Source organism: Camelus dromedarius, chromosome 10 (genome assembly GCF_036321535.1).
Source record: "Camelus dromedarius isolate mCamDro1 chromosome 10, mCamDro1.pat, whole genome shotgun sequence".
NCBI classification, from domain to species: Eukaryota; Metazoa; Chordata; class Mammalia; order Artiodactyla; family Camelidae; genus Camelus; species Camelus dromedarius.
Genome location: NC_087445.1, coordinates 48,919,132 through 49,158,189, shown reverse-complemented (window position 1 = coordinate 49,158,189; position 239,058 = coordinate 48,919,132). Strand labels below are relative to the sequence as shown.

Below are 239,058 nucleotides of genomic sequence, written 5' to 3'. Positions count from 1 at the left end.
CTTTGAACTGTGTCTGTGAGCATCTGTGCTTTATCTCGATTTATTTTGTGCATTAGCAAGGTGTGTCATAAGGTGATGGCTTCTTCACTTTATGCCATTTTAGCTTACAAAAGGTTTTTTAGGAATGTTCTACTTTTGGATGGTGGGGGGGATGTGTATGACTTGCAAATATTTTCTCTCATTCTGGGAGTTGTCTTTTCACTTTCTTGATAGCGTCCTTTGATGCACAAAAGTTTTTAAATTTTGATGAAGTTTTTTCTTTTGCTGTGCATGCTTTTGATGTCATACAGAATTAGAGATTTTATCACCTGGACAATATCAATGGGTAGCAAGTGAGAGGGATCTGAGGGGAAAGGGAGTAGGAATGGCTTGAGGTCTCTGTCTCCAGTTCAGCCAGAAGATCTCAGCACTTAACTGCTTTATACACATATAATTGTTAGATTAGAACCACTAGGTAGTGCTTCTCAAACTTTAACCATTGAATATTAGTAGGAAACCTCAGTGTGCTAGTTTATCCTAAAAACTAGTCCTAAATGGTTTATGTAGTAATTAGAACTTAAATGTTTTCTGGCTTCAATTATTTGTAATAAAGAAAATGCATATTTTTGGAAAAGCATACAATGTTTCTTTTGCTCCATCTACCACACTTTTTGGGAAGTCAGAATTTGGCCCAAGACCAAATTTGTTGTCTACCTGGTGGCAGGTCACCCACATTGAAGAAATATTTCATGGAAAAGAAAGCCAAGCTCATGCATACCAGACTTAGTACGGGGCGCTGCATCTGCCTGATGTCACATAGCAAGTGAGACTTTAAACCCAGGTATTCTCATTTCAAATCTTAAGACTCTGTCCCCTAGGCCAGGCGTTCAAAGTAGTGTCGGACCAATCAATCATCTACTGATCTCTCTTGATTGGCACTATTGTTACTACTAGTCACCGTCATTTTTGGAAGCATTTTCTGTGCCAAGCATTGTGCTGAAAGGTTACATCTAATCCTCCCAACAACTGTGTACGTGGTTCTGTAATTATCCTCACTTTACTACTGAAGAAACTGAACTCAGGTTAAGTAACTTCCTAACAGTCACGCAAATGTTAAATGTCAGAGCTAGGATTTAACCCAAGTCTGACCACAAAGCCTACATTCTGAACCACAAAATTAAATTATTATTTTAAAGATGACCAGTTCCTGAACACTGATCTCTGCATCAGCCCTTCCCCTGGATTACAAGCCGGCAGGTACTCCCCGCCCCAACGCATGCGCAGATTTCGCCCACTGCTCCTCCCTCCCGCACGTGCTTCTCAAATTGCGCAGGCGCGCTCTCTGTCAGCTACTGCGCTTTGGAGCCGGCACGGAGGCGGTGTTCGTGCCTTCGGGACGCTTAAGTGCGCCAATGCGCGTGCGCGGGGCTAGGTCGACAGCTCTCTGAGGAGGATGGAGATGGCGGAGGCTGAGGGTGCTTCGTCTGAGCCGGCGGCTTCAGGACAACCGGCGGAGCTACCTGCCTCCGTGCGGGCGAGCATCGAGCGGAAGCGGCAGCGGGCGCTGATGCTGCGCCAGGCCCGGCTGGCAGCCCGGCCTTACCCGGCGACGACGGCTGCGGCTACCGGAGGTTTGGGCCTTGGCGGCGCCTGCCCCTTCTCTCTCCTGGCGGACCGGGTGCCGCGTCCTGGGTGTGGCGTCCACTGCCCTCGCGTCTGCGCGCAGACCCTCCTGCAGTCCCGGGAGGGAATTCGCGCAGCTGACCTTGTCACAGCGGGCAGCCCAAGACGCTGAGCGACTCCTGACTCCCAGCCCTGGCCTTTCCTCACCGCACCTGGGCTGTGCAGCTGCCGTCTTTAGTTTGAGAATGCAGCCGCCCTCGCGGGCCAGCGCCTCAGCTCTCCCTTTCTGCTCTCTAACCGCAGCTTCCACCCGTCCCAGGGGTGGTCCTTGTATAAAGCTGTTAGGCCTGCAACCATTTCAGTAATAATCCTGTACCTGCTCCCTCATTCACCCATTCTACAAAGGGTGATTGGGTGCGCATTCCGTACCGGGCCATTGCTTGCCAAGTGCTGGGCCCTGAGCAGAGCAAACAGACATTAACTACTGCCTTCGTGGGGCTAACGGAGTGGCACCTGTTGTGCTTCACATATTTCCTTTTAGCTGATTTGATTCTCACAGCTAACCTGGAAAATAATTAGGGCAGGGTTTGGTATCCGTATTCGACTGAGGTGATAATTGAAAACCAGAGAGGGAAAGGGGGTTAGCTCCGGTCCATTCCCGCAAGGGCAAAGGCTAATCAGGACTGGAACTCAGGTCACCTGACCATGGGTTCAGGGCCTTTCTTTGCTCACCAGCTACCTCTGCCATACTAGGCCTCTCTCTCACCCTTAGGAAGAAAGGCTGTTACTCTTGTCTGGATTTCACCTTCCCCCTTTCTTAGGGCAGCCCTTGACCAGCGCCTCAGCTCTCCCTTTCTGCTTGCTTTATTGTCTATTTGTCTGTTTGCTTATTGTGTATGTTTTTATCCATCATATAATTCTCCACTGGGGTCAACTAATAATCTTCCCCAAGGTACCTAAAATACAGTTTGGTTGACATGAAGTCCTTCAGGACTATCTCTGCAACATGAGGCACGTGTGTTCCTAAACCTGTATCCATACTGTGAGAGTAATTGAGCAGTCACAGCTGGGTCATCTGCTATGCCTTTTCATCAGCCAAAAGTAAGGAAGAGTGAAAAGAGTCTGAGGTTGGCTGCGTGTCTTGATATTCATACTGGTATTGAATCTGCAAATTCCAGCCACTTTTAATAGTTCTGGTCTCATCCTTCCTGCTTTCTAGTGGTTTTCTTTTACTCCGTTCCCAACTTGAAGCATTCTAGGGTCAGGAGCATAAATTGTTCATTTGCATTAATTCATACTCAGGATTCCAGAAAGGTTTCTAGATCTGTACTAAATGGCTGTGGAACAGGGGTGCAAAATAGAACATAAACTGGTATTAAGTTAAACTTCTGATGATGGAAAGCAAGGTAGCATGAATATTTTGTGAGATTTCCTAGGCATTTACCAAAGACCTGAGCTGTGTTGTAGCATTGTGTACACCCTGCCATGCTTCAAGACTTAGGTAGGTGCTGAGATTTTATCTTTGTAGTACTTTTATTTCAATGTATGGTACAATTTTCATTTTCTGTGTGCTGTGATACATGCCATTAAAAAGACTGAGAGGAACTTGCTTAGAATGTGTTACTTAGAGTAGTGCTAAGGGCCTGGGAAAATAGCAAAGCATAGAAGTAGAAATTGGGCTTTGTTTTTGGTGTGATTTAGCACTGTTCAGGATCCTGCTCAAATTATGGTCTTGATTATTCCAGCTTCCCTTCTTAATTCTCATTGCATTGGTGGTCATTTGCTACACTGTTCATGAAATCAAAATCATATTCTGGTACATTCATCTATTTCTGTCCATTCAGTAAGTATTCATGGAATGCTTATCTATTGTTCAGAATTACAGAGATAAAAGCACTCAGTGTAATGGAGGGATATGGAGAGATGAGAGAATTGCTGTTAACAGTAGAAACAGGCCTCTTATACTCTAATCACTGTATTTAACAGAGGAAGAAATTGAGGCCAGAGAAGAGGAGTGACTTAATATATATTAAGTGTATCTTTTAAAAATTAGTTATAACAAATATATTCATGTAAAATTCATCTCAATTTTACCTATGTAAATGCTCCTGTAAACACTACAGGAATCAGTATAGTGTACAGACACTTCTAGAACCTTAGAAGCTTCCTTAATGCCACTTCCTAGTCAACCACTCACCCCTAGAAGTAACTACTTTTCTGACCATTTGATTAGTATTATCTATTTTTGAACTTCATTTACATGGATTCATACAATGTCTGGCTTCTTTTGCTCAACATAATACCTGAGAAATTCATCCATGTTGTTGCACGTATTGGTAGTTTGTTCGTTTATATGTGGTCTAGTACTCTTTTATGTTGTTATACTTTAGTTTTTCCATTTTCCTTTTGATGGAAATTTGGGTAGTTTCCAGTTTGGGGCTATTACGAAGACAACATTTACGAGCTTTTTAAAAAAATTTAGGTCTTGGATATGAGCCTTTTTGTATCTGTTTTATGGTGGACATATGCACTCATTTCTGTTGCGTGTATGCCTAGAGATGGAATTCTGGGTCATTGGGGAGATGTATATTTAGCATTAGTAGGTGTTGCCAAACAGTGATTATATCAGTTTAAAATCTTGCCAACAATGTATGACAGTTCCAGTTGCTCTATGTCCTCATCATTTGCTTTTGTCAGTCTTTTTCATTTTGGGTATTCTGGTGGGAGTGTAGTGTTTCATTATGGTTTTAATTTGTATTTTCTTAATAACTGATGGTGATAAGAACTTTTTCATCACTTGCCTTTTTTTTTTTTTAAGTTATTTGTCTTTTACTGCTGGACAGGATTTCATTGTGTAATCTGGATATGAGTCCTTTGTCAGAGATACATATTGCAGATAGCCTCTCCCCTTTTGCATCTTGTCTTTTCACTCTCATAATGGTGTCTTTTGATGAATAGAAGTTCTTAATTTTAATCAAGTCCAATTAAGCAGTTTTTTCCTCTTATGGTTAATACTTTCATGTTTTCGTGTTTTATGTTTAAGAAATTTTTGGCTACCTCAAACTTGTGAAGTTATTCTGTTTTCTTCTAGAAGCTTTATTGTTTTACCTTTTACGTTCAAGACTATGATCCATTTAAAAATTGTTTTGTGTATATTGTATGAGGTAGAGCCATAGATCATTTATTGAAAAGACCATCTTTTACTCATTGTTTTGTAGTAATACCTTTGTCATAAATATTAATGCCATTTTTCTCACTGAATTGCTTTGGAGCCTTTGCTGTAAATCAAGTGACCAGTGTAGGTTTCTTTCAGGACTCTCTCTTCTGTTACATTGGTCTCTTTGTCTTTGTTTCAGTACCATTCTGTCTTAATTACTGAAGCTTTATGGTAAATCTTTAAATCTGGTGGTGTAAATCCTCCAGGTTTGTTCAAGATTATCTTGGCTATTCTAGGTTGTTTGTATTTACTTAGAGATGTTAGATCAGCTTGTCAGCTCCCATTACACACACATACACACAGACATACTCACAGATATACACACATACACACACAGCTGCTGGGGTTTTGACTAGGGTCACATTGAATCTTTAGATAAATTTAGGGAGCACTGACATCTTTACAATATTGAGGCTTCCAATCTGTACATAGTGTATTTCTCCATTTATTTAGGTCTTTGATTTCTCTTAGTGCTGTAGTGGTTTTATACATCTCTTCCTAGATACTACTTTGAAATTCTAATTGTAGATTCTTGTGGATATTCTACATACATAATCCCATCATCTGTGAATAAATACTGTTTTACTTCTTTCCAACCTTCATGCCTGTTTTGTTTTCTTGCCATGTTATAGTAGCTGGGACCTTCAGTGTAATGTTGAATAGAAGTGATAATAATGGACATTCTTGTCTTGTTTGATATATATTAAATTTTTAAAAGTTCCTGTTTATGCATAAGGGAACATGAGGACTTACTTAGTTCATTTGTTGACCACTTTTACTTACTTTTTGTAGGCATGGCGAATGTAAAAGCAGCTCCAAAGATAATTGACACAGGAGGAGGCTTCATTCTGGAAGAGGAAGAAGAAGAAGAACATACAATTGGAAAAGTTGTTCATCAACCAGGTAAAGTGTGTTTTCAGAAAATGGGTACCTAGACTGGTCATTTTGAGTAACATGCATAATTCTTTGCAAATTGATGTTAAAAAATGCTACATTTGTGCTCACACAGTTGGCTTTGTAAGAGAGATGCAATTTGGCAGTTTTGCTAGTAGATTAAAAATTAAACAGATCTGTCAATGATTCATTTAATTTGTGGCTTGTGTACTTAGGGTCGATGCTCTCTGTTTTATAATAGGCAAGCTGATAGAATAAATTCTCAAAATTATCTTGATAGGCTGAAATGAGGGGCTTGAACCCAAGAGATAAGATTTAGAACATTTATTTATGTTTGGAGGGAAAAAGTGGTTTGTAAAGTATAAGATAGGGAAACCTGTCATAAAAAAATAATAATACAACTATTATCTAAGATTAAAGTTTTGATAAATCACAAATCTATATATATCTATATCTATCTCTGTATAGCCACCTATCCTCTGGAAGAGGGTACTTTGACACTGTTTGAACAAGATAGTTTTATTTGATCATAAGTTTGAAGCCATCGTGTAGTGTAACAGCTTAAAAACCTTCCAGTTTTAGCTGCAGCAGCAGAAGTGTTGTGTATTCATCAGTGCAGGTAATAGTCCTGTTTTATGTATGTCTAAACTATTGTTTTCAGAGGCTGAGACTTGAAGGATTATATTTATTTTCAATTTGGGTGCCATATTTTAAGATGGCTGTTAACATGTGTATGTATGTGTCCGAAACAAAATGGAAGTACTGAAATTGACATGTGAGGAACAGTTGTCAAAACTGGTTACAATGAACTAGAGAACACTTCAGCTGCCAGCAAATACAAGAAGTACTCCTCTGTGAAAGAGAGATATGTGCTGTGATTTGCTTTGGAGGGCAGATCTTGGACAGTGAGTGACAATTACAGGGAGGGAGATGCCAGCCCAGTGTAATGAATGTGTTCCTTACATATATTTAGCACTTTGCACTTACAGAGTGTCAACACATGTACCATGAGCCTCACAGTGACTCTCTGAAATGGAAAAACTTCCTAACCATGTGGAGTGATGCCCTAAATAGCAAAGCACTGAAGGAGTTTAGAGATTGAGAGACCACCCTGTATTAGGAGGGAAGGCATTGAATTCAATTACCTGTTAAGTCCTTATGATTTTATGGATATGAAGACTCATTGTGACTGTTTTTCTGTAGATTCCTGAATCTACCATGGGCATATAAAGCCCTGTTCATTTAACAGGTCATGCAATAGATATTTATTGGGAACCTCTGTAGTGCCTTTCTGCTTGACTGAGGTGTGCATGTGGCCTGTGTCATTACTGTTATTCATGCATTGATGGTAGGGCTGCTACTTGCAAATAGAATTCTGGTAGTGAATTTGTGCAAATTAGAAAAAGTGTCTTTTGGTTCACGAACTGGCCCATACACAGAGTACAGGGAGAGACCGAAATAAGAGGCACTCCAGATTGGTAGGTGGCAGTTTTAGTAAATAGTAGAACTTATTTATGAGGCTTGAATTATATACCATTGAAAAAATAGGAATCTATGAGTCTACGTCGATAATAAATAGATGTGTTAGTAAACGAATGAATAGGGGAGAGAGGGAGGGTTCTTGCTTACAGTTGACTGGCAGTTTCCAGATGGTAAATGTAAATGGAGTGATGGAGTTAAAAATCATCATTATGTATATTTAAAGTTTTCTATTATAAAGAATTTTTAAAATTAGGACAATTATGCCTCCTAATGGGTATTTCTGACGGCAGTTTCTTTCCAGTTCTAACACATTCTGGTAACCAGTTTTTTGAAGATACCACTTTGACTGTGTTTTCAGTTTTTCCCTTTGTATCTATGCCCCTCCAATATTTTACAAAGAAGAGTGATTTTTTGTTAATGTTTGGAGATTAGTGGGATTGAGGAGTGTTAGAATATTGACTGACTTTATGTTGGAATTCGGTAAGGGAAGGCAGTGATTAGAATATGTTGAACAAACCATGAATAAATGACAACTCTGTTTTTCCTCCCACTGGGAGTTGTGGCAGTTCTCAGAGTTGGGGCTTGGCAGTAGCAGTCATCCTAAAGACTTACTAGAAGAGCTTTCAGATTCACTGAAAGAAACAGTTCTGTAGGATAAAGAGCCTTAGCTATGTATTTGAAGTCTCTAAAAAAAAAAAAAAAATCCTGCTTTACTCTACCTAGGATAGTTCCTGTGCTGGGTTTTGAGGATTATAGGTAAACAATCTCTGCCTCAAGAGATTTACAATCTACCCAGTGGTTGAGACAGATGAAGAGAAAGCTGTTTGCCCTGCTGGTAGGGGGTGGAATGGAGGGAGGGAAAGTTGCCCATTTGAAAGTGAATTCGTATTGTCTCTCTTCTACTGTTGTCTTGCTCTTTGCAGCTCTTTTCTGTGTTAAGTGTTAGTGCCCATCTCCCTTATTTGTAAGCAGCTCCTCCACCCCCCTCCTCCTGCCTTGGGACTAATTTTCATACTCTCAACAGTGCTGTGGGAGGCCGAATAAAGGCCCCCAAGGACGTCCACATCCTAATCACCCTGGAACCTGTGAATTTATTACCTTACAGAGGGAAAGGGGCTTTGCAGATATGATTAAGGTTAAAGACCTTGAGACAGAGGATTGTTCTGAGTTATCTAGGTGGGCTCAATGTAATCACAAGGATCCTTAAAAGTGGAAGACAGGCAGAAGAGGGTCGGGGGAGGTGTGAACAGCGTGATGTAAGAAGCTGTTTTTGCTGGCTTTGAAGATGAAGGAAGGGAGTCTTGAGTTAGGGAACATAGGCGGCCCCTAGAAGCTGGAAGTGGCAGGGTGATAGATTGTCCCCCAAAACCTCCAGAAAGGAGTGCAGCCTGCCAACACCTTGACTTTAACCCACTGAGACCTGGGTCAGACCTTTAAACTACAGATCTGTAAGAAAATAAATTTGTATTATTTTAGCCACTAAATTTGTGGTAATTTGTTATAGCAGCAATACAAAAGTAATGCGAGTACCTTACATGTGGTTTGGGTTCAAAAGTGCCTGATGAATTGATAATTTTTTCCTTTGTAGTCTTTCCTTTTTCTTTTTTCCTTAAAAATTTTTTTTAGATAAATGTAAGATTACTTAATGTTTTATATTGTCTTTTATGGAAATATATTTGTATCAGGCATAAAATACCTGCTAGTAAGCTAATAAAATAGAGGAAAATGTATTCTAGTTACAAAAAAAGGAAATTTAATGAATTAATCTTTCTTTCTTTAGGACCTGTTATGGAGTTTGATTATGTAATATGTGAAGAATGTGGTAAAGAATTTATGGATTCTTATCTTATGAACCACTTTGATTTGGCCACTTGTGATAACTGCAGGTACTTTTTAATTTCAGACAGTGTTTTAAATGACTAAAGTTTAATGTTTGCATGTAAGTTTAGATGCAAAATGATAGTTAGGTCTATTTGGATTTAATATTTTCTTAATAATCATGTTTTTTGTTTTGAGAGTCTCCTAAAATTTCTTTTTTCCATTTTACCAAGGAAAGATAGGAAGCCCTTGCTTATCAAAATTAATGCCACATAAATAGGAAGGATGCCCCTGATTCTGCCATAGACAGGTCCTTTTCCTGTCTGCTTGAGGGAGGGGTGTTGACTGTCTCTCAGTAGCAGGTTCCTAACCCTTCTCTTCCCCCAGCCCCTAAGGATCCCTTTGTTTCTATCTTATTTTCTGAGCAGGGTGTGTTGACATCTTGGTCAGAGGACTGGCACCTTCAGTGAGAGAAGGAAGTATAATCCAGCCACTGCCCTGGTACCCTCAGAACACCTTTCTATTCACTTTTCACTCTCCTGAATAGGCAGGGAAGAGAATAGATGAGGAAGAATCACATACTCTGTCATTCTTTTTTTCCTCCTAACCTTTTTGTATCACTGCAGAATAATCCTCCTCACTCCACGTGGTTCCTCTGTCCCTACTGAATTCCTCAGCCAAGTCCTGCGGTTGGGGTCTGTCACACCTACGGATCCCATCTTGGCTCCTTACTTAGCCTTCCTATCTGTTCCCTGTTCCCACTTCTTGTATGTACAGCCCCAGATCAACTCCCCACCGGCCTGGAGGGCCTGCCCTTTCAGAGTCCCTGCCCTTTCAGAGTCCCTGCCCTTTCAGAGTCCCTGCCCTTTCAGAGTCCCTGCCCTTTCAGAGTCCCTGCTGCAGACATTGAGAGCTCTCACCGTTGACTTGTTGCTGAGTAGAATCCTTAGAAGGTAAAGAGGATGGGAGATGTTTCTGGTCTCATGGTCAGATCTGTGACAGGAAATGTTCTGGCAGCCACTGGAATTATAAATTACAAACTGTATTTCTAGTGACGTAACAGTGTCATTGATGTGCCCAGTGGTTAAGGTTCACAGTGTTGCCACTCTCCTTCAAGTACAGACAGCGTTCGGGGACTGAATTACCCCATATAACCTTAGTTCCATGAGAAAATGGAAGGAACTTATGTATCAATTTAAAGAAAGTTGTGTAGTAATTTGGAAAAAATATGCTTTTAAACGTAAACATAATTAGGAACACGGCGCTCCATTCTATTTTCTTCAGCATTTTTGACAATTTTAAGATAAGTACAGAGTGGTTTACCTGTCCCCTCCTTTAGCTTATACTTCCACATTAGTTAACATTCTTAAAGTTATTCCCATTTACAGCTTCCTCCCCCCTTGTCATGTGCCTCCTCTTCAGTGTACACCATTTCAGTCAAGGCCAACTTCATTCATTAGCTCTTTCTCCACTATCCCATGTTTAATTTCCAGATCCATTGGTTTCTCTGTGTAAACTGTGTCCTGAATTCATCCGTGTCCCATCCTCCTCCCGTTACTGCCTTAGGCTGGGCCTCCGTCTGCTCTTGCCTGGACCATCGCGGTAGTAGTCTTCTAACTGGCCACGTCGCCCACTTTTGCACCATTAGTCTCTTCTCCATGTAGCATTTTACTCAAAGCTCTTTAGAGGTTTCCAATCCATTTAGAATAAAATTGTCTTCACCATTGCTTACAAGGCCCCTGCCTACCCCTGACTTTATCTCCCATCACCCCTCACCTTCACTTACTTGAAGCATTTCTAGTCACTGCCCGCTTGCTGTGAACTCCATTTGCAAAGCACATGCCTGTCCTGGAGGCTTTGCATTTGCTCTTCTCTCTGCTAGGAATGTTCTTTCTCTGGCGATTCTGCGTATTCTCCGACTTCTTAAGGGCCCTACTCAAATGTCCCCTCATCAGTGGCCTTCTCTGATTACCCACCCAATCTGTCTGAAAATTGCTGTTTCTTTACCATGCTTTATATTCCTTTACAGCACTTTTATCTGTCATTATGTTTGCTTATTAATTCTTCTCCTAACTAGAATGTAAACTGCATGAAAACAAAGCTTTATTTTATTCTTTCTGTATTCCTAGTGCCTCGAACATACCTGGCATGTAGATGGAGAACAAATGAATGAGAAGAGCTATGTAATTGACTATATTTCCATTTTTACCTGGGCTTTGAAAAACAGCTGTGCTTGGGGCAGTTGGACCTTGTATATTTATATTCCTTACACCCTGCCCATCCTGACTTTGAGCTTTAACTTATATTTTTTAACTCATTGAGTCTTTTTTTTTTTTTTAAGGTTTTCTCTTTGGGGGGGGGTAGGTAATTGGGTTTGTTTATTTATTTATTTATTTAGGTACTGGGGATTGAACCCAGGACCTCCCGCATGCTAAGCACGTGCTCTACCACTGAGCTATACCCTCCCGCATCCCCCGTTGAGTCTCAGTTTCCATTTATATTTACTGAACTTATGGAAGTCATTTCAGATCCTTTGTGGAAAAGAGGGACTTAAAATAAGTAAAAAAGAAATTCTTAAAATGTTGAATGATATGGATCTATCTGCTGCTAGTATAGCTTCTCACAATTAGTAAAAGGAAGTATTTTTCTCTTAGAATTCTTATGCTGCCAATTTGACCATAAGACATTACTTTCTTATTTCAGTTATTTTCGAAGGGGTAACTAGGTTTATTTATTAATTCTTTTTTTTAATGGAGGCACTGGGGATTGAACCCAGGACCTTGTGCATGCTAAGCATGCGCTCTACCACTGAGCTACACCCTCTCCCTAATTTGACCATAAGAGTTTCAGGAAACAGTATTTTATATGTTTCTTTTGGCATATATGCCCCTAGGTTTTTGGGCAATTTGAAAATTTAATTTATTTAAAATAACTAACTTATATAAATGGACTTAATCTGTTTTCAGAGATGCTGATGATAAACACAAGCTTATAACTAAAACAGAAGCAAAACAGGAATACCTTCTGAAAGATTGTGATTTAGAAAAAAGAGAACCAGCTCTTAAATGTATTGTGAAGAAGAATCCTCATCATTCGCAGTGGGGTGATATGAAGCTCTACTTAAAGTTGCAGGTCTCTGATAAGTTACATTCAGTCATTTTAAATGCTGGGTCTGGTGAAGTTTAACAATGAACTAGTTATAATTCATTTAATTTTTTCTTGCAGAGAGTTAAAAAGATCCTTTTCATTTTATTGCTTTGCATGAGTCCTAGTCATACATAATGACATTTAATAGTATGTTCCCTTACTTTGCTTTTTGATGTGGCACTTTGGAGCAAATATATTACTATTGGGTGATGTTAGGAGTATAACTTGGAAACTAAGAAAGCTTGGAATAGGGGTCAGACCATGTTTCTCATGCCCACCCCCCCCCAAATAAAATCATAAAAAAAAAATTGGGGAATTTCACCAATGCCTAGAACTTTTACGCCACTTGGGAAGTGCTCACCTGGAACCCTGTCAGCTGACCCCGTTTGTCTAGTATGTCTCAGAGCAGATTTCTCAGCTCCTCTTGCTGCAGTTGTATTACAGGTGTGCCAGGATACTTAGCCACCCGGCACCAGGGGCTGCTAGAGTGCACAGGCTGGTGGGTACCTTGTGTCTGGCCCCAGGGTGGTAAAAAAGTCATGAGACTCTATTTGTGCCATTATATTTAAAATATTGGGGGGCATTGCTTTAGAGCACAGTTTGATTGGGATATATCAGAAAATCCTAGAATAAGCTACATTATAAAACTAAACTTGTACAGTGAATGTTCATGAAACACGAGACTGTTGATTAGAAGATCCACAATTATTTTATGTACCATTAAAAATGAAAAAAATGATTTTCATTTTAAGCAATTAGAGAGGTTTGCTGGTGGAAATCTGTTTTTTTTTATAACCCCGTGGGTCATAGTTAAGATTGAATTGATGCCAGTGCTGTGTTGTCACTTGGAGCTGTTACTTTATACTTAGTGAAATAGTGCCATTAGACTTCCTGTAGGTTTTTTTGCTGTATGTCATGCTTGTGTGTATACGAAAAGGAAAAGGCAGATTTATTCAGGTGTTCTTAAACTTCTTCATATTCAGAGTCCAATTCTTCTGAACCACTTTTTGACTCAGGGTTGTTAAAGTACCATTAATTACTTTGGTGATGCAGCATCTTCAAGGATGTCAGATTGTGGAAAATGTGATGTTTTGAATTTATGAAGTAACAGTGTATCACTTTATGTTAAGAAATTTTAGTTTGGCTAAATTGATTGATATTTTGGTCCCCTTAACATTTTGTGAGAGATATCCCAAGCATAATTCTCTGTGTGTATATTATTTCCCTAAATGTAAATAAATATTATAAAGAGTATAGATTTACAATCCAAGGTTTTTAAACTAGAATAAAGATTTTTTAGGCCATTCAGCTACAAAAGTTTTTTGTTTTTTTTTTAAACTCATATTCCTGAAGATCAGAAGTAGTCAAGTGGATAGAAACTCGTATTGATTCTGGAGAAGAGTGTTAGTGATTGATTTTCTGTGGTGGGAGATTTTTGGAGAGGACGTCATATTTAGATCTGATACGGCTAATTGGTCAGCAGATTTTTTTTTTGGTGGGGGTGATACTGCCAAAACTCATGTAATTCATTGACTACATGTACTTCCCTTGATTGAGGTGAAAACAAATCAGAAACAGTTGTAGTCAGAGGACAGCTTTTCTATTTATACAGGTACACCCTGTTTTATTGTGCTTTTCACATATGTAATCTAATTCAGTATACATTTACTAAGGGCTTCATAGGTTTAGAGGGAGGTAATATTAGAGCTGCTTAGATCAACATTTAAAATCTTTTAAATTTCAAATATTTATAAGCTTGTACTTGAGTTAGATCATTCTTTGGCCACCTGTGAATTTAATAATTATAAATATTTTACAGCAACTAATTGCAACTAATTTAAATATGGATTCTGTATTGTAGATTGTGAAGAGGTCTCTTGAAGTTTGGGGTAGTCAGGAAGCACTAGAAGAAGCAAAGGAAGTTCGGCAGAAAAACAGAGAAAAAATGAAACAGAAGAAGTTTGATAAAAAAGTAAAAGGTAAGTGGCTACATTTACATCATGAAGGACTGAATTTTACTACTTTGTAAAAAGCCTTTAGTTAAGTTGTTCCAGTTTAATGATACAATGTCACCAGTAGATTGAAATGTGTTTCTTTCCATAGACTGAAGGAAAAAAGACTTAGTTTGCCCTCAGTAGGTTGGTGTTTGAAACTTGCAGTCCATACCTCACAGTACTGCAGTTCTGAAAAAGCATGCAAGCCCTCATCTTAAAGTGAATCACATTTTTATGAGGAATGATGGCAGGATCAGGGAGGATCAGGGATGTATCCCTGGTTAAGGATTTGGCATAAATTCTATCTTAAATATGATCCATGGAGTTATAAAAGACAAAGATTTCCACCAACAAACCTCTCTAATTGCTTAAAATGAAAAAATAATGCCCAAGTCTTAGTCACCTTCTAAGCCTAATTACTTTTATATATGAACAAAAGACTTAGAAAGGTGGAGTGACTTGTTACATAGTTGCTAGAGATTTGGGTCTGGAGCCGGGCTTCCACGACTGAAAGCCTGCATTGGCACATTCATCCTCTGTCCATACATCTGTCCATTCATTCCTCTGTTCATCTGTCTCTGTACTTACTTGTGCACGCATGCATCCATGTGTGCATATGTGCAGAAGTCTGTCTGTCCACCTGTGCATGAATGCATCCAACAGTTACTAAATGTCAGCTATGTTCCAGGCACTGTGCTAACATAAATGCTGGAGTCACAGTTTGTCAGAAGAGAAAGACTGGGAAACTTAAAATCGTGAGTGTGACAAGTACTGGCATAGTGATGAACATAAGGTGCTGCAAGGGCACAAAGAGCACTTTCTGCTGTATCACAGGATCCTTAAAAAGAGCCTCAAAAAGTAGGCATAAAAGTTCTTCCTGCAGTGACTGTGCATCCCAGTATGGTGTAAAGTGTACATAGATAGCACATATTCTGTGTATATACAGGGTTATACATACACTAAGTTGAGTATCTTAGCCAGAATAAATAATGTGTTTTTAGGATTTAGAAGAGGTTTTGGAAGGTGAATGAATATAGTTCAGATGTCTTAAACAAAAAAGAAAAATAATTGAATGTAAGCCTGCCTTGTTTCTTCTTATTGTGGGGCACTTCTTTCCCCCTTTTCAGTACAAGAGTAATTCATGTGCAGTGCAGAAAAGTTAGGAAACTACAAAGAACTTCTATCCCATAATTCGACTACCCAGACGATCATTAATAACATTTTAAAGTCTATTCTTGCATTCATTTTCTATGCATAGGCCCTTAAATTTTTTTTTATAAAAATGGAAGCACTGTTGGACATTTATGAATTTTATCAAAATTTTTTCAATCTTAATCTCAGTGTCTCAGCTTCTTCAACTATAAAATGATGATAAAACTGTAAGGAATCGATGAGACATTACATATAAGTTGCTTAGCTGTGAAATGGGGCAGAGCAACAGCCCCAAGTCATAGTATTTCAGTGGAACATTATGTACCTGTTACAATACGGCAGCTCTGCATGTGTGACTGTAGAAGGACACTGTTTAGAGAACAGTTTTGTTTTCCCCTGTAGACATTGTATAATGGAGGCAGGTTAAAGGACCCATTTACATAGCCTTGGACCTGGGTGTAAATGTTCAAGTGTTTGTCAATTATTACTTTATTGTCTAATTACATGAAGAGAACAGTAGTTGAGCTTATTTCAAGTTTTTAATTCAACTTCCTTAATTTTGATTACAAATAAAAATTTTATTATACAAAATGGATCAACTTAATATTTAAGAATAAAAATCAAAGTTTAATTAAAAAAAAGTTTATCAAGACAGATAACCCTATGATAAATATCCTTATATACATCTTTATATAAATTATAGTTAATCAAAATGTCATTTTCTGAATCAGAGGGCAAGCACACTTTATGGCTTTGTAGAGAGGCTTCCCACAGCAAACTGCGCCGTATAAGAGCATTTCATTGAAGAATCTTCCCCAGATTAGCTGCTGCTGTACCACAGTCTTCAGAAACACCTGCAAGGGACCAACTGAGAGGAATTGGAAAGACTCCTTTTGAATTTGGTCCTTTAATCTCTTCCATGTTCTAGTGCAACCTTTCCTCCCTTCCAACATTGAGGAGAGCCTTGAAGGTTAAGGTAACAGAAGGCACTAACTGAGGGGTGTAAAAGAGGAGGGCATATTTATAGATTAATCACGGATCAGTCCAGGGTTTTTCCAACTCCAGCTCCCTGAATCACCTCAACTCTTCCCTTTGTGCTGCCTCATTAAACAAACTTTCCAAGATGGTATTTTGGGGTAGACAGTAATACGTGGATAAAGGAATTAGAAACTTGTACCTGCAAAGTGATGAAATATTTTTAAAAGGGGGTCTGTAATTTTTCTTAGATACTGTTTCTGTAGTTTGGTCAAAATGTCATCTAAAGGTGACTAAATTCCTATAATTTGACTAACAATAAAAGATTATGGCATCTGTTTAATTTCTTTGTTTTTTTCTGTAACAATTCTATCAAGATAGTCATGTCTATTAAGTATTAGTATGAATAGAATGTTTCTTTTAAGATTTACATGATTCACAAAGGTGTTTTTTAAAGGAGATGTAAGCTCAAACGTAATTGGCTGTCTTTCTCACTATGTCACATTACTGCTGTTAACCACCAGATAAATCACTGTGGATTTTCCTCATCCTTGAAGAGTTTGAATTTGCCCTGAATTTTTTCTTAGACCTCTTAAGACTAAGGTTTCTTTAGTTTATTTCTTATTTGGATGAAGCATGTCTTGTTACAAGAGTGGTATGTTTTCAAAGACCCTACAAATCTAAGAATGTTTCTCTGTTTCACTTGCATATGAAAACATGAGTTCTCTCTTTTGTATAAACATTACGTCATTGTGTCATCTAATGTGCAGAGGTCAATGCCATGCCTTCTTTAATTATGGCTTCTTCTTACTTTAGAGGTTGGTGGATATGTTCCTGTCCTCCTCCTGACTAGTGGAGTAGACACTGTAGAGATTAGGAACAAGGAGCTCACAATGCAGTTTGCTCAGAAGGCTCAGAACAGAGAGGAATAAAAGCAAGTCTAAAAATTTTAGTTGAAAAGAAATTGGAACCTGGTTCCTCTTGGTCTTCTGATTTTGACCCACAAAGAAGCTGTCACAAAGTTTACTTCTTTATGGAAAGGTAAGAGATTACATTTACCTGCTTTTAGAATATGACCTACTTTTACAGTTGAGACAAAATTGATCTTACTACAGAAGAACATTGAAGTATAGATAATATAAGGTATATATGTATAAATATTGACAAGGTGAAAGACGAAGAATTTTCTTGTCAGCAAGTTCAAATTGTTACAGATCTCTTAGATCCAGGAACGCAGAAGTAGGGATGATGGTATCACTGCTGAGTAGTTCATTAGATTTTTTAAAATGCAGTATGCCTTGGTCTTGATATCAGACAGGAACTTAAACTGGTGCAAATACACAGAACGTTTTGGGTTTGCGTGGCTCCTTTCCACTGATAAGGTGGAGGTGAGGCTTTTCTTTAAAGTTATACTCAGCTTTCTCTTAATCCTAGTAGAGGTTAGCCTCCTAAAAAAAGGAAAAATTAATCTTCATTGTTTGTTACTGTGCACTTTTTTCCCCAGAAGAGGTGGGTAAGAAAATCCTATTTTGGCGCCTCTTCTAAGTTTGTGAACATTTTACATCCTGGGCCTGTGGTCATATTTATGACTGTTTGAGATTCCTCTCAAGAGAGTTTGAAGGACACAGTTTCTTGTGACTCTGCTTCGGTTTACGGAGGACAAAATTCATATGTCATTTTGTCATTTTCTTGTGATCTTCCCCTCTAGTTAACAATGTGCACCTTATGTCAAAACTTCGTGCCCTCCCATCAGGTGTTTAGAAGTCTCTGGTCTCCCTGAGCTAATTCTCTTACAAGTTTACCTCATAAACTGCATTGGGCTTCTTTGAATACAGGCTGCCTCTTTTGCAAAATTAAGATATTAAGCTGAATAAAATATAGTTTTAGAGTGGTATAAAATACATTTTTCATTGAAACAAACATTCAGGGGAAAACTCTGGGTAAACAGTAGCAGCAGTTCCTGAAGGTAATTGTCAGCAAGACTGATGTTACCGTGAACGTTTTTATAACCTTCCAAGAGAAGCAGCCGACACCTTTTCGTGCTGTGGAGTTCTAGGCCAGTGGGGCCAGCACGCTGGAACATGGTGAGTTGCTGTTCTGTTCTCCAGCCTCAGTTAGGCTTTCAGGGCTGCTTGGCACGTCCTCTCTCCATCCCATGGTTTCCTGAGCTCCCCCAAGACCTAGCAGGCCTTTTCTCAGTCTTATAAAGTCTCTGACCTTTCTCCCTCCCCTTCTCATTCTCAGCAGTGGGTCATTGACCTCTACTTTCTAAAGTTTTAAGTTGCTTAAATGAAGTAATGGGAAAAACTTACTGGTCTTTAAACATATTTTTTATTTCACCAGATATTGACATTTTGTCACTCTGGCTTCTCTCCTATTCTCTCTCACACACACAACTTCGCTGAACCATGTAAGAGTTACTTGTAGGCATTGTGATTCTTACCAGTACTTCAGCATTTATCTGCTCTGAACAAGGACATTCTTCTACAAAACTAAAAAATAATCACGCACAGTAAACTTAACACTAATATAATGCTGTTATCTAGTATACGATCTGCATCATTTGTCTTTTCCCCAGTTGTTGCAGTGTCTGTTACAGCTTTTTAGTTGTTGGGTCCAGGGGCCAGTCGAGGATGATGCGTGTCCAGTCTCTCTTAGTACCCCAGCCTTTTTCTTTCATGGCATTTTGAAGAGTCCAGGCCACTTGTTTTGCAGAATGTCCCTCTATTTGGATTTATTAGCAGTGTACTTCCTCACAGTTAAGATTCAGGCCGGTGGTGTGTCTGAGCGCATTACCTTAGGAGACACGTGGTATCAGTTCTCCTCTAAGAGAGTGAGTTTGTTGCTTTGTTAAGGCAGGATCTGCCAGATTTTTCTGTTGTAAAGGTACGCTTTTCTCTTTGTAATGAATAAGAAATCTGTGGGGTGACTGACACTGTGTGAACATCTCATTCCTTAAGTCTCACTCAATGGTTTAAGCACACAGGGATGAATCTTGCCTGAGTCAGTTATTATTAGGGTAGATATAAATGGTGACTTTCTCTTTTTGTTATTTCTACAATTATTATTTGGCTTCTTTTGGAAAGAAGAGTTTTATTTAGAACCAGATTGAACCATGGATTCTTACTCTCTCATCAGTGTTAGAATCTGTCCAGTCCTGTCATTATTATGCTCAGTTTTGATGCTCAGATTGTCCAGATTTGGCCAACGGAAGGCCCTTCAGTCTAGCTCCTTTTTTTTTTCCTCAATGTTTTTATTCGGAAGTCCTTTCAGGCTGGCTTAAAATTGAAGGGTAAGAGCAGCACAGGGACACTCACATGTTCTTACCCAGATGTGCCTGTTAGCACTTGTATCATCTGCATTCTCTACACACTCAGGTTTTTTTCTGAACCATTGAAGAGTAGATTGTTTACATCACCACCCTTTATGCCTAAATACTACAGTGTATTTCCTAAGAATAGGAATACTCTCTTACAGAATGAAATTATAGTATTGATTTTTTAATCTCATCTGTCATCCCTGTTCCAGTTAAGTTGACCCAGTTATGTCCTGTGTGGTTTTTAATTCCAGTACAGGATCCAGTCTACAAGCAGGTACTAGCTTTAGGTACTGAGTCTTTCTAAATTTATTCTGGAATATTCCCACAGCCTTTTTCATTTATGACATTGACATTTTGGAAGAAGTCTCTTCCTTTTTCCTGCCTGCCTTTTTAGAAGCAATGTTTTACATTTGGGGTTTTTCTGATGTTTCCTGATGGTTAAACACAGGTTATTCATTTCAGGCTGGGGATAGTACATAAATGATATGCCTCTTCCCAGGATCACGTCTGGAGACATGTGCCCTCAGTGGTGATGTTAATATGCATTTTTGATTTGATAAGCAAAAAACCCCTGTAAGACCAGGCACATGTCCTGCTTTTCCTCAACGCTTCCCCTTAGATTTAGTAACCATCCGTGGATGGTTCTTCCCCAAACCAGTCTTTGGTATGCTGGTTGTTAAAATTGTTTGCTAACATCAGTGCTCCCTCCACATTTAACCAGTTGGAAGCCAGCATTCTGTCCCATCCCTTCCCCCCTTTATTACTGTTATGGATTCATTCACTCCTATTATTCTCAATGGCTTTTGGTTCATTTCTGTCCTTAATTATTTTGGTGCTCAAATTAGTTGTCTCAGATTTGGGCCACTAGGAGTGTCTTCAGGCTAGCTCTTGCATCCTTTTGACATATCTTCATCATTCTTTGAGCACTTCTGCTTTCTAGCTCAAAACACATGTAAATCTGTATCTATAATTAAAACCTTGAGTTCACATTGAGAGACTCAGTTCTAATCTAGAATTCTAGTGCTCCTTTTGGTTCTCTCCCTTTCTGTACTTGTAACTCCCTTCTCTGACAGTGAGAAACCTGACTTAATTGTCCTTTATAATATGTATAGTTATCTGATGAATGACCCTGAAGGTAACAAATTTCTCTTCACTGTTGCTGCCGCCGGTGTAGGAGACCCTCCTTACCATTTTCTTGGGGCTCCCCCACCCTCCTACAGATGCCTGCTTTACTCGCTCCACTTCATGGCTTTTTAGAACTAGATTGTTCAGGCGGGGAAAGAAGGGCAAGAAAATGACAGATGTACCAGTATTTTAGTACTTCCTTACTTTCTAGCACCAAGTTTTTCCAGGAATATCTAGTAAATACTAAAGATATGGCTTTATTGTTGTCATTATGTATCTTGATAGATTAGCTGAAGAATGGGGGGGGGGACATAAAATCAGTATAAAACCTTCTGTTCAGTTGTGACCAGTTATGGCTAGTAAGCTAGATTTTTAAGTATTCTTTTAGTGTTAATAATTTTCTTCTGTCTCTTCCTAAGTTCACGTAATGCTCAAATTAGGCAGAATTTGGGTTAGCTTAACAGTGACTGGGATGCAGTCAGATGTTGAGAGATTTTCTTAGTGGGGTAGTAAAGGAAAAGTGGCCAGGGTACCTTGCATCAGAACAAAGCAAAAGGGGGAGGTATTGGAATTCAAATGGGAGACATTGCCCTGTCATTGTCTGGTCAGCATATCACTTATTTTTATTCAGAAAATATTCTAAGGTAAAATAAAAAATTTAAAGATAATGGGTAGTTCAGATTATGTCTAGAAAAATTAGGCTCTTCAGAATGAGAGGATACAGAAACAAAGAGGTGGATGAATGTGATTTTCTCCCTAGTCTAGAAACTATCCAGAGCTGTACACATTGAAGCTTGAAAAGAATAGTCTCAGATGAAGTGCTTCATACTGAAGGGATGAAAAGGTGGCCCAGCTCAGTGGTTAAAAACGTGGACTGAGCTGGACTGTGCCTGTTTGACCTTAGGCAAAACTTACTTGCTTTTCTGTGCCTTAGTTTACTCATGTAAAATTGGAATGACAGTTGTACTTATATCAAAGGATTGTGAGGATTAAATGTGTTCATATAAAATGCTTAGAACAGTGCCTGATACATAGCCCTATTTGCTTGCTTATCCTCATGATATAATAAAGGCTGAAAATACAAAGATTCAAGTAATATTTTGATAATTTCTTACCATAGATCTAAAATGGATTAAAGAAAGTGGAATTGGTGTACATTGATTTTTGTGGTTGAGATTTGGAAGATAATGATCATACTCTCCCTTAGGTAGTGCTGCTGTCAAAGACAGTGCTGGGCTTGATGGATCCTTGGTCAGAGTAGGAAAATGTGAAGTTATTGTTGCTTTTTATTCATTAAACTAGAAACTGAAGTTTTTAGCTTGTTAATTTCTAGTTAACACGAAGCCCTGGATTTCTTCAGGTAACATGCCATGTGAACTTTAGAATGTCATCAACTAAGTTGCTTTTCAAAGCATCCAACATAATTCTTTTCTTTGTAAGAATGACATTTTAATAAATGTAGTGGGAAAAATTGTGAACAGTGGAATGAATGACCTGGGTTCCCATGCTATCTTTGCTCAGTTTCCCTACTTGCAAAATAAAATGAAGTAAAAGAAAAACTCTGGTTCTTCCCAGCTCTTAGTAGTGATTCTTTTATTTAGGTTGTACTTTGCAGTAATTATTAGCAATATGTCTCCTAAAATATTGCTCTTATTTTATAGGAAAAAGAATTTAATAGCCACAGGGTCAGTTACACAAGCAGGTTTTCTAAGATGAAACATCACCCAAATTCTTGGCTTTCTAGTTTTCTTGCAAGAAAAGCCTGACTTGCCTCTCAAGAGACTTACAAGGAACTTAAAATGTTCCTTATCCTCACTCATCCCGGCTGACTCCCCTTTCCTGCCATGGCATCCTGTTTTTCATAGTCACCTGCTTGAAAAAACCCTATTCTTTCACTTGTCTTCTGAATCTGGTCTTTTGCTGTCCCTCTAGCCCACATACCCCATTTCTGAATCTCTCATCTCACGCTACTCCAACGACCACATGAATGATTTTGCAGGCCAAGCTAGTTAGTGAAGTAAGAAATTAAGTTTCCCAAGTTTGTATAATCAGTTTTGATTTGTTTAAATTTAAGGTAAACCATGTTTGATTTAAACACATACACGTGTATAGACACGGCTGAAAGCCTGACATTTTTGGATTCAGTTGAACAGCACCACTGAAAAACTGGCTTTCATTTTTTTTCTTAGAATTACGGCGAGCAGTAAGAAGCAGTCTGTGGAAAAGGGAAACAGCTGCTCATCAACATGAGTACGGACCAGAAGAAAACCTAGAGGATGACACGTACCGGAAGACTTGTATGGTGTGTGGCCATGAACTGACGTACGAGAAAATGTGATTTTTAGTTAAGTGATCTGTTTTACATTTAGATAAATTTAGATAATCCTGTTCAAAATTCACCAAAATATAAAGTCTTCATAGATGAGAGAAACACTTGTATAAATAATGCTTCAATAATTATAAATGTTAGGGCTTAAGAGCAAGTTTCAGTTAAGGTCCAGCAGGTCTGGTTGTGGGCAAAATACTGGGTCTGTGACCATTTTTCTACAATAGGGGTGGGAGCTGAGCAGTAGAAAGTGGGTTCAGAAGTGTGAGGTTAGAGCTAAAACTGAGAAATAAGCAACCAAGGTAAACCCTAAATTGGGGTAGCAGGAAGTTTTTTAGTAAAGGCAAAAGCTGACTGATGTGGATTCTTATTCCAAGAAACAGCCCAGACGGTGGTAGACCACCGCGCAGCAGAGGTCCTGCCAGGTCTTCCAGACTATTCCTGTCTCCACGTCAGGGAGTGGGGAGCTATTGCTGGGACAAGTCCTGACTGGTAGCAACATACAGTGAGTTGTGGGAGTCTGATCGTGTCTTCCGTATCCTTAGGGTTTACTACTGTAGAGACCTTAATATTGAAATATGGATTAAAATGATTAAACAGCTATACTGTTTGTTGATTAAAGAAAGTAGTGATAATAAGTTGATCACAACTTGCTAACATTTACCGAGCATTACTGTGTGCCAAGTGAGCACCATGCTAATTAAGTGCCTTACTACAGGTGCATCTAACCCTGGAGGGAAGGAGGCTTGCTCTTGCAACCTGACTTCACCCCAGACCCCTGGACTAAGTTTAGTCAGATATCCCCCATCTTGCCAAAAGGATTACAAGGCAGTTATATCTACTCAGGATTTGATCCCATATGTTGATTACAGGGTCTATGCATTCTTTGATAAAAACAAATTCAGATTAAGTAGATATTTTCAAGTTGTTCTTTGATGTGACTTTTTATCCTACTGCTACAAATAGGAAATTTTTATACATTTTCATTTTTCTGTCTAGATCAGTTCTTGGAGTTGTGCTTGAAGGAAGGCAAAAATCAAAACAAGTCAAGCCCAAATATAGTACTAATTGTTCTCTATATAAGTGTTCAGTACACTAATGTTTAATATATATATATTGAGTGTTGACTTTTTTGTGTTATGCTAAATATTACAGCTCAGTAAAAACTGATTCTTAATGGGCAGCAAGACATTCTTGGGACAAAAAAAGGTACCAGCTTGGTGACAGAGTAACTAAGGGTTCAGATTCCACTTACTACCTTAGGTAAGTTACTCCATGGGCCTATTTGACCTGTCAGGTGGACATAATAATCTGTCTAAAGACTGTTGTGAGGGTTAAATACGGTGAATCTATAGCACTTGGCACATAACGGTCACTTGTTAACGAGCACTTATTATCAAGACCGGTTTAGTTATAGATTTATTTAGGTAAGGTATGTCTATTCACTCTTCATCAAATTAAGACAGTCCTGGTACCCAGATAGCCAACTCTGTTTTACTCTGGTTGCCAAGTTCTGTCCTCATCTTTCATTTTCAGGTATGATTGTAGATTAGTAACTTACACAAATTGTTGCTCAGTACTTTCCAGGAAAAGCAAACTTATCTTCACATGAATTGCTTTCTGCATAGTTCCTGGAAGGGAGATTTAGAATCAAGGAAAACAAAGATGTTCACTTTGATAAAAGCATGTTAAATGGCATCAGTACAGTTTAACAGAATATTGATTTATTGCAAGGTACAGTGTACGGTGACATGCCGTTCTTTTGGAAGAGCAACTGTTGAATGTTTGCTCTTGTACCTTTATTTCTTCAAAATCCAATCTCTAGTTCAGTTTTTCTGTATACCTAGCAGCCAGGCTGGGACAGAGCAGGGTCACATCAGTGAGCTGCTGTAAGAAGCAACCATTACACATGAAGAGAGGATCCAAGAGAAAGGAGGTGAAAATCTAGAAATTCTTCTAGGATCTGGATCAAGTAAGTGTAACTAGCCAAACTCTCATAATGTAGTGCAAAGGATTACAAAGCAGCTTAGGGTCAAAGTTACCAAAGCCTTACAATGCTTATCCTTTAGCTTCTTGAGGACAGGAGCCATTTCTAATTAATGACATAGTTTGTGGGAAGGAGGAACAGTATAAACAGAAGAACATTCAGCTAAGAACCTGTATTTTAGTCCCCTTTCTGCCAGTAATTTGCCATGCTGCCTTAAACTTGTGAGTACTTCTTGTTCTTACATGGCATGGTGTTTAAAAATCCTAGGAATTCCCATCTGTTGTGAAGATTATAGTCTGTAGCCACTGAATGTAAACCAAAGAGACCCATGTATCAATATGGAAAATGCTTAATGTATCATTATATACTTACGATACACTAAATTAAAAAAAAGATACCTATATTGTACAAATGCACAGAAATACTACTAGTTGTGGAATTATTGGTAAATTTTTTCAAAGGTTTAATGAAAAATTCTAAAAATGCTAGAAATTCGGAATGTCAGATAATCCCTTGTGTATTATTTTACAGTGTACTTTTATTGTCTTAGTTAAGTCTCAACACCAGATAGGAAACAGGCTCAGAAATTAGTAGTTACGCGGACCAGATTGCATAGAAATAAAATCCACCCCTAAACTGAATGCCAAGTAAGTATAGTTTTAGTCAATCTAGCTACTTCTAACATCACTTTAGTATGTAACTCACTATATGACCTTGGACGGTACACACTGCAATTACCTGGGAGCCTTAGCTACCAGTGATGTCTGTGTTCCACTCCCAGAGACTGTGGTTTAATTTAAAAAATTACTTGAGAGATTCCCTGGTGATGTATATCCAAATTTGGAACTGCTACTCCAGGTAGTAACACTTTTTAATAACAGTAGTGTCTTAAAATACTATACTTATGAAAAATATCTTGAAGAGAAAATTTCAGATGGAAGTAAGTATACTTTCAGTAAGAAACCACCAATTTTAAAGTTGACTGAGATGATAAATCATTGAGATACCAAAGTTTAAAAAACATATTTTTAGTTTTATTTCAGCCATGTTAGGTTATCCATGAGCTGTGAGAAGCTATGCTACTTGATAATAAACCCATCAGTTCTATGTACTACTTTGTAAGCTTGACACCTGGTGTTCCACATACCTCAAATCAGTTATCTTTTGTGCCTTAAGGAAAAAATATATCAGAGAAAAGCTGTATCTGTCACATATATAATACACCTATGGTCATCATCACATTACTGTTATTTTAGGGGCAGTTAAAGGTAAGGTAATACCATTTTCACTGTCCTTCAACTCCTGTTTCCTTTAGTAAGTGAAAGGATGCTACAAGAAAGCAAGCATTCAAACCATCAGAACTAAGACAAGTTATTTTGAGATTTAAAAAAAAAATCTTGACATTAAGGGGGAAAAATGACTGTTAGGCCTGCAGGGCACAGAACTGCTGGAACACAGCCAGGATATGTGGGTCTAATTCAGCAGTGAAGAGCAGGTTCTCCAGGGTGACCATGTATTGCTGGATTATTTGGTGATGCTGTGGACACAGGAAAAAGGGTAAATGTTTAGGCCAAGAAAAAGAGCACTAAGCCATCTCGCAGAACATTCCCCTCAGCAGCTCCCCGCACTGTGGAATGACAGGACCGAGCAGGAAAAAAGAGTGTGCCGACTGGAATTACGGCCCCTAAAAACCCCCAACATTAATAAAATGTAGGGGGAAATAAGAAAAAAGGATATTCAATAACTTAAATCCAGCCTGGCCTGCTTCTGCGTAATGCAATTCATGCGTCAAGGTAATGTCAACAGCACGTGCTGCTACTACTGTTACAGACTAGGTCCAGCCGTGTCTCTCCTAATTAGGACAAAATACAGTATGACGTTTAAAAGTTACCCGGACAGGGACTAGGAAGATTAAAAAAGACAGGGAAGGTGGTGTACATTACAAAATAGGAATGGCACAATGTTATTTGTTAATTAACCATACTTAAACATCATGGTCTCTGAAACGTAAGAAAAATTTTGGAAGCATTTCCTTTTCTTTGCTTTTTTTGGATTGGAACATTATTAAACATTTTTTCTTTTCAAAAGAGAGATTTTGACAATTAACCAATGGTCTGTTATTCTACAACAACCCATGCCTCATTTATCTTACTGAAAATCAGTGACTTGTTGAGCCTAAGTGGAAAAAAGTGTCAGAAAATGAAATACTCTCTTCTGTGCACACATATATAATCTTTAATATACTCAGAGATTCCTATAGGACTAGAGGCTGTTAAAAGTTCTTTTTAATTTGACAGTATCTAAAGATCTAGAGTGAAGTTCTGTTTGGAGGCCTAAACTTTTTTTCCCCTTTGTCTTCTGCTTTAATCACTCTTCTCGAGATCAAACAAATAAGGAGTTGGGATGTTTAGTGCCCAAAGATACCAAGGATTAGTCCCCTAGCAGAGAGCAGGTGTTGCATTTTGCTTTCTATGAGGACCTCAGGGGACTTAAATAGTACCCCTAGAAGCAAGGACATCATTTGAACATTAGATTTTAAGGAATTCTATAAATCCAATTACTGTTCCCTTAGCATTTTCCCCCCTACATTTTGTATCACAGCTAGGATTTCCAGCAAAGATGGCAATTTGGAGTCTGAGTGAGATAGAGCCAATTTAAGCCTAAATATTCTGATGAGCAGCACTAGGAGCAAATGGATATGAACTAAAGGGATTACAGGTACGACATAACCTCCTGACAGATTTGATGAAAATGGAAAACCCTTGTGGCTAAGAATAGTGATATTAATATTATCTAATCAAAGTTTTACACAAACCTGTAAGAAGATCTGCTGGAGCCTCTCTATACAGTTCTTATACCACGGCGTTAATACACTGGTCCCATCAGTTTCACATCGTACTAAGTGCTCGGTCAAGATCATGATAAAACGCTGGAAATGGGGTACAAATTTCCAGAGGTGTTTGTTAGAGGGAGAATTTTATACTTCAGAAACAATCACATTTTGACCAAGAGACCTCAAAGGTACTGCTTGTTCCACTATCTTTGTGGCATGTATCCCTAGCCGTCACAAAATTAATACTGTCTGTGTAGAAAGGCAGACCAGTGACAACATGAATTAGTACATCCTTTCTGGCAATACATGAAGACCTTTAATGTCCAGATTACATATGCTAGTAATCTTTCTTAGCACCTATTCTAAAGACATAATCAGAAATGTTAACAGGAATGTGTACACAAAAATATTCATCAGGAAGGAAAACAGTCATCTAACTAGATCAACAATTGGAAATAAATATGAAAGAGGTATTTAACAAAGAATCCCCAAGGTTTTTTTTGTTTGTTTTTTTAAAGCATGGAGAAATGCTCATGCAAGAACGCTAAGTAAACAACAGAATTTAGAGGTAAACATGGTTATCTCCAAATAGTGAACTCTATTTCCCTTGTAAACTTTTATGGTCTTATAAAAGAGCATGTATTACTTTTATGATTAAAAACTATTTTTTTTAAAAACTAAAGAAATGTAATTTTCTTTGTACTTATCAATGTCCCAAGCCAAGATACCTGAAATATGACAAGGAAGAGATTCTTTTGTTCACTCTGAGCAGATTCCACTTTTTCCTGCAGTCTTTCTATTTGTTCCTCAAGAGCCCCATCTTTCCTGTCACTGCTTCTGTCGTCATCATCACTTCGCTACAGAAATGCAAAGGAACAAAAGGAAACCACCATTTAGAATTCCAGTGTATTAAATCCCATCAAGTAAACAGAAGAGTTTTACTGTCTCTGGTCAAATGCTATTTGAAGACTTGTATGCTACAGTAAAAGTACTCCTGTCCCAGACACACAGGCGTACACCCAAAGTCCTGTGGGTGCTTATCTAGGTCAGGGAAATTTAGTGGTACTTATCTTGGGTGACGGCGGTAGGAGTGTTTGCAGAAGTCAGTTATGCCTTTTACAAGATAGCCCATTCAAGGAGGAAACGTGTCATGTTTTCCCTCCATTCAAAATGAAAACAGCTTTGAGCTCCATGGAAAACATACAGTTGATTGTTACTCACCATAGTTATGTTTTATGAAATTGCCATGAACCCTGAGTTAGTGAATGCTGAGCCCCTGCTCCTAGAGAAAATACAGGGTTAGGTTCTTGGGAGCCTCTTATCACAACATGTTCACCAACTGATACACAAACCTTGTCTGCTGTGTGTTTCTGTTTTAAAGATACATATGTCTAATAAATAATTATATACAGTAATTTCTTTATACCAAAACACTAGCTGAGGGGGATTTAACATTTTTCTGACCTTGAGTAACGTAGCCATAAATTTCCTTGGCTTTCAGCCCCACAAGAATGTTGTCCACTATGCTTTTTTAAAAAATTGGTCGTCATCTCATGAATCCACAAATGTAGTAGCAGCTTCTCCATCTTTTCTGTCACTTCATCACAGACTAGATGTTACTTTAGTACTTGGGAAGCAGCCTCATGTACAGACTGGTGAATCTCCTCTTCCCTCTTCTGGATGTATGTGTGACACTGCTGATTCATGAACACTGAACTCACGGCCAACAGCACAGTAACTCATGCCTGAAGGAAGCTTACCTAGTATGTACTTTTCACATCAAGCACATCATAGCCTTCCTGTGCTTAGAAACACTAGACAGCCCGCAGCCCTAGGCTTAAGGGTCATTTTAAACAGTGAAATCAACAAAAAGCCCAGCACAAACATGAAAAATGTAGCACTAATATACCACAAAAAGGACACTCTTAACAGTATGAGAAGTGAAACAGAGAAGGCAGTGTTGTCTTGTTCTTGTTTGACCTCGGCTGGGAACAAGCCCACTGGGCAGCTCAAATTTTTTTTTGCTGCTCAACAAATGACTGGGAAAGCACTTCATTTTGTATTGGGTTAACTAATAAATTTTAGACAGAAGGTAATTTAAAAAACAAAAAAAGAACCTGCAAATAATGAGGATAGATAATATATTCTTACAACTGTTTTTCTTAGTTGACCACTGGAAAAACCAACAGCATTGGTTTTCAGTCACTAATACATCACTATGTGAGCAGCACCAACAGGGGCACCCTGCTGATCTTTCATCCCCAAATGGGCCATACAGCAAAGCTGGGCAGGCCCTCGTGCAGCTGAAGAGGCTGCACATCCCTGAAATAATTCAGAAATGGCTGTGACTGACATAATAAATCAAAGCAGACTGTTCCAGACCCTCTGCTGGCAACGATGGACTCAGGACACCTCTGTTAAGCTTAAACAATTCCCTACCAGCTTACCCTGAAGAACTTCACAGCATGTGCTTAGGTGTGGGGTTTTTTGGTAAGGCACAAGAGACAGGCATGATTTTACAGATAAAGAAACAAGCTGAGAGGTTAGATAACTGGTGTCACACAGCCAGCAAGTGGCAGAGCCAGACCCTGACTCCAGGTGTGTTATGTACTGAGGTCCTTTTAGCAAGAAGGTAGGCATCATCAAACCTAGAAAGCTTATTAGTTCCTTCTAGAGAACACTACTGGTAGGGCCCCAGCTACGCCAGCCTCTTCCATGCTGCAAGCAAAATGTTTCTGTTTTTCATTTCTGCTTTTATCTTTAGCACAGCATCTGTTACAGAGTCTAGGCAATGGGGTACACGTTTGTCTTTTCCTAACACTACACTAAGGCAAGGCTCTAGAGTACCACTGCTGATACACCTCCTGTGATGAGGGAAACGTTACGTAAATCTGCGCCGCCCTCACAACCACCACTAGCTACACAGAACTACTGAGCACTTGAAATGTGGTTGGTGTGACTAAGGAACTGAATTTTAAACTGCATTTAAATTTAATTAGCTTCAAGTTACACATTGCTAGTTGTTACCATACTGGATGGACACCACATACCTAGAGAACAGTGCAGCCTGAGGGAAAGCCCCTGCAGTTTGTAGATGTATAAAATGAGGATGACACTGTCTACCCTGCAGTATTTTAGATCTGTACACACGTATGTCTATGTGGAGAGCAGCCTTCGAACCTGCTACAGGTTCATGTAAGTCATTAAACTTGCTTTCATCCTCTAGTAAGCGCGTATAACACTGGACAATACTGTCCTGACAAATACCTGCACAGTTTTGCTAAATCACAGCACACAGCAAGCTCACTGCTTCCACCCAAATGGCTACAATACTAAACCTATTAACATGAGAAGTACTCTGCAGGCCTGGGAATGACTACCCCACACGCCTCACAGTACTGGGGACTCGGTGAACACCGAAGGTCTTCTCCCTCTTCCCCTCCTGCATCAGAAACTCAGAAATACGAGTGTCCTCCTTCCTTCTCTTCCCTTTTGGGAAGGCAAACATGAGACTGACCCAGAGACAGTGAAGTATGGAAAAGGAAGGTTTGCGGCTTCCTAGGCAGGTTCACCACGCAGGGTAACAGCAGACCCCCAGGACCTTCCTCTTCCCCCTCTTCTACAGACAGCTCTGCAGTGATGCGGTCTCAGAAAAAATAAGTTCCCATCAAGGTAATGAATATTCTCAAGAGTTTCTGGTATACTGTCTTTGACCATTCACAGTGGACACAAGACTTACCCGTTTGTGTTGTCTTGCAAGTTTTTCTTTAGCTTCTTCCAGCTCTTTCTGGATCTTCAGAACATGTTTGTTCATCTTACGAATTGTGGAGTGCAAGATTTCCCAAACAAACAATCTTAAGGTAATAAGACATTTGGTTACTATTTGTCACACTACACTTGTAGAAAACGAGATCTCTCAACTTTCATAACCTACTCATTCTTAAGGTCTGACAGAGTCTTCTACTCTTTAGGCAGAATAAGTCACATTTCTCCAGCAGCACGAGTGATTTTACTTGTACTGTCAACTGTGCAAGCTTCTAGTGCCACTCATTAGAATCAGGTGACCTTCCCGAAGGTAGTACTGGGTTCTTGTCATTTTTCTTATTTCCATCTCCTACTAGACACACATAGAAGGTATGTGTACATACTCAACAAAATGGAAACCAGAAAAAATACTAACATTAGGAACAAAAATATATTTTTCCCTTCTAAATTTAAACACTAAGTATTGGAAATTTCTTGAAATGGAAACCTAACCTAAGGCTCATTTCACATGCTTTATACTATTTAGCACAAACTCAGCCAGTTCTCTTAGAACATTTAAGAACCTCATCAGTTGATAACTGTCAACTGTTGGGCTTTAAAGAATGAGCTATTTATGTCATCTACTTTCTCAGCAAATTGTAGGTGCTTTAAAATGTCTGTGGCATAATTTTTTTTTAAAGTAGCTTCTTTACTACTTTTCTGTCCATAAATTAGATCTCATAATCCCCTAGGATATACAGCACAGAAGACTGCTTCCTTCTACAGATTTTGATCTGGATCATGAAAGTTTAAGTGGAAGATAATAAAACAACCTGTTCATAAAACTCAAAGTCTACGATGTTAGCAGACAGGATAAAAAAGCAGAGTACTTTAATTCTGGAGAGGGTGGTCAGGGAAGGCTTTGCAGAGTTAAGAGCTGCAAATGTAAACCACTCAGGATAATGGCTAATACATACTTGGGTGATCAGTTTTTTTGAGATTTTATAAATCTGAGAATGTCTCTGCTGCCTTCATTTGTGAATGCCACCTTCGCTGTTATGATTATCTTAGATCATACCTTTTTGCTATAACGATTCAGTTTATTTCAGACTAGTGTCCCCTGCCAATAATAGATATAATGAAGACGACAAAGGTTTTGATGGGTATTTGTCTTGTCTTTTGTTTCCTGTTTTGTGGCAACTCTTGCTGTCCCAGTCCCGATCAGTTACAAAGCCTATGGACTCAACTTCATGTGTACGATCAAGCTTAACAAAAAATCTCTTTCCTTTAGGGGGAAATGAATCTACAATGAATCTTCTGTGTATTAAATCTAGGATTTTTATGACTGAGGTGAGACCTCTCTCCCTCACAGGCATCCAGGTGCCCACTAGGCTTTCCTCAATGCTTCCTTGATGGTCACTTAATCTACGGTGATGTTATATGATTTCTTCCCGTTCCTGGTGTGCATTTCAGGTGCTCAACGGAGCTGGAACTCTTGCCCGTGTCCCACTGACATACAGCCTGATCTTCTCCCTCAATAGTTTGGATCTTTTATAAGCATTTCTACTTGACTGGTTGAGTCCTAATTCAAGTTACTCGTGTGTCCCTAAGAGACACTGCAACCTAACTGGCTGAATGTCTACTGCGCAGGAATCTTTGCCAAGTGCAATCCTATCAGATTGGATCATTACAAGATTAACATCAACCTGGTTTGCACCAGAATTTGGAGCTCGTGTCTGAAAGACCACATATAAACCAATTCTTAGAAAATACAAAATCTGTAAAATAATCCATATTACCTAGTAAAGTCACGAGATAGTTCTGAAGAGAAGATCCAGTTTGCTACTGCAGCGCAGTCAACAATCTGTGTACGAATCATCTTATCTACTAGCACAGCGATCATCTACAGTGAGGAAAGAAGAGTTACTAAGGCAAATCACACTTACATGTAAACCACAATAATCCCACTGCGACAAAAGTAAAATAGGAGGGCTGTGAAATTCATTATGAGTGGTTATTGAACTGATCAATTTGACCATTAGATCCTAAGATTTATTTTGGCTTCTGCTTGGCTCCGGTACTTACTCTAAGAATACAATTAACACCAATAAAGATGGACTGAGCAAAAAGACACAGTGAATGGGAACACTTAAATTGTTTTTTAATTTTAGATGATATACACAAAAATATATAATTTCCATTGAATCTTAAAATTAAAAAATACGTTTCATTATGAAAGTCTTAAATATACTCTGAAATTTGAATTCCTCTTTATAATAATACATGGTATGAAAAAATATATTGAAGTTTGAGAAATCTGGAGCTTATCTGTAGAAACTGGATAGACTAGATAATTATTTCCTATCCAATTGGACAATCTTCCAAGAAATAAACATTCTTACTGTTTAAAATGTGTTGAGGTATTATAATCCCAAAACCAATTATAACACTTGCTTTTTAGAGTGACTCAAACATTAGTACTTCCACAACACTAAAATCACAGATTTTATTATGCAAATTTTTTAAGCCCCCTCCTTAATAGAGGCACTGGGGATTGAACCCAGGATCTTGTGTATGCCAAGCACACGCTCTACCACTGAGCTATACCTCCAACTCCCTATAGATTTTGAAACTATTGTATGGTCAAATTTCATGTTTTACAAACTAAAACAATGATATTAATTGCCTTATTATTATACCTGTACAATCAGTACCTCAACATGTGTAGTCAGTTTTTACCTGTGGATGGTTCCGCCAGACCTCAAACATGACTCTTAGAACATGTAATTTTCCTTCATCACTTTCAGCTAGGGTTTTGAAGACTTCATGAAACCTTTTGATAGTGGGGGAAAAATACCACATATAACCTTATTCAATAAGCAATTTAATGTTTTTAATGCCCATACAATGTTATTCAATTTACAGTGCAATATATAAATGCAAAATAACCAAACATTAACCATTAAGGATATAAAAGGTATGATTAGGAATTTGTAGTTTGTATGCAATTTGTCACAAAATCTTAGAATTACAATATACTATCACTAGCCTAGGATTATAGTTTATTGTGTATCTAAAAATAAGTGATGGCTAAGGAACTATCTTCAAACACGAATGCAGTATTCTGACTGCACCTTCTCTGGGAATCTTGCAAGTCATACAGTAACGTGGAAGCTGAGATGGGGTGAGGAGTCCAGTTTCTTTGCGTGGCAGGAGGAATACCTATACGTTCTTTCTTCTTTTAGACTGACGAGTTAGAAAGTTCTGTCTTTAGATGCCAACCTCTGGGTGGCTCCCCAAAATGTAGCCAGCTCTCGCTTCTGCTTACCTTCTTTTAGGAAGACACTTAGACAGGGTTCTTGACTTCTTACTGTATATATGACTGTCCTATGGACCCAGGTTTTCCACTCATTTCTCTAAAGGTCTATACAAAAAAATGTACATTCCACACATATTTGCAAACTGTACATACAGACCGACAGGAGCTGCAGGATGGCGGTTTTAGCTACCACAAATCAAAACCCATTATGTCAAATTATATGACAATACTATTCATATCTTCATATTCAACAATTTTAAGTAAAAATTACTATACCACTGGTATTTACCAAGCAAAGTTCCAAACCCTCAAGAAAAGGTGCATGTTCTGATTGCACTTACTTTGCAAGAGCACTGAAGGAGTGGCTGAACGACTTGGCTGCTAAGTGTAGCAGAGTCTGTACAAACACCTCTATTTTCAGTGGGTTAAAACTGAACCCTTCATCTGAAAAATAATCCACAGTTAAGAGAGTCAGAAAAATGTTAAGTAATGTAATTCTTTGGTCCTTCACCTGAATAACTAAACAGATGGCACACTCACATCCAAATACTAAGTCAGATAGCAATGTCTTTGAGTACTAATAAAAAACAAAAGGCCATTACTGATATCAAATATTCAAAATATAAAACTAAGTATAATCTTAATTCTTAGTTTTTGGGGATTGTTTCCCTAATTCTTCCATATGATCCATTTCTTTTACAAATACCACATAGATTTCCTTCTTCATATCTCTCCACGTGGTGGTAAGATAGTAACAAAATCCCAGCAATAAACAATGCAAATACCAATAATGTTTTATTTTTGATTAAGCCATTTTCTATGCTTATGTACAAATCTAAAAAAATTTCCCCGCAAATGGTTACCCAGTTGTCTCCGCAGACTCTTCCTCTGTTTTACTGATTAGTCTTTGTTTTAGTTACCGTAGTTTTAAAAAATATTTTAATATGTGATAAAGCAAGTCCTTCTCATCACTTTTGGTCTTATCTATTTATTGACGATAAACTTAGAAATTATTTTACAATTTTCCCATTCTTGCCCAGAAAAAAATCTACAGATTTTGGTTGGAATCACACGGTAAATACTCAGTAAATGTTAAACATTATTATTATAACAGCTTAATTTGGACAGAGCATCCAACTTTATAATACATCAAGCCTTCCTGTGCAAGAACCTCTCTAAAGTGAGGAAGCAAGGAATGTTTAAGGGAGAAAATACCTGGGTTCTAAGGAAAACTGACAGGCTGGACAGGCCAAACAAATACATTGCTTTATGAGAATTCTATGAGATTTAAGAGGAACTCATGTTCCAGAATTACGTTTATACTTTAACCTGACCCATACATAGTTCCATTCAAGAAATATTTAATTCTGTTACCATCATCATCATCCTGGTTAGGATTTGGTACATCTTTCAGAATGCTGAAGATTTCATCATTCGTTGCTTTACTTTTAAAGGCAACAGCTAAACAGAGGGCAACTGAATGTCCAGGAAGAGAGTCTAAACACAGAAGGGGGAGGAGGGCAGAGAGGAGAATTAGATCAGGTTTTAAGACGATTCTCACAAATAGTTTAGTAATTGTGAAACTTAAAAAAAAAATTCTTTTTTTAAAAAAATAGGATATTCTTTATCCCAAGATCAGTATTTAATCTATATAAAGATAACCATATGTGAAAGTTTCATTTAATAGGCCAATGGTTTTTCACTTAAAATACAGCATAAGAGAGAACTCTCACCTCAATACTTCCTTAAGAACAATTAGCTAATTGTAGTTCAGAGTATAAAGGGTACTGATCTTCCTCAGGAATGAGGGGTGAGGGGAAATGTGGATATAGTTGCAATTGTTCTTTGACAGTCCTCAAATCCCTAGGCCTCTGTAAGCTGAAAAGCCGAGAATCAACTGTATTTCTTTCATTTTTGTCAATGTACCCTTCCTCCTCCTTCTTCTTCCTAAGACAGTGGAAACTAAGTTTGAGTTTGAACAAGTAAAGGCTGCTAACTTAAGACAGATTTTTTGCTTTTCTCTTTTGCTGAATCCACATCCTTGAATCTACGCTAGCCAGATGCTCATGGGCTGTGACTCCACGAATTTACCATTGGTTACTATCTGTCGAGTCCTTGTATGAAACTTGTGCCAGTATATACTGTAGGGCATCACCAGAGCAACTGGAAATCTACATTTAATGTAACGTGGACAAAGAGGTAACATAAAGGCAATCCTGACATAGAATATGAGTGAGTAAAGTCAATTACAACAGGTCACATGTGCTGTGTGCTTTTCCTTGAAAGTGAGAGAGAAAGTAAGTGGGAGAAAAAAAAAAAAAAAGAATCCCCTGCTGTTAAGGAGTCTACATTCTACATGGGGAACCAAGATATTCACATAAATAGTAGCCGGAGAGCAACACAAAACTGGCTTGCTAAAGGCTTAAAAAACATTGATACGAGTGGAGCTTGGGCTAGACCCTGAAGAGAGAACATGGATTAGAGACAAGAAGGGCTTCCCAGGACCGGGTAATGGCACAAACAAAGGCAAAACCATGAACAAGCAGCACGGAAAAAATAAAAAGGAAGTGGGCCTGGCTGGAGTAGAGGTCCATCTGGGAAGAAGTGACATACACATATAACAAAGTAGAAACAACTGTTAGGAAGGCCTTAAATGTTAGGCTGAGTTATTTCTATGGGAAAAAAGAAAGCTCAATGTTTAACAAAAGTCTGAACTCTCTGATGTCAAAGACTGTATCTTACCGTCCTCTGAGGCAGTACAAAGCAGAAATCAAAACTTGGCACTTACAAGTGTCACACCAAGCTTTGCTCTTTCAGGAAAACACAGTGGCTGAGAGCAGGACTGCTCAGCTAGTAAGCCTGGATTTGAGTCTGGGCTCTACTGCTCAAACAATCTCACTCTGGCTTCATCTCTTTGAAGCCATTTCTTCATTATAAAATTGTTATAATAACCATACCTATTTTTCAGAGTTGTTTTAAGGATTAAGTGACATAATAACATAGGAAATGTACTTAACATTAGGATCAACTGAGTTTATTTCAAGGAAAGCAGGTATAGTCTGAGGTGCAGGTGGAGAACCAGGAATGCAGTATGAGAAAGCAAGGGAGTGCGGTGAGTATCAAGATGCAAAGACATGAAATGGGAAGCTCACGGAGGAGCCTGTTCAGTGCCATCTGAAAAGACTAACTTGGAAAAACTCCATACTTAACTCTCTACTAGTGATCACCAATGTACACCCTTACCTTCATTAAGTGGCATATCAAATTATAGTCCCCCTGATTTACAGTGCAAAAAATGATGTGAGCGAAAAGTAGGAAAAGCATATTTAAGAATTTACTTCTAGAGACACACTGCTGGTCAAAAGATAGTTATGTGCACCTATGTTCCCACACCTGAACTGTTATCAGATGAAAATCAATTCAAGGAATCTCCGCTGCCATGAAAACCATACATTTCATTTTGATAAGTTATGGTTCTAAATTCATCCTGCTATACTTAGTAGCACATTTAAAATGTTATAGATATAAAACTAAAAACAATATTAAGAAAAAAGAAAAAAGTTTAAAGAAATAAATAACTAAGTATATCACAGTGAATCTTCAAAATGAGTATCAGGGGAAATAAAACAACAGTGGCTGGTGAGCAATCACTTTTCAAACAAAATATAAACCTAGTAAAAGGAAAAGTTCACTTTCTCCACCTTAAATAACTGGCTTCAGAGAATACTTCCATCAGTACTTTCTAAAAAGGGATGGATTTGTTTTATTTTATTACTTACTGCTACTTTCATCTCCATACTTGTAAATGCAGGTTGGATTTGCAGGACATAGAGCTGAGAAGGTAGGAGGGACAATATCTAATATCCGCTGATGGTAAGACAACCTACAATACAAATAAGAGCCTCAGAAAATGTCATTCATCAGTTCCATTCTTCAGCAACATTCAACTTACCCAGAAAGTTACAATCTCCAACACCCTGGACTCAGCTGACAACCAAGAAGTAAAAAGGGAAAACAAGTTCTTTAAACTTTTGTCTAGGCCAGCACTTCAGAACTCAAGTCTTCTTCAAAACTTACTGGTTTGCACTGAGATGTGGGCCAGTGGGTCCATGAGCCTGGTGGCCAGGAATACGGGGTGGTGATGATGGTGGGGTGAGGTGAGGTGAAGGAGACAGTTTGCATAGTTGGGAGGCTGGTTATACTGCAGCAAATACTTATTGAGGCTAATGAAAGCCAAGTTCCTTAATGCCGAAAAGGTATCTAGAAATCATGGCAAAGGGGAAGGCTAAAAAAAATGAGATGCTCGGTTGGAACTAGAGGGATACACACACCTCAGTAGACATGAAAGTTATAGACATGCCTATATGCATGTGTTTATGTGTGCAGAAGTATATGCACTACCCTTGTCCATCCAGAGGGCCTAGACCAATGATACTCCAATAGCAATAAGCACATCAAATGTCCAGATCTTGGTTCCTAAATATCATACTCTACTACTAGAAACTCAGACTCGAGTAAATAGATGACCCCAGGGAAGGGGCAAGGAAACACAAGATGAGCCCGGAACATCGTGTGCTAGAAATAAGGAAATGCTCAATGAATGGAGGGGGGACATTAAAAAAAAAAAAAAAAAAAAAAAAAAAGACACAGGAGCCACAAGGGACTCCCAATGGCCAAATAAGGGACAATTTGAGCATCAAAATAAATAATGACAGTAATGAATTATAACCCACTGAATGAAACACATCCACTAGTCCCTACTGATATATAGACCGAGGAATTAATAAATGGGTGAAAAAGGTAAGCTCTTTCTTACAATAGAATAATAACTAATAAAAGCAGAAAAAATAATGTAAAAAGAGACTCATCACAGTGTTGGCAGATAAAGGTAGGAGTTGTCGGTGGAGGTTTGATGAAGAATAGGATATGAGTGTAACCTCAGAATATCTCCTTCAAAATATTAATCAACTATAAAGGGAAAGCTGGTGAATTTAAGGTAGAGAAGCATGGCAAACACTGATATGGCCATGTGATCATTTCCAGTGGTGGGATAATGCAAGACTTTGAGTCATGAGGACACATCAAGGAGACACAACAAAATAAGGCCTACATTCTTTAAAACTGACAATGACACGAAGATAGAAAAAGAATAATAGCTATTGAAGATTGAGGAATCTGAAGAAAATGACAACTAAATGCTACACATGTTTCTGGATAGCATTCTGGACCAGAAAGGAAAAAGACATTTTTGGGATGGCTGGCAAAATTTTGGCAGCCGCCGAGTATTGTATAGTAGTATCACTGTATGCTGGTCATGTAGAAGAGTGTTTTTGTTTTGGAGGAATATACAATGGCCTGATAAAGGATGACAGGACATCATATTTGCAGCTTGTTTTCAACGGATTCAGAAAAAGACTGATATAAAGAGTACATACATACAAGGACTAATCATTAAAAAAAATGTAAAATGTTAACACTAGAGTATCTAGACGAACATGATACAGCATTCTTTGAACTATTTTTGGCAACTTTCCTGAAATTTAAAATTATTTCAAAGTATGTTTGACAAAAACAAAAACAAAACCAAAACTTTTTGGCTTAATTCACACAGAATCCAGACAGCATGGTTGCCTAGGTTTTTCTGCCTAAATCTTGATTAAAAACTGAAAAGGAAGAGAGGCAAGTACTTGGATTTTAAAAATGATATTCTGGACACACATCACAAATGCAGAGAAAAGAAAAATTCCTTCACAGAAGTTAGAAGACCTAAGCTAAGGAGAAAACGCAAAGAGCTTACCTCATACATTTTTCTAGAACTTCTCTTACAAACTTTGGTTTGGGACTTTCAGGATCTTGAGTAAGACAATCTGACCTAAGGAGGAAATATAGTTTAAGTTTTTATACATCTCACTATACCTAACTTGTACATAGCTACAAATAGTTCCCTTCCATCTAAATTTCATTTATCTATATAAACATCAAAAATAAACTAAATCTTTCAGACTGTGAAGAAGATTGCTTTTATGCTACAGTTTTAATTAACAGTTTTTTAAAAAACTACGGTAGACTGTAGAGAAAAGAAAGATGCAATGTAACCACTTACCAATCTTCCCAGCTCCAACGGAACTGGAAGTTACTTAGATGATGGGAAAACCAATTAATAAACCTATACAGAGAAGTAGGGTGAGGACAAAAAAGGATGAATGGTTGCAATTTACAACAGGTTACATAATCCTTCAGGCAAATAAAACCATATTTTATAGTTAAATAAAAAGCACACCTCTCTAGTTACAGCTGTGTCTTCTCCTGCTACTTGCCCTTTTTTGTACAAATTCTGTAACTCATCTTCTACTTCAAAAAAATAAGTCTATCTCACTCCTCCCAACAGTGCTATCCTTTTTAAGTGAATAAGAGATATGATTTGAGTGCCTGTTTTGTATCAAGTACCTTATATATGTTTATATAATTTAATTCTCACAACAACTTCTGAGGAATGTATTACTTTCCTTATTTAATTGACAATAAAACAAACATAGGGTGGGGAAAAAGAGGTTAAGAATATTTTATAAATGGAGGAGCCAAAGCAGTCTCTCATCACCACACCATGCCCTTTTCACCACAAACAAAAAAATACACCATTGAAGTTCCTTTTTCCATTAAAAATATTTATCTGATCTCTCTAACTAAAAAGGGATCACCTTAGTATTCTGCATAATGTTATGAAATTTGTAAGAGCCCGATGCTTGAATGAATGGCATAATTGGGATACTCAATACAACTGGAGGTTTATTAATTAGACTGGAGAAAAAACTCAGCACTTTCTTAAAGTAAATCCCTCATGCATCTATAATTTCAATCACTGAAATTACTCAAGATAACAGGTCAACAAAATAGGATAGCCCTTACTGATAATTTTCAAATATTCCATTTGAACAATGGACATGATAGATTATAGAAAATGTTCAGTATCTGCCCTGATCTAATTTGGGAAACTGACAGAAAACTCAATATGGTCTTTTGTACAAACTGAGTCTTGAAGCTATAGTTATACAGAAGCTAGCTATTTCAGAAGCAGATACTAACTATAAACAAAAATACACGTTATATATATACATATAAAATAAAAGTACAGTATTAGACTCTGCTTTTACATATGGGTTAGAATAAAGCCTATTTTAAAAGCTTACCTACCCAATTACAGAGGGAAAAGTATAACCACACCAAGGCATCAAACTAGTAAACAATGAAGGAAATTAAAGAAAACCTCAGCGTGGGCATCATTTCATACTGGAAGTCAGACGAGAAAGTGTAATGTTATATTACAACTATGAGTTTTATATTTATATAAAAGATTATATTGAGGAGGCAGGAAAGAAAAACTAACTTGGAAAGTATTAAAGAAGGCAAATGTTTTGCTGATCAAAATCTTTTATAAAGCATAGGGAGCAGAAGCTGCTAACACTCAGTATAGAAATAAGGCAAGTACTATACCTGTCTACGCATGTAGTATTCATTGTGTCCAAACGCATATATAACATTTCAGTTGCCTGTGCAAGCTGTGAATTTCGGGATAAGGAAAACTATTCTCTACTCTCCTTGAAAATAAGTTGTAATAGAAAAATAAGTAACATTTCCTAGAAGTCTGTATAACAACTAATAATATTGAGCATCTTTTCAAGTGATTGATCTTTGAGGATCAATGATGTACATTTGACCTGAACACATCCATGAAATTAAGATAATGAACATTTAGATCACCTCCAAAATCTCTCCATGCTCCTTTGTAATCCATTCTCTCTTCTTCCCCTCCTCATTTATGCCCCCAAGCAAATACTGGTCTGCTGTCACTAGATTACTTTGCATTTTCTAGGATTTTGTATAAATGGTATCATTAGCATGAATTCATATTTGTTTGGCATCTTTTACTTAACATAATTATTTTTTAATTCATTCATGTTGTTGCCTGCATCAAAAGTTTATTGTTTTATTACTGAGTAGTATTCCATTGTATAAATACAACAAAATTTGTTTGTCTACTGATGTATTGATGGATATTTAATTGTTTCCAGTTTCAGGTTACTACAAATAAAGTTATGAACATTAATTCTCCTGGATAAATACTCAAGAGTAGAATGGCTGGATTGTATGGTACATGTAACTTTTAAAGAAATGCTAAACTGTTTTCATGAAGTGATTTAAACCTACAAGCAAAAATATTTAATAGTCTCTTAAAGCAAGGCCAAAGAGAGTATGTTTAAAAACAAAGGAAAGGATACAACTTGGGGTAGAGAGCCAGGCTGAAGTTTGCACAGTTCAATGAGAAGTGTTGTGTACATCACATCAATGTGAGGGGGTGCTGGAAGTTGAAAGAGTTCTGCAAAGATCACCTACAAAGGAAACATGAGTCAGAACAATTCAACAGCTATCTATGCACTTCTACTATGAGAAAGACCTCAATGTTCTAAACGTCAACTCTAACTCTATGGCATCCATAATGAAAAAAAATTAATTTTTCATCTTTAAAAGTATGTTTTTTAAACACAAAGATCTCTAACTAAACACTGTAATGAAGATTCCTATTTCTATAACTCAAATAGGACTATGCAAAAATTAATGCTTATTTGATACTCTCCGAAAACTGCAATTAAATTCCAAGTTTGGAAGTATCATTGTTAGTTCAGGGAGGTACAGTTTACTGGGGGCTCAAAGACCCATCAGTTTCATTCCTATAAGATATAAAGCCCTTTTTAGACTCTAAGCATGGGAACAGAAGACAGTCTAGTCATTCTACACTGCTACTTGAAATCTTTTTGGTAGTCCAAAACTTCTTTGCCATGCTCTTGTTCTGAAAGCTGTTTCCATTCTTTCTATAATTATGGATCACCTACCTAGAATCCTAAAGCCTGGTCTGCATTCCTTCCTCTCACTCCCATCCCCCACACTTCTGTACTTCATTCTGATGAATTTCTAAACATTTTGAAGATTTAAAAATATAACTTATGTTTTGCATTTCAATTTTCATGTCAATGAGTCAAGTTCAAAGCCTAAGCACAGTCTCAAGTTTTATAAAGACAGAACAGGTGCAGTACTTTCAAGAAAGCACACAGGCTCAGTGTGAATAAAAAGTGAATCAAATAATGCATAGTAACTGCTCACGTTGAGTATTTTTAACATAAAGGAATAATGCAACTGACAGTTTGACCCATCTGTCAAGTGAAAACACTGTTTTTTTCGCTCTTTTGATTTCTAAGAATAAATAAGGATTCACACCTACCTCTACCATACAGTACAGGAAATAATATACTGGTCAGGTATATGTTAGTAATAAGAGGCCAGATAAACACAGTTAAAGATAGGTTATCTAGGGAGGTAGGGGTGAGTACAGCTTAGTGGTAGAGCACATGCTTAGTATGTATGAGGTCCTGAGTTCAATCCTCAGTACCTCCATTAAAAAAAAAAAAAAAAAATATATATATATATATACATATACACACACACATACATACCCACACAGGTATTTGCCTAAAAATACAATATTTTAAAGTATTTAAGCCACTTATACATCTGTTAAGTGGGCAATGTACTGACAGTTAGAAGTAACTTACATTATCCATGGTAACTACTCATGAAGATAATACTAAATAAATGAACTGCAGGCAACTCAAAATTCTACTTGGCTACTGTTCTCAACCTCCTCTTTTCTCTTAGCCGCTAACATGGCTAACAGAGCACCAAAACTGAAAGCAATTTCCTCTTTGCTCTGATAATTTTCAGTACCTGGTAAGTACCAAGAACAACAAAATAGACTAGGAGTAGATAATACTTTAAAGTCAACAGAAAGATTCGGAGGCTTAGAAACAAGCTCCATGTGAAATGCTTACCTCAACTATGTGGTAGTTCAAGGGGATCTTGTTCTTCCCAGGATAGCTCACTAGCTGTGCAGCACTAGAAAAAGTGTAATTGAAGTTTAGTGAGTTTAACAGATACACAAAAAATAAAATAAGCAGCTTCAAAAGCAGTGAGTTTAGCTACAAGGAAAGGAAATCTTTTCTGAAATGTTCTAGATTTCAGTTACTTCACTTAACTACAGCACAAATTATTTTGTCTACCACAAGGAAACTCTTTAGTGCATACAAAACTCCTTAAAAGATCAAAAGGAGTGTATGTAATAATACTAGGAAGCATATTCAGATCTACTAACTTAAAAAGTTTTATAAGGTAGACCACTCTCCAAATACTACCTTCTTTTCCACCTTAAAAATCTAAACCCAAACTTTCCAAGGGTTTAGAAAATATTTAAAATCAACCTTTCCAAAGCTTGATGTCTAACTATTAGAAAACAGAGCAAAACCATTAGTATTCATTTATTCCCGCAACATTCATACTGAAAATAGCTTGCCATTCAAGTTAATTTGTCCACAGCATATGGCAAATATCCACAGAAGACAGCAGGCATCATACGCATATTGCTATAAAGCACTACCGTCTGACACAGAACCCAGAAAAGTACTATTTGAGGGTGAAGTGCCTCCAGAAAGCAAGTGCTTGTTTTAGAGATTGGTCTTAGCAAGACAGGCATCAGGAGGACAGGAAGATTTTCTTACTCTTAACATACACTTGTCTCTTATTAAATCATCAAAGTCACTACTTCTTCACTCTAATAAAAGCACCATGAAAAGACTCTTACCAAGTCTTCCTTTCCTTCCAGTGGGACTTAATGATGCAGTGAAGATTCTCTTCTATTACAAATCTTTCCACTGAATGACTCCCTGGCATTACAGGTCCCTAGAAAGAAAACCAAATGTACCTACAACAGACCTACACAAAATATTCTTTTTTCATTTATTCAACAAATATTAAGAGCTTATTATGTTCCAGACACCGTATTGGATGCTGGGGATAAAAGTTCCTAAATGTGAAAGCAAATTTCATTGCTGTGTTCACTTATATCTACAATAGAATTAGAATGTCAGCTACAGTGTTTCTTTTACTACACTTGACACTGTACTCTCATTGCCCACTTCCATTCTTAAATGAAGCAAATAATTTTTGTATATTATTAGCCTTATACAGTTTATTTTTTTTAAACCATGGAAGTGGATTACTTCCGTAATAAACATGGAGGGAAATTTTTATTTCAAACACTATGTAGACAAAAAACTCCTGTATGCATTGGGAAAGATATCCATACTATGTTGTTTTAAAAAAGGTTAAAGAACATTATCTATATGATATTGTTTACTTAAAAAAATATGCATAGCAAACAGGTTCAAAGAATTTACTGATATTATTATTATTTATTACTGTAGACTCTTAATGGTGGTGATTTTTACTTTAATCTTCTTTATAATTCCTAATTAAAAAACTTTTTTTGGAAAGGCCAGAACAAAAGAACTAAATCCTCTTCAAACATATGTTTTGTATATTTATGCTCTTCCTACAAAGGATGACAGGCACATTACAGAGGCAATATCAATTAAGTACAAATAGTAGAGGAGAAACAAATTTTGAGGTCCCGTTCTAATGTTTCCCTTGCACAAATAAATACCTAATCACAAAGATTCTATCAGTCTTATTGTAAATTAGACTTTCAATTATATATACCTAATTAGATCATTACATAATGTTGACTAAAAGCTTTTTATTATACATGGAATATGGCAAGTGGGTAACAAGTTATAATTTCGTATATATAACCGATTATCCAACAACTTTTTACTTTGGGATAGAGTCTACATACACTGAAATTTCACTGGTCATACGTAATTTTCCATAGGACAAAAGAGAGAAGATAGGGAAAGAAAACTCAAATTTGACCTTAGGTGGTGATATTAGTTCTTAGGCCAGTGGTTTTCAACAGGGGGCAATTTTGCCCCTAAGGGGACAGAGACATTTCTGATTGTCACAACTGACATTTAGCCTCTAGATGCCATTGGCATCTATAGAGTTAGAGGCCAGGGAAGCTGCTAAGCATCCTACAATTCACAGGACAGCACCTAACACAAAGGATTATCCAGCTCCAAACATTAATTTTGCTGAGGCTGAGAAATTCCACCATATGCTGAGTAGGATGCGCTAAGCAACAGGTATGGGACTTCAGCCAGGCAAGCTTCTATTCAGAACAAGTCCAGTGATCAAGTGCTTGCTGCTTGGCTATTAAAGTTAAGACAGTCATTCAAATGCAAAGGTATAAAATAATTAAGGCATAATTAAAATGTAAGTTTTTATACCAAATGTTAATATCATAATTATACATTTTAATTGCTGAAGTATAATGGCTATCAACAACTTGATCTCATAATAAAGCACATATTTAAGAATTATAAAGTCTGCTTATACTGATCTTTGGGGTTTTTTAATTAAAATACTTCATACTATTTAAAAAATATAATTATATAATATAAATAAGACAAACTGTTGAGGGTTAGCGAGATGAACAACGTCTAAAACTGGGTATTATTCTTAGAAAAACAGCCTTATTAAGAGTAATAGCTAATATTATTGAGCACTCATCATTTCACATACTGTTCTATGCATATATGTGTATTAATAATTGAAACCTCATTACAGTTTAATGAGATACATACTATTATTATTCTATTAGGAAACTAGGGTAGAGAGGTAAATAGCTTACCCAAAATTACACAGCTAAGATCTGACTAAACCAGGATTAAAACCCAAGCCAATCTGGCTCTCAAACCTATGCTCTAAAATTGTACACTGTGCTCTTAATTCATACAGGCTAAATAACTTCTTGCATGATGAGGTGATACTATTCACTGAGTTAAACCGTTAACTTCACTGCCACTGACCTTAGATAATAAACAACTCAAAATTAAAATGTCTCACAGGCACAATTCAAACAAGATTAAACCACAAGTACAATACAACATAGGCCCTTTGAAGGACACTTCTGTTGGTCACGCATGTACCTCGGGATCATCCGTGTAATCAAACATTCTGAAGATGACCCTTGGCATCGGGTACATGGAATCTTCAGTGTGAGGAGGTGGTGTGAAAGGAGGCAGATTGTGCTGCAGTGCTTCACACAGGATACTGTCAAAGGCAAGATAAGGTCTTAGGATGTGCCGCTCCTGCCAGCGATCCTTTTTCAATTTCTGAATCTGGGCCCACAGGCAATCTAAATACTAAAGACAGATTAATTTTTAATAATTAATAGATTTGGGAGGCTAGACCAAATAACATTTTGACTAGGTAAAACCAAAAATCACTACCTTCTAAAATACAGGATACAAAAGTAAGCTAACTTATAATTAAACACAGTGCAACAGAATAGTGCTAAGTTTCTGTTTTTGTTTTAATTACTTTATAAAGTCTGTCTAGGGCTATTCCCTCTTACATTTTTCAAATTAGGCATTTAAAAAAAAAAAAAAAAACCACATCAACTCTACAATATCAGCAACCCCACAGAGTAGGGAATGTTTCAATGACATTCTTTTTTTTTTTTTTTAATTGAAGTGTAGTCAGTTACAATGCTTCAATTTCTGGTGTACAGTATAGTATAATGTCCTAGTCATGCATATATATACACATACTCATTTTCATATCCTTTTTTAAAGGTTATTCTAAGATATTGAATATAGTTTCCTATACTACACAGAATAAATTTTCTAATCTTATTTTTATATATAGTGGCTAACATTTGTAAATCTCAAACTCCCAAATTTATCCCTTCTCACCCCATTTCCTCCAGTAACCATGACTGTTTACTCTGTCTGCAAGTCTGTTTCTGTTTTGTAGATGAGTTCATTAGTGCCCTCTTTTTCCTTCCCTTTTTTTTTTTTAAGATTCCACATATGAGTGATATCTTACGGTATTTCAATGACATTCTAACATTTATTAAAAATCCACTATATGCCTAGAGCTATGAGGAGCTGAACTCCTGATACGAAATGTAGAAACCTAGCTAAGGTATACAAATGGAACAATGTGCCAGTATCTCAGAGAAGAGAATCTACTGAAGAGCCAATTGTGCTTGTTATCACAAGAAACTAAAATCCTTTTACCTCTTCCTGTGGATGCGGTTTCTCAGCAGTCCATACTTGTAGCATGGGCACATGAGTCTTTTGGCGTCTTCTAAAGATAAAAATGAAAATCTACATTTAAGTTTTTAAAGACAAGAAAATATGTTCAGTTGCTTTCATTATTAATAAAATGCAAATTAAAGCAGTGAAACAACATTTTAACCTATCAGGTTGGCAGATACCAGAATTTTTGATAATGTTACCAAAATTACCAAAACGTGGGCAGTTTCAAACATCACTGGCAGAGGGCTAATTGATATAATCTCTTGAGAAGAGATTTGGAAGAGTGTAATCCTTTGGAAAACAATTTGACTAAATTTATCAAAAGTAAAATTGTTAACACACTTCAACCCAGCAATGCCATTTCTAAAAATTCACGTCCCCCACAAACACATTTGCACATGTACACAAAAACACTATGTACAAGGATATTCACTGAGACACCGTTTACAAGAGCAAAAGACTTACCAAAGCCTCAATGTCTACCACCAGGAGACTAGTTAAAGAAATTATGGTACATTAAGAGTAGAATACTGTACAGCTATTAAAAAAAATGAGATAGAGCTATAAAAGCAGGTGAAGAACTCTGTGTATACTGGACTATCATTTGGATTAAACTGGGAGAAGAACATATTCAAATGTTAGGGTATTCATACTCATACTGTCATTCTTTTGCAAATATCTATATATTATTTAAAAACTACAACTTTTGAAAAATATAAAACATTAAAAAAATCTATCATTTAAAGGTAGCTTAACATAATGAGAAAGTAGATTTTTATCTTTAGACTTTTACTTTGATTTGTAACTTAGTAGATATTAACAATATCCAAAGAAGTACCTATTAATGGATAGAAAATGAAAGTTATAACAAAATTATTCTGGAAAAACTTAAGGGGACACAAAACCATTACCATGCTGCTGTGCTCTTACTTAAGATAGCTTTCAGTGTTGGCAAAGATGCGGTCCATCTCAGCATCTTTCTTTTCATACAACTCCTTTCCAACCCAGGGCAAAGACGACAGAAATGTATACACATACCAATCCCTCCGCACCTAAAGAATTTTTAAGAAGGTATGTTTAAAATAAGTACTAGTGAATTTTCATTCATATTATATTTATCCTTGAATGAAATCCTCTGGACACTATTTCATAGGACGTAAGGAAGACACCTGGCTCATTCAGAGCATTTTTAGATGTATTAGCTTTAATCTTACTAGACAGAATCATCTGAACTAACATACAGATGTCAAGAGAACCCACAAGTATGCCAGCTGACTTAACTTTTAGATATTAAGAATTTATAACATGATAATCTGCTGTTGATCTTTTGTCTTTTACTACTAAAGGGTTACTAGTGAAAAATTCCTCGTAGTATATGGACAAGATTTAGCACAAGGGGTTTTCTTACCTGAGGCACATCTTCTTCCTGAGTTACACTTACAAAATTTTCAAACATAGCAACCATTGATGGGGCAGCAATGACATGACAGTTTACAAGATCAGATAAAAAACGGACCTATTGGGGAAGACAATTTCTATTAAATCTCAATGTCCTTTATAATAATTATAAAATAAGCAATCTTGTAATGGTTGAAACCACAGGTCTGAAAACCTATAGCCCAAGGGCCAAATCTAGCCCACTGCCTGTTTTTCACACAGCCTGCAAACTAAGAATGGATTTTAGATATTCACATGCTTGGAAAAAACCCCAAAGAATATTTTGATTCATACAGTTTATATGAAGTTAAATTTCAGTGTTCACAAATCAACTTTTACTGGAACACAGCCACGCTTACCTGTTTACATATTGTCTATGGCTGCTTTTATGCTATAACAGCAGAGCAGAGTAGTTGTGACAGAAATTGTAGGAAGGACAGGAATCCGTGAATTTATGGCTTTGCATTTATACTAGACTAAGAACCTAAACAGTAATATTCTAGCTACTGTAACCAATAATCTTTTCTGTTTGGCTGTGAAAAAATTTTCACTGGACCAAGGAAATGGAAATTTCTGAACAGATACTTATTGGGTGTCTTTTGTGTGCCACTGCTGTCCCTGTCGTATGGGAGCTCATAGTCTAGTGGGACAAGAACAATTTCAACCCAAAGGAATGACTCCTATGCTAAAAGATAAATAAAAAAGTGCTCTAGGAACAGGAGCAAAGGGAGTAGGGGAAACATCATAAAGAAGGTAACAACAGGGCTAGGTCATAAAGAAGAGTAAAGTAGTGCTCAAGTGGAGAACAAGAAGAGGCTTCTAGGCAGAGGGGTTTAACAACAAAGTGTGTCCAGGTACCTGCAAGTAATTTTGATATAGTTGGAGGGTATGGGGGAGGCAAGGACAGAGAAACATTAAACCACGAAGGGTCAGGTTTAATGAAGAATCTGGACTTAGAGCCTGATGGGTGTCCAAACTCTCGATTTTGTACTCAGTAGAAATGAATTTGATCACATACCTTCAAGACATAGATATTTATTTATAATATATATTATATATAAAAAACTTATGTTTATATATTTAGTTTTACACGTATATATTTATAATATATATTAATATTATATATCAATCCATGTGTTACATATTAGTAGGGCTTAATTCCATTTCCATTTGAGATAAATAAGAATTCTTATATTTCCTTCCTGCATCATCTTGTGCACCAGGCTGTGAAGACAATGGGAAGGAACTGAGGTTTTTCACATGTAATCAACATGAACAGAGCCCAGTTACAGAACGACCACTCTGGTGCCACTGTAGAAGGTAAAGTGAAAGGCAGAGAATCCGAACACAAAAAGATCAGTGAAGAGGCTGTTAAGACAGGAGGAGGAAGGCACAAACTACACTAGAGGCCCTGGAGACAAAGGAGAAGGGACATACTGGAGAGAAATTTAGGAGGTACAACTGACAGGGCTTGGGGAGTGCTTACAGTAAGAGGGGGCAAAGGGAAGACAAAAATGAATGCTCAGGTTTCTAGATGGGCTATCCAGTAAACAGCAGCCACTGGGCGTGGGGTGGGGTGAGGGCAGAGGAAAGGAGGTATGAATAATTCATTGATTTAGGCAAGACACCTTAGGGCGATCCAGGTAGTATTTGGAACACAGGTCTGGAGCTCAGGAGAAACAGATTATAGATTTGGGGCAGGGGGCAAGAGGGTCATCTAAATAAAGGTAGTTTATCAAGCTATGAGAGAGAATGAGAATGCTTCAGGAGAGCATGTTTGAAGAAAAGTGAAGTGAGGACAGAATCCTGGGAAACAAAACTGTAAGGTGCAAAGGAAGCTGACTCAGTAAAAGGAGACTGAGGAATAGAAGGTAGGAATAGAAGCAGGAGGTCCTGAAAAAACTGGTACTGCAGAAACCAAGAGATAAGAAACTAGTGTAAAGCATTACATGCTGCAGGGAGGTCAACTAGGATTAAGGGTGAAAAGAAGCCACTGGTAACGGACTTGGTAATGAGCAAGAGCAGCTGTTGTGGTGAGCGGGGAACCGTTTTTCAAGAGAAAAGATAAGTTACTGGATTGTAGCTCACCTCTCCCCTCCAGCCCAAAACTAAGTCATAATATACTGGAAAAATTAAAAAACAAAACAAAACAAAAAAAAAACCCAAAAGTCCACAAAAACCAAAAAGCAAAAAAAAAACTTACCAAATACACAGCTTCACTATAATTGTTTGCTTTCAATGATTCTTTAAGCTGACGAATCATAGCTTCTACAAATTCTCCACCAAAGTTGTAATTTCTGGCATTCAGCAGTCCAACTAAAGTTGTATAAATTGTCAGCTTCTCAGGTAACAGACGTGCACTGATTTGGGATCCAGTACAACAAGAAGATCCCAAAACAACATTATGTTAAGTTACTGAATTTTACATTATGTAAATCTTTTATCATTTTAGTAACTTTATAAAGAACAGTATTACATTTAGCTTTGTTTTAAAAACTATTTCAGAAAAGGTATAAATGTTGAGAAGAGTTGCAGACATCACCCTCTCAATTTTTTCATTTTAATTCTAGTTAGTTAATCGAAGAGTTAAGAAAGTAAAACACTCCAGTTGTGAAGTCATCAAACTAAAATAGATATAACTAATGCTAAACCAGTTTTTCTTCCAATGTGCTTAGTGGAATCAAACAGTAGTTCTACAGAAAATGATTTCCATGGTAAAATATCTGGGAAATGCTGGGTGAAACAAGTTTCTTTAATACAGAATCATAAAGGGGGAGATAGAACATTCAATATTTCGAAACTTAGCTGAACAAATTCTGTCATGAGATCAGAATTCCACTTTGAATATTTCAACACTATTCTAGTTGCTTAGAAAAAATTCAGAACTAAAATCAGTTCCTATCAGTTAAATCGCTGATTTCTTTCCATCCCAGTTTGCTTACTCCAAGTGTGTTAATTTTCATTAAAGTTATTTCAAAAGTAGGGAAGAGGAGGGGGAGGCTATAGCTAGGTGGCAGCATGCACACTTAGCATGCACGAGGTCCTGGGTTCACTCTCCAGTTCATCTGTTAAAAAAATAAATAAATCTAATTACCACCCCCCCCAAAACACCTAAAAAATAAAATAAAATAAATTGTAAAAAGGCATCCTGCAGGGAAGATGATTACAGTAAGCTTTGGAAAAAGCAAATGTTGATCCCTAATTTAGGCAGCCTTTAGAAATGAGCTCAAAAAGAAAAGCAAGTAAGAACTCATGATCATTCAGATTCTCTTATACTTTTTGTCTTTTCCCAAGGTTCCTAGCAAGGGTGTTAGTGACAATTTAGATTTTTAAAAAATATTTGCATTGATAGTAACCATTCCCCTTCTACCTTCCCTTCCTCTCAAAGTCATGGCTTTCACCAGAGTTTAAACATAAATTTACTCCATTCTAATAAATGTTTGTTTATTAGAACAGAAGGCATCTATAGACAACTACAGCAAAATAATTTTTCTTAGTCATTTCTTAGTCTAAGGACATGTCTTCCTGGATATTAACTGGGTTCCTTTAAAAAACTGTATTCCAAATTATTTGTACTTTATGAGATGTTAAAGTGAAATCCACTGATAGTTTCAATTGGTGCATACATTTTAAAATTTCAAAATTGAGCTGTAAGCAATAAAAATAGTATTTTAAAATAATTGAAATGACAACTTAAAAGTCACCTTCATAATGAAGACTCCTTTATCCAGATGTCATAGCTACTTCTTCTCAAGGCATACAGTTTAGAGTGATCAATGTCTACCTGAGCAGCGAGGAAGTCTGTATTGCTAATTCCACTACTGGGAGACTGTTTCATGATTTCATGTGACACTTTTCCCGCTTTAATTTTGTCACAAACTAAATGCTGAAACTTGTTCTAGCTAACCTAACTCAGACAAAGATTACGCCTATTATTCCATAGCTTCAAAAGCTTCTTCAGCAGTCCAAGAAGGGCTGTAACTCAAGTGACTGGTTCTCAAACTTGTTTGATAGTACTGATTAAAAATACAAATTAAACTAATATATTTAAATGTATATGCTTAAAAGAAATCACTAAATGTGAAAGTGTCTACTTTCTCACTTAAAAGTAGTCAACTCAAATGATTCTAAGGTTCTAAGAAACAAAGAAAATGCTCAATTTTAGTCCTATTGAACTCTAAGAGTTCACCAAAGGTCATTTCATTGGACAAATTTCCTGATAGAAGGAAAGCAGATGGCATATGGAACATACACACGTCTTTTGAACATTCTCAAAGCATTTAAGAGTAGATAATACATTATTATCTGAATTCATAAATGTTTTGTATACATACACTGTACAAAGAAGCCTTAAGATCTTGCTCTTGTAGTTAGGAAGATCAGCTTCTAAAACACCAGCCAAGCCTTCTAGGTTGCTCTCCAAAGAGCAGGCACTCTGTAGAGGACAGCATATTAAGTATCTGTCAAGTACTCAGCAATCACTGCACTGAAATTTTCTAGGTGATAATAAAAAGTTAGTTTTATATACATTAAGGCACTGTGACAGTTTAGTATAAATCAATTCAGATTGCCATTGTTTAGAAATCCATGAAAAAGAGAATGAATGAAATTTAAAAAGCAATCTAAGATAGCATAAGTATTAGGAATGGGAGGACATCATGGGCTCTATCTGACTTCTCTAATTCTCTCACTATATGACTCTGGGCAAATTACCTCAAGTATCCAGGACTTGTTTGGTTCTTCATTTTTAAATTAAGTGGACTATTCCCTAAGGTCTCTTTTAAGAATCACAGTCCAAGAAAACTACTAAAAACAGTCAATTCTCAATTATCTTCATTTCAAGGGTTTTAATACACATTTACTTTGGGATATAGATGCATGGAAATACAATCTTTGCCTAAAACTTAGATCATCAAGTTTTTAGATGCAGAAATTAACCAAGTACAGTCAACTACAACCCCATGCCCATCGCATTCTGCGCCTCTTTTCGTGCATACCTTTTCTCCTACTTTGCATATTAAAGATTCCAAATGATCTTCGGTTTCATTTGCATCAGATGTCTTTCTCCTTTTGTGAGGCTGTCCCCCTGTTTCAACAATGTATTAAAGTAAACATTATACAATGAATCTGTTGTCAAAAATTTTATTTAACTGTTTTGATGCTATGATCTCTTTTCTACCAGAAGCCCTACTATTTACACATGGCAGAAGCTCTTAACTGATCCTCCACTTCTCAGACTAGGCTAGAGGAACCAACAGTCTCCATACCCAGGGACACTATAATAACTCCAGGAGGCATTATTTACGTTAAATTTTGTGGGAATGGTGCCCCATGGAGCTATGCAATGCAGCAGCCCTGTCTGTTTCTGTGGACAGGTAGGAAAGGTGCCCACAACACACTCAACACCAGCAGTCAGAGGACTCCTGTCACACTCAGGTACGGCTACACCCATTCTTTAAACCTGAGTTATTTATTTATCCTCAGTTGCTTGCTCCTAAAACCTGCAAGTGCCAGTAGTACTCATTTTTCTAATAATGAAAATTATTATGTGAACTGATGAAATATGGGTACAAAACCAAGTTGAATGCTTTGAAAAGATTTGACTGAGGGGAGCTTTTGTTAAAAAAAAGAAAGGTGTGAAGAGGAAAATATCAAAAGATGGGAAAGGAAGCATAAAACATGAGGATTCCCCACTAGTTTTATGAGTGTCTGAGCTCTTGGCTCTTCAGTTAATAGTTTTGGTTCCATAGACAATGCAGCACTAGAGTCTAGTTTACCCCAAACAGTGGGAATTACAATCAGCAGGCAGACTCAAAGAAAAGCCCCACTCACTATATCAAATAATTGGTGGGGGAAAGTATATGTTTTACAGTTCCCTGCTTTAACTGGCTCTTGATTCTGTACTTTACAGATCCTATTATGTTCAAAAACTATCATTCAAAGAATCGTACAAACAAAAACTATCATTCTGAAATCATTACCAATCATCTGTCTTTTTGGTTGCTAAAGAATTCAAGTTGAATGAAGCTGTGCTACAAATCAACTTTAAGCACTGAACTGTGTACTGTTCAGTCTTACTCTTACTATTTTGTTTAAAACCTTAATACAACCACCTTACATCCGTTTGTGTAATAACATAAGGCTGAAAAAAAATCAACTAGTAACATGATTTTGTGGCTACACACAATGTTGGCTAGTCTCCCAACATAAATCAATTTTTGACTTCCACCAATTAGATTTTTAGGACAACATGTGGTCAAAGAAACAATCATCTGTAACTGTGCTGGGGCTCTGTATTAATAATGAACATTTGCAGATATAGGGTTACCCAGGAACAAGTTATATATATTTTCAATCTTCTCCAGACTTGTATACCCAAAGGAACTGAACCATTTTTCATAGTTCATAATCACTTGCCACTGGAACATTTGGCTTGAAAAATACAAAGATTTTCATAAAACACAGCACTTGGCTATTCTAATCTTGGGGTGTCAAGTTTTTCCAATGTCTGAAAGGATCTTCAGGTTCCTACCACCTGAACGTAAGCTGAATAAAACTATTACTATCCAGACAGGATCAGACAAAGTATTACAAAAGGCTACAGGGCAAAGCACTGTGCACTTTAACTTCCCAACCCCTTAGTCATCATTAAGATCTAGTTTAAATAACCACCAAATACAGTTTTGAAGGGATAATGACATAAAAAATATAACACGCATACAGCACGACAGCTGAGATGTATTCCTGGAGATATCTGTCTGTGTAAAATATGGACATGTGTGGTATAGTGGATCAGTGACCTTGATTCTCAAGTATACATTAAATCTGTTACAAGATTTCTTATAAAGTTTCCACTATCGGAAGAGCCAAATTCAACACAAAGGACTTGAAAAAATTGCACGTTTGATGAAATGTTTACATAAGCTGTCAGCCAGCATATTAAAATAGCCTTCTCCAAGAGCAATGCTTCTCAAAACTGGGTGGGATTCTGCCCCTCAGCAGACACTTGGCAATCTCCGGAGACATTTTCAGTTGTCACCACTGGGAGAGTGTCAATGGCATCCAGTGGGCAGAGACCAGGGATTCTGCTAAACATACTACACTACACAGAACAACTCCCAACAACAAACAATAATCCAGCGCAAAATGGCAGTAGTGTTGATGCTGAAACTCTGTTCTAGGAAGCAGAACATATTAAATGTTCTTCAAAACCAGATTCCAGGAAGGTTGGGAAAATGCAGATGCTAAAAAACTAGAATGAGGACAGCTTTTTGTTTTGTTTTGTTTTAAATCCTTAACCAGTGCCCCCTTTTTTCTGGCACATCTTCTTTGCCAACCATTTATCCCACATCCCACCTCCACAGCCTCCCTAAATTAACTATCCAGCTGGCTTGTTCCCAGATCAGTTTGGAATCATACCCAATCTTAAAAGCAACCCTCACTAGGCCTTCTGTATGCATGGTAAGAAGAAAATAATGCTATGGGGAGAGAAGGTAGGATTTCTGCAGAAAACCTAGAAAATACAAGTTTATAGTCCTATCTTTCAACAGCAACCCCCCCCCCCCCCGACCCCTTCTCTTTTCTTCCTAGTTGACTACATGTCTGGAGAACTGGAAGAGACAGAAAGCATTAAGGAGTAATTGATGCCCCATTCTCACTTAACAGTTTAGAGAATATAAAGGAGGGGGGTGGCTACAGACACAATGTGAACTCATGCACAGTAACAGGATACTGAACTCAAGAGAAGGTGGCGAAAAACATGGGAAAATAGAATAAAATACTTTAATTATGAATAAAATTTTGAGAACTAGCTGCTTTCACCTACCCTCAAGAAAACATATCTATGGTAGCTCTCAAAACAAGAACAGATTTTATACTAAGATGTAACTATGTATAAGTCTTTCAATATAAATTAAAGTTATACATTGCCACTTCATTCTAAAATTCTTGGCTAGTATAGAAGAAAGAAGTAAATCTCTATTAAAACCCATCTGAAAGGATCTTAATACACCAAATAATTCTTTCCCCTATAAAGTGATCCTAATTCTATACGGACACATTGTACTAAATCTTACATCTTTATATAGAATTAGATGTACAATTAGACCCACAAAGTGGAAACAAAACCCAACTCTGAAAAAGAGAACGTAACAACAAAAAAACAACTACAACAAGGTAAAAGAGGAAAGTACAGTGATTCTGCAGATATAAAGAAGGAAACATCACTTCTGAAATAAGCTATATTCTTGTCAAAGTAACAAATCCCTTCACTTCTATACATTTTATGTTTTCTATAGTTAAGTAAGAAAACAGTCACATTACCTAAAAAAGGTAAGGACCTAATTCTAACTAGCTTAAAAGAGACTAACATGGGGTTTTGACTAAATTATGGACAATCTAAATAATTTCTTAAAAGGACAAAACAATGTTTTGAACAGCTATTGCATGCATATCCAAAATAACTGAAAAACTTCAGAGACATTCTTAAAAAGATTCTAAGAAATGAGTTAAAGTCAACACTGGACCAGTATCCACACACATTCATTTCCATTTAGGACTCTGCTGTCCTTGTCTATAAACTAACCTCTAGGTGAACTGCATTGGTACAGTCTCCTAACGTGTTTCCATGGATTCTGGATATTCTAGTTTCAACAGAGATACAATTTTAAAATCTCCCTCATGGGCTGATCCTCTGCTACCTCGCTGATCTTATCTCCTACAACTCTCCCCCTTACTTACTTCACTATAGCAACATTTGCTGTTCTGTGAAGATGGCAGGGATATTATAGCCTTAAAGCCTTTGGTTCCCATTGCTTACACTACTGCTTTCCCTCACGTAGCCATCTGGTTTACTTCCTCACCTGCAGGTCTTTGATTAGATGCCCTTCTCAGTCACGCCTTCCCTGACTAACCAATATAAAACAGCAACTTCTCCCCCACAGAAGCCTCAACCCTCTTTGCCCAATTTTTCTCCATATAGCACTTATCACCATATGATAAACTATATTTACTTGATTTTTTTTCTGCCTGTAAAAGGAAGTTTGCAACTTTATATTATCCACTGCTATATTGCCAGTAGTTAGAACTATGCCTGGCATGGTTAAAAATCTCGAATAAATTATTACATCTAGTCAAGCATATGAAAAGTCATGGCAGCCAGTGACTGATAAGAGCTGACAATAATCCAGAAATGCTCAGATGCATCTATTTCATTACAACAATAATAATTCAGCCTATTTTAAGAGTCTTCTATAGTATTTATCACCTTTTAGGCATCAACAGGTCATAAAATACACATCATCAGGAGCATTAGTTACACGTGTTACCTCACTTAACCCTCACAAAACAAAGAGTTACCTATTGTTACTTCTACATTACAGATTAAGGTTTAAATAAGTGATATAACCTGGGCAAGATCACAAAGTAAATGGCAGAGTCTAGCTTTGAACTTAAGCCCTCTGATTCCAAAATTTGACCTCTTAACCACTACACTCTTACCAAAGAATAAAACACTTAAATATTAATAACAGAATTACTCTTAGTTTTTCTTTTTTCGAATGTGTGTTCTTGACTGATTTTTGTAAATGTAAACATCTTTTCCTACTTTTAACTAACAAAATTATTCTTGGTTTTTATGATGGCAACTCCATAGTCCCCATGAACGCAACCATCCAAATGTAGATGGGAATCCCTGATTGAAATTTTTAAGGGCTCTCCAGTTAGTCTTCGGGCACTCCTTACACAAGCGAAATACGCTTACGGCCAGTTCAATGTATCATAACAACCTATGAACATCTGTTTATTAGAGACCTTTCGGGTGTGGATAAAAAACCAATTTCTTTCCCCGCCGCTTGAAAGAGGGCAAAACAACGGAAGACCGGTGCAGGGGCAGAGCTCAGACTCCGATTCTGATCTTTTAACTTCCGAGAGCCCATTTTAGGTGCAGTCTGAGGGTCAAAACGAGACACTGGGACGAGTGGGTCCCTGTCACTGTCCCTAAGAGGCTGCAGCACAGACACAGGTGTACTTCCCTGCTCGGCGGTGCAAAGGGCCAAATCTTGAAGAGTCCTCAGAGACAAGGGGTCCACCAGGCCTCCCCTCGGCCGACGACTAAAGGAGGTAGGGCGGGGGAATGCAGGAGCTTCTCAGAGGTCGCCCAGCCACACTCCACTGTGCCACTCGCCTTTCCTCTGCGGCTCCCCGAACGCTCCCGGGCGGAAGCGCTTCCCGTCCCTTCGCTCGAGACCCGAAGACCAAGGGAGCCAAACGTCGGCCTCACCTGGGCGCGGCCTCGCGGGCCGAACCCAGGGCACTCACCATCGTTCTCGTCGCTGTGCCGCCGCCGTGACATGCCGCACGCCGGCGCGCCGCCGAGCAGAGACGCCGGGCGGGAAGCAGAGCAGGAACCGTCGGTCCGCCGGCCGGCGCGAGGAAAGCCGCGAGGCGCGCGGAGCGGCCGGCGCGCAGGCGCACTCGCTCGCGACGGCTCCCGGAAGCGCTAGGGAGAGAGGCGGGCCGGGTGGGCTCAGCGGGTTCGGATCCGGGAGAGCCAGCGTCTGGAAGCTCACCAGGCCGCGGGTGTCTGGTCTGCACGCAACCGCCCCCTCGAGCTGCCTCTGCCTCTTCGCCGCTTCCTTCGCCCGCCTTCGCTGGAAGTCCTTCCGGGCCACGCGGAGAGCACCGCCTCTTTAGTCGGCCAGAGCCGTGCCTGCAGGCCGGCGGTCAGGAAGGGACGCTCTAGTCCCCGCCTCCACTTCAGACCCTCTCTCCAGGCCTCTCGGTGGTTTTCCCGGCGGCCCTTTCGCTAACGGCCTAGACTTCCGGAGCGACGTGAGGTCCCTACGTAAACATCAGGCCGGGGCTGGACGCTCCAGGCCAGTGAGCGGCAACAACTGCTAGGCGGAGACCGTCCTGTGAAGAAAGATCCAAGAAAGGCTCGGGACCGGCGGGTACGTGGTCATCTTTCTCCCACTTTCGGGCCTTTGCCTGCTCGGGAGAGCTGGGCGGAGAGATTGGCCCAGGCCTGGCGCGGGGCCCGGGTGGGAGGCGCCGCCGCTCCAGTAGCTCTGGGAACCGAGACCCTCCCTAGCGTGAGCCTGCTCCTCCGGGGTTACCCCTCTGGCCGTCTTTTGACCTCCCGTCCCTCTGAGTTGTTGTTTAGGAAGGGACGGGTGATTGTTCTAATTATGTTTTCAGTGGTTTTTGGATACCTTTATACTATGTGAATATCCCCTGGCACTGACATCTCTGATGAACACCACGTCTTATCTAACTGTCTTGTCCATGGTCATCTGAAATTTCACACGTCTGAAATGGAACTCTTGATTTACTCTGCTGGCCTAACTTATTCCTTCTTCAGTCTTACTTATTTCAGTAAATGGCACCATCCATCCAATTGCTTAATCGAAAAATGTAGGTAGGAGTCATTCTTGGGTCCTTTTCTTTCATTCCTACCTAACAATCTATTGGTAAACTGTACGCTCTGACTTTCTTCCTGTACCGCTAGTTAACTCAAGCTCGATCTCGCTTTAGAAATTTATACTATTTCCTTTGCCTAAGATCTCAGCTTCTAAGTCTGCTTGGATGGCTGCTTATCATTTAGGTCTCAGCTCAAACATCAGGCCCTTAGTGAAGCCTTCACTGGGCACCCAGTCACTTTTTTATTTAATTCCACAAATACTGTGTTTATTATGTGCCAGGCAGTGTTCTAGATGCTGAGGATGCAGAGGTGAACAAAGGAAAACCCCTGCTTTCTCAGTGCTGGTGACTCATTCAGGAATGGTCAAACAGTGCAGTCAGAGGTAGTGAGCAAATGGAGGAGTGGGAGAAGATGAGATGAAGGAGGTGATGGGAGGGGCTTTGTAAGGACCTTGGACCTTATCCTAATATGATGAGAAGCCTTTGGAGGTTGATCTGACTTAATTTATTAATAGTTACCTCTCTGGCTCCTACAGGAGGAGGGCAGTTAGGCATTTGCAATAATTTAGTCAAGAAATAATGGTGGCTTACATGTCCATCCATAATGGATGGATAGACAAATTGTGGTATATCCATACAGTAAAATACTGCTCAGCAATAAAAATGAATAAACCTGCATCAGCATGGATGAATCTCAAAATAATTATGCTGAGTAAAAGAAGCCAGAGAAAAAAAGTGCACACTGTATTACTCCATTTGTGTAAATGTTTAAAAAATGCAAACATCTAGTAGGGAAGGGGGCGAGGAGAGATGACAGGGGGCACCAGATGCTTTTGGGAGTGATGGATATATTATTGTATTTGTGATGATGGTTTCATGGGTGTGTACATATGTGAAAACATAACAAATTGTACACTTAAAAGAAACTGGTGGCTTGTACAGGGTTGGTAGTAAAGGTGATGCAGTGTGGTCTGTTGTGATTGTATTTCAAAAAACAGAGTTGACAGGATTTTTAATAGTCTGAAAGAATAAGGAGAGAAGAATCCCAAAGTTTTCTGTCTGAGTAACAGGAAGAATGGAATCATTGTTTACTGAGGTAAGGAAGACTGAAGAAGAGCAAGTTAGAGTTGGGTTTTAACGGTTGCATTTGAACAGCCTGTTAGCCCTCCAGCTGAAGCTCTCCATGGGAGTTGCTTATGTGAACTTGGAGTTCAGAGGAATGGCCCAGCCTGGAGATATAAATTTGGAGTCATTTAGTGTATAGTGCTCTAAACATAAAAAGTCCTTTATTTATGATTATTTCCCTTTTTTATTTTTTCATGGAAGCTTCAAATATTTACAGAAGTAGAGGAAATTATATAATGAACCCTTCTGTGCTATATCAGCCAGCTTCAGCCATTACCAACTAATGGGCTACAATATAATATAGTTTCACGTATATTATCTCCCCTTGCCCAACTATTCTAGTAAATATAGTTTGTAAGTCCTTGGGGCTAGATGAAGATCACCTCAAAGGTGATTGTAGATAGAGCAATTGAACACTTAAAGGCTGGGGTGATAAGGAGGATCCCCACCAAAGGAAACAGAGAAGCAGCAGCTCTTATCACTGATATTTTCATTTCTTTTATTTGTTTATTTATTTGGTGTCTCTTCTCTTAGAACATAAGCTTCAAGAGAACAAGGAGCTTATGTTTCATTAAGACCTGTATCCACAGCACTATTTTTTCTGCCAGGCACATAGCAAAGTCTCCATACATAATAGTTAAGAATATATAAAGTGAGCACTGAAAGAGGATTTAGAGTAAGGGGAGATCATTTTGGGGTGGTGTGAAAGGCATGTGTGGAGACCCCAAGCAGGGCTTGTCTGTGGAACTAAGTGAAGTCCACTGTGGCCAGAATAGTATATGTGAGGGAGAGTGTTGTCTTAGGTGAGCCTGGAATGGTAGGGGACTCTGTATGTGCCGAACCATGCCTGTTCCTTTCCATTCCTCACTACAGCCCTTCAAGGTAGAGACTGCCACCATGTTTTACAGATCTAGGAATTAGAACTCAAAGAAATTAAATATCTTGTCTGGGTTCACATACTTGGACCCAGCTGCTCCACAATCCAAAGCTCAGGCTTTCCCCAGTCTTTCATGTTGCCTCTTCACATTTGTCACTTACAATATTTGCTTTACTAAAGAAAGAATGTAGTATATTGGTTGTACTGTGTCCATTTTGACAAGATTTGGCCACAGTAACAATTTGTGTATTTCCGTATATTGTATATTGTATACTTCTTCTGGCTCATTAAAATAGGAGCTCTCTTGGTAGTTATTTCTTCTAAGGAAGGGAATTTGCACAGCTCGAAAATTAGGCGACAAAAAAGAGCAAAGTGTTTATAATTGAAGGCACTAACACACAGCTTGGTTAATCTTGATTGTATGTGGTGCTTTTTTCGGTATCATTGCATGGTTTGCCCTCTAATTCAGGTTTCTGCTCAGATTCTTCTGCCTTTACCTACTGACTTTACCTTTGAGTTTTAAAGAGCCCCTCAGTCACTTTGACTCCTTACCTTGCGTATTTGTCTTAATAGCCCTTTTTACCATCTGACTTTTTTTTTTCAAGCAATTTATTCATTTGTTTACCTTCTGTCTCTCCCCACTGGAAAGTAAGTAGAGATTTTTTCCTGTTTCATTCACTTCTGTATCTCCTGTGTTTAGAACAGTGCCTGGCATAGGGTTGGTGCTAAAAAAATATTTCTTGGATGAATGAGTAAATGAATGGATATACTAGGCTACTGGGCCCATATTCATTTTGCAGGATTGATTAGCTTCAAGTTTACTTAAGTAGTAATCAAAGACTTGGGCATTGTTGTTTTTCCCTTGCTTACTTCCTAGGAGATAGTTCACTGACAGGAATCTGTCCCACTGCTGCAACCAAACCAGATGCCTTCTTCCACTGCACCAGACCAAGGAGATGACCTGGAGGCCTGTGTTTTAAGATTTTCTGACCTGGATTTGAAAGACTCAAGTCTTATCAATCCCAGTAACAGTCTCAAAGCAGAACTAGATGTCAGTACAAAGAAGAAATACTCATTTGCAAAGAAAAAGGTAAAATTGCTGTTGACGTTTCAGGATCATATAGGCGCAGTTAATGTAGGTACATCTAGAAGTAGCTCATCACGGTTGTCCTCCAGGGAGTGGAGGGCTCAGGAGACACTAGGCTGCTGCCATGTTCAAGGTAAGCTCTAGTCAGGGCCATTAACTAGTGATCTTAGTTCAGTGCCGGCAAAGGGGAATCACAGGCAAGGTGTGACTCTGGAACACTGGACTACTTGAGGACAGATCCTAGACAGATGGGCTGGATTCCTTTTCCCACCTAGCGTTATGGGAAGAATCCCAGAAACCCAGGAGACCTAGTCATAAGGAGAACAGACAGGTGTTAGGGCACCTGCTATCTAAGACTCCTGATCTGGTCTAGCTGGCAGGGCTGTTGGTTGAGAGAAAGGGCAGAGCAGCCCAGAATGCTGCAAGCTTACCGAGGAGGGTTGGGATTGGGTTTCAGTGGGGTGGTATTGATGCTGCTCTTCTGTGCCTTTTATTCTGTTTTCAGAGATCATTGACTAGACCCTCCTCCTGCTGAAGCTCAGAGGGAGGAAAATGACTGAGGGAATGCAATTGAGACTTAGTTTTCTTACCTCCAGCCTGTTGTCCCTCTTTTGCAAAGACATCTTATGCTGGCTCCATGTCAATGAAGAATAGATGTCTCTGCTTATGACTTCTTCTCAACTACCCTTCTGCCTTCATCTCATGCAGATTTCCTTGAAAATGAAACCCAAAGGGTACAGAAAGTTTTTTTAAAATGTTATTTTGCAGTAATTTCAAACTTATAGAAAGGTTGCCAGCATTACCCCAAAGAGTTATGGGGGTACAGTACAGAGGATGCCCATACTCATTTGGCCAGAAGCTTCATTCATGTTTCATCAGTTGTCTCAAGTGGCTTTTATAGATCCACTCTAAGGTCACATGTTACATTGAGTTGTCATGTCTCTCGTAAGTCTTCAGTCTGGACCACTTTCTCTTTTTTTCCCTGAAATCATGACCATGACATTTTTGAAGATTATAGATGAGTTACTGTGTAGAATGTATCTCAGTTTGATTTTCACCTATGTTTCCTTATGATTAGATTCAAGTTACGCTTTTGTTAACAAGACTGCCTGCCCCACAAGGGAGGCTGTGTTCATCTGGCCACTTTCTGTCAGAGCGTTCACAGTGCCAATTTATCCTATTACTGGTGATGTTAATTTTGGTTAGTTGATTAAAGAAGTGTCTATCAGATTTCTTTGCTATAAAATTACCCTTTTTTCCCTTTCAATTAATCAGTATTTGGTGTGGGGAAGCTTTGAGACTATGTAAATGTCCTATTCCTCAACCAAGTTTCATCTACTAGTTTTAGATCCATTGACATTACTTTGCTGAATTATTAATGTGATGGTTGCTAAATGGTAATTTTTTTTTAAACTTTATTTTTATTTCATTTTTTGATGGAGGAGGGATTTAGTTTTTTTTTTTTTTAAATGGAGTTACTGGGGATTGAACCCAGGACTTGTGCATGCTAAGCATGTGCTCTACCACTGAGCTATACCCTCCCCCTAAAATGGTAATTTTCTAATTGCTTCATTGCTCCTAGATTTCTTACTTGGAATTTTTCTGTAAGGAAGAGCTTTCTTTCCTCCCAATTTATTTGTATCAGTGTGTCCTTAAGAATTCCATCTACTCAATGGGTTATAACCTGTTATCATTTATTTTGATGCTGAGATTATCACACATTTGTCTGGGAGCCCCTTCAAGCTAGTATCTCTCTGTGTCTTTGTGACTTGCCTGCATCATTCTTTGAGCATTTCCTTACTTTCTGACTCAACAGGATGTTTCAGGGTCATCTTGTATTTTCCCCATCCCATTGCTGGAGTCAGACATTTCTTCAAGGAGCCCTGGTTCTTTCTTAATGGAGAATTGTCGAAAACCAAAACCTGGGGGCTCAGTGATCTCATTGCTGCTAAGGTGTTGCTTTTCCCAGGATCTCTAGTGGACAGAGCTAGGAATATATATAGATGAATACACACCTGTATGTATCATACATACACTTTTAAATTTACTTTTATATCAATACAAATCAGATGAGTTCATACCAATGTCTTCAGTTCCACTCCAACATCACAAGGTTTATTTTAACTGTCTGCTTTTCTTATTTATAAGTCCCGTATTTGGTGAAGTTTGGTGGAAAACCTAGCTCCCTTTAGTCCCAGTATATTTACTTATTTGCTTATTATTCCCCTGTATGCAGTCTTCCCACCCTGCCAAGTTGCCTCCCTTACCAGAGCCTGCTTTCCCCAAATAGGCATCACCCACCTTCTTGGCTCTGGCCTGCTTCTCTCTTCTTGAACAGACCCTACATGGACTTCAGCTGCTGCTGGGTCCTCAATGCCTTATTGATGATGCCCTACAAGACCTGTGGCAGGCCACATGCACACTGAGCCTCCCATCTCCCTCAGGCCTGCCTGATGGCTTTTTGACAAAGGAAGAAAGGTGGAAAGAAGGGAAAAAAATCAGATTTTATATAGTATTTCTTTAAAGACCATAAATTTTTAAGACCTCAATGATAATGAGGCCTTGGATGCATACATTTACATTTATGTATGAACTAATAACCATAGTAACTATTGCTATACAGTAATTGTCAATTGAAATAACCTGTGTAATACTCAGCCTGTTACTTATAAAAAGTGTTTTCCTTCTGAGTACCAGCAGTTAGAGGACAAGATTTGAAGTTCTAAGTTTAATACAGAGAAGCACTTAAGTTGGCATACATGCCATCTCTCCCTCTCTCTGTCTCTTTCTTTTTTCCTTTTTTTCCTTTTTCTTTTTTTTGGCCTATACAGAAGGATTAACTGCAGGAGACGCAAAAAAAAAAAAATGTCCTCCAGTGTAATTTCAGGCAACCCCATCCTGCTTCAATCTGAGATAGTCCAGATCCGGTTGTGTACAGATTAAGGAAGATCCAAAAGTGATGCTCCATATTTAAAACTGTTATTCTTCAGAGAGCCCAATTTTGGATGCTTTACAATAGTCTTCAGATGCACTAAGAAAATTGTTTAAAATGTATATATATATTTATAAAAATACCTTCCTTCCCATTAGACCAGGAGGGAACATACTCTGAGAGGCTGATAATCATAGATCCCATTTAACTTCCATTTATACATCAAAAAACACCATAAACAAAGTTGAAAAACAAATGACAAGCTGGGAAACAAATCTGGATAACTACTCAACAAAAGGTCACTGAAACCACTTACAAATCAGTAAGAAAATGTAAATGCTACAATAGAATAATAGGCAACAGATGGGAACAAGCAAGTTAAAAAAGAACATAGAATCAATGTGAAAAAATACTCAACCTTACTACTAGTCAAAGATATGCAAGTAAAAACAGGATATTTCTTTTGCCATTTAGTTGGGTCAGTATTAAAAATATTGACTATAAAAATTTAAATACTGATACAACTTAATGCTGTGGATAAAATGGAACCCTCATGCATTGTTGGTGAGTGTATGAATTGGTACAGTTTTTCAGGTAATCACTACTTACGCTTATCACAGTTTAAAATTTTATGCTTCTTCACCTCTAAAATTTTCTTCTAAATATTTATTCTAAGTAGATAGTTAAAGAAATATAGAAAGATGTATGCATGGAATGCTCATTCACCATTGCTTATAACTGCAAATATTGGAAAGAAAAAAGCTCATTAGTTGAGAATTGGTTAAAAAAATTATGATGCGTCCATAATTTTCTCTTCTGTTTAAATTTTTTTTTTTAACAATAAGCCTAAATCCTTTTTGTAGTAACAGTAAAGTTATCATCCAAAAACCGAATCAGAACATTTTGGTACATTTCTTTCCGGTCTTTTTCAGTGTACGTTTTAATGTAGTTGAGATTACATTGTATAAGCAAATTTTATCCAGTTGTTTTCATTTAACATTATATCAAATATTTTTCCATGTAATTTAAAACTGGCTGCTTAATATATTCCATAGTAAGTATACTCCATAACTTCCTTGACCATTTCTTTTTTGGAAATGACTGATAAAGTTATTTGTAGTGTTTTACTAATATTTGCCTAAAATTCAAATCCTTTTCTTAAGAACAGTCCCTAAAATTTTTAAAATTGAAGTATAAAGCTTATTAATAAAACTCTCACTCTCTCAGGAAGTTCTTCTATAGAATAGTAGGACATAACACTATAAACTCCCATGGGAAGATAAGGGATTTCACTGAGACTTTCATTAGCTTTAAACCTAAGGTTATTTAACAGTGACATATTTATAATGTAATTGCAGGCATTTGCCCTTTTTGTCAAAACTAAAGAAGTTCCAGCACCTCCTTTTGAATGTAAAGAGAAATGGTGGAAATGCTGTCAGCAGCTGTTCATGAGCCAGACCAGCATCCATAGACATGTGGCAACACAGCATGCTGATGAGATTTGCCATGAGACTGCTTCTGTTTTAAAGCAGCTGGCTGTAACATTGAGCACCTCAAAGAGTCTTAAGTCTGCAGACAAAAGGAACCCTCTAAAAGAGGACCTTACTCACAACCATGAAGTGTCTGCTTGGCTTCCTGATACAAGCTGCTTTAGCCCTGATGAGCTGATAAGGTAAGAATTTCACTCACTGTCTTTTGTTCAATTTTTAAAATAGTTTTCTAGTCACAGTCGGATACCACCACCCATCTACTAAAATGGCAAATCCTTAAGGTACAGAATTTCTTACCACCTAAGCTAGGCCGATAAACATGTTCTGTGTGTAATAGAAGACACAGCTAGGCGGTAGCACATACCCACACAGCTGGCAGTGTTCGCTAGGCTTCTTGGAAGCCATCCTACATCTTCTCTTCTCGAGGGAGAGGTAAAGAATAGAAAATTATATTATTTTCTGTTATTATCTTCTACAGAGAAATTGGAAGGCCCAGAAATGTTAATAATTCCTCTACCCTGAATAATGTCAGAACTTAAAAAGGGGTTTTTGTTACCAAATATGGTTTCCTGAGCTGAGTATGCGTTAGAAAGGGTGTTAACTTTTAGACCTGAGGCACAGGATTAGAAATTTAGATCTGCCTTTGAAAAACTCACTAAATCATAATATTACATAATTCTAGAGGACAGATTTCTGATTTTAAGCAATTCCAGAACTATTTGGTGAATAGAATATGCCCAAATTTGATAAACTTTTGACACTAGTATTAGGCCAAGTTCCCTTGTTGATCAGAAAGAAGAGAAAGTGAGAAAGAGAATTAAACTTGGAGTCAGACTTGAGCTAGTCACTAAAATTCTCTGTACCTATATATCCTCGCCTCTGAAACTGGAATAATAACGTCTGCTCTGCATACCTGCATTATTGCCATATGAATGATGCAAAATGATGATGGTAAGAACGCTCGTGAACTATGAAGTGCTATACAAATGTGGTCGCTTCGTTTCTGCATGGCCCTGCTTTCTAGTTAGAACAACAAAGAAAAGGATACACGAAACATTTAGCAAATGGTATGAGACAGGCTATGTAATTATCACTTAAAATTGTATGGTTCAGACAATAATTTGTTACAGGAATTTAGAGAAAGGAAAACAGATAGGCTCTAAAACAGACAAGAAGGTTTCAGAGGAGACTAGGCCCTGAAATCTGCAGAAGGCACTGATGGGAGAGTCACAGATTCCAGAGCTGGATGGGACCTTAGTTATCATCTATTAGATCATTCTCTAAAATACGTTCTGTACAACACTAGCTCTGGAGGATGCTATCAGGTACTGAAAAAAGGTACTAAAGACAAGTAAGTTTGGGAAGGACTAGGCTAAAACGTTCTTTATTGTAGGACTGCTCAGGGTGAGCCTTCGATAGATGAAGGGCTTTTACTGCGACTCTCGGAGGGAGGTGTTTTCTTTGGATTTCTTGAACATGTGATTTCATAGAACAGCTTCAGAGCACAGTTTGAGAAATGCAGTTTATTTTAGTCCTCCGGTTTTACAGATGAGGAAATGAAGGCTCAGGGATGATCGGATACCCACCCAGGTCCCATGACTAGTTAAAGTCAGCAGAGTGCAGTAGAAAGAGTATGGGTTCTAGTGTCAGAAGATTGGTGTTTGAGTCCTGTCACTTTGTAGCTGTCTCACCTGAGGTGAATTGGCCCCAGTTTACTCAGCTATAAAATGGGGATAATGATAATCTGTCTGATGGTAAGAGGGTTACATGAAAAAATGGAAGTGAAAATTTTTTGTACAGAGAGAGATTCCAAACAGATACTGCCTTGTCTTACAGGAAAAGCCAGAATGGACTCATTTCCAGCTGTCGTGTGGAAAAGGTCATATCCTGTCCCATGGATGTGACAATTAAATGAGGAATCAAGTAAACTCACTTTTTATAAAGGAAGAAGTTCAGTGCAGTTATTGTCTTCTTTAGAGCAAATACAGACGGCAGTTGCTTCTCATTTCAGGAGAAGAATGATAGCTGGGGGCACAGGCAGGCATGAGCTGCTCCATTAAGCCTTCCTTCTGATGTGCCTGGATATCTTTTATGAATTGTGGCCTCCTTATGCCAGAGACTCAGATGCTCTTTCCCTGTGGTTTTCTGTTTTATAGTGGCCAGGGCAGCGATGAAGGGGAGGTGCTGCTTTATTACTGCTACTGTGACCTGGAGGATCCTGACCGGATCTGTGCCTGGCAGACAGCTCTGTGTCAGCTCCTGCACCTCACAGGCAAGGTGACAGCTTCTCCCACACCCCATCCTTCACTGGGCTCATCTTGCCTCCAACTTGGATTGCAGAGGCTGTGCTTGTTACAAAAAGGATTTGCTGTTGGGTTCTTAGAAATTAGCGAAATCCTGCTAGGCATTGAAGTAGAATACTAAAGTAGCTATTAACATGATATTTTTAAAGAATACTTAATGGCATAGACCAGGGGTCAGCAAACTTTTTCTTAAAGAGCCATACAGTAAAATTTTAGGCTTTGCACAAAAAGTACATGGTGTTGTAACATGAAAACTGCCATAGACAGTATGTAAAAGAATGGGTATGGCCATGTTCCAGTAAAACTGTAAGCAAAAGCAGGCACAATTTGCTGACCCCTTACACAGGGAAATGGTCTTAATATATTAACTGGAAAGACATTTTACAGAAGTACACATGTAGGTGTGACTTCCAGTTGCTTCTTAATTTTCCTAGAACATGTCAGCATCTTTTACCATTTTGTGGTGTTGACCTTTGCTATTTCCTTTCCTTGAATGCTTTTTCCCTAGATCCTCACATGGCTCATTCCTCACTTCAGATCTCTCCTCAGATGTTACCTCCTCAGAATTCTAATCTGAAGTGTAGTTCTCTTTCCAAACTTGATCACTTTCTCTACCCTCTGCTCAAAGAATTTCAGAGTTTACTACTATTGGAGAGTATAATCTTTGTTTAAATTGTTATAGTCTGTCTCCCTTGTAGAATATAAGCTTCATGGGGACAGGAACTTTGTCTTAATTGATGTATTGTCAGTGCTAGAACAGGGCTTAGTACATAGCAGACAGTAAATGTTTAGAGAATGTTGAATGAAAGAATGAGTATGGGTTTGTAACAAAACCACCAGTGTCTGTGTAAAAAGATGGAGCATATCAAAATGTTAGTGACTATCAAAATGTTAGTCATGATTATCTCTACATGATAGTATTGTGGATGGTTTTAATTTTCTTGTTTTTTAAAAAATATCTTTGATGATTTTATATATAGTATATATGTACATACACTTATGTGTATATTATATATTTTACAAATTTGAATCAAAAGGAAGTGAACTAGATTCCCTCTGAGATCCCCTCTGGTCATGATACTACACTGTCTTATGCCTAATCTTTCCCACACGTGCCCCAGGTTTTAATTTCCTGAGGCAGTCATTTGCTCAGTCAGTGTATTTTTCATACTCATGTTTTCTTATGGATAGTGACTGAAAGCTTCATTTGCCTCATCCAGTTCATTACCAAGTTGTGTCATTTCTACCTCTAAACTGTCTCTCGTCTCTGTTCAACTTCTGTCCCCCACTTCAGATCAAGCCTCATCCTCTCTTAACTAGTTTATTTCACTAGCTTCCAGACTACTCTCCCTTCTTCCATCCTTGCCCGCATTTAATCATTCTCCACACAGTAGCCAGAGTGATCTTAAAAGGTAAATGAAACCATCCCCCTCCATTCTCACAGTCTTTCAGTGGCAATCCAGTACATTTAGAGCAAAACCCAAAATGTGCCCTTAGGTTCCTGCATGATACGGACCCTTCCGCCTTTCTCGCTTATCTGATACCACTCTCTACTCGTTACACTCCAGCAAGACAGTCTTTCAGTTTCTTGGAGCCCACAAAGTTCTCTTTGTGCCTTTGGGCCTTTTTACAAGAAAAGTCTCTTTAAAGAACTCTCCCACACCCACTGTGTTTCTCTTGTTTAATTTTCACTCAATTTTCAGTTCTCAATTTTGATGACACTCCCTCAAAAACATCTTTCCTGACCTTTAAATTTTTTAAAATATATTCTTTCATTGCATCATACAGTTATTTTTCATAGCACTTGTCAGTTTGCAACTTTTATCTTAATATTTGTGACCTTCACCAGTCTGTAAGCTTCAAAAGGGCAAAAACTATATATTTTTTAACCAATATAGCCCCAATTCCTAGCATAATTGCTGGTGCATTGTAAAAAAAAAATTAGTAAACATTTCTGGTCTATATACATTTCTTATTGTCTCTGTTTAGAGAACACCTTGAAAAATGGATATTCTCACGGTAAACCTAAGCATACAAAATAGGAAAATCAGTCTCTTGGTTTGGGGCAGATTTTTATTCTTGGCCCAGCCCAAGAGATGAACTAGTAGTGAGGGTCTCTACCCACAAGGTGGCAGCACCTGCCTGGATCTTAGCTCTGAATTCTAAGGCTGCTGCCATACATGCCAAGTTTTCAAGTTTTGTGTTGGTAGATTTGGCAGAATACTGGCACTTAGGGAAAGAGGAGAACTTGAAAATTCTAGAATTGTGGAAAGGAGCTCTGATCCCTTTTCTATAAATTGCTTACTGCCTCAAGAAATTTGAGGGGATGTGTTAGAGGCTTTGGAAAGGAAAAATGACAAGTTTTAGACCCAATAAGATCTGGTCTGGAATCCCAGATCTACCACCTACCAACTCTGTGCCCTCGGGCAAGTTACTTGATTTCACTTAGCTTCTGTTTCCTTTTCTGTCAAATGGGAATTGTGATACCTACCTTTCAGGATTATAATGTAAAGCTCCTGTCTCATAGTAGGTGCTCACTAAATCCTAAGTGTCCATCTTTGTCTCTGAGGTCTAAGGCTTTCCTCACCCAGGAGCTACTTTAAACGATTCAGCTGAAGCATCCATGAACAGGAATTGAAAGTCTAGTGCATGAGTTTAGAGATTGCTCTGCCCCAGCTATTTAGGGAGTGGGTGTGCTTGTCTTTTGTTTGGGTTCTGAGATTAAAATAACATAGGAAAGAATCTTCTGGACTACCCAAAAGACAGTTATACAGACGTATGTACCTCTCCATCATATTTGCCCCAGTCAGAGACAGTTTTAGGGTAAATTTCCTAACCATTATACTGGGTCAGCTCTATTTTTCTATGTTGTCCCTTAAAAAAAAATACAAGTCGGTAATAGGTACAGTACCCTGTACAGCAGAGATGGCATGTGCCTCCTGCTTTCCTCTCCTAGCCCAGAACAGGCTTCACTAGACTGCACTCCTCTTTCTCAAGGAGCCTGATGTGATTCAGAATGCTCATCCTGGAGCTCCGGACAGCCACCACTACTGAGTCGGCCCTGGCCTGTGAAATAAATCCCATTTATGTCCATGTCCTAAAGAACTGAATCAAGTGAGGCAACAAATGAAGTATCTTCTCTAGGCCCTAATAAAGGGGGAGTCTTTAAAATTTTTCAAATTCTAATGCACTGGTAAGCATCTTTTTGTCTAGAACTTTTCTCTAGAAAGTTCAGCTCTGTCTAAAGGTGATCTATCTTTAAACTTATCTGAAGGATTCTGTAGTACCAGAAGAAGTAACAGGCCCCCTGGAACACTGCCTCTTAAGGCAGTGGCCTTAACCCAGGCTTTAATGTCCCTTACCAGTGAAGCATTTCAAGGAGTGTAGAGGGTTTGAGAAGGCAAAAAGCCTCAGATTTGGATACACCTTCATTTGTTCAACAAACAGGTATTAAATGCCTACTATGTTGCAATTACTACTCTCAGCACTGATTATGCAACAGTGAACAAAACAGACACAGACTCCTGGAATTTGTATTCCAGTGCGTGGGTCTGCAGTGGTGGGCTTCCCCCCCGAACACTGCAGAGATGTCCTCACGTGCATTCCCAGCCCTCAGATGCGCTCTGTGCGGTAGGACTTGGATAATAGCGCCTCAGCAGTGTTTCTCATTGTTGGTTCTTTTTTACCTCTGTTTTATCAAGATGAGGAAATTGAGATTCAGAGAAGAGAATTAGTTTTCTCAAGACCACTTGGCAAGTAAGTGGCAAAGCTGAATCTTGATCCTTAATCTGCTGACCTCGATTTAGGTTAAGCTTTAGCCACTGGACAGCTAGAGCTCCAGAGAAAATGGGCCTTTCTGCTTGTTTTAGTCATTTCACTCTCTCGTTCAGCAGATGTTAACTGAGTACCTTGTCTGAACTGTGGGCAGTGCCATTTTAGAGAACTACAGTATCTTTGTGTGGTAACACTGCTTTTCTTGTTAAACTCATTGACACATATGGGCCTGCTCTGCCCTGGGAAGACTTGAACCAAGCTAAGAACAGACTGCATTCCCTTTCTCTCGTCATCTTGTCTCAGGTTCGGATTGCTACAGAAGGAATCAATGGGACCGTGGGTGGAAGCAAATTGGCCACCAGGCTCTATGTGGAAGTCATGCTTTCTTGCCCGTTGTTTAAGAATTACCTGTGTAAGGACGATTTTAAGGTAAGAAAATTGAAAATAAAATGGATCTAGAGCCATTGCTTCTGCTTCAGTGCCTCTTCCTGTTCTCGGTTATGAAGAGGGTCCATGTAGAGAAAGAAGTAGGCAGTGCCGGATGGAACACCCTGTCCCCACTAGCTTACCAGGCCATGTGGTGGAAGGAGCAGGCTAGTCTCAGTTCGTCCACCAAGTGGCTATGCGATCTTGGGCCTCAGGCTCCCTTTCTATGGGATAAGGACACTACAGTTTACACTCTCTAAACCCTGAAACATAGCTGTGTTTGCTCACTTGAGAGACACCTGGCTATTTCAGGGGATCACTAGTATTTAGTAAACCTGATGTCATCAGATCAGCACTTCACACCACACGGGGAACAGAGCTGTTGCTCTCACAGCGCAGCTGCTTTGTTGGAGTGACTTTATGCTTGAGCATTAAAGGTGATGGAGGTGGTGGGAAGTACCTTGCTAGTGTTAGTACTGTTGATATGAAAAGAAAGCTCATGGCTCCAGAACAAAAGCTGGGATGTAATCTTATGTGTTGAAATTGCTCAGTGGTGTTTCACTTTTAAATCCTTATTACTATAGAAACACCTTTTCAATGTTAACACTTCTGCACATGGTAGATATGCAACAAATAAGTGCCAGATATAAGATTTATGTCTTTTGTAATAATAGGGTAGCTGAAATATTAAGAAACCTCAAATAAGGAACAACTGTTTCAATGGGAAAAGGGAGTTAGATAACTTAATAAATATACCTGGAGATGAGAGAGAGATTGTATTCTGTTTTGTTTCTCATTGGCTAGACCAGCAGAGGAGGAGCTTGCTGTTTTCCAGAATTGCGTGTTGGTGTATTTGAAGAAATTGTACCCATGGGGATCAGTCCTAATAAGCTCTCCTATAAGAAGTCTGGTATGCTTGCTTTTAGAAGAAACATTTTGTTTTTCTTCATAGGGACGAATCTTAATATATGTTGAGACAAGTGTGAAACTGGACACACTGATCTGTAAAAGTTGTGATAAGTCCTCTCTTTAAAATGGCTGTGGGGTGGCTACACTTGGGTCATTCAGTCTTTAAATTGGTTCTTCTCTTTGGTGCTCTGGGGATTGAAGACTCACTGCTCAGAATGACCTGGCTTAGTTATTCTTCTTGGTGATGGTTTGGCAAGAAGTTGTTTTCTCTTTCCAAAGATAGCAATTTGGGGAGAGTATAATTATTGCTTGTAAGTAGTTCATCAACTGAATAACCAGGCTTTTCGCTACAGAAGCAAATGGCTTTCAACACCAAAGCAGTTTGTTTGCAGGTGCTGTAGAAAGTTCTCTCTCCCCCTCCCTCATGGTTAACATAGATGGTTGTAAGATTTGTTTGACCAGGTGTTTTTGTTTTTGTTTTTGTTTTACTTTTTACAATAAAAATTTTCAAACATTAAAAAAAGTAGAGAAGACAGTAAACTCCCAAGTACCTCTCCAGCCTTCAGCAATTACAGATTCATGGCCAGCTTTCATCTATACTCGTCCCCTTTTCCCATCCTGGATTATTTAGAAGGGAATCCCAGTGTCATGTCATTTCATTCATAACTATTTTAGTAGATATCTCTAAAAGATATTTTGAAAAAGTAAGTAATTATAAAAGCATTATATCTAAAACATTTTAACACAAATTCCTTAATATTATTAAATATCCAGTCGGTGCTTAAAATTGCCAGTTATAATTTTTTAAATTTGTTTCTATCAGGATTCAAGAGAGGCCCACTCATTGTGATTGATCACTGTCTCTTTAAGTCCCTGTTAACCTAGAGATTCACCTCCATCTTTTATTTCCCTTGCAATTTTTTTCTTTTTTTTTTTTTTGGGAGGGGTGGATCTGTTTATATTTAATGGAGGTACTGGGAATTGAACCCAGGACCTCATGCTGCTAAGCTTATGCACTACCACTGAGCTATACCCACCCCCTCCTCAATTTGTTTTTTGAAGGAATTGGATCATTTTGCCTGTAGCATTTCCCACAATCAGGGTAATGCTGATTGCATCTCCATGGGATGTTCCTCTGTCCTCTGTGTTTCCTATGAATTACAGTTAGATTTATAATAGTGCTGTCTAATAGGAATATCACGTGAGCCACAATGGAATTTTACATTTTCTAGTAGCCACATTTTAAAAAGTAAAAGGAAACGAATGAAATTAACTTCAGTAATATGCTTTATTTAATGCGATATAGCCAAAATATTATTTCACCTTATATTCAATGTAAAATATTATTAATGAGATATTTTACTGGGTTTTTGTTTGTTTTGGGGTTCTTTTTGTATTTCAAGTCCTTGAAATCCTGTATCTATGTCACCCTCATTACTAGCATATCTCAAGCCACATTTGAAGTGCCTGTTAGCCGCATGTGACTGGTGGTACTTTAATAGACAGCTCAGATCTAGAGACTTGATCAGGTTCAGGTTTGATTTCCTTTTTTCTTTCTTTCTTTCTTCCCTCAAGACTACTTCATAGGTAGTATTGTCTTCTTTCATCAGGAAGCACAAAGGTCTGGCTGACTCTGTGTCATTTTTTAATATGTAAATATTTAAAAGGTGGCTAAGAGTTAAACCAGAGGAAAATGAGAGTAAGATACAAGCATCTGGGAAAAGAGACTCACGTATGAGGAGAGAGGGGCCACAGAGGGCCGTGTTTGCTTAGTGTCCCTACCTTTGCAGGAGGCAGGAGGACCACAGGCAGCTCTTCTTGGTGCTACAGGACATTGCTCTGGACATCAGGGGAGGGTGGGCTCCAGGTAGGGCTATGCTGCTTTCATTTGAGCCAGGTTGTTTGAAGACACCTCATTTAAGCACGTCCATATGAGTCACTGTCTGCTCAGGCCCCCACAGGCCAGGAGAGCAGCCCCGGTCACAGCAGCAGCAGGCACGTCCCCGCGGCTCCCTGTGAGTAGAAGTCTTAGCAGATGTCCATGCTTCTCTCAGTTTTGAACCTCCCTTTCCACCCCACTGTTTTGGTGAGCATGGAATTATGTGACAGTAACCTATATAGAATCTGGCCTCGTTACATTCTCCCTGCAGTCCTAGGTTGGGCAGGTAAGAATCCAGATCCCTTGGCCACGCTCTGGGTCTCTGGCCCCATCTGGCTCCCAGCAGTTTCAGGTGGTTGTCGGGATTCACCCGTGAGTGGAATGAGGCTCCTTTGGTGCTGTCAGGCTCTGTCACGAGTGGTGACTGAAGTAACAGAGCCCCCACCTGTGAGGTGTGTTCTCTCCACTACAAAATTCACCAAAGTTCCTCACAATCCCTGGGATGTCTGGACCCCTAAAGACACAGGACTATTTCTATCCTGGAGAGTTGAGAAGGCGTAGGGCCCCACAGACAGGTTCTTTCCTTTTAGTCTCCTTGTATTCCACTTATCTTCATCTCCTTTCTCTCCTTCTTCTAGCTTTCATCCTCTTCTCTCTCACATTTCATTCCGGCTGTCAACCCCTCCCACCATTCTCTCATTTACTCATGCACACAAACTTAGACACATTCTTCTTACCCTTTTCTGTATTTTTAAAAAACTTATTCCAACATTATTCCATAACCTCATGCTCACGCCTGCCTACACCAAGGTTCTTAGCCTTAGGCTTGGGCTTGACCTTGGTATAGACGTTTATAAAGCCTACAGTCAAGCATATGTATGCCCAGGCTCCTCCGTGTACAGGAGCAATAGAACACTGGCTGTAACGTGGATCAGCAAACCCACGTGACAGTTCATATCCCTACTGTCTGGCTTTTATTATTGGGTTAGGCCACGTATGAGGATGCAGCATTCTTTGACTAATTATTTCTAAACAGCCAAGTCTCCACAGTGCTCACCTGAGGAGGGAGAGTGAGGATACATGGAATTACTAAATTTTTTCATTATGATCATCAGATAGTGTTATTGTCAGACATAATTGTAATTATGAAGAGACACGGTTTGGGTGGGGAGAAACAAAGCAACATGAAAGTCATTGGGCTGGGTCAGTTGTGATTGGGTTTTTTGTTTTGTTTTGTTTTAACTAATTTTGGTTTGGTTTGGTTTTAGGAATTCATTTATCCCCAGGTGAATTTCATAAAGAAGTAGAAAAGTTTTTGTCTTGGGCAAATCAAGAACAAAGTGATACTGTCCTACTGGACTGTAGAAACTTCTATGAAAGCAAAATAGTAAGTACGAACCATCGAGTTCCCACAGGTAGCATGTTTCTGTAGGGGACACTGTGGCTGAGTCACATGGCTCTCCACCCACTGCTAGCAGCTTCAGAGAAAACCCAAGCCTCTGAACCCAGAATCTGGCGAGAAAGTCTAATAAATTATGAATTAAAGACACCTTGGTACTTTCTGGCTCTTACATGCCTCCCCTTGACGTGTGTCAGGGATCTTCCTCTGAGGTCTCTGGATAGGTGACCCACAGCCCACAAGCCTTGTTTCTAAGTTTTGGATCTTGAAGTTGAAAGGTCAGAGTATGGGATGAAAGCAGCAGTGAGCAAGTGCTTCCTTGCCAAGGCAGGGGAGGGGGTGGTGTTTGACACAGAAAGAACCTTTGTTCCTACCAGGTATGTTTCTGATGATTTTCCTTCTGCTGCTGCTGTATTGTAGGGACGATTCCAGGGCTGCTTAGCCCCGGACATCAGGAAATTCAGTTATTTCCCTAGCTACGTTGACAAAAATCTAGAACTTTTCAAAGAGAAGAGGGTGCTGATGTACTGCACTGGGGGTATCCGTTGTGAGCGGGGTTCAGCCTACCTCAAAGCCAAGGTGAGTCACCACCCTTAGGGCCCTGCATGCGTGGAGGTGAAGAAGGCTCCACCAACAGCGTGTGGAGCTTTCCCACCCCCAGCCAGCCAGGGATTTATCTTCCCCTTCTATGGTTCCAGCAGGGAGTTTCTAAGTATAAAACCTGAAGTTCTTAAATCTCAAGATGTGAAGAGCACTTGACAGTCTTAGAGACTCATCAAGTACAAAAGGGAAAGATCAGTTAACATCTCCCTTTTCCTAATCCTTTTGCTTGATCCTGAGAAGAGCAAATTCAATAATATTACATGTCCTGACAGGTGTCTTCCTATATTTAGCAGGCAGCAAAAATAGTTGGGCTTCCCTGGATCTAGAGAGTGGAGGCCCTACTGCTGTCATCATCCATCCTCCTAGTAGGCAAGATCTGGCTGTTGGTTCCTTGCCCCCTCGGTCAGCAATTTTTCAGTGTCCTGCAGTGACAGCCAGGAGCCCCATTTTGGCATTCCTCACAAATGCCGCTCCTCTGTGGAGCTTCTTACTGGTCTCTGCTTGTCTCCTCAAATTTCCTCTTGTGTTTCTGCACTTAGGGAGTGTGCAAAGAAGTGTTCCAGCTCAAGGGTGGCATCCACAAGTACCTGGAAGAGTTTCCTGATGGTTTTTACAGAGGGAAGTTATTTGTTTTTGATGAGCGTTATGCCTTATCCTACAACAGTGACGTAGTGTCAGGTAAGTCAGCAGAGGCTCAGACCCTGAACTCACGGTCAGGCACAACGTATTCACCTTCTGGAAGGCAGGCCAGTACTGATTACTTGAATAAAGCAAGGGAAGGGAATACATAGTGCTACCACTTCCCAGTGGAGTTGGAGATGCAGTGGTGGGGAGACAGAAACCTGAACCAGGAATCAGGAGGCTTGGGTTGGGATCTGGCTTGTCTACTAGTCAGGAAATCCTTTAAAATAAGGATAACCTCTCTGTCTACCTACTAGGAGTTGAACTAATAGGCTAAATCTGGGATCTTATCCTGGAGTCAGTAGATAGAAGTCAGAGGTTCTGCGAATTTGGAACAGAAAATTCCATACTTTCGTAACCGCTCACTAAATGCAGCACTTCCTTCGATTGTGAATGTAAGCGGCAGATCAGTAGTAGCAGATGTACCTGAGAGTGTGTGGACCACAGAAGCCGAATGTAGACGTGGGATCATCTATATTTAGGCCTGTTGTTTCCCAGCTCAAAAGGGATGATCTAAAGGAAAAAGACCATTGAACATGGGGTGGGTGGCCAGCTTCAACTAGTTAATGAAAGAGAAATGTTACTACCTATTTTCTAAATGGGAAAAAGAAAAATGGATCAGTGAGTGCTGCAATCAGGAAGACAATTCCCAGAAGAAAAAAGTGGGGGTGGGGGAACCTTGTCTGTTAGAAGACAGGAGACTCAGACTGTTTAGAAACCTTCCCAGGCCCAACAGGATACGTCAAATGCTGATGAGCTAAGAGTTACATTTAGGAAGTGGAGAAGCGCCTGTCTACACGCGCACGGGTACGTGTGAGCATGTGTGCACTAGTGTGTCTACAACAAGGATTTTCTCTCTTTCCCAGAGTGTTCGTACTGTGGGGCTCCCTGGGACCAGTATAAACTCTGCTCAACCCCCCAGTGCCGCCAGCTTGTCTTGACCTGCCCCGCCTGCCGAGGACAAGGATTCACAGCTTGTTGTGTCACATGTCAAGACAAAGGGAGCAGACAGGCTGCAAGCCCAGCCCAGAGCAGCTTTAAAGAGGAATGCGAGTGTACGGCCCGCCGGCCGCGCGTGCCCAGGGAGCTCTCGCAGCCGGAGCGGCTCCCCGGGGGCCCGGGCCGGGTGTTGGTGGAGAGGGGCCACTCTTAGGTGAGTGTCCCCATCAGCGTTTCCCCAGGCCTTCTCAGAGCTAGGTTTGGGACAGCCACATACCGGAGAACAGCAGGGCTGCAGGAGCAGAGAAACAGAACTTTAGTGCTGCCAGTGCCACCATGGCCAGCTGGTTTCTATGCTGGCCACCTGTCCTTCAGAGGAGGAGGGAAAGGGGAGTTGGGTGCTGACCTCTTACCTGAGACTCAGAAGATGCTCGAACACAGAAAAGGGAGCTGTGTGGGATCCCAGAGCTGCTGAGGGAGAGCGCCTTGAGCATGGTAACCAGGTCGTGCCTTCTCCGTGCCAAGCAGCAGGGCTGGTAGGAGTCTTTTTTCTTTTCTTTTTTTTTTTTTAATTAGCAAACCTGTCGGTTCTGATGGCAAAAATGTGAAAGCTGTGACCCTGGAAGTGGACTAACTCCTCAGAACCAGGTGACATAGGTCAGTCCGTTACCCACCCCTACCCTCCTCTCTTCTCTGCCTGTCTCAGAGCACTAGGCCAGGACCTGCAAACTACGGCATTTGGCACAGCTCCTTTTGTAAATAAAAGTTTTATTGGAAGAGCCACACCCATTCATTTACACAAGACCTATGGCAGGATTAAGTATTCACACAAGAGGCGTTATGGCCTGCAAAGCCTGCAGTATTACAGGTGTACCTCAGAGAGGATGCGGGTCCAATGCCAGACCACAGCGGTGAAGGGAGTCACAGGAATTTTTTGGTTTCCTAGTGCATACAGAAGTTATGCTTACATTATACTGTAGCCTATTAAGTGTGCAGTAGCATTACATCTAAAAAAATGTACATAACCTAATTAAAATTTTTTATTGCTAAAAAATGCTACCATCTGACAAAGAAGGGTTGCAACAAACCTTCAATTTGTAAAAACTGCAGTATCTTCAAAGTGCAGTAAAACAAGGTATATCTGTATTCTCTGGCCCTTTACAAAAAAAACTTACTAACTCTGGTCTAGATCAACAGCTCATCTGATGGAGGAGATAGTTTTAAAGATGTGGCCCCGCCTTCATTTTTGTTGATTTGATTTCTGTGAGCGATTTCCCCATAGTAGCTTCTGCTTCAGCACCCACACTCAGGCTCTTAAGTGTTCTCTTTGAGAGAGTCACATTAGCTTGGTGACACTGACATTTGGGTAGTAGCTTTTAGATGAACACCTCAGGATACCAGACATTCTGTGGGAGGTTATTCAGCACTGTCGTGGTCGTTCCCCAGCCTTCTGGCCAAAATGTCAGGCCCGGGTCCCTGTCTCACAAGTCCCAAGAAACACGTGCGCAGCCGTTCATAGACCAACAGATTTAATATTATATTGCAGTTTCCAGTGATGCAGAATACAGCTGCAATTGTGTTTCAAGGAGAAGCCGAGTGGGGCTGGCCATTCCTGCAGCACGGAGCCGCTCCCGGGCCCGTCTGCAGCCTCAGTAGACACTCCTTCGTGGTGGTGAGGCCCTGGCTCCACCTCTGGTTACCCTGTACTGTCCACATCATTACAGTTCAGTGTACAAGACTTTTCCTTTTTCTTTAAAAGCCTCTCTCTCTGCTCAGTGCTCTGCAGCTTAGTCTGTGATCATCAGCTCTTTGGCCTGTCCTTTATCATAAGATTTGCTGAATCACTCATGAAAATAAATCCCCAAGCAACAGAAATACTACTTTAACTGGCACTGTGGTATATTAAAAGGCACAAGGGCATTGTGGCTTAACATTTTTGCTGGATCCTAAGAGATGCACATGATGTTAAAAAGGGATCCGGCAGAAATGCCAAAATTACATTTTCAGAATAATCATCTTAGGATGTTTTGGCCAGGTTTCCTAATTCTTAAATATCTAGATTTTCTTCACCATTGGCCTTTAGAGGCTTAATTTACAGGCATGAGATTAGCAGTGACTTGTCTAAGAAGCGATGCAACAGGTAGTTGGCGTCTGTAAGCATAAGCCATGATGTACTAGAAAGCTGTCTTTCGTGTTTACTTCATATAAGGCATCGGCCCACTGTACAATAGAGAAAGGTGTTTTCAAGTATTTGGCCATAGGTTGTCACATCCATCATAAGGTTGGCATTTGATAAAGAAAACATTCTTTCTGACTCCAGTATTAATTGTAAATTAATCCCAGATGTTCATAAAGAACACTCAAGGAAATGTTTGTTACCTGGAGTTGGTTTAAAAAAAAAAAAAAGGATCAGTTTTTAAAGTTTAAAATCTCACCAGTGGCTTTTTCTGTTATTTCCTCATATCCAGCATAAGGAATCTCATATGTTTTTTGATTCCTGGCAGGGCTCGTGGCTTCAGTCTTTATTTCTTGAGGGAAAAAAATTGCATTCTTGATCCAGTAATCAATTTGGCAACTTTAATCTTGAGGTTCTTAAAATTTAAAGGAGGGTTAATAAAGAATGATGATCTGTTGTGTTTGCTAAAGAGCTAAGATCAAACTTGTAATAAAATATTTTATAAGGCTTTCAAACCACGTGGAAGAGGGTGCTGTTTGTTCATGTGTTACACGTGTTAAATGCACCTGAAATACCACACAGCAAGGCCGCCGGAACTGGGCTCCTGGGGCTAAGTCACTGCTGCTCTAACATCGTCTTCGGTGAGATCTGCCGGTTCGGGGGCTTCTTAGTTTTTAAATAACAATCAGACTGAACTTCTGTGACTAAAGAAAAACTTCACATTAACCACAGTTTATAAAAATTTCAACTGCAATCACTAGTTAACCTAAAACCTTAGTGCATAAAGAACTGAACCACAACAGTTTTTGTGCCGGCGTTCTGCCTTCCGGCTTCCACTGCAGAGCACAGCTTATCAGTAGAACACGTCCAGTTCAAAGGCGTGGTTGGCACGCGCACACACTAGACGCCACTCCGGCACTTGGGAATGATGGGCCCGGTCAAGTCGGCCAGCCTCCTCTTCCTCACTGGAAAGGAATGGAGATGACTCGTGAGCCGGCTCTCCCTGTGCACCAGGAGCCACCAGTGTGACTCTGAGCACTGGGAAGCTTCTCCCCAACTTTGTTAGCGAAGTCTGAAGTCTTGTTTTTAAAGGAGAGTTTGCGATCATTCACTGAGGAGGGTCTGTAGTGGTGTGGATTTGTTCATAAATCATGTCTAAACCACTGGCCACACAGGTATAATAAGACCCACTTTATCCAACTCCGCTGTTTTCCTTTGTGTAGAGAGGCCCTGGAGTTGAAGATCCTTATTCCGGTTCAGATAAGAGTTAAGTTCAGCCGATCTTAATGAGACTAGGGTCTTAACCTGTTAGGAACATTTCCTGCAGCTCTTTCTCAGAGCTCCTGGCCTGCCTGTGTAAACAACAGAGTCCCCCCTGAAGATGACCCTGCATTATCTGCGTCCCCTTATGGTTAACCTATGGTTTCCCCAGGGGCAAGACAATATAAGCTCAAACACTGTTCATATAACAAAGTTGAATGTCGTAAAGAGGAAAGCATTAGGCAGAGGGTTGCAGGCTGGGGTCATTAGCTCACAGGATGGCTGGGGATGGTTGGCGGGAAGCATTGGGCAGGGGTAGGGGTGGGGGTGTCCCCTTTGTTGTAATAAGGGAGAGTTGAAAACAAAATAGTGTCTGAAGATGAAAACCAGGCAGCAAGCTAGATCAGCCACAGAGAAAGTTCATTCAGAGAGCCTGTAGGTGGCAGTCAAGGGGGTTGCTGGTGTGGCTGAGACAGGAAGCTACTGTGAGAGGAAGAAAGTCTGTCTATACTTAGATGCCTTCCAGTTCTCGAGATGAGCAGGTAGACCTCAGATCCATGTTTATGAGCTACAACAAGAACTGAATGGACTTATCTGTGACACTGAGCATACAAAGCAGAACCGCCAGGAAGGTGCGTTACTCTGGTTGTGGCTAAGAGCTGGCGGGGAGGGACGCAGGGTACATGGGCAGCCCAGTCTGGGGCTTAGAGTTCAGGCTTTGCCTGAGCACCTCACCTTCCCCTCCACCCACCTCAAAAGAATAATTAATGCAAACCAGTGGGCAGTCTCCTGGAAAGAAGATTCCTGGAGACCATTAGAATGTCCAACAGCTTGAGAGAAGATGTTGGGGAACAAAACCCAAAGCCCAGAGAGCAGAAGAGGTTTGCCTGAAGCAACCAGAGGGTTTACATGAGCCAGGCTTCGAAGCATCTCCACATTAGCTGTGCAGCATTACTAAACTCCATTTACACCCAACCCCTCACTGGAGCCGCTCCAGCAGTTCTGGACTCAGTGTTGCTGCTTCCATGTTGTGGATGAGGAAAGTATGGCAGGGAGGGTCCATTTCTTGCTCAAAGCAATTCAGCTGGTACCAGACGGAACCAAGGCTTGTGACTCATCTTGAGCCTCGGTCCAGCGCCTGCCTCAGTACAATCCACCCCTGCCTATGTAGGCCTCCCATATCCACATCGCATCTGGTTCTTACAAGATTAGCTCCTTTTCCCTGGAGAAGAGAAGGGAGCCAGGGTCCCTGAGAGCGAGCGGCAGAGGCAGGACTGGAACCCGAGACCCCAGCATGTGGCTCGAGGTACAGAAAGGGATCCTGTGGTTTTCTCCCCTACATGCCCTCATTATGTACGTGGGGCTGCAACTGTCCAGGGTCTCCCCCCACCCCCCGCCACATTGGCTTTTACAGAGACTGCATGGGGAGAAGGGAAAGTCATCCACTTAACTCAGGCACTAATTTTCCCCATTTTAATAATGAAGGAAATTGAGGCTGAGAGAGGGAAGTAACTTGTCTCAAGTCACAGTGAATAAAGAAATGGGAGCAGAACCCAGGTCTCCCAATATCCTCCTCCAAGTCCAACCTGCTTTTTACTTTCAGTCAAACTCGGCCGTGTTGCTTATTGCAACTACCACAGACTGGTTTCTTGTCAGAGCCGGAAGGAATCTTGAGTCACCTGGACCAACCTCCATCCTCCTTGAGCGACCTCCGCCACTTCCCGCCAAGCTTTACACCTCCATTCTGTCTCTGGGGAGCATTTTATATTCCTTTATATTCAACAGCATTTACTGAGTGCTACGATGTGCCAAGGACCAGAAATAAACGACACAGCTTAACAGGAGACCAAGATACACCTACATGAAGTTTGATAAAATATCCCAAGTACCCTGGTCAATCTCTAGCATGAGAGGCACAGTGACCGGTCAGATCTTCTGGGGATGGCAGGTGACGTACTGGCTGAATCTTAAATGATAAAGGGATGAATGGTGGGAAAGTACTGAGAACATTAGGAGGCCCCTGAAGGGAGGGTTTTGCCTGTGTCACTAGGAAGCACTCAAGCTACCTGGACCAGTTGGTACTAATATGGCAAGAAAATGGCTTGTCGGGGTGTCAAGAGATGAGTTTGACAGGGCCTTGCCCGGAGAGGAGGAGGACAGCACAGTTTCCGGGACCAGGCTGCTGGTTCCAGTCCCACTCTGCCCACTGACAGTGGGTAACCTTACCTACTTCTCAAGGCCTCTGTTTCCTTCCTGTAGAATGAGGATAATAATGGCACCTGCCTCACCCAGTCGCTGGGAACATCACAGGAGTACAGCTGAAGTGTTTAGCGCAGTGCCTGGCACACAGGAAGCGCCATGCAAGTATCCGCTATGATTACTAAGGGACTGATAAGCCATGTCAAGGAGTCTCACCTGACAGCAGTGGGAATACAGAAAGGGTTCTAAGCAGAGTGGTGAGGCAAGCTTTGGGTTGAGCGCTGTGAGAGATGCCCACCCCTGGAGGAGCTGGAGGACGCTGGGTGTTGCAGGACGCCAGGCTGAGGGCTGGGCAAGAGGCAGAGCAAGGCGGATGGTGAGGAGGTGGCTGGCTGGGCTGGGGGCAGCGCATAGAGAGAGGTGAAGATTTGAAGATTGGCCTGAATGACCGTGAGGAAAGTAGTGCCCTTTCCCAAGATGGTGTTCAGGGGAGATGATGAAACTGATTTAGGGCGTGTGTGCTGTGTCTGGGGTGCCTGTTAGAAAGCTCTACTCTGAGAACGTAGTAAAAGAGTGACTTTCCCAGGATGGGATGTCTTCTGCTTTTAAACAGGTTCCTGCCTCCTCTCCCCACCCCAACACAGAGCACTGTCTCAACCTGGAGGCAGCCATTCAGATTTCATTAAGTGGAGGGAGCTTCAGTGGCAGGTTTACAGGACCCGAGCATCAGCCTGGCTCTCAGCTATAAATAGTGTGGAAACAGGAGTCATCTGAGGTATCACTGTGGGAAAACAGAGATGGGGATCCTCGTCTCCTCCCTGACACCCCCTCACCCTGGTGCCCTGCTCTCCCCCACAGAACTCTCTGTTAAGAGCCCAGTGCACAGGGTGGAAAGGACCAAAGACGCACCTGTCAGGATGGCCCTGGGCAGGCCATCTGTCTGCAGAGGCACTAGCTGACCCACAGCCTTGAAGACTAAATGTCTCCCAAGGAGGAGCCCACCTGCCTCTCAGGCAGGCAAAGCCCAGGCACCAGCACAGAGGCGGGCTGGAGTGAGGAGGAAACCAGAGAAGCCCGTTCTGCTCCACACAGAGCTTGCTTCCTGCTGCCGGCCTGCAGCAGCGGTCACTGGAACAACCCTGGAGGCTGGGCAGGGGCTGGCAGGAGGCTTTTGTGACAAACATACTCAGCTGGCAAACATGGAAACCTGCCTGCTTTATCAGAGCATCAAGGGCAGGATGAAAATATGGTGCTGGGGTAAAAAGTCAGGATTTCTCTTTTGCAGGAGGACGCTGAAGCACTATCAGAAGCGTTTCTGTCACAAAAATTAGCAGGTGGGCACAAATTTGCTTTTAAAGCTAGAAATCCTACTTCAACTAGTACTCTGGATGTTGTATGCAGTCACTTAGACGGTTCTGCTCTAATTTCTTCTGTGGGAAACCCCAAGAGAACAGCTGCACAGTTCCCTGGGGGTAACCCAGAAGCCCATTTTAATCACCTGTCATTCTTGTCCAGGAAACTGCCATGGTCCCACTTCCCACCTGCTTTCATCACCAAACTCCTTGGCATTTAAAAAGCCTCTGGCTCACAGCCTCCCACTCCTACCCAGCCCCACTCCCGTAGACGCCCACATGCCTGTCCGTCGTCCTGCCTTTGCCCACGCTGTCCCCGCTGCTGGAATGCCCTCCCTCCCTTCTCTGTGAGCTCCTGTTTTTCCTCCCAGCTCTAACTCCGTGTAATAGTTCCTCAGTCCTTTTGGATCTTTGTCTCTTACATCCCGCATACTAGATCCTACCGCCTTGTCTTTGCCCATGCCAAGCACCCCCGCCAGGAATGCCCTCTGACCTTCTGTACAACCTATCTCTTCCTTTCAAGGCTGATTCAGGGCCCACCCACACCAGGATGCTTGGCTTAACCGGTCTCCGTCCTCACAGATCATTTCCTCCCTTTGATATAGTTTGTAGGCATTCTTGAATTTGAGGGCACATCTTTGAGTCTTTTCTCCCCTAAAAGGCTGTAAGTTTCTTGAGTCAGGGAGCTAGCTTTCTGCTACCCTTACATCACTTCGCACAGTCCGGGGTGCACAAAAGATGCTCCCAAAGTGCTCAATGTAACTAACAACGGGTGTGACTTGACTGAGCCACCGTCTGGAAAGGCAGTCCCTCCCAGGCCTCAGCTCCTCCATAACAGAATGGGAGTGAGAAGCCTGGTGCCCCGTCCAGCTCTGGCACGCCGGGCTCCTGCTTAACCTTAGCAAGTCCCTGGTGATAAGAAGTGGGCTGGATTTTGGAATCACAGACTCTCAGGACAGAGAGTCCTCAAGGACCATTTCATGTAGCCTCCAGCTGTTCCTGGTGTCCCCTACAGCACCCCTGATCTCTAGTCATCTGGAAACTTCTGTCCCTAGAAAGAAGTCCTCCAAACCATCTTGCCACTGGGAGACCAAAGCTGGATTAGCCCTGAGGGACTCAAAAGAAACTTAATCTAAGCTAGGAGAAGAAACAAAAAAAGTGAGGTTACTAGGTATCAGAATAGAACTCCAGGCTTTTAAGTGCTGGTTCTGCAGCCAGATCACAGCAGGGCTGAGAATCTAGATTGCGGGGCTCACTCAGCAATTCAGTGTGGCTATCACCTCTGTTACACAGAAATAATTCTTATTTGTTTGTGTTTGCTTTCATTTTATTTCAAATAAGGACACTTCAGATAAACCAGGACACATGGTGTGGCTTCTTGTTGTCGTTTGTTTGATGGATGGACTTTTTTGGACCAGCAGCTCTAGAAAAAAGTGGCACTTGGAGGAAGCAGTGAGTGTGCAGCCTCTGGGCTATGATTCCTTAAGAGCAGGAACCTATACTTGCAACCCAGGGCCCTCCAGGACTTTGACAGATGTTTGTTGAACTAACTCAATCTAAAGCGTGTGTGTGCATGTGTAGCTCTGTGGTTAACCACACAGAGGTTCTGAGAGTACCTGCCTTGTGCACACACACCTACACACCCATCCCCATTCTTCTAGGCTTTCCTAGAAGAATGAGGATTCACCTGGCCTCAGATTCATCAGCAGGAAGTGACATACTTGAACCCTGAGATATGCTTTAGTATTAAGCTCCTTGCATTTTACTGAGTGTTACAAACAAACAAACAAAAAACATATTTAGAGCAGGTTTGAATTTGATGAAAAACTCACTGAAGACACTGTCCTTTGGAAACATAGTTATTTCATAATTCAACCCCAGAAAGAAGATTTCTTCTTTTAAAAAAAAAACCATTATGCTTCCTTCTCTTCTAAGAATAACGTAAACTGCTTTGTCTTCCTCCCACCTTGATTCTAGGATACTCACAGCTGAATGTAATGATCAATTAGGTTAACAGACCTACTCCTGTTTTTGTTTTTTCTCTTATTTTCCTACAGCCTTATCAGACATACACCTCTTCGGACACAAGTTCTTTTGGCAGCCAGCAGGAATACATATAACAAACTATCCCTAGAGCCTGACAACCATTGGCATCTGGAAGTGAGTCAGTGACTGGTCTCCCTTTTTGTTCAACTGACTTGTATTTCTACTCAGTGCTTGCTCACAAGAAAGATTATGACATTTTCTTTCGTTTTTTAAAGAAAAAATACAAACTATGCCTTTAACTGATATTAAATCAATTGTAACCTGTCTTCCTTAACTATGAAGTCAACATTTCCAATCTCCTTTTTAAAAGCAACCTGAAGTCTCCCAGGCTTGGGGTGTGGATGGGAGGACTGGTTGGTGGATTTGGGGTCTGGGGCTAGAGCCAGGCTGTATGATCTGGAGAGGACTCTGGGCTCCCAAAAGAGGGTTCAGAAGAGGAAGAGGCTCAAGGCTGGCTTTGTGGCCCCAATGTTTCATTTCGCTCAGCTAACACGCTGAGGGTGCGCTCTGGGGCCAGCCCTGGGCTGGAGGAGGGCCCGGCCTCAGCGCCTGCAGGCAGGGCGCCCACGTCTAGGGAGAGGTCTGGGGAGGAGGCAAGGGGCAAACACCAAAAACAAGGATGAAAGCGAAGTGAGAACCGGAAGTCAGGCCCAACAAGAGGACTCCCTCGGGGAAGGCGGCAGTGGAATCTCCCCTGCCATACCTCCCAAGACAGATAGAAAGAACGGCCGGCAGGTGGGCAGGGGGCACATCTACTCACCAAGGTCGTTGTTGTTCATCATTGCGTTGGACGCCCGCAGCCGGGGCCCCTGCTGGGTGAAGTGGTAGCCGAATTTGAGAAGCGTTGCGTTTTTTTCCAACATGCTCACGATCTCCATTTCCACTTTGTTGCCCAGGGGCTGGCTCTTTGATCAAGAAAAGAACAACAGTCACCTCTCCTTCGTTCGTGCAGCACCTAAACCTCCTCTACAGGCAGAAATGCCGAGTGGTGGGCGGGGATTTTAACACCTCCCCGCCCCGCCCACTCAGAGCGCAGGGAATTGGAAGTTTGGAGAAGGCGAAGGGTCACGCAGCCAGGAGCAGCGAACGAGCTGGGATTCAAACCCAGGGCCGCTGGACTCCAGGGACAGATCTTCCCACTGCCCCACAGCCGCCTTCCTAGAATACTTGAGCAGGAAGGACTTTCATATCATCTCGTCTCAAGGAGATTTAAAAATCCTTCCGCCCAGTCTAACCCCCCATGCTAATTAAATCGGAATTGCTGGTTGCGGTCCTCAGGTGTCTGTGGTTTTGAAAACTCCCCAGGTGATTCCAATACACAGCCAGGTTTGCTCACCAGTCATTCTGACTCATTTCTATAAATGAAGAAACGGAGGCCCAGAGAGGAAAGAGGATGTGCCCAACTCACACAGTAACAAGGGACTGCCAGAGTTAGCCTCCTAAAGCCTCACTCTGATCATGTTAGTGCCCTGTGGCCAGTTCTACAGTGATCATCTGACAGAGGTGGAAAGAAAGGAAAGGAAGACGTGAGCATACACAGTGTTGGGAAGGATATGATAAGGACATTCATCAGTCTCATTTATAATAGAGGGAATAAAAGGGAAACAAACATTCAGCAAGAGGGAGTTGCTCAAATAAATGATGGTTCAGCTTTACAGTAGAACACAGGCAGCTGTACAATGATGATGCGAATCTTTGGTCCCAGGCCTGGAAAGATGGCCATGAAACCATATTGAGTAGACAAAGCCTAGTGACAAAAGGGGTCATATTTATGTAGTTACCTACATTTCCCATACACATACACGTGCACTGAAAAGGCCTGGGAGCATACTGGTGGTGGTGGGATTTTGTTTTCATCTTTATATCTTATTGTATTGAGTTTTCTGTTACCATGTCTAATAAGATAAACAAATAAACATAATCTTAAAGAGATTTGAAAAGACATAGAAGGCGGGCTAACATCATACTTAATGATTAAAGACCTTCTCCCCACCCAGAGCAGGAACAAGACAAGGGTGTCCACTTTCACCAGCATTGCTGTGGAGGTTGTAGCCAGGACGACTAAACGAAGAAGAGAAATAAAAGGCATCCATATTGGAAAGGAAGAAGAAAAACTACTTCTACTTTCAGATGACACAATACTGTATCTCAAACATCCTAAGGAGTCCACGGAAAACTATTAGAGCTAATAAACGAGTTCAGCAAGGTCGCAGAGTACAAGATCAATACCCAAAACCCAGCTGTGTTTCTATGCACTAGCAATGAGCAGCCCAAAAATGAAATTAAGACAATTCCATTTACAATAACATAAAAATACTTAGGAATAAATTTAATAAAAGAATTAAAGACTTACACTCTGAAAACTATAAAATAGCATTGTATATTAAAGAAGATTTGAATAAATGTAAAAACATCCCATGTTTTTGGATCAGAAGTCTTAATATTGCTCAGATGGCAATACTCCCAAATGGATCTAAAGAAGCAGCAAACGGAAACACACAACCACCTCCAATGACTCCCCCCTGCCAATAACTGCTGCCATCTATTGAGAGCTTACTGTGTTCCCAATGCCCTGTGCCCAACTTGTAGGGTCTCAGTTCATTCAATAACCCAACAGGATTATTGGATTAAGCCCCGCCTCCTCCTCAGCCCCACACTCAGTGCCCTGCACAGTTAAGTCCCCGCTCGCCTTTCCTCTCTCAGTCCTTACTCAGCCTGTTTACCCAAGGGATGGGGATCTGGTACCTGGTACCTGCTGCCGGGAGAGGTTTGCTTCTAAAAGTTTACGTGCCCCCCGCCTCCATGTGGAACATGCCCCTACCCTCCCGTGCCTACCTGTTGATGTGTCCTTAGTGCTTTAATACCCATCGCAAATGCCCCCTCCTCCACAAGGCCTTTCCTGATCCTTACCCCTGAAGACCATCTTTCCCCACTCAGCACTCAAGTGATACATTGTGTGTCCCCCTCTACTCCTGACCCAGTCCATCTGCATTATTTGGGTCACCTGCCTCCATATCTGTCTGTCCAACAAGACCTGTGTTGGTTAGTACAGCAGCCACTAGCCACATGTGGCTCTTTAAAATTTTTTAATTGACATAACATTATATTAGTTTAAGGTGTACAATATAACTATCCGATATTTGTATACATTGTGAAATGATCACCACAATAGGCCTAGTTAACATCAGGCCCTATACATAGTTACAAAAAAAAGTGGTTTTTTTCTTATGATGAGGACTTTTAAGATGTTCTCTCCTAGCAACTTACAAATATTGCAATACAGTATTATTACCTATAGTCATCATGCTGTGCATCATACTCCCATGCCTTATTTATTACTGGAAGTTTACACCCTTTGACCTCCTTCACCCATTTCACCCACCCCTTCCCCCCCCACCTCTGGTAATCACCAATCTGTTCTCTGTAAGATTGGTTAGTTTTTTTCTTTTGTCTTAGATTCCACACATAAGTGAGATCATATGATATCTGTCTTTCTCTGACTTATTTCACTTCACATAATGCCCTCTAGGCCCATCCATGTTGTCACAAATGGCAAGATTTCATAATTTTTTAATGACAAATAGATTCCATTGTATATACCACATTTGCTTTATCCATTCATCCATCAATGAACACTTAGGTTGTTTCCATTTCTTGGCTATTGTAAATAATGCTGCAATGAAATGGGGATACATATATATTTTTTGAATTAGTGTTTTCATTTTCTTTGGATAAATACCCAGAAGTGAAATTGCTAGATCACATGGTAGTTCTATTTTTAATTTTTTTGAGGAACAGCCATACTGTTTTCCATAATGGGTTCATCCATTTATATTCCCACCGATGGCGCACACAGGGTTCCCAATTCACCACATCCTCACCAATGCTTGTTATTTCTTGTCTTTTTAAGAACAGCCATTTTAACAGGTGTGAGGGGATATCTTACTGTGGTTTGATTTGCATTACTCTGATGATTGGTGATACTGAGCAACTTTTTATGTACCTGTTGGCCAGCTGTGTCTTCTTTGGAAAAATGTCTATTCAGTTCTTCTGCTCAATTTTTAATCAGATTTTTTAAAACTTTAAACTTAAAAAATCCTTAAATTTAAAAAATGAAATTAAATAAAATTTACATGGAATCTAAAAAATAATACAAATGAATGTATATAGCAAAACAGAAACAGACTCAGAGATATGGAAAACAAACTAGTGGTTACCAGTGGGGAGAGGGAAGTGGGAGGGGCAAGATAGGGGTAGGGAATTAAGAGGTACAAACTACTATGTATAAAATAGATAAGCAACAAGGGTATATTGTATAGCACAGGGAACTATAGCCATTGTCTCATAATAACTTTTAAAGGAGTATAGTCTATAAAAATACAGAATAACTACGTTATACACCTGACACTAATATAATATTGTAAATCAACTATACTTCAATTAAAAAAACTGAAACATTAAGTAAAATGTAAAATTCAGTTCCTCAGTTCATTAGCCACATTTGAAGTGTACAATAGCCACTGGCTAGTAGCTACCATATTGGTCAGTGCAGATACAAAACATTCTAGTCATCACAGAAAGTTCTGTGATGACAGGATGGTGCTACCCTAGATCATGAGTCCTTGGAGAGAACACAGAACCCTGTATCTCTAGGTCAAGGTCAAGGAATTGAATTGAATGGAAGAAATAGGAACATGATTAGTGCAAAACAACACAGGGGGATGGACAAAAATACAGCAGCCTAACAGCCAAAGGGATGCTTATGGAACCGCATGCTTGTTGAGACGCTATTGAGACTCCAGACAGAGAACTCCTCCCAGGTATTATGAGTTCACCAGAGCTTGTCTAGGTTCAGATGGGGCTCAGACTGCTGGCTAAGGCAGGAGGAGAAACGATAGTGAGATTCCACCAGCCCATCTGGCAAGGCTCCTGAAAGTGCTGGAAAGAGCTCAGGTCTGTCCTCAGAGGCCCCAGCACAGCCCTGGGCTCTGGCCGATTTGGCCTGGCAGACGACCGACCATCTGAGACCCCAGTAAGGAAATGGCAGGTCCCCCGTCCACCCCATTTAGCAGGAAGCCTGGCCTCTCCTTGACATCACTTGCTGGGAAAGCTCTCCTAGAACTCATGCAACTTAATAACAACAACAACAAAAAAACCCAAACAATCCAATCCAAAAATGAGCAGAAACCTAAAAAAGCAATTCTCCAATGAAGAGATACAAATGGCCAATAGGCATATGAAAAAATGCTCAATATTGCTAATTATCAGAGAATGGCAAATCAAAACTACAATGAGGTATCATCTCATACCAGTCAGAATGGCCATCACTCAGAAGTCCATAAACGATAAATGCTGGAGAGGGTGTGGAGAAAAGGGAACCCTACTACACTGCTGGTGGGAATGCAGTTTGGTGCAGCCATTATGGAAAACAGAATGGAGATTCCTCAAAAAACTAAAAATAGACCTACCATATGAGATCCAGCAATCCCATTCCAGGGCATATATCCAGAGGAAGCTCTAATTCTAAAAGATACATGCACCCTAATGTTCATAGCAGCACTATTTACAATAGTCAAGACGTGGAAACAACCTAAATGTCCACTGACAGATGACTAGATAAACAAGTTGTGGTATATTCATACAATGGAATACTACTCAGACATAAAAAGAATAAAATAATGCCATTTGCAGCAAAATGGATGGACCTGGAGACTGTAATTCTATGTGAAGAAAGCCAGAAAGAGAAAGAAAAATACCATATGATATCATTCATATGTGGAATCTAAAAGAAGAAAAAAGAAGACACTAATGAACTTATCTACAAAACAGAAACAGACTCACAGACATAGAAAACAAACTTATGGTTACTGGGGGGAAAGGGGAGTGGGAAGGGACAAATTGGGAGTTTGAGATTTGCAAATAGTAACTACCATATATAAAATAGATAAACAATGTTTCTTCTGTATGGCACAGGAGACTATATTCAATATCTTGTTATAACCTATAATGAAAAAGAATATGAAAACGAATACATGTATATATATGAATGACTGAAACATTACATTGTACACCAGAAGCTAACACACTGTAAACTGACTACATTTCAATTAAAAAAATAAAATACCACCCCCCCTCAAAACACATACACACACACACACAAAATAAAATACACATACACACAAACAACTCTGGTCTCTTAATTTTTCAAATAGCATTTAGTGGTCACTGTGTGCTAGGCACACCATAAGCACTTTACATAAGCTAAGTCAGTTTCTCCTCCCTGTGAACCTATGGAATATGTAGTATTCTTACAACTTTCATCTTACAGATGAGGAACATGAACAGAGATACTAAGAAATTTCCCCCAAATCACAGAGCTACTCAGTTTCAGAACCAGGATTTGAATGTGGGTAGTTTGCTCTGGAGCCTGTGCGAGTTCCCATCTCACTCGGGTGCCTCAGAGGGAGCTCAGAAGGCAGAAGTAGGGCTGATGAGAGGAGCTACAGGCAGACGGAGCTGCTCAGTGTGCAGACTGAGGTCTCATCATTGCCAGCGTCGGGTAAAGTAGCGGACTGTCCGTCCCTGCAGGTTTGCGAACAGACGGGCCGCGTCTTGTAAGGGTCTCCTAGACATCCTTACGAATGGGGACACTTAGGCTCCGTGACCTTTAAGGCCTCCGGGGCCTGCATCCTGTACATCTATGAATAGCTTGCTCGGATGGCATAAAAAGTTAGGAGGCAACCTTGACAGTGTGTGGAAGGCAATTAGGAGCCCCTTGGGGAGAGACTGGGGTGGTGGGGGTCACACCAGGACTGGCAACACAGACTGCCAGCAGAGCCAGGGAGGGGGGTTGGGAAAGAACTCCTGCCCCACTTCAGATGTGCTTGAGATTTAAATAAATCATTTGTGAATAAATATAATTTCATTATTAAAAGTTCTAGTGATACATAGAGAACTATATTCAATATCTTGTAATAACATATAATGAAAAAGAATATATATAACTGAATCACTATGCTGTACACTAGAAACTAACAGAACATTGTAAATCAACTCTATTTCCATTAAAAAAATTCTAGTGATACTAAAGCAGATGGAGTAAAATGAGTGTCCCTTCGCATCATTTATCCCCAGTCCTACCTTCTTTCCACACAAGTAACCTCCATGGCCAATGGGGTGTGTTCCTATGGATTTTTTTCTATGAAGTATGTAACAAAAATAAATATTTTTCTTATTTTAACTTTTTTTTTCTTAATGGAGTCATACTACACATATTGTTCTGCAACTTGTCTTTTTCATTTAATGTTTTCCACAGATCTTACCAAGTCAGCACACAAAACTACCTTATTCCTTTTAACAGCTTCATGGGATGCCCTGGTAGAGATGGATATTTCGTTTGCTTCCAGTTTTCCTTGTTACTAATAATGCAGAAATGGGCTTTGCAGGGGAGGGAAGAGGATTCTTCAGGCTGAATGTGGAGATACAGAATGGGTGGGCTGAAAGACTTTTGAATTAAAAGTGTGACTGCCCTACCAGAAGGACACAGATGCTGACGTGCCCTGCAGGAGTGTAGGACAGCTCTCGCTCCCTCAACCTTTACTATAACCACCTGTTATCAATCTGGAGAGAAAATGATCAGATTCACTACTTAAAAAAACAGCCAACCAACGACTCAGGTGGGATTGAGCTGCGACCTGAGCTGGCGGCTCTGAGACCCTCATTCTGGCCAGAGGCACCATGGACGTCAAGAAGCTCACTTGATACATTTCATGGAGCTAATCGTGGCCTTTTCTTTGTGGTCTAGAAGATGTGGACAAGCAGGAACACTTGAAAAAAGCAACAGAAAGGAGCCCTGGGAATTATCTAATCCAACTCCAGAAGTCCCAAACCCTGCAGAGGGGAGCGCACCACCCTTCGAGGTGCCTGCTCCATCCTTGGGCTGCTCTGCTGGTTTGAAAGACCTTTCTGGTCAAATTGCAACAACAGAAAACAATATAGATGATTCTCACTCTGCAAATTAAAATATGCCTGCAAATTCTTTGATATTCTGCCCTTCAAAAGGTAGAGCCAAATTCCCCACCCCTTGAGTGTGGTTGTCCATAGTGACTCACTCCTAATAGGCAGAATACAGAATGCCAACAGACAGAAGTGAATGCCAATGTAGGCTCTATAAAGGGCGTTTGCAGCTTTCTTCTTTCTCTGCCTTGGATCACTCACTCTGGGAGAAGTTAGCTGCCATGTAGTGAGGACACTCAAGCAGCCCTGTGGAGAGGTCCACATGGCAAGGAGCTGAGGCCTCCTGCCAACAGCCATGGAGGGAGCCACATGGAAGCAGTTCCTCCAGCCCTGGTCAGGCCTTCAGACTGCACCTTGACTGCAATCTCCTCAGAGATCTTGGGTTAGATCCATGCAGCCAAACTGCTCCTGGATTCCTGACTCAGAAACTGTGAGTGAAATACATGTTCATTGTTGCTCCAAGCTGTGAAGTTTGTTGTTTTTTTGTTTGTGGGGGGTGGGGGGCGGTGCTGGTATACAGCTGATAGACTCACAGACAATGCTGAGCAAAAATAGCCAGACAAAAAAGAACACATGCATGTGATTCCATGTATATCAACTTTAAGAACAGGCAAAATTCATCTATGGTGATAGAAATCAGAATATGATTGTATTTGCAGGGTACTGATTGGCAAGGGAGCATGAGGGAGACTGCTGGGGTGCTAGAAACGTTCCACATCTTGATCTTGGTGATGATTACACAGCTGTATATAAATGTATAAACCCATTGAGAAGTCCACTTAAGATGTATTTGCTTTACTATATGTAAGTTACACTTCAATAAAAAGTAAACATAAGTAGGAAAGGAAAGGAAGGAATAAGAGAGGAAGGGAAAGAGGTTAAAAGTTATTCCCTGTACGAACTAGAATCTCTCGGATGTCAGTCCTCCCCACCCCACCTTTCCACCACCAGCCAGGTCTAATCGACAATAGAAATATCTCCTCTCTTTATTGAGAGAAGACCATGTGCCAGGTACTGATTAAGGGATCAACACATCAAGCCCTCTCACAACCCTATTCGGGGAGTACGAATATCATCCTCATTTTATAGGTGAGGAAACTGAGGCAAGGGTACATTAGTGCCTTTCACCAATTACACAACAAGAACACACCAAGCTGGTGCTAAGCTGGGTCAACTTGATCCCTTGTTTGCCTTCAAGTGTCAGAGATTTGAAGCCAGGGAGACCCCATATCTGTCCATCTCCAACCTGGAAAGCTCCTGGCTTTTTGGAACAGAGTACAGCCTCCAGTGGGGACCTGACATGGTGCAAGATGCACTATCATAAATCTTTATTCTGATTTCATTCTGATCCGCGTAGGGAAAAGGTTTTCTCTACGTCATTTCCACTGACTTTATCTCATCTTTCTCTGAGAAGTGAGGTCAGTAAAGGAACATAATTGATATTTAGAGGGATAGTGATACATGCCCGTCCTCTTGGGAGGCTGAATATTTCCAGTCTGAAATACTTCAATTCAAAATGAGACTACAGAAACAAAAATTATGTGCAGACAAGAGCTGCTGCTTAGAAGCTAAAAGTAAAAGGAACAAAACAGAGAACACAATTGGTCTTGCTCTCTTGGTTTTCAAGAGTCTGTTTTCTTCTATCTTGCAAAACCAGCAGCCACATTCAGCCTCATTTAAAAACCAGTTAGCCAGCTGCCATGAGTGTGGAATCTAAAATTAAGGGGTGTCACCATGAGTGAAAACCTTCAGGATCCTATTCCAGCATAGCTTTTGTTCTCTTTCTAAATTTATTTCCACTAGGACAATAATCCAATCTGGAAAAGAAGAAACACAATCTACACTTCCTTTATTTTCTTTCAAAAATACTAAGCACATCTTCACTGTCAAATATGGGAACAAAATGTGAGAAATCCGGCCAGTTCCCCTCAGATGTTGCACGTATCTCCACTTGGGGAGGGGTCCTGTTTTCAGGCCTCATCTGTGCTGAGAGGCAGGTTGAGTGCCCTGTAGCCCGAGGGCCTGACGGTCCCCTGGAGGGAGCTCTGTGGTGGGGAGGGGTGGGTGAATCAGGAGGGGCAGAGAACCACTGTTTGGATGGGGCTGACTTGGGGTGGGTGTGTCCTGCCTGCGTCCTGGGGACTGAGAGGGTCTCTCCTGTCCATCTGCAAATGAAGCCTGTCTGGAACCAGGATGCCTCAGTTCCAACTCAGCTCTGACACTAACTTGACCCGCAACCTTGTCATGCTCCATCCCTTCTCTGCCCCTGATTTCCCTATCTGTGAAAGGAGGACTGGACTAGATGTTTCTCAGCGCCCCCAGCTGTGGCTCAGGCCCCCCTCCTCTCCCTCCCCAGCCTCTCTGCCGTCCCAGGGCAACTTCAGGGGCAACAGAACATTGCATGGAGGTAAAGAAGGCCTGGCTGAGTAAACAAACAGCCCCAGAGTCCTATTCCTGAATCTGTGTCCTGAGCCAGCCTGCAAGGCTCCGTGTCACCCAGGGCAGAACTCCCCAGGTCCCTTTCTTTGGCCGTATAAGGAGAAAGGACAGAGACTCTGACACAGGTTACAGGCACAAGGGCTGAGGAGAGAGTTGTGGCCTCTCAGTGACTAACCAAGAACAAGGAATAAATCCAACACCACTCACCACCTCCTCTTTGCCACACCCTGCACAGCCCAGTGCTGGGGCCCAGCCTCTGGGGACACTGTGAGAGGCGTGGGTGGCCTTCCCCAAGCCAGGCCAGCAGGGCCCCTCCCCGAGACTGGCCTCAGCCCACTCTCCCCATCCCCTGCCAGACCCCCAGGAACACCTCCCCACAGGCCCCACATCTGGTGGTCAGAGCCCGCCCTGGTCTCTTAGGCCCCGATGCCCTCTTCCCACCCGCAATCCTCTCCCATCCAGCCAGGGACTATCTTTGCAGAGTGTAACTCTGACTGGGGCCGACAGCAGCCCACAGACCACTCTCCCTCCAACTACCCATTCACAGCCCTTTGGAATCCCACTCCCTTTCTGGCTTTCCTCCGGGACTCCTGGTAGTCTAGTTTGGATGGGTTCCATGTTTCCCCTCCCCTTCTCTTTGTTCATGTGGTTCCCTGCACCAGGGATGCCACAGCCTCTATTTCACCCTCAGAGATACTGTCTACTCTACGGGCTTATCTCAAATTCCACCTCCTCCAAGAAGCCCTCCCTGATGCCTGCTCCTGAATGAGATTTCTTCCTGCAGTGACCCACTGTCTGTGGCTTGCTGGAGCACCTGGTTGGACGGTCAACTGTACACTTGTCTGTCTTCTCAGCCAGCGTGGAATCCTGAGAGGGCTGAGCCAGAGCCAGAGCCTCATTCAAACACAGAGCCCAGCATAACCCTCGGCTGTAGTGGGCATCATCCAACACTGAGATGAACGAAAAAAAAGATGCTTCTGGGATGGGGTTGGGGCAGGTGGTGACCAGTGCTCCGGCCTGGCACCAAGGGAAAAGGACAGCTGAGAAAAGCCAAGGCCCACACAAAACTACAGTAGGGTTCAAGGGCCCAGACAGGCACAGCTCATGGACTTTAGAGTCACACAGACCTGGGTTTGAATCTTGCCTCTGTCACTCACTTGCTGTGTGACCTTGGGCAGGTTACATAGCTTGCCTGGGCCTCAGTTTCCTCCTCTACAATGCTGGGGTGGACTGTGACACCCACTCACAAAGTCTTTGTGAGCATTAAATGAGATAATGGATATATGGCACCTGCTCAGTAAATGAACTCTTAGAATAACATGTGAACTCCCTAGGTCACCTTCAGAGTAATTATAAAAGTGAACAGCTTCATAGTTCGCATCTGTTATCTCCTTAGAAGTAGAAATTCTTATTATCCCCATTTTACAAGTGAGGAAACTGAGGCTCGACGAAATGAATGTTCTCACACCAGGGTGTTCAGCCAGGGTGAGGGTGATGGTCAGCACTGGCTCTCTCTCTCTGGGCTCTGGGACAGCAGTGAGAGGGGAGGTGGGCAGCTCGCTCCCTGCCAGCTGCCACCACAGTGACCTGAGGCCAGGGTCATCTCTGGCCAACATTCTGCCCCAGGAATCAGGTTTCAGCTGACGTTGGGTAGACCCTGACTCCCTGCCTGGCTAGGCCTGGAGTCACATGAGTAGCCGATCCCAGAGTCTGGCCCAGCACTGCTGCCAAGCCTGCTACATGCCTTTGTTCCATCTGATCTGCCCCTGCTGCCTGCAATACAGCAGGGTCAGCAGTGGAAGAAAGGGTGGGAGTGATGGAGGCTGGGAATGGGTGATGCAGCAGCAGGCTTGCTGGCATGTGAGAGATCGAAGGAATTCGATGCAGCAAATTCACATGACAGGGCTGCTGCAGGCTCATGTGGCCTCTTTCTAGGAACTAGAAAAAAGTGCCTTCTCTGGGTGAACAAAGCCCCACACCAAGGCTTGGAGAGTAGAATATGCATTGGATATTGCTCCCTGTCATCTCATTGGGCAGTGAAAAACATGCACAACTATCCAGGGCAGCCCTGCTTACCAAGTACCACTGCAGGGTCAAGTTCTGAGCTGGGTATTGGGATACAGAGATGACTCAAACATAGCACCAGCTTCTGAGAAGCTCAGAGGGAAGCAAAGGTGCTAGGAGAACACAGGGAGGGAGCCCTCAACTCTCTCTAGGGGGAGGCTTAGAGGCCCAATAGCAGGCTAAAGGGAGAAGGGAGTGATATGCTGGCTCTTGGGGGAAAAAAAAAAGGTTGTTTTTTCAATTTCCATAGTATAAATACTTCCACTAGGGGTGACTTCAAGGTACCATAGTGCCATCACTGAAGGAAAGTTGAGAAGAGGCGCCCACAGTCAGCTCTGGCAAGCGATTCAAACTGGCTATTGAACACCACTGGGAGAAGGAGAGGCTTCGACTGAATCAAGAAGGAAGATGAGGATTTCTCTAGGCAGAGAAGGGCAGGGGCAGAGGAGGACATTCCAGGGAAGGGAAAAGCAAGAGCTAAGACAGGGAGGTGTGAAAGCAAGTAGGGAGCAAACTGTGAATAGTTTTGTAGGGGTCATGATTGAGAAAGGACTGTCAAAGTCTTCTGGAGGCTAGAGATGCTCTATTCTTGACAGGGGTTACATGCCTGTTATGATTCATTAAGCTGTACATTTAACTTCTATACACTTTTCTGTGTGTCTGTAGTATTTTTCAATAAGGATAAAAAGTAGGGATAATCTCATTCAGGGGCAATCAGTGTTTACAACTTTGTTACATTTCTGTCTAATTTTTTCCTTATACACATATATATATATGATCATTCAGGAAACATTTTCATGTAGAAAAAAGAAAACACCCAAGTTCCTGATCCATAAACCATAAAGAAGACAGCATTTTAGCCCTGGAAGCAACATGGTGTAGTGGCAGGAGTGTGGGCTTTAGAGTCAGAGACCTGAATCCAAATCCTGCTTCTGGAAGTGCTCACTCAGCGGCCCTAAAAAAGCTGCTTGCCTTTAGCTTCTCTGAGCTGTCTTCTCTTCTGCAAACTGAGACTGATAACACCCACATACTGCAGGGTCGTTGGGAAGATTAGAGTTGATGTGTAAGGTGCACAGCACAGAGCCTGGCCCACAGGAGACCCTCAACACATGCAACATACAAGATACTGTTATTAGCAACATCTCAGTCAGAACTGAAAGAGTGTTCCCGAAAATAAATGACTGAACCACAGAAGTTATAGAGACACAATAACCCTGTAAGAATAGAGACAAACTAGAATTTGCCCAGAAAATAACCCTGATGATAAGGACACTTAAAAGCCCTTTGGAAAAAAAAAAGCCCATTGAGTGGGCGTGACTGATGAAAATGGGAATATTTAGCTTAGTGTGGAAGACTCCAGTGGTTTATAAGATCTGTGCACCCGATGTGTCCTGTGTGCAGGAGAGAACAGAATTAATCCCAACAAATACGACTTATAGGGAGCTAGTTTCTACTGGATATAAGGAAGTATATTCTCACTGAGGATGGAAGGGGTGATCTTGGTAAGGAGTGAGCTCCCCATCACTAGGGGTACACAAGCAGAAGTGGGGAGCACTTGATGGGAATGATGAAGAAGGCAGGCAAGTATGGTGCAGGGTGTGGACTGGTCGATCATGGAAGTCCCCTAAAGCTGGGCTTTGGCGCTTTATAAACAGCAGCATCTGCTCCACGTGGTGGCAAGTGGGAAAGTGCAGAACGGTGAGTGTCACTTAAAGGACACGAGGGGACCCTTGCCCATCTTACCTGGTTATCGATCTTCAGTTCCACCAGAGAAGTGTTGTATGGAAGAGCTTCCACCAGGCGCAGGATCCCAGCTCCAGAAATGAAGTTGGATTCCACGTTCAGCGTCTTCAACACCTTATTCACCTTGAGCATCTCAGCAAGGGCCTTGAACCGTAGGAGGAAAGGGAGGGTACCCATGAGTGTCCCGGAGCAAGGCTGGAGCCCCTGTGGGCAGAACCTAAAACACTGAGGGATCCTTGCTGGGAGCAAGAGTCCTTTGCACATGGAACCAGGGACCAGGCAAGATGAGCTCCACAACTTCCTTCAACAAGCAACACTCTGTGTCCCTCCTCTATTCTCACCTGCCACAGCCCCGAACCTCTCACTGCAGAGTTCCATGCTCCTTAGCCTGCATCGGAAGCCTCCATCACCTGGTTCCCCCACCCCATTCAGCCTCAAATCTGGCTACCCACTTTCGATAGGGCTACCCTCAGTTCCCAGGCACGCCCAGTGCTTTCCCTCCACTCTGCCTTTGCTCATCCTTCCCTACCCTCTGGAACACCCTTTCCTTTCTGCTTCACTTTTCCAAACCTTGTCCATCCTTCAGGGCCATTCTCAATGCTCCTTTCTCCAAGACCTTTGCTAACATCCCCAGCTAGCTGTGCCCGCCCTCTTGAACCTCACAGACCTTACCCATAACCTCCCTCATGGAACTTGTATTCCTCCATTTACAGTTGTTTTTATACTGGTGTTTTCTCCACCATTAGACTATATACTCTTGGTGGCCTGATGATACACCTTGTTCATCCCGTGGTGCCCTCAGTGCCCACACAGTGCTCAGCACGTAGTAGGTCCTCAGTCACTGTTCACCAAGTGACTGGTGGAGTCCCAACCTTGCTATAGATTCTCCACTTGTCTCTTCTATTTCCCTGTTGGAATTCCATGGAGTTGTCATTCTCTTTGAGCAGCAGAGGAGGGAGCCTGGGAAGCCACCCCACTGGGCAAGTGACCAGGACAAACTGGAGGAGAGGAGATCAGGTTGTCCCCGCACGTTTTGGAGGACTTTAGCCAGGGGGGTGTAGATGACAATCAGAGCCTCTGAAGGAGATGAGGTAATTAGTATGTGGTGGAGACGATGTGTCATGGAGGAAAGGAGACACCAGCAGCTGATAGGCCAGGATGTATGATCAGAGGTTGTCTGAAATGAGGATCTGATCCAGGAATGCCCCTCCCACCAGTCCTGCTTGCTGAAACCCTTCACAAGGCTCAGCTCCCAGAATGCCTTCTGAGCCCAGATCCTCAGCTCTTCCTGTTTCCCTGTGCCTCAGGATGGGATGTCTGCTTACTCTGTGACCCTGAGTAGACTGGAGCCCCTGGGGAGAGGGACCCAGTCTGTGCCCTCTCCACAGCATCCTTCTTGCTCCCCAGGAGAGGCCTGGCCTGATATCAAAATATTTAACAATAGTAGGTAAGTGGACCAGGCTGATCCCAGTGGACATGCTGGTGGCTGAGCAGGTCCCAGAGGTACCTGAGTTACGCCAGTTGTCAACTCTTTGGAACGGGCAGAAGAGCTGGGGCAAGCAGTGGGGGCACTAACAGAGCTCTGGTAGCCTATTTACCAATTGGCCCAGAAGCATTTCCATCCTCAAAAATGAGTATCCTGGTGTGAACAGGCTGACATCAGCTGTTGGCCTGGCACAGGGTCAATGTCCCATAAATATTCGTGGAGCTGAGTTGAGTGCCAGACAGGATGGCCTTCGGTTTCTGATCTACAACATAGCAGTGGCCAGGGCACATGGCTTTGCCAGCTCTGTCTCCATGGGCAAACTCAGGATCCACTGGAGATGTCCTGAGGCCAGAGGACATCTATCCAGAGGTTCTCCATTGGCAGCAGTAAGAGACTATGAGTTATTTCTATCATTTCAAAAACATCAAAGGAAATTGTCCTACCTATTTCAAAGATCAGAAGATAATTGATTGCTATAAGTGGACTTCAAAGCAAGGAAAGTTATTAGAGATAAAAAAGGAGAGTATAGAATAAAGGGGCCAATTCTCCAAGAAGACATAACAATCCTTAATGAGTATGTGCCTAACAACAGAGCATCAAACCATGTGAGGCAAAAACTAATAGAATTACAAAGAGAGATAGATGAATCCACTATCATAGTTGGAGACTTCAACACCCTCTATCAGATATGGACAGATCCAGCAGGTCAAAGATCAGAAAGGACATAACTGAACTCAACAACACCATCAATCAACTGGATAAAATTGACATTTATAAACTATCTTATCCAACAACAGCAGAATACACACAATCTTCTCATGCACACATGGAACACTCACCAAGATAGGCCACATTCTGGGCCATAAAACACAACCTAACAAATAGAAAAGAAAAGAAATCAAACAATGTGTGCTCTCAGACCACAGTGGAATCAAACTAGATATCAATAACAGAAAGATAACTGGAAAACTCTCAAATACATGGAGGTTAAACAACATACTTCTAAATAACACATGGGTCAAAGAAGAAATCTCAAGATAAATTAAAAAGTATTTTGAACTATGACTAAGTGGGATTTATCCCAGGTATGCAAGGCTGGTTCAACATTGGAAAATCAATTAATATATTCCATCAGTCAACAAGCTAAAAAAGAAAAATCATATCAATAGATGCAAAAAAAATTGACAAAATCCAACATCCATGCATGATAAAAACTCTCAGTAAACTAGGAATAGAGGGCAACCTCCTTAAATTGATAAAGAATATCTACCCAAAAAATCTACAGTTAACATCATACTTAGCAGTGAGAGACTTGAAACTATTACTAAGGTCAGGTGCAAGGCAAGAATGTCCCCTCTCAGCACTCCTTTTCAAAATACTGTAATGGAAGTTATAGCTAATGCAATAAGGCAAGAAAAGGAAACAAAAGGTGTACAAATTGGGAAGGAAGAAACAAAACTGTCTTTGTTTGCAAATGACATCATTGTCTATGTAGAAAATACAAAAGAACTGACAAAGAAAAGTCCTGGAACTAATAAGCAGTTACAGCAAGGTCGCAGGATACAAGGTTAATACACTAAAGTCAATCACTTTCCTATATGTCAGTAATGAAAAAGTGGAATTTGAAATTAAAAACACAATACCATTTACATTAGCACTCCAAACAATGAAATACTTAGGTATAAAGCTAACAAAGTATGTACAAGATTTACATAAACAAAACTACAAAACTCTGATGTACAAAATCAAAGAACTAAATAAATGGAGATATATCTCATGTTCATGTCCAACATTGTCAAGGTAATAGTTCTTCCCATTTTGATATAGATTCAATGCATTCCCAATTGAGATCCCTGCAAGTTATTTTATGGATATCAACAAACTGATTGCTGCTAAATGGTTAATTACCATGCCTGGTAAGCTAATTCCTGCACCTTTTACCTGCTATTGGTGTTGTACTAATCACATTGTACTGTTATCTGTCAGCTGTCTGCATGGCTGAACTGTTTTGTTAATGAAAGGGTGAGCTGTGATTGTCTTGGTCACAAAGTTGTACTCTCAGAGCCTAATTCTGCCCTGGGCACAGACAGACTCAATAAATATGTGTTGAATGCTTAAAAAAAAAAAAAAGAATTGATGGCTAATTTATAATAAGTACAATTTAATTTAATTAGCAATGTCTTTAAGACATAGGTAAAAAACAAATACAATTGGTTGTGGGGAACCACTGATAAAAATAATAATTTTTAGATATGAAGAAACAGGACCAAGGAGGGACAGGCTCTTGTCCAAACATGACATGCTGCGTGGAGAGAGACTGGCTTAGTGTCCATGTGACTTGCATTTAAATCTCAGCTTCACCTCTCACTCGCTTTGCAACTTTGGACAAAGCAAGTTGCCTGAGTTCCCTGTGCTCTGGGTTCTTCATCTGCAAAGTGGGGAGCCCTGCACCTCTGGGATAAGGGGTGGTTGTGGAGATTAACTAAGATAATGTACAGATGGTGCCTGGGTAATGGCCATTCTGTCCACATCCTCTCCTGGTTCCTGGACCAGTGCCTTTCTCCACACACCACACCACACCACACTGGGTTCCTCATCAGTGGCACATGGCCAGTCCTGAGGCCACAATGTGAACCTTTCTGTCTCTATGCTTCCTACTCTCAATGCAGCAGAACAGACAGGTACATACAAACGCCACGGGGTCATTGCTCCTTGTCCCCACGATGCTGAACTTCTTCACGTACGAGTTCTCTTTCAGGGCTTCTGCGTATGCCTTGAGAGTGGGTATGGGGATATTCTGCAGAGAGAAAGGCAAGCAGTGACCAGCAGCGCCTGCCAGGGGCAGGTAGGGCAGACAGATGGGGCAGTAACTCTCACATATGCAACCTGATTTCCAGCAAGTCTCTGACCAAAAAGCTGGATGGGCAAAGGCTTCCTCCTTTGCCCTAAATGGCTTTTGGTAAACAGATTGAGAAAATCCTCCCTGAAAATTTCAGATGGGACCTGCAACTTTCTCTCTGTACATGCAGAGACCGGAGGAGAAGGAAGACATCAAGGCAAAGGAGGCAGAGAAGCATGCCGAGAGCTCAGGCCTGGGTAGGGGAATGGGCAGGGGCCTGGCCTCCACCCCAGCACTTGGCAATGTTCCTGACTCACTGTGTGACTCTGGGGAAGTCTCTTCCTCTCTCTGGGTTTGCTTCTGGAAAACTAAGTTGGGATGATCTTTAAGAGACATCTGTCCCAGAGGGTCTCAGCCCCGCCACATATAGGAGGCTTCTGAGGAACTTTCACAAAATGCTGATGCTCAGGCCTGCCCCGGACCAATAAAATCAGAACCTCTGGGGGAGAGGGACTGGGCATTGACTTTTATTTTAATCTTCTCAAGTGAAAACCACTGATCTAGTCCAAATGCTTCATGTGCAGTGGGGAAACTGAGGCCTGGAGAGGGCTGAGCCCTCACCTGAGGCCCCACGGTGAAGGGGCAGGGCCATGGCCTGGTTCCACACCCCCACGCCTCCCCAAGTCAGTGTGTGCTGCCAGGGTGCACAGTTCTGAATTGTGCCAGTGTCTCCCACTGCGCACATGGCAGATAGTGGAGGCACCCAAGAGAGAACCTGGCTGTCTGAATGGATCTTGCATTTCAGAGCGTCACTTTAGCCCCCGTGGGAGCAGAGCATGGGAGGCCAGGTGGGGGAGATCACCGCAGGCACAGGTTTCCAATCTGATAGTGCCGTGAGACTGGCAGCCACTTAAAAGAAAGCGGAGAAGAAAGGAAAGGGGAGCCAGGAGTGAGGGGCCCACTTCTTAACTTACCCCACCTACCGCCCCCTCCCTTGAGAACTAATCCCTTTGGCCTCCGGGCTGAGCAGGTGGGCAGGCAGCTGGGCCTGCTTCTGAATTCCTTCTGTGGCCTGTCCAGGGAAGGACTGCCTCTCTATCCATCCCTCCTCTGCCTTTGGTTGGCACACGAGAAACATCCAGAGAGATGTGGGCCGATATCGTGGAATATGTCTTGGGACCTTTGGTCGACAGCTCCCCTCTAGGGTTTCGGAATGAGGCTGAATATGGTTCAGGGCTAGGCCTCTCCCTGGGCTTGGGTTACCCCATGAGCCTGGTGGGCGCTGGGCTTTTCTAGCCTTGAGATCCAGTGTAGCCATATGTGTCTGACTCAAAATTTTATCTCGGAGATGCTCTCAGTGTTTTGAATAAGGTGGCAGGTTTCCAGAGTTGAAGCTGGGCTGGCCTGTGGGGAACATCTGGGTCGGACGTCAGTCCCAGAAAGAAACCGGAACCGTGGGCTGTGCTGTTTTACACTGTCCTCCCTCTGAAAGGTTTTGTTTCTATTTCTGATTCAGAAGCACCCAGAGTCCAAGCAGGACACTTGTCTCTGCATAGCCAGGCGCGGGCCTCTGGGTCTCGCTGGCATGGCACAGGGCTTTCCCCCACCACAGGGGAAGCGGGCTGAGCGGGGCCTCACCCGGATGTTGTTGAGGTTGACCTCTTCAAGCTTTGGGTCGTTGTTCTTCACCCGCTCCAGCGTTTCCTCTACATCTGTTGCATTTGGTTCTTCATCAGGCACGGGCTTGTATTGTGTAGGTTTGATCACACCTAGAGTGACCAACAAGAGGGGGGTGGCTCACAGAGACAGGGCATCACTTTCCCTCGACACAATGACACTGACGCTGGAAGGAAGTGGGGGCAGAGCTCAGGGATGTGAAAGGCTGCGCATCATGGGGGCTACAGGGTTGGGGGGAGGGTGGGCAATGGGCTAGGAGAAGCCCTGGGCAGGGCCAGGAGTCTGGGCCCCACTTGGACTCTGCCTCTGTCGTCCTGCAAGAACTGGGTGAATTAGCTCAATTCTCCAAACCTCGATGTCCTCATCTGTAGAGTGTGAATAGTCGTTCTACGACTCGTTAGGATAAAATGAAGCCTGGATGGGAAAGAAATGAGTAGGCCTTCCAGGGGGGGGATAATTACGCTTTGGGTGCCCTCATTTCTCTTTGGGGCCAAAATACCAGCTTGGAACAATGCAGTGGAGCAATTAAGACAAGGCACTATGGGCACAGGGAAGGACAAGTAGACCCATGGAGCAGGATAGAGGCACCCAGACAGACCCATGTGGCTATAAGGACATTTATGATCCAGGTGGAGTCCCAAACCAAGAGTGGAAGGTTGAACTTTGCAAAGAGTGGTGTTGAGACAATGCAATACTGATTTTAAAAATGAAAGTGTGATCTCATCTCACACCACACACAAAGATGAACTCCACGTGGATTAAGAAGTTGAATATAAGAAGTAAACCTTTAAAACTTAAAAAGGGAAATATAGGAGGATGTTTTTACAATATTGGGGTAGGGAAGGCCTTTGTAAACAAGTCACAAATCCCAGGAGAGGAAAAGGAAAAGGAAAAGGTGGATAGATTTGGCTCCAATGAATTTGAAATCTTCTGCAATGAGCCGGAGAGCAGGAGTGGGCAGAGGCAGCCAGATGCGGGAGGACCCTGCACTTCCAAGGCGCCCTTGCTGGGGCAGGGAGGGGGCCGGGTACTCACTGTTGAGTCCCTCCTTGTTCACGATGGAGCTGCTGCCCAAGGCCTGGTAGTACTGCTGGTTGCTCATGAGCGTGTGCATGCCCAGGATAGCTGTGGGGACACGGAGAGGGCCCATGACATGCCTCTCAGACAAAGGGCCTCCCGGGCAGGAACATTCCACACCCCAGGAAGTTTTGCTCACAGAAAGGGCAAGAAACACTTGCAGGTAGACTTTAAAATTTTATTCAGTTTTTACTCTTGCCTCTATTGACGTAACTCTTGAATCTCTGTCTCCAGCCTAGACTTCTCTAGTCCCCAGCCTCAGATTCCTAGATATCTCCATGATGTCCCAGGATACAGGATGCCCAGTTAAATTGAAATTTCAGATAAACAAAGAACAATGTTTTAGTATAAGTGCATCCTATTTAGTATTTGAGACCTATTTATATTAGAAACTTATTTATTGTTTATCGGAAATTCACATCCAGCGGAGTATCCTGTATTTGATCTAACAACTCTCCCTCCCCATCCTTCAAGATTTGAAGCCATGCTTCCTCCCCCAGGGAGTGCTCCTGGATTCCAACCTCTCCCTCTCTAGCTCTCACAGCACCTGCTCTCCTTGTCACAGTACATAGTCTACACAGTGTTAGAGCTACCTGGACATATGTGTGCTTCCCCTACTGGACTGTGGGCTTCCAGAGGTCAGAGAATATTCTCTCTCTTCTACCTTTTCCAGAATATGGTATTTGATAAACATCTGCTCATTTAAAAAAAAAATTCCCCTGGTCATTTCATTAGACATGATGTCTAGTTAGAGAAAAGAGCCCTTAGGCAAGAGTCAGGAGACCCAAATTCCAGGCCTGTCTCTGCCCCTGATGGGGTGTAAACTTGGGTAAGTCCCCTCCCCTGTCTGGGCTTTAGCCTCTGTGCAATGAGGGGTGAGACTACACCATGGGTTCTCCATCATGGCTGCACATACAAATCGCCCAGGAGCTCCAAGGCACTACAGTGTTCCTCCTAGATGAACTGATCTGACTCTCTGGAGATATATTTTTAATCTCCTTGGATGATTTTTGATGCTTAGTAGGAGCAAAGTACCACAAGACAAGATGATCTCAAAGTCTCTTCTGTTTCTCACATTCTAAGAGTCTTCTCTTCTAAAATTAGACTTGCCTGCTCATAGCTAAGGAGAACTGGTAGGGAGGGAGGCATCTGCACTTTTTTGAGCTCCCTGGGCTTTAATTTAGGCTGCGTCTACGTGGGCAGTGGGAGCTGAGCCCTGAGTCAGCAGCAGGTGAATCAGATCACCTCGAGTCACCTTCTGGAGCTGGCTCTTCCAGCTCCCACACAGAGAGCGGCTTTGGTGGTTGTTCGGGGCTGCTACTGAGATCCAGGTTTGGAAAAGTTGCTGGGAAGCAAAGGAAAGATGTAACCTCACATGGCAAGCTGGTCTTGCTTAGAGTGCATAGAAAGGTGGAAAATGGAAAATGCATTTTGTGCTTGGATGATAGCTTTTCATAGTGATCCAGAAAGTGGGGGCAGAGGCGAGAAGGTTACAAGGAAGTGCCAGGGGACAGAGGAAGAAGACGTGGGCTCTAGTCTGGACCTTGGTACTAATTTGCTGTCCAGGCCACCTCCACTTTCTGGACCTCAGGGTTCTCACCTGTAACATGGAGAGTGTTTGAATGATGATCTCTTACCTTCACATGGGACTTAATAGCCACATGACAATTTCTCATCTTTTTATGCTGTTTGATTTTACAACAAGCATCCAGGGCAGGTGCTGTTGACCTCCCTTTTTCCAGCAGGCTCGGGAGGGAAATGGTTGGTCAAAGACTGTTCAGCGAGGACCCTCCTGGCTTCTAAGTCAGTCTTCCCACCCATGCCTCCACACCCTAGGTCACCAACAGGTCTAAAGTTCTAAAACTTTCCCTCAATGTCAGAATTCTAAGGACAGACAACATATATTCTAGGAGGCAATGTATGTCAATAGCAGGCCTAAAAGGAAAGAAAACCATTTTGCAGAGGAGATTAGGGTTCTAAGAAGGATGGACGGAGGAGGGAGGGAGAGAGGGAAGGAGGAGGGAAGGGCCATGCTCACTCTCCACTGCTGAGCAGAATGCCTGGTGGCTCCGAAGCCAGTTTTCCCTTCTCCCACCCTAGGCGCCAAGTCATGACTTTCTGCTTGCTTGGTTTGGTACACTCCACGTCACCAGGAGTCAGTGATGGAGAGAAACAACACATCACTGCTGCTTCATTCTTTGTAGATATTGGCAGGGCTGAATTTAGCACTGGGGAATGTGATTTCTTAAAAAAAAAAAAGTCTAGATCTTCCTCAAAACTCAAAAAGGACTATTTTTGAACTCTGAAAAAGAACATCAAGTTCTCCTTTCTCTCTCTGCCTTGGCAGGGTTCATTCAGCTGGTAATTCCTCTTAGGACACGGAGAGATAGCGGTACACATCCCTAGCTTCTCCAGCTGCCAAGTGGCTCGGGGCAGGCGGCAGGAAGGCGTTTTCCTGCATCCTAGGAACAGGTGAGAGAAGCTGGCTCTGGCCCAGGACTTGGGAGCAGTTGAATCAACTGCTCCTGGATAAGCCACACCCTGACCCTCATAGAACAGGAGGAGAAGAGGTGCCTAAGGACAGGAAGGTACTCCAGAAGCCGGGGTGGTCTGGCTAAGACTGTCTTTGATAGTCACAGGTTCTGGGCTTGCCAGCTGCCCTGGGGTAGCCTAGGGGTTGGCCATTCTGAAGGGTGAGTCTCCCTAACCCCAATTCCTTCTTGGGTCCTGCCCCGCCTGCAGGGTCCCTAAGGTGAGCCAGGGTCACATCCCTGAATGGGGAGGGGAGGCACTGATCACACACGTGCCTACAGCTGACTCCTGGTGGCCTCCGAGCTACAACCCAAGGCCACGTGCCAAGGAGTTAGCACTGTCAGGGGCAGGTGCATTGCTCATCACCCACGCTCAAAACTTTTCATGTTTCTTGTCTGTCCTCCTCGTCACATCCCAGGCCTCCACAGTCAGGGTCTGGATCTGATTCATCCTAGCTATGTACCTTGACTCTGAGTGAATGAATGAGTGCATGAATGATGACAAACAAGAAAACAAATGAGCAAGTGAGAGTTCACAGGTCTTGCTCAGTGTGACACATCTGCTGGGTGTCCTCTTACATGTCCCCATTGTCTCCAAGTATCAAGCCTGACGCAGGTGCACCTGCAAAGCAATGGTTCAGAGGAGCCACCTCTTCCCCAGCTCAGAGCCTCTCCCCCACTGTGTCCCTCCCTGGAATGGACCCCCCCCGCCCCTTCCTGCTCCCCTAGCTCTCCCCACTCTTCCTCCTTTTGGCTCAGCTTCGGTCTCAACCCTCATCTTGCAGCCCCAGCACCTAACAAGCCCCCTCCTGCACTCTGCTCTTTTCCCTATGACACTCACTCGACACTCACTCTCACTTGTCCTTTCATGTTGGCCTCAGTGTTTGTTTAACAGCTCTGCAAAGGCAAGAACCCGGCTGTTCGCTTACAATTAGTCCTGAGCAAACGAAGGCTAAGTTAATGGGACTGCTCTGCCTGGGAGTTGAGTTGTGAGGACTAGAGATGACCCAATGACCCTGTGCCCAACACACCTCCTCTTCTTTCTCTAATGAGTCCTCCGCTCATGGCTCCAGCTACTCCCTCCTCGAGAAAGGCTCCTACGTCCCTCCAACACACCCAACACTCAGGCAAGTGTCCAGCCTCCATCGCCCCGGTCTCTTGTGGCATCTTTGAAACTGACTCACAGCAGAGCAGCTCTCCTCCTGTCCCCCAGGCACCCAGCTGTTTCCTGGGGCCTCAGGCCAGAAAGTCTGGCATCATCTCAGCCTCTTGGCCTCTAATCCAGCACTGGGAACAGCTGGACTCTCGCTGGAGCCACATCCCAGACACAGTCCACCTGGGCCCTTGGCCTTACCTGGGGCCTGCTTCCTACATCCTCCCATCCTCCCATCCTTGGAACACCACCGCCTCTAGGCTCAAACCCCTGCTTTCACGTGGTCTCTCCCAATACTCCTCTAGGCTCGGGTGTCAGTGCTTTAGCTTGACATCCAGATCCTTTCCTAATTCGGCCCTATCTGCCCCCAGCCGACTCGGTAAGACTCAGCCACGCACCCCCTCTCATCCCACTGCGTCCATTCCCCTGCTCTGGAGGGCTTTATCCTGGTTGTACTGGGAGGTGATGCTGCAAGTGGGCCCTAGAACCAAGATGCCTCCTGGGTTCCAACCTCATGGGCAAGGCATTTAATCCACTGTGCTTACTTTCTCCATCTGTAAAATGGGGACATCAGTAAAATGTACTTCATAGGATTGCTGTGGTTAATAAATGCAGCCAGGTATTGAAAGCAACTCCCATAGCTCCCACATAGTTGGGAGTCAACAAATGTTCTGCGCCTCCTTCCACTGCCACCTCTCAAACGCTGACATTCAACAACAGGCGTCCAAGGTTAGCCAGTTAACGCCGGTGTCGCCTTACAGCACCCCTCTCCTTTCCGGACATCGGAAGGGTATGGTATCATGAACAGATACTAATAATTAGCCATGCCAACAAAAATAAAGAGGAATGGCTTCAAGAAATCCACACACAGAAACGTAGCACAATATTGCTGTTCTATTTTGGCACAGGAACTGGCGGTTCCAACAGTGGAGTCATTTGATAATCCCTCCAAGCTGCCTAATGAGGAGAGTGACGTCATGCGGAGTGATTGGAGAAGGACCAGGACACCAGCAGCCCCCAGGGTGAGTCAGTGTGGAGATGCTGGACAACAATCATGTCACCCACCCACCTCCCTCCTGCACTGATTAACTAGAAGTCAAGGGGACCCTGCATCAGGGAGACAGTTCTGTCAAAATACACGAGCCTCAAGTGGGATCTAATATGACTTGTGTGGCTTTAGACAAAACAAATCTTGAATGGCCGAGCAAACCAGCTAAGCACCTGAGCTAAGTGCTTCGCTTCCACCCCAGTGAAATCCTCACTGCTTTGTCCTTCATAGTGAAAATGAACACCTTTCTCTCTCAGCCCTGACACCGTTGAAGCCACTGCCCTTTGTCCTTTCCCAAAATTCCTGCCTCCATTCAGGGTTATCTGGATGGAGTGTCTACACATTGGCTCTCTTCTTGCACCCCTTAGGTCCCTGAAACCTGGCTTTGGCCACCCCCCACTCCTCCCCCAGGAATGTTGTCAAGACTCGTGAACAACACCCATGAGAAGCAGGAGGGTGTGAGAGGCAGAACACAGCTGCGGCTGGCAGAGTCCCCTCACCTGGCCCCTGGGCTCACACACGTGAGTCTCCAGCCGGCCCAGAACCCTCATTCAGTCTCCCTAGCTCTTGCATTAGGTTCTGCCCATCTTGACTCAGTGTTTGGTTCCCAGCCCATCTGTGGCTGAATGGCCCCCGCTGTGGCTACTGTTACCCTATTTCCACTCCTTGTCTCCCAAAGGCTTCTCCCTCGGCTAGGGCCCTTGACTCCACCTGCAGCTTGATGATGCTAATGACACCCACCTCTCCATCTCCCCTTGTAGACCTCAAGACTTCCACTCCAACTGCTCCCACTTGAGTGGCCCACAGGCATCTCTAACTCCAAAGGTCCTAGACTAACTCTGTATTTCCCTACACCTGCTCCCCACCCCTCCACCCACGCTACAGCTGAACTGTGTCCCTCCAAAATTCACATGTAGAATAAGGAAATGTCTGGAACTATATTTGGAGATAAGGTCTTTAAAGAAGTGATTAAGTTACAGTGAGGCTATAGGGTGGATCCTAATCCAATCTGTCTGATGTACTTACAAGAGGGGATTAGAACACACAGAGGGACGCCAGGGGACACTACACAGAGGGACACAGGGAGATATGGTCATCCACAAGCTGAGGAGAGAGGGTTCAGAGGAAAACAAATTTGTGGACACTTTGATCATGAACTTCAAACCTCCAGAGCTGTGAGAAAGTACCCTTCTGCTGTTTAAGCCACCAGCCCGTGGGACTTTGTGAGGGCAGCCTGAGCAGACTAACACACCCACCTGCATTAATGGTACCGACATCCACTTACTCTCTGGAGCCAGATCTGGGCTCCTCTCTGACCTCATAGTCGACCCTGTGTTTCCCAACCCCTTCCCACTTGCCTGAGTCTCTCCCTACCCCATCCACTCCCCTTTCATCATCTGGCTGAGGGTTGGTATCCCCCAAGACTGCAGAATAATAAAAAGACCACTACCTGCCCCACTGGCCAGCGAGCACAGCGTGATGGTGTGCAGGCTGTGGCCAGAGCCTGACCCTTGGTGGGTAAGGGACACGGGCGAGTGGGGTAGGGACTAGATAGTAACAAGGGGACAAACGCAGGTGGCAAAGGGCCCTGGATATCAGGCCACCTTCGGGAGTTTTAGGTGTTGTTTGTGAAGATCACATGGAAATGCACAGGAAGATGGAGGGTGTTGTAAAAATATGATATCTGGGTGATGACCTCAAAGCCCAGCTCTCTGAGCTGTTCAAAGTGATAAAATCAGATGACTTGCTCTGACCCTCTGTGAGCCTCCCAGCCCTCTGTCTGCCCCCTCTAACCTCTCCTCCCAGGCAGCCTGGGCAGGATTGGATGCGATGGCTGGAAGGGGCCCAGGCTGCCCTCCCTGGGATACTGGCACATCCCTCTGGGATGGGGTCTCATGGCCTCAACAGGTGGTTCCGTGGTGGGATGAGCTTGGGTGGTTTTATCTCTATTTCCCTCATTTCGGTTTTTGATAATAGATTTAGATTAAGATAATAGATAATAGATTTCCTCTAGTCCTTATTAGAAACAGAGAGGGTGTTTATCTTATAATGAATGATCCAGGGCTCCCCTGCAAATGCGAGTCCAAACCTTTTGGAGGATGTGGGGAAGATCAGGAACACCTCTTACCTGCGATGTCACAGAGTTCTGCATCTGAGGCGTTGGCCAGGGCCTCCTCCAGCTCTGGCTCCAGCGTTACAGTTTCCAGCACAGGGTCCATCGGCTTCTGCTTGGGGACCCAGACCTTTCCTGAAAACACACAGGCTCCCATTACAGGGTGCCCATGCTGGGCAGCCTCTGGTGACAGCCCCAGGTGGGCTGTCCCAGAGCCCTGTGATCCCTCGATGCTGAGACTTCCTTAAAGCGTCTCCCTCTGGGGACAGAGACCAGACTTGCCCAAAGAAAAGGACTCAGAGATCTCCAACAAAGCACCCTTCACATTTGAAAAAATTAACTTTATAACTTGGTCAAGTGGGACTGCTTGCGATGGAAAACACTGGTCATTGGTTGCAACAATTTGTAAGTGGGGAAAAATACAAAAGAAAAATATAATAGAATGTCAGGGTCTGGGATACTCTAAACAAGGGTTCTGGCTTGAGAGAAAAATTCAGAAACATTTTAAAACAAAATAAAATACACTCAGGTTATTTAAAGAGGAATAGGGTGAAAATATAATGTCTTCTGGAACATCATATTTCTAAAGTGTCAGAGTCTTAAATGAACAACGGAGCAAACAGGCATGCACAAGGATGGCCAGGCAGCATTCACCCAGAGGCGTTGTTGGAGAAATTACGGGGCACTCACACAATGGCGTCCCAGCAGTTGTTAATATTAAGGATGATGGCGCTCTCTGCTTACTAACAAAGGAAAATGTCCGAGACACAACGCTGTGTTTTGAAAAAGCAGGTTTACAAAACAGCATGAATTATTTAAGTCCATTTATGAAAGATTGTACATGTATATATTTATTCTTACAACACGTATTTATTGAGTGCCTGGCACCTTTCTTGGCGCCAGGGGAACAGCAGTGAACAGACTGCAGTTTAGTGAAAGGAGACAGATAATAAACAAACATGTAAAGATGTCAGATAGCACTAAGCATCACAAAGGAAAACAAAGCAGAGCCAAAGTTTCAGGCTGGTGGGGTGGGGAGGGCGGGCTCCGCTATTCTGAGTAGGGTGATCAGGGAAGATGACCTGTGAGCTGGGACCTGACAGAGTGAGGAAATAAGCCCCCAGATCAGCAACAAGGATGCCCACTTTCACTGCCGCCACCCAACACTGTGCTGGAAGTTCCAGTCAGAGCAAATGGACAAGAAAAAGAAGTAAGTGGCATCCAGGCTGGAAAGAAAGTATAATCATCTCTTTTTGCAGATGACATGATCTTATATGCAGAAAACCCTAATGATTCTGCAAAAAAACACCCCCAAAAAACAAAAAACTAGGGTACAAGAATAACATACAATATGCATGACTGGGGACATTGTGCTGTACACCAGAAATTGACACATTATAAATTGACTGTACTTCAATTTAAAAAAAAAAGGTTAACATACAAAAATAAGTGGTGTACACCAGCAAAGAAAAAGCTGAAAGGGAAATTAGGAAGACAATTTCATCTACAAAAGCATCTGAAAGAATAAAATACTTAGGAATAAATTTAATCAAGGAGGTGAAAGACTTGTGCATGGAACACTATAGAACACTGCTGAAAGAAATTTAAAAAGACCTAAATAAACAGAAAGATACCCAGAGTTCGTGGATTGGAAGACCATATTAAAATAGCAATACTGCCCAAAGCAATCTACAGATTCAATGCCGTCCTTATCAAAATTCCAATGGCTTTTTTTTTTTTCGCTGAAATGGAAAATCTAGTTCTCAAATTCATACGGAATTGCAAAGGGCTCTAAACAGCCAAAACAATCTTGATAAAGAACAAAGTTGGAGGCCTCAGAATTCTTGATTTCAAAACTTACTGCAAAGTTAAATGGTGTGGCACTAACATAAGGATAGGCCTATCACCTTTTATCTCAAGGGGATAAAATTAAGGGTCCTGAAATAAATTTGACAAGGGTGCCAAGTCCACTGAATGGGGGAAAGAATAGTTTTTTCAAGAAATGGTGCTGAGACAACTGGATATGCACATGCAAAAAGATGAAGTTGGATCCTGATCTTACACCATAAACAAAAGCAAACTGGAAATGGATCAATGACTTAAATATAAATAGCTAAAACTATAAAATTCTGAGAAGAAAACACAAGCATAAATCTTTATGACCTTAGATTTGGCAACATATTCCAGATATGACAACAAAAAAAGTAAGCAATGAAAGAAAAATAGACCAATTGAACTTCATCAAAATTTACAACTTTTGTGTATCAGGGGACATTATCGAGAAAGTGTAAAGACAACATACAGAAGAGAAAAGAGTCACCAATGATACATCTGATAGGGTCTAGTATCTAGACTATATAGAGAACTTTTACAACTCAATAACGGAAAGAAAAACCATCCAATTTAAAAATGGGTGAAGGACTTAACTGACATTTCTCTAAAGAGGATATACAATTGCCTCCTGGTGTCCAAAGGGGATTGGATGCTCAAGCCTCATATAAAATGGCATAGTATTTGCATATACCCTACGTACATCCTCCTGTATACTTTCAATCATCTCTAGATAACTTATAATGCCTAATACAATGTAAATGCTATGTAAGTACTTGCCAGTGTGTCATAAATTCAAGTTTTACTTTTTAAATTTTTCTAGAACTTTTTTCAAGTATTTTTGATCCACCATTGGTTGAATCTGTGGATACGGAACCTGTGGATATAGAGGGTCAATTGTACATATGGCCAACAAGATACTCAACATCATTGGTCATTAGGATAATGCAAATCAAAACCACAATGAGATACCACTTTACAACCATGATAATGGCTATAAATCAAAACCCTAAAACCAAAATGGAAAAGAACAAATGTTGGTAAGGATTTGGAGAAATTGGAGCCCTCACGTATTGCTGGTAGGAAGGTAAAATGATGCAGCTGCTTTGGAAAACAGTTTGGCAATTCTTCAAAAAATTAAATGTAGAATTATCGTATGATCCAGCAATTCCACTTCTCAGTATATACCCAAAAGAATTGAAAACAAGTAGTCAAACAAATACTCGTACAGAAATGTTCACTACAGCATTAATCACAATAGACCCAAAGTGGAAACAAACAAAATGTTCATCAACTGACGAATTTGAATATTATTTGGTAAGAAAAGGGAATGAATGTGTCTTGAAAACAATATTCTAAGTGAAAGAAGTCAGACACACAAAGTCACATATTATATGATTTAATTTATGGGAGATATTCAGAATAGGTGAGTCCATAGAAACAGATTGGTGGCTGCCAGCAGGGGCATGGGGAGTAATGGTTAACTGAGTACAGGGTTTTATTTCAGAGTGATGAGAATGTTTTGGATCTAGATAGAGATGGCAATTGCACAACAATATACTAAATGCCACTGAATTGTTCACTTTAAAAGAGTTAATTTTATGTTATGAGAATTTTACTTCAACTGAAAAAAAAAAAAACTTGCTCACTTTGGCTGCTGATGAGAATAGCTTGATGTGGGGTGAGGATGGAAGCCAGGATATGGTGAAGAGGCTCTGGCAAAAGTCCAGGTGAGGTGATGGTGACCTGGACCAGAGGTGGGGAGGGGTGGGAAGTGCAAAGAGAAATGCCCAGAAGAATATTCACTAAAATGGGATCAGTGCCTATCTCTCAGCAGAGGGAATTACTTTGAATTACTTTGTTTTATTATTTGAATTGTTTACAGCAAAGATCAATTACCTATACAAGCAAAACAGACAACAAAGTCATCTGGGGAAAAATGTAACATAACCTTCACCAGAGGGGATCTGGAAAAGGGCAAAACAAAATGGCTAAAAAGAAAATGAACTGTGAAAATGAGGCAGTGACTAATAGGATGAACATTCAGTAAATATTTAAGAGACCTGTGGTTTATTATACCCCTACAGCAGGTATCTCCATGAGGGTGGTGACTCTAAGACACTACAAGAGGGACTCAGACTTCTTCCCTTCCTTCATCTCTAGTCGGGATGTGGGTGTGAAGACTGGAGCTTCAGCAGCTAGATGAACCATGAGGCAAGGATATACTGCAAGGATGGCAGAATGAAAAACTGAAAAGGTTACTGATTCCTAATGCCAAGGAAGATGTCTTACCAGCCCTGGAATGCCTATCTCTGCAGCTCTTCTAAGTGAAAGAAAACTAAATTTCCATCTTAAGTCTTCTTTATTTTGTTTTACTTTTCCCCCTAGCACATGCAGCCAAATCTGCATAATGAAAATATCCTGCATGGAGCTTTATTCTGATCCCCTCACTTGAATGAGAGTGAGTGAAAGTCCAAATTCCTCAGGACTTTGCACCAGTTTATGGCTCCTACCACATCCTGCTGAGACTTGCGGTGACTGGACTGCTATTTCCCCTCAGCTGAGGATAGCTCTCGGCCCAGCATGGGGTAAGTGCTCTGTAGGGCTGGACTGAATGGCCCTGAATCTGCCTGTTAGAGCTGGAAGTTCTCCTTCTCCACACTCTCTGTTGAGACCCACATTCATTCAATATATATGGACTCCAAAAGTCATCACGTAAATACTTTATGATGATGATGCTGGTGGTGGTGATGATGACGATAATGATAAATCTTTTAGGCTTCTCTTACGAAAATAGAATAAATTCTAGCTACCCTCCTTAGGCCAGCCTGGTTTTTCACGAAGGCAGTCAGGCTTTGGGAGTCTGGAAAGCTTTTCCCGGCTCCAGTCCAGGGCAGCATTCCGGGAAGAGGCAGCAGGATTGGTTTGTGTACTGCCCAGATTCCCTTCCCCATCCCCCATCTCCAGCTCATCCCCTGGGAGGGGGATGGGTACATGAGGGATGCCAGTCATGACTCACCACTGTCCACCCAGGCCTGCTGCTGTCTCTCTCACAGCCTTGGTTTCCCCAGTTTTCAAATGTGCAGGTGGGATAATGGGAGTTTTAAGGCTCCCTGAAATCCAGACATTTTATTATCTTTATCTGCTGCTCAGAAATCATACCTCATGGAACAAGAACCTTGCTTAAAACCATCTTGTGCTAACACTCTCAGCCAGGCACACCCAGCCCTGATGGTCAAGGTTCCCTTCCCCTGCCACCTGCTCCAGGATGCCTCAGACCACGCAGTTCCTCCAAAGCTCTATAATCCAGATGTCTCTTGGGCTTCCCTGACCTTCCAAGTTTTTGACAAAATCTAGACTGAGCTCCAGTTCCAGGCGTTGGGATGGCCTAAAGTCCTCCCTACAATGCTCACTCCTGCTGGCTCTGTCATTTTATTATTTATCAAAGTGCTACCCTGTGCAGCACATTGTGCTAATACAACAGGGATGCAGAGATAAAAGCCACAGACACGGACCCTTGGCTCATCACGCTGACATTCTTGAGGGTGAGGAGACTGGAAGAGGCTGAAAACAAGCAATTAACTGCCCAATTAATTAACTGATTAGAACAAATGCTTTCATTCAACAAACACTTATTGGGAGCCTACTACATGCTAGGGTTTGTTAGGTGCGAGGACAGAACCGCGAACAAGACAGATGTGATGCTCGTACTCACGGAGCTCATGCTCTAAGGAAGGAGCTCACAAGCTCCATTATGCATTGATGTAATTTGAACTCACTCATTCACTCAACGACTCTCTACTGAACCCCACTGTATCCCAGGCCCTGTGCTGGGCACCGGGGGTTCTGTGTAAGCAAAAACAGCTGAGTCCCTGCCTCATGGCGCTTTCAGGCCAATGTACATAAAGAGATAATAATAAAACAAGAATTGCTCTGAAGGACACACCCAGGATCCTGAGACGGAGAATAACCAAGGGGGAGTTGAAGGGATGGCATATCCTAAACAGTGTAGACAGGAAAGGCTTTCCTGAGATAGGAGACGACGGTACAGGTGAGACCGGAAGGGTAATAATAGCTAATACTGACAGAGCCTTCACGATGGGCCAGGAGCCATTGTAAGTGCTTTACATGTATCTTAACATATATAGAACAACCTCATAAAAATCTTGGGAGGCTGGTAATATTCTTTTCATCAGCTCATTTTACAGACAAGGAAATGGAGGCACAGCAGGTTTAAAAATTTACTCAAGTTCACACAGCTAGTAAGTGGCAGTGCCAAGACCATGGCCAAAGGAGATCCAGCTCCAGGCTGTGTTTCTAACCATGAAGCCTCTTACAGAGGAGGGAGGGCCAGCCCTGAAGACAGCATGGAACTGACAGTAGGACCAGCATTCCAGGCAGAGGGTGTACGTGCAAAGGTCTGGGGTGGGAAAGAGCTTGGAGTGTTTGGGAAACAGAAAGAAGCCTGGGGGGCAGCAGCCCAGGGAGTGCTGGCAAGCATGATACAGGAGGACTGGAGAATGGTTTGGAGCACGAGGGAAGTCCAGCAGGGGCTGGACAGTTGGAGTGCCTCTCTGCTCCCTGAAGCCTTCTAGATGGCCGGCCTTAGGCTGGAGTAGAGATCTTGTAGGGACAGATGAAGGAAGGGAAGCTGCAGCTGCTAGACAGAGGAATTTTGGGGAAAGAGCAGGGATAGTCAGGGTAGGGACAGGGCATCTTCTGTTCCTGGTTTGGATGGGACAGGCCTTGTTTGCGCCTCATGTCCTGAGATCATTTTAATAGTTCCTTCTTTCAACAGTATCTAGGTTTGTATGAAAAATAAAAGAGACACCCTAGTCAAAGGGGATGTAGGGGAGTGTTGCTAGTCTGCTTTACCCCCAAACTTCACCATGCTGACCTCCTGCCTCGATGCTTTTGGAGTTGCGTTTGTGACTTTGGACCCAGCAGGGATGAGGGCAAGGAGGCCCAGTCACATCGGGCCCAACTCAGGGCCTGGCATCCAGCTGGCACTCAACAGTGCACAGGGAATGATGTATTCAAAAGCATAATATTGTTCAGTACCTCGCTTCTCCCCTGTGTAGGGGACCAGATCTTCTCGGTCCTTAAACTCCTTTGCTTGCTTTTCCAAGTGATCCAAGAGTTCCTCCCTTTTAAAGGGGCCCGTGGGCGCCTTGGTGGTCTGATCCTTCTGCCTCAGGCCAGCAGGCAGCAGTGCATTCTACAGTGGCGGTTGGGGGACCGGTGACACAGAGAGAGAGAAAGAGAGAAAGAAAGCAGTCAGCTGCTGAAGATTCGTATTTCTCCAGAAACTCTTCACTGAACAACGGGGAGCTCGGAGCTCAGAGCTCGTGAATCAGTCCAAGTTGCTCATTTACATGTAAGGAAACCAACAACCCGGAGGGGCAGGGATTTGCCCAAGGTCACAGGCAGATGGGGCAGAGCAAGGCTAGGGCCTAGGTCTCTTAACCATCCCTGCTTCCCAGCTTCTAATGTTTTTAAAGGCAAGGGGGTGAGGGGTCAACTGACCAGGGGCTGAGCATAGACGGCGGGCACCCAAGAGCATATGCTGAGTGAGAAATATGATTAAGTTAGTGTTTGGATGCAGGAGGGTATTTACAGCCATTGTCTATAAAGTGTTTGGGGAGAGAAGCAGCCCAAGGGGGTTGAGTTAGGGCCCAGGGTGAAGAATCAGGCAGGAAGAGGCAGACCCCCAAAACAAGCAGGGAAAGCTGGGCAGGACTGCGAGAAGGGCCAGGCATGCTCAGGCTGCAGCCCTGGACGGCCCTATAGCTGCTGTCTACCCTCCTGACTGTCGTGTTCATGCTGCCTGTTAAATATTTTGACCGTTGCCCCTGGAGATGGGTCTCTCAAGAAAGATAGCACCAACCAATCACTGTGTTCTCTTCTTCAAACATGAGCAGGCTTCTAGGTGTGGGCTCACTACTAAAGCGGATTCCTAATCAGGGTGGATTTGAATCACATGGGCTCCACTTTCACTCAGCCCTCAGTGTTGTAGAGGTTCAAAGAAGTTCACGGTTGCAAGCAGGCTGAGAGATCGTCTAGTGCACACATGCTCCCTTCAAAAGGAAGCTGAGACTTTATTCAAGTGATAAAATTTTGTAATGTACCATAGCATAATAAATAGGTCACAATTTATAGCACAATAATGAAGGTACACCTGGTCCAAGTGGACTTAAACCCTTCCTACTTCTGAGATGGAGGCAAAAGACACACATGAATTGGCTCTTTAAAGTATGGCTTTTTCCCCAAGTAAATATTGGCTTCAGTGAAGAGTTCTAACAATTTTCCCAGGTACTCTCTAAAAGCTGTATGACAAAAACACATCATAGGGACCAAACTATAAAGATGCTATAGAGAATTTGTTGTGTCCTGCATCTCTTGAAAAGAAGTATACTTCTGGGAGGGAGGGACAAATTAGGAATTTGGGATTAGTAGATGCAAACTATTATATATAAAATAGGTAAACAACAAGGTGCTACTGTATAGCACAGGGAACTACAGTATCTTGTAATAACTTATAATGAAAAAGGACATTAAATATATTTATAACTGAATCACTGTGCTCTACAGCAGAAACTAACACAACATTGTAAATCAACTATACTTCAATTAAAAAAACCAGAAGTATACTTCTAAGACTTGCCCAAATCTAGAACAAAAACCAGGGTCTTTCTTCAGATTAGGGGGACGGGGACAATCTTCAAGTCTGATCATTGCTCCCTCCTCACCCCTTGTCATTCAGGGAAGTCACGGAGGATACTGGGAAGGCTGATGTGGGCAGAGTCTCACCTCACTTCTTGCTGCACTCCTAAACTGGCAACATTGGAGGGCCATTACATCTCCAATCTTGGTATCAGCAAATGCATATCTTCACTCATTTGCACTCCAAATCCTTTCCTAAAAGCCCCCTCTGAGGGGGGAATGCTGTCAGGTATGTGAAGAGAGCTCTGTGCCTGGCACGTGGAGGGATAAAGCTTGGGAGGGAAATACTACTGTTCAGCTGCAGTATGATTTTTTGTACAAGAGATTTTACCTCTGTTCAACACCACAGTGCTGTTCCAACCACAGCAGTGGGTGCAAGATCAGGTGACAGGAGTGTGAGCCCGGCGCTGGGAGAGCTGAGGTGAGCAGGGCCCTGTACAGAGATCAGGGGCTCAGAGAGTGAGTGGTGCGGGTGTCCATGCAAATGGATTTAGGCCACAAGTCAGGAGGGACATTTGGGAGCTAGAGCGAATTATGAGAGGACAGCCAGTAGGTAGGAAATCAAGCCTTGACTGATTTAAGGGTGGGAGCTGAGAACATAAGTGGTGCCCCAGATGTCCCCATTTTCCTGAAGCAGCAGTCCTCAGACCTGCCCACTGTGACATGAAGGATGAACAAGGGTCCACAGATAAGCCATGCTTGTGGGCATGTCCCAGGTGAGCCGGGATTTCCTGTGGCTATTTGTGTGTGTCCACTCAGTGTAAGTACATTTACTGTAGCTCAACTGAGTGAGGGAACAGCCTAACTGGCCCACAAACGTCCATCTGTGATTACCCATAATGAGTCATCAAATTCTTTGTGACGTGCCAGCACCTCACAGCTGACCCCACACCAGGCTTAAGCCCTGACTTAGAGTAATGAGGTCACCAGCTACACGATCAAGTCACCTAATCTCACTGTTCCTTCATTTCTACAGCTGTAAAATGTGAATAATTCCTGTCCCTCTCTCAGAATTGAGAAAATTAAATTCGATAATGCTCGGCACAGTGCCCGACACGGTGATCACTCACAAATTATTACTGACCACTGTTGCTCTTATTCTATAATCAGATAAAATCCCTTTTAACAGGAGATCAGTTACCCAAATATGTATGTTGAACGGGGGCTGTATTATCTAAATATATCTTAAAATTCAAAAAATGAACACACACACACACATAAAATGAATTAAGAATGGAAAGCAACTGTTTTCCCAATGATGCCCACAAGGCATCAGATTTTTGTCACTGTAAAGGATTTGGATGGCAGTGAGGTGCTGGGGTACATTCTGGCCTCCAAAAGGCTCAACGTTGTGTTGGGAGAAACCCACAAGGTTGTTACTGAGGGGAAAAGGGTTTGCAAACTCACATCTCCTTTTGAATATATCTGATAGAGGCCACTGATTTTCACATTTTTTTTTCTTTTTGGTTTTTTTTTTATATCTATATGAGATGATGGATGTTCACTAAACTTATCGTTAATTATTTCACAATACATGTAAGTCAAATCATTATGCTGTACACCTTAAACCTATTCAGTGCTGTTTGTGAATTATATCTTAATAAACCAGAGGGGGAAAGTAGGGTTTTTCAATCTTGCCACAAGAAACATTTGGGCTGGATGATTCCTTGTCGTGGGGGCTATTTTATGCACTCTTGGCTGTTTAGCAGCATCTCTGTCTTCTACCTAATGGATGCCAGGAGCAACCCCTCTCCAAGTTGTCACAGCCAAAATGTCTCCAAACATCCAGACGTCCCCTGGGGGGGCAAAATCATCCCTGATTGAGAACTATTGTGTTAAACTGAAGCCCATATCATGATAATAGGGGAATAAAACTTTTTTTAATGTATCTTCAAAATATTACTTATGTAGCATGTTAAAACACAGTTTCATTTATCTTCATTGAAAGCAGTTGATTTTTTTAAAAGGCAAAAACATCAAAGGCCTTTTCTAACAATTCTCAGCTTATTGGATTTTTAAAGTAAATATTGAAAATATTAGCCTCGCTAGTTTATTTTCATTCCATTAAGTGGTATGTTTAGTGAAATATAAGATGATTTCCAAGTAAAACCAAAGATAGTTGCATATTTTTAAACTCATGATTATTTATCATTTTAACTTGTTTTCAAAAACAGCATATGAACTCACATGGTATACAAAAATTAACTCAAGATAAATCAAAGACCCAAATGTAAGAGCTGAAACTATAAAACTTTTAGAAGAAAACACAGGCATAAATCTCTGTGACCTGGATTAAGCAATGGTTTCTTAGATATGATACTAAAACAATAAGCAACAAAAGAAAAAATAAATTGGACATCATCAAAGTTGAAAATGTTTGTGCTTCAAAGGATACTATCAGGAAAGTAAAAAAACAACCCACAGATCGGGAAAAAGTTTTTGAAAATCATATTTCTGAGACAGCTCTAGTATGTAGAATACATAAAGATCTCTTAAACTCAAAATATAAGACAAATAACAGAATTTAAAAAGTGGGCAATGGATCTGAATAGATATTTCTCCAAAGAAGGTATAAAAATGGCTAGGTAGCACATGAAAAGATGCTTGACATCATTAACCATCAGGGAGACACAAATCAAGCCCAGAATGAGATATGATTTCACACCCATTAGAATGGCTATAATAAAAAAGACAGATTAAAAACAAGTGGTGGCCAGAATGTGGAGAAATTGAAACACCCGTACACTTCTGATGGCAATGTAAAATGGTGTAGCCCCTCTGGAAAACAGTCTGGTGGCTTCTCAGAAGATTAAAAATAGAGTTATCATATTATATAGCAGTTCCACTCCTAGGTCTATATCCAAGAGAAATAAAATAATATGCTCACCCAAAAACTATTACATGAACGTTCATAGGAGTGTTAGTCACAATACCAAAAAAGTGGAAACAACTCAAATGTCCGTCAGATGATGAATGGATAAATAAAATGTGGTATATCCACACAACGGAATACTATCTGACAATAAAAAAGAATGAAGTACTGATGCAGGCTACATCACAGATGAAACCTTGAAAACATCATGCCAAGAGAAAGAAGCCAGTAACAAAGGACTGCACACTGTCTCATTCCATTTACATGAAATGTCCAGAATGGTCAAATCTATAGAGACAGAAAGTAGCTTAATGGTTGCTCAGAGCTGAGGATGGTGAGAAACAGGGAGTGACTGCTAATGGGCACAGGTTTCTTTTAGGTGATGAAAATTCTCTAAAATTGATGATGGTGACTGTTGTATAACTCTGTGAATATACTAAAAAAATGAATTGTACACTTTATTTATTTTTGTTTATTTTTGGGGGTGAGAGGTAATTGGGTTTATTTATTTATTTTTAATAGAGGTACTGGGGATTGAACCCAGGACCTTGTGCATGCTAAGCATGCATTCTACCACTGTGCTATACCCTCCCCCTGAACTGTACACTTTAAATGGATGGATTTTATGGTATGTGAGTTATATCTCAAAAAATGTTATTAAAAATGGACTAGGTTATCTAGGGAAAATGATAAAAAAAATAGCTAATGCAATGCCAAGGACAGGGGCTCTTCATGTGCCAGTGGCTAAAGCTGATACTGAGATTGGCCAGGCGAGAGCTGGCCAGGTTTAAAATGATGTCCTGTTTTACAGAGTGAGGTGCTGTATAATGTCAGTTAGTCACAGAGGAGTTAAATGGGTAAGAAAATACTGCCTTGGATCTCTCATAGGACTATTAGAACCTGAAACTGACTTTGAGACCCAGGCTATCTAAGTAGTGAAAAAAAATGTTCCCACAACTATTTTGTTGTCAGCTTTGACCAGGAGAGTATTTGTTGAACATGTACATGTAGAAATGTATCTTTCATTTCTTTATTTCTTATTCAGTCAACAAACGTCCATGGAGTGTCCAGGAAGTGTCTAACACAGAGGGTCAGGAACCCACCAAGGGCTCTCTAATTTGGAGAAACCAGGGAGATGGAAGGTAAATGGGGGAAATGGAGTAAAATGAGAGAAAAATCAATTACAGCATGTCTAGAAAACAACGTATTGTTTTAGCCTCTAAGGTTAATCAAGATCCTAAAGAGGGCTCCCCTTTATAGAATAGCAAAGATAGTCGGTAACTAGCCTCTACATTGCCTGAGAAGGTTGTGCACTTCCATGGTTCCTGCAGGTAACTGGAATCATCTACCCTTTAAGGTACTTAAGTCTCATTCTCCTAATCTTAATGTCTGCAGGGGGAAATTTATTGGGCACATGGTCTCTTTATAGCTGTTCAAAAGGAAGCATCAGTCTGGCTCCTCCAGGACAGCTATCGGTTCTGCATACGAGGAATCTGTATTGACATGCACACATCACAAGTACATCTTCAATCCAAAGATCAGTGGTTTAGGGGTGAGATTTGCTTTGGGAGACAGCTTTGGTGTAAAGAACTCAGAGCAGGCCTTAGGGTCCTTACTTACAACTAGAAACTTACTTGTGTGAGGAGGGCAGTGACTGATGCCTGGGTGATCTCATTATTCTCTCCCGAAAGGAAAGTTAGTGTTGGTTATAAGGAAGAGGAATTTCCAGACACTCTCTGATCTTACCCTAAATATAAAATTATAGCTGTTACTCTCCTGGGACTGGGGAGGACTGTGGCACACTGGAGCTTTCTTTCAATGCCCCCACACTCCCCAGCTCCAGCTAATTACTGCTGTCTAAGAATGTGGGTGGTGTAATCTGCTCATCTTTATGTGAAATTTCTTAATTTTTAAATATTGACCCATGATCCAAATATTTTAAAAACAATATTCAGGCCAAATAAAACACATTTGCAGGCCATGCTGCCACCTCTGATCTGAGGTTCCTATCATCAAATCTATTATCATTCCTATCATAAATCATATCCTAAAATTCCAGGTAGAGAAAGTCAAGGTATTCATGCATTTATTCCACAAATATTTACTGGATGTCTTGCCCATTTCAGGCTCTGGACTAGAGGAAGAAAGAGGTATATACATGGGTTTTTTAATTTAGAGGTTTTTAAAAAATTTTTAAAACAAATTAGAAGTTTAATACATTCTTGGAAATAATCATGGGGGTGGAAAACTAGGCAGTCTCTTTCTGTACTTCCCTAGTTGTGGTTTTTTAAAATGGTGACTTCCTTTTAAATGTTGTAAAATTAAAACAATGGATGTGCAGCTTGACAAGTTAACATCTTAGTCTAATTTTCTTACCCAGGGTCTGGAGTCCAGCTGCCCAAAGGACAATGGAAACTTTGACAGATCCTCAGCTGTGCTGTTAGGAGCTCTAACACCCTGCAAACAGGTGCAGTAAGGCCAAATATTAAGTATCTGCACAATTATCACTGCTATAGATAGTTGGGGCTACGTGAGAAGCCATCCCGGCTAGAACTATGGTGGGCTGGGTTAGCAGTGCACACATGCACAACACGTGCACACACAGGCAACATATATGTGCACGTGTACGCGTGCGCGCACACGCGTGCCCGCGCACACACACACACACACACACATACTCACAATGTATTAAAAAGACCCTAGACCCTGGGCAGCCCAGAGCTGCAAAGCCCTGAGAGAGTCACCAGGCCAAATCTTTCATTTTCAGTTGGGGAAACAGGCGGAGGAAACTGTAGTCACTTGCCCAAAGTCACACAGCTTGTAAGTCACACAGCCAGGAAGCCTGAGCTTAGATGACATGGTGTATAATTAGCATCTCAAGGATCAGTATGACTGTCTTCAGACTGGTGGCTTATCATATGTACAGTGTCCTTTAACCTGATTCTTCACAGTGACAAGAAAAAAAAAAGCAATTTTATCCATTTTTCTCCAATAAATCAGCTATGTCTAAGAAGAAGGGAATGCAAAATATGTCCCCTTGGTCTGGGCTCCAGGAGTCCTGGGTTTCTGTTCTGTGACTAAACCACACACAACACCTGAGAAGAGGGCGGACCATGTGGCACAAGCTCTTTATCAGCTGTTGGGAGCAGCCGAGGGCCAGGGAGTGGAACGGCCTTGCTGAGGTCAGACGCTGGACTCAGAGCCTGAGACTCTTTCCTTCCAAGCCACCAAAAACTTTCCATCCCAGCTGAATGCCTTCTTCATCCTATGGGCACCGGCCTTGTTTAAGCTGTGGTGTCTCTTGCTGGGACCATCAGACTAGCCTTGGGCTGGTCTCCCTGCCTCAGGCCTCTCCATCTTCACCCCTTTCCCCTTCCATCAGCCAGACAGACCGTACCAACTTGTGAATATGACCGGGTCACTTCCCGACACACAAATGCCCAGCACCTCCACTAACCTACAGAATCACGACCAAACTCATCAGCCAGGCATGGAGAGCTTTTCATGATTTGACCTCAACCTACCCCCGATCTTCTCGTCTTTTAAGTATTCCTTCCTCCAGCCACTCCAGGCTGCTCCACATTCCGCAGCCGCGCCCCACACTCTCACTCTGCCAGGGCATGGCTCAGGCTGTGCCCTGTGCCTGGAATTCCATCCCTCCTCCTCCCTGGTGGTCATCCTTCAAAGCCCTTTCTTTGGGCACCCTGTCCAGCCTTTGCAGTGCTCCCCTCACTGATCTGGAGATTCTCTTGCCAAACTCCCTGAGGCATCCTGCCAGTTCTTATGTAATGCCCATCCTAATTTGTCCTGGAGCATTTATGCCATATCCCCCGCCCAAGGAGACTGAATGCCTCTCAAAGGCCAGCTCGGATGTATACTAGTATTCTCTGAATCCCCAGCACCAAGCAGTGCACACTAAGAAAATGTGTTCTGAATTGTCCAGAATCACACAGCATAGATGCTCCAGCTGGGAAAAGATAGTATTTCCTGAACACCTTTCAGGTCAGCATCACACTTGCTGCCCTGAGCTGTTTGCTGGGCAACCCAACTGCTGCCCCAAGAAAGTTTGGGGAAGGGAACAAGTTATGAAGGGTGCTAGATGGAGGTGCCCATGATGGGACCAAAGTTCACAGATGGAGGTGTTGGGAAATGCCAAGCTAGAGGGCAAGATATTTGTAATATTTTCTTTGGGGATTTGGATTTAGTTAAATTCCTATCAACTCCTTTCACTCCTCCTTGGAGCTTTCAGTGGCACAGAACATCAGGCTATCAAACTGGCAAGCCCACAGTGACAGACTTCAAATTGTCCCCAATATCATATCTCCCTTGTCTGGTAATAAAAGCACTCCACTCTTAGCTGAGCACATGGCCACTTGGATTAAAGACTACATTTCCCAGGCTCCCTTGCAGCTAGGTTGAGTCATGATATAAGAAGTGTCCAGTGGCAATTTCCAGTAATCTTCCTTCAAAGGTACTTGAATAATAGCTTTTCTCCATTTCTTTTTGCCCCTTTCCTCCAATGCCTGGAATGCACCTATCATGGCCACCACCTTAGACCATGAGAATGGGGGCTACACCTTAGTGATGGTAGAAAGATGAGCTAAATGGAACCTGGAACTCTGGGGATCTGGGGGAGCTAAGCTCCATACCAGCCCTGGACTGCCCACCTCTGAGCTTTCACTTGAGAGATGAATAAACCACTGCTTAAATCATGTTAGTTTGAGTCTCTGTTACTTATAGCACAAACTGCATCCTAACTGGTAACCTGGGTTCTCATCCCAGGGCTCTGAGGCCACAAACAGAGTACTGGTGCTCTTTGACTTTGAATTCCCTTTCTGTAAAATGGCCAAAAGCCCTTTTAGCTTGAAACCTTGGAATAAAGGCTTGAACTCCTTATTAGAAACAGATTACAAGAGTCAGTTTTTTTTACCATAAGACATAATTGTTCACTTCTATTCAACTGAACAGACACTGCATTATGGGGAGATTCTGTCAGGGTAACTGTATCTGGTTGTGCAATTTGAGTAGTGCACAACTCCAAGGGCATTATTTGTGCTCTGGTTTATGTGAATAGTGGCTTCCACAGTTGTGCAGTGCACTGCTTGCACAACTGTACTAGGCTGCCCTATATATGTGGTGGTACAATGTGGCTTCAAATTTCAAGACCCTTAGATTATAGCAGGCAAATCATATATTCAGGTTCAACAAACATTTATTAAGCACCTATTATGTGTTAGGTATTGGGCTAGGTGCTTTTCATCTATCTATTTATCTATCCATCCATCCAAAAATCTGTTGTATGAACATTGCCAGAATTGGAAACTGGAAGGTCTATAGTCCAATCAAATGCCAAAACTTGGTTGGTTTTGCCTGTATATTTAAATGAGTTGCTGAGAGTTTCAAATAGGAAACTTGCATATAGAAATGCAGATTTCCAGCATCTCTTGAAAAATTAGATGATCTGGCAATATTGGGAACAATTGATGGAGAGAACAGCAAGTGCCCCTTAGTCAAACACAAACTCTCTCGTTTGCCTCAGTCCCCACCACTCCCTATTGTCTCTGACAAAGATACCAGGAAACTTGTTATCATTGGCTCTGTTGGGTTAGGGTTAACATGTATCATTGGCTCTGTTGTTTCTTCCTGGAAGATGAAGTGGTAAGTGAAAACTTTCTCATGTCCATATCTCTTTCAAGAGAGGAAAAGTAAAAGATGACCCATGATGGCCATGTGCCTTCAGAAAACTGGCCCATCTTCCTTCCTTCATTAAACTACCTACTTGAGGTGGGTGCTTGGTTGCTGCCTGTCAAGTAGAAAGAGTCAACTAGAGTGGGAGAGATGGGGAAGAAGCCGGGGAGGTGGGAAGGCAGGGCTAAAACTTTATCTATGGTGATTTTTTTTTTTCTTTTTAAGAGTGATCTGAATCAAATAAGGCAACATTTTTACATTTGTTAAAATTGGATACAAGGAACATAGGTACATTCTGTACTCTACTATATGTTTTACTATTTCCTATTAAAAATGTCAAAATCAAAAAGGAAACTGCTCAGTGTCTTCAGTGGGGAAGCCGCTGTGCTGGGGGCCTGGAGGGAGAGGGTCAGGAAGGCTTCCCAAGGGAAGGGTGGGGAGATTGGGCCTTGAATAATGGGAGGATTCTGACTTGAGAATAAAGGACTCCAAGAGGTCCCCCAGCAGCAGAGGCAGGGAGGAGGCCATTCTGGGGAGGCTGGAGGCTGGTCGGGGGGCGAGGCTGTGGGGTAGACAGAGTGCTGGGGGAGGTGGTCATGGGGCCAGAAGACAGAGGGTGGGATGGGGACACTCTGACACCTGGCCTCACTCGCCCTCACCCCGCCAGGCCCATCCTTGGCTCTGTGCATGGCCGGCAGTGTTTCTAAGGATGTGTGCCTATTTTTAGAGCAGAGATTTATTTCTTTCCATTTCAACTGTTTACTTCTGTCCTGGGCTTGTGAATCTGCCGGTTTGTGTTAAAAGGGAGAACCATGGCCTTGTGGACCAAACATGGCTGCATCCTGCATGGACAAGAGCATCCTCAGGCTTATGTATATGATTTGGGGCAGAAGGAGGGAGGATTTTATGATTTTGTGGAGTCTGGTGGGAAGCCATATAGTGTGACAGGAAGTCCCAGGATTTTGTCCTGGTGCTGTGGCTGAATTGCTGTATGACTTTAAATAAGTCCTTTCCCTTCTCTGGGCTTCAGGATTTTTGTTGTTGTTGTTTTGATTTTTCATTACTCAAGTGGTGATTACCTCAAAGATTTGGTATGAGGATTCAATGAAACACATAAAACTCGGGGTGAATGATGTGTGCAGGAGGGACCCTGTAAATCAGGGTCCTTTACCTGCACTGTGTCTGTATGTGTGGGGGTGGGGCGGGGGCTGGATTGTCTCTAAATGTCCCTCTGACTGAGATTCTCTAGTTCCAGGTTTTCTCCTCCATTATTTCTCCCTGCAGTTCACGGTCCCTTGTTCTCAGAACTCTTGACACATTATGGGCTGAGGAAGGCAGGTCTGCCTGAATTCAGTCTATCACCTACTGGCTGTGTGATTCTGGGCATCCACTTCTTAGAGTGGTTTTAATGCCAACCTGTGAGGATCAATCTCATAGGATCCTCATGGAGATTTTATGAGATGATCCCCATAAAACACAGCACAGCACCTGGCATGTAAAAAGACCTCAAGAGAAAATAGTTGTACTTTTAAAATTATTATTATTATTATTATTATTATTATTATTATTATTATTATTATTATTATTAATTTCAGGCCTTGTAGGGGGCCTGTTGTTTTCAATTGTTGTTTCTGTGATGTTATAATGTGTCACAGATTCCCAACAGCAGACTGCAAAATCAACACGTAGGACCCAATTTCTTTATAAGTTTGGGATTATCTCTACCATTTTCTCTCCTGCAAATATTTCGATCCTTTTACCAAGACACTAAAAAATATTATTCCTTTTCCCCAAAGCCTCATTAATGAGTAACATTTAGAGTTAAATTCTTTGTGTTGGTGGTTTCTTTCTTGTTTGTTTGTTTTTTCTGATTTGTCTTTATGGTGAAAATAACAACTTCAAAGGAAACTGAATCAGAAAAAACAATTTGCAGATAATTCCCCACTCTGTTTTCCGAGTTCCCTTCCAGGCCTGGTCCCACACATGCTTACAGAAGGTATTAGTTAACAGCCCAGGCTACTGGATCATGGCTGTCTGGGCTGGAATCCCAGCACCACCCGTGTTGCATCCTGGGCAGTTTACTTCTTCATCTCTCTAAGCCTCGGTTTCCCCATCTTTTAAATGGGGCTGATAACCAAACCTCTAGGAGGACTAAAAGAGATAACCCATACAGGGCTTTACCCCAGTAAATGTCAACTATCTACCGATGCTATAAGAACTTGTACACTACCCTGCCCGAGTCACAGTGTGACTTGTCATTCTCAAACGTCGCTGTACATTGCCCATTTTCCCCATCGCCTGGTACAAAGGCAGTCTGAACCCAGGAGCTGGCTCAGCTTCAGAGCAGCGTCTACTTAACTCCAGCAAGACAAGAAAGGGCAGATCCTCTTGGGGAATCAGTCAACAGCAGATACTTTTAGCACATGGAGCATTCCTCTCCCGTGGGAGTCCAAGTGCAACAATCTCATGATAAGCTCGAGTTTTTCCAGGCCGCGGACTAAGAGAGAGAAAGTTTCGGGGACTTTTTTTTTTTTTTTAATGTGCACAAGTTTGGAATCACCTGCTGCAAACAAAGCAGCTTTCCAACTCCGAGTACTCTATTCTGTCACATGACACTGGGGCTTAACAACTGCATCGCTGAAAACAGAACCCCCTGAAATGTTACCTGTTAGTTGAATTCAGGTCACAAGACTGCCAGGAATTGCTCATACAGAGATGGTTAGAGTTGGAGGTGGTGTCAGAGGGCACTTAGGCCCACTGTGTCCACTTTGCAGGTAGAGAAACTGAGATCCAAAGAGGGAAAAGCACGTGCCTAAGTTGGGAGCAGAGCCAGGGGTGAACCAGTACTTCCGCATCTCAGATTGTTTCCAGGAAGAAAGGGGAATAATTTTGTTTACAGCAACCTCTGCTTCCAACTATAAAACCAGAGCACATTGCGGCTCAAACTATCTTCTTGAAGACCCCTTATAGCAGCATGGCTAAGATGTGAACTCTCAGAACCGCTCAGGGCTCTTCCACTGCCTTCTTTTAGTTTCTTGGACAAGTTACTTCAACTCACAGTTTTCTTATCTGTAAAATGGGGATGATAACAGTGCCTGCATCATAGGATTACGATGATGGTTGAATGAATTATTTTCAAAGTGCCTAGGACAGTGTCTGCACATAGGAAGTGCCCTATAAGCACTTGTTAAACCAGAATTAAAACAGAAGTGTAAAGTATTAGAGAGAGGGCAGTGGAGCTGGGTCCTGGTCTGGTTCTGTCTGGACATGTGGCCACAGCAAGTTCCTCTCCATCTCTGGGCTCAGTCTCTGCTCTGTAAGTTGGAGGGCTGGACACCTGCTGGTCTCTGCATCCCCTCCCAGCCAGCGGCTTGGAGGCCTCTCGTGGTCTGCATACCTTGGCCTCTCCCTGTGCTTGCTTTCAGAGCACGGGCCCAGGGTGGGTGAAACTTGAGCTGGAATGTTTGTGCTCTCAGAAAGAAGGGAGGCCTACTAGATCTTTTCAAAACCCCCATACCGACTTGCAAATCAGGTAACAGAGACATCTCAGTGACGGGCCAATTGTGAGACTCGGACAAAAACCCCACTGGCCTCCCGTATCTCCTATCCTCTCTTGATTTCTCTCTTCTTTTCCTTGAACTTAGAGAGAAAGAGGTCTTTGAAAATGTCCATTTTGAAACCAGTGGTATGAGGCTCACAGGTCTCGGATTGCCCAACCCTACTCCCAAATTCGAGTGCACATTTACCTTCCTCCTGCCAGAGGGGGAGGCGCCACACTTTGGAGCCTGTTTGAAATTGGAGTCTCCATACACGGGTCCTGTGACGTTGGGCAAGTTAGTCAGCTCTCTGGGCCCTGGTTTCTCCACCCCTCCAGGGGACACACACATGCCTTCCTGTTAATCACCTGTGAGAAGGCTCAGGGGAGCCGGCTGTGTGAGAGCACAGAAGCCCTGGGAATTGCTGCTGGGGCCAGATACCCTGTTATCAGGAGTGGGAGCCCTTTGCAGTTCAGAAGCAGAACAGAGCTCCCAGCTGGGGCTCAAGCAGCCCTTAGGGGCTCTACTCTCAGTTCTGAAAGGGCTCCCGCATCTGGTCTCTGCCCACTCCCAGGTCCCAGGCCTGGCTCTGACCCCAACTACCCAGTTTATAGTCGCAGCCTAATCTGAACTCATCCTCACCTGGAGGCTCAGGGCAACTCCAACAGCCCCAAAGACCAGAGATTCCGCAAGATGGCAGAAGGGTTGTGGCGAGGGGCAGGGGCCCTTCCTTGTCTTCAGAAAAGAGTTCTTCCACCACCATGAGAGCCCCTTCCACCTCTCACCCATCTCCCCAGCATCTCCTCCAGGCCACCTGCCCTCTGCCCCTAGGGCCTCCCTGGGCCTGCTGAGAGAAGTCCAAACTCTTTAGTCTGCCTTGTACCATACCCCCATTATCTAGTCCAAACCCCCTTCCACACTCATCTAATCCTCCACAGAAACCACACCTAAATTCCTCGTCACCAGTTACTTTCTGTGCATGAGCCTTTGCTTGTGGCCTTCACTCAGCAGTTCTTTGTTTTTATTCTTGACTGAGAAAAATCCAGGGCCCAGTTCCAATATCACCTGCTCTGGGAAGCCTCCCACTAGAAGGAATTAATCCTCTCCCTGAGCTCCCTGTCTGTTCCCGTTTAGGACATGGTTTATTATGCCTGCTCCCCACTGGACTGAGGACCCAAAAGGCAGAATCCCCGCCAGGCTCCCCTGCTGCTGGCGGTGCAGGGCCCAGTGCCTGGCGGGTAGCCGAGTCATGTTTACTGAATTGACTGGAAAGTAGCTACATCCTCCTTTTGTTCTCACTTTTAAAAACTCTGTTTTTGCAATTCTACACGAGAGTGATCCAGGATAGAATTAGAACAGAATAACCTTATAGCAATAACGCTGGACGCTGATTATTTCTTGCCTACATCACTTGTTTTCACGGAAACCCAGGCTAATGGAAAGTGATGATGCAGGGCTCCCCAACCAAAGCTGCCTTCTTATCAGCCCTGGCAGCCTCACCTGGGGGACCATTTCCTCCTGGCTGGGCGAGGGTGAGGGGGTTGGGAGGATTGGAGAGTCGTTAATAGCAAGATGAGGACATGCTGCTGGAAGACTCTGTCACTCCATGGGGCCTAGGACCCAGGACCCCCAGACAAGGATTCTGGGTTGTCTAGAAAGAGGACATTTAATTAAATCTGGAGATAAGACCAGACTAAAAGCTTATGAAAGCTTAGCCCTGAATGGGACCAACCAACTCCATCATTTCATGGATGGGGACACTGAGGCCTAAGAGAGGACAGCAGCTGGCCCAGGGTCACGTGGATGGGACATCTAACCTCTAGTCCTGCCTTTTCCTGCTGACCTCCACCCCCTCCACACCAGCTGCGGTTACTCGAGGGCTAGTGAGATGGCAGAGTAGTGTTCTTTTCTTTACGGATCACTGTTAAACCAGAGTTGAGCAGTGACAGGTTTTTTAAAAAGACATGAAATATCACATTTTTAATTAAATATATATCAAATGGGAAATTCACTTAATTCAGTAACATTCATTCTCCACCTTCTCAGTGCTGGGCACTGACCTGGGTGCCTGGGATACAGAGGGAGAAAGAAGGCCCCTGTCTAGCAGGCCACCTAGGAGTCCCTCCCTCAGCTCTGCAGTTGCTGGTCAAACCACAGACATGGCCAGAGAGCCTCCTGTCTCGTGATGCTGTAATCTGACTGCAAAGGCGAATTCTGAGCATTGAAACACTTACATGTGCTACCTATGAAATGCAGTGATAAAAACATCAAACAAGTGAAGGGGATTCTCCTAGGCCTTTCTTTCTCAGTTAATTGATTCCATGACACATAGTCCCCACTGTCCTACAGCAGCTGGTTTGACAGAACGATGGAGTGGGCTCTCACAGACTCGGCTGCCATGCAGTTAGGTTGTGACACCTTGTAGGCTAGGGCAAGGGTCCCTAGGAGTCTGTACATGCTCTGTATCAGTGTCCATTATATGGTGCTGCTTCTCCCATGGCCAGGATTCAGGGGTTCAGGAATAAAGGGTGGAAATGGGAGCAGCACCACTCACTATCACCACTGGTACCCCCGGTGACCCACTGGCAACATTTTTGTTTCCTGTTCCTGTGACATTATGCTCTGCTGACCTAGAGGTCTTAGTTCTAAAGGGAGGCACAACAATGATTCCACTGGATTGGAAGTTAAGACTGTTACCTGGCCACTTTGGGCTCCCCAAGCCTCTGAATTAATAGGCGGAGAAGGGAGTGTCTGTACTGGCTGGGGTGATTTGTCCTGATTACTACAGGGAAATCAGACTGCTGCTCCACAGTGGAGTAAGGCATGTCTGCAGTACAGGGGACTCCTTAGGGCTTGCTTAGTATTACTAGGCCCTGTGATGAAAGTCAGTGGAAAACTGTAACAACTCAACTAAGGGTCCAGGCCCTTCAGGAGCAAAGGTTAGAGTCACCCTGCCAGTCAAAGAACCACAACCAGCTGAGGGGCTTGCTGAAGGCAGAGAGTGCAGAATGCGCAGTGGAAGAAGGTAGTTATAAATGCCACCTATGACCACGTGACCAGTTCGAGAAACGAGGACAATATTGTCATGAGTATTTTCTCCTTATTTTATTATGAACATGCCTGTATTTGTGTGTGTGTGTGTGTGTGTGTGTGTGTGTATTAAATTGTTTTCTCCCCTCTCTTATTCTCTTAACGTGTAACATAAGATGTACTGATTTTATATTGTGGTGTTTAAGTATTGTTAATTTTACATCATAGTAGTTAAGTTATGGGATATTGAGGAGAAAAGTAAACATCACTCAAGGACTTTACCTCTTTTTCTGGCAGGTTGTACCCAGGATGGCTGTATCATGTTAGGCAGATTATGACCTTATGATTGACTTTCTATAGAGATAGGTATGGTTTAAATAGATGTGTATGGGTGCCAAGGTGACTAGGAGTGGACTTGTGATGGTTAATTCTGTCTGTCAACTTGACAGGGCCAGGGAGTGCACAGACATTTAGCTAAACATTCTGGGCATGTCTGTGAGGGTGTTTCTAGATGAAAGTAATATTTGAAATGGACTGTGATATTTGAAAAATACAGGGGAAGTGGTACTTCAGGAAGTCTGCACCTGCCCCTCCCGCAGGTGGTGACGGTTACTGTCCTTGCACCTGTGATAACACAGCCCCATTCAGTGCCTACTCACATCAGGGTCCAGCTCATCCAGCTCATTTTCCAGGGTCCTGAGTTCTTCCTCTGTTAGGGCTCCAAGGATTTCATCTTCATCCAGGTCACGGTATTTCTCTAGCTCTCGCCTGTATGACATTGTCAGAGAATGTTCTGTGCTGATCTACGTACGACCTACCAGAAAGAAAAAAATCTTAGAAAGACCCTTCTTGGATTTGCTCTCAGAGTAAACAGATGCCTCTTTAAATGCAGTGGGAAGGAATGTGCTATTGTGTATAGAGTTGATGTTAAGGATTGAATTGTATTCCCTCCAAATTCACATATTGCAGTCCTAACCCCCATACCTCAGTAACCCAGTACCACATTCCAAGTAAGAAGGCAATGCTACTTGGAAAGAGGGTTGTTGCAGATGTCATGAGTTAAGTATAGATGAAGTCATGCTGGAGAAGGATGGGCCTCTAATCCAACAGGACGGCAGTCCTTATAAAAAGAGGAAATTTGGACAACCAGGCACACAGGAAGAACACCCTATGAAGATGAAGGCAGAGATAGGGGTCATGCTTCTACAGGCCAAGGAAGACCAAAGATTACCAGCAAACCGTCAGACGCTGGAGAAGAGGCCTGGAATAGACCCTCACAGCCCTTGGGAGGGACCAACCTGCCAATACCTTGATCTTGGACATCTAGCCTCCAGAACTTTGAGACAATGAATGCCTGCTGTTTAAACCACTTAGTTTGTGGTTGTTATGGCAGCCCTAGAACTACTACCAACAGGATCGCCTTCTTCACAGCAGTTTGTGGTTTTACACCCCCATACAAACAAACACAAACAAAACCCATGGCTCATCTGTGAAATAACTGATGGAACTTTCCAGAGTGGAGAGAAACAAAAACTAGGAAAAGACAACCAACTAACCAATCAAAAAGCTGGGATTACTTGTTAACTAAAAATAATGGAAGTAATTAAAAAGAAACTAAACCCAAAGTTCTCTCAGCTGCCAGAAAAAGCCTCCATTTCAGAAAGCAGAGATGCACGTTATTAATGTAAGTCTGTGCACGTATGGGCATATCTGCAGGAGAAATCCAAGTGGGTGACAGCTGGCTTGATAAGAAAGAACTTGCCTCCCAGATACAGAAAGGCCAGTGCCATCCTTTTCTCTAAGAATGGCTCAGCTTAAACTGACATTTTCTTTTGACCAGACCCCAAGAATGCAACGTTCAGACCATACGTGGGTCCACCCCTCGATTCATTTCTATTTACTTCCAAAGAAAGCATAAGCCGCTGACAGTGCTCTCGTATAGACGGAAAAAACCCCTCCTGAGGGCTCTCAGAGAATAACCTAATTTGGATTTTCCTGAGTGGAGCCAGGAGAGGCCCTATGGTCTGCATCCCAGGACCAAGAGGAACCCCAGGAAAGGGCTCAGAAGCTTCCAGAGACACCTCCGAACTAGCAACTCTTAGGTGGGCTGCAAATGCATTTTTGGGGTTCAAACAGGTCTCGGACTGTACGAAGCTGCACAGGACTCGGGACTGCCTGACTTCTCAGAACTGCTGGCATGCTTCCACACAATGGATGTCACCACGAGGGACAGGATACAAGCAGAATTTCCCTGTCCTTTGGACCATGAAACCATGTCTCTGAGAAACTGCTTCTGAAATTGGAATCTTATGGAACAACTTTTGGAAAACACAGCCTTAGACTCACCTCTGGTTCACATGAGGGAGCCACTCAGACTCACACAGGAAGGGACTAGGGGACAGGCCCAGCTGAGACAGGTTTGGGACCCTGGGAACTTCCCAAATGTGTTATCTTTGCCTGTTGACTTATTTTTCCTATACACTAAAATGCTTAGAAAGTCAGGGGCAGACACTGGAAAAGGGATGAGCTAGGACAAGGGAGCAGGGAGGGAGGAATCCAGATCAAAGCCAGCGGGAAGAAGAGAGAAATGGGTGGTAACTATGGGGCCCACTGAAGAAGGGGTGGGGCCAGGTGGCGGGCCACCTCCAGAATGCCACTTGAGGGTTGCAGTCATTAAATTTCCTGCAGAAGTCTCCCTCTTAGCACACACAGGAAAATTAATGTTCCACTTACATGCTCCAAGGTGCTGATGAATTCAAAAATCTTATTTCAGAGGATTTAAAAGGCCCTTTCTAACGTCAAGTGCCCTGTGAATATTACGGAGTGATGAAGCATTGCATTAAATAAGCTGAGAGGAACAGAGAAGTCCTAAGGTAAACAATGAAGCTGTCAGCTTCAAGCCACACTCATCTACTTGGCTCCCAGGGATGGTTTCTCTAAAGCGAGATTCTCCTGTGGTCAGTGATGTGGGGGAACTGGAGATAGGGAAGGGACAGGGTGGGAGGGAGGTGAACACAGCACATTAATAGAGCCCACTTCTAAGCCGGCTTAGAAGAGATGGTATTTTATAACTGTTAGTAAAAGGCCTCTGTTTCCCCATAGAAAAGGTGTCAAGAATGGACGCAGGCCTGAGATTCAGAGGATGCTGGCTGGAGTGCTAGTTGTGTTGGTAACTCCCTGGGTGAACTTTGCTAAATTCCTCTCGTCCTCTGGGCCTCAGTTTGCTTATCTGTAAAATGAGCATATATGGACTGGGAAATTCTCCTTATAACAAATCCCCCACCAGTGGTCTTCAAGCTGTGCTTAGGGGAGATCTCAGGTTCCAAGAAAGCTTCTCCAGAGCCCCTGCTGGGGTTAACTAGGAGAGGCTAAGCAAAGGGGCTCTCCCCTGCTACTGCCTGATCTATTTGGGATTCCACGTAAGATTTCCCTTGAGGAAGGGATTCGGCTGCTAAAATAAAAAGCTGAAAATCACTGGACTGACTTTCTTCATCTGTACAGTAAGAGGGTAACAGTACTCGCCCCATAGGGTGCTGCGACAATTAAGTGGCAACAAGCAGATAAGGTGCAAAAGCTTGGGGCTGGGGCGTGGTCAATGAAGGCTCAACAAAGTCCAGCCACTGTGAGGCTGCCTCAGCCACTGCTGCTGCTGGGGCCACCCCCCTCCCCCACTCCACTCCCCCAAACACTATCATCAGGCTGTCATGTCCCTCAGGTAAGGACCTGTGTCTTCTTGTCCTCGTGGCCCCAGTGCCCAGCCCTGTGCTTGGTGAAGGTGCTAGAAGGGCAAGAGCACATTTAGGTTTTGATCTAGTGTCCTTGGGACTTGGGGCAAGTCCCTTCTCTTCTCGGATCCTCTGTTTCCCCATTTTTAAACTGGAAAGATCTGGGAGGGCTGGGAACCCAAGAGGGGAGGGGAGGCAGGTAGGGGTGATGACACTGCTGGAGCTCCCAGCATGGCCTTCCCCGATGGAGCACAGGGCTGCTGCTACCTGCTTTACAGATCGGGTCCTGAGTAAGAGCTGGTGAGAAAAAGAAAAGGATAGCTCAATAAATTTAAAACACATTTAAAAACTTAAGTCTTCCAAATCGTATTTTACACTGCCGGCATATCTGGCCACCCTGCTTCTCGATGGCAGAAGCCCTAAGCTGCTGCTAAGTATGAAAAAAACAGAAAAGAATTTATAAGCTGTGCCAGGAAGTAAAACTCGGCAGGTTGGACAGTAAAAATTAGTGGGTCAAGGGCTGAGGCCATCCATCAGGAAGCTTCAGAAATGAAAGCTCTGAGACAGGGAAGCTCCTGGAGGACCAAATGCGCTTTTAAATCTTTCAGGGGAAGTAGGTGCAGTCCCTTCTGCTAATGGCATCTGCATCTGCCCTGGAGGAGCGCTGCTGGAGGAGGCGCTGGGCGGCACCTTGATTTATGACTGCACTTCCCTGAGGTCAGGAAGAGCTGAGTCACAAGTTCAAGTGAATATTTTCCAGTTACACCATCTTGTCATTTCAGCCCGAGTGAATGTCTTGATGCTGGGCAAAGGAAGGTGGATTTACAAACAAAGCTAATTCTTCATACCCCCTCTCCCCTGTCTTTGTTCTTCTCTTTCTGAAGACACTTTGGCTAAAGGGATTGTAGGTCACGATCCCTCATCACTGAAGCCTGCGCCTCTCTCTTCCATGGGTTCCAGGGACACAAGCATGCCTGAGCTGTCCCTGGTCCCTCCTGAAAGAGTTGTTTCCCCCCTGCCCTCCAAGGGGCACCTCTGGGGGCAGCCATGCTTTATATCATGTGATTCCCCCACTCAGCTGATTGGACAGAGTAGGTGCCTGCCTCCAGGGCAGCCAGTTGCTTGGCTAGTCAATGACCTATGTGGTGGCTTGGGATTAAAAAAAAAATCGTGAGTTGGATGAATGAGCTCCTTTATTTCTTGGGATTTGTATTGATTCCTGAGACTGCCCTAACAAACTGAGGGGCTAAACAGCAGAAATTCATTGTCTCTCAGCTCTGAGGCTACAAGTCCAAAATCTAGGTGTGGCAGGATTGGCTCCTTCTGGGGGCTCTGAGGGAGAATCTGAAGGGTGAGCTCACAGGGCTGAGAGATGGGAACACCAGGTCGCCAGAAGCGCCCTGTCCCTGCTCCCTCAGGCCTGGGTTGCTACAGCGCTTGTTGAATTCCCATGAGACCCCCGTCCTCCCACAGTCCTTCTGGGATCTACCGCCTCCTCAGGCTCCCTCACTGCACTCAGGTACCTCGAATGGGTCCCCACCCCTTGCAGCCAAGCAAGTACGAGACTCTCCAGGTTTACCTCCTTCCTTTCTCCCCACTCTTCAGTCTCCTTGACCACAGATTCTTCTTGGCCCACTTGTTCCCTTGGGCTCTGCCCTCTTCTTACATCTCACACTCCCCTGTTGGTTCTTATTTCCGCTGGGGTCTATTACCAGTGATAAACTGATGACTCTTGCCCGGTCTCTCCAGCCCAGGCTCCCTCCTGGGCACTTCTCCTGGAGTCCCTCAGGCTCAAAGTGCCCAACTCTGAGCACGGCCACCTCACCTCCACCTCCTCACCCTGCTGCCATCAGCTCCCCAGGCCAGACCCCTGGGGTCAGCCCGAACTCTCCCCTCCCACTCCCTCAGCCCTGGTGGGTCCCCATGCCTGTCAGTCCTCTATTTTTTTTTTTTTTAATGTTATAGTTTTTTTTTTTTGGTTAGATTATGGTAAAATGCACAAACATAAAATTAACCATTTTAAGTGTACAGTATAGAACTCGGTACATGCACACTGTTGTACAACCAATACCACCATCCATCTCTAGAACTTTTTCATCTTCCTGACTGAAACTCTGTTCCCCTTTAAGCACTAACCCCCCTCCCCTTCCCCCCAGCCTCTGGCAGCCACCATTCTACCTTCTGTGTCCTTGAGTCTGACTACTCTAGGTGCCTCATCTGAGTGGAATCAGACACTGTTATCCCTTTGTGACTAGACTCCTCTCTCTACCATCCTTTGTATCTGTCCCTCCTCTCCCTTGTCATGGCAACTGCCTTTTTCAGATCTGTGTTATCACAGCAGCCTCCCAACCCGGCTCCCTGCCTCCATTCTCCTACCTTCCTGTCCACACTCAACTCAGCCTCCAAGTGATCTTTGTGAAAATCAGTTATGATGCTGCTCCCAAGCTGAAAGCCACCTTCAACAGCCCCCATTATGACAGATGGAGTGCAAACTCCCCAGCCTGGGGTTTGAGGCCACTGGAAACCTGGTGGCCTCTGTACGCTCTCCGCCCCCCTGCCTCCAGCTTCTAATCCCAGCACAGGCCTTCCCCTTCCAGCTGGACCTGCCACTCATCCCCAAGCACCCCTGAAATTCTGGGCTATGTGCACGCTGTCCTCTCAGCCTGGAGCACCCTCTCCCAGCCTCCACACTCTCTGAGGTCACGCTAAGTCCACAAAGCCCCTCCAGCAGCTCCCTCAACCTCCTTACTGGAGTGACGCAGCCTCTCTCCTCCAGCAGGCTGTGTGTAGCCCAAGGAAAGCAGTGCTTCCCTGCCCAGCGGAGGAGACCATGGCTTCCACCTCTCCCAGTCCCCAGGCTGAACTGGGTTGGGGAAGCAATCATGTCTGACCAGCCACACATCTCAGAGCACAGCTCAGACTAAAGCCACCGTTACTGCAGGTCAGTCAGGGCTACAGACGCCATGGAGCCAGATGGACAACCGAATTCTAGCCCAGACCAGTAACCCCAAAAGGAAGAAAGTCAACTGTCCCTCAACTGGGTGGGCAGGGTAGGGTGTGGAGGGGTAGGCAAGTGGGTAATGGAAGTTTGGGGGGCTTAACTTCCTCAAGGTTTAGATTTTAAAACAGGGTCATAAAACATAACACAATAATTACACCTAAAACCACTCCAAAGTGCAGAGACTTTGCGTTTTTGACAAAACAACAACAACAACAAAGCACTTTCATGCCCAACAGTTTCATGTCCCCGGCAGGGCAAGAAGTGAGAGCGTTGTCTCCTGTGTGGGATCTGGACAGACGGGGAGAGAGCTGGACCGAGAGGACCACGTTCTCCAGCCTCCTAGGTCCGAAGCCCCTGCCATCTCGCATCCCCAAGGAGCCCCTGGTGATGGCCTGAGACCTCACCGCGCCCTGATGAAAGGCTCTCCCAGGCAGCGCTGGCTACAGAATTTGCCTAGTCCAGGGCAAAGTAAGACCAGGGGGGTCTTGCATTCAAAAATGGGGAAAAGGTGCCATTAAAGGTACCAAGACAAAGGTTTTTCCTTTCTCTCATGGTCTCTGTCTTGATCAGTCATGGTGATTTAAAAATTCATAATTAAAAAAATGATGTCTAGATCTACACAGGTGCCCCAATGCTGTGACTCAGAGCACGTACTCCAAGTCCTCTGCCTACCAGCTTCCCTCCCTGCCAGATGCAGGACAGAGACGCTTGCCGTGATAGGGTGCCACACAGTCAAGCCAGGCATCTCCCCTTCCAGTGGGGCCACTGCCCCACCACACACGGAGACGGGCGATTCCAAGTGTATCCCAACCTCTGCACAAGGACACTGGGTGCCTGGATCAGGGAGGACAAGAGGTTTGCTCTGCAGAGTTGCCAGCTGAAGGTACCTGGGGCAAGAGCCCCTGCAGTAGCTGGGCAGGTGGGGAGGGGGAGGCTGGTGGGATCTGAGAGTGCCAGGAGGTGAGGCAGCCAAGTCTAAGAACCTACCCTCAGGAGCTAGCAGGTGGTAAGGCCTCACATGAGCAGAGGCTTCAAGCCCTGATGCATGCTCCACAGTCCATTGGGCTTCACTTAAAAATATAAACTCATATGACTGAAAAATTGTGCTGTACACCAGAAATTGACACAATATTGTAAACTGACTATAACTCAATAAAAAAATAAATCCAAAGATAAAATTTAAGAATTTTGAGAAAGCAACTATGGAGCATTCTACCAAGCACGGGGTCCTTCTGAAAGCAGGGCTCTGTACAACTGCACAACCTACAACCTGTTCCCAGCCCTCTTCAAGGACACACACCATACACCCCGAAGGCCCCAGGGCTACACCCAGCCTTGGCTCACCTGGAATGGTCCTCTTCCTTCCTAGTATCTTCCAACCCACTGGAATCTCCAGTCCCTGGGGCCTATAGGAACATGGGGCCATTGTACAGTGGCAGAAGGGACACTGGCATAGGAATCAGGGGACTTGGTTCCAAGTGAGGTGAGATAAAGGATGATGTAGTTCAGATCACTGGTTTCCTTCTCCTTTCCTCACTCCCACGGAGGTACAGCCCAATAAGCTGACCCTACAAGCATTAGATGGGTGGACACGGCTGGGCAGCCATGAGAAAGGTTTGGGGGTTCTCAAGTGACTGTCCACCCTATGTAGACCAACAGTGTGAGACGCTGGCCCCCAAAGTCACAGTGCGATCTCAGCCACATTAATAAAGGTACAGGGGACAAAGTAAGGGCAATGATGCTCAGCTCTGGGCCCCTACTCTTTTGTGCAGGGCATGATTTTCTTCCTTTTTAATAGGCATTGGGTCTACACTGTCAAGTGGGCAAGTCTGAAGAGCACAGCTCACTGAGTCTGTTCATACGCATACACTTACGTAAGCACCACTCCCATGAAGATACAGGACATTCCCAGCCCACCAGGAGGCTTTCTCATCTCTGTCTCAGCCCATCTCCCTCAAAGGCAACTCCTATTCTGACTTTTAAAACCACAGATTAGCTCTGACTGCTTTAGAACATCATATAAATGGAAACATACAGTGGGTATGTTCTTGTGTATGGCTCCTTTCCCTCAACATTTTGTCTGAGAGATTCATCTGTGTTGTGTGTTAGAGTGGCAGTTCATTCTTCTCCATTGATGTGTAGGATTCCATCACATGAATTACACCATAATTTATTCATGTACTCTACTGTTAATGGACATTTAAGTTATTTCCAGTATTTGGTAATTATAAATAGTGCTATGACTGTCTTGGTAGGACTAATTAATCACTTACTTCTCTTGGGTATGTACCTGGAGTAGAATTTCTGGATCAAAGAGGAGGCACACACTTAGTTTCCACAGGTATTGTCAAACAGTTTTCCAAAGTAACTGTACAATTTTACATCCCCACCAGCAATGTATGAGAGCTCCAGTTGTTCCACACCCTTGTCACCTCTTGGTATTGTCCATACTTTTCATTTTAGCCATTATGGTGGGTTGGCAGTGGTATCTCGTTGTGCATTTCTCTGATGACTAAGGATGCTGAACACATTTTATATGCATACTGGCCACGTGGGTGACCTCTCCTGTGAACTAGGCCTTCTCTCTTCAGTGGTGCTGACTGAGCCCAGAAAAGAGGGGCCGGGTGTCCTATGAAAAACAATTGAAGGACCAGGGGGAACACAGCACACTCTGCAAACCTCTAATGGGCTGAGCTGGGGTAGAAGGAACAAAAGTGGTCTGTGGCTCCCTAGCACTCAGAAGACGTAGATTTACAGAGGTTACCAGGACATGGATTTCCGATCAGCACAAGGAACTGTCTAAAAATAAAAAATGCCCCAGGAGGCACCGGGCTGATTGAGGAGGTGGTGAGCACCTGTTATGACAGTCACATGAGCAGGGATGCTGGAGTCCCAGATGAGGTCTCCAGAGGGGTTATTGGGAGTTGACAAGATGAGATTTAAGGCCCTTCAAGACTTGATTATGAAAGGCATGTTTGGAGCCACTGAGTGGAGAGGACAAGGACTTAGAGATCAGTTCTCTTTAAACTTTTTGTTTTCTAGCCTGTTTGCACTATTCTCCCTGGCTGATCTCATTCTCTTAGTCACTCAGGAAAGTACCTTCTGAAAACACAGGGAGACAAAACACAGCGTTTGACTCCATCACTCTCTGTGGTGGCTACGAGCCCCATCCCAGTTCACACGGAGCCTCAAAGGTCTACATGTCAGTCACAGTGGTCAGATGGTTTAAATTAGGAAAGCACGTGTGCCTGTACCAGTGTATGTTTTCATTTTGCATCTCTTGAGGTCATCACAGGTCTGAGTCACTGCACGAATCACTGTAAGCAACAGGGTTCTAGGAAAAGACTCTGAATCCATGGCCCTGTCCCAGCTGGCCTGCCCACCTACCCGCCTGCCCTGCAAACTCTACTGTAGCGTACGCCACTCTGCAGCTCCTCCTCCCCACCTCTCTGCAACTGCCCTGGCTTGGGCCACCATGAGCTCTCACCAGCCTCTGTCTCTTCCATGGCTTCTTTCTCCACATCGGCTGAAAAGTGTTCTAGCAGCTAAGTAGTTAATACAAGCAGGAGGGGCTGTCAGAGTTCTGCTGTCAGAGGCATCATCTTATTGCATCCACAACCCCCTCCCTGAGACTGAAAGCTACTTGAAGGCAAGCATCCCTGTCTCCTACAGCCCATTGTAAAGCCCCACCTCTCTCAGGTGCTTCAGGCAGGTTTGTTGAGTAAGTGAATGAATGAATGCCTGGCATTGCTACTGGCTTTGACAGCCGTAAGACAAAAGCCTTGGCAGAATAAAAGTTGGCTTACAGGAAAGCTTGTGAGCTCACTCCTATTCTCACTCTCCATTTCACAAACACAAACTTTGACATCTCGCCTCCGAGCAGGTATTAACACAGGTACAGCTTAATGACCCGAGTTTCTGTATTTTCTGAAAAAGCAGTATGAAAATTAGCATGAACAAAGGGATCCTACCAAAAAAAAAAAAAAAAAAAGAAAAAAAAAAAAACAGCCCAACAAAAATGTGGGAAGAGGAAAGGAACAGGCAATTCGCATAAAAAAGAGATACGAATGGCTAGTGAGCCTATGAACAGAGAACCGAACTCACCCACAATTACAGAAACGTAAATCGAGAGAGGAGACATCAGTTCTCATCTCTCAGATTAACAAAGATGAAAACGTCTGAGAATCTCTGATATTCATAAGATGTGCAGGAGACCAACACACAAAAGGGAAGTACACATTGGTACACCATCTCTCAAGGCAAGCTGAGCAGTATCTCTCCAAATGCACATAACCTTTGACTCAGCAATTCACTTCTAGGAATTTATCCTGCCAGTTTACTCACTGAATTGTACAAAGATCTATGTACAAATCATCTGGTTATTACCTACATTAGCAAAAAACTGGAAACCACATAAGAGTTCATCAACAGGGCACTGGGCAAATGAATGATAATGTAGACCCTAGAACACCACGAACACCATCCTTGAGGCTACTGTTGCCCATTATGTCTCTGTACCGCCACACAGCAAGCACTAGTCTGCACAGACCACATACCAGGCACAGTGCTAAATGCTCTACATGGACTATCTCATGCAGTCCTCGTAACTCTGTGAAGTAGGTATTTTTTAATTCCCATTTAAGCTGAAGAAACTGAAATGCAGTAATCCGACTGAACCAGTTTCCTAGGGCCACCATAACAAAGTACCACAAACTGGATAGCTGAAAACAGCAGAAATCTATTCCATTACAGTTCAGGCAGCCGGAAATTGGAAATCAAGATGTCGGCAGGGTTGGCTCCCTTTGGAGCCACTGACAGAGACTCCACTCCATGCTTTTCTCCTCGTTTCTGGGGGCTGCTGGCCATCCTTGGCTCTCCCTGCCTGTGCCTGCATCACTCCAACCTCTGACTCCGTCATCTCCCCTGTGTGTGTCCTCTCCTCTTCTCATGAGGACACCAGTCATTGGATTTAAGGCCCACCCTAACCCAGTAGGATCTCATCTTAACTAATTACATCTGCAAAGACCCTGTTTCCAAAGAAGGTCACATTCTGAGGTTCCGAGGGGACACAGTCATATAATCCACTACAGTGACGAAGGTAACAAAGCCAGCAAGCAGTAGAGCTGGCAGGAAATCCGTGCTCATTGCTACTGCTCAGGCCACCTTCCCCCAGCAGCTGTCACTTCTGTAACGCTGACAGAGTCCCAGGCCCTGTCTCAAGCATGTTACATACAATAACTCATTTAGTCCCCACAATGACTCCACTTTATAGATCATAGCTGGGGAAGTTGAGGCACAGGGAGTTAAAAGTTACCTGAGATTACACAGCCACTAACGGACAGACCTCAGATTTGAACCCAGGGAGGCATGTTCTTAACCACTACGCAAAATTGCCTGCCGGCACCCTGAGAATTAGGGTTAAGAAAACATTTCTCTCTCCTGCAAGACCGGTCTTTTTTCAAATCAGACGTGACCTGGCCTCCAATTCATCTTTCCTCCCTTTCCCTTTTGGCTCTCATGATTCATCTCAGAGCTGATGTGAGTGTCCAAAAACAGTTGCTGTCTTCAGCTAGGACCCTGGCACATTTCCCCTCCTTATTCTGCATCGGGTATTCTTAACCTAGGCTTTGGAAAGGCTTTCAGAGTGACGCATGTGCCCACGGAAATGACATGCAAACTGTTGTGTGCGTGGACATTTTCATTTTTCTGGAGCAAGGGTCCATGGCTCCCATCCCATTGTATTCTCAAAGACTTTCCTGATCCTAGTTTTCAAATTTTCTGCTCTTTTTTTTTTTTTTTTGACGTTTTACTAGTTATGTTGTCTGTGCCAGTTTATTTTAAGCAATCTCATACCCTTTCAATGGTGTAAGTGGAATGCAGTTTAACAACCATACACAAATGCATACAATGTTGCCATCCAGTCTGACTTTTTAAATCTTCCCGGGTTTGCAGGGAGAAGTCCGCCTTCCCAGCTCTCCGATCCCTTGTTTTCTGAGTGGTTTTGAGGCAGGCATCTGGGTTCCCATCCCAGCTCTGGCCAGGTGTTCATCCTGTGCTCATAGACACCAAACATGTAAGCAGGGTGCACTGAAAAAGGCAATTGGTTACAGAAGCCTAGAACTCTGGTGCTCAGCGGAGGTTCTAGGCTGGCCAGGTACAAGGCAGTTTGACTTTAAAGCCTTAGCTGGGCCTAAATTTCTCCGGAACACAAAGGAGAAGGCAGGAAGGCAAAAGAAATAACCCACAGCTGTGGACCTGACCTTTCCAGCAGCCTACCTTCCCTGGGGCCTTTTTCAGTGAGCTCTAGCCACGTGCCCCACCACGTGCCCCTCCCCCAATCACAGGCCCCATCATTAGTTCTCGGACCCTGAACATTCTATTACCTGGGCTTTCCCACGTGCCCCACTGCACACCACACACCCCCCACCACGTGCTCCACTTTGTTCTAGCCCCGCCAGGTGCTTCTGCATGTCCCCAGTGTGCTCCATAAAGACAAAAACTAAACAAAAACAACCAGAAAGAGCCCTGGAGTTTTGATTTTGAGTCAAGGCTTAAATGAATTCATTTGTAGGTTTAAATAAAAACACTATCTGAAAGCCATGGCCAAGGGAAAAGTTGGTGATAACTAGCACTCACCTTGGCGCTCACAGTGCGGTGGTCTGTGTTTGCAGGATGAGACTCACAGTATTAGTTCATTAGCGCTTATTAGGAATGATTAAGCTTATTATTTAATAAGCTTATTAGAAACAAGCTGCTTATTAGAAATTCAGAATCTCAGGCTCCCTCCTGAGCCTACTGAGCCGAAATCTGCATTAACAAGATGCCGAGTGATTCCAGTGGTAGAGAAGCACTAGTCTGGAACACAAAGGCTCATTTTTTAAGTTTACCAAACCATGGAGAGCCCCTGGTTTTTTCTGGGGAATACACACCCCACTTGGATGACCTGGGATAATTCCTATTCGGATTCACTGTGCTTTTCACAAAAAGGGGTAATAAGACCTGCCCTTCCTTCTTACAGGGTTACTGTGAGTGTCAGGTGAGAGCATGGGTTCATTCCATTTATTGTGAGGGGGCTGACAGGGGCTGCAGGGTTGGCAGGGAGCAGAACGGGTATGGTTTCTGCCCTTACAGAGCTGATGGCCTGGTGGGGTGGGAAACCACACAGATGATGTTGTGTGATTATCGTCATTATCACAGGGTTTTCCGTTACTTATTCTTTTACATATTCATTCATTCAATGATCAGTTATTTACTAAAACATAAGATACTTGCACTATGCCAAGCGCTGAGCTCTGAGCTCGACACTGGGGAAGGAGAAATAAGTGAACCATAAACTCAGCCCTCGAGGGTATCAGTCTAGTGAGAGATAAGGATGATGATTACATTTAGAAGACACTATGGCTGGTTCTCTGAGGTCTACTCAGAGGGCTATGGGAGCACAGGTGAGGCAATGACTGGCTTTGCTTTAAAGAAGGATTACAAGTTCGCTGTGTTGAGAAGGGAGAGAACAGCATTCTAGGCAGAAGGAACAGCAGGGACCAAGACAGAGAGGTGAGGGCACATGTGCTTGCACCACGGCCAGAGGGTAAGGAGGAATGGAGGCGAGTGCCAAGAGATGGTTTTGGAGAAGTACCTTGGGGCCAGATCTTAAATGGTCCTGGAGTTCGATGACAAAGAATCTGGTAGGAAATGGGGAGTCCCTGAAGAGAGAGGAATAACATTGTCAGAGCTACACTTCACCAAGATCTTTCAACAGCAGCATGAGAAGGAAAGGCTTGGGGCAGAAAGACTCATCAGAGGCTCTGACAATAGCTCGGGGGTAGTGATTGTGGGGATAGAAACGAACAGAAGAGATATTAAGGAAACTAGAATGGATAGGACTTCAGACCAAATGAATGTGATGGTGAAAGGTAGGGAGGTTTCTGGCTCAGAGCCTGGGTGGATGGTGTTACTGTTAACCAAGACAGGGGGACACTGGAGGAAGACTGCATGAGCCTGAGTCGGGCCTGTCGGGTGCAAAGTGCCTTTGGGACACCCTGTTGGCTTTGTCCAATAGGCTGGAGTCACAGATGCCTAGAACTGAGAAGAATGGTCCAGGCCACACGAATTTAGGAGTTGCCAGTGTACAGGGGGTAGTTGGAGCCATGGGAGTGAATGGGGCTGTAGGAGGCTGTGGATGGAAAGGAATAGGGTTGAGAGAGGCACTAACATGTAAGGGATGAGAAGAAGAGATGAGTCCGTGAAGAAGGCTGAGTGAGGCCAAGAGGCACTTCTGCCTCATCACCCACCAGATTCATCTCCCAGCAACAGCCCTGGGGCCACCTCCTCAGGAGCCCCAGGGTGAGTGGTGACTCAGGCTGGGGAGCTGAGAAGAACTGAGACAGGGACAGCCCTTTCACAAATCTGTTTTTCTTCCAGAGAAAAACCGGACGTAAGAAAAAGGAGAAACAAAAGCAAAAAAAAAAAAAAAAAAGTGCTTGAATGTCTCTAGGTTTTCAGATCAGACAAGATCTGGGTCCAGTACCTCCTAGCGTCGAAGAAAGCCTCCCAGACTGTCCCAGGTTGACTCCAGTGAGCTCATTCTTTCCTTATCATTAAGAGCGAAGAGAATCTGGCCTTATGATTAACAAAAGGAAAATTTTATAAAACAAAGCGAGGGACAAGAAATGGTCCCCCAATTATGCCGCCTGTTTCATGTTTCTCCATACAAACAGGCCTGTGCCTTTAAACAGATAATGGCTCCTAGTGGCCAGATTATTGATCTATTTGGTGTTCTGGCTTTAAGGGAAGAGTGAACTGGCCTCTTTAGAAATGTTGGCAGCCTGGCTGGTCCATTAGTAAGACTGAAAAATCAAAACATTGACTGGAAAAGGCCATGATGACTGGGCTCAGCAGGAGTCATCGATAGATGATGTCATTTCAGAAATAAGCAAGCCAAGGTCACGAGGCCCCTGGGCAGAGTCAAACTGCCCCTCATGGCCCATCGCCACCCTCTTTCACAGATACAGACGTCTTCCAAGGGGACACAAGGGCCTGAGCCAGAACTGGCTTTATTTTACGCTTTCTTTGCTCAGTTTGAATCTAGAGGAATAGGATTTTAGAACCTGATTCTAGAGACTGTGACATTCAGCAGGTCATTAAGGAAGACCCTCGGTGCTCCCCTGCGATGCTCCTTTCACCCTCTTCCCCTCTCACTGGTCTGTCTCCACCTCTTCTCACACTCCTCATCCTGGAAACACCCCTCTAGGCCCTGTCCCCAGCTACTACAACCTTCTCTCTTCCTTCCTTTCTCCTCCAAGCTTTTGGAAGAGCTGTAGGCTCTGTCTCCAGGCTTCAGCTCCCATTAGCTTCTGCCTCTTCCTCTCGCTAACACTAGTAATATTGCCGGTACCAAGCACTGGACCGAGGGCTTTCCCTGCATCATCCCTCTTAATCCCCACAGCAAACCCCTATGAAATGGGTGCTATTATTATCCCCATCGCACAGAGGAGGAAGCTGGGGCTCAGACACACAGGCTGGGTCACTGGCTTCAGTAAAGCAGTGGCAGATTTCATTCTTGAACCCTCCGCAATGCCCTGGCCAAAGTCACCCATGAATCCTGCCAATCCTGGTGGCCCTTTCCCAGTCTTCATCCCCTCTGTCTCTCTGCAGCAACTGGCACTGCCAGTCTCTCTCCTCCCTTGGCTCTTGGGGACCAGTTTCCCCCACTCTTTCCCTCCTTCGCACAGGGGGCCCCTGGATTTTATCCCTGGCACTTCACTTTTCTCATGATAGAAAGTCTTCCAAGGGAAACTTTGAGTCCTCGGGATTCCAGGTCCACTGGAGACCATCTTGCCACTCCCTTATCGCTCAAGGTCACTCTAAGTGTGTGGCAGAGCTGGAGCTAGAGGCAGGTGTCTTAACCTCCATGTCAGTCCACCTCCTATTACTCAGAGCTGCCACTATCTACTTGTTTTCTGCTGAGCAGCAGGAAGCAGCCCAGCCCTGGGGGAGGGAGAAGGTGGGAGACCCTGATAAGGTGGGGCGGAGGCTATTTTTAGAGGACACTGGCTTTCCACTTAGGCTGGGAGGAACTCAAGGGCCATGATCTTCTAAAATGCGGGTTTGCAAGACTAGCTCATTAAATACAATGAACACACTGAAGTGACAATGCTCCTTGCTTTCACTCTCTGCCTGTTTGTTGTGTGGCTGGAATTGATAAGACCCTTACTATTTGTCTCCATTTCTTCTTAGTTCAATCTGTGAGGCTTTAGAAAAAAATATATGATAGAAAGTAAAGTAGAAACAAAAATGAAACATCAGGAAGAGGGCGCTATTGTCTGAGCAAAGGAAAGTTCTGGACAGCAGCAGACCAAAGAAAAGGGGCCGTTGATGGGGTGCTCACGGATCCCCATGATCTGCCTGAGCCCAGGAAGTGCCAGGAAAGAGATGAGAAAGGCTAGTGGAGACTCAGCCTGGTGTGTCCAGCAGCATGTGAACTTGAGCAGGGGGCTCTGCAGATTTTTGCAGGGAACAAAATGGCTGTCACTGCTGGGTGAAAGATGGGGATTTTTGAGGTGTTCCCTCTGAGGCTCCAGAACCTGGATTAGGGTCTGGTTCTGTGATTTGGACAGGGAAAAGCTTAGGCTAGGCCATCTCCAAAAGTCTGAGAGGGCAATAGTTAAGGCCAGAGAGGTGGCGATGGGGCTGTGTCTGCCTGCAGGGCTCCGAGGCAGCATCATAGGCACCATATAGATGGAGAAACTGAGGCCAGGGAGCGGTTGGACTGGAGCCTCTAGCCCTGCCCCGTTCATTGGGTCTAAAGCTGTTTGACTCACAAGCTTCTTTGCGAAGATGATGGCTACCACTCAGCAGAGGTGCCCGTAATTACCGCGGGGCGCGCTTCCTGGGCGGTGCACGGCCCAGGCTATTCCGAGGGTCCTAACAGGTCTTAGAATAAGGCCCGAGTCAGGGGGATCGCCAAAGTTTCCGGTTTCCACAACCCCTCCGGATATGCGCGGCTGTGCCCACAGCGTCCCAGGTCCGGAGCCGGTGAACAGGTGGGGGGAACGCCTGCGGTAAAGAGCTTGCCCTACTGCTTTCACGGCCCCGGCCACGAGCTCCATCGCAGGAACCGAACCCTTCCCCTAGAAATGGGGAAACCGAGGCCCAGAGAAGGGAGGAGGCTTGCCAAGTCCACCCAGTGAGCTGACGATAGCCAGGAGCCTCGCGCCTCCAGGCTCTTCTCCGCTCCACTTCGGCGCGAAAGCCGTGTTACTAGGAGGCTTTAAACCTTGTCATCTCCTGCAGTTTGGGAAACTTTTCCTGCTGCAAACAGTCGCAGCCGGATCGCGAGTATCGCGTCCATCTGAGAGCGTACGCCCCCACTCCCACTTCCAAAGCTTCCGTAACCCGAGGGGAGGCGGCGCCTGGGCGCCTGGGTGCCGGGCTCAGCCGCACCTGTAGCCTGTAGTGCGCTGGACGCCGAGCCACCAAGCCCTGGAGTCAAGCGCTCGGCGAGGGCGTCTGCCTCGCTAAGACCCCGGCCCTCAGCGCTGCTCCTCGAGAGTCCCCAGGTCCTTCTCCCGTTTACAGACGCGGCGCCGGGGTCTAGAGGGAAGGGCGCCCTGGCCAAGGCCACGCGCGTCGAGTGCCGCTGACGAGAGCGCCGGACTCCGGACCCCGAGACCCGGGCTCCTCAGCCCTGAGGCAACCCGAGGCGGCGTCTATTTATAGAGGGAGCCACGCTCAGTCCCTCTTGGCGGCGGCGGCGACAGCTGAATATTTTGCCCAGATATGGCTGGGGCCCGGCGCGGGGGCAGGGAGCCCCACGAGCCCGAGGGGGACCCCTGGCCGGGTGGGAGACTTACCGGGCCGGAGAGCCACGGAGGCTGGCGCGGGCGCTGGCGGCGGCGGGACGAGCGCGGGCGGCCGACTGACGGGCGCGGGCGGCGGGCGGGCGAGCGGAGCGCGGGGCTGGACGAGCTCCCGGGCGGCCGCGGGCGGGCGGGCGGGCGCTGTGGGCTTCGGGGGTGGGAGTCAGGGGCGGTCCCGGCTCCGCGCTGTCACCGCGCCCCGCCCCGCCCGCCGCCTCTCCCTCCTTACCTCTCCCTCCACTCGGGGGCGCCGGGGCGCAGCACACAGTCCCCGGCGAGGGAGCAACACCCACTGTGTGTCCGGGGGGCCCGCCCGCTCCGAAGCTTGGTTCCGCGGCCAAGTGGGTGTGCGTGGCCTCCTGTCTGCGTCTCGGTTTCTCCACTTGTACCAGGTAGAGTTATGTGGGAAAAGGTGGGCGGATTTTCATTCTGTGGGTTCTGAGCTGTAAGAATCGGTAGGTCCTTGGATGGAGCAAAGCTAGCCAAGAGACTGCTGCATCTTTACCTCTTTTGAAGCAACGACCCGTCCCATCTTATTAGCAGCTCAGCAAGGTCTGATTTGAGCAGAAGCTTTAATCACTATCGTTTTGTGAACACGTAGTTCCAAAAGAGTCAAATGCATTCTCTCTGTACTGGGAGAACCAGAGTATCCAAAATAATGATTTAAAATAACCACAACCAAAAAAACAACAACAACAAAAAAACCAAACAAACAAAAAAAAAACCCACCTTTTTTCTTCCAGTTTTATTGCAATATGATTGATATACAGCACTGTATAAGTTTAAGGTGTACAGCGTGATTTGATTTACATACATCATGAAGTGATTATCACAAGTTTAGTGAACATCTATCATTTTATATAGATACAAAATTAAAGAAAGAGAAAAAATGTTCTCTTGTGATGAGAACTCAGGATTTATTCTTAAAAACTTTCATATATTAGGTACAGCAGTGTTTTTATATGTATCATGTTGTACATTTTATCCCTAGTACTTATTTATCTTATAAATGCAAGTTTGTATCTTTTGACTGCCTTCATCCAATTCCCCACTCCCCCACCAAAGTCTGATTTCATTGTCTGAGTTTGTTTTTTAAGTATAATTGACCTACAACATGTTAGTTACTTTTGCACAACATAGTAATTTGATATTTCTATACATTTCAAATTGATCACCATGATAAGTCTAGTTACAATATGTCAACATACTAACACTGTACATTTCATACCCCTGACTGATTTTATTTTGCAACTCAAAGTTTGTGCCTCTTAATCTTCCTCACCTATTTCTCTCCTCCGCCAAACCCCCTCCCCTCTGGCAATCACCTGTTTGTTCTCTTTCTATAATTCTTCCTATTGTATGCTTGTTCATGTTTTGCTTCTTAGATTCCACATGTAAGTGAAATCATATGGTATTTGCCTTTCTCTGTCTGACTTATTTTGCTCAGCATAATACTCTCTAGATCCATCCATGTCATTGCAGATGGCTAGATTTCATCCTTGTTTATGGCTGAGTAATATTTCACTGTATATATACACTACAACTTCTTTATCCAGTCATCTGTTGAAGGACATTTATGTTGTTTCCACATCTTGGCTATTATGGTAAACAGTGCTGCTATGAACATTAAGGTGCATATATCTTTTTGAATTAGAGTTTCCTCTGGATATACACTCATGAGTGGGATTGCTGGATCATATGGTAAGTCTATTTTTAGTTTTTTTTTTTTTTGAGGAATCGCCTTACTGTTTCCCATAATGGCTGCACCAAATTACATTCCAACAGTGTAGGAGAGGTTCCCTTTTTTCTCCACCCTCTCTGGCATTTATTGTTTGTGGACTTTTTAATTATGGCCATTCTAACTGGTGTGAGATGATACCTCATTGTAGTTTTGATTTGTATTTCTCTGATAATTAGTGATATTGAGCATTTTTTCATTCATGTGCTTATTGGCCATTTATCTGTCTTCATTGGAAAATTGCTTGCTTAGGTCTTCTGCCCATTTTTGGATTGGGTTGTTTGTTTTTTGTTATTAAGTTGTATGAGCTGTTTATATGTTCTGAAAATTAAGCCTTTGTCAGTTTCATCATTTGCAAATATTTTCTTCCATTCCATAGGTTGTCTTTTTGTTTTGCTTATGGTTTCCTTTGCTGTGCAAAAGCTTTTAAAGACTAGTATATTTTCCGGGAGCAAACCACTTAAATCCAAACAGAAACTTCAAGTGTTTTAATTTCTAAAATGGCTCATAAAAAGGAATTTGTTTGGATGGAAGGTAAGGTGTCTTTGGATTATTATGGGAAAGTTTCTGGTGGGGTAGACCCTATTAATACCAAATTTTTGATGTTGGTATACAGATTAATAATGAGAAACACTTTTTAAAAATCTCATTTCCATAAAAATGTATTGCTACATTACAAAACCCTCACAGCTATAAGAGAATACTCTTCTCAAGAGATAATGTGCCACATATATTGAAAGTAATGCAATTATATTTCAGATTTTAATTTTTAAACACTTTTGTTGTAGGATCAAATATTTAAGAAAAGGGCATACAACTTAAGTGTGCAGGTTCAAGAATTTTTGTCATGAGAACATCTCTTGCAACCACCACTAAGAAATAACACTGCCAGTAGCCAACTTGTGCCCTTCTGGGTCACAACCCCCTCCTAAAGATGATCACTTCTTAACTCTTACGGTGATCACTTCCTTGCTTGCCTCTGTCCTCCAGAGTTTATTTTCATTTGCTCAACTCCATGTTGTGAGATTAATTGGTGTTGGTTCATGTGCCTGTAGTTTGTCTACTCTCATTGCTGTAGAAGTAGGTTTCCATTGCGTGAATATACCACAGTTTTTAAAAACATCCATTTTACCACTAACTAGACATTTAGGTTGTTTCTGGGTTTTAGATATTACCTAGTGCTGCTGTGAACATTCTTTTCCAGTATTCTCCTGTGCCGGTGCACACATCTTCAACACACTTGGAATTAACAGAAATGGAAACATTTTTGTCATTCTGGTACATGAGTAGTGGTATCTCATTGAGGCTTGAATTTGCATTTCCCTGTGTCCTAATGGGTTGAGCACCTTTTCATGTTTATTGGCCAGTTGGATTTCCTCTTCTGGGACTTGTTTGTTCAACTGTATTGCCCATTTTGCTTCTGGATCATCTTTTGTTTATTGAATATATATAATCTATTTTCCTGCTATATCTATGTATCTGTATCTACCTCTATGTATTCCTCCAATCTGTGCTTTGCCTGTTCACTTTCATAATGTCTTTGATGAACAGATGTTCTTCATTCTACTATAGTCTAGTACAGCTGACCCTTGAACAACACAGGTTTGAACTGTGCAGGTCCACTTATAGACAGATTTTTTCAATAGAAAATACTACAGTACTACACCATCCCCCAGACGGTTGACTCTGAGGATGTGGAACCATGGACACGGAGGAACTGCATGTACAAGGGCTGACTGTGAAGTTACATGGGGATTTTCCATGGCAGGAAGGGTTGGTGCCCCTAACCCCAGCCTCCTCCCCATGTTCAAGGGTCAACTGTGTATCAGTCTTTTCTATTGTTAATCACTTTGTGCATCCAGTTTAAGACATCTTTCTGACTCCTGGATTATAGTTATTTTCCTATGTTATCTTCCTACATCGGCCTTTTCATGTTTAGGCTTTCAGTCCACCTGGAATTGACATTTGAATATGGTGTGAGGTAGGGGTCAAGTTTCATTTGTCTGTCAAATTGTCCTATCACTGGATTAACTTTTCAGTTATATCAAAATGCAACTAATTGCCTTATTTTAAAAATAGAAACACTCCTAAAGTTAGTGAAGTAGGAACTACTTATTGGTAATAAATTTTGGTTTTTTTCTTTCTTTTCTTTTCTTTTCTTTTCTTTTGGTTAGGGAAAGAAACCATTACTAAAAAACCACTCATACTACTTTATTTCACTTAAACATTCGTGTGTCAGGATATTTTTACTTTATCATAAATGATTATTTAAATCACTAGTATAAAAATTCCTCAATTTTGAATCACTTTATAAATACTAAATATAAATTTTAAAAACCTAGAACATTTTACATGAAAAACTTAAAACATCTGGTCTTTCTTTCTGTTCTCACTTTTCTTAGATTTTCTGAAATAAAAATAAGGAAATGATTTTAAGAATTTTTATCTCTGGTCTGGTCTTCTCCCCTGAAATCTACTCAATATTTCCAATAGTTTATATATCTCCACACAGAGTCTATTAGCTTAAACATATACTATGTTCAAAATCAAAATTTTAAGCTTCCCAGTCAAGCTGAGTAAGGGGTCACCATCCCAGCCTCTCAGACCTTAATACTTGGCTTCCCATTTTGACACCTCCTTTTCCCTATCTTCTGTATCTAAGATGTCAGTTCTAATAATTCAAATTAAAAACTTCAAAAAGTCTTTAATATTTTTTTCTTCATTCCCATTGCTCCATTCTTAGCCAGGGCCTGCCTGCTTCATCTCTGGACCACTGCTAAGCCCTCCACCCTGTCCCTCTGTCAACCCATCCTGCCTATCAATTAGCAAGCACACAACGGGTGTCTGACACACGTAAGCTATCGCTCCGCCCACCGTGGAGGATATGTGTGAGCTCCCTCTGTCAAGGGGCTCACAATCTATTTGGGATGACTGGCACAGACAACTAGTTAGACAGTATGAAGGGTGGTGAGATCTGGGCACATGAGAGGCAAACTCAAATTTCAATGTGGTGGTGGTGGGGCACCAGGGAAGGCTGCATGGTTAGCTTGGGAGGTCAGGGAGGATACTTACAAACAAAAATTACGGGGAGAAAATAAGCTGCAGGCTGAAGGAACAGAGTAAGAGTGTTTTGGAGGGGAGCATGGCCCCTGGCTGAGCATGGGGTTCAGGAACCACCTGAAGGCCCAGTATAGCTGCTGCAGGAACAGTAGACAGTGAGTTTGGGCAGAGAGACTGTAAAAGGCCTAGGTCTTTGGTCTGGACTCTCTGGGTAATGCGAAGCCATTCAAGCTTTGGGGTGATTTGGGGTGAGAGGCATGCTGGTTTGCTTGGGCTGTGCCTCCAGCAGCACCTCTAGCAATGCTGCTGTGCTAAACACAGTCTGGTGACCACTTGCTCTAGGACATACACATCACTACACTTGGGTAGGGCTAAGTCGTAAAATCCTTAATCTAACTGGAGAAGAACCAAGCACCGCAAAGAAGACAACATGAATAGAGAGGGAAGCTCTTCACCTTAAGATCATAAAGCCTAGAAATGATAAGGTAGTCAGTTTTTATATTGATAAAGTTTTATTCTAATATTATAGTAATAATTCAAGTGCAATTCTCCTTGAAAAGTCAACTCTGTTAAAACAAAACTTGTTAAATATCTTCCATCAAACATAAGCATACTATTCAATCTTCACAGCAGTCAGAGCCATGTAGCAGAGGTAAGATTTTTTTTAAAGCCTACTACATTTTGTTATTGCTAAAATATCTGAATTAGTTGTCAAGGTCTCAGAAGCAGTGATTAATTAACTTTTGAAAGCTCTACCAGATACTCTGACATAAAATCATGAATCCAGATATCCGTGTCTGGTAGCGATGTGTCCACTAAATAAACCACTACTTTCCGGTCCCAAGGGTTAGCATTTTCTATAACCGTCTGCACCAGTGCTACCAGAGGCTTCTTCTCCACATGATTTCGAAACACCATCGAAGCCTCCTCAGACCACTGGCTGCACTTCACTCCTAGGAGAAAGACAGGGAGTTCGAAGAGCAGTGAGGGTCAAATGAATCTTTCTTTGATCTGCTATAATGGAAAAATACTTAGTCAATCCCAAAGTACTTTAAACATACCAGGTTAGACTTGCCTAACTGAAAAACACATGCCGAACAATCTTAAAACAGTTTTGCTTACAGTATTTCTATTCTGAACAGGGTTACCCTGTAAACCTTCACCTGTAGACACAAACGGCATTTGAGGTTGAATGCTGTGTTACAAAAGGCAGTTATCATAACGACTGCCTGTTTCCACAGACTGACAACGGAGAAGGAAATATCAGTATCAATAACACTTCTGTTATTTACAGATTTCCCCCCGATGAACCAAATAATAAGAAAAAAAAAGGAAGAAGGAAAAGAATTAATACACTTACAGTATACTGATTTTTCAAAAGTACATAAAACATCATGGTAAAAGCAGTGGATTGAAAGTCTGGAGACTCAGTTACTACTTCCAGCTCTTCCTCTATCAAGTAGTGTGATCTTGGGCAAACCAGCTGATCTCTCAGGCCTCAGTTTACACATTATAAAATAAAGTGGTTGGACCAGACGAATTTTAAGTCCCATGCATTTCTAAATCCCCATGACTTTTAAACTTGAGAGAATTCTGAATTAGGTTTTAAAACATCACTGAGACAAGAATATGTATTTTCAAGAAATACTATTAAGCTAACATAAACTAAGTCCACAAATACTAGATTAAACTATACATTATGCCCTATAGTGAAGGTTGAGGAGTTTCACATATAATTTAAATGACCTTTCAATATAGTGAGTGGGCTAAGTTCTTTGATTAACAAGAATTTCCCACGAGAGAAGCCTAGGATAGCCTCCAGGCTGCTGTCTCAGTGACTGTGACAGCCAAGCCCCCTAGCCCGAGAGAGAACTTGATGAAATGAAGTGGCTATGGGGCCCCTGGCACAGAGGGAGCACCGGTGACTTTCAGCCACAGTGCTGGCGCCCGGGGGGTGAGGGTGCTGCACACGCTTTCCTCCCGGAGACTCCCTCACTGGGTAGTTTGATTGTCATGTTTAATAAAACGTGTTGTTAGCAAAACCTAAACATTTAAAAAGTGAAAATGAAAAATGTAACCATTAATTCTTAAGAAGCCATTCTGAGGTTTGAGTTCAAAGCAGATCAATGGCTGCCATGTCATGTGCAAAATGCCATTTTGGGTTCATATCTGTCTACCATGGGAGTTCCCTTTGAATTCTAGTAGGAGACACAAAGGAACTGGCAAATACTTCAAAATAAGACTCTATATATGCATCTTCAATAAAAGTTGCTAATAAGAAGAATTTATATACACAATTTCTTTCATTTCTGAAATCAAATAACTTTTGCCACTGCTAAGTGTATGGGGTGAGGAGTCAGGGGGGGACCGTGGGGTCACAACCCCCATATCCCAGCATAGTGGGCCACCTCAGCCCTCTCGGCATCCACACCCTCTGCTACTGCCCACAGGCCTGGGTGGAGTTTCACCTAAGTGCCTGAGCTACCTACTGGTAGAGCGCACACAGGAGCTCCAAGATTTGCACTGCTTTCTCAGAAGATAAAACAGCAATCTCATCAGACAGTATTATAAAGAAATACCACTCTACACCTATTAACTCAGCTCCTCAAATTTTAGGACAGTCACTAGGCTAGTGGGAGTGTGATGAAATCACACATTTGTGTGCCATTCATTGTGATGCAACTGGAAACTCACTTGGCCATGAAAATGGCCATAGTCAATGACCCAGGCATGTTTTATAACTGTAAAAAATCCATTATGTAGATGCATTATAATTTATGCAATAAATAATAAAATATTAATTGTGCAATGTTCTTCTCCTCTTGGTTATTTAGGTTGTTTCATTGTTTCCATTTGTTTGTTTGGGCTAGTATATAGAGTCGTGGGGTTTTTTCTTTGTGCTACAATAAAAATGTAAACAACCTAAATGTTCAACAATAGGAAAATACTGATTACAGAATATTTTGCAGCTATTAAAAACCATAACCAAGACCATCAACCACCCACCCAAAATGTAACTGGGTAAATAAAAAACGCTAAATGAAGAAAGCAGAATGCAATATTGTTCCTGTATAAGAGTACAGCTTTAGAAATATACTCATAGTGGAAACCAGATACAGAAAGGAATATGGAAAAACAGAAACAGCAGATACAGTGGGAGGACATGACCTTGATAGATCATTAAACATAATCAGTGGGCCAACAATTCTGTCCTCTTAAAGTACTCAGGACAAAATGACAATATAAACTATGTTGTGGCATGAATTCAAATTCCCCAGAAATTACCTGCCAGTTGAGCTGTGACCGCTTGGAACGGCAGCTTTCGGAACATGTCCACCAGGGGCTGCACTTTTCGTATGTTGACTAATTCGTGCTTGCCATAGTCCAGCTCATACACGGACACCAGTCCATTGGTCAGGATTCCTTTTAAAAGCACCCTGTGCCACCTAGATGTGCATTGTGTTAAAAAAGAAGAAAAAAATGCAAAGAAAATAATGCACAAAGTCAACACAACTGTTTTAAGGGTAACATTTTATGCTAAAAAGAAAAATTGATATGAATGTTGTTTATCAAAATATAAAACTGTCCTGTTGTAGAAGTTTGTAAAGAGACAGCTGCTTCTTTTTCCAAAGGTCACTATTCTCTGCTTTGCCACTGGCTCATTTGATGGAATTTGTTCACTCAACACCCTTTTATAGGCCTCATGCTAGTAAAGGAGAATGACACACCACCTACTGGCCACCATTAAGCAGGAGGAAACCAGTGCCAGGGAGGGTGATCAGGACAAGGCTAGTGTATCCCTTCACCACAATGGGGAGATAGGAGACAGCCACACGTTTGGGACAAGGTCCATGTGTGGAAGGCAGAGAGAGGCCAGTGGGATCAGGGCAGGCTGAGGACAGGCATGAGAAGAAAGGCAGGGGAAGCTCTGCAGGGCCTGGTGGTTTGGAGCCAGGCAGCCTCCACGCAGCTGGAAAGCGGAATGTGGAGGGGGAAGGAAGAGAAGTCAGGCTAGGAAGGCAGGCCGGGAAGAGATCACAAAAGTTCTGAACATAAACTGGTTATTTTAATTATGCCAAGTAAGGACAGTGAAAAAACAAAACAGAACAAAACAAAGTAATCCACCACGTAAAATAAAGAACCTAGGGGTAGGAGAGTACAAGGGAAAGAGAAGAGAATGGTTTCGGATCTGGAGTTCAAGGTGCAAGAAGGAAATTCACATGAATATACTTTCCGCTCTGGGCCTACATCATCACCATTAAGATGAGAAAAGCCTAGACTTCAAAGTTTAGGTATGAAGGACCACTTTAAACGTATAGTTTTGATTACACAATTTAAGAGTATTATTACACTAAGGAAAGGAAGACTGTTCATAATGTCTATAAGGAAAATGTCCCTGCTCCTGAGTGGTGTGACTTGGCTCCTGCATTGGGCAGCACACCCAGCCACCCTCTGAAGAAGGCCCTTCACTGTAACACACACTGGGTGGGGTGGGTCAGACTGGACCGGTTCTCTAGCCAGCGCGCACTGGTGGGAAACCGGTATAGGAAACCCACAGGACAGCTGCTACAGGGGGAACCACAGTAAGAAAGCTACAAAAAGGCCAACTTCAAACACTGTATAATTGAGGGGTTCCGAGAGGGAGGCCAGAAACCTTCAGATAAACCCAAGGCGCATGCAGCAAGCAATAATCCATGAATCACAGAGACAACGGGGACACCAAAGCTCTCAACGTAAGCACACGAGCTTTCGGGGCCACATAGACTCGAGCTGGAGCCCCACCTGGGCCATTTTCCAGTTGAGTCACTCTGGGCTCTTTATTTAACCTCTCAGAGCCTCAGTTATCTCACGTGTAACATTTAGTTTCAATTTACTTGCAGAAATAGCATACATAAAGTGCTTAGATTGACATATAACAGGCACTTTGCACATGGTAGCCAGCATCATTATCATCTTAAGTATTATTAAAACAAAGATAAGCTGTGCAAATAAGAACCTCGAATCAAATTGAAGAGAAATTTCCGAATGTGGAAATGCCAGTTTGGTGCAGATTGCTAACTTGTGTAAGTGCAACAGTATATAAAAGCATTTGGTCTACACTGATATCACTGTCTTTAAATTGTACAAGACAAATGACTGATGGAGGTCTGCGCTTTTAGGCTATAAATAAGAGGTACAAACAGTGAGGAGAGAACTATCAGAAAAACTGATGGAGAAAATCTATTTAGCGTTCAACTTTTAAAACTAATAGCTTAAATAAAGGCCTCAGTTTTAACTCCGTTACCAATTTTAGTGCAAGGCTCATGTGAATCACCTGGAGAGTTTGCTTAAAACACAGATTCTGGGGTTCCACTGCCGGAGATTCTGACTCAGGACGCCTGGGGTGAGGAAGGAGAATCTGAGGTTGCCCAGGTTATTCTTAAATTGAGATAGATTTGGAAACCACGTAATCAAAAGTGTACCTGAAATTCCTAAGTGTTAACTTACCAGAGCTGGGAACAAGGTTTAGTAAACAGTCCTGGGTTGTAAGCAAGACAGAAACTCTAAACAGTTATTCAGTTCATAAATTTTTTAAAAATATCAGATAATCTGTCCCTATATGTAAGACGTCTCGTGATTATCTGGGACAAATTAACTGGTTAAAGCCCAAGAGTCCTGAGGCAGACCTGTTCAACCCACGGGGGAGTGGGGATGAAGTCTAAGTTCTCCAGTGTGGGGGTTCTAGTCACACAACCCTTGCCTCCAAGTAGGACCCCCCCACCACTAATCACCATTAATCTGCTCCTCAGATAATAGTGAGCATTAGCTTGGTTTTGACTGTGATTAAACTATCCAACGGCAAAGAGTTCTAGTGAGGCAGATTTATACAAATGATGTTCCAGTATTGAACCCATTTATGCTTACAGTTGTAAATAACATGACATAGTAAAAATATTTTTTTTAAGATGAAAATCTTGGGACATATAAGTTGAGTGCTTTTTAGAATGACAGCTACTCTACTTTTCATTTTTAAGAGTTGAAAATTAGGGGTTTTTTTTTCCCCTATGAAAATGACATTTTATAAAATGACTATGCTTGCTATCTTAAGAATGAATGAAGGTATTTTATAGAAAAAATAAGCAGTTGGCCTTTTAAACTATATGTGTGTGTGTGTGTGTGTGTGTGTGTGTGTGTGTGTTGGGACAGGGAGGGTGGGGGAGAGACAGTTCTTTGTGTTCAGCATCATCAGATGAGCTTGCTCGTTTCCCCTATGAAAGCTGGCCAAGGGGATGGGGTGGGGCAGCTGTGCCACTGTCAGGGCTACTGTGGAGTGAGTGCAGAGTGTGTGGGATGGGACCAGCACATACTGGGGGCTTCAGGAAAGGAGGGTGTGGATCAAAATGCACAAACATGAGACACAGATTGGAAGTGCTGCACAAAGGTAAGGAATTATGAGTCTCACTGTCCAAAGGCCAAGGAGCAGTGAAACACGCGTGGCTGCCCCTTATAAAGGGTGGTACAAGCTCTCCAGGAAGCAACTGACAGCATACATCAAAAATCCTGTAATCCTTAAACAAGTGATTTCTCTTCTAGAAATCTATACCATAGATAAAATATCAGAGATCTGAATAAAGATTTAGGTTCAACATTATTTATGACAGTGAAAAATCTGGGAGAAAAAACCTACCAAAAATGGCAAGTAAACTATGATTTCTCCATATGATGGACTATTTAGCCATTAAAAATGTTTATAAAGAAATCTTATCACGTGGAAAAGTGTTCACAGAATTATGTTAAGTGAGAAGAGTCAGTATGAAATTATATATAGTAATATACCAACTGTATAAATATATATAGGAAATAACCTAGAAGAAATACATTAAGTAGTTCAACAAGGGTTATGTTGGCTGGCTGATTTTGTTTTCTTTTTTTTTTTTTGCATTTTCTCAATTTTCTCTAATAAACATTTTATTTTAAATTTAAAAAGTCATTAAATAAAAAACATTTTCTGAATAGAAAAGTATTTTTCTAATAGGAAACTAGAAAAAACATTGAAAACTTCACTTTAGATATAATTAGGTTTTAACAGGAAAATGGTCATTAGATTTTTAGATAAATGATGACATTTTAACTAACACAAGATTGCACAAGTCATTAGTCTCACTTCACATTCAAAATTCCCACTTGTGCAGTTCAACGTCCCCCTGCAGGGATTAAGGGCTCTTGGTATCATTCTACACACTTTTCTTAGGAGGAGAGTAAAATGCTTTGTCCAAGGACCTACTTATTTTCCACTTTTGCAGCATACACTTGGTCTTTTTCCACTGCTATGTGGCGCTCCTCAGACACACTGTAATACAGAATCATCTCTTCCATCAGAACTTCCAGCTTATGTATCTCTTGCCATGGCTGGATGACAAAGTAGCCCGGGTGACAGGCCACAGGCACGTACACATCCATGTGTTCCCCTGGCTTTGACAAGTGAAGAGGAGGTGGCAGTTCCTCCACGGAGAAGGAGCTGGTGTGGTCTACCACGGACTTTTTGAGGACATCCGTGAGGCTCTTTCTCAAATTCTCTCCAGTGTTGCCCAAAATGGGGGTGTTAGCACTTTTGCTGTTGGGGGAGCCAGCTCCACTAGATACAGCACTCAAAAACACATCTTTCTGATGCTTCCACAAGTCTGCATTTGTAATCTGGCGATTGATACTGCGATGAGGATCAGGGAAGTTCTTGGGGGTAAATAAATAGATATGTGCGATCCCTCTGGTTTCATCCACTTTTGTAACCTTTGGAAAACACAAAAGACCAATTTAAGAAATCCAATTTCACACTGGATTCTGAGAGGTGGTTATAATATTAACATTAAGTATCAAAAACCTGTATTTTGAAAAAAAAAAAAAAACACCCAACTTGCTAAAACCATTCCATTTAAGGTCAGGGGAATTACCTATCACAGCTGTAGCAGTGAATAAGCGCTTGGGTCAAAGTAGTCCAGAAACCAGCAGCAAGCTTACGGAAATGAAAAAGTTACTAGCCTCTAAAACTCTGAGAATACCTTATGACTGCTAAAAGGAAGTGATTCTATATACCATAATGAAAATTTTAAAAAGTTAATGACATGTTAAAACACTCTGAGTATAAAGAACAGCACGATGAATCCCCATGTGCTCATCACCCAACTTCAACAATAAAAAGTAATCATAGCACCCCGCTTAACGCTGGTGGTGCACCCTCAGACTGCGAAGGGGAGGAAAAAGCTCTGACTTCCACCATTCCCTTCGGGACCTCTGGTCCAAATTCCTTCTTTGGTCCTAATATCTGCTCTCACCCCTCGCCCTCTCCCTCAGTTACACGTGAGGAGAGGGACCTTGGAGAAACAGAGGAAGAAAGCTCTACTAAATAGGCCAAAATTACAGTTACAGTTTTGCACCTTTGGCCCGGGAGACCTCTGACTACCTTGCTACCCCTTTCTGCTGGGCAGGGAGTGTCCGTGTGGGAGCACCACACGCCGACAATGGGGACTGTGCTGCGGTGTGTCCCAAAGGGCTGGGTGACTGTTAATTCTTTTCATCAGCTCCTCTGTGTTATCTCAGGAGTAACAAAAATGAGACACTTCTAGCCACAACTACCTTTAATCAAACTGGGCTAGAAATGAAAAGCAGGGACATGGGCATTTATCAAGAGATACATGATCCTCTGCTGGGGACTTAATTCCTTATCACGAAGGAAAATAGGAGCAGAGAACTGTTATCTCATTAATAATTGAAAAGTTACATAAAAGGTTTAAAAGAAGTACTAGAGATAGAGGATAAACTCTTAAATAAAAATTAAACCATGAAACATCGCATAGCTATACATGCAACCGATCTGATTGTAAGTGTGTCAGATATGAAAGCATCAGTTTATCGTATGACAAACCTCTTCCACAAAACCCAAATGAGTCCTTCTGGCTGATGGCTCCCTTTTTCAAGACCAATAAGTTAACTAACCTTAATGCTACAGTCCGAACAATTCAAAACAGAATCTCTTAGCCAAAGCACAGCATCTGGTGTCCACATGCCAATAGATTGTGGAAGATCTGCTAAACAGCACTTTATAGCCTGAAAAGAAAACACAATGGAAAAGCAAACATACCATCTTAAAATAGGTACTTATGAGTAATGTCAATATTACGTTCTTACAAGTCGAATGTTGCCAAGATTGAAAGCAAGCAACAGCAATAGCTAATAATGACAATCTCAGCTCTCGGGCTGGAGCATCTGCTATGTTCCTGACTCTATTTATATTACTACCACTGTCTTTACTCCTAGCATGAGCCAGGGTTACACCAGGCACTTCACGTACTTCTCACCCTGCAGGGCAGTGTGACAGGCCAGCGCTGTAATCTCATTTTACAGAATGGAAACAGACTCAGAGATACTAACTTGCGTAAGATCACAAAGTCATTAAGACAGAATTGGAACCTATATCTAGGTCTTCCCTCTAAGCCCAACTGAAAAAATGAAGTGTCATTTGGATGAAATCTGACTCTTGTTGCAAAAATCTTTGTGGAGGCTTCCTGCTTCATTCAGCATTTCCTGAGTACCTTGTGGGTGTCAGGCATTTGTGCTCACCTTTTGAAGGGGGTTGTAAAGAGAATGGAGGGTAAGAAAAGCTGAAATCCATCGATACCTAAAAGCCTCATTTTCCCTGATGCTTTTCTTCTCCCCCCATCATTGCACAGGCTTCTGCAGAATGGCTACAGCAGGCAGTAAAAGGTGATTTCCCTTTAATCTCAGGGAAGCCTTTGAATTGACGGAGGCAATTTTGTGAAAGGGACAAAACTTACTTCCAGGATTCCTGGATGCCTTCTTTCTTCTGAGCCCCATCTTCCCTGTCATACCCTCCCTTCACCCTGGGGCTTCAAGTCTCCCACTATGCCCCTGGGTGAGGCACCTTTCTGGGTGGGGAGGAGGCCACTTAGAGCAGAGAAAGCAGACTATAATACTGCAGGCACCAGGCAGGAAATGACGGAGTGAGGAGGTCCAGCTGGGGCCCGCGTACTGGACAGCACGCCCTGCAGAGGAAGATGCCACTTCCCAAGCTCCCACAAAGGGCTGTCCCGTAAAGGAGATTACGCAACAAAATCAGATTTTCTAGTCTGTCAAGAGAAGCTAGAAGTGGGCAACCAACTCACACTTTAAAACACTACATGAACCAAGAGCCTACACCCACTATTCATGGGTCAGCCTTGGCCGACAGGCCATCAGTTTGCTATTCTGAACCTCCTGGGGAGATGCTCTTAGCCAGAGGCTTGGCTTAGCTGGCTTTAAAGGTTCCCCCAACTTCACATCTATCAAATAATAAATCTAGATTAACAGAAAAAATTATAGTGGCTTTTACTAAGAAGGTACACTTGCGGAACTTTCAAACAGTCAGAACCAGTGGGATGGATCTCCTTTCCCCTCCAGCCCAGGGAACCTTTTCTAGGTAAGGCTGGCCCTGGATGGATGTTCCAACAAGGGGTGCAGATGCCAGAGGTGTTATCAGTGAAAGTAGCGCTTAAAGGTCTAACAATTTTCAGTATTATAGCAGAGCAACTATAAAAGTAATGTGCTTTTGAAAATAGACTTGAACTCAAGTTAAACAGCTTCTCTGTAATAGAGCAGTCACTGCAACACTGACTGCAGGGAGAGAAATTTAAAAAGCCATGCTAATTATGGTCAAGTGCTTTTTATTCACAGAGTTTTGACACATAAGATATCTTCTGGTAAATATAGGTCAAGAGGTCTTTTGAAATTATAGAATATTGAATAATTTTATTTTCAAGGCATGATGGATTTCTGTATAAAATCCTCTACTCCTAAAGTAGGAAATAGTTCTTAATAATTTTAATTAATTCAAAATAATTCAAACTTCTTATCATCTGAATTTTAATCAATAAAGGAAGGACAGACTGAAGTTAATCTTTTCACTAAAATCTATGGGGAAAAGGCCATATAAGAAAACGATTAAATATAAACATATTTACGAAGAGAATGGTTACCTAATTAAACTAAGAACTCTGGAAGTAAATATTTACATATAATATCCTGAAATTATTTAAAAGTCAGCACTGGCATCTAATTATTAAAATGGAACCTCTACCTGGACAACATAGCCTAATGACTTCAACATACTTGAAAACAAACATTTATCAAACAATATTCTGTAAGTCTCACTGGTCTTCTTGTCTAAGCAAAATTTTATGTCTGAAAGCCAGTGAGCCACCACATTTGGATCATTTCCAATTTTGTTACAAACTCAATCATCAAAAACTGAGAGGGCATCGCACAATGTGATTACGAACACATCCACATCTCTTCCAGCCAATCTCCCAGGCTTGTAACATACAGTACCTGAGGTGGTATTGCAATCATTTCTTGTAGAAATCGAGGGGGAATTTCCCTGAGCTCAGACACTTTTACAGATGTCACAGTGCCAGAGTCCAGGAACTGAACATCGAGGGCCCGGCTGCTGTGAACGTTTGTGATCTGCAATGAGATAAGGGTTGGCTAATTCACTAGCATGTCCAAAAGACCAAAATGCTCCTGTGCAATTACATCTTGTACAACTCTAAACTGCACATAGAAAATAACAAAGACTATCAGTGTTGATTAAATTCTCTCTTATTTTAAAATGTTCTTATTTACCCACAAGGTATTCTTTTACAGTAGAATTGATTTCAACACCTTGCTGTTAATTCATAAATATAGTAATAATTACTATGTTTTCAATTCTAGAATACCACTGATTATAAAACAATTTGATACATTATTATATACTGCTGATTATAAGATGCAGTCTGTTCTCCAAAATAATAGAATATGAGAAAAAAAATATTGTGTCTTATCAATGGGGAAATAAATAAAAGAGAATTCAGAGACAGAATTTTACTTGTAGTAGGTAAACACTATATATTTTTAAAACATAACCTATTTTTGTATTTTATAGCTTAATCAGAAAGCCCAATGATACTCTGTATCATTTTCCTAACTAAAAAATTAAAACTCAGAAAGTCATAATTAAAAAATGGAAAAATTATACATTGAATCAAAGCACTAACTACCTAGCTGTGACCAAACGGCAACATCACAATGTAAGATTCTGGGTGCACCTTTAAATGCCCACAATTGCCCCTAATAGGCCAAGTGACTGACTTTACCTCTACTCGTAACCATTTTCCTTTGCAATGGAAGAGGCAGATCTTCCCACAGAACGGTAATGAAACGAAGTACTCGGAGGTCATGTGCTGCAAAACAGAAACGCATGACACTTTCATTACTCTCAGCAAAGAGCACGCTGCTACGCTATCAGGAAAACCTTGCTGGGGCGCAGGCCGACTGTCTGACCCGTATGTAACCAGACTCCCGAGAGGCGTGTGCTGCAGTGGACACAGCGTGTGTACAGGGCCTGCAGGGCTCCTGCCTTGTTTCTCACACGTTTGTTGGTGGCAGACATCTATTCTCCTTCCTGGCACATGGCTCGTATGTCAGCCCTGTTAAAATGTCAAAAAATGTTAGCATAGAGGTATGATTCATCCAGGCTCTGGCGCCATCAGTTAAATAGGAAGAGGGAGGACAAAAAGGAGGACTGCCTGGAGGAAAGGGAGGAGGTTGGGTCAGCTGGTTGTAAATCCTCCTCTTTTCATCTTTTAACATTCAGATTCAAAGATAAGATTTTAATTTCAAAACAAATGTTATCAACACAAATATGGATATCAGTGCCAGCAAAATGGCTTCATCCTCCTCCTGTGCTGTAGCTTGAAGCTGGGATGTCACAGGGTGAATGTTCCTGCTCTCCCCAAAGGCAGCATCTCCACTTGGGTTACCAGGGCACTGGGAACTATCAAGAGTGCTTTCCACCACTACAGAGTATAAGCACATGCCTGCAAATGAGTAACTAGAGTCAGCCTCTCTAGGGTCTTAGATTTCTCCAAGATAGATTAGCGAATCAAACTTGAGTAATGATCTTGAGATACGTCTAAGATATCTGTGACATAGAAAGAGACACAGCTACAGAACTGATGCTTCTTCAATTGTAGGATGTATGTAGTCTGAACATAAATTTAATCCAATTCAGCACATATTCTGGAATACCTGTTTTATGTAAGACACTAGATAAGGTACTACAGTACCTGAATGAATTAGGTACTAACCAGAACCTGGTGAGGCTCAGTCTCTGCCTCTAAGAAGCCTACACTCTAGCACAGCAAACGAACACCCAAATAGCTAAACACAGTGCTGCCTACAAGTGCCATGAGGGACTTGGGGTGCCCTGTAGGCTAGAGGGAAGGGTTCACTTCCAGGGTGAGGGGGTCAGGGTCGAAGTGGCATTAGAGTTCCGCCACTTGGAAACCACAGCATATTATGGATTATGACTATAATGTCCTATTGGAGGTAAGGAGATCCCCTTAGGGCCTTAAAACAAAACCTCTAGAGATCCTGATTCAGAGCAGAATACTAGAATTAAAGAGTAAAGAGGTTATTAACACATATATAAACTGCAGAACTGCACTGACCAAGGTGCAGCTTCTCTCATAGACCACAAAGAGCTTGGGGAGGGAAGCCTTTGAAGTTTCATTCTCCTGCTAAACTCCATGGTCCCGTCCTTGCCCGGGCAGGGGAGCCAGCAGGCTCTGCAGACAGCGTCACAGGCAGCTGCACTGCAGGATCATCAGCTGAGCCCTGCAAACGGCCAACCTACCAGATGGGAGCACCCCCTATGTGCCGGGCACTGCGCTAAGCAGCCTGTGACTAGTCCTCATGACAACCCTGCAGGTGCTCACTATTACTATCCTCATTTTACCATGCAGAAACCAGTGGAGCTTTGTTTTTGTTAAGTTCTGAAGTTTGGGGCTCTTACCCTCTATTTTAGAGTTTCTACCTTAAACTATTCAAAAGTTACTCACACATACACAACTCAGTGACCCCTCTTGTTCACAATGTTAGGACTCGTTGCAGAGGTGGGTGTTGCTCGGCCATACCTTACAATGGAAGTAGTCCTCTATCTTGTGCAGAAGGTCGTTGAGCTTGTTCAGACCCTTACAAGGCACCTGGCAGTAGAGCGTGCCGTCGGAGCAAATGTTAGTCACTCTGACATTTGTGTACATGGCATCAACCTGGAACAAAGGACACACTAAGGATGCTTAAGAACAAAGTGCAGCTCTTCCCTACCTAAGGGGTATCTACCTAAAGAGCTCATAGAAAGTCCTTGCATTTTACAATCTTCTGAGCAAGTTGGAGGATAGACAGGACAGAATGAAATCCATAACATAAATGTGAATAACTCATTTCGATGCTGCTCCTTCCAAAAGGAGTATCTGCTGTCCTTTGTGTCAGACACAAGGTAGACACTCTGTATATATTACATTACTACCACTTTAGGCTAAAAATATCTTTAACTCTGGTTTGTCTTCTCCCCATTAATTTAGGAAAAGAATTATTATATAAAACATTTTTCTAACATTAACAGAAATGAAAATTAAAAACTCTCACAAAATCAATCCCATTATCAGCCTGCTTTCTAATCTGTGTCTACAGGATCCATGAATTTTAGTAGTTTTTAAAAATTATAATCACAGTAATGGTTTAATTTTAGCCATTTTAAGTCAAATCATAATACAAAGACGATTCACTGTTCTACTTATTAAAACAAATATTTTCCCAATGTTGCTACAGTCTTTCAAATGATCATTTTTAACATTTCACCCTATTCTCTAGAGTGGCTGCTTTATAATTTATTTAAAGGTTTCCTTCCTTGCAGACATCTATGTTCCTCACATTTTAAAAATGGTAAAGCTAGTAATTTACTGAACATCTTCACTGATCTAAATTTTCCCTACTTTTGAATTATTTTTGAATGATTCCCTATTATCTTTGCAAAATAATTTCATGTAAAATTAACATATGATCACTGTAGAAACTGAAAAATAAGACAAAAATCCAATTCCTAATAACTACTATTTATGTTTTGGCCTTTCCCTCTCTTTTTTTCCTCAGTACATATGTAATGTGTCTCTCTCTAATGTTAGCCTAAAATGTACAGCACTCTCTTCTGATGAATTTCTTTCCTATGATGCGTGTGAATAAATGACAACAGGGTCCCAGTAGTACCTGAAGGTGAACCTCCAGTGACTTGTCACATATGGCCTTTAAGCAGGTGGCATTGATGTTGATGTCGTCTTCTCCTGAGGTATCATACAGAACGACGAGTGGAATATCCGCTTTTTCAAGTATTTCCACTGCAAAGATCTTCCCACAAGTTAAAGACTCAACCACCTTCACTAGATCAGGATCATCACTTAGAACTTCCAACCCTGAGAAATATTGAATATTTATGTTTCTACTTAATTGGAGGACTCAATTTAAGATGTACAGATTGATTGTATTTGTTTTGGCTTCTTTTTACAATTATGAATCTACTACAAAATTCTTAAATTTTATAGAGAAGCTTTGTTTTACAATCTTCTTTATAGTATCCAACCTTAGGTTTAAAATATATGTATTATAATGGGAATGCCCTTTTGAATGATTACATTGATGTGGGCAACCTTAAAACAAGAAGAGTTGATAATCAATCTGAATTTCTGTCTTAGTTGAAACAGCCTTCAGTTTATATACAAACACATATTTAAGACAAAAAGGTTAATACATACAAGAAGCTATCAATCAATTATGTCTGCCAGTCATGCATTTGTAATGTTCTTCCTAAAAATAGGCCCTTTTTCATTTTCAAATTAAGTATACACAATTATTTCTTTCATGAACATACACTTACGGAAAATTTACACAACCTCCCTCCTCCTGTCCTTTCTTTTTAAGTACACCATGATGGCCCATGATACCAAAGAACTCTCTGATTTATCAAAGAAGATTAAACAGTGTTTAACATAATATGGTTATTAGGTGACTTTTACCATAGTTTAATTATTCTTTAAATTCTTGGAATATTGTAGTTTCATGTATCATATGTATGACAACTCTAAGTGAATCTATTAAACTAAGTAAACTACACCATCATTTCCCCAATGGGACTGTCACATCTATTCCTATATTTTTCTCCTTTAAATCCATAAGCAAAAGTTCACAGACTCCCTCTGACCTACCTTTCTCTTGTTCTTATTCTGTTCTCCAGACACATAACTTTATAGCATTTATCACACCTTTCATTTCAGTATCCTAAATCTTTTCCTATGTGCTTGATATGTTCTTTTCAAAACTAACTCTCATGGGTTTATAACCAGATTTTATCTGATTATACGTGAGCTTTATCTCACAGACAGAGCCAAACCCAGCTTCTCTGAGATGAAGACTCATCCCTGCTGGGAAAAAGGTACTTCTTCACAGGTCTGATTTTCATGAAAACAGCTCTGATCATTTTCTGAATTTAGCTCAGGCTTTCCTGGCATGATACATACACATTCCAATGTCTTTCCTCATCACTAACGTGGCCTCTGTGTGTCCTCCATACTTCTGCTTATCCCTAAGTGTCACTCTCACATGTGCACTTTCCTGTGCTTCCTCGAGGAGGAAAGAGAAGACTGTGACTGTGCCAGCGACTGCCCGAGACCTGAAGCCAGGCTCGTGCTTGGGTGCATGAGGACAAGCAGCATCCACAGAGCTCATCTCAGTGGGCAAGAAACTGAGAACCACTTCACAACAGGTGGAATAACATGATTTAAACTGATCAAACCCCCTGAAACAGGGCCTCTAGTGGTTGTTACTAGGGCAGTTAGGAAACCCCCCAAAATCCCCTGTAGGATGGCCAAGACATTTTTGTAATGAAATTAAATATGCAATACATGTTAAATATAATGTAACCAAAATAGTAGAAACATTACAACATTTTAATAATGATCACACTGTATAAAGACAACATTAACATGAATTTATTATACCTTTCAAGAAACAACCAATTATTAATACCTTGAGATACTTAGTATATTTTAGGATTTAACCACCCAGAAGTACAATGGTAATACGTGTCAAAATGGAGAGCACTTTAAAAAAAGTTCCTTTTACCTGCTAGCTTACACTTTGTAGCTTGGAATGAGAGTGAACAGAACTTCGGGTTCAATTTGTATGCTTTGCTCTTTTCAACATTTTCACTAAAACCATAGTCAACATAGCATACCTAGTGGTAACAGAAACAAAGTTTAGTTTCAAATAAAATTCTTTATTCTCATTTCTTAAAAAAATCACTTGATGCATTTAATTGGCTCCAATTTACTCCATAATCAGCATGTGAACTGCCTGGAAAATGCCAGGGGAGGGGCCTCTGACTTAGCGCAGAAGAGGAAGGCTGGGGCTGGGACCAGGGAAGCTAGATTCCCTACTTCTGGGCACCCCTCCCCTCCCCCATCCTCTTCTGTGCTTTTGCCAAAAAGAAGAGAGAAGACTGCTGAGCTCCAATGCCGTCTGTTGCCAGCTTCTCAGCAGCACACTATCTGGTCTGCCAGCCCTGACTGCCCCCACCCTTTCCTTAATACCGTGATGCCTGCATCACGTTATTCTTTCTTGATTTACGCTTTCCCACTAAGGATCCGTGTCCTTAGGCAGCAGTCTTCGTTTCTAAAGGAAGCATCATGCTGTGGTATTTATCAGATTCTAGATTCCCCACAGCAGCATTTGTGATGGCCTGCTCTCAGCAGTTACGCTCCCGGGGACCGAGATGCTTTCTGTCAATGACGACAATTATGTCACGGCTGGATAACATGGAATTCTACACTGTAAAAGTAGATGCTTCTGGTTTTTTTCCAGGGCTGTGAGGTTGGGTTAGGCCTTCATCCAGCTCAGCAAAAGGTCCCAAGCCTGCTGGGCAGAGATCTGTGTTTGCAGAAACCTACATGACACTTCCTCACCACTGGCACAGGTTGTTGAGAGCCTGGGTATTATTTTTAGAGTATTAATAAAACTTTCAGTTGAAAAAGACCATAGAATCAAAGCCTTTTCCTTTTTGGAGAAAAACAAAATCTAGAAACATAAAGCTGTGGTTTAGAACGATAACTCAGAATCTGAGGGAAAGCATTGAAACCTTAGTGTGCATTAAAACAAATGATGGTTATTACAAAAACAAAACAAATCAACAAAAAAGCAGGGCAAAGGCATGGCAAAGGAATACCAAGTAACACAGAGTTCTACTTTCTGCAGTAAAATAAAGTCCACAGCTTCACAGTATCTAGATTATGGTACTAAGTATACAAAACAAAAATTTCCCCATCAGAGAATCTAAGGGAAAAAAAGAACAGAGAGATGACTAATGCCTTTCCCTGACCACCTGATAACTGGTCAGTGGGGCCTGGCGTCCCACGCTGGAAGCAGTCCGTATCGTGACTCCGGGCTCCCTGAGGCCTAGGTCGCTGGCAGGGCCCCGACCGCGCAGCCAGCCATTTCTCAGTCCCAAATCACCACCTGCTCTTCCTTCCCAAAGGCCTTGGGATTCGGGCAGCTTTTGCTTCCTTTAATAGCTATCACCACCTACAACTTGGATTCTGCTCTTCCTAGGCCTACAATGGAGACACCATGGTCTGAGAATAGGACATAACATGTGAAATCACGATTCCTGGGCAGTTCAGAATGTATTCCTAGCACCAAGGGACTAGAGAATATCTGTTCTAAAATCTCAAAGGGTGTCTATAATGTTTAGAGCTTGTTTTCTGTTCTTGCTTTCTTCTTTTGACTCACGAAACCATGTATTTGTATGGCAGATGCAGTTCATGAATCATTTGCCTGTGGACTATCCAGCTGGACTCTCGCCAGCCTCCGCCTTGTGTCCTTGCCCTGGGATCAGCAGAAGCAGGCTCATAATCCTGGCATCGGGCCCCAGTCCATTCCTGGTTCTCTGGCCCCCTCAAGTGGCCACAGATCTCACAGCGCCACCTGAGTGATCACCAACAGACATCCGTGGGATGCAGGCCTGGGCCAGGCCAAACTGGCGCCAACCTGAGGGGGTGACCACAAGTTCCCGATTCTCATACTCACCAAGATGTGTGGAAAGCAAGGAGAGAATCAGTATTTCTGCTGTCAGGCAGAATAAAATTCAAAGAGAAACAAGACTTGCTAAGTAGCTGGGGATTCTCCAGACAAAGGGAAAATTTAATCTCTGTTTCAATGGGAATATGGGGGCCAAGACCAGGCCAGGATCCCCACAACTGCTGCTGTCTTCAGGATTCACTTCCGTACAAAACACCAAGCTACCCTCTTAGTCCGAACACTGGCCCACAGCTCTCAGCAGCAGTGACACAGCCGGCCGCTTCCTCCTTGGGGAGACTCTGCCCAGTTCTGGCTTCCTTGGCACAGTCCTCTTGGCTTTTCTCCTTCTCTGGCCATTCTTATGGCCTCCTCTGATCCTCTCATGCCCACCATCTAAATGCTGGAGTGTTTCACAGCCTGGTTCCAGGTCCCCTGCTCTTCCCCATGGTGATTCTTTCTCTAGCTGATCTGATCTAGTCCCCTGACTTCAAGTAGCACCTACATGCTGATGCCTCCCAACCTGCTCTACCTTTAGTCCCACCTTCTCCCCGAGCTCCAGGCTCGCCCATGTGAAATCTCATAGCTATTCTCAAACTTAACAGGTCCCACAAAATTCCTGACTCTCCTATAGACTGGCTCTTCTCCCTGACTTCCCCATTTCAATAAATGGCACCTCTGTCCACCCAGCTGCTCAAGTCCCAAGCCCAGCAGCCATCCTGAATCCTCTGTTCTTACCTTCCACATCCAATGAATTAGTGTCCTGTCAGTTCTACCTTTGAACATATCCTGACTCCGTCCTATTACCTCTGTCTCCACTGCTGCCATCCTAGTTCAGGCTACACGTTGCTGGCTACTGCAACAGGTTGTCTTTCCTTCTTTGCCCACTACAATCCATGCCCCACACAGGCACCAGAACAACCTTTGAAGCAACTGAACCAGATCCCATCTCCCTGCTTATCCCTTTCTTCAGTTATTTTCTATGCATCCTGGTTATTTCCTTCACTGCATGTAAACTGGCTCATTTATTTACTGTGTATTGTTCACTATCTGTCTTTTTTCACTAGCATTTAAGCTTGAGAATAAGGACTTATCTGTCTTGTCTCCTTCCCTAGGACAGTGAAAAAAATGAATGAAAAGTGTACCAGGTATATAGTACCTGATTTTATAGGTAAGGAATCAGAGAAGTTAAGTAACTTTCTCAAGGCCACACAGCTAGAAATGGCAGAGTTGAGTCTCAAACTCAGGTCTAACTGATTCCAGAGCTTAAACTCCCAAAGTAGAGGTAAAGAAGGAAGGAAGGGAGGCCCAAGTAACTTCTGCCCTAAATATCTCAGCCTGGGAGAGATCATTGAGGAGTATCTGCATTATTTATTGGAAATACTGTTGCACTGTTAACACATCACTAGGGCCTGTATATGGTTCTCTTCATAAGCAATCACTGTGCCTTCGAATAGCTTAAGTTTTCCTGAACTTCCTAAGGGCAAGGAAATGGTCGGGAAGTAGACAGAAGTTCATCTGGGAATGTTTGGGGCAGTCAATTATCCCTTACCGACTAGAGGCCACTCAGGTTTCTCACTGAGCAGAAAGCAGTGATGGGGCCACACTGACTGCGGTCCTGATCACCTGGACTCCCCAGGCCCTGCAGAGCTAAGGGTTCTGAGATGTGCTAACCCTGCTTGAAAACCTAGACAAAACTGTGCCTTGGTGAGCAAGTTGCAGTTCTGGGTCTCTGAGCTGAGGGAAAGAAGAGGCAACGGGCAGAGGCCCATCCCCAGTAATGTGGCCAAGTCTGGAAGTGTCAGAGCCTGCTGAGGGAAGAGCCCGGGGAAAGAGCCCTGTGCCCTTTCCAAGGCGACGGAGCGGGTAAGAGTTGGGGCACAGCCCAAGTCTTATTTGGGGTTCTCTTCAGCTGGCTGTGGGACTGGGAACAGAAGAATGTCATCTCCTCTAATCTGCACTGTTTCCCTCACTCCAAAGTACTGACCTTGCTAAGAAGCCCACAGAGCTCTGATTGGTATTTATGACACAGCCTCGGGGAATGGGAATAGAGGGTTTTTCCTGATTGCATCATAGGTGATGGTACGTCAATGGAGCTTTTTTTCTTTTTTTTTTAACAAAAACTCTAAGATAATATAACCACCACTGACTTAAGAGCTGACAGGGATCTTTTGTAGGTATTATCTTTTCAACTTCTAATGAAAACTTAAGGCAGTTAGAAAGGATACAATATTAAAAACAACATTTTCATCTGAAAAATTATGCTTATCTTCATAAAAATTTGCTTATCTTCATAATGCTTGCCTTTATTTTGTTCTCTTCTGTTGAGATGATCTGTGCCCGTAACCAAGCATCCTCCTCAGCATTTACAGCCAGCAACTGGCCAACTTGCACAGTCTGGACTGGTGTGACTTTAGAGTTCTTACTGTAATACTCCTTCATCTCATCTTCCATTAACTCCTGAGCAGCAGAGTAGTCTTTGCCCACATATCTGAATTAAAGGAAGAGAACACAAATGAAGCAACCTGGAAGACGGAAACCTACAGGAATTCATTAATGTTATTGTTTTTCTACTGTCATCTTTGGTTCCAAACTCAGACTTGCTCACAGGGAGGAGAACATGGATTTAATAAACATTTCTGTCTTAAAAAAGGAGAATACAATATTGTGGAGCTCACAAAACACGACCAAGGTCCAACACACCACACGACAGACCAAATGCTCAACAACAATCCAGAGAACTAGAGGATGTAACAATAAGCAGCCAAGGAGTCTGGGGGGAGGACCAGGCCGAGAGACGACTCTAGGGAAGGGAGGAGAGGAAAAGAAAATGGAGACACCACTGGAGGCCAGAGGAGCAAGAGTCAGCTTCACGTTCTGACCACCACTGCTGGAGAAGAGAATCTAGTTGAGAGTTCTGCCCTAAGGCTGGGTCTGAACAAGTCACAAGCTCTGAAAACCAATGAAATTTTACTAGAGAAAAACAAACTCTTAAATACTATAAACACAACTGTGTGACAGCCCATCCCTCCAGCTTACTGAACAAATTACAACAAAATGCTGAGTTCTGATACCCTTAAAGAGGTGACATGCTCTAGATACATGCCTCTTAAGTTGCATGTTTTTTAAGAAGGTTTTTTTTTTTCTCCCAGGATACGCTTCTATTCCCTTCTACAATCTTCTGCTGTTGACAACTGTAATCACCTTGTCCCAGTTCATGTTATCAAAACAGTCTTTTTTTCTTTCTTGGCTTTTAGTCCTCAGAGACAATTCCATCAAACGCCTCCTTCCAGGATGGAAAACCTGGCAAACCAAGTTTGGCTCCTGTAACAGGAGCTATCTCAGCCATGGGATGAAGCCTTCTGAGTTTGAAGGCTACACTGTAACAGCACCAGAATCACCTGGACAGGGAGATGGGGGATACACCACGAGAACACTGCTCATTGAATTGTTCTAGCTTTTACCCAGTGCCCAGGTGGCCCCATATAGCTTTAAGAAACTATTCCTTTAGGAGTGATTTCCTGTATTCCTGGTAACTATCAGCAGGGCAGAAGACACCATGGTCAACCTATTTGTAAGCAGAGGAAAAGAAGCTTTTAAAAATCCTACACAAAATGGAAATAATGCCTCTTTTGGGGGAAATGGGTATTTTAAAACCAAATACAACATGCATATTATTCACTGCAGAAACAGCTGTAAAAGCTCTGTCATACTCCATCATTTAAGATTATGGAGCTTTGTAAGTGTTAAGGCACTGCCTGGAATGCAGCTGCACTCTTGGCTCTGAGTCTCCTAGGAGATCTGCAACTCTGCCCAGGTGCCCACTTCCTGGGACCTGGAGTCTCAGGGGGCATCCCTGCAGCACTGCTACAGTCCTGGGAGCGCCACTGGCAGAGGCCCAGGCTGTAGCCTGTGGTTTGCTAGTTTGCTTAGCACGGCCTCCCGCCATGGAAAAACAAGGTGGTGAGGAGCAGCATGAGATCTGCAGGCAGCTTCTGCTCTGTGCAGCAACCAGCAGAGAACCACAGCCAGCTACACACCTTGGGTGACAGGTAGAGAGGTAATGTTCCAGTTGGTATGACAGTGGGCAGTAGAAAGAATGAGCTCATACATTGTCCCCAAACTACCTGAGCAAGTGAGCAAAGAGTGATGTGTAGGCCACTTAAGTATGCCACAAATACAAAGTTTTACAAAGTTAATTTACTTGACCTAAGGGTCCTGCATGGCACCTCTCTGAAACTTTTATGAGTCACAAGCTTAGTGTCCTGAGCCTACTGCCTGCCTGGGTAGACATGAGTGTAGAACAGGGCTCAGCCCAGCTGGGATCTACTAGGTGTTCAGGGTGGTCGAGGGACACCAATGACCTAGGGTCAACCTAACCGCAGACATTATCCATCATGCTTGCCAGTTGCCAGCCACCCTGTTGAATATGTAGAATGCTGACTCTGGGATTCTAATTTTTACTGAAAAAAGGGTCTAGATAATCTTAGGACCCTGGACTTAATCATCCTGGAATAAACTGGAACCTCCCTGGCTGAAGCCCTGGAACTGATCCAGATTCCTGCCAACCCTTTGAGAAGAACACCAGATATCACATGACTGATCCAGTCCAGCGCTGGGTGCTTGCTCTCTGATAGTGGCACCAATGACTATTGGTAACAGGTACCAAAGGGTTCTGCTAAGGAAGCGGATTTAGATTTTCTTTATAATGCCAAGTGATGAAAGTTAGCAATGTGCTTCAACTCAATTTATTAGTGAACCATAGTGGGACACCTAACCCTCAGCAAGCCATTTCTATTTTCAGGCCAAACCACACCTTAGAATAAAAGCTTTACACATTTACCACCCCTGTATAAAACAGACTTCTTCAAAGCTTCCCCACGTTCCTCTAGTTTGAGCATCCTAAGATACTGGATTCTTACTGCATTATCCACTCAGTCTCAGTTTGTTCAAAGAGAAGTGCTTTAACAGTTTTGCTGCATTCTTTCACTGAAGGACTGAGCCTTTTCCTGCTCTGTCCAGCCACAGCCACACCACGGGCTAGTGCCTCCAGAGATCAGCTACACTGGGTCCCATTCTTTACCCCAAGTCAGAATGGCAAATATTTCAGTATGAATTTTCTATGTATTCTACATTTTCTCCAAAAGTCCACATCAAGTGCCTGGAGCTGGACTGTTTTTTGTAATTTCAGCTCTGAGGCTATGATTCCTTCTCCCAGGCAATGATATCAAAAGGCTCAAGAAACCAGAGGGCTAATCTGAGGCATTAAACTAGGAAGGTGGTAGCTAGCTGTTGTGACTTTTAGGAAACACTATACAGTTCCAGATTAAACAGTATTACCTACGTAGAATGACCTGCTTTTTCTATGGACTGGGTATTGCTTTTGACATATATAGTTACCATTATGCTTTTGACATACTTTTTTTCCACATTCAGACCATATTATCATTCTAATTTTTAAAACTGAGAGAAATCTTTTCTTGTGAAAAGCTGTTTATTTTGAACATTTAATGAGTATTAAGAATGTATTATCACACCTCATTATAACTCTTAGAACTAAGAATATACCATTCTTCCTCAACCACCAGGATCTATATAAAGAATAGCCAAGTAATAATAGCGCACCAGGATCCCAAAGAATCGGAAAATAAAACTTGCCTGATAACTACTTCATTTGTGTTGCTCAGTTCAACCACCAACACAGATGGGGACGCCTCAGTTGGAATGATCAATGGAGGAACTGCTACGTGCTCCACAAAGGTATCAGCACTTCTGGCAACGTTTTCTTCTATCTGCAAATACTCTTGTTCAACCATAGACTTGATATCACAATTGCCATGGGCTTGTCCTGCATCCTTTGGGACTTTGTCAGTGGGCAATGGAAGTTTAGCATAAAGAATGGCCTTTTGGGGATTTCCAGAAATGTAGTCTACGGTGCACACATCAGAAAGTGAGGCAAGAGTTTTCAAGGCATCCTCAGGTAACTTCACTTTGTACATGTCCTCAAATGCCTTGGGGAGCGCACTGGCCCAAAGCCCACTTGAGTATTTTGCCAGCAGTTCCGCAACTTTCTCTTTAAAGTCTCCTGGCATAACTGCTGGACACCCTTTGAGTGGTGGGATTTGTTTTGGAGCAGGAAGTGGGGATGGAGGCACTTTCTCAGCATTCAGTTCACTTCTTGAAAGCTGCTTTCTCTTCGCTGGATAAAGAAGTAAATCTTGACCACCACTGCAAGGTTTTTCCACCTGAAATTTTTAAATAAAGCAAATGACAGATATTTTAAAGACTATACACAACCTGAGAACACATTTTAAATTTGAGAGAAACACTGTTTTCAAATTAATCAAGAGAACACATACGTGTATATTTTACTCTTCTCAATTACCAAGGCTTTAATACATTGCCTTCACTTGCAAAAATCATCATGCACTGCACTTCAGAAAAAAAGCAGGGGAATGAAATAGTATGAATTTGAGGCATCCTACGAAGCATCTCACCTCCAACAACCTGAGGAAATCATGGATGCCTCTGTCCTGTCCATCACACGTCTCAGCTAGCTCTCTCTGCCAAATCCAAAGCAACAGCTTACCAAATGGACAGAATATAAGGGGGAACGAGACTATGAAAAGGTATCAGAGTTGTTGGGAATAAACCACTGGGAAGAAAGCTAGGAAATATTCAGGCAAAATCGAAGTGTTGTCTCTCTTCTTCTTGCAATATCCTGAGAAAATCCTCAGCTTTTCATTGTTTAGAAAGGATACTCCAGAGGTAAGTTACACTTTTTCCAACAATCACAGTAGAAAGTTAGCTAAAACTGCTGTCCCTCCAATGAACAAGACTTTAAAATGCCCAGCCTTTGTATGTCGCTCAATCTCCAATTTTTTTGCATGACATTCCCAAGAGGCACGGCTTGATGGCACCTCTTTTCACAAGAGAAGGAGGAGAGGAGACGCTGATGTACGGCACTATCTTTCCAAGCTCTGAGCCTTTCCACTTCCAGACCAGGGGTCAGCACGCCACAGGCTGCAGCCTCATGCAGTGTGCTACCTGTTTTTATGTAGCCTGTGAGCTGAGAATGATTTTTATATTTTTAGATGGTTGAAAAACATCAGAATTACTTCGTGTCATGAAAATGACATGAAACTCAGTGTACAGAAATGAAGGTTCACTGGCACCCAGGCACGCTCTCTGTAGTGTGGACAGGTGCTGTGCACTGCAGCAGCAGAGTTGGAGTCAAGGAGCTGTTCCGACTGTGGGTGACAGTCACATAGCTCCTGGCCTGCAAAATCTAAAATATTTGCTATCTGGTCCTCTACAAAAAGTTTCTCAACCTCTGACTAGACTGAAGTTAGTATTTATAGCCCTCTGAAATGTTTCTATTTTGTCAGGTCCTATTCATCCAGTGCTTAGCTGAAATTTAAGCCCTTAGGACTACTCCAGACCACTAAGTTAATAATACAAGCTTATAAGAAGTACCCCTTTTCTCAAGAAGAAAAGAATAATAAAATATTCTGGATGCGTATCTTGTTAGTAAAGAACATTGACTTCATTTACTCATTTTCTATATAATGCTTAGGAAGAGACAACATAGTTACAGTTGATCGTTGAACAACTCAGGTTTGAACTGTATGGGTCCACTTACATGCAGATTTCTTTAAATACCCACTCCAGTGCTCCATGATCCGTGGCTGGTTGAATATGTGGATGTGAAAGCGTGCATATGGAGGGCTGTAGGCTATACAAGGGTTTCTGACTGCACAGGAAGTTGGTGCCCCAACCCCCACACTGTTGAAGGGTCAACTGTATGTATGTGTAAAGAAGGTATTTTCTTGTTATCAGAGAAAAGCTTTAATAAGTCAAAAGATTTAGCTGACTTAATACTAAGATTGATTCCTTTTAGTCTGACTATATATTCTAGATGATAAATAAGAGGAGAATGAATGGTAATAAAAGTACAAAACGTTAGGTTTTCTTCCTCGTTTTCTTTTGCCAATGTGTGCTTAAGTTTTGGGAAAAGTCCATGCCTGAAAAACCTAAAGCATCAATCAAGGCAGAGGCAAACTAGCCCATGTTTATCATCTTCAGGAATCCCCCGACATAACTAGCGGACTCCTGCTGACACCTTGTGACACTCTGAATAGTATTTATATGATTTTCATCGTTTGTGTCTTTAATTTTAAGCCCAGAAACACAAACATTTGGGACACTCCTCATTTTGCTCCCAATGGTTAGTCCACCTCTCTAGAGACTCCTGTTTTAAAGTCTGGAAACTTAAAATACCAATCTTCAGTGTGCTTTAAAGACACTCGAGATACAAGAATACAGACTGGGTATCTGGGGAAGGTTTGAGAAACATACTTTTTGAGAAAATGGAAAAATAAAATAGAATTCTATTTCTATGTGAGTTATTCACTTGTCATACAAAATCCTGGTTATTATAATTTTAGATTTAGACTTGGCAGTCCTCCATATCCAAAGTCAGCCGAAACTTCTGGGCCCTCTGAAAACCCATTTTCAGCCTTCACCTAACAACATCTTCTCAACTCTTTGCAACACCTTCTCTGAAGTGGATGGTAGAGGCTGATTTCTGTGGAACGCAGAATGTTTTATTCATCTAAAATAACTCTCACAAGCCTCCTGCCCTAACTGTCCACAGAGCCTCTTCTAACCCAAAGGAGGGTTAACAGCCCTGCAGGTTTATGGTCTTTTTCTTTCCAGTGAGTGAACTGGGAATATGAGATACCTCAGTGTTTAACATTCTCCCCAACTTCTGGTCCCAAAGCTTCCATTCCCATCAGTGCTTTAGATGCAATCAGGACCAACTACCTAACAACGCACTTTGTCAAACCTCTAAACATTACCTCTGACCATGACAAGCACACTAAATTCTTTCAACTAGGGATTAATACCTTAACAGAAGTTATGAAAATTAGGTCTACTTGATGTGAATTTGTTCAGGGCAAGAGCAGAATTCCCACTTTTCTGGCCTTTATTCCAGAATAATGCTTAGAGATCATCTGGAAGTAGTAAGCTTCTTGGGCTGTGTCTGCAGCATTCAAATCAAGATTTGCCAGTCAGCCTACAAAGGAGATTTTTGGCCAATAATCCAAAGCACAAACAATGGCCAAATAATCATCTGAATTAGAAGGCAGATTTCTTTCCTCAGCAGTTTTACTTTCATTGTTTAAAGCAGATACCCCACCCCACCACCACCAATCCCCAAACGACTAGTTCCTTGAATTGTTGGCACTTTCCATTTTTTACTGGCTGCTTCTTATCTCAAGAGGGCTGGCTATGTGCCTAAATGCCACTTTGTTCTCCGGTGACTTTGCCTCACTAAATTCAAATTTGCATTTACTAAGATTAAACATAGGCCCGACTTTAGGAACTGAACCTGATACTAACTGGAGTTGTTTCAGATGTCCTTCAACATGTTAGATAAAAATTCATGGATAAATTTAGTGATATGGAAAAAAATACCTGGTCCACGTACTTCAGTAACTAATCTTTGGAGAATGGCTGAAGAGTTACTCAATTCAAAGGGACAAATCATGAAACCTCATATTGCTAAGATCTTAAAATATATATATAATTTAAAACAAATTAATTTTTTCAATATAAGCTGTTTTAAATTTTTCATAAAACTGAAATTTGCTTTTCCCAGGCATTCTAATATGATCACCATTTGTCTTCCACAATGTGTCTTGCTTCTTCTTAATTTTCTGGTCAATAGATTTAGGAAAGACACCTATTACTATGTCTATCCTCAGCCTATGAGAAATCTCCCCGAAGGCAAGACATTGTGGGTCACAGTACGCTGTCCATCCTTCACTGTGCTCTGGTGCATCTGACCAGATTTACATGTTGATACCTTGTCTCATCCCCCAAAACAGAACAGCTCTCTTCTGGCCTTCACAAATGACCAAGGTAATCAACAGCTACTTGAAACATGGCTTTTATTATTTTCCTAGTGTGATAATCAGTTGCTAATAACCATTCCAGTTGGATCTCTCAGGAGGGTGCTTTTACAACTTCTAGTTCCTTTAGTGTACTTGATTCAGGTACATACCTGAGGAGGGGGTCAAAAGGCTTCCTGTTCTGTAGGAGAGGTCTGAGGACCATTATCCTGCCATTTTCCTCCATGTTTTCTTTGTTTTGTGGCTCTACATTTTCTCTTTGGTTTTAATACCCACTCGAAAAATCACCAGTCCAATGACTGGGAATGGGCATGACCTGAAACTCCATATATTTACCACGTATGGACCCTCACCTCCACTTTCCAACAGCAGAGACAGGTAGGTAACATAAAAGATCAACTCCCTACACGATGGAGTTCAAGCCATATCCTCAGGCAATCATCAGAAGATTTTAGTATCTAACATGCCTTAAACTTTCTATTTCCACAAGTTCATTATATTTAGCTTGATTTCTGTCTCATTTGATATCACAACTTACTTCTCTCACATCCCTCTGGGTTTTCATAAATTTGGAGTTGACAGTTTGGGTTTGGTAGATGTGAGACTCAAGGACTTAAAACATCACCTTCTTCAGGTGTCCTGTATATTCACATAAATAAAAGTCTTCATCCTATATGCCTAGAAACTTTCTTCTGAACTCTAAGAGGTCTTTACTTCTTCCTTTCTAATTTACTTGTGCTGTAAAGTTCTCGAAGCCAAACTCCTTTGAGTCGATGAAGGCTCACCTACTAACTCTGCAGTGTGGGGCTGCTGAGGTAAACTTACTGTTTCTTACGGAATTAGAATTTTCGTTGGGATTCTATAACGGAATTGGTATTGTCCAATTAAATCAAAAAGTTTTCCAAAGCAGTTGTATGGGTCTCATTCAGCCACAATTTTTTTTTTCCCACTGAGTAGCGGTTCTTTGTGCTGAAGCTTTAAATTAAGTTCTAAATTTCATTTTATATGGTCACCACCCAATACAAACCTGAGACAGTACGGTAAACTCATATTTACCTGGAGACCTGCCTTTCAGCACTTCAAGCATTAGTAATGGTTTGACATTCAAAACCAAACCAATTAAAAAACTCAATTTCAGCAGTGAATAAAGACCCCTAGGTATCTGGCAACAACGAAAACATCAAAGAAGACTACACCTTATGATTAGCCAGTTCACAGAAAGAAAGACTGGTTGAGGACCTCCTTCAGAGCTCAGTCTCTTTGAGCTAAAGCTGAGAAGTGCTGGAAAAGTTAGACAACTGAGAACGAGAAGAGGAAATGGGGCTCAATAAAGACAAAACTGATAGGTTCAAACCCGAAGCCTCTACGGAAGTGCGTGGGGCACATGCTGCACACAGGAAAACACCCTGAGACAAGCCACACCTGTCCAGCTCAGCGTCCCAGACCACCGACTCTGCCACCCTCCCTGCAGTGGTTCACGGATGCTTCACTCTACGTCCAACATAACTCAGAAAGGGTTATAATTTTTAGTCGCTTCTCTTAAAGCACAAGTGTTTGTGGCATATTTCCCAGGAAGTTAATAAAAGGTAAAGGTGAAAAGTTTCTTGCAGAGGGTACCCCTGACTGTTCACAAACCATCTACCCAGAGAAACTCTTCCTCTACCATCTTGGACGAGTAGTTTTATAGACTCTGTGTATCTCAAGGCTAATACTCTCTTTCACTCCCATCCCTCTTCCCAGTAAGAACGTCATACTGATGCTAACTGCAACTATTTATATTCGGATAAATTTCACTCTGGCCCAAGGTTAGGCTCTTGCTCACAGGTCCCTTTAGGAAGACATTACCCTGGTTAAATGTGCTGCAGATCTTTCTGGGATGATCCTGGCTGGCAGCTGTGGCTTTCACTGTACATTCTAGCCAAGTCTCATCACCTTTGTGGGGAGCAGGATCTGCTCCTCTGGGATGGCAGAAACTCACTGCATCTTGGAGTCTCACTCAATCCCTTTATCCACTGCTCCTTATTTTTCAATTTAAGCTTTTGTTCTGCCCCCTTCAGTTTCCTCTGTTTTCATAGAAGTAAGTTCCTCTGTAGTTTGCTGGGCATGCTTCTGGTTTACAGTGGGTTTTAACCTGCTTTCATTTAAACTGGGCTGCCCCTCAAAAAATAATAGCTGCCTTTCCCATACACCTGCTATGTGTCTGTACTGTATTGACAGCTGCTTTTTACAGTTTTTGTCATTTAATTCTAATAACTCTAAGAGATGGGTAGAAAGTCACATTTCAAAGCAGACTGAGGCCCTGATTTGCATGCTGAAAGAAATATAGCTAAGAAATGGCTAAGGCAAAAACCTAATTCCAAAGCCCAAACTCTCTACTGTACTATGGGGCCCTGCAGGGAAGTTTTCTGTCTCAAGTTCCAGAAAAGCAACCTCACATTACCTCTCACAACAAGTCATATAGAGAGGCACACATTACTAAGCCCTTTTTACCTTAAAATTTCTGTACGGTGTTTGAACCTGTCTGACCTTGTTTATAGGAGAAACAGCCCTGGGCATGCTCCCAGTGTTTCTGCTTTTCAGCAAAGTGAAAAGCAAGAAGTCAGAAAAAGGGAAAATAACCATGGTGTAACTTTTTAAAACTGTCTAAAAATAACCATGATGTAACAGTTTTTAAAACTGTTTATGAGCAGACTGTTAAACAATATTCAGAGCTATTAGAAAAAACAGTTTTGAAAAATGTCAATAGACATAATTAAGACTGGCAGTTTTTGTCATCCTAGACGCAATACTTCACCAAGCAAATTCTCGTATCTAAAAACTGAGTGTGATTGCTTCTCAACAGTCCTATTCGAAGTTGAGGCACAGCATAGAAACAAGGAAGACATATTACGTTTCTGCTTCATGTTCTACCCTTCACTGCCTGGACAGAAAGTAATCATGCCACAAAAATGCATCTGAGAAGTCAAAAAATTAAGTATCAGTTGTGCACCTGAAATTTAGTAGGAAACCATCCATCTTCAATAAAATTTTAACGTCAAAGAGACAGGTACTCTCTCACTTGCAATCCTAGCAAGAGAAATTTCGAGGCTTTGCAGATATGTAGACTAGCAAGGATGGAAATTTCCCCCCAAAAGCTATAAATTAAGCTATACAAATACTAGTAATTATCATGCAGTATAAAATAATCAGAAACATAATACATTAAGAAGAGTCTATGAAGTTAATTTAAAATTGTTTACTCCAAAGATAACTTCTTTATCAAAGTATAATAGTGACTTATATGTTTATTGTGACAGTAAAAGGGGCTCTAAGTTCATTGAAGACATACATTCATGAATGTCTATGGATTTAAAAAATAAAAGAACCATATGCTGTCCAAGAAGGAGCTCCAGGCCCTGAACCTTCAAACTGAGCAGCCTGGTGAAACCTCAAAAATTCCAAGATTAGGGAAACCAAGGGGGTCCTCAATGCTGCTAAGCCTGAATCAAGTGAGAATACTCTTCCCGAAAAGGAGTAAAAATGAAATGAATTAGGAATTCCCACTGTAAGAACAACCCCACATTAAATATAAATCAGGGGTAACATTCTTAAGATCATTAAACATTCATGACTTTTTAAGTAGGGAAACAACCATATTTCCAGAGTTTGATATTTCCACTTCACACTGTATATTCATCAGCATGTCACATTGCCCTGAATTGTTCTTAGCACCCAAGGCAGTGACTGGTACCTGGAGGTGCACAATAAATGATGTATGAACAAATAAGATAGCTGGATGGATGGATGGATGGATGACTCCTGCTTGGAAAGCCCAGGGGACTTGAGTTGGTCAAGTGCCCTGGAGGGAAAAGTAGTTACAAAAATACATGCTGCCTTTGGCCAGGTGCTTTTAAGAGGGAATGGCCTACATTCTGCCCAAGAGGGTTAGGGGCCAAAATACATATTAAGTTAAAGAAATGAAAGCCTTCTATCAAACAATAACTGTCATGCATATTTAAGCTTAGAAGCACCAAGCACTTATAAGCTTAGAAGTACCAAGTCGCTGTTAATCCTACCATTTATAACAGTTATGCTGTTGAATGTATTCTATGTAAATAAAAACATTAAGAAATATCTGAAAATTAATTACTTTGGTTTAAGAATCCAGTTGTCTCTATTTCTGGCTGAATTAATAAGATTTCTAACAAACTACTCTGATCCATCATTTTATTATAATAAATACTCAAGTAGGAACAGGTATGAGAACTGAACAGCTCACTTTTCAATTTTTTTCTCCAAAGAAGTTTGTAAAAATTTAAAATGTGAACCCTACGTTAATTTTAAAAAATGGTACTCTATAAAGAATTAGACAAAATAAGTAAAATTTGTTCAGCTGAATATCTTTAAAAATGCTGAGGAACAATCATATAAAATCTGAGGCTAACAAAAAATGTTCTATTACTGGTAAGCTGAAGTGATTACAATGACATAGCCATCAGTATCTATGGGCAACAGTTCAATACAAAATGGTATATATGTTAGCATATATTAAACACATTTAAAGATGATTTTAAAACAAAATATATAAAAGCAGAAATTATGACACACACAGCCCTCAACCTTGAGAGAGATGTGTTAATCATAGGGATAAAGGTTAATGGAGCAAAATTATGCAATGTGCTTCATGCTCCCCAGATAAAAGGTGCTATGACTAACAACTCAAAATCTGAAAGCAGGGCAGGAAGGTGGCATCAGAAGGGAGGAATAAGAAGAAACGTACCGTGCAAATATGAGGCCAGTGTTCAAACTGTTGTAAAATTCCTTGATTAAGTTCTTCTTTATATAACTCTTTGTAAAAATGTGGAAGCTTAGATATCCAAATGCCATTGTTATGCTTGTTTAGTATCTCCTTTATGCGGTTTTGAACCTCATCCATTTTATAAGTGTAAGAGGCAGGAGGCGTGACATTTGGCTTTTCAACAGCCTGATTTAAATTATCTTTAAATTAAAAAAATGATAGAATTAACCAGAATGCTTAACACTTTAGATTACTCCCATTACCTAGTATTTGTGTCTCTAGGCTTTGTTATTCTTCAGGCTTGTAGGGGTCAAGAGACTTGGAAGAAAGCAGGATTAGGCAGATGTCAACTTCATTCTAAGTTTTAACCCTGAAATAACCAGGGTCAACAGCCACCCAGAGAGGGAGCCTAGCCCCTTTATTTTACAAGGGTACTTCATAGTTTAATTTAAACATCAGGATGATCTTGCTTCATAAAGAATAATGAAATTTATTATTTAACCAATCATTTTCTAATTGCAACTAAGAAAGGTTAAATTTTAGACAATAATAGCATATATGTAATATTGAATTTAAAGCTATACTCTACAAAGCATAAGATAATGCCTTAACAGTAAAATCAAAGAACATTTTATAAAAGTAATTGTCCAGGTTTTAAGATTTGATCAATTTTTCCCTTTATTAATGAGAAAAAATAATATAGCAATATACAGAAGTTCAAAAGTTGATCCACCTGTAATAATCATCTTAGCCTCAGTTTATAAACATAAGTAATAGATCTGGTGTCCATAGATAATTATTAATGATTTGTTTTTATTTCCCCAATCCAAATCATTTATTTTTCATAAATGAATACTTAAAAAGTTTTGGCTAGCTCTCTTACTCACATTTATTTTTTATTTACAACTTAGAATGCCTGTGTTAACATTCTGAGGCAATAAAGAAATTTAATTGTCCACTATAGCTGACATTTCTGGCATTTTAAGAACTATGAAACTCATTCCAAACCTCTTCTAAATTTCACTAGGATACAGATTAGAGGTATATTAAAAATGACCACCTATAAACAAAATACGTTCATAGTTTAAGAAGATAGTATTTCTGGTGAGATTCAATAATTTTATTTCATTTTTAAACAAGCTGGTAGAGACACACATAGGCTGGTTTGGGGATGCTGACCTCTGAGGATGCCAGGAAGACAAAGGGAGAGCTGTTACTTGAGGATAGCTGGATACTAACTCTGCCTTACCCCTCCACGGCCTTGCTGACACTTAGTTTGGCTCAGCAAACAGAAGGGTCCAGAATGTCCACAAGTATCTCCTATTAAAGGCATAGCTGATTTATAAAGTTCTTGCCAAATAATGATAAATAAAAGAACTAGGAAGAAGGAAAAGATGAATTTCTCAGAACTGGCCAGTCCCTCTCTTAAAGAGAGTGTCAGCAGCTGACACACAGTTGGAGTCCTTGCAAATGTACCTGCTCTGTGGGGCCACTACAGTCATTTAAGCTTTTGTACCTTTTGTTAACAAATCAAGGAAGCACTCCGCGCTACTAGCAGAGAGAAGTTATATATAAATGTGTGTAAATCAGCTGCTGGGTGAATTGCAATCCTCCTGAAACAAGTTCTTTTGGTTCTGCAGAAAAAGCTTACTCTAATTTAAAGAATTTACAACCTCTAAAGGGTATACAACTTTACTGAATAGCCATTTTTCAGAAAATACATATGTTAAAGTGATCGATACAAACACAATTAATTGTTCAATTTATTTCCATCAGAAATACTGGAAATGTATTCCCATGGAAAAAAATGATTTCAACTCAGTAAGAATCACACTTACAGCAGCAAATCATTTAAAATCACATTTAAATTTCATGCAGCATAAATACTAATTCTGAAAATAGTGTCCCTAGAGTGGGTCAAAGAGCAGACGATTTACACTTTGGGTGGAGGAGGCAAGGTAAGTGGGTGCATTTCCAATCTTCAGATTCTTCGACTTTATTATGTTTCCTATCATTTTCTTAATAGCCCTTTTGGATTTTATAACCTGAGGAATCACTTATATTCATATTAAGATGCTCAGTAGTCACTGCACAGAGTTTAGGAGACCAGCTTTTACATGGTGTCTGAGTATCTGAAACTATTTTATGAGCTGATGTCCCACATTTACGTACTTTAAATCTTACTCTCTAATGAGTGAGTGACAAGGGACACAAGGATCTCTGCAGGTGACATGTGGAGGTAAAACAGAATAGGTCTGCTGTGAGAAAGGCCTTAAGTCAGAGTAATGATATCCTTGAAGATAATATTTTCCCTGTACATCACTTCAATTCAAAATTTAAAGAAATTAGGAAAGAGGGGAGGAGAAATATATTCCAAGTAGGAGAAGGTGAGTGCAAAAGTCAAAAGCCACCACCAGATATTTTTCTTGGGGCTCTGAGGTTCCAGAAGCCGTAATGTATCATGAAGACAATGTTTAGAAGACATACCACTCATTTCCTTAGTAAAGGTTCTTGAGAGATGCATCTGAAAAGGTGGTGGAAGGGATGCCTTTGGGCTAAACCTACAGTATAAAAAAAGAAGTAAATTAAAATTCAAATAGCAAAGCCAATACCAAATTTTAAATGCTATACTTTTCATTTAAAGTCTCTGTGGCATTGAATAGCAAAGTCATTAAAATATTTCAAAAAGGGAAAAAAAATTTCAAAAAGGGGCAAAAATTAAAATAATACCTGGTATCAGCTTTCATGTTTCATATTCACCAGAGATGATATATTAATGGCTAATATTAACCAGAAGTTTAAAAGAAATTGGAAGTCAGGGGATTATCAATATAAAATAAAGAAAATGATGCAAAGAATAAACAGCTGAACATAAAGGAAATTTTGAAATATAACTAAGAAATGAAGGACTTGTATCACCAGATATTGAAATGTATTATAAAGGTACAACACTTAAAATAGTTGAACAGTTAAGTAAAACAGCAGAAAGCTTAGAAACACTCAATTTACATAATATCCTAGCACACAATAAAAGTGGCATTTCAAACCAGAAAGGGGATTCCTTAATTAATACTTAGAAACACAGATTTTCCATGTCCTACCCTCACTATTTTCATGTGAATTATACTAGATATATGTAGAAAGATTTCCCAAAAACGAGGACAAAGAAATAACCCCCCACCCTCTCCGTACACAGAAATCATTTGTGTTCATCTCTGTCTCCCTCACTAGATTCCAAGTGTCTTAATTATTTTTGTTTCTAATGCCTAGGGCAGTGCTTGGTACATACAAAGCAGAGTAAATGTTTAAAACGGTAAGAACAAATGGGACGACTGAGTGAATCAGTGACTACATCTTGCCCAGCAGTGGCTATGGGACTAGAGTGGTGGTAGTGGCACAGTACGCCTATTTCACAATTTTTGAATAGTATGGAATACTCTAAAAATTAGATCAATTCTTTGAAATGAAGCACATCTCATCAAAATATTTTAATTCTAAAAGAAATTATTAGATTGTAGGCTACCAGTAAAAAGCTTATTTAGTATATGATGCTCTGCCATTATGAGAACATCACATTTGTGTATTAATACATCTGTATAATGACAGAAGATGCCAAAAACATATATCCAACTCTTAACTTCTGCAGAGCTGGGAGGGAGACAGACATCCTCTCCCTTAGACCAGAGCCCTAAAAATGTAAGCTGGAATCTTCCTGTGCTTTGAGTCAGCTATGAGGGCTCTAGTAGAAAGCAGAGTGTTGTGAGCGAGGAGTGAAAGTACAGCAGGAACTGCTACGGCTCAAGCACTGACAGGTCTACTGCACAGGAAAGAACAGAGCCAACACAACAAAAGGAAGATATTCAAGGAAAACTGTAGGGACACATGAAAAACAAACATAGTAAGATAACAAAGGTACAAACCAGTTTTATAACAATAAGTATGAAAGACATTATTTTGTTTCCTAAAAGACAAATACTTACGCTGCTCCCCCCAAAAAAACCCCAAATTTAAACATGTCATTTATTAGAGACACAATTATCATCCCACTAATATTTAATAAGGATCTACTATTATGTGCTAGACATTGTGTCAGACAGTAATGATCAATGATAAACAAGAGAAATATCACCACTCTCATGAACTACACAGAGTTGAGAAAACTGACTGTGGTAAGCCGCTAGTAGATGGCCTCCTGGTATCCACAGCTGTGGTAATCTCCTCACCTTGAGTAATTTGCTTCTAATCAATAGGACACTTCAAGGCTGAGGGGATTATAAATAATTAGATTACAACAGATTCTAATTTCCACTTTGCCAGCATACTCTCTCCCTTGCTGGCTGTGATGAGGCAAATGGCCATGTGGGGAGGCCTATGTAGCAAGAAACTGAAGGCAGTCCTTGGCCAATAGCCAGACAGATCTAAGGAACAACTCAAAAGGAATGAAATGTGCCAACAACCATGTGACTGAGCCTGGAAGTGGATTCCTGCTCCGCTGACCCCAGCCATGGCCGATATCTTGTCTGCAGCCTCATGAGAAACTCTGAAGCAGAGGACCCAGCTAAGTGGTTGTTAGATGCCTAACCCACAGAAGCTAGGGGATAAGTATGTGTTGTAAACTGCTAAATCTGTTCATCTGTTACACAGTAGATAATTAATGCACTGATAGAATCTATAAATAAGAACAAAGTCTACTAAGTGCTGTAATAGGGGCAGTAGGTATAAGAAAAGCACATGATAAAAGCCACAAACCAAGTTAGGAGGCAGAGAGAAGGAAGTAGAAAGTAAAGGTTATTAACACTTAATATAAAGTTATCATATTTGAATAGTTTGGCACTGCAGAAGAATAGACAGGAATGGAAAGCCCAGAAACTTTGAGTCATATATTTGCAACAATTTAGTATTGGTGAAGACAGCATGTCAAACCAGCTGGGAAAGAAAGGATTACGTCATAAATGATATTAGGACATGTGGCTAACAGGAAGAAGATTCCTATTCTCACCTATACAACAAAATAAATCCCAGATGAACTAAAGATTTAAATGCAAAAAATAAAACCATAAAAATTCTGAAAGAAAACAGAAGACATATTTACATAATATTGGAGTAGAAATGCTTTCCTAAGCATAACACCTAAAGGCAGAAGCCGTAAAGGAAGAGATTAATAGATGTACCTATATAAAATTTTAAAGTTTTGTACATCAAAAATATAATAATTAAATAAACTGAGGGAACATTGCCAACATATTATAGGACAAAAGGGTCAACATCCTTAATTTATAAATCACTTTTACAGTTTAGGAAGGAAAAAACCAAAGGATAAAGACATGTAATTCATAAAAGCCATAAAAGGGCTAATAAACATATGAAAAAGTGTAACTTTCTTAAGAATTAAAATAAAAGAAACAGAAATGAAAACACAGCTACATTTTTTCACGTTTTAGAATACCAAATAAAAACTGATGCCCAATGTTGGCACAGGAACAAGTAAATGATCATTCCCATACGCTTTTAGAAGAATCTAGTTGGTGTAATTTGTTTAGAGCACAAATTAGTAAAGCCTTCGTGTGTATATCCCCTATCTATTTGCTCTATTTCTACCAATGTAGTCTAAGGAACTAGTTGTGAGTATATGCAAGGACTATTCTACAAATATGTTCACTGTAGAGTTGCTTACAATAGAGAAAATCATTTACATTCAACAATAGGTGGTTGGACAATGGACTACCCTGACACTAAAAATGATAATGTAGATGTGTTCTTAATGATATGGAAAATGTTTACAATATAGTGCCTTTTATAACAGGTTATAAGATAGTAATACATGACTCAATTTGTATTTTTTTAAATGTATATAACTATGTAAGACAGAAAGATACTTTTAAATGTTTACATTTATGTCTGGATTGGAGGTGATTTTTTTTTCTTCCACTTACTTTTTTATACTTTGCAAATTTTCTACACCGTACACATAAGTACTTCTGTAATCAGAACAACATATTTTAGAAAACGCTTCCTATAAATATTTAGTACATGAGTTTTACACCTACAAGTCTCAGAAATCTACATTTATTTACTTTAGCTTAATATTTGAAAGAGGCCTTTTCAATCATGCTGCCTGCTGGCTAATGCCAACAGTCCTTTATTCATATTCAAAGTCCATGATCTTACTTACTACAATTTACATACAGCAACTTCTCTCTTTCTAGGCCTAATGCGACCCTGGCCTTCAGCACCATATTCATCTATGTTTTAATGCATAAATATATTCAATGCCTCATTTTAATAATCTTTTCACTTTAACAAAATAAAATGGTGATGAACTACATTATTTTAGAAATAAACTTTTCCCAGAGAAACCACAAATCAATTATATAGCCTCAATTTTGATCCCTCTTTCTATTTTACTGTAGACACATGGTAAACTTAGACTGATACCTACAATATTAGAGAATATCAGTTGTGTTATTTTTCTAGAACCTTCTAGTTTGTTAACTGGCAGGCATGAGTTCTTAACCAGCATTTTTCAGAATGGTCTTCTGGGGCCAATGTGTCTCCTGTTTTAGTATACAAAGAGGCACGTATATGTACATAAATTAATTTTTCTAGGAAGATCATTTATAGCTTTCATCAGCTTCTCAAAAGATTTGGTAAATCCAAAATGTTTAAACTCATAATAGCTTACACTACTTAATATTACTGCTTAAGATTTCTTAAGTTTAGAAATAAAATCTTTGGCTATTCTACTCTGATAAAAGCAACTTCTTTGACTTTATAACTAGAAAGGCTGCCCATAATCTCTGCAACTGGATGGTATTTAGATTTCTCTTAAAAGATTTCTTTCAATTTGTCATTATGCTCTTTAAAAAAGGATTTAATGAAGATGTTTTACAACATCTTTAATAGACTATAATTAAAATAGTCTATAATGTAATCCATACAAAGAAAAACAGCTGAAGACAACTGCGTATGTAATTCTAGAAATCATTGTACAAGAATGTATAAGACATTCTACTACACAGAATTCAAAATTCTTACTGTGAAAGGCAAGAGACAAAAGCATATATTATATTAATTCTCAAAACTAAAACCAGCTTTTGCTATCAATTTTTAAACTTTTATTTTGAAATATTTATAAATTCATGGATATTCACCAAAAAAAAAAAAATGTCCATAGAAGTCCCATGTACCCTTCGCCCAGTTTCCCCCAGTGGTAACATCTTGCATAGTACAGTATCAAAACCAGGCAACTGACATTGGTACAATTCAGAGCTTATTCAAATCTCACCAGTTTTACATGTACATGTATGTGCATATAGTTCTGTGTAATTTTACCACACATAGAGGTCCGTGTAACCACCACTACAATCAACATCCAGAACTGTCCTATCACTACAATGCTCCCTCTTGCTACCCCTTTTTGCCACATCCTTTCCCCTTCCCCAACTTTTAACTCTCGGCAACTACTTCTCTGTTCTCTATCTCTATAATTTTGTCATTTCAAGAATGTTATATAAATAGAATCACATAGTATCTAACTTTTTAAGATTAGTTTCTTTCACTCAGCATAATTCCCTTGAGATCCGTTGAGTTGTTGCATGTATCAATAGTTCACTCCCTTTTCACTGCTGAAAGGTATTCTTTAGTGTGGATATACTCAGTTTGTTGAACACCTACTGACAGACATCTCAGTGGTTTCATTTTTGGCTATTGTGAATAAAGTTACTATGGACATTTGTGTATCGCTTTTTATGTGAACGTAAGTTTTCCTTTCTCTGGAATAAATGTCCAAGAGTGGAATTCCTGGGTCATATGGTAGTTTCATGTTTTAACTTTCTTAAAGGAAACTCCCCAACTGTTTTCTAGAGTGGCTGTACAACTTTGTATTTCTAACGGCAAAGTATGAGTGACGCACTTTCTCTGCATCCTTGCCAGATTCAGTACTATCACTATTTTTAAAATTGAAGTATAGTTGATTTACAATATTATGTTAGTTTCAGGTGTACAGCATGGTGGGTGATTCAGTATTTTTGCAGATTATACTCTATTATAAGTTGTTACAAGATAGTGGCTATAATTCCCTGTGTTATACAATATACCATTATTGTTTGTCTATTTCACACATAGTATTTTTATTTCTTTTGCTTTGGGAGACAAATCCAAACAAATATTACTACAACTTTATGTTAAAGAGTGTTCTGCCTATGTTCTTCTAGGAGTTTTATGGTTTCAAGTCCTACGTTTAGGTGTTTAAATTATTCTGAGTTTATTTTTGTATATAGTGCTAGAGAATGTTCTAATATCATTGTTTTAATGTAGGTGTCCAGTTTCCCCAGCACCACTTCTTGAAGAGACTTGTCTTTTCTCCATGGCGTCCTCTGTTGTAGATTAACTGACCATAGACGTGCAGATTTATTTCTGGGGTCTACATTCTGTTCCATTGATCTATGTATCTGTTTTTGTGCCGGTACCATGCTGTTTTGATTACTGTAGCTTTGTAATATAGTCTGAAGCCTGGGAGGGTTATACCTCCAGCTTTGTTCTTTTTTCTCAGGATTGCCTTGGCATTTTGGGGTCTTCTATGGTTCCAAATAAATTTTAGTATTATTTGTTCTAGTTCTGTGGGAAATGTCCTGAGTATTTTGATAGGGATTGCATTAAATATATAGATTGCTTTGAGTAGTATGGCCATTTTAACAATATTAATTCTTCTAATCCAAGAGCATGGGATCTTTCCATTTCTTTGTATCATCTTCAATTTCCTTCATCAATCTTTTATAATTTTCAGAGTATAGATCTTTCACCTCCATGGTTAAGTTTATTCCTAGCTATTTTATTCTTTTTGATGTGATTTCTAATATGGTTGCTTTTTTACTTTCTTTTTCTAATATTTCATTATTAGTGTGTAGAAATGCAATATATTTCTGTATATTACTTTTTCATCCTATAGCCTTGCTGAATTCATTTGTTAGTTCTAATAGTTTTGGGGTGGAAACTTCAGGGTTTTCTATACAAAGTATCATGTTATCTGCAAAGAGTGACAGTTTTACCTCCTCCCTTCCAATTTGGATACTTTCCCTAATTCTTGTCTGACTGCTGTGGTCAGGACTTCCAACATCATGTTAAACAGAAGTGGCAAGAGCGGGCATCCTTTTGTTCTTGAATTTAGCGGGAAAGCTTTCAGCTTTTTATCATTGAATATGATGTTGTCTGTGGGTATGCTGTAAACGACCTTTACTGTCACTTTAATGACAGTTTTTATCATGAACAAATGCTGAATTTTGTCAAATGCTTTCTCTGTGTCTAATGAGATGATCATGTGACTTTTTATCTTTCCTTTTGCTAATATGGTGTATCACACTGATTGACTTGCAAATGGTGAGCCATTCCTGTGACCCTGGAATAAAACTAACTTGATCATGGTATATGATCCTTTTTATGTATTGTCAAATTGGGTTTTGTTGAGGATTTTTGCATCTATATTCATCAAAGATATTAGCCTGTAATTTTCTGTAGTGTCTTTACCTGGTTTGGTATCAGGATAATGGTAGCCTCATAGAATGAATATGGGAGTGTTTCCTCTTCTTTAATTTTCTGGAATAGTTTCAGAAGGATAGGTATTAGTTCTGGCTGAGTTTGGCAGAATTCCCCTGTGAAGCCATCAAGTCCTGAACTTTGTTTTCTTGGAGTTTTGCTATTACAAATTAAATTTCACTTCTAGTGATCCATCTGTTCAAATTGTCTGTTTCTTCTTGATTCAGTCTTAGCAGGTTGTATGTTTCTAGAAATGTGTCCATTTCTTGTAGGTTGTCCAATTCATTGGCATATAACTGTTCATAGTATTCTATGATTTTTTTTTTTGGTATCTCTGTGGTATCAGTTATTATTTCTCCTCTTTTACTTCTAGTTTATTTGGGCCCTCTCTCTTTTCTTCTTGGTGAGCCACGCTGAAGGTTTATTATCAATTTTATCTTTTCAAAAAATAGTTCTTGGTCTCACTGATCTTCTCTATTGTTTCTGCGATCTCTCTTCTATTTATTTCCTTTCTGACCTTTATTATATCCTTTTTTTCTGCTGACTTCGGGAGTTTTTTGTTGTTGTTGTTCTTTTTCTTATTGTTTTAAGTAGAAGGTTAGGTTGTTTATTTGAGATCTTTCTTGCTTCTTGAGGAAGGCCTTTATCACTATAAACTTCCTTCACAGAACTGTTTTTGCTGTATCTCAGAGATTTTGGAATGTTGTATTTCCATTTTCATTTGTCTCAAGGTATTTTCTAATTTCCTCTTTGATTTTTTTCATTGACCAGTTAGTTTTTAGTAGCATGTTGTTTACTCTCCATGTGTTTGTTCTTTTCCCATTTTTCTTCCTGTAGTTGATTTCTAGTTTCATACTACTGTGGTTGGAAAAAAAACTGAGAGAGGGGCACAGGTGCACTGTGACCATCACCAGGCCTGGGTGGAAGGGGATTCTTCACCCTGGGGAAATGTTTTTAACAGAAAGATAGAATCTGCCTTTGGACTGTGGCTGTGCCAGGGCAGGAATTGCCTGCTGCCCTCTCTGGGCTAAGTCTCCAAGGCCTCACAAGGTCCCCTGTGGGGATGCTGCTATTTCTAAAATGCAAAAGGTGCATTTCCTAGATTTTGTATCTGTGGATTTGGATAAGGCAAGGGACTACAGACAAACTGCTTGCACAATTTGAAATGGGCTGAAATGGCATTTCAAATCTTCTGATTGTTCCTAAATAAAAACATAAGTACTTTTCAAAAAAAAAAATTCTATTCTCTTAAATTTGTTGAGGCTTCCTTTGTGGCCTAGTATGTGATCTATCCTGAAGAACGTTCTGAGTGCACTTGAAAAGAATGCATATTCTGCTGCTTTGGGATGCAATATCCTGCAGACATCTATTAAGTCCACCGGTCTATTGTGTTGTTTAAGATCGCTATTATCTTACTGATTTTCCGTCTGGATGATCTGTCCATTGATGTTAGTGGAGTGTTAAGGTCCCCTATCATTACTGTATCATATTTTTTATTTTAGCTATTCTGATAGGTGGGTCATGGTGATATTTCACAGTAGGTTTAATTTGCATTTCACTAATGGCTAATGAATTTGAACATTTTTTCATGTGTTTTAACATTTAAAGTAATTATTATCATGTTAGGACTTAAGCCTGCACTTTATTATTTGTTTTCTATTTTTTTCTCCCTTTCTCATTCTATTTCTCTTTTCTTGCACTCTTGTGGGTTAATTAAACTTAAGAAAATTTCCATTCTGATTTATTTATAGTGTTTTTTAGTATAGTTTTCTTATTGGTTGCTTTATGCATTCCAATATATATGTAACTTATTCTATTGGTATCAATGTCTTACCACTTCAAGTGTAAAAACCTTACTTACATTCAGGTCTCCTTGCCCTCCCTACTTTACAAATATAATTGTCTTAAGACATTAGCACTTCAGCAGATGGTGTTATAATTTTTGCTTCAAGCTAATATAATTTAATAAACTCATGGGAAGAAGGATAAGCCACTTATTTTTATCTGTTTTTACCCATCCTGTTCTTTCCTTTCTGAAGTTCTAAACCATTTTATATTATTTATATAAATATTATTTATTTTCTCTTAAGAGAACTTCCTTTAGTCACTTTTTATGAATAAGTCAACTAGTGACAAATTCTCTCAGTTTTCTTTCATCTGAGAAAGTCTTCATTTCCATTTCATTCCTGAAGTATACTTTTCCTGGATATAGAATTTGTCATTGACAGGTTTTTTTTACTTTCAGCACTAGAAAAATGTGCCATTTCCTTCCTTCATGGTTCCTCCCTGGTTGTGAGTGAGAAATCTACTGTCAATAAAGCTGACACCCTATGGGTGATGTGTCACTTCTTTCTGACTATTTTCAAGAATTTTTCTTTGTCTTTAGTTTTCAGGAGTTTCATTATGATATGTCTTATTGTGTTATTCTTTAGATTCATCCAACATGGGATCTCCTATTCTTGAATCTGTAGGTTTATGGCCTTAGCTACATTTGAGAAGTTTTCAGCCTTTAGACCTTCAAGTACTCCTTCAGCTCTTTCTTTTAAGACTCTGATAATACATGTATTAGATCTTATTTCCCCCACAGGTCCATAAAGGCTCAGCTAGTTAATTTGTTTGGTTTTGTTCTTTTGAAGTCTATTTATTCTATTGTCCAGATTGGGTAATTTCTATTGTACTATCTCTAAGTTTATTGATTCTTTCCTCTTTCATATTCATTCTGCTACTGAGCTCATCCAGTGCATTTTTGTTTTGGTTGTTCTGTTTGGTTTTCCTTGGTATGTTCTCTTTCTTTGATGAATTTTCTATTTTTCTTTTTTTTCCCCAAAAGTATTTGCAATTGCTCACTGAAGCTTTTTTTTTTTTTTTTTTTTTTACAACAGCTGCTTTAAAATTCTTGTCAGATAATTCCAACATCTGATTCATCACAATGCTGGTGTCTGCTGACTGTCTTTTCTCATTCAAGTTGTCATTTTCCTGGTTCTTAGTATAACAATTGGTTTTTTAAATTGTATCTTGGACATTTGGACATATGTTAGGAGACAGTGGATTCTATTTAAATGTCCTGTTTTAGCAGGCAGTGACCCTGTTTAGGTTTATCATATATCTCCTGGCCCACATTTGTAGGCTGTGATTTCAATAATAATTTAGTTTTCAGGGCCCTTATGGTGCTATTCTAGTCTGGTGCATTCACCTGTTGCTGAGAGTAGGTTCTATACATAGAAGTGAATGCACTTCCCTGGGCCTGGTGCTGCTAAGTGGGATGGATGGGAGCACACTAGGCTGCAGGTCAAAGAGTACCACCTTGGGTCCACTCTTTGGGCTGCTTGGTGCTAGCGGGGCTCTCACTCAATCACTGCTGGTGCTACTTGCAGAAATGGAAGGCACCTACCTGGGCCATGAAGTGCTACTAGGTGAGGAGCAGAAGACACCACATGAGGTGGGTGGAGAATGCACCCCTGGACCCACAATCCAGGATGCCTGATTTTGCTGTCATTTTATAGATTCAATTCAGAATCCTAGAATTTAGGCACACAACCAGGCAGTACCTCAGTCATACACTGGACTTAATTAGTGCTTTGAGTCAAGATCCAAGTTTTAATTAAGTATTTTCTAGAATTATAATAACTAACCATAAACAACATTAAATGTATATTATGAAAAATATTTAAGAGTTAGTTGATAAAAAATATCAAAATATTTTAAAATGGTACTGTTTTAAGTAACTTAAAAAAATTAATTCTTTCTAAATATTCTAGTGTGGGGGGAGTACTTGGGAAGAGGGGAACTATCTTTTACAAAAAATGGAATTTTTGAACATTGATTTAAAGGAATATGATACAACAAAATTTGTTTTGTAGAGGTACAAATATGATGGAAGAATGTGGTACTGACATCTATGTCAGGAGTTGGCAAATTTTTTCTGTGGCAGGTCCAGTAGTACATATTTTAGGCTTTGCAGGCCATACTGTCTCTGCAAAACTACTTGACTGTGCAGTTGCTATGTGAAAGCAACCATGGACAAAATATAAACAAAGGGATGTGGCTGTGTTCCAATAAACCTCTATTTACAAAAACAGGCAATGGGCCAGATTTGGTCTAGAGGCTGTTGTTTGCTGACCTGAATTATCTCATAAAACTGTAACATTTGGAGCCAGAAAGGAACCTTGATATCACCTAGTTAACACTTTCATTGGGCAAATGCGGATACCACAGTCCCCCAAAATGAAATTACTTATTTCACCTGACTAGCAAATGGCAGCATCCAAGCTAAGAGTGTAAGGTTGTGTTATTACTGCCAGTCCAGTCTTCTGATGCATGAGTGTATAATTATGTATAATTATGGGTATGATTATTAGAGCACAGTAGAGTGCGCAAATCAATCAGATTTTATTTAAAGCTTACAAAATTAATTGTAAGAAAGGTTTTCAAAAAAAGTAATTTATGCTGAAATAGCATCTAAGAACAATTTGTGAGAGCTTTTAAAATGAATTTCACAAGGAGAGACTACCCTTGCCCAGAAAATATTAAATGGAGATATTCAGAGAATGACATTTATAGGTAGCCAGGAAAAGTAAACTAGTAATGATGCATTTCTCTATAACATGCAAACTTAACATTACACAAAATAGAAAGTATTCCCTTCTTACCCTGAACACAGATTTTTAATAAACTTCTCCTTTTAGCCAGACAAAGCCCAAATACCTGTTGTTGGTAGACATGGTCACATGCTTCTGCACTGGAACATCTTTGAACACTTCATTTCCAACAGTTGCATGTAATGTGTAAGGCGGCATTTCAGCGTCAGATTTAACTCCAAGAGAGTGTCCTTTGTCTCTTAACAGTGGTAGATTAGGTTTTTTGCTGACAGAAAAATCTGAAGAAAATCCTGGTTGTCTGAGGGTTGCTTTTGGTTTTCCTATGAAGTTAGGCATATATAACGGAATCAATTAGCTTCCCCAAACCCTGGTTTCATGACGTCACTCCCCTGTGCAGATGTTTTCTGTGGGTCTCTATTCTCAGAAGTTTGTGAGAATGTGACAAGGTGGCCACCTGGGGGCTGGTCAGTAGAGGAGGAGTAGATTGGTGTTTATTTAGCAGATGAGGTTCTTTAAAACGCGGCTTCATCTGCTCGAGGACGAGCCCGTCACTCTCCCTCTGCTCACCAGCTAGCACTCCGGGGCAGTCATCTCATACTCTCACAAACGCAGCAAACTCAGCCATATTCAGTTCTCCCCGCTCTTCTCCATCGATTTAAATTCTTTCAGTCATTAGAGGTCTGGGTTCAAGTCTCCCCTTCGCCATGATACCCTCCACTCCCATTCTCACTCACAATAACTGCTTCTCTGTCTAAAGTGCTCATTGTGGCATTCAGGTATCTACTCTTTTACACTACCATTGAACTATTTCTTGAGAATTTAGTTTTAGAAGTGATTATAAGCTCCTTCAGGTAACTGTTCAGTAAACACAGGCTGAGTTGCCTACAACACCTTTGGGTACTATATAATTCATATTTCTCCGAAAATAGATTTATTCTAAAGGATATGATTTCCTAAATAAGATATTAAATCATAGGTTCCCAGTTCATCCAACATTCTAGATGAGGCTTTCCCCCAAAATAAAGACTAAAACCACACTTTGCCATTTTAAGTTTAATTAAAATCTATGCTGAGTTATTTTACACTGTGTAACTACTTCACTCAGTAAGTCATGCTTATCAATGTTGACTTTATTTCACGTGGAAATACTAGCTTCAGGATTTCTCCCCTGATACATGAATGTTAACAAATAAAGGTGTTTATCATGAATGCAAGCAATATTTCCATATGACAATGTGTTCACTGACAGGCTTTAAAATTTGAGCATGTGAAAAGATCTTACCTTCTAGAAAAAATGGCATGGTTTTCTTTACTCTCATCTGACAATTAACCTGCCGCCCAGTCTTCCTTTTAGAACTCCTCTGACGAGCCACAAGCTGAGCAATTCTTGCAGTTTCTGTGCAGGCCACGGCATAGCAGGTAATCTAATTATGAGAGGCAAGGTGAAAGAAGAGACATTTCTCAGATTCACTGGTGCCTGGGGGATGATTTTTAAAAGTGGATTTTTGTGAGCTTACCCATCCCAAATCAAACTGTATGTAAATGTTCATGTCTCTCTCTCCTTGATAATGTTAGAGCAAAATTATATTTTCTGCAAGAGAAATCAAGCATACTCTAGCACACTGAATAATCTTCCTTTCTTAAATTGAACATTTCATTTATTCCTTAAACGCATTTATTAAGCATCTAAAATGCGCTAGGTATTACAGGATTAACAAATGAGCCCCCAAAATCCTGTGATTCGCATATAATACTCATTGTAATCTGTGAGATATATTTTATTCCCATTTTATACATGGGAAAACAAAGGCTCAGGAAAGTTAAGCAAACTTCTCAAGCCACCCAGCTAGGCTGTCTATCTGAATTCAAAGTAAATACTCATAACTGCTATTTGTATTATCTCCTAAACGTCACTAAATCCTAGTCTTGCCACTGCAATGGATTAGCTGGGTGACTTGGGGCAAATCAGTTTACCTCCAAAATCTCAGTATTATCAGCTGTGAAACAGGGAGGGGCTTAAATCTGGGGTTTTCAAACCATTCAATGGAGCCACAGGATTCCTTGGAAGTGCCTCAGGGGTGTGAGGGCAAGACAGGGCAAGCAGAGGCCCTGGCCCCTCCCACACCTACTTAAAATACAGTAACTTAGCTTTTTATCTTTTTTAAAAAATAGTGGGATATACAGGGTTTTTGAAAAAAGTATATAGACTGTTGGGACTAGATGATCTCCAAAGCCCCATCTAGTGTTAAAGTCTTTGATTCTAAGTTGAAATTAAGGACAGGAAAGCAATGAGGCTTCACACTACAAGCCAAAACGTGTTCTTATTCTTTGGCTCAGTATTTCTATTACTGAAAATATATTATAAGAATATAACTTAAAAGAAGGAAAAGTTACATACCCAAATATGTACATTAAGGGTTATTTTAATAGTTAAACCTATTTTAATAGTCAAACATTAAAAACGTCCAGAACAGGAGAATAAAGAGTTGAGTAAACTATAACATAATAACTATATGAAACATTATCAAATTATTAATTCATTCAGACACTTAATCACTTATACATTCAATACATATTTATTAAGCACCAGCTATTAGGGGTAAAAAAAAAACCAAAAACTTATCCTTAAGAAACTTACAAAGGAAAGAGAGGCAAAGAGATTAAACAGAAAACATTATGTCAAGTGTTACACTGGATGTGTTACAAGGTGCCAAGCAGACAGAAAAGAGAGCTTAAATCTGTCTGGGAAATTCAGGGTCACTGAAAAAAGTTTTATTAATATAATGTTTAATTAATTTATACCATCTCCTTATAAAATTTATTAGACTGGGTGAACCTCCTCTATGACCACTCTCCCAATCCCGGGCCCCTCTCCTCCTTCCACTGTCTCCCCTACACTCCCAGAGAACAACTATCCTAAATTTTGGTGAGAAATACTCCAGACCTGTTCTATGTGTTTACATATGTAGAAATGTACCCAGAAAAACGTACTGTTCTGGGAAGTGGGTGCCTTATCTTAGATGGTGGTTTGTCCATAGCTTCCACCCTGTACACTGGACAGACACCAAGGAGTGGAACTGCTGGGTCACAGGGTATATGCAATGAAAAATGTACTTGCTACCACCCAATTGTCCATGTTATATATAAAATATTCTTCCAGAGAAATGAAAGGATTTAAAATTGTAGAATAACATGATCACTATCACTGAAGTGTGAAGGTGAGAAAAGACCAGGGACAAAGGGACTAAAGACAAGAACAGTAGGGAGGGCCCTGTGACAACCCCAAGTGCTGATCAATCAATCAGGGACTAAACTAGCTTCCAGACAGCAGGAATAGCTAGGAGCCAGGTCAAATGATGAGAATTTAAAAGTGTATATCAGTTTCAGTAACCAGGAGGTCATTAGTGACTTAGGCAAATACAGCTGTACCAGGTTTATAATGGGTGGGTGTGATATTTAGGCAGTAAAGGCCTCCAGTACAGTTTTTCTGTTTAGACATTGAAACTGGGCAAACTTTAAATTAAAAATTTTTTAATTTAACAGGGTTAACATTATATTTTTACAGTGGAAAGAATCTGAGGGGGTAAAATAAAAGACATCAGAATCGAGGCTCTGGATGCTGTTCTATCACTACCAATCTCAGCTGGTATGTTTCACTTTGACTTCTATCCTAATTATGAGAATGGAAGTGCCAGACAGGCAGTTAAGGATTGGTGTGACTCTTCTGACATGCACAATTACCTTCTTACCTCTCCAGATCTACTAGTCTCTATCCTGACAACTGCTGGCACACTTCTCAGATAGGCTTCTAGTGTGGGATAACCTAATTGCTTGAAGGGAATCCAGTCTCCAGTCAAGGATCTGTACTCTCCTTGGAGCCGGGGTAATGCTATTCCATTCTTATGAGACTGCAGAACAGCTCGTAGCATTTTTGAAACCAGATCTGCTTCCAGCATCTTCACCTATAGGAACACAGCAGAAGGTTACTGTAATGATTCATCAGTCTGTGAATTCCAATATATTTTCAGAGTTTACACTTGTTAGATTATTTCATAAATTGTTACTGAATACTTTCTGTGCTACTTCAATATAGGGAAGTAACTGCTATGGTAGAAAAAATATGGAATACTATGAGAACACAAGGGAAGTCAGAAAGGCACAAAGACTAGCTTGGGAAGGTAAGATATCAGGGACTGTTTCCCGGATGAGAGGAGGCCTGATGGAGTCCTGAAGGGCAAGATGGAATCAGTCAGGCAAGGAAGAAATGGGGGTGGGGGTGGGGAGAGGTATCAGCCCCAAGGAAAGGGAACAGAAAATTCAAAAGGCAGACAGGTGAGAGAAAAGTACATGGCTGGTTATGAAAATTCCTGGTGGTTAAGTGGTTGCACATGAATGAACAAAGACTCTAAGCTGAGGACTGAAAGATGGGGATGGGAGAGGTGGAAAGAGGCAGACCCAGAAGAGATAACTATACTATGCTAAGATGTTTGTATTTTTGCCAAAAGTAATGTGAGGTCTTGGAGCGATTTTAAATAGCAGAATAAACTGATCAACTCTGCATTTTAGGAAGAACACTATTCAGTAGTAAGGAAAATAAACTAGAAAGAGAAAGAGAAATGAGTTGTAAGAATTGGAGATATGGAAGATCTGAAAATAGGGTCTTGGGAATAAACAAAAAATTGACTGCAGAGATAATTAGGAAGTGGAATCAATAGGAATTGATTAACTGGTTTGAATGATGAGAGAGACCCCTGAATTTCTAGCTTAGAAGCATGATTCATAGTAATGACCCACACGTAGGTGGGGTAGAGGCAGGTTTCCAAGAGAGGAAGGGAGTGAAATCATTTTGACATTTGGAGGGTGGGATGCTCTTAGGGCAGCCATGTAGATATAGTCATTAGGAACTTAGAAGTCTGAGCTGCTCATAGATTTGTTGGTCTTCTGCATATATTATTTGGTGTCCAGGGAATAAAAAATAAAGTTAAGGATGGACTGCTGTGGAAGGATGTCATTTAAGAGATGGGCAGAGGAAGAAGAAGCTATAAAAGGCTAGGAAAAAAGAACCAGAGAGATAGTAGTGGAAAAGGCAAAGTCACAGTGTCATATAAACAAAAAGAGGAAAAAACCAGAGTGTCATATGCAGTAGACCGGTCACAGGTGAGAGAAAAAATGAAAAGTGACTACTGAATTTTGGTACCAAGGAAACTGTGGGGACTTAGCTAGGGATTTTCACTGATCAGTAACAGGCATTTTTCAAGATTAGTCATTCATATTTTCTTTGGACTAACAGTAAACAGAATGAATATAACATTCAGAGAAGGACATTCAAGCAGCCAGGAAAAGTGGACTTAGCCTTCATTCAAGGAAGGAAAAAGATAAGCCGTGGACAACTTGTTAATCTTTCCTTCAACAGTGCTATCCTAATAGAACTTTCTGTGATGGCAGAAATGTTTTATACCCATGCTATCCAATACGGCAGCCACTAGCCACATGTGGCTACTGAGCACTTGAAATGTGGCCAGTATGACTGAGGAACTGATTTTTTAAATTTAATTTAAATTAAATATGCCAAGTGGATACTATATTGGACTGCACAGAATTCTAGATAGTCTTGCCCTTTCTCTGGTTTAGAAAACTGAAAGGAGGAACAGCATACAGATCCAGCAATTTCCTCATTTGTCCATTTTAAAAAGGAGACAAAACTGCTTATTTGTGGGTGCTCTTAAGTATAAATATGATATGCAAATGACAGAGAAGTTTAAATGAATATTATGAACAACTTATGCCAATAAATTTTGTAATGCAGATGAAATGGACAAATTCATTAAAATACACAAATCCCAAAGCTTAAGAAGAAATAGATAACCTTAATATCCTTATGCCTATCAGAGGAATTAAATTTGTAGTTAGAAAAGGAAAACTCAAACCTAGATGGCTTTATTGGCAAAGTCTACCAAACACTTCAGAAAGAGTTAATACCACTCCTACACAAACTCTTCCAGAAAATAGAGGAAGGGAACACTTCTGAACTCATTTTATGAGGCCAACATTATGCTGATACCAAAATTAAAGAAATTACAAGAAAAGAAAAACACTGACCAATATCCCTCATGAACATAAATGTGAAAAATCCCAGTGAAATATTAGTAAGTCAAATCCAACAATATGTAAGATGGATAACATATCATGATTAATTATGGGTTACTCTAGGAATTCAAGATTAATTCAACATTCACAGGTCAATCAATGTAACTATATCAACAGACTAAAGGAGAAAAATCACATATCAATAGTTGAAGGAAAGACATCTGACAAAGTTCAAAAATCATTTATGATAAAAACTCTCAGAAAACAAGAATAGAAGGGAACCTCCTTTACCTGATGAAGAGTATCTGCAAAAACCCCTCAGCTAACATCGTATATAACAGTGAAAGAATGAATGCTTTCTGCTTAAGGGCGGAAACAGGGACAGAATGTCCATTCTCTTCACTCCTATTCATTACCACACTGGAGGTCCTAGCTGGTGTAATAAGGCTGATTTCAAAACTTACTATTAAAGTATATTAGTCAAAATAGTGTGGTATTGTCAAAAGGACCATGGAACAGAATATACAGTATGGAAATAGACCCACACTTTAGTGGTCTACTGATTTTTGACAAAGATACCAAGGAAATTCAATAGAAAAAGTTCAATGAATAGTGCTGGAACACTATTCATCCATACAAAAAATGAACCTCATACCATACACAAAAACTAAACCAAAATAAATCATTTAGGTCCCAAATGACCAAGTTAATACTGGAAAATTTCTACAGAAAACATAAGAATAAATCTTTGTGACCTTGGGATAGGCAAAGAATTTTTAGACCACAGAAGAAAAAAACTGACAAAATTGGATCTCACCAAAATTTAAAATTTCTGCTTTTCTAAAAGCTGTTAAGAAAATGAAAAGACAAGCCACAGACTGAGAGAAAATATTCTCATATCACACTTGGTAAAGGACTCGTAACTAGCATATAAAAACAATATATAAAATTCAATAATAAAAAACAAAGAGCCCAGTTAAAAATGCACAAAACATCTGAAAACATAGTTTGCTAGTAGAGATGCAGATAGCCAAAAACACATTAAAAGATGCTCAAGAGTATTATTCATTAGGAAAAAGCAAATTAAACCCACAGTGAGGAATCATTATAAATCTATTAGAATGGCTTAAATTAAACAAAAAAAAAAACTGACAATATGAAGTGCTGATAAGAATGCAGAGCAACTAGAACTCTCATACATTTCTGGTGGGCATGCAAGATGGTACTTTGAAAAACAGGTAATTCCTTATGAAGTAAAGCATACATTTATGTAATCAAGCAAACCCATTCCTGGGTAATTACTCAAGAAAAATGATAAACATATCCACACAAAACCTGTACTTGAATGTTTATAGTAGCATTATTCATAACTGCCCCAAACTGTAAACAATCCAATTGTCATCTATCAACAGGTGAATAGATAAATAAATAGATAAATAAACATATTCATACAGTGGATACTACTCAGCAATAAAAAGGAACAGACTATTGATACATAAAAACCATAGTAATGACTCTCACATTATGCTAAGTGAAAGAATCCAGATAAAAAGGCTAAATAATATACAATTTTATTTATGTAGCATTCTGGAAAAGGCAAAACTATAGGCACAGAAATTATATCAGTCATTGCCAAGGCTTGGGAGTTAACTCCAAAGAGGGCATGAGGCAATTTTGCAGGTGATGGAGATAATCTATATATTGATCTAGAATATAGGTGTGGTAACAGTTACATACCTATATAAGTTTGTCAAAATTCACAGAACTGTAAATCAAAAAGGGTGAGTTTTACTATAAAGTGGGTCTCAATAAACTTGAAAAAAAATTCCTTAAAGTTGTACCTTTTTGCAGTCAACTCTCTTCTCCCCCTCTTATATACACCGTCCTGGTTCTGATCTGTCCAGTGATCTGCACTCTGTCACTACAGATTAGAATTACCTAGTGTTCTTGAGTGTCATCCATGTTACTGTATTTTTCAGCAGTTCATTCCTTTTAATTAATAAGTAATATTCCACCATATGGATATACCACAATTTTTTGACCCATTCAAACGATGATAGATATGTGGGGTGCTTCTAACTTTGGAGTATTAAAAAATAAAGCTGATTTGAGAAGATACATGTTTTTCTTTTTCTCGTGTAAATTCTGAGAATTGGATTTCCTGAAAATTTAATACCCATAATAATTATGGAAGGAAAGTATTATTCTCATTCTGTAGATGAGAAAAACCAAAGCTCAGAGATGTTAAATAACCAATGTATCACAGGATGTACGGAAGCCAAGATTTTTAGTCCTGGTCTATTTGATGTCAAAGCCCACATTCTTTCTATCATATTAGCCCGACTGGTACTGAAAAAAACAAAAGATAAAACCCTGAAGAATCAACATCAGGAGACAAGACAGTCAAGAAAGGCAGTAAAGCAAAAGCAAAGAGAAAAAAATGTGGTGTGAAGTCAACAGTAGACTCAGCCTACTCACAGGGATGGTATGAATCCCAAGTCAACAGGACAACTGGAGACAGGCCCTCTGAAGACCGAATAAGTATTCACGGCAGAGAAAGATGACAGCTGTAGACTGTGAGTATCTCCATTACCCTTGATGTCTATCTATGCTTTGAGTATGCTGGGGACAAAGAAAGAGAGGATGGCTTCGGGATCTATGTTTCAAGGTTGCCAGATGTTAAATCTGAAGCGTGAATTTTGGCTCATAAATAGTAAATTCCTGATTACAAGGGAAATGCTTTGATTTGCAGGGGTTCATGATTCAACAGTCAAAGATCACTGAACTTTCACGATGCAGTTATTTCCGCAAGTAAAACCACCACGGAGGCTGGCCAAGTTTTAATTTGCAAGAGGGGAAACTAAAGGATCACTTGCTAACTTCCTAGTGCCAAGCCTCCCTAACTTTCTCTCTTTGGCCTCCACCCTTCCTACCTATCTACTCCTCCTCCTCTTTCCTTCAAGCCCAGTCCCTCCTACCTACTCATCTAGAGCTCCTCTGAGTAAAACTGGACTTTGCCTCTTTGTATACCTGCATATCTAAGTGGGCCTTGACTATGAATTATATACACAAATGTGTAGGTAACAAGACAGATGGTCAGTACCCATGGAGGAACACACTCACTTGGGTGTGAGCAGTGTACCCGGATCAAACTAGAGTGTTCAGCATATCTGGCTCCTCTCCAGTCAGAACAACTTTAAATTCTCCTGCCAGAGTTTCAGTATGAAGAACATTCTTCACTGTGAGAAGGGAGTTTCTATTACCTCCCCTTTCCCTTCTTTCTGGAAAGAGCATCTGTTCCATTGCTACCCCCATCTCCCCCCCACCTTCCGCGGTGTACTTTTTACTTAGGGGGTAGACAGCAACCACTCATTTATGGGGGGAAAGCAATCTCTGCACCCACTCCACTTCTCTGCCCTCAGCTCCTCCCCTTCCACTCCATTCCACCCAGGCTGGCCTCCCTGCTTTTCCTTCTGCATTCGCCAGTCCCTCTGCTCTGGAAGCCCCTGCCCCAGGGTCCACACAGCTCCCCACATCCCCTCCTTCAGGTATCTGCTCATAGGCCACCTCAGTAAGGCCCTCTGTGGTTGGCCTACTCAAAACCAGAACTGCTGTGCCAGCTGCCTGGCACTCCCTTTACCCCTCCCCTGCCTTATTTTACTCCTTAGCCATCTGATACTCTTCATCATTTAATTTTACCAACCTGTCTTCCTGACTTGAATGTAAACTCCATGAGAGCAGGGATTTGGGTAGGTTTTGCTCATTGCTGCATCCCTAGTGCCTAGCCCACAGTAAGAGCTCAAAAATAATGACTGAAAATACATCTGCCTAACACCACTCCTTTTCTCTCTCACTCACTAAAACAATAGGAAAATGCATGTGAGCTATTAAAGGAATAATCTTACATTTTAAAAACTTATTTGCAAATTTTAATGATTGTTATAAACTGATTGAGACAGCCAATTATGTCTCCAAGCTGTGGCTGAGATCCATCATGTAATTATTTCTGGGCCTTTCCACACTGAGCCAGAGTTCTCAAAGAGCAGGCTCAGGTCAGGGCCACAGCGTAACCACAAGAAGCCCACACACCCCGATGTGTAAGCAAGCACTGCTTGAATATTGTAAGTGTGTCGTACTTATATGTATTCTTGTTTTTGAAACAGTATGCAGACACTGTTGGGATTCATCAACATAAATTGATACTAAATTCACAATGGCTTTTGATAGTTACATATCTTACCAACCAATAGAAACTAGAACAACTACTCCTGTGTGAGGTTTCACAAAGTTTTAATAAAAAATTTTAAAAATGAGCTGTTACTTGAGAAGACTGGGAAGCAACGCCTGACCACATGGCTGCAATCTGAATTAAGCATCCCTCCCCCACACCCTTTTAAGCGTGCTGTTTTCACGCAATACTATAACTCTCTGTTTGTAAACAACTTTTTGGTGGGACAATAAGATGGAGGATCTCAAAGCTGGTGAGAAGCAGGTAAGTGCAGTAAAACTTGCAAGGGTAAATGTGGTTGTATGTCTTGTTCAGTTACATGTCTTATTCTCGTGCTTGTCAATTTCATCCAGTCCAGTCCGCAGTTCCTACACTAGCAATGTCACTTCAGGCACTGAACAAAAAGAAAGTTATAACTAAAGCTTAAAAAGATTATTACTATTTTCTAGTCTACTCTAATGCTTTAAAGTGCTATAATTTTTGTTAATTCCTTGGTTATCATGGCTTTTTTTTTTCGAGATTTTTCTCAAGTTGGCAATTTTACTTAAGAACTCTGGTAAAAAATATACATATAAGAATACTTTCCTCTAACTATAAAAATCAAGCTTATTATCTTAGATGTCATCCATTGAAACACAAAAGGAAGCTTATCATGGGAATTTCAACTATCAGTGAAGTGCCTCAATGGCAAACCTTTCAGCATTCCACCCCACCCCTAAAAATTAAGTTTGGAAGTTTCTCTAAAGTGGCTCCCAAATTTCTTAAGTTGCCATTTTGCTTTTTCAACTTTCCCTCTTATTTCTACTTTCTAAAACTGTTGTGACAAATACAATTTAGAGTTTAAGAGAAGTCAGATCAGTACTTTGAGAATGTTATGCAAGCCCTTGCGACCATCAGTTAGACTAGGCTGGGGGAAATAAGGTTGGCCATCTCTGTTCTAGACCATGGGTTCTCAGATTAAAATTCTTAAGTATTTCCCTAGATAATAAGGGGGCTGCTTGAGCTGAATAAGAACCCTAAACAGCAGAGTAAAGTGAAGATGGGAGTTACTTAATCACAGCACTTTCAATTTCAAAAACTGACCAAGGTCAACTAGCAAAGACCTTAGTCAAGCAGGAAGAAATAGGCCACAAATGATCACAACAGATTGCACTTAACTTTCATGTTCTTCCTCTTACTCTTTTCCCCCATTCTTTCCTTGCCTCTCTTTCTGAATGACAAGCATCAAAAATAGTTATGTGTGCTTACCACTATCCTTGGCACTCGGTTCTTAATGAAACCCATTTTCCTAGACACATGGTATGGGAAATTACCTATGAATATATACATTACATGGCTAAGAGTGCAATGATATAGGCATTGGTGTACTGGAGAAATTTTTAGTACAGCATTAAATTTGAAATATCAGGGCTTTCCCAGGTTTTCTTACTTGCCTCATTAGCATACTTGACCTGGCAAGCTTAGTAAGAAAGCCACTGGATCTCCCCCAAGATTTCTCACCTAACTAGTAGGCAGAAGTCACTTAACTGCTTTCACAAAGGGTCTTAGGGCAGAAGTTCCCTACTAGGCTGTAATCCCCCAACATCCCTGGACACTGTAGAGCAGCACAAGGTGGTGGGCCCGACCTCAGAGAGGGGAGCTGACAGAAGCGAGGAATGCTCTTGCCGTCACACCATTTCCTCTAAACTGTTCTGTTTAAAAATGAGGAAATGGAGGTTCAGGGTCATTACTCCAAGCCTCACATATTCTTATAGCCAGGACCACAATAAGCACCCAGGTATATTCTGGCTCCCAAACTTAGGGCTTCCTTTCTGACGGCTGCTCCAAATGCATAGAGTTGGCTTCTGAAAGTAAATTTGGCTTGAGGGACACAGAGAGCAACCTGGGGCATACTTAGCAACTAGCCCTTAGAGTGGCATGAGACAGCAATCTGCCACATTCTGACTTAAGGGTGTGACAAATGCAAAAGACTTGCCAACTGCTGCAAAAATGCAGTCCTTTCATACTGTTCCTTTCTGTTTTGCTACAAAATTCATCATGAGTACCAGTAAGTGCTAACAGTGTACAAGAAGTGGGGCAAAGACCAAGGACAAGTAGTGACAACCTTTAGGAAAGCCAGGACCGAACAATGCAAATAGCCTAACAGAATTCTCACTTTCAAAGCTGCATTTTGTAAACTCACAGCTTTCTCTCTAATCCACCTGAAGACGGTCCTGGGAGAGTCTGATTCTGAAGAACCTGGTTTTGGTGTGCTCTAGATACCTGCCTTTACCATGGGCTGATCCTCCCTGGCCCAGTCATTTGCATGTTAACCTGCTTCCTGTAGCTGGAGTTTCCTCGCTGCTGCTGCCCAAAGACCTCTAGCCACACGGGTCTCACTGTCATCTGGGCTCTCTCCTCTCAGGTTTCTCTTTTTGCAACTATTTCCAACTGTACTCCATGGCTCATCTTCCTGATTTTAGCTCTTGTGTCATGAATTTGAGTTGAAGAGCGGCACTAACCCCCCACCTAAATCTGAAGAATTTTCAGGGTAAACGGAAATCACCAAGCAATCTCTCTTACCTTCTTTAGTCAGCTACTCAGTTTTTCATATCTCCCAGGGCACATACTTCTGGTAAATGGCTGCCCTTCTCCATGAAGACACTATTTTAGCAACAAGTCAGGCCCCTAAAATCCAGAATGCCTGTGCTGAAAAGATTTCAGGCATGATCTAGCCAATCCCAAACCCCTCGTCACAAATCAATAAAGTGAGCCTAAGAGAAGGAAGGTTCCTGTCTAAGACCCTTCCAAGGTGATTTCTCATCTTGCAACAGTTTAACATGTTATCTTCTTTCCTTTCCAATAGTAGTCTGTTTGTTACCACCTGAATTAGTCCTTTACCAACTCTTTTTAAAAGGAAAGATAGTAATTAATGCCTTCAGGTGGTGACAAACCTCCTCAGGGTATCTTGAGAGAGCAGTTTTCTTTTTTTTTATTACTGTCATTTCACACACATGCAAATTACACACACATTAGTAATTACATAGTATGAGTAGAGAAGGGTTTTCCATAAATCTATGTACTAGAGAAAAAACTCTGAGATCCCAAGTGGCTTAGTTAGGAGTTCGGGTCTTAATCCCAGTTCTGCTTCTATTTAGCTGTGACCCTTTGTGCAAGTCACTTCAGGTCACTTTTTTCATATGAAAGATAAGGAGGGCGGACAAGATCCATGGTTCTCAGCTGTCCCTGGAGTCCAAGTTCTGAAATGGGATGTGAAAATCTAATGGAAATCGTGAGTTTGCTTCCCCCCAACAAAGCTGCATGGCTGACATACTGACTTGGCTTTGGGGTCACACTGGGTGTCTGTCTTGTGCCGATAGGAAGCTCTACCAGCCACATAATCTCACACACATGTTCAGCTAAAAATGACAAATTATTTCTAAATAGTTTGTCTGAAAGACAACATTTTAAAGAAATTGGCCCATTGGGGGGAAATAATGAAAAGAAGGAAGCTTCTAAAAGTACAAAGGTGGGAGCAGAGGAAGGAGAAAGTCGTTTTGCATAAAGAAAGAAAAACTAATTCACGTAAATAGGAAATTTCACTCCAAGCAGCAAGGAATTTGTCCTTTCTGTATTTACCTGCTGACCATGAAAACTCCCAGAAGCAAAGCACTCATTCTACGTCAAATTTCAGATCTTAGAAACAGCACTCGATCAGACACAGAGTAGGCACTTAAAAGTTGAATTATAAATTTGGATTATAAAGTATTTTTCCTTCCTATTGTCTCCAACTAGATTATACTGCACAGAGAACTTAAAGAGAGGTCCTCTAAGGAGTTTAAATCTCTTGATGCAAAATACAATAGTTCATTCAGCCATGTTCAACCAGTACACTTAAAAGGGCATTAGCAGGGATTACATTTCATTTCCAACCTACAGGGACAAATCCAAAGGCACCACTAACTGCTGCTTCACAGTCACATTCTGTTTAACTAGCAAAGAGGGTGGCTGTGAGCTGGCAAAGGGCCCCGGACTGGGGCACAGGAGATGTGGGTTCTAAAACAGCTGGCCCCATAGCAATTTCCTGCCCCCAGCACAGTTCTGTGCTAACTGATGCTTCATGAATGTCAGTTGGTTGGAAATACAAAAATCTCCACCATGTGCCAATTTATATTATATAGAGAACTTAAAGATGTGTCCCTGTATCCAAGAAACTTAAACTCAATTAGGTAAAATATGGAAAGTTCGGTGTAAAGAAGCGAGTTAACATTTCTTGACTATTATTAAGAACCAAAGGAATTACAGCAGTTATTTCACAAAAGCCTTGCAGAATAAGTTAAATAATTCCAATTGATAAACAGAAAACCAGGCTTAAAGAAAGTAATTTGTTCAAGACCACACAATTAGTTATGTGGAGAAGCCCAGATTCCAACCCAAGTCTGCAAACCCCACACTATTTGCAGTATCCAATACCTACACAACAAAGCAGCTGGGAAGGGTTGGGGACTTGGGTCCAAGTTTCACTTCTGTCATTAAGTTATTTTATATCACTAGGCAGGGCATTTTTCTGCAATTTTTTAACTTGCACTAAGGTGGGGCGGGGGTCAAGGAGGGATGAGCCAGATCAGTGGCGTTTTTTGTCTTAGTTTTGTAGGGTGGCTTTCTGAATCCTTTTGGGCTGGGACTTTTTCTAACATAGATATTTCCCTTTCTAGCTCTTTGTAATTGTTTGAGAGTGAGTGGGGCCCTTGGTTATTAGTGGAAATGTATTGTACTCAACGCTGCAAGGGGACTAGAGGAGAAAATCTGTGCGGGCTCCAAGCTTCCTCCCATTAAGTTGAGGCTGAGACCCTGACTCGGTTGAGACATCATGGTGAAAACTCATTCATGGATTCATACTTCTTTCCCAACTTGGAGCTCTGTACCCCCCCAGGGCTCAAGTGCTATGGTTTGAGAGAAACGTATAGTGTTTGTGTCCTGCATTGCTTAAGCGGCCTGCAGGGGCTAGTCTGTAAAGAGAGGCCCGTGCCTTTAAGGAATTTAAAGCTCACGGTGTAAGATACGGGAGTTCAAACAGCCAGGAGCTCGGCTGTGCCCCGCCGCGCCGGTACCGGGAACCACTTCCTGGTCAGCCCCTCCCGCCCCTTGTCCACACCCCCACCGCTGCATTTCCCCCCGCTGCACCGAGCGTCCCAGGCGGCAGGGGTCAGTCCGACTCCCGATGAACGCCCAGACGCCCCGAGAGGTCGAGGGAGGGGTCCCATCAAAGATTTAAAACACAACGCTCTGGAACTTCAACTCCCAGGGGCCCAGCCCGCTTTCCGGAGATCGGGACAGGGGCATCCTCTGCAGCTCTAGGGAAGAGGCCCCGGGCCCGCTCGAGTCCAGCTCGGCCCCCTGTTCGGCTAGTGACCCAGGTGCACTGCGCCCGCCAGAACCTCGTCCGACCTCGCCCGGCACCTGTCGTTCCCACAGCGGGCAAGACCTGCGCTCACCTCGTTCTGGGGGCTCGCGGCCCGTCCCCACGCCTCTGGGCCCGGCTCCCACCGCCGTCTCCGCCAGGGCCACAGCCGCGGCCGCCGCCCACTTTCGGTTTCCCCTCACGGCCGGAGCCGCCGCGGCTCGGGGATCACCTCTAGCCCCCGCCCCGCCCTGCTTTGCCCCGCCCAGCTCCGCCCCGCCCCGAGGGCAGCCCGGCCTCGGCTCTGCGCACGCGCGGGCACCCTGGCCGCGTCCGCCCACGCCGGCGTCCGCGCGTGGGAAGGGAAACCGACGCCGCCTAGCGGTTTCTGCGCGTGCCCACGCACGGGCCGACAGCGGAAGACCGCTGCGAGGCGGGCGCAAGAGCACCTCCTTGTGGACAACGCAAGGACCGGGGGGACGAGAGGCTCGGGACCCCGCCCACCTCATCAGCACTCAATGCTCCTGTTGTTGCGCTCACCCACCCGTCAGACATTTCATTCAACTCTTACTCGTTCTCTTCTTTAATTCTGGGGCAGTTACTTTATATTATCCTAGACATCCACCCGATCCGCTCATCTCCTTTAGGTCTTTTTTCATGTCACCCTTCCGAGGAGGGTGCCACACTCAAAAAACGTCCTCTGACATTCCGTGTCTCCCTTCTCAGCTTTCTCTCTGCTTAGCACCTGTCTAGCACACTATATGTGTTTTACTTACCTTTTCATTGTCCACTGTTGTCCTCCAATGAAAGCTCTAGGAGCTCAGGGATCTCTGTTTTGTTCCCTAATCCATTCCCAGAGCTTAGGATAGCGGCTGGCACATGATAGGCTGACGTAAACATTTGTCAAATTCATTCATTCATCTATTATAAAATTATCGAACACCTACTATTTATTCACTTATTTCTTCTGCACATTAGTTCTACCAACATTTATTGGGCAATAAATTGTATTCCTTAACCTGATATTGAACACTTCCCTGCATTCATTCTGTGTGTTTACTGAGGGCCTGCTAGTTATTCAAACAGTATTTTTTGACAGCCTTATTGAGGTATAATTGACATACTATAAACTGCACATGTTTAAAATGTACAATTTGGTGTTTTGACATATGTATACAGCTGTGAAACTATAAAAATAATGAAAGGATCCATCACCCCGAAAGATTTTCCTCATGTACCTTTATAATCCTCACCTCATGTGCCTCTCTATCCTTCGCCCTCTCAACTGCTGGTTTGCCTTTCTTTTGCTATAGTTTGCTTTTTCTAGAATTTTATATGAATGGAATCATATAATATGTGCTGTCTTTTGGGCTGGATATCCAGCTTTTACTCAGCATAAGCATGTTGGGATTCATACATGTTATGTGCACAGTAGTTCGCATCTTTTTATTGCTGAATAGTATCCCATTGTATGGATGTACTAAACCTACCATATGACCCAGCCATCCCAGTCCCAGGGTTTACCCAAGGGAAATTGAAGCATATGTCCACAAAAAGGCCTGGACAAGAATATTCATAGCAGCTTTGTTAGTAATAGCCAAAACTGAGAACAATACAAACGTCCATCAGCAGATGAATAGATAATTGTGTATATGTGTATACAACCAGTATATGTTGAATAGCTGCTGTTAAGTGAGCAACTTTCATGGAGTACCTCCTATGTTACGGCACAAGCTGTGCTTGAGGAGCTTTTTTTTCTTAACTAAAGTATAGTTGATTTACACTGTTGTGTTAGGTTCAGGTGTAGAGCAAAGTGATTCAGTTATACACACACACACACACACACACACACACAGATATATATGTCCTTTTTTCAGATTCTTTTCTATTATACATTATTACAAGATATTGAATATAGTTCCCTGTGCTATACAGTAGGTCCTTGTTTGTTGTCTATTTTACATATGGTAATTTGTGCCTGCAAATCCCAAACTCCTAATTTATCCCCCTTCCCTGTCCCCTTTGGTAACCAGAAGTTTGTTTTCTATTTCTATGAGTCTGTTTCTGTTTTGTAAATAAGCTCGTTTGTATCACCTTTTTAGATTCCACATATGAGTGATATCATATGATATGAGGAGCATTTGATTCAGTAGAAAGATGTAGTGGGCGATGACCAGGGAGGCTGTAAGCAGATGGAAGGCTTGAGAGCCCATGCTCAGGAGTTCAGGCTTTTTCTCAAAGGCAGTGGGAAACTGTTCAAAGTCTTCTCTGAGCACTGCTCTCTTTTATACTCCCACATCCAGTCCCTGACTCCGTCTGCCCAAATGTCTCTCCCTGGCACTTCTTTCCATCCCTGCTGCTGTCTTTTCATCTGTTTCAGGTCTCCCTCTTTCTTCTCTCTACTCCAGTCTGCTCCACACATTGCTGTGGATTTAACAAACCTTTAGGTCTGTTTAATACAAACAGACCCAATTTGGACTCTGCAGTGCTTGTAACATCCTCCGGCTCCACATTTTAGATGAAAAAGATGTAAAAAGCAGTTCCCAAATGAAAGAGTGCTAGTTGGAGTAGGAAATGAGGACAAACTCTAGAGTCCAGTGTGTAAAGTAAATCATAATATTATGTGAGTTGACCCCAAGTCTGAGATCCTCTCTCCTTGCAAAAAAGAGTTCCATGTTAGGACAGTCATATATAAAAAGAAAAATTATGTTCTGCAGCTAGTTTTTTTTTAAAATCAGCCATATTTAGTTTACATATAATAAATATTTTAAATGAACAGTTTGATGAATTTTGACAAATGTAGTCAATAATATGGCCACCACCACAACCAAGATATTGAACTAGTTCATCATTCCAGAGCAATCCCCTGTGCCCCTTTGCAGTCCATTTCCTCCCCCCAGTCCCCAGCACCTGGCAGCCACTGATCTGTCACTACAGCTTTTCTTTTTCTAGAGTGTCATATAAATGGAATCATACAGTACATAGTCTTTTGTGTCTGGCTTCTTTCCCTTAGCATAATGCTTTTGAGAATCACCACATTGTCACATATATCAGTATTCTGTTCCTTTTTATCACTGGGTAGTATGCCATCACGTGTACAGGTATGTCTTGTTTATCCATTCACATTTGATATACACTTGTGTTGTGTCCTGTTTGGGGCTATTATGAATAAACTGCTGTAACAATCGCATACAGGTCTTTGTGTGCTCATGTGCTTTTCCTGCATAAAGACTTAGGAGTAGACTTGCAGGTTGTAGGATACGTGTATGTCTAACTATATAAAAAAAACTGTTAAATTGTTTTCTGAAGTGATTGAGTAATTTTGGACTCCCCTTCTTCTACCTTCCAGCAAGGTATGAGAATTCCAGTTGTTCCAAATCCTCCCTGACACTTGGGATTATCAGTCTTTTTAACTTTAGCCATTCCAGTGTATGGATGTATGAAGATAGCACACTGAGATTTTAATTTGCATTTCTCCATAACTAATGACACTGGGCATCTTTTCATATGATTACTCACCCTTCATATATGTTCTTGCCTGGAGTGTCCATTTGGCAGGTAGGTGTTCGGCTAAGACATATCAGGAGGTTCGCAGAAGTCCTTGGGTAGCTGACAGAGTGAGGACAGGCTGCGAAGTTGTTTTTCTTTTCCTTGGGAATGGCTCTGGGTGCAGGGAGATCAAGAATTAACCCCCATGCCCTGGGTATAATTGGATTTCGGGGGAATTAAGGGACATCAAAGATGACACAAATTGGTTACTCTTTAAACACAATGGTTCACACCATTTTGTGGGGAAGGAGGTCAGAATATGTGAAAGCATCACATAGATACAAAATTTGGCATATGATTTCAGAGAAGGTTTTGGGGTCCCTAAAGTCCCACTATGAACCCATGTTATAAACTTCCTTAGAGGAAGGCATCTGTCATGAGGCCATAAAGCAGAATTTTCAGACAAGACTCCTGAGGAAGGCATTCTCTCTCAGCAAAAGCTCAAGCTTACCGTTGGAAGACAGGAGTAGGGGCCAGGAGCATCTGGGTCACTCTTTCAGGAAACATAGGCACACATCCCATCCCCAAGGGCTGTCAAGAGGTCCTCGGTGATCTGCTCAGGTGGCTTTCGGGGGACAGGCAAGGTGGATAGTAGGGAGATCCAGAACAGCTGGCCAGTAGGCAGCAGCCTGGCAGGCATTCTGTGCCCATCCAGATACTTCACAGGAGAGGTTATCATGGAAAGGGCAAGCCCAGCTGTGAGGCCCAAGTATGAGGAAGGAAGACAGATTTGCTGCCAGTTTCTCCTGGGCTGAGAAGGGTAGAAATAGCTCAAGTGTGAAACTGTCATCTAAAGTCCTTCATGCATTTTTAGCCATACTTGGGAAGCCCGTTTGTTTAGAGAGAGCTACCCCATCGGACACAAACACCAAAACACCTGTAAAAAGCACACAGAACCAAAGCTATGGGTTGCGTTGAATCTCTGTCCCTCCCTCCCTTCCTTCTCTTGGCTCAGCAAGCACCATTCAGAATCAAGGGGCGGGGGGGACCACAACCACGTTCCCAGAACAGATCCCTCGGTCGCTTTGTTTTTATCTCACGTGGTGGATGTTCTGGTGTTTGCAGTATAGCCCAAGAACAAGACGCACCTCATCCTCCCTCGCAGAGCCTCTCTGACTTTACTGCTGCCATAGGCAGCTCTCCCACCCTCCAAAATTGAGAGGTGATTTTAGAAACCTCTGGCTGCCCTCATCTCACTTCCCATCTGAATTTGTCTGTTTCTTCTCTATATTGTCTCCCCAAAGAAGACCAAAGCCAAAACTCTCATTTCTGTCACTTTATGTCCCACCAAATGAGCCCCCAGGACTTGGCTGTGGCATAATTCAGTGTCTTACGTAATTCCTCCTCTGGGAAGTCTTCCTTGAAGCCCCTAGAAAGCAATGCCTCCTGGAGCCACTTATTTGTCCTCCCAACATGTTCACAGTGGAGGATGTAGGAAATCATTCTGCCGCTCATCTCCCTTGTGAACAACTTGAAGACTTTAGATTTTACTCATCTTTTCCCCTTGAGTTAAGTGCAAATAATTTTAGTAATAATAATCTTAACTCCTTCGTTAAGTTAAGCAATATGTTCACAGTTTCGTATGTGGATGAAACGCAGCCTCATGGGTACTTTTCGCTTACATAAGGTTAGGAAAAATAGATCCATGACAAAAGGCCTCTCTGGACAGATCAACTTTCGGTTAATCATTAACATCATGTTCACTCCCTCTCCCATCAGCTATTGCCTCATGAACAAATGCAGAGAAATTTCTAGACAACTGCATTTGTTTTAACTGAGTAAGGAGAAACAAAACGAAACAAAACAAAAAACAAAAGGGAGAGATTCCCGGAGCCCAGCTAAAATCCAGGCTCTGGTAAAGCTAAGGATGTGCTGATCTAGCAAAACTCCCTAATCTGCCCACAAAGGCCTCCAAGGTGAGTCAGCTGAAAGAGGCTAATCCCCAGAAGGGACTGATGGCTAAAGCTGCAGAGGCCATACAAGCACAGAACATTGGAAAACAGGGGACAATGAAAGCTTACAGTGGTATCGTGTAGAGAAAGGTCATAGACCGGCAGGGGAGACTCTTAGCTATCTAAGAAGTGGCCTCTGCCCCTTCTCGAGCTGCAGGTCATTCACACAGCTCAGCCCTGGACAAGGCCCAGATATAAGGATGATTCCAAGGATGCAGATATTGACTTACTAGCTGATAAGGGCCCAGTTGGGTAGGGCGTGGAGCTGGGGTAACTAATACTGTAAGCAAGGCAACTGACTACAATATTACTGATTCTGCTGGTACAAAAATGATACTGTACTAGATGCTAGGGATGTGGAAGGGAGGAGACAGAGAGAAGAAATCACATTATATATAGGAGGTGCACAGTACAGGTTAGCTGACCCTGAAATCAAAGCAGCAGACAGTATTCAAAAAGAGTGGGTTCAGGTTAAAAGTGTACTATTCAGGGAGGAAGCACCGTTGCCCCTGAGTTGTTTGACTTTGGATAAATCATTCGGGGCTTGATCTTTTGTTAAATTGAGAGACCTGTGTTCTTATTCTCCCCGTGGATTCCCTTAATTGGCAAAGTTAACCCAATAAATAGCAAAGGAGCCTTCTCTTGAGGCTGTTTGGTCAATTCCCATTCCTCAGTGGTTCTCCACAGGAGCAGTCTCTCCCCAGGGGCACTATGGACTTTCACAAGGTTATTTTTAGTTGTCACAATGATCAGGGGCATCTCCTGGCATTTAGTGGGCCCGCTGATGCTTATTGCCCTGCTGCACACAGAACAGTCCCACATATCGGAGGACCTTCCCTGTGTCCTCATCCTAACCAACATGGGAATGTCTTGCCAGTCATTCATGGAGATTGAAAAAACTCTGCTTTACATATAAACACAAATAATTTTTTCACAGTTTCACTGTATTAATTTTCCAGGTTATCCTATCTGTGAATTTCATTTCAGGAGAGTAGGAGAGGGGTACAGAGTATGTGTTATGAGACTCACACAGGGTTGAGTGCTACTTTTAGAAATCCCCTCAGCAGCCAATCCCACACAAAAAGAAGCTGAACAAGACATTCCTGTTTACTCCAACAGACATAGGGATGGATGGATGCATTTATTAGAGTTCTGCCTCACCCCACTACCAGGTTACCTAATATTCCCTGGCGCTCACCACCAGCTGAGGACGCTAAAACCACTCTTTCGGGGGTTCTTCCTGGAGTTCACTTAGCCCAAAGTCGTATCTCCCCCACCGTAAGTAGAGGAGATGGTCTTCCTCCCAGTTCTCTTCTCACCCCCTCACACTCAGTCTTTTTAATTTAAAGCTGGAGCCCTTACTCTCAGCAGCAACTTCCTTAAAACAGAATGTTTTTCATTTGCAATTAGAAATGTTTAACACCTGGGGACTAGCTATTGGCTAAGAAAGGAGCTAGCAAGCTGCCAAGTTCCTGGTGTGCCTTGCTGGAGCCAGAGTGGAAGACAAGGACCTTATCCTCCAATATTGGGTTGTGTGTTCTGAGTGCTGATTGCCTGACTGCTGCTTTTGATTGCTGAAAGGCCAGCACAGAGGTTGACAGCCATTGTTTCAACCCCCAGGGACTGACACTGTTTCCAGGGAATTTAAAGAGGTAATGCTTGTTTTCCCCCACTTTGGGAGCCATATGTTTAAGAAAATCTTTGTTACTGGCTGACTGCAAAGACAGTGGAACAGAAACATCAGTGACTACACACAATAAAGAATACATGCCTTGCAAAGATAGTCTGTTAAAGTCACAAATGGATGGCACCAACCCTGAAAAAGTAAGAATCAGAAATCCTTGAGAAACAAGAGAATTAGATTTCCAGTTACTAAAATGATACTTAAAATGTTTAGTTCTCAATAAAAATGCAAAACATGCAGTGAAATAGGAAAGTATGGCCTTCTTTTTTTCCATAGGAAAAAAAGAATTTGACAGAAATCATATATGAGAAAGCCCAGACATGGGATTTTTTAGTCAAAGATATTTACTCAACTGTCTTGTATGTTCAATAAGACAAAGGAAACCACGGACAAAGAACTAAAAGTCAGGAAAATGATATATGAACAAAGTGAAAATATTAATAAAGAGATAGAATTTTTTTTTTTTTAAAAGAACCAAATTGAGAGAGAGAGAGAGATGCAGTGAGCAGGAGGGAGGGAGGGAGGGAGGAAGGGGAGGGAACACAGGAGATGGAAGTGACAGACTTTTTGTCTTTACATCTTGGAAGTGACCTCCTGTCACTCTTGCTGTATTCTGTTGGTCACCAGCCAGTCACTAACCACTTAGTAGTTGCACAAGGAATGGGGCTTCCTGGCCAGACATGGAACGCAGGCTGTGGCCACCAGGAAGGCGTGCGCTGCAGGCTGGCCCCGCGGCTGGGAAAAGTGGCCACACTTTAGAAACGACTGAGTGATGAAAAGTCCAGCCTCACTCATCGTTAGAAAACTAAAAACAGGATAATGAGTTAGATGTCATTTCTCATCTGCTGAACCAGCATAAAAATTTCCCCAAAAGTTCCTGAAATTAGTATGATTACTGGCCAAGAGGGATCCTGGCAGCTCAATTTCCCTCTAAAGTATAGGGGAACCATGGCCCATCTTGTGAGATTCCTGACAAATTGAGGTTTGCCCCTGGCTCACGCTAAAAGCAGAGAGCGGGTGATTTCTCCCCCATCCTTAGGGCCTGGCCACCCCAGCCAGCTGCTCTGAGCTGGGCCAGGCTCTGGGGTCATATCGAAGGTGCCCTCCTCACCCTGTCCTGCCGCAGCAGGTGTGCTTCCTCCAGCCTCCCCCACCCACTGGGACCTCACCACCCCCTTCCCCATGAAGGAGGTAGAGACTGACTGAATGCAGGCTGTTCTGTGCCTGGCAGGAAGGGGTGGCAGGTGCAGAGATTCCAAGGATGGCAGAGGGGAGAGGCAGCACCCCTCATTTTGCTGGGTGCTTTCCTACTCACAAAGCATCCAGGTGTATTCACTCCAGGCTGAGTTTCAGGGGCAGCTGGAGCTGGGCTAGAACCACGGCTACAACATTCTCCTGCTAAGTAAATTTGGAGAGTTCCTCATTTCTCTGAGTTTCAGTTCATTTACAAAATAGGAGTTACCTGGTGACTGCCACCCTGCCCCGGGCGGGACTGAATTAGCTTGTGTAACTGCAGAGCATGTGACAAGTTGGAAGGGGCTGTGCAGGAGCAACTGGCTGCCTTGAGGAAGAGGGTGGCGTGCAGAGTGGTGCAAAGGGCCCTGGCGACAGATTCGGGAAAGCGGAGGCGGAGACGTTGCTGATGCTGTGCTAGTATTTCCTTGGCCCACCGGAGTCCACCAGCAGGCCGACAGCACCCCACGGGAACCCCCTGCCTGAGGGCTCTGTCTGGCATCATGGGAAGTTCCTGTCCTGCAAGTGGCACGAGCGGGGGTGTGGCAGTGCTAACGCTCAGGCAACCCTCCACCCTCGCAGACGGTGTTGGGCCAGGTGGGAGGCCGTTTTCCA

The 239,058-nt window shown here is 41.8% G+C and overlaps 5 protein-coding genes and 1 non-coding gene across 25 annotated transcripts; 2 read left to right on the top strand and 4 right to left on the bottom strand.

Annotated features, from left to right (window-relative positions):
• The first annotated feature begins 1,326 nt into the window (after positions 1–1,326).
• On the top strand, positions 1,327–24,178 carry XPA (XPA, DNA damage recognition and repair factor). 2 transcript variants are annotated; one of them, XR_838360.3, is made up of 7 exons: positions 1,327–1,610; positions 5,612–5,722; positions 8,976–9,081; positions 11,980–12,145; positions 14,022–14,139; positions 17,098–17,322; positions 22,915–23,052. XR_838360.3 is itself a non-coding variant. In XM_010995530.3 (6 exons), the coding sequence occupies exons 1-6, from the start codon at positions 1,433–1,435 to the stop codon at positions 23,061–23,063; spliced, it is 828 nt and encodes a 275-aa protein (XP_010993832.3). In that variant the 5' UTR covers positions 1,332–1,432; the 3' UTR covers positions 23,064–24,178. The 2 variants fall into 2 exon arrangements, 1 of the variants encoding a protein (XP_010993832.3); XM_010995530.3 differs by lacking the exon at positions 17,098–17,322 and having other exon boundaries at positions 1,332–1,610; positions 22,915–24,178.
• A 1,872-nt stretch (positions 24,179–26,050) lies between these two features.
• Positions 26,051–61,100, bottom strand: NCBP1 (nuclear cap binding protein subunit 1). Of its 3 annotated transcripts, none has more exons than XM_064490328.1 (23): positions 60,737–61,100; positions 55,417–55,505; positions 54,754–54,854; positions 52,623–52,779; positions 50,391–50,498; positions 49,913–50,034; positions 48,962–49,031; positions 47,867–48,082; positions 45,622–45,719; positions 44,816–44,879; positions 43,211–43,321; positions 42,426–42,490; positions 41,038–41,100; positions 40,732–40,806; positions 38,714–38,817; positions 36,309–36,431; positions 35,276–35,378; positions 34,355–34,448; positions 33,415–33,518; positions 31,611–31,725; positions 28,600–28,728; positions 27,854–27,967; positions 26,051–26,890 (listed from the first exon to the last, which is right to left on the bottom strand). In XM_064490328.1, exons 1-23 carry the CDS (start codon positions 60,768–60,770, stop codon positions 26,870–26,872), a joined length of 2,280 nt encoding a protein of 759 aa, XP_064346398.1. In that variant the 5' UTR covers positions 60,771–61,100; the 3' UTR covers positions 26,051–26,869. The 3 variants fall into 3 exon arrangements, with proteins under 3 accessions (XP_064346398.1, XP_010993833.1, XP_031305924.1); XM_010995531.3 differs by having other exon boundaries at positions 26,051–26,575; positions 60,737–61,092; XM_031450064.2 differs by lacking the exons at positions 54,754–54,854; positions 55,417–55,505; positions 60,737–61,100 and having other exon boundaries at positions 26,051–26,575; positions 47,867–47,990; positions 52,623–52,655.
• On the bottom strand, positions 34,155–34,226 carry TRNAA-GGC (transfer RNA alanine (anticodon GGC)). Its single transcript has one exon. It is a non-coding gene; the product is annotated as a tRNA-Ala (tRNA).
• Positions 61,101–61,202: 102 nt separating the features above from the next.
• On the top strand, positions 61,203–94,108 carry TSTD2 (thiosulfate sulfurtransferase like domain containing 2). 14 transcript variants are annotated; one of them, XR_010382743.1, is made up of 13 exons: positions 61,207–61,368; positions 64,717–64,929; positions 69,217–69,530; positions 71,505–71,625; positions 75,729–75,854; positions 76,656–76,761; positions 79,908–80,026; positions 80,459–80,617; positions 81,181–81,319; positions 82,189–82,475; positions 87,301–89,230; positions 90,590–91,408; positions 92,191–94,108. XR_010382743.1 is itself a non-coding variant. In XM_064490329.1 (11 exons), the coding sequence occupies exons 2-10, from the start codon at positions 64,765–64,767 to the stop codon at positions 82,473–82,475; spliced, it is 1,536 nt and encodes a 511-aa protein (XP_064346399.1). In that variant the 5' UTR covers positions 61,207–61,368; positions 64,717–64,764; the 3' UTR covers positions 91,306–92,060. The 14 variants fall into 14 exon arrangements, 6 of the variants coding, with proteins under 6 accessions (XP_031305928.1, XP_064346399.1, XP_031305926.1 ...); XR_010382745.1 differs by having other exon boundaries at positions 89,182–89,230; positions 92,191–94,104; XR_010382744.1 differs by having other exon boundaries at positions 82,189–82,797; positions 89,182–89,230; positions 92,191–94,104.
• TMOD1 (tropomodulin 1) lies at positions 83,770–161,816 on the bottom strand. 3 transcript variants are annotated; one of them, XM_031450072.2, is made up of 10 exons: positions 161,735–161,816; positions 143,819–143,973; positions 126,372–126,528; positions 119,496–119,615; positions 112,594–112,683; positions 111,520–111,650; positions 109,732–109,839; positions 105,557–105,700; positions 92,055–92,199; positions 83,770–85,402 (listed from the first exon to the last, which is right to left on the bottom strand). In XM_031450072.2, the coding sequence occupies exons 2-10, from the start codon at positions 143,936–143,938 to the stop codon at positions 85,338–85,340; spliced, it is 1,080 nt and encodes a 359-aa protein (XP_031305932.1). In that variant the 5' UTR covers positions 143,939–143,973; positions 161,735–161,816; the 3' UTR covers positions 83,770–85,337. The 3 variants fall into 3 exon arrangements, with proteins under 3 accessions (XP_031305932.1, XP_010993834.2, XP_031305933.1); XM_010995532.3 differs by lacking the exon at positions 161,735–161,816 and adding an exon at positions 155,739–155,829; XM_031450073.2 differs by lacking the exon at positions 161,735–161,816 and adding an exon at positions 155,792–155,810.
• A 5,215-nt stretch (positions 161,817–167,031) lies between these two features.
• On the bottom strand, positions 167,032–230,263 carry TDRD7 (tudor domain containing 7). Of its 2 annotated transcripts, XM_031450060.2 has the most exons (18): positions 230,120–230,250; positions 222,896–223,039; positions 218,080–218,292; positions 215,613–215,754; positions 214,437–214,650; positions 202,689–202,762; positions 200,184–200,401; positions 191,166–191,752; positions 187,812–187,998; positions 183,561–183,672; positions 181,653–181,855; positions 180,524–180,658; positions 178,703–178,789; positions 177,897–178,031; positions 175,509–175,619; positions 173,803–174,305; positions 169,824–169,984; positions 167,032–167,491 (listed from the first exon to the last, which is right to left on the bottom strand). In XM_031450060.2, exons 3-18 carry the CDS (start codon positions 218,284–218,286, stop codon positions 167,271–167,273), a joined length of 3,297 nt encoding a protein of 1,098 aa, XP_031305920.2. In that variant the 5' UTR covers positions 218,287–218,292; positions 222,896–223,039; positions 230,120–230,250; the 3' UTR covers positions 167,032–167,270. The 2 variants fall into 2 exon arrangements, with proteins under 2 accessions (XP_031305920.2, XP_031305919.2); XM_031450059.2 differs by lacking the exon at positions 222,896–223,039 and having other exon boundaries at positions 230,120–230,263.
• Positions 230,264–239,058: the final 8,795 nt, after the last annotated feature.

What these genes read in the sequence shown, in the direction of transcription:
- TSTD2 (XM_064490329.1), top strand. Translation starts at nt 64,765, where the DNA reads ATGCCTTCTTCCACTGCACCAGACCAAGGAGATGACCTGGAGGCCTGT. An exon ending in ACTTCTATGAAAGCAAAATA is followed by an intron (nt 80,027 to 80,458) that starts GTAAGTACGAAC and finishes GCTGTATTGTAG; the next exon opens with GGACGATTCCAGGGCTGCTT. An exon ending in CAGCCTACCTCAAAGCCAAG is followed by an intron (nt 80,618 to 81,180) that starts GTGAGTCACCAC and finishes TTCTGCACTTAG; the next exon opens with GGAGTGTGCAAAGAAGTGTT.
- XPA (XM_010995530.3), top strand. Translation starts at nt 1,433, where the DNA reads ATGGAGATGGCGGAGGCTGAGGGTGCTTCGTCTGAGCCGGCGGCTTCA. An exon ending in AAAAGTTGTTCATCAACCAG is followed by an intron (nt 5,723 to 8,975) that starts GTAAAGTGTGTT and finishes TTCTTTCTTTAG; the next exon opens with GACCTGTTATGGAGTTTGAT. An exon ending in AGCTCTACTTAAAGTTGCAG is followed by an intron (nt 12,146 to 14,021) that starts GTCTCTGATAAG and finishes TCTGTATTGTAG; the next exon opens with ATTGTGAAGAGGTCTCTTGA.
- TMOD1 (XM_031450072.2), bottom strand. Translation starts at nt 143,938, where the DNA reads ATGTCATACAGGCGAGAGCTAGAGAAATACCGTGACCTGGATGAAGAT. An exon ending in AGAACTCTGTGACATCGCAG is followed by an intron (nt 112,684 to 119,495) that starts GTAAGAGGTGTT and finishes GTGTCCCCACAG; the next exon opens with CTATCCTGGGCATGCACACG. An exon ending in AACTGAAGATCGATAACCAG is followed by an intron (nt 92,200 to 105,556) that starts GTAAGATGGGCA and finishes TCTTGATCAAAG; the next exon opens with AGCCAGCCCCTGGGCAACAA.
- NCBP1 (XM_010995531.3), bottom strand. Translation starts at nt 60,770, where the DNA reads ATGTCACGGCGGCGGCACAGCGACGAGAACGATG. An exon ending in AGGAAGAAGATGTGCCTCAG is followed by an intron (nt 50,035 to 50,390) that starts GTAAGAAAACCC and finishes AAAATTCTTTAG; the next exon opens with GTGCGGAGGGATTGGTATGT. An exon ending in TCTGGCGGAACCATCCACAG is followed by an intron (nt 33,519 to 34,354) that starts GTAAAAACTGAC and finishes TCCTCACTGTAG; the next exon opens with ATGATCGCTGTGCTAGTAGA.
- TDRD7 (XM_031450059.2), bottom strand. Translation starts at nt 218,286, where the DNA reads ATGCTGGAAGCAGATCTGGTTTCAAAAATGCTACGAGCTGTTCTGCAG. An exon ending in AGGACTACTTCCATTGTAAG is followed by an intron (nt 178,790 to 180,523) that starts GTATGGCCGAGC and finishes TCTGTTTTGCAG; the next exon opens with CACATGACCTCCGAGTACTT. An exon ending in GAAAATGGTTACGAGTAGAG is followed by an intron (nt 178,032 to 178,702) that starts GTAAAGTCAGTC and finishes ATCTCATTGCAG; the next exon opens with ATCACAAACGTTCACAGCAG.